This window comes from Filicampus tigris, chromosome 13, assembly GCF_054856515.1.
Source record: "Filicampus tigris isolate MCC_2025a chromosome 13, RoL_Ftig_1.0, whole genome shotgun sequence".
Taxonomy (NCBI): Eukaryota; Metazoa; Chordata; class Actinopteri; order Syngnathiformes; family Syngnathidae; genus Filicampus; species Filicampus tigris.
In genome coordinates, this window is record NC_141229.1 from 19,954,138 (window position 1) to 20,169,767 (window position 215,630).

Below are 215,630 nucleotides of genomic sequence, written 5' to 3' on the forward strand. Positions count from 1 at the left end.
TGTCTATTTTAATAGGGTTTTGTGTTAATTTATTGATTTCACTTGTTGTGTTGTGACTATTTTGTTGTTGTATGGAAAGTGCTTTGTTACTAGCTGTTGTGAAATGCCCTATAGAAATAAAATTGCATTGTATTGTATTGTAAGTAGCTGCTTTATCAGTTACTAAACTCATCCCAAACTAGACTTTGCCAAAAGGCACCTGAAGGACTCTCAGACGATCAGAAGAATTCTCTGGTCTGATGAGACAAAGATGGAACTCTTTGGCATGGATGCCAAATGTCATTGTTGGAGGAAAGCAGGCACCGCTCATCACCCGACAATACCATCCCTACAGTGAAGCATGGTGGTGGCAGCATCATGGTGTGGGGATGATTTTCATCTGTAGTGTCGGATTTCTGGTCGGAAACGGAAAGAGTTGGCTCCCACAAGCGTAGACAGGGATCAATTTAAACAACATTTATTTACAGAAAAAATTAAATACTGTCAAAGTACAGCAAACGCCGCTGGCACAATAAGCCAGGATAAAACGAAATAACACAAAATGCTTGCAACTGGCAAGGAGAACAAACAACACAAAATCACTTGTCAAAAAAGAGATAAGGAAACTCCAATTACAATAAACCAAATGCGTACGAGTAACCAAACCAAAATTCTATCGTCCTACGCCATAGGAAGAACTATAAAAAATGAACTGAAAAATGAAAATCAAACACTTGGTGCAGTAGGAGCGAGCAAGGTTCAATAATCCGACAGAGAGCTGTTGACGCCGCAGTCCTTTTAAAGTTCATGATTGCGAATACGAAACAGGTGCGGCACCAGAGGAGACACCCTCTAGTCCGGCTGATGACTGAAACACAGAACAGAACATGACAAATGAGAACTTTGAGTCTAGTCAGGATTGAGGGAAAGATGAATGCAGCAATGTACATAAACCTCCTGGATGAAAACCTGCTCCAGAGTCCACAGGACCTCAATCTGGGGTGAATGTTTACCTTCCAAAAAGCCAACAACTCCAAGCACACAGCCAAGACAATGAAGGAATGGTTCAGGAAAAATGTCCTTGGGTGGCCCAGCCAGAGCCCAGACTTGAATCCGATCGAACTTCTCTGGAGGGATCTGAAAATGGCTCTGCACTGACGCTCAACCTGATGAATCTTGAGAGTTGCTGAAAAGAGAAATGAGCGAAACTGGTGTGCCAATTTTGTGGCATCATCTCCAAAAAGACGAGACTGTCATTACTGCCAAAGGTGCATCAAAATGATTCCATTTTGGGATGAGGCTCTAGCTAACGATGTGGAAAAAGTGAAACACTGTGAGTACTGTCTTGATGCACAGTTGCTTCTACTTACAACATGGAAATGTAGTTGCAATGATTTCACAGCTAAGGCTACTGAAGGCGCTTTCTTTGCTGACGCCACAAGGAACCCACAGGCTGGAATAGCGGCATTATAGAAACAGATAAACCAACCTGTCCAACCTGCCGGGAATTTTCCCGGTGCTCTAGATTGGCCACTGTGGGCCTGATTTAAGATATTCTACATTTATCAATGGAGTTTCATTTGAATTCAGGCTTTTACTCTGAAGGTACAAACACATAAGTCTTCCTGCTGCTCTCTCTCTCTCTCTCTCTTTCTCTTTCTCTCACTCTCTTTCTGCCCAGTGTCATCCAGTACTGTGCGGATGCCTTGCAAAATGTGGAGCAGCCTCCATGAGGGATGAGCTGCCGGGCAACTGAAGAGAAGACCACATAAGAGAAAATAATTTTGTGAGCATAGTTTTTCCACGGATGTGCAAGGAGACCAACTCAGACAGAGGATTGCATTCTCAGACTGAGCAAGTGTTCCAGGGTGTATGTGCATGTGCCTCGGACTCCCAATCTGCGATGTAAAGGTGGATTTTGCCATGCGGAGGAGCAGGTAACAAGGTAAGACTCGTGACACTCTTTGGACTGTTTTTAATTCTATAATGCCCTGTCAGGATATCTTTTAATATTCAAGTCAGGATAAATGACAGCATGTCCAGTATTACTCACTATCAAGTGTTGACTCAAAGGAAAAAGGTATTGACATTTGGTTTCATCAGCAATGCTAGATGTAGTCTGGCCAAAGGGTGTCGGAAGTAACACCATTTACAAGATAATAAATGAATTAATATTTCAAAATAGCCCTCATGAGGTCCTCGCGGGTTTTGTGCTGATGAAAGAAAATTTGCTCTACCTCAGTTTGCAAGGTGTTGTGGGAGGGGAATGCGGTGCATTCAACTGTGCGATTTTTAGTGTGTGATGCCACTTCTTTTTCAGGCATCTGTGGGATGAAAAGCAATCAATCGAGTGGTGTGAAATGGGGAGAAGAAGGTGTAAATGTGGGTGAATGGATGAAGTGAGATGGATGCGAGGGGAGTTTCCAGTGATTGTTGAAGCTAACGACATGACGACAGCGAGGATGCTCCATAAGGTGGTCCCGAAGGTGCATGGCCAGGATGACACGTATGAAGTTGCTACTGTGGTGTGAGTCAAAGTGGCCCTGCAGCAGAGTAGCACTGTGCTTTTATTGTCGCCCCCCCTGAGTGAACCAGAATCTAAAAGCCTTGCTTTTTTTTTTTAACATACCTCAATGCTGACTTTAAGTAGGAGAAATAGGAATGAATTATACATGAGTTATGTCCCAGCTGAGGGACTGAGCTACTGTCTCCTGTCTCATGTCCAGAGTGTCAATTGGAAGCTGCGTGGTGAGGTAATTGTGTACAAATTAAGTCTGATTGTTCTCTACTTCAGAAGGCAGAGTAAAGCTTAGGGGACAAACAAAAATGGACGTTCAAAACCAGAATTTGAAATGATGGAATTACCTGTCATAACTGTGTGCATACATTTTTTTTTTCCCGGGGATTTAAATGTAGCTTGTATCTACTTTCTTTTTGGACAAATATATGCAGGTGCATGGACTTTGTGGTACATCAGGGCTTTGACAACACGGCTGTATCTAAACGAGAGGGATGCTAATGGAGGAGAGTGAGGATGCAGGCATTACCGCTGCAAGATAGAGCGAGGGAGTGCATCCGTGAGAGCTTGTGTGAGGCGTTTCCATGGCAACCTGACAGGGGTGTGTTTGGTCCCCGGAGATGGTGCGAAACCAGAGGGGAGAGATGGAAGGAGAAGAGAAAACTCTCCCTTGTTAAGGGGGATGGGAATGAGATGATGGAGGGAAGAAGGGCAGGTAGGAGCGTTTCCCTCATCCTATTGTTTGTTTTCTCCTCTCCCCGCTGTGCTTGCCTAGCTGGTTTCCTCAATCTTCACACGCAACCTTTTTTTTTTCCATTCCCAGCAACTTGTAGGGCTCGCCATGGTTATATTTCTGTCACGGGAAACTGTTCTCACTTTCATCAGACGTGCATTAGAATTCATTGCATGACATCAAGCGCCTATCACCCGTCAGTTGTTCTTAAATAGATTATTTGCGTCATTTGCATATATTCGATGCAACCTGTATCCCCCCCCGAAAAACACTATGACTGAACTAATGAGCTAACATCCCTGCCAAAAAGCTGCACTCAAAGCTGATGATGTTGTCTTGGTACTTTTTCTCTTCTCGGATGGTGGAAATGTTCCAAAAATATAAAGAAAAGGAAATCACTGCCACTGTTTACTACATGGGGTTTCTCCTACTATTCATTATTTATTAATTTTCCCCGAATTATACCAGAAATTCAATGGACTTCCAAGGCTTGCAGTAATTCAGCAATGCACCATAAACTGTTCCTACGAACATGCACTAAGTACAGTACATATGATTGTAAATGCTTACTAACAATCAAAAATAGTCCTCACCCCACACACACACAAAATAAAACATTAAAAAAAAAAATCACCATTTACTTTTTCAAAATTGTCAGAAGCCACCACGCAGCAACAAGTGTGATTACATAATATTTAGTGTGATCACATTTCTCCGTCTTACTGTTTTTTTTGAATTTACAAATTTATTTTTTGGTAGGAGAACATTTTCTACCTTTGCTTGGATATCACACAAACAGAGGTTAGAAAATGCAACTTGATTCTGTTTAGGGAGGGTAAACTAATATATTTTGTTACTGTTTGTTCTGAATTATTCTGTATGTTATTGTTGATGACAGTAGTATTGAGTTGGTATTTAAAAATACTTGAATGCTATGACAGTAATTGCAATTGTAACTGTAGTTTCATGATTTTTCCTTGAACCACACCCAGCCTTACAAAACAATAGCTGAATGCTCTCAAAGTACTTGTTAAATGCATGTCAACAACAATTCATCACATAATAAATCCACAAATTCCATCCATCCATATTTTTCTGTACAGCTGATCCTGTTCATGGTCACAGGGAAGGCAGACCCCAGCGGAATGCACAGTGGAATGATTAGCTGTCAATCACAGGGTTTATAGGGAACCGATCCAACGTCTGCTACATCATTGTCAGCTATTTGACCTACTAAACTATTAATGGCCCCACAATTAATATTGAGAAAATAGTTGTATTTGTAGTGCGAGGACGTACTGTAAGTGCCAAAATGTCCACTGTTGGGCGTATGGGCTCTGCAAATAGTGTGATATCTGAACAGCAGTATGCTGTGCAACTCACCAATGGCTTGAGCAAAGAATAATTCAACAACATGAACAAAAGACAATACCATTCCACTGTGTTTTGGAAGGATGAGGCAAGTCAACAATAACAATAGAGTGTGAACATACACGTGGGCTGCCAGTAATTGTCTGGACACGTTAGGGCCTGACTGACGAGACTATCTGAAATCAATGCACACCAGTCAACATGGAGCACAATGCAAAGGCAGGAAGTGATTGATCGAACCAAAATGAAACTCTGCTAAACAAAACAGAAACAGACAATCAAAAGTCCAGACAGGTGTGCTTTAGTAGCATTTCTTTTGTTTGTATTTGGAGTTTGAGAACAACTTTGCAAGTCTGTGAGAAAGGACAATGCAAACTCTCACTTTAATCCATCATACTATTTTGTTGGAAAAAAAAAAAAGGGCTTCCACTCTGAGGTACTGTCTACACATAGCCGGGTTTTTGAAAACTCCGGATATAAGCCTGCGGTTAGCTCTATCATCCACACGTCCCCGGAATTTTTTCAGTGAAAACGCAAAACTCCGGCCGCAGTGGAGATTTGCGGATATCTTCGTATATATCCGGATAAGCGTTTTGCTGTGGATGGTTACACCCGGAGATTTACGTCGTCACTGTGCGACAACAATGCTTTGACGTCATTGCGCGATTTGTGTTTTCATGTTGAGACAACATGGATTCTCGCGGCGCTGCGTTGGTTATGGCCATTCTTGATGCGCTTTTTGCTTACTTATTTGTCCGCAACCAACCACTGCTTCTCGGTGAAAGGTTTAAAAGCAATTCTGACCTTTTGTCGGTTCTCCCGAACGAGTTTGGTGCCGTGTTTTTGGTTTCGCAGAAGTGACGTCAAAGCACGGAAGTTTCTTCTGAATGGACAGTATTTGGCTAACTACTGCCACCCAGAGGCTTGGCATGCGTTTGAAAACGCACTTCCGCGGTTTCGAGTGGATGCGTTTTTTTATGTGTATTCAAACGCAGGGGAAGGGGGATATGCGGTTGTTAAAAAAACCCGGCTACGTGTAGACAAGGCCATATTGACAATTCTGTTAAGAACTATGGTTAAAGAAGAGAAAAAATGTTAGAATATCGACATATTCACTGAAAAGATGAAATCCCATCAAAATATGCCTACAGACCATCATTAGGACAGCTTACGTGGAGCCAAGAGAGCTGGCTCTGTTAGAAAGATGTAATAAAGTGGAGGGGAAAAAAGCTTTCTGAATTGGGATGGCTTATTGGGAGATTTTAAAAGCTTTCTGGGAGTATTCTCAAAATAGAACCCAAAACAGGGTTGGCCTGAATGGTTGTAATATTTAGCCCAGAAACATTAGGCTACAGTAGAAGCTCTTCTCTCAAAAATCCCTGGTTTCACAAATGACTAAAATACAATGGAACTCCACAATTTGAAAAGGATAGGGAAACAAATTGCACAAAAGGTGATTTCAATTACCAATACTAATAGTTTAAAGCAGTGTTTCTCAACCTTTCTTGAGCGAAGGCACATTTTGGACCTTGGAAAAAAATTCACGGCACACTACTTCACAAACCCATTCACAAAAAGAGGATATACAGGTTAATTATGCACCTTTACCTCTAGTGGAAGAGCATTTAATTGTTTTGCATGTTGCTATATGTGCTTGCCATACATTAATTAACAAATCAACAACAACAACAACAAAAAATAATAATAATAATATATTTTTGGCTTAATAAATGACATTGGATAATTTTCCGCGGCACACCTGGTGATCTCTCACAGAACACTAATGTGCCACGGCACACTGGTTGAGAATCACTGGTTTAAACCATTAAAATTCCACAAAGTATGATCCCAAAACTGCGATTGGCTGGCAACCAATTCAGGGTGTACCCGGCTACCTGCCCAAAGACCGCTGGGACCGCGACCCTCGTGAGGATAAGCAGTTTGCATTAATGGATGGATGGATATCGAATGCTTACAAACACCTTCAAACATCATTGTATCCTTACAAATACCATAAACAGCTCACATTTTTCACACCAATTATTATGATTGATTGTGATGATGATGATGAAGGATTACTGTAACGCACTGTAAAACAATAAACATTTGACTGTACAGCAAAACACAGGAGTTACATGGATGATGCCAACGCTCCTGGGCCAGAAATTTTGCTACTTTTTAGCCCGCTGGGCTGAAGCTAGGTTTTCAGTGCTTACATCCATTCTGTATCCATGAAGTGCCAACACAAACTGGCGGTCCTTTATAGATTTTGTGATGTTCCACTGAGGTACTATTATGGATTCCATGAGTTTTGATGTTGTGTTTAGTTGTAGTTTTGCTTCAGCAGAATGTCAAAGACTGCTGTTAGTTTTGTTACCGGATGAGCCAATGTGTGTAGGAAGTTCCGCTTACACACAACAGCCTTCTACCTTTTGCAGGACAAGTTTAGTTGAGCGGAAGTTTGGTTGGGCAACAACCAAGTTGATGTTTTTTTTTGGGGGGGGCGTATTGTCTTGATTAAAGATATGCTACAGTAAAATAAATATTAGGGCTGTCAATTTAGCGCGTTATTTTAAGTTAATCCAACCGCCTTTTGACGCCGTCAATTTTTTTGATCGCGTGATTAAGGTTTCCATAGCAACCAGCGGCTGCATTGATAAAGGCTGCTGGTCAACATGATCTATACATGTAACTTGAAAAAAAGCTTTAGAGTAGAGGAGGCGTTACATCTGCATCAAAATATTGACGATGAGGATGAATTGCTCGGCAGACACATGCACGGCTGTTGTCCCCCTTAGGTTTGGGCACCGAAACCCCGGATTCGAGTGTAATCAATACGATCATTCCGTTCAGATTTTAGAATGTCGGTGCTAAGTTTCTATTCCTAGTTAGCCGCGCGGAGGAGTTACGAACAAAGTACGACCGATTTAAAAAAAATAATGTGTGCGCGCCTGGCACGCAGCCTCGGGCTCCTGCACCGAAGATGCGTAGCAATAGCACGTTAGCTCGCCCCCACTCGCGCTCAACTCCTCGGCTCGCTTCGTCCCGGCCATCAAGCGTGGGCAGCGGCGGGGGCGGCGACTCTGGGCGGGCCAATTCCCACAAATCTTCACAGCTGCGTGGCCGCTGGGACACCGCGGTGGCAGCAGTCGCCCTTCACAAGGTTGGTCATCACGCCCGGGCCGGCCCGGCGGGCTCATTCGGCCGACGCCTAGCCATATAATGACACGATGCGGCTCATGATCGCCCAATGTCCGAATCGGCTAAGTACGTCTAATTGCAACATTGAACCAACAAGTTGAATACACAAATGCACATATCCATCTAATATTTAGCTTAGATCATACGTAGCTGCAGCATATACATAAATACTGTACATACAGATACAACCTACGGTTACATAGATTGCTAGATTAGATTGACTTTCCTTGCTTGTCCTTAAAATGCAGCGTTGTGTTTGTCATATATATTTTCTCTCTAAAGCAAGACAAGGTTAGACAATTAATTGGTGTTCAGTAGCATGCTTTTAGTAACAGCTGAAAGACGCACGCGTGCGTGTGTGTTGGTGTATGTGTGTGTGTTTGAAAAGGGCCGAGGGGCTGTTCGCGTGAGTTGAATTCATCCATCCATCCATTATCGATACCACTTATCCTCACAAGGGTCGCGGGGCGTGCTGGAGCCTATCCCAGCTGTCTTCGGGCAGTAGGCGGGGGACACCCTGAATTGGTTGCCAGCCAATCGCAGGGCTCACAGAGACAAACAAACTACCGCACACACAATCACACCTTGGGGCAATTTAAGTGTCCAATTAACCCTACCATGCATGTTTTTGGAATGTGGGAGGAAACCAAAGAACCCGGAGGAAACCCACGCAGGCACGGGGAGAACATGCAAACTCCACACAGGGAGGCCGCAGCCTCGATCGAACCCACCACCTCTGAACTGTGAGGTGGACGTGCTAACCAGTCGACCACCGTGCCGCCCTGAGTTGAATCCAATGCTTGTTTTTTCAATTGAAGGGAAAGTCAACCCAAACGTTTTTTTTCAAGAATATGTTCTATGCAGGCCCCCTAGTTCAAACAAGGCATTCTGATTAATATTGTGTTTGTGGAATATGACTATCCATCCATCCATACATTATCTATACTGCTTATCCTCACAAGGGTCGCGGGCGTGCTGGAGCCTATCCCAGCTGTCTTCGGGCAGTAGGCGGGGGACACCCTGAACTGGTTGCCAGCTAATAGCAGGACACACACAGACAAACACACATACTCACAATCACACTTAGGGGCAATTTAGAGTGTCCAATTAACCTACCATGCATGTTTTTGGAATGTGGGAGGAAACCAAAGAACCCGGAGAAAACCCACGCAGGCACGGGGAGAACATGCAAACTCCACACAGGGAGGCTGCAGCCGGGATCGAACCCACCACCTCTGAACTGTGAGGCGGACGTGCTAACCAGTCGACCACCGTGCCGCCCTGGAATATGAGTAATGTAAATGAAATATGAGTTGTAAAATCCATCCATTTTTTACCATCTCAGGGGTCGGCCATTTTATTACTTCTGTCAACTGAAAATGACATCACAGATGCGCTGAGTTAGGGCTGCTCGATTAAGCGATTTTGAACTGAAACCGAATTTTCTGGATAAAACGATGTTAAAAACGTTCAAATCGAAACGTTCGATTTTTTTTTATTTTTGGTGTATCTAAGACACCGTAGTTTCCTCTGCATTTCCGCTTCCACCCATGGCTAGCTGTGATTCTGCTATTTGCTCAGGCAAGTGAGCGTTTGGTTAATAAATCGGGCAAATATAGATCTGTAGTGTAGTGTGTGCCCCGCATGTACAATACAACCCACGAGCAAGTAACTCAACGTCTGAAAGGCGTCCCTTTTTTTCTCCTCTACCACGGACCTCTGGTCCAGCCGCACTATGCATCCGTACTTAAGCTTGACAGTGCATTGTATTTTTGAGTAACAGTTTTGCACTAATCATTGATTTATGTTTAATTAAGACGGGGGAGAAAGGTGAAAGGCTAGTCACTAGCTGGTTGTCAAAATGACTTGCTGACAGACTGTTTGGTTTACAGACTTGACTGCCTACCTTCTCTCATGTTGATGATTTCGTTTCAGATTTTATATGCACTTTCTTCTTTCATTATTGGTTTGATTAAGAACAGATCTGAAATCTATTGTGTAAGTAAAATGCTGTTAATCCCAATGGATTGTTCTGGGTGTATTAAGTTAAATTGACTGGCATTTTGAGTTAAGTTTAAATAAAAGACATTCAAAATACTTCATTTTTTTTTACAAAGGAATCATAATCGTAAAATCGGGTTTGAGAGAAAATAATCGGGGTTTTCTTGTTAGGCCAAATCGAACAGCCCTAAGCTGAGGGCTCAAATAACGACCAATCATGGCTCAGTTTCAGAAAACAGGTGAGCTGTGATTGGTCGTTATGTGCATTTTCAGTTGAAAGACGTGACAAAATGGCCGCCCCCGGTGATGACTAAAAACAGGTGGATTAACTCTTATTCTTCAAACGCAATATTTATCAGAAAGCCTTGTTTCAACTAGTGGGCTTGCATGGAGCATATTCTTCAAAAATAATGTTTGGGTTGACTTCGCTTGAATAAAGTATTTGCATAAGAAAATCAATCCTCTTATTCATGTTAAGGGTATTAAAATTCAAGAAAATAATGGGACAGAAAAATCAAGGAATTTTTTTTTTACAACCAATAAAATATGTGATTAACTACAAGTTAACTATGAAAAAATTCGATTAAGTAAGATTAAAAATTTTCATCGCTTGACAGCACTAATAATAACATTTAATTATTATTAGTTAATAATTGAAGCAACATTGTGTCATATGTCAGTTTTTGTTGATTATGGCGGCGCCATGTGGACAAAAGCGGTAGTGTTTTGACAAAAGTCAACCACATTTCCCATGCGTGCCAGCGCGTAGTGTCGTGAAATCCTGAACTCTCGCTGGCCTGCAAGTTGGACTGAACGACATTTCTATTTCCAGTGGCTGTGTGTAAGATGAATAGCGATGAGGTAATGAATCAAAATTTGTTCAAACAATACTTTTGGTTTTTTCATTTGTTTTGGGACTTCTGCCATGACACCAGTAATAGCGGGTAGACGTTCGACCCGATTTACGTCCTTATAGCGAAAGGAGGAAGTGACGTATGCCGTAAAGCAATTCAGAACATTTGTATTGTTTTGTGTGAAAAACTGGAACACTTGTGGAGGGCCACACCAACATGCTAACCTCAACTGCGTTCCATATTAATGTATAGATTTAAAGCACTAAATTGTCTTTTTTTTTTTTTAAATAAGCTGTTACTTGTAGATATGGTATACCTTGTTAGAATTGGAAATACAAATTATAAGTAGTCATTAAAATTGCATGTACACTATACACATTCACATGTCACTACTTAATCACCACAGGTTGAAATAGAATAGAATAGAACTTATCTCTCACTGTCAGAGGAACAATGAAAATCTGTTAGGCATCTCACAATTTGTAGTATTGTATTTAAAAAAAAAAAGAAAAGAAAAAGCACACAAATACCAAAAATGCACTTATTTACAGAACATGCAGTTATTCACATTTGGAAGAATGTCTATTTTATGATATGGTAATAAAGCGATCACAGTGGAGTGGAGGAATTGGTCGTTACCTGAGCCCTGGGTAGTTGTGAAGTCATTTTCAGTCGACAGAATCGACAAAATGGCCGCCCCCTGGGATTACTAAAACCTGGTAGATTTTGCTGCGTAACTCATATTCCACAAACGCAATATTAATTAGAATGCCGTGTTTCAACTCGTGGGCCACCTGGTCAGCAAACAGAGTAAAACAAAGCAGAATAAAAGCAAATACAAATCATGGAATTGCAGGATGTGACTGTGTCATCTCATAGTGTAATGATTATGTTCATACTGTGACATCATTGTGTGATTTGATTGTGTGCTATATTGAGATGTTCTAAGCATCCTTGGTGTGACTCCTCAGCTGCTCCTTGTCCTTGACTTCCCGATCCAGCAGGGCCATTCACGTCTGCAGCTGGTTGTCCAGCCTGACCTTTGTCATACATACTGTCTGCACATATTTCACATGTTTGTAATGTACTTGTCATACGTACGTGCCCTTTAATGCTATCTGAGCTAGTGCTGCCTGATTTATCGATTAACTTGACATTTTTTCTGAGTTGCCAATGTTGTTCTTTATACAGATTTTGTGAGTAAGATGTTTTTGTGTGTTCAGCTGTCGCCCCACGGAGCACATTGTGGATGGAGCTAGCAACGCAATGTTTTGTTGTTATTGCAGATGAATTTTTAGTTTGACAGAGAAGACGTGGCTAGTCTGTGGGGCCCTATTGCTGGAGTGTGATTAGCATTGCAGATGTAGGTTTCTGTAGGCGTCAGTTACAACAAACTCAAGGTTCCCCCTCTCCAGTGCTTGATTAAAATTCATCAGTGTTGCGTGGGAATTTCACAGCTCAATAATGCGCCTACGTTTGAAGTAGGGCTGAACGATAATTGAAAAATACCTAATTGCGATTCCCCCCGCTCAAAATTCTGATTGCGATTCAATTTGTGTTTTTTTTCTTCAAGGTCCTTTTCTAATGTATTTTTCAACAATTAACCTTTATTGCAACAAACAATATAATATCTATGATGTATTATAGGATACTAACGTAAAGGCAAATGAAGCGTTAATATGAAAGATTGTTCCTCTTCTACAATTACAGTACAAGCATAAACTTACTAAATACTTGGGCTTGGAGTTTGGTAATCGATCGCCATGAAAACATAATTGCTAAATATGTTGGGCATTTTACAAAGGTTTGCCAGTACGTCATTTGAAATTCAGTCGGACTCGCAGACCGACGGACATTTAAAATTAGACTCGGACCAGCCTATAGACAGGTAGCTACTATTTTCTTACCCCCGGAAAAAAATGCCGAAAAGGGTACCCACGCTGCAGGCGGATGACTCAAGGGAGAACCACTCCTCCTTAAAGGGGCAGCCCTAGCTACGACAAGTAGGAAACTCATACAATGGACACGGACACCTGGTATGAGATACTGGCCAGGAGAGATGAGACCACCAGTGAATTGGTTCAGAGCTCATCATACATCGTACAATATGACAACATCAAAATCATCCCAGAGGCCAGACTGGAGGCGCAGGCGGCCGGAGCGCTCGCGCCGCCGGAGCGGGACCGCTGGACGGCCACTGCGCTGGCGCCACGAGACAGGAATGGGGGACGGCCGTTGCGCTGGCACCCCCGAGACAGGAACAGAGGGCAGCTGCTGAGAAGTAGTCTGAGGGCGGCTGCAGCTGCGGAGAAGCCGCCAGAAAGTGGCTTCAGCGGCCAAGGAGCTGCCGTAGGGCGGCTTCAGCGGCCCATGATTCGCCGGAAGGCGGCTGCAGCAACCGAGCAGTCTTTGGAAGTTGGAGGAGGAGTTGAGGAATGAGGAGTTGTCCGGAGACTGCAGCCAACGAGACTCCAGCTCCGAAGGGGACTGCAGCCGGCGACACTCTGGCTCGGACGGGGACTGCAGCCGACGAGGATCCTGCGTGAAAGGCTGCAGCGGTCACTGTGCCAGCAAGGGCATGCGCCTGATGGGTCCCTCGGGGGTCGGGTCATTCTGTTACGCTCGGGTGACAAGAAGTGGCGTGGAGGACCAAAAATCTGAAGTGTCAGATGGTAGGAGGATTCAGGTAATTTTAATGGGCTGTGACAGAAAATGCTATTTGGCTCAACGTGACTCGAGTAGCAATGACTTGACTGGACTTGACATGAGTAGCAGGATTGGACTTAATCGGAGTAGCGTGGCTGGAGGTGATCGGACTAGCAGGGCTGAACGTGATCGTTGAAGCAGGGCTGGACGTGACCAGAGAAGCAGGGCTGGACCAGACCCAGGAAGCTGGACACAACGTGACCGGGGAAGCAAAGCATGACGTGTCCAGGGAAGCAAAATTTGACGTGATCGGGGAAGCAGGCCTTGGCGTGACTGGGGAAGCATGGATTGACGTGGTCGAGACAAAACATAATTATACCGTGCTGGAGCCTATCCCAGCTGTCTTCAGGCAGTGGGCGGGGGACACCCTGAATTGGTTGCCAGCCAATCACAGGGCACATACAGACAAACATCCGCACTCACAATCACACCTAGGGGCAAAATAGAGAGTCCAATCAACTTACCATGCATGTTTTTGGAATGTGCATGCAATGAAACATAATAGTATTGCATTATAATGCAATCTTAAATCTTCTCGTGATTTCTCCCGGCCAAATGCTATCTTGGGTGACACTTAAACAATTGTAAACAATTCAATCCACTCTCGATACTCCCAAGTGTGCTAAGTGGATGTGAATAGGAAATTAGCCAACTAATGACCTTTAAATAATGTTTATGAATTATGAAACATCTGCCTTTAGCATCTCTCCCATGTCGTGATGCACGGATGGAAGGGTGCGCAAGTCAATGACGGAGGACGGACCGGCAAAATAGGGTAAAGTGTCCATCCCTGTTATTTATCCTGCTCACCTAAAAACTGATATACTTTTAGTATATCATTTTAGTATGTCATTTTATTTTAATGACAGTATCTTTTATTTTAATTTTTTAATTTCTGTCCCTTACAATGTGACTAAGCTGGGTGGGAGGGCATCGCCCAAGTACCCTCTACTGACGAGAATGTTGCTCATGATGTGATGATTTCAATTTATATTTCTTGTTCATACATCTAAATTTTGAGGAAATGTCTCTTCAAAATTGCGATGCTTCATCTCAATATCGTTTCAAATTGGAAATGATCACAACTGTTGTCTCCTGGCATACAGAGCACATGGGTCTTGTGCTGCCTGGTGTGAGAATTCATTCAAAATTTTCAGTCCATTCTTCTTTGAATTGTCCATTTTGACCTCCACCTTTCTTTTAGCAGCAAATTTGGAACACTCACTTTTTGTGAAATCCAGGCTCCTACACTTGGAAAAGTGTTACCAAAAACTCCTCAAACCAAAGATAAAATTGCACTTTTAGCAGTGAACTTTGAGTGACCCAGAAACAGGCAGTCTTTGTATCGTTGGCATGGTGACAAGTCCCATTATACATATATTTACATGCAGTGTTGGGCAAGTTACTTCCAAAATGTAATATATTACATATTACTAGTTACTTGCATGTGAAAGTTTCTTTAAAATATTACTCTATTTGTAGAGTAATGAGTTACGCAAGTTTAAGTTACTTTTAAGCTACTTTTTCAAAAATCGGGGATTCATTTATTTAAGAATGATTTCAAGACCTTAAAAGGAAAATGCAAAATTTGCTGCCATACTCTAGCTGGTAAAGTTAACTTATGAGCATATTTAACTATATAGTGTGGTATATAATATTAAATAATAATATTAAAGTTTCGACTATGGTGTGGTGGGACATCACTACCTTTGATCATTATTTGCATCAATAAGATTTATTTTTTTAAATATAAATATTGGAACTGATATTTTGCCCAGTCATCACTGTAAACCACAAATGAAATGATCACTATTCTCAAATGAATTTACACACTGGGGGCGGCATGGCTCAGTGGTACAGTGGTCCTTTCCCAACCGGCAGGTTGTGGGTTCAATCCCCGGATAGATAGATAGATAGATATCTAGATAGATAGATAGAAACACACAGACAGGGCATGTGTAATAAAAGCAAAAATATGTATTGATCAAGTCAAAACTGACTTGACTAAAAGTTTTTTCCTTTTTCATTATTCTTTTTTCTATTTATGATAATTGAATGTTCAGTTAGTTCTAATATTCTTTTACTAGATGGAGACAAAGTTTCGAGGTGATTTGAAAAAACAGGTGAATAATAAATAAATAATAATAATAATGGCGTCTATTGTAGTTTGTCCGATTGATGGTGCCGTAGCGTGACGTCATTTGTCACCGGCAGATGATTTGCATTTTGATTGCGAACAGCCAATCAGAATCACTACGTTTTACATATGGCAATTGATGGCACTAAGTTCTATAAATCATATCTAAAAAGCACAGTGACTTATTTTTTGCAGTTTATTCGCTTCGTTTTACTTAGGTTTGTTCCTGCTTGTATTTTGTGTCTATGATTTGCATTTTATTTTATAAAACCGTGACAGTGAGTATTGTCACAAACAATAACTTCTCAGCCCTTTTAATTGTTGTCAATGGTATAAAGTCAATCGAGATGCATGGTAGAGTTGACTTGTGTATTAACATTGCTTGGTGAAGCTCCAAGTGTGACTAGAACATATTATTTGAGTACTGCTGGAAGTAACAGCTATCAATCAAGTGATGATATGAACTGCCCTGCTTGCCAAATGATGTCAACATATGTGTTAAAGTCTTGATATTTGTAACGCGTTACCAGTCTCAGTAACTGTAACAATATTACAAAAAAATTTGGAGTAGCAAGTTACATTACATCAGTACTGCCAAAATGTGATATGTTACTGTACTGCGTTACAAGTAACGCGTTACCCCCAACACTGTTTACATGTCATATAATCAAAGAACATACAACACATGGCTTTTCCCTTGTTTGCCACGATCATCTGCAGCACAGCCTTGCATAGTTGCGCTGCAGCAGCACATCCACACTAAATGGGTTGGTTGACTAAGCGCAGTGTGAAAAGGCCGCAAATAGCCAAATCCGGCATGAAGAAAAGGATGGAAACAAACCAGGGGTCTCACTTATCAAAGAGTGTGTAGAATTCAAACTAAAAGTGTACGTACGCACAAAATCCGACCGTGCGTACGTACATGTACCTGTAGGACATTTTCCCTTGATAAGTCACTGAATGTGGGAGCCCGAATGTACCGCCCTCTATATGGCCAAATCTATCCATATATGGTCAGTGCAAAAGCAGTTCATGAAAACGAATTAACCATGCTGGCCAATGCCTTGTGAAAGATGAATTATGACGACAATGCTTTTCAGTGGGGTGGAAACAAGGAAGGGAATCTTGTTTGGTGGCCTAAGTTGGCATCGTACAAAACTATCAACAAACACGACCGGCAGGACAGAAGGAAATACAAAGTGCTCTGACTTAAATGGAGACTTAAATGATTATACAATTGGGATGGTGCGACCCATCGAGACTTAATTTATGCTCCATCGTTATGGATGGCAGGCGCAGGTGTGCGCTCAGACAGAGGGACACAACTATCTCCCTTTTTATTATTCCAACACGGCTACTGTGGTAACTGTGGGTCGTAGCCGACTCCAACTACGGTGCAAAAACAGAACGCCGTCACAAGAACACACGGATCTCTCTTCCTTCTCGCCTTCCGCTAACTCCTCCCTCACTCGCGCACATTTCCCATCCAGCGAGTCACGCAATGCATTCAGGAACCTCGGGAACAACACAACTCGATCAGCAAAACACAAATCACAACACAGATAACTCAATTCGTTACACCATATTTAAATATTTTAAGAGTAGACAATTACGTCCGTTATCCGTCAGTTATTTTTATTCATGTGCAACCGTCCGAATTAAGTAAATACAAAGCCCCCCCGAGTTGGTTTGCTTTTTTGTGTGACATATTGTTGCAACTTTAGTCATTGATGCACGATCAAGAAATTGAAGCACTGTTCAGTCTGTCATTGACAGTATACAATAAATGCAAAAATGATGATAAAAGAATAGACTGGTTTTGTGTCCGTTGTTTATTCCTCAAGAGTTACGAGATAGGAGAGTTGCTGAAGGAAGCTTCTCAGACCCCCATCATCATTAACTGTTTACTATTCATCCTTGTCATTTAAAAATAAATGTACATACATTTCAATTATATTTTATTATAAAATTGAGTGTAATACTTTCGTTTTCAACGTTTTTGTCTTGTGACTCAGATGATCGGTTGGGGGGGGGGGCACCCTAGTGCCGCATGTTGACCAAACCTCGTCAAAAGAAACAACTTCTTTTAAAAAAGGTAGATTACCTATTGCTTTATTGGTTTATGACTACATTTTTCCTAATGTGGATGCATTTCCTCATCATTTCTGATCCAACTTGACGGTTACACTTGCTGTTACGCCAGCTAAATTACAAGGTGGCACATTACTTCAACGTAATCTCAGAGATCTCAGATCTCAGAGAATGCTGACTCAGCAGGGGCAATTAAAGGATTAGTCAGGGTCACACCAATTTCCTTTCTTCTCACCCTAATTAAACAAGCCTAGGCCGCAATAATACTCTCGAGAATAATGTGCAAATCTGCAACAGGCCAGTAAGTGTTAGTTTCACTCTGAGAAAACAAAAAAGCACAATCCAAGTCGCTTATCCTCATAATGTTTAGCCTGGGTGAAAAATCGACCAAGATTAGAAAAGAACTATGTTCACAAAAGACATTAAAAAAAAAGACAAAAACAAAAAAAAGAAAAGAAAAGGGACAAATAACTGGTTTACTTACTACCCTGAAACCAAAAAATGAGGCAAATGTGTAAATCCATTCACTTTTTTTCTTGGTTCATTCCTTGTGACTTGATTGAACAATCGTAACGCTAATGTGGTATTGCCAAACATGACTAAATGGTCAAAAAGAGAAAACTGCAGATCTGTGTGTTATGAATGAAAATATGACTCACCTGTGTGCTGGCAACTTTGGGCTCCAAATTGCACCTCTTGCCCAAGATGGGCTAAATAGGTCCCTTCAGGCACTTCCACCTGGAAATCCCAAAAATATGCAGGAAATGGATTTCTTTGATGAAGCTCACTAACCTATAATGATGCCTAAATGTATCGCAACGCTGCCGGAGGGGTTGGATTCTCTTGTGCATAAAATATTCAAATGTAATCACAATCATGTGTTAGGGATATTCCCTTTACTGGCTGCACGGTGATATGGAGGTTAGAACGTCTTGCTCAAGTTCTCGAGCCCGAGGTCTGAATATCGGCATCTGCTTCTCTTGCTGCCTCCGTCATCTTCTCCTCCTAAAAACGCCAAACGTGTCAAGACAATGCAGAGGAAGAAGTACATGAACATGAATAAAATGGAATGATAGGCACATTTTATGTTGCTATGTGAAAGTTCAGATTTGAAAAAAACATTTGTAAAAAGTCACGAGAGTGGATTACTAGTAGGGCTGTCACTATCAAATATTTTTAAATCGATTATTCTGTCGATTATACCACTGATTAGTCAAATAATCCAATGTTTTATTTTACATTAAAGTGCATTACAAAACCATTTTCCCCAGTTACTGTTTATTAATGGATATTGTTGTTCATTTGATATTATTTAGTGATTAAAAAAAAAAAACCAAAAAACCGAAACAACAATCAAGCAATGCCACACGATGGAAATGCACGCACCAAACTTTTTGAAACGGATTCAGTTGCAGGTTTGGTCATTGTTTCCCAAACTAAAACCAGATGTTTGCAAATGCCAATTATTAATGTCAATTAATTTTGACACCTCAAAATATTGAATTGAAAGTCATGAACGGCATTGAAGTTAAATTGTGCAGTTATATGTTCATTAATGAGATTCATAAGGCCCCGACTATCTTTAACACCAAAATATATTGCGATGTAATGATCTCTGCCTGTATGTGCAGCATGCTTATTTATTATGCTGTTATTTACCATCACGTAGTCATTTACTAAATTTAAGATGTATTCTGCCATGTTTTGGATCAATCACCTTTGGAGACCAGTAAGACATCACATCAACCAGTGTTTTTAATCATGCTGCGTGAATGTGTTTTTGCCAGCAAGACACAAGTGTCTGTAACAATAGGTGTTGTGCATATTAGACTTCCCGAGCCAGCTCCAGAATAAAAAATTGCAGGAACAGATTGAGAATCACAAATCATCCTGATTTGTTGCATGGTAATAAAACCAGCTCCCGATTGCTTGTTACGTTTGTGTTTGGAACAAGGGAAGTGCTGATTGTCACACATTTGAACATTCAGGAGGGCAGGAGTGTTGAACACAAATTAGGTCATAGTTAGCGCACATAAAAAACAAGTCATTTGTTCTAGTAGGGAGGGAACGGAGAAGCCCCCCAGAAACACCTGCTACATGAAAGTCACCACCGTGTTGATTCCATCGGTTTCTGAGCTGCATTCTTAATGCCTTTGCCCCGTCTATATTCTAAAGCACTTGAAAGAACATGAATCCCATTAAAAGCAGCAGTCTGATCTTTGTGTTTCCTGTTGTGGCGCCAGCGGCCTCTCAGCTGTCCTATTGTGCGGACACGCACTCCCTGTGTGAGAGCACACTTCTTGCCGAGAGGCAACACATCTGCTTGATGGCCTTGCTGCTTGTTAAGGATGAACGGGTTAGTTTGTCGTTGGACAGGGTCGGGGAGTTGGCGGGCGGTGGCTACTGATTCGTCAATATTAATGTGTGCCTTCATTGTGGGATTTGCTGCCTAACAGCTGATGTTGGACACCCACATTCATACCTTTTGTATCAGCAATTTTGAATTTTGACCGATGTTGGAAAATTTCAGCAGGTCACTCACTCGGAATGTAAGCTCAATTGTTAGTTCACAAACAACAACCGTTTTCCAATGCGTGTTCGTGTAATCTTTCAAGAAAGCATCCAATGTAAATCAAGACTCACACAAGTTGATTGAATTTGCTCGTCCATTTCTTTCAATCTCTGAAATACAGAAATCAGACAAGGTCAGATCTGGGCTTCTTTTCTTACCTCGCGAACACTCACACCCATGAGGGCAAAGTGAGAAAAGGGCGCTGTCTAAGATGCAACCCCCACACATATATTATTGTGCTGTGAGATAAGTCTAAGCAAAAACGTTGGTTCTGATCTTCTCCATCTATGGTTAATCACTTCAAGTACCAGGTTGTCTGGCCTGGAGACATCCTTGGTCATAAGGACTTGTAGCTCTGTCAGATATCCTTCAAAGCCACATTCCATTACATTAGACAAAGCTGTATGCGTGCAGTTATGTGAAGGCCTGTTGGTGTGTGTGCTATACAAGACACAAATTGTTTTATTTCTTCCCTTTCCATTGATTGTTATGACTGCTTATGTGTAAGGACATTTAGAGGTTTGTGTGTGATGACCAAAAATGTGTAATGCAATTACCATCTGATCAACATATATATTGGCTAATATTCAGCCATCCATCAAGAGTCAGTAATTACCAGCCTGATGCTAATATTGGACAAATCCTTCACCTAACATGCATTTTTGGAACGTGGGAGTAAAATAATAATAAAATAAGGATGTGTTCACATTTCTTAGTTTTGACTTGGTTAAAATCATGAATCACTTGGTGGTTCTTGCTGAGTACATTTTTTTGCAGTTGATATATCCATGCCTTGATGCCATGATCATGTACTCTGTTATGCCTGGATTAGGGGTGGGGGGTGCTGGTGGGATGGGGGGCTGTCACACACAGATGCACGATAGTGGTTGAAGGCTGCGAACTTAACATCCTTCACAAGTGGAGATCTTCTTGCTGTTAAAGGTATTTTGCGCACGCCGATCTCCTGCACGGACCCCAGTGAGTCTGTTATGCTTCCGCCATGTAGACGGCGTGCCTCTCCTGCGCTGAATTTAAAAGGAATGAGGGGATCGATTGCATTGGCTGGGAATCAAGTATGCTGTGTTCACTCCCACAAAGCGCAAATGCCCATTTCCATATAAAAAGTATTGAATGATTTTGTTTGCCTACGATGAAAGCAAACAAATGATTGTGGTGTCTTCACCAAAAGAAGACATTCATTGACATCTATCCATTATCTATACCGCTTGTCCTCACAAGGGTCGCGGGGCGTGCTGGAGCCCAACCCAGCTGTCTTCGGGCAGTAGGCGGGGGACACCCAGAATTGGTTGCCAGCCAATCGCAGGGCACACAAAGACAAACATCCGCACTCACAATCACACCTAGGGGCAACTTAGTGTGTCCAATCAACTTACCATGCATGTTTTTGGAATGTGGGAGGAAACCGGAGTACCCGGAGAAAACCCATGCAGGCACGGGGATAACATGCAAACTTCACACAGGGAGGCCGGGGCCGGGATCGAACCCACGACCTCTGAACTGTGAGGCGGACGTGCTAACCCGTCGACTACCGCGCCGCCCTCATTGACATCATAAGACTCTTTTTTCTTTAAATGATGAACATGATTTTTAGACATGTTTGGCATCAAAAAAATAACCCAGTCATTTCCAAACATGAATGAATGCCACACTTCTATTTGAAATCTGAAAATCTCCTGAGGCTGTGGCTCAGAGCTAGAGTAAGTCATCCAGCAACCGGAGGGTCCACTGTTCGATGTCCGCTCTGTCCGAGTCATGTGTCGTTGTGTTCTTGCGCAAGACTCTTCACCCATCTTGCCTCCAGTGTGGGTGCCGTGGCTGGGTGTGAAGGTTTGCTGGTGCATGAATAATGTATCTGCTGGGAAGCATCTTTGAGTGTCCAGAAAAGCGCTACATCAATTTGATGTATTATTATTATTATTATTATTATTATTATTATTATTATTAGGCCCACCAGACACTTTAAATCACAGTTCTGATCAAAGCAGGAGACTGAGATTGATTAATAATTGAGCAAAAACAAATCAGCAAGCACACATTGTGAGCAGTAACTAATAAGCGGCTTTGTCAATCTGATTCACTCAATTGTTTTCCCATGAGAGAAAAAAGTAAGAGATAGCAGCTTTAATTTCTTCTACATACCATATCAAAGTGCTCATCACTTTTGATCTGCAGGGCTCTTGGCGGTGCTGGACTTCAGAGTCCGACAGCTCCCTGAAGGTGGTCTTTACACAATACAGGTTGACATAATCCACATTGTTCCTTAGCGTTCTCGTTTCTGAATCCCTTGTACGTTCGTTACATTATCGCGTAACAGTTTTATTGAACTTGTTTGGAAAATGTGTGCAAGTGTTTTTTTTTTGCCTCTTGAGGCTGATTTGCTGAATGTTTGATCTACTCTGTACTGTTGTGTATGTGCGTCGATTGTTTATGGTGAATTCAAAAGCAGCTCGGAAAAGCATCATGCTAAAAAGTGATTTTAATTGTTTTAATTGCTCTAAAACTGTGTGGGTTGGGGGTTGCAGGAGGACACTTAGGTTGGGCCTGTATTTCCATTTTGAGATGTCATCAGCAAATTTGAAAGCATCTCATTTTCCTTATATGCAGATAACCCCATGATTTATTTTTCTTTTAACCCTGATAGCCAGAGGTGGGTGCGTCAGTAAATTTAGCTGGTCCGTCATATCTCAGCGGCCAGGCCACCCGTCCGTCATCGTCAGTCCGTCAATATTTCAAGATGAACCAAAACTGTAATCATCACTCCGTCAACGTTATTTTAACCGCGCTTCCATCATCACTAAATTACAGTTCGTCATCGCTATTTTAGGCTACCAAAAGAAGAACCAAGGCAGAGCGCCGGTGTTACGGTTCAACTAGTTTCCAGATCAACCTCCTCCAGATTGCAGATGTGGCCATTAGGGCAGTCCAGTAATTTTGTATATCCTGTCTGCAGATTCATCACAAGCTACTGTACATCGAAATTGTTCAATTGCATAACTGTTCAATTCTTCATTAAACACGTGAAACAAAACACACAATTAGTGGATTGACATTACCCACCGGCTGGAATCGGGAGCTATATACTATGCTGTATCTGGAAAACAGTTGAATTATCATCAGTGACTCGGATTAAAAACATTTTTGTTTTCGATTCCTTTATTCAAAAACATGACATTATTTCGAATTTACTGGGCCGAAAATCCACAAACTAAATTAATTATCGCTCTGCAGCACTAGCGAGGCCGTGAGGGAGCACGTCAGCATCCGGTGGGCCTGCTCGCCCAGACGCTCCACCTCATCAGTAATATATGCATGTCTGAAAGATTAAGTCATGTAAGTCTGTGTACACACTCCCTGTAATCTAAACTTGTAACCTTCCAAGCCTTTGTATGATCGCTTGGACTGTTCTCACCATTCGTCACAATAGTTCTAAAATGCACTCATTTCGCTTGATAGCCAACCTATTCATCTTGCATAATGTCGCTGTCCTGTGAAAAACACTTATCTCCAAAATTGGATTTTTTTTTTTTTTTCACGTGAATGCGATGTCTGTAATTCGGAAACACCATTCAAAAATAAAAAAAAATAACAAAATGGACATAAGTGTTTTTCACAGGACAGTGATGATATTTATCTCATGATGTCCTTTTTAGCAAAGTGAGATGTGAATTCACTTGGACGAAATATTGACTGATAAACGCTAACTTTGTCACTGCTCTCCATTGTAAATCTTTTGGTTGCTGCTGCTACTATCCCGCCATCTTAAACGAATGCACGCATGGATCAGTCATGTGACGTCAGGAGCTCTGTAGGTCAAAGCTGAGCGTTTCTGGCAATGCGTTTCCATATGTAGACAATGCAGTCCACTCGGAGCAACCACGGTGGACATTCACCCACGCAAACAAACATACGTGAGTAAGTTTCCGTCAGTCGTCAGCGAAATGGGAAATCTGTCAGTGATAAACTGACAAGGTCCGTTAGTACTGACCCGGTTAGTGATGATACCAGTGACGGACGAAAATCCCAATTCCCTCAGTGGCCAGTCTGGCAGTTTTTCGACGTTTCCCATCATTTTTCAGCAAAATGTGCGTCCGTCAGTGACGGATTGACGTACCTAAGGTCAGTATTGACTTAATGCCCAGCTCTGATGATAGTGCGGATGAGATCCGTAAACCCGGTGAGGCTGCTTGACTGAAATTAATATCTTGATGATATTCATTTCACAACTTGTTTCAGTTGAAAAGCTAAGCTATTAATTGTTGCCACAGAAAACCTGGCTGCTGACGTAGCCACCTGTTTAGAATTTCTTTCTAAAAACGTGCGCCCCAGCTTGTGATACCATGGGGTCATATTCGATCGGGCCATGCTTTCTGATGAACTTTTGATGAACTTTTTCCACTTCCATAATATTTCTATGTCCATGTGTATATGTCCATGTTATGTCATTCATTATTAAATGCTTCATAATTCATGCCTTTTTTGCCACACATTTTGACTATTGTAATTCCCTTTTGGATGTATCAAACAAAACTTATAATAAACAGTAGATCACCTTTATTTACTGTATGTCAAAATGCTGCCGTAGGCGTTTCTATACCATTGGTTCAGCAACATTTCTGTCTTCTGTAATCCTTGCACTAGCCCCCTATTCATTTTAGGATTCAGTACAACATTTTAACAAGTCTTTCACAGAACTCCCCCATACTTGGTGGAGTTGGCATAATTTTAGTCCTGTTAGGTCGCTGTGGTCTGTTGACTGACTTTAATTTAATGTCCTTTGCACAAGATTAAAAAATAAATGTGATGAAGCCTTTTTTTGTCCCATCACTGGCACTGTCTGAATGAGAGTGAACCAATACACTGTGAGTGACTCAAAAAATGTAGAACTATTTAGATTGAATTTGAATCACTACTCTGCAATCCAAAAGTAAGAAGTTTTGTCTTATTTTTAATACCCAAGAGCCATCAACTAGAGCTATGCTGACCCACTTGTGCCTTTTGCTAAATCATTGTTGCTATGTTTATATTGGTGTTGCGGTCACTAGCCGTAGCTGTTGCTCTGGGACAGCACATGATAGCCTTCAAAGGTAACATGGACGGATAGGTTTTCTTTTAAATGCCACTGTAGCGAACAAAGAAGTTTTAGAACCTTGAATAGAGAAACAAATGTGTTTTTATGTAAAATACCATTGTTTGTGTGCGTGTGCACACACAAAGCCTAAATGCCCCATTGTGTGTAACTGATTCAATGCTCACTGCTGCATATATCAGGACTCCAGGCAAGAATCAACAACACTGTCCAAGACATCTGGCCTTCAGTTAAGTGACCAAAGGTTCAAAAAGTGGAGCTTTTTAAGGTTACATAAGAAGTGACCCAGTCCATTGAAACTCAGTTGTCCGAGAGTGTTGTTATTTTCTAGCTTGCCTCTCCATGAAAACTGTGACTTGTAAAGTTTTCTAATCTGAAATGTTCCGTGCAGAAACATCTCAACAGGAAACTCAACCAAAATGTCTTTTCATTTCTAATTTCCACTCATTATCTGAGTGCGCAGACTGGAGAACGAATTCACTTTGTAAGACAATCAGATGGTAGGACAACAAAGGAGACATGTGCAATTCATGTTGCAGTATTGCAAGTAATGTGAAACATTTCTGCTGTGAGATATTTCTGGACTTTCTACATTGAGATGAATGATGATGAGTTACAATCGATATAAAATTATACAACCATCAACCGGTGTTAAAAACATGTCAAATAAATGAGTTATCATAATTAATAATGCATTCCCTCCATCTCAAAAAAAGACAACAGTAACTCTGTAAGAACTGTTTCCTCCATCATCCAGAGACTATTTCTGTTTGTGCCTGTGGCTTTGGTTACTATGGCAACTGTTCACAAGTCGTCTTTTCCTCAAGCAACAACAAAGAGAAATTGTAAATTATTGTCAAAACGTCATTCCTTATTGTAGAAGCAATTATATGAGGTTTTTGAGCTTGATGGCTTACAACCACTTTAGCCATAAAGATTGTTAGGGTAACCATAAGAACAAAGTATGCGTGCTGAAATTAGCCCATTTTAGAGGCACGTCCTGTCTCATGCAGCTCTCACCCCACCCTACATACTGCTTGGCCAATGGCAAGTATGGATTTTGTTACCATGGCGACTAGGAGTAGGGCCAGGGGTGGTTGCTCTTACAGCCCCGAATTGAAAAAAGCGATTGCGAACTGCAAATCACACACGAGCCCTCACAAAGACAGCTTGGATTCCATTTTCCCACATGGAAGCAGCACCAAGCCACAGAATTGCACTTTGTATGTATGGAGCCGCGCATACATCGCCGAACACAAATACCTGTATGCCCCCAGCACCAAGCCACAGAATTGCACTTTGTATGTACGGAGCCGCGCATACGTCGCCGAACACAAATACCTGCATGCCCCCAGCCCATCGTGTCAACGAGTTCACTGAGCAACTCCAGGCTATATCAATGGCCTGCGCAGTTGCTCTCAAGTGTAAAAACGTTCTTATCCTGATTTTTGTACTAGTGCAAGCCTCATTTAGCATGTTTGGGGATTTGGAAGACTAGGCGTTCCAGCGTACCGGGGGTGTTTCCTCTGACAATTTGGTGGATGAAAGTGGACTAAACTTTAAGCCTACTGGAACCACATCAATGGATTGGCGCAGGTAGTGTAACGTGAATTTCATTGACAAATTAGGCGCTCCACGATAAGTGTGGTGGATGTCTCGTATTTCATTAATAAATATGACAACGGTGGGCATTGAGCCCTCTGAATCATTGTGGAAATAAGTTAATTGTATACATTATTATTATTATCATCATTATTATCCCCTGGCCGTAGAACAGCTATTGGAGGGCTCGGGTAGCTCACACCCGGGCACGTACTATTGGGATGGAAGACGGTCTGCCTGACCAAATTCGCATCATCCGCCCTTGGAGGTCTGCTTGCAGTTTCTTCTATATTTTGCGTGTGTCAATCTCCTGCATGGACTCCAGCAGATTCTCCATCCACCATGTCAAGGACTGCACTTCTCGCACACCAGTTTTAAAGGGACTGACAGGAGACGCTTCTATAGTCTGTGAATCCAGCCGGCTGTATTCCCGCCCACAACAGCGCAAACGGCCCGTTTCTACCTGCGGTGAGCTGCATGGGGACGAATGGGGAAGAACGGGGAATCTGAAACTGATCTGCTGGAGTCCATGAAAGAGGTTGAAGAGCGCAAAGTACGCTTATGAGGTAGTGCAAGGAGACCTCCACGGGCGGACGATGTACAGTTGGCCAGGGTGATCACAGATCACTGCTGTGAAGTGGGCGCTTGGAGATCATCTGGGCCCTATTTTCGTAGACAGGCACTTGTGGGTGCAAGGCAGTCTCCAATTGCCCACGTCACATGCGACTTCATCCGCAAGGGGAGATCTGACAGTTGATCTGTTTCAGCGCACTGCGCATGGCAATGTCATAAACGGATACCAGTGGGTCAATTTCTGCTTCTGCAATGTGAAGCACTGCCTGCGTTCAACCATTCTGATTTTAATGTAAATGAGGGGAGCCATTTCGATTGGCCAGGAGTCAGCTACGTTCCATCCCACAATGGCGCACAATGCCGCAAACGCCCCCTCACCTCAATTCTACCTGTGTAAAATCTAGAAAAATACCAAAAGAAAGAAAATTCCACCGATGCGCACAGTTAATCAAGTCAAGTCAAATTTATTTCTATAGCCCTTAATCACAAGAAAGTCTCAAAGGGCTTCACATACCCACAGTTGACAAATATTAATGACATCTTAACCCCCAGGAGGGCTTGGAAAAACTCAAAAACCTCATCTAGGTGAAAAATGAGAAACTTTGAGTAGAGACCACAGATGGGGGAATCCCCCTTCCAGGATGATCAGGCTGCAATGGATGCTGAGTGGGCAACATTTAATTCATAGTATGATGCTATACAATGTTAGTTAGACTGCGCTTTACTCTAGACTTGCGCTGGACCAGGGGCGGAGCCATGGGTGGGCCTGCGTGTGCCCACCCAGATTGGCAGACTGCCCACCCATTGAAATACATGAAAGAATATATACTTTTAAATTTTTAGTAAATTATTATTAAATGATTTTTGAATTTGCGTTTTGTTGTGTTTTTTTTGCATGATGGATTACTTTTGCAGATTATTGACAATAATCATAGCCCTAATTATTATTAAAGGGTCACGATCAGGCGATTTAAGAAATATTTGTCAACTGTGGGGCCTAAAGAAAGGCATGTGAAGCCCTTTGAGACTTTCTGTAAGAAAGGGCTCTAATAAATTTGTCCTGTTGATTGCCAGCTGTTACTTTTTAATAGTGAATAATTGGTCCTAAAACTAAACATAAAAGTCATCAATGTTTAGAATCAACTTTACAGCTTCTAATGGGGAGAATAAAACATTCACTTGCCATCTAGTGAAAACACATTCCAAATAAGATGTCCCTTCTTACTTTCTGGTGCTGGAAGGAACATAATTTGATATCTTCCTGCTGATCATGCAGTGAAAAATAATTTTAACACTAGCAAAAGTAACCATAAGTGGTTGCAAAGTTTCCTGCCATTTATCTGTTGTAATGGATCCTTACAGGAGAGGAAACTGGCATGGTTCTCTTGAGTTGCCAAGATGTGCTCAAGTACTCTCATCATCCCCACATGCTTAAGGAAGAGCTTTGTCATATTTGGAGTATAATTTGCGGAGCCCCTTATTACTCATAAATCATAATCACGACATGTAAACTCCTATTACATTTTCAACATGGTGCTTTGATTCATGGGTTCCCAAATATTTTGTATGCACACTTGCACACAAATCAGGGGGTGATTTAAACAAAAAAAATCGTAGTTTCTATGCTTTATTTGCTCACGGTCGTGATGCAACAACAGCAAACATGCAGGTGGGCAGGAAATAGTGTTGGTTGTTTTTAACAAGATGAGATATGTCAGAGACGTTCCAGGACTGGTGTCACAAAAGTCCAAACTTCAAACTACCACTTTTCCCCGTTGACATAATCCATCTAACACACTTTGCCAGCCTTCTCTGCCACACCTTCATAAAAAAAGAGAATTATAACACCCCCAAATTGTGTTTATATCTTTCAATTTTTTTTTTTGTGCTGTTTTTAACAAGCCAGAAAATTTGAAGTTGAAACGTAATATTTTAACAACAAAAATACAGTACACACCCTTTGCTTCACAAATGGTTTGAATCAGCTCACCGCTCCCAGCTCTGCTTTGGAGCGCTGAACCCTAGCGGTAGTGATGAGCATGGCAGTTCTGAACTGTCTGAAAGTGAACTGAATCATGAGAATCATCCATCCATCCATTATCGGTACCGCTTCTCCTCACAAGGGTCGCGGGGCGTGCTGGAGCCTATCCCAGCTGTCTTCGGGCAGTAGGCGGGGGACACCCTGAACTGGTTGCCAGCCAATCGCAGGGCACACAGAGACAAACATCCGCACTCACAATCACACCTAGGGGCAATTTAGAGTATCCAATCAACTTACCATGCATGTTTTTGGAATGTGGGAGGAAACCGGAGTGCCCGGAGAAAACCCACGCAGGCACGGGGAGAACATGCAAACTCCACACAGGGAGGCCGGAGCCGGGATCGAACCCGCGACCCCTGAACTGTGAGGCGGACGTGCTAACCAGTCGACCACCGTGCCGCCGTCATGAGAATCAGTTCATTAAAAATAATTGTTTAAACGATTTGCTCACTGAATTGTTCCAGCCCCTCCCAAGACCACCTCTATTGTTAATTCGTAATCAAGCTGCGTGTCACTTGGTTGAGTAAAAACCTTAGTCAAAGTTGAACCGAAAACTGTGAAAAACTATGTTGCTACCAGACAATTTCCTCGTTCCTTCCTCAAAGTACTCGGAGTTTGACAGCGGAGTTCAAGGAAAATAGCTTTCTCTCTTTCATACCAATGTCACCTTGACTCACACACTGACATGAATTTGTTTGGAACAGGAGTAAATTCTCCAGTTAAAGTGGAGATTGCTAATCCGTACAAATGATTTGGTGGCGGGTGAAAAGTGCTAATCCCTCCTGTGTTATTCAGTGCCAGGGAGGACTGCCTAATCCCTTGCTGAGGGTCTGCTGTTGAAGAGAACTCAAAGTAAAAGTCTATCTTGAAATATGATGTCAAGCAACGGGAGGCTTATTAACATATCTGAAATTCCTATTTTTTTTGTCATTTGCGTTGACTCTATTTCTTTAAATATGTATTTTATATGTGAAACACAAAGTCACTGGTAGTGTAGTGGTTCACTTGTCTAACTTCCATGCAGGCAGTGTGGGTTCCGTTCCTACTCATAGATTGTGTGAATTCAAGTCTAAAGATACCTTTACAACGGATGCGTATTTAGCTCTTTGCGCGATGTAGTGGTGGTGTGAAGCAGCAGCACGCGACAGAATGACACGTATGACGGGTCATGAAGAACAAGTGAAACACACGACATTGTATTATTTGCACAACATGGTTACCAGAGCTGGGCATTCAACCGATGTGATGCAATGGTCCATCTAACCCATACATGGGCAAACTATGGCCCACGGGCCATATACGGCTTCTTAATCTGGCCCGTCGAACTTGTCCAACTATAAAAAAAAGAAATCAAAATCATTCAATCATTTCATCTTGTCCCTGCAATGCCTACGTTTCCCCAGTAGATGGCGCACTGACCATTGATGGATCTTTTATGGGAGTCAAGTCACGCCCACTGTCTTTCTGCACAAAAGAAATGGGTCTTGTGTAGCCGTCACGCCATTCAGTCACGCAGAGCGCAGGCCATCACCAGAGCCGCATTTAACAACGGACTTACCTGGGTTTAAACCCAGGGGCCTACAGAAGTCGGAGGCCCAGAGCCGGGCACCTGACCCTTTTTTGTCGGTCCGACCGCGGCCCTCCACCCTTGACCTGGGTACCCTTCCGGCCGCGACCCCCCGGCCATATTCGTAAACATTGTCGGCCCCTGCCCCGTTCCGCCCCCGAAAAAAACCCGTCTGTGATTGACGTCGCTGCAGGAGAGATGCTAAGAGAGAGGCTTTTTAAAGATCATTAGCTGGCTAATTTACAATTCTAACCCACTGTGGACATGTTTCAAATGCTCCAGTAGTACTTTACTACTTACCCAACTGTGTTTGCTTACTTGCATTGCGAACCCAAGGGGTTGGTTTTGTCGTATTGTATAATTATTTGGGTCCAACAGACGGCCAGAAGTCGCAGTCAACAAGTTACTTATTTTCCACACCTCCCCTCCTTCACACTTCCCGGCCTTCAAAATAAAAGCATACCAGCAAACCACTATATACAGCAGGTTTGCTACGGCGTTTTCCCAGAAGTAGGGAAGACGAGACAGAAGAAGTCCATGAACTCCACCTTGATCTACCGGCGTCATCCTTGAGTGCTGCACGCAGCTAGACTATACTCGTGGACAGAAGTTGTTTTGAAACAGTTGTGTTCCAAGTCGGGGGGTGTCGCTTCAAAAAGACAACGACAACAATGGATATCGTGCCTGCTACAACCATAAAGGGACCGAGATGACTAGACTATGCATTTAATTTTATTGCGAAAACGATCTAGAAGATGGCGGCTAAGGGGGAACGTAGGTGAGTAGCTTCTTTTTACACATACGCCGCTGCCAAACTAGTTTTCTAGTTTGCAGCAACGAGCTGCGTGGTGCATTCTCTCCTCCGTGTGGGGAAACTGTATGTCATCACAACATGTGACATAATGGACCGATCAACAATTCCTGATGTGTGCGTGGCATGTGTCGCAGACCTGTCGCCAACAGCACAATGCGTCAGTCACGTGAATCAATGTTGTCGCTCGCGCCGACGTGGGAGTAGAAAGAAGCCTAAAAAGAAGCCTTTCACTGAGTAGGCTGAGATTAAATTTGGTGAGCACGTTACATGCATGACGGCCGATTAGTGGGCCGGACTAAAATCCACTTCCGGCCATGCTTAGTCCAGCCCTTTTTTAAAATTTGTCAGCCCCCACCACCCGCCCCAAAAATGGGCATCTGGCCGGTCTGGCCCAGGGACAGACTGCCCAGCTCTGCGGGGGCCTATCACAAAAAAAAAAAAAGTTGACCAAGCCGCAGGCGATTCTGTGCAACAGCGTGGCCGTAGAGAGGGTCACTTGCTGCTGCAGTACATGAAGACCACTCTAGGCGGCCTATTGGAAGGCATTCAATTTCATATTATTCTGTCATTTGTTTATTTGTCAATCAGTCATGTCATGATGGCATCCTCAGACCAATCACACACCCGTACCATATCACCCCCATGGTCACGGTGGCTGTGGGGATGAGCGGGTGCCGGCTGGGGCTGTCCAGCCTCGCTCGGAGGGCGTAAGAAATGCGGCGCTTGCCGTAATGCCCATGGATGGATGGGGGCTCGCCTGCGCAACCCCGGCACTGAAGAGCGAGAGGAGACGCCTCTCTTCTTTTGCTATCCTGTCGAATGCTCGCCCCTTCTCTTGCTCCCTGTCTACCGTTGTCAAAGTGTGGCGTTACCGTTACGATAGTGGTTTTCTACCCTGTAAAAATGGCCTTGTTTGTATTCGGCGCAGGGCATTGTGTTGTTTGTGTCTGCAGTTGTTTGTTATATCAGTGCAATACTATTAAAACATACATTTTTTAAGTCATAGAAGTGATTGGGAAATGCACTATTACTTTATAAAAACTATAGTGTGTGAACCTTTTGATTTGTTGGTTATTCTATTTGTGAAAATGTATAAAATGCATGCTGATCTGTTTATCGATGTTAAAAAATGAGTTGAATATTTCAGAAAAGTCCATTATGCCCGCACTGAGCTGCGAACAATTGCAGTGAAGGCACTAAATATTGCAGTCATGTCAGAGTTTTCGCCAGGGTTTGTTCAATGTTACAGATGTTCTCAAAACGTTTTTAAAAAATTTGGAACATGTTCAAACAGACATTGAACATGTTCAAATAAAATTCCCTTGCAACAAGAAAAGTATAGAACAAACTCTGACGTGATTTTCTACCTTCGCCAACAGTTGTAAATGTTTGGGTTAGGGGCTTTCGCACCGGGGAGGTGCTCCTATATTTGATGATGAGTAGGTAAAGGCGGCCCTGGTAATATGTTATAGCTTTATTTTCACTCCATCCTCTGGCTGATTTGGTTTAAATTATTTATGTTATTTTGTTATTAGTCAAATTTTATATTGTGAAAAATAATAGTTGAATTGAATTTTTTTTAATTGTTAAATCAATTAACATTTATTAACAGAAAAAAGTACCAAAAGTTTTGAGATAACTGAAGAGCTTTGAGCCTGGAGTCACTGAAGGGGAAAACGCAAGGAAAGGACTATGAACAGGTGTGTAAACGCCGCATCTTGAATATTCATTGACACAAACAGCCTACCTGGATGAGAGGTATTTTGCACATTTGAAAGGCGCAGCCCTCAGCGCACACTGTTAGCAATCTGCTTGTTTATTTATTTGCATGTGACTGTGCTATGAGTTTTGCACACGACACACAACGCTTTAGTATATCCGGCCCAAACACTCTGTGCAAATGTTTCTGGCCTGGCCCCTCTGTCAAATTTTAGATCCCAATGTGGCCCGCAAATCAAAACGTTTGCCCACCCGGGTTTAACCACCTATTGCTGACCCCCATTTTGTAGGCGATAAACGACAGACGGGAACCTTAAAAAAATAAACATTAAGCATAAGCATAGTCGGAAGCCCATTTTTTCCATCAATGTCATCGTCTGTCGTCTATTTTTGTGGTGAGGCTGCAATGGCCACAGTGTGGTTTCCATTTCCTGTTGGCTGCGGCCGAGGCTTCAGGGTCCTAAAAGGAGAGGCATTTAGTCCGGCCACGTTGAGGCTTCCATCCCACGGTGAGTCTTTCGTTACAAATATCGCTCAGCGGGGGCAGGCTAGGGGTGCGAGTGGAAATTTTGGTCGAAGTTTGTAGAAGGAAACGCAAACAGAAGCCCGTTTAAAATGATAGGGGGACCGGCCTATAGGCGATTATTATTTGTTCCGGACGGACAAGAAGGCGGATAGACAGACGGCGGAAGGGGACCCCGGCTGTAGACGGAAGGCGGTAAATGGACCGGGAAATTTTAGTGAAATGCCCAGCTCTGATGGTTACATATAAGGTCATACTAAAAATGCAATGCATATGTCAGTTTCATGGCATTGCGTTTTCGTATAATTGTGTACAATTTAGTATGATTGTGTACAATCATACTAAAGGTAATATTGAATATAAGTGCAAAATAATTGCAAGCATGGGACTTGGAAAGACTGTGCCAAACCTTTATTAAATCATCATGATTTCAATTTCAGTCAATATAATCCATCCATCCATTATCTATACCGCTTATCCTCATGATTATTAATTCTTTGTCATGGTCTGGCAGCCCTACCTTGAGCTAATCAGAGTCAGAAGTCAGACTAGTCATACCAAGCATAACCTATATATATATATATATATATATATATATATATATATATATATATATATATATATATATATATATATATATATATATTTGTTGTAAAAACAGTATAATTTCCAATGTTCTCTCATTTCCACTCAAGGAGTGCCTGTTGAATGTTAAAATCAAAGACGGACTTCAGTCAATAATCTTGATCAATATGAGCCCCACATAATGACAACGTGGACCTGACTTGGTCAGTACAAATGATTCCCTTGAGTTTTGTGCCAAACACAAAAACATACACTCCTCTTCTCTTTTGACTTTAATAGTAAATTGGCAGTTGTGATTTCCCATTTGGCACTGTGGCTTCGCTTTATGTTGACATTTTCAAAGCAGTTGAATGGAATCTAATCACATAAATTATATTGAGAGTAAAAAGTGATGTAAAATGGTGTATGCTGGCTCCTTTAGACTTTTAATATGGTTGTTAGAATTTCACACAAGCTTTGTTGCTAATCCCCTCGCTCGGCTAAGGGTGCAATAAACCACGAAGACTTGGAACTAAACTAAACATTCACGTCTGAAACAGACTTTAAGTGCATGAAATACAAATGTAATCAAATGTTGCTTCTAGAATAAGTCTGCGAATGGGTGCTTGCGGTGAACATGTGCCATGAAAAATGGATGAGATGTAGCTTCTGAGAGTAAAACTAGACAGGAACCTGATATGGCGAGTGTCCTTCAAGTTACACTCTACTTTAGAAGTATCAAGGAGAGAAACAATAGAAACGATTGGCCTCTGCAGCCCTTTTCTCAAGTTGGCCAGAGAAAGATGACGCCATTTAACACTGTGCAAAATCCTTTTTTTTTTCATTTGCAGGAAATAGAAAAGGCCATTGAAATAAAGGTATGACATCTTTTCAAGCAATCATTTCACACAATACGTAGTCAATGCCCTTGGACGAATCTGCTGCTGAGATGAGAGATGAAGCGGCACAAAGGATCATGCACAGAAGAGTGGAGTGTACTGATTGCCATTAACTACTCATTTGGCATCATTTCTTGGTGAAAGCTAGAAAAATGGCCAACGAGTGGGCTCATTTGGCAAGTTAAAAATAATTATTTTTAGATGATTGTTTAATTCATTTTACACAACTTACAAATGAACTTTGTTGAACAGCCTAGTCGTTCAGTTTTAAAGCATACATATTTTTTTCAAGAATATGTTCCCAGCAGTCCCACTGGTTGAAACATGGCATTCTGATTAATTTTGCGTTGGTGGAATATATGTTAAGCAGCAAAATGCACTAGTTTTAGCCATCTCCGGGGGCGGCCATTTTGTCTTCTGTCGACTGAAAATGACATCACAACTGCTCGCAACGACCAATCACGGCTGACCTGTTTTCTGAATCTGAGCCGTGATTGGTCATTGTGAGCAGTTGTGATGTCATTTTCAGGCGACAGAAGACAAAATGTCCGCCCCCGCGAGTGGATTAACACTTATTCTACAAATGCAATATTTATCAGAATGCTCTGTTTCAACTAGTGGGCTTGCATAGAACATATTCTTAAAAAGAATATGTTTGCGTTGACTTCCGCTTTAAACAGCACATGACCACTAGAGTGTTGCATAACACTTTGGTGACACAGATGAGTAGCCCTTTTATTTTCTGGAGAAGCCATGGCAAACTTCATTTTATTACTTCTCAGATGCGGAATGTGTCTTGTTTGAACATGACATGGCCATTAAGGAGTGAGTGTAGGATGGCTCGAAAAGAATTCTTTTGATAAGCTGTTTTGTTTTTTTGGTTTTTTTTAACACCCTGTACTATTTTTTTTTCAAAGACTGTAAAACTACATTCCAGGAGCAGGTTATAGGTTTGCCTTTAATTGTGATTTGTTCACTATTGTTTTGAAGAACTCGGCTGTGTATTTATAACTTCCATATAACCTATTGCTAATTTTCAGGTCAGAATGGACTTGTTGTGAATTATGTCATTTGTTGTCATGGCATTATCCTAAACATAATGCTCATAATAACCGTGCTCACAGCATGGATACTGTTAGCGAATGCAATCGTATCGGTGGACCGTTTTTCTGTGCAAGCAATGATGAAGTATTTCTGACTAAATTTAGAGACTGCGGGATAATGTCCCATTCCGTGCGAGCCTGAGGCACATTAGCCATACAACAAGCCACATGGCGGAAGGATCCGCTCGCTGTTGATGGCTCAGCAAGGCACCCTTCCGAGGAGGCAAGGCCAGTGGTGCAGAAAGGAGATGTTTAATTGGTACACTTTGAATGCACATCCCCTAATTAATCTCAATAGCATCCTGAAAACTCCACTGACATTTTGCACTCTGCACGGTGGTCATTTGGTGTGTCACAAAGCCCACAATTTAATTTTGATTGGTAGAACGTGTGGTTGATATGCACTCAGTTAAGAATTAAACTGAGACTGGAGTTGACAACGCGTGCAAAGTATTAGAGACTTTTAAATGTCATGGACAGAAAAGGGAATTCAATATAAAATCACCATTTGTTAATTCTGCATATCAAACCAAAACATTCAATTTGAATTGCCATCGAGTTCAAGTTCTTCGAGCGTAAAGGTAACTTGCACTGTGCATCAGTACGGGTAATTGCATCACAATAAATGAATGTTTTAACAACATATCATCTCAGGTCAATTATCATACACACTTTGTTTTTGCATCGCTCACACTTCAGTTATAATCGACTGCATGTGAACTCGCTCATGTGCAATAATTATATTATTCATGCTGCTATAATACGGTATATGGAAATGAGAAAAGCACCAAAGTCAAACATAAGTTTAACATTTGGAGGGGAAACAATAGGCGTGTGTCATGTTTATGATTCCTGTGACACTGTTTGTAGTGACAAAACGGAAAGAAAAACATGTTTTTTTGCGCAATCAAGCAACTGGAACAAGCAATTTCAACATCTTTGAGCTGATGGTCAGAGTCAGTCAACTTCGATCTATGCTACAGTAAGCCAAATAATAATGGCGTCTTTCCAAGGAGCTTAGGTGAAAAATAATTGCAGGCATGCAAATGAATTGAAAGCCTCGTGTTAGCAGGGCTGTGGGAAGAGGAGAGAGGATTTATAGCTGAGATTATTATGCACAGTTACCACAATAAAGGGCCACGCTTGTAAAGCTCTGTACAGTTTCAGGAGTGAGCCTAAGATGGAAATTCTAGGGGTGGTCAGCATTCACAATTAACCATACAGTAACTTGGAATTAGTATATTCATGAAATAAGAATGAAAATTAAACACTTGACTATTGGGGGAAAAAAAATTGAACCCAGAAATTGCTCATGTACCAAAGATAACTTGTGTAATATGATGCTTTAAGATTTTCAGTCATGCTGCACAAAACTTAGTTCCACTTGCCACGTATAACAAATTAACCTTATTAGTAAGATGACTAACACAAAACAAAAATCTAAATAAAGACTTAGTCATGCACCTGTTTTAGCATCAGCCCAATGAATCATGGGACGGACAATACTCAAAAGGTCGACCTTGTTACTCACTACCGTCACTGTAGATAATGTTACTTTTGAAACAGACTTCCTGTTACGGAGCTCTATCAACATTTTGAATTGAGTGCTTTGCTAGACATTTCTTGACCTTCAGGGCCATGAGCTCTCTTTTCGTGCCCAGCACAGGTCTAACGCAAAATACAGTCTAACTGTGTGCATGGGTGGGGTTTCTTTTGGTATTTTCCTAAACTGACACAGGTAGAAGAGGGTGTTTGCGCCGTTGTGGGAGGGAACCCAGCCAGCTTGTTTGACATTCAATGGAAGTGGTTACTCTTATTTTGTTGAAATTCAGCGCAGAAAGAGGCACGCGGTGTACAGTACATGTCATGTCGATGCAGGAGATCCGCGTGCACAAAATTTAAAAAGAACTGCAAGAAGATCCTCACTTGCGGATGATATAAAGTTGGCCGGAGATGAGTGGCCACTTGGAAACCAACTTCTACCCGTGATCGTGCGGCCTTGTCTGACAATTGTAACACATAATGGGAAATGCCATAGATGGGCAAACAAATAAAATCTATGTGGTAGTGGTGGTATAAAGCTTTAAACAATGATTTTTTTTTTTTTTTTTTTACAAAAAACAAACAGTGCAGCAAAACAGGTAGACAGTAGGTACAATGTCAAAATCATACAGTACGATATCTTCATGGTATTATAGCGATACAGTATTTACAATAGCATTGCATCCCTAGTAGACAGACAATACAGCAATAGTTTAGCAATAGCAATATTGTCTTTGTGGTGGCCAAGGTGCGCACACCAGAAGCAGCAGCACAACTTCTATTAAATAGAAAAAATAGAAAGAAAATGATCAAGAGTGGGAGCAATCTCTAAGTGCCCACCACAGACGTGCTTCAGATAGTCTAGTGTGCAACTAGCGCATGGCATTTAAAGGGAATCAAAGGTTTGATTGGTCATGATTGAGGTCAGCTGTGACCACTCCCACAGTGATGCAGTCCTCCTACTTGCAAATCCGCCATCCTGCATTCGTCTACGAAACTACCAACATCAGGAGACATGCCACACACTGGTGAAAAGAGCCAAATTATAGACTTATTATTGACGTGATTTATAGAATTCTGAGGTCGCTGTAAATCATGGCACGTGGAGATTTCCTGAGATTGTGAAGGTCATTGAAATCCATGAGAAAAAATGTGCACTTTAAATATGAAAATACCTGAACTCACACTTTGAAGGAGAGGACGTTTTTTGGGGGTTGTTTTTTGGCTTTGGGAACATCGCTCATTCTATACCAAATCAAACCAAAGAGACCTGTTAAAAAAAAAAAAAAAAAACAGGGCAGCACGGTGAGAGCGTGGTTACGATGCCTGCTTTAAAGCGGATATTGTTCTGGGTTCGAATGTTGGCCCAGGTCCTGTGTGGATAATAACACTTGCAGATAGGGTTGCCAACCATATTAGCCGGGACGTCCCGTATTTTGGGCTAATTTGGTTTGTCCCATACGGGACCTTAAATGTCCCGTATGTTGACTATCAATTCTTGCAAATACAGAAAACTGCAATCTACCGATCCTGTAATATAACATGCTTTTAGTAAAGCTTTGGATGGCAATCAATTATCAATAACGAAGGAGATTGTGAAGGTCAATGGAAGAGCGTGGTTACGCAGCTCGATGTCTTTTACGCAGCTCGATGTCTTTTACTTGTATACTTGCTCGGACATACATTGCTGGTTCTTAAACAGTGATAGCACATTACAGCGCTCCTAATGGAGACTCTCGGTACTACACATGATGACAGATCCTAGATCAGATAAAGCGTCAATCTCAGAACAAGCGGCAATCACTCCACCTGTCATGTAAGGACTTCTCTCTGGCTGCGCAAAAAGACACAAGACTGCTTGAGTCAGTCAAAAGCAGCCAGAAATATCCATGGAAAAAATAAATTTGGTGAGTCACACTCCTCTTTTACATTTCAGATTTCTTACACCCGTTTTTAGATGAAAAGAGCCAAATTGTGGTTTCATATAAGGTGACACATCGTTGCTGTCCTGTGAAAAACACTGCCCATTTTTTTCTTTTTTTCATATTTTTACGTGAATGTGGTTTCAGCATTAACGTGAAATTTAGAAAAAAAATCCAAAATGCATACATCATGCTCACACCACCTGGCACCGTGCACCTGTCGCTTATTTAGGAGTGACAAAGATGGCAACCCTACTTGCAGATCACACGCTAAAAGTCAGTAAAATCATCATTATTAATTCATAGACACGTTGGTGTCTTGTCAGATCAATATTGTATCTGAGAGTAGTAATTAAATATGAATTGGCTTTGTCCAGTAACGCTCTCCTTGGTCAAGACAAATTCACGCTGCTAATGTCAAAAGCCATACAAGAGATTTTGAAGCGTTGATAATGAACAGGGCGCAATGCGCTTTTATGGTGCTCATCATGACACATCAGCCCAGAGATTACAATCAACACGCTCACGGAGCTTTTTCTCCAGTTTCTGAGGGATCTTATCGTTTTTTTCCACGTATCCTTGGTGTTAGAGGCATTAGTCATCACTCCGAGTCAAGCAATCCAAGGTCTAATCTACTTGTTGATATAATGAGATAGTATACTGATATAAATGAGTTTATTCCTCTTGCTACTCCTTTTCACACCTACAAATGTTTAGGTATGTGTTAGTGGGTATGTCACTTACCATGTTTATGGCTTCATTCTTGTTTTCAACGCACACTTTCCTAAGAATGGCAACTATCTATTGAATTACGTTTGAAATCAAATATTCAAATAGAAATAATAATCTTGTAGGCTTGTCTCTCCCCATGGTTTCATGTATTTCAGCTTTATTCTGCACTTGTCTCTTATTTTTCTCCTTCATCACGCTTTTCCGCTCACAGTGACTCATGCATCACCCTACAGCTCCTTTTCGACTGTCACATTCTAAGCAGTTTCACTGTGACTCTAATCCAATTCAGAACCAAATCCCGCCCAAATACTGAACCCTTAGGCTGCCCTTCTCAGTGACCATAGTCCCCCCCCCAACCATTACCATTTACCCAGAAATCTAAGGGATCGAGTTTGATTTCCATTTCGCCAATGCCACGCTTGGCTCAGAGTGTTTCTAAAAATACGTTCTGAGCCTGAGTGAAGCTATATGGTCCGGTTCTCTACACATGTCATTTAGGTCAGCCTGGGCACCGAAAAATGAAAGATACTCAGTAGATAAATTAACAGACCTATGGTCAACTCAAATACATTTGGATACATTTAATAGTTTAATCAAAAACGAATGCAAGCTGATAATACAAGCTACAGTATACAGCATTTGATTATCTTTAAAACCCTCAATGAGGAGAAGAGAAAACATTTTTTTTAGTTGAAGAAGCTCTGTCACTCAACAACTAAACTCACTTGACTGAGGCTGAAATTACACTGTATGGTTGAACCATGCAACCATGCAAGAAAAAAATCTAATTGTGTCACTTGAACCAGGCAGAAAACTGTTTTCAATTCAGTACTATAGAGTTCCCGGTCTTTGCGCATATTTTCACCAGTTATTTTCATCCATCCATCCATTATCTGTACCGCTTCTCCTCACAAGGGTCGCGGGGCGTGCTGGAGCCTATCCCAGCTGTCTTTGGGCAGTAGGCGGGGGACACCCTGAACTGGTTGCCAGCCAATCGCAGGGCACACAGAGACAAACATCCGCACTCACAATCACACCTAGGGGCAATTTAGAGTATCCAATCAATGATGTGGGAGGAAACCGGAGTGCCCGGAGAAAACCCACGCAGGCACGGGGAGAACATGCAAACTCCACACAGGGAGGCCGGAGCCGGGATCGAACCCACGACCTCTGAACTGTGAGGCGGACGTGTTAACCAGTCGACCACCGTGCCGCCCAGTTATTTTCATGTGTAATCTATTTAGAACTAAATCACTGAATTCACTTTACAAGGTCATTTATGTCGTGCAGAATTTGTTAAAGAAAAAATCAAGACCAGAGTCAAACATGCTAGTGGTAGTGTGATGGTTTTTCACATAGGGACAAATAGGCAGAGCTGGGCATTCCGCCTAGCCACGGACAGACCAGTCCATCTATCCGCCTATGACGGACACCCATTTTGTAGGCGATAAACGATTGAGAGGAAATTAAAAAAAATAGTCGGACTAAGCATACTGTAGTTGGAAGCTATTTTTTTCCATCATCTATTTTCGTGGTGAATTCAATGGCTGTGGCGAGGCTTCCGTTTCCCGTTGGCCGCAGCCGAGGTCCTCAAAGGTCCCTAAATGTCCAAAAAGGACCTAAAAGAAGACGCATTTGACGGATGGCGATAAACGGACCGGCAAATTTGAATAAAATGCCCACCTCTGCAAATAGGTATCATTTTTTTCCCCTCTACATAAGTAAAATCATTTGAAAATTGCATTTTAGCACTTTTAAAGATATTACATTGGTTTTATGATCCGAAACACATAAGTGTGAGAAATATACAAAACATAATCACAGATAAGGAAGGGGGCAAATTTCTACTTTTTCGCATCATTGTATCTTGTTTGGGAAGTCATCTTTGAGATTGAGTAGAGTTGAGTGATTTTTCATTATCTTTTACAGACATGTTGTATTTGTGGTTTTGTTACTTTTTTTTTCTTTCATCTTATTTTTTTTTGGTCTCACACCATTTGACCTAGCAGAGGTGTTGCTGATGCCCAGCTCTCAGACAAATCACCTGACCAGTTGCTCACTGCAGCACCGGACAACTAGCCTGTAATTATTAAACAGAAAGCCTGGGAGGAACACTCGCTGACGGCTAAAGGCAGACTGATAAATACACAGAGACAGCAACAGGCTTGTGGATGGATAATGAGGTAGACTGACAGAGATAGTTACTGGAACACAAAATGGATGGGCAAAAAGACAGGTGGACAAATAGCAAGGCAGTCAGAATGACAGCTTGGAAACACCTTCAACTAGGCTCGGCTAAAACCAGGGAACATGAATGAATGAGATTTTGTTCAATTTGTATGTTCTGTCAATTCCCGGACTAAAAAAATATGAATAAAACAACACTTCTCTTATTCTATTTGTCCTGGGTTTCATTAATTTGATTGGCAGGACTACATCGGGCAGATGAGAGTAATGGCTTGTGGTTGCTGTGGCAACAGCCCGCTCTTTGTTACATGCTGCACTCCTGGCATCTGATGTGTCTTATGCTGCGATCGATAAATACCCCACCCTGCTGAGACTGTTGAGTGAACTGATGGTTTTGCCATGCTAGGGGTGTGAAAAGCAAGGGGCTAAGTTTAGGGGGGGTAAATGGGCACACAAAAGAATTGGAAAAGACGGCGTCACAAAAAGCTGCATAACTGCTGAGCTGGTGAAGTGGTGTGGTATTGATGGCTTCTGTCTCATCAAAACTTTATTTTCAATGTCACTCACATCGCTATCAAAGTATGGTTTGTGTCTGTCTGGGTGATCTTCATCTGCTTACCTTGCCAGGATTCCATGTTGCAGTGATTGACACGGCTCTTTGAAGGCATCTCGCATCTCTGTGATTTAATCCGCCTGTGAGCATTAAAATTTCCAGCACTCATAGACGAAGATTACATTTTACACACCTAATTGGCAAATATAGCCATGAGCAGAAATGCAGATACTTCTGGTAATGAGGCAATTATTGTCAGGTTCTCTGTCCTCATAGGCATCTGTCAATTCAACAACCTGTGGCTGCTGGGAGATATTTTTCTGTCAAGGTCGATGTCCTTGCAAGTTGTTAAGAGAAATGTCTCCCATGTTTTTTGTTGAAGTAGGTATCCTTGCCCTTATTACCCTGTTATGATGTCCTAGCACCGCGCTGTAAATTGACAGTGAATTCCCAGACATTTTCAACTTCTAATAACAAAAATCCAGCCATCCATTATCCAAGCCACTTATCCTCACGAGGGTCGCGGGCGTGCTGGAGCCTATCCCAGCTGTCTACGAGCAGTACACCCTGAGCTGGTTGCCAGCCAATCACAGGGCACACAAAGTCAAACAACCAGAGCTGGGCATTCCGCCTATGTTACTGATGTCCATTTTGTAGGTGATAAACGATAAACGTGAAACTTTTAAAAAATTGTCGGACTAAACATAGTCAGAAGCCCATTTTTTTCTCATGTAATTGTAATGTAATTGTCTATCTATGTCCTTACGCGAAAACGGTCCGTGGTGCAAAAAAAAAAAAAATCATAAATCATGGACTGCGGACGCCTACCGTAGAGAATTGCACTAAGTAAGCTAGGTGACTGCATGTCTGAGGTGGGCCATTAATTTTTCGAAAGCGCCATACAACTCAATTGTGTTAAATATTAATTTAATGTGTTTTTGTAAAACAGTAAATTGCATTGTTTTGATAAACAGCCAGTGTGTAGCTCTGGTATAATTATGTTGTTGAAATTAGCAAATTAAAATTTTAAACTATATCTACACATGTTAAAGAAAAAAAACTTGCACAGATGTTGCCATAAGTCTTTAAGTTCATCCAAGAGGTCGGTGGGTCCAGAAAAAACTGAGCACCAAACAACATCTGGTGCTCATTTGACAAATATCCCTAAATGATTATGTGCAGCCCTGTTTATACATTCCAAAATGTAAATTTTCAAAAACTTCTCTCTTGCTGCTGAAAAGGCCATAATGTCTCTTTTCTGCTGGGACTTTGCATAATTAAACAGTAAACATCAAAAACATATTTACATTTTTGAAAAAGATGGGTCAATGTTGGAATCAGTAGAGCACAATAAGGCACCGAAAATAACACACGGAAACACAAATGGTAAAATAATGTTTTAAAATAAATACAGATATGTGAGTAAATATGCAAATATTTGCATCTATGTTTACCTATAAATGAGATATTTTCAGTTGCGTATCAAGAAAATCACATTTGAATTTTCAACAGGGCATGGGAGAACACTTCAACAAAGGATAGACGAATATGTGCCATGTAGTGTCCCCTGCAATGCGTCCACGTGCGCTTGAAGATTAGCATAATAAAGCAAAGTGTTATGGAAGCAAACATTTGCTGCCACTTCATTGTTGATTATCTGAGCCCTGATCAAATAGTCCATTTGAATGACCATGAACCTGCAAAAGCAAGATGTACGTGCACAAGCCGGCACCAACTACAGTATTACCACCCAGGCTTTTAGCTTCATCTCGCAGTAATGAGGGTCATTTCTTGCCACTGGGCTGAAATATCCTCCATCCTCCAAAGGCATCTCCAGTTAGCCTACAACCTTTTGTGCTACCTTGTGATGAACGTTCACATTTTTCTGCAGATGATATTTCGCTTGTTGTGCCTTGCGCTGCTTTAACTTTAATTCCATTCTTTCGGGCGAGTCAAGAAAAGTGACAGTTCATTAAAGAGATGGAGGACTTAAATGTTTTTTAAGGTGTAAAAAGACAGAGGGCAAACCAATGAAGAGTCTGAATAGAGAATGGAGTATTCTGACCTGTTTCTTTTTCATGTCTTACAGGGCCCGATCGTGATGGTGTTCTGGACGTATAAAGAGCTGCGCGAAGACAGTGGGCAACGTGGGTAAAAGAGTCATGCAACGCCCAGCACTGCACTACCACATCCTCCTGGGTGGGGCCGTGCTGCTTCTCCTGGCCCGATTGGCCCTGAGTTGCCCTGCCCGATGTGAGTGCTCTGCCCAGAGCAAGTCAGTGAGCTGCCACCGCAAGCGTCTGAGCACCATCCCCGAAGGCATCCCCATCGAAACTCGAGTCCTGGATCTCAGCAAAAACAAGTTACGCATAATCACGCCGGACAACTTCTCTTCGTTCCATCTTCTGGAAGACTTGGATCTCAGTGACAACCTCATCAGTGTGGTGGAAACCGGATCATTTCGTTTTCAGATCGCTCTCCGCTCGCTGAACTTCCGCAGTAACGTGATTCAGCTGGTTCCTGCAGGAGTGCTGTCTGGCCTGAGCAACCTCACTCGGCTTGACCTCAACCACAACAGACTTGTGGTTCTACTGGACCATGCCTTCCAAGATCTGCGCAAGTTAGCATCCCTCAAGGTGGGTGACAACGAACTTGTTTTCATCTCTCAGAGAGCCTTCGTGGGATTAACTGGACTCCGAAGTCTGACCCTGGAACGTTCCAATCTCACTGCGGTCCCGACTGATGCTTTGGCACATCTACACAACCTGGTCGAACTACGTATGCGGCATTTGAGCGTTAGTTTTCTTAAGCCTTTCTCTTTTAAGAGGCTATTCTTTCTCCGCCAACTAGAGTTTGATTATTGGCCCTGGTTGGACACACTACCCCCTCTGTCTCTGCATGGCCTCAACCTCACAACATTGTTCATAACCAACACTAACCTATCTGCCTTCCCTGGTGCAGCATTGCGCCACCTGCACTACCTCACTCACCTCAACTTGTCTTTCTCTCGAATTCAGCATATCCATCAAGGAGAGCTTGGGCACTTCCCGCATCTGATGGAGCTCCGTCTCCAAGGGGCTCAGCTTGTTTCGATTGAACTCTATGCATTTATTGGCCTCATATCTTTGCAACTACTGGATGTGTCACAAAATCGCCTAGACTCTCTGGAGAGGGGAGTTTTTGCATCACCAGACAGCCTCCAGAGGCTTTGTCTGGGTGGAAACCCATTGGTGTGTGACTGCAGATTGCTCTGGTTGCTGAATAGCTACAAGCCCCCCGCCCTTCATATTCTTGATATCCAGCCCGAGTGCAGCGCCCCTGAGTATCTACTGGGAAAAACTCTGCGTGAGCTCAAGGAACCACTGGTCTCTCGGCACATGACCTGCACCAAGCCTCGAATTGGACCCAACATAACGCAGCTGCTGATGGCTGACGAGGGTCAGCCCGCCCGTTTGAGCTGCATGGCGGAGGGGGCACCGAGGCCTTCAGTGGTCTGGATTACACCTCATAGACGCTACATCACAGCCAAGAGCAGTGGCAGGGTGGAAGTCCAACCAGATGGCACCCTGGAGATCAAGACTGCGGAGCTGCATGACAGCGGGGTGTACTTGTGTATTGCAAGTAACCCTGCTGGCAATGCTAGCTTGTCGGCCTCTTTAGCTGTGAAGAGTCTGGGCATTAGGGACAGCTTTCAATACAATAGCAACAGGAGCTCAAATTATTTGACAAACTCGAACAGCACTTGGGGGAATGGGACTGTGCTGTACAACATGACGGTCCCCATCGACATTAAGACTATCATTATATCCACAGCCATGGGCTGCCTGTCCTTTCTAGGTGTGGTCGTTTTCTGCTTCCTGCTTCTGTTTGCCTGGAGCCGGGGGAAAGGACGTCATAAGAGCAACTTTGATATTGAATATGTCCCCCGCAAAAGCAATGGGGCCTCCGCTGAAGCGACAGAAACAAGTGGCCCTCGACGAGTCAATATGAAAATGATTTGAACATGAAGCGGACAGATGCACACAAAACCGACAATAACAACAACAGTGCAAACACATCGGCTTAAAAAAGTAGAGTTTTCAATGACAGAGTGGAATTGTGACAAATGATGTACTAATATAGTGGCTGTCGATGAAGGTGATCTTGTGATCATGTGAATATCAAAGTGAAACCGTGAACGTGTTTGTATGAAATAATGTCCTTACATTACATCCAATATAATACTATAACCAACATATCAATATGGGAGTGATCTAGTGTTGCACTCGGCATGTGTATCAGTGGTGATGTGATGAGTAATGATGTTGTCGACTATCCGTGACATCAAAGTGAAGGACGGAGCTACTGGGGGTTTTGGGGGACACTCTGAGCGCAATGATAGCGATCATTGCTGCAATAGGACTAAATCGTCTAATACCCATCTTTGCTGCAGTGTGAAAGGTGTGTGTTGTAATCATGTGTGCTGTGCGTGCATCGGTGTACGCATGTTGCATTAGTGTCTTTCTTTGTGCATGTGCACGCATTGCCTTTCTTATCTAACAGAAATATTAAAAAGATGGGGCCCAGGCCTTTGTTCTTGTTGGGTCATTTTCACCGCTGGGTAAAACAGGATCACACTGTACATGTTTTGTATGGAAAAATCCCACTTATTCTTAAAAAGAAATGCTGCGTCCATTTAGAAATAGTTGCCCTCATGCAATGAGTCGAACATATGGGGAATTAAATGAACTCAGGGGAACGCTGTGTTGTAATTTAATGTGAGGTGAGAGCTTTGTCTTGTCCATAGAATTCACTTTCCGGCAAGACAGGACATTTCTCCTTAGAAATAACACTGGTCAAAGGCGTTATCACAAGAGAAAAGCTCCCAGCAATAGAAATGGAACGTTAGAGCTGTTTCATAATATAATAAATCAAAGGCAGTTTTTGCTGCCAGAAAAAAAAATCCCTTGATATGATATAAAAGACTCTGTGGCCGGACACAATGACAAAGATTTACTGGCTTGTGTCCTCTTTTGGACAAGACAAAGTTAAGCCTCACAGAGTTATGGCTTAAATTTCCCCTCATATTTATTTGATCGCACCTCTTCACTTCCTTACTGGGGCTCTGGTTATTTCATAGGTGTCAATTTCAAACTTGTAGTGGAATCTTGTAATGTTATGTTTCTTTGTTAGGAAATATTTTCAATGTTTGGTGTGGGCAATATTGGCAAAACAATTAAGGGCAAGTCTTTGTATTACAGGGATGTGGGTGTTTATTTGTGTAATTCTGTTGTGATAAAACATTCAAAAGTTGTATAATTGTTTTCACATGATAAATTTATGGTTATATTTTCAAAACAAAATAAATATCAGACATATCCCCAATTGGAATTGCTTTTGAAATTCAGCTAAAGATGCTCTAACTCAGGAGAGCCACTCTCCAGCCTGTTTTACGTGTTTCCATCCTCCATTGCATTTGAAATTCAGCTAAAGATGCTCTAACTCAGGAGAGCCCCTCTCCAGCCTGTTTTACGTGTTTCCATCCTCCAACACACCTGATTCAAATGATCAGGATCATTATCAGGCTTCTGCAAAGCTTGCTGATGAGCTGTACGTCTGGTATTTAATGCTTACTATTAGCTTGAACTGCTTTCTGCACTTCCCACAGATCACCTTTGTGGTGTTTGTGGCCACTGCTTGAAGTCCATGACACCCTTCTCTGAAAGCATATTTTCCATACAGCACTTAATGTTACTGGCAGAGGGAAATTGTTTGTGTTTGAGTTTGAAAGCCTGCAGAGAAAACAAAGGCTGCTGTGACACATAAGGACATTCGAAATCCCTCAAATCGGCTTTATTCATATTTTCATCACAGGTTTCATTTTATTCACTGCAATTTTCCTCTTCTCACTCTGATACCACATCTTATTTTTATTCTTGTTCGACGGATTCTATTCTCGTGAGCAGCAAAGAAATGCAATACTGCAACTTAAAAACAAAAGAATATTGATGCATTTTTAAGGATTACGGTGCAGTACTCCAAAGTCAAATGTAACGAGCGAATGAATGCAGCATGGTTGTTGAGAGGAGTGGGTGTGTCAGGTGTGTGCGTGTGGGAGAGAGAGAGCGCAACCTTTCTCCCCAGGTGTCCCTCATCACGACCCGGCCAGCCTGATTGGCCGACGGAAGGTGAGCGGGGGTCATAAAGACGTCTCGATCGGCGCCACGCACGCCGATCGAGACCCCACAACCGACGTTTGTGGACGACCCGCCTACAACGCTCGTCAAACGCCAGTTCCCCCCCTCACGCACTGGCGCTACTGCAGCATAGTTTTATCATTGTTTTAAGGAGTTAATAATTTTTGAGATTTTAGCAACAGTGTTTCCTTTTAAGCGGGACCGTGGGAGTGAGCCTACAGCCAATGGGGGGTGGAGTATTGTACTACGCTACAAACTACACTTTAGTAGTAGTGGGGCCAACCCAAGGGTGCGCATACTTTTATTTGCCTGTCGACATTGTATGTCCCCGCATGCCTGAATGCCGTTTTTCAGTGTGCCGTGACTGTAGCCTGACTCAATAGTAGCATGTAAATTTTACCGTGCCCGAACCCCATGTGACCGTTGGGCCCGGCCAGCCACGGCCCTACTGACTTCCTCCCGACCTGTTCGTACTTAGTTTTATTCAATTATTGTATTGCCATTTCTTTTGTATTTTATTATGCAGGCCTAGGTCCCCTTGTTTTAGTTTCTTTTACAAATCCCCCTTCCGGTTCAATAACACATTGTTAACCAAACCACCATCCCGTGTCCATCGTGCTGTGTCTCAAGGGTGCAAAGTGGCCATATCCCGGCCCGCTACAAGTGGCGTTGTCGGCAGGATCCCTTGAGTATACAGTAGGATGGATGAGAGTGTAGTCAGGCAGCCACAAGTAGTGCCAGCCATGCTGCCATTGTTCATAGGACACCCTGGTTGCCCAGGTTTAGCGGTGAGTCAGCCAAATTTGGAGAATGGAGGACATGCCTAGAGGCATGTATTCGAGCGCAGGGACTAAACATGCAACAAAAAGTAGACTTTGTGATGGGTGCGATAGAGGGTGAGGCTAAGCGAGAGATAGTGTTGTTGGCTGCGGGTGACCGTGATACATGGGCTAAAATCCTAGCAGAGCTAGGGAGATTATTTGGGGGATCACAGCCGGTAGCCCAGCTCCTAGTACGATTCTTCAACTGCAAACAAGAACCGGGAGAAGAACTGAAGGCATTCATATTGCGGCTGCGCAAACTGAACCATCAGTGGAGAGCCAGGGAACCACTGGGAGCTGGAGATGACACTGAGCTGTTACGGACCCAATTCGTCATGGGCCTGAGACCAAGGCCAGTGAAGCAGGAGCTACAGAGGCAGCTCAGGTGGAACCCTGCAACCACATTCACGGAGGCTTGTCAGGAGGCAAGGGCTCTGGAGCAAGAGCTGGGTGGGGCTGACGAGGCCCTAGCCTGCCCAGTCTTCACTCCTCCCCCTAAGGGGCTCCACCACCAACCCCAGATTGGCAGCTAATGAAGGAGGAATTGTGCAATGAGTTACGACAGGAACTCAAAGAGCAGGTGACCCTCCTGAGTAAATCGGTGATAGAGGAACTGCGGGAACAGTTTGAGGACGGCCCAAATTGCTACAACCCTGGCAGCCGCCGCAGCTCCCCAAGCACCCTGGCGCCCGCAACCAGGCCACCCCCAACGTCAGCGCTCAGGATCAGACCCCCACGGACAATCGCACTACTAATGGGATGACCAGGGCCGAGCAATCTGCCAAGACTGTGGGGAAGCGGGGCACATCCAACGCTTTTGTCCCCGTTGTCGCCCACAGCAGAGTTTTGGAAAGGTCCACCGTGTTAGGAAGACCCCCTGAGATTGCGGCGATTATACAGGGCAAGACTATCCCATGTGTTCTGGACACTGGCTCACAAGCTACATTAATGAGCCAAACACTCTTCCAGTGTCACTTTGGAAACAAACTCAGGGAAAACCCCGATCGCATGGGCTACGCAGAACTTGATTTCATGATTGGGGGAATTGAAATAAGGAAGAAGGGGGTCATCATTGTGACTGACAATTGTATTAACACACAGTTCGAACTCTTGGGGATGAATGTGATTGGCAAGTGCTGGACGGAGATCAGCCAGGACGGCCACTTGGGGGCTACCGCTTTTAAATCTCTTTTCTCCCCCTCTGCAGAAAAGTCATGGGATGCAGCCTTCACAGCCTGTCAGAGGGTGGGGGCCTCTGCTACGGCGGTGGAAGTGCAGGGAGTGGCCAGACTGCGGCGACACCCCCCGGTGGTGCTACCTCCCTCCACAGAGACTATCGTCGGGGCCAAAGTACTACAAGCCGTGGGCCTGGCGGACCGCCTTGTCCTAGTGGAGGACCGTGGCTGACTATGGCCGGCAGTGGCGAGTGGCTCGAGTGTTGGCCTGGACACGAAAGGGGAGAGTCCCCTTGCGCATCTGCAACCCAAACCCCTTCCACCTCGAACTGCCACAACGGTGCTCCCTGGCCACCATAACCCAAATCGACCAACAGGAGATTAGAGGGAGGACTACCCTCGGACTGTACAACACGTGTAATGGAGGTGAATGTTCGCCACACCGAGCAGAACCCCGAGGGACATCCAGCCCTGGATCTACACGGAGGTGGCCTGGACAAGAACCAGCAAGCCCAGCTGGACGTGCTGCTGCGCAAATGGTCCCATGTGTTCGCCGCTCATGACAAAGATTTTGGGAGGACATCCATCGTCACCCATCAGATCCCAACCGGCACGGCCCAACCGAGAGCGGTATCAACCATTACCCCTAACCTCTATCCGGAGCTTCGGGCGCTGCTGCAAGGCATGTTGGACGGTAGGGTGGTCAGAGAAAGCGCGAGTCTGTGGGCTGCCCCGGTGGTCCTCGTCAGGAAGAAGGACGGATCATGGAAGTTTTCCTTGGACTACAGCAAACTCAACGCCATTACCCACAAAGACTCCTTCCCCCTGCCCCTCATCGAAGAGTCACTCACCAGCCTCTCGAAGGCCGAATGGTACTCCACGCTTGACCTGGCTAGTGGCTATTGGCAGGTGGAGGTGGCGCCAGAGGACCAAGAGAAGACTGCCTTCACCACACCATTCGGCCTCTATCAGTTCGATAGGATGCCAACAGGTTAACCAAAAACCAAATTGGGAATTACACATCGCATAATCAGTTCAAAGTCAGCGTGCCCTGATCTGAGCACGGGACCAGCTGCTGAAGATCAGCCCCATAAGCAGGGCCAGCCAGGGAGGAGACCAACCCACATTATGTTTAGATTTTGAAGACAGTATAAATGTGAGTAAATGTGACAGTATAATTGGCTGCATGTTAGACCGCGCCCCTTTTCTGCCATTTCCCATCTCGGGTGAGAGCATTTGCTCTAAAAACATGCATTTTGCTGCTTAATTTATATTCCACAAATGCAAAATTAATCAGAATGCCGTGTTTCAACTAGTGGGCGTGCTGGGAACATATTCTTGACAAAAAAATGTTTGGGTCGACTTCCGCTTTAAGTAAATGTATAAATGATGCCCTTGGTAAAATCATTGAAGGAAAAAATATATATATACAGTGTACATATACTGTATCTTTTAACCCCCCCAAATTCTTGAAAAAAAAATAGGATAACTCCCCGAAAAAAGGTTACCACCTCCTAAAAAACAAATGATTTAAATGTTTAAAAATATTAAAGAAATACTGAAAATACTGATATCATGTGAACATCACATGACCAAAGCCAGATGACAGGTTAGCCGTGATTGGTTGTTACCTTAGCCTTTAGGCAATGTGATGGGCAGCCCCTGACATGAATAACAACGGGTGGATTTTGCTGCTTAATTCATATTCCAAAAACACAATATTAATCAGAATGCTCTGTTCAGACTAATGGGGGTGCACAGAACATATTGTAATGAACATTTTTGACTTGATTTCTCCAATGCAAAAATTTATTTTGTGCGTGATTTTTTCACAAACATTTAAAAAGGTAATATTATTAAGGTACTATGTCTGACCTGCATGTTGTTCCACATCCCCAAAATATTAGGCCTACTCATATTATAGTATAGGGCATTATAAGATCCAGTGCAAGTGCAATTAAACATCTGACATCTAGTGCTGAATGGTGATATTACAACAATAAAACTATAGAGTGGCCCCCTGCTATTCGCGGGGGATAGGGACCAGGCTGGCCCGCGAATAGCGATAATCCATGTATAATTGATGCCCATTCGAATATTCTTCCAAAAAAAGTCACTTATGCACAAAAAAATGTAAAACTAAGAAATACGATGATAGGCAACTGGGAGACGAGTATGAGTACACGGGGGCCCACTGTAGTAAAAGAAGCATGCTTATAGTCCAAAACCCCTTAGGACATTTGTCAAGGTGCCCTAAAAACACATGATACAGTCTAAGACCTAAGATGAAGATCAGCACGCCTGCATCATCTTTCACTTCTGGACCGACTGCTCCAGTTGGGAAAAAAGGGCTCAACAGCTGCATCCTTCATCACCTGACAAGTCAGATGAAAGGAAATGCAGATTTGGCATCCGGCTCTAACAGATTGTTTCATTTTTAGACAGCGCTTGATGTTATCATCCTGATGGCAAAGGGAATGCAGGTTTTCTGTGTCCCAAAGCTCGCAGGGAATATTAAGGCCGTTGTCGTGGCATGATGAAGGCAAGATCAAAGTGTCTGAAATGCTCTTTTATTATTTTCATTGTAGGGTGCATTTTACTGAGACGGTGCTGTAAACAGGCATTGAGATGCAATGAATATATTAAATTGTTTGTAGAGTTTCTGGACCAGCTCTTAATGATACAAGCTCTTGCAGAAAAATAGTGTGCATTTATTATTACACTACAGAAAGGGTTTTCTGCTGTTATCCGTAGTGAAATCCTTTTATTTCTCATTAATGTACACTCAGCACCCCATTTAGACAAATTTTGCAAATTTATTAAAAAAGAAAAACTGAAATATCATATTGTCATAAGTATTCACACCATTTGCAAAAAAACCTTCATATTTCATTGACATACCGTCCATTTCTTCTGATCTTCCTTGAGATGGTTCTGCTCCTTTATTGGAGTCCAGCTGTGTTTAATTAAACTGACTGGACTTGATTAGGTAAGGCACACACCTGTCTTTATAAGTTCTTACAAGTCACAGTGCATGTCAGAGAAAATGAGAATCACGAGGTTGAGGGAACTGTCCAAGGAGATCAGAGACTGAATTATGGCAAGGCACAGATCTGGCCAAGGTTACAAAATAATTTCTGCAGCACTCAAGGTTCCTGAGAGCACAGTGGCCTCCATAATCGTCAAATAGAAGAAGGTTGGAACAACCACAACTGCTCCTCGACCTGGCCATCCAGCCAAACTGAGCAATCGTGGAAGAAGAGCCTTGATGAGAGAGGTAAAGAAGGACCCAAAGATCACTGTGGCTTAAGTCATCTCATATTCATTTTTTTGTCACTCATCACTTTTGACACTTTCTCTTTTGTGTCGACAGTCCTTTGCCCAGTGAAATGTACTCTGACAAACTGCACATCTTGTTCTCTTGCCATGTTTATCAATGGGATTAGTGCCTTGCGTTGCTGTTTGGGATGGTGGGCTGTTGGATTTGCTTTAATTTCTAAATGGGTATCTTGTGTAACTGGCTCACTCACTGTCTGTAGTACTCGCTGTCTGCAGTCATCTGCTGCGCGCTGGTGCCCCCTAGTGTCGAAGTGACGTCTCCAAAAATTATTTTCAAAGCTGATGTCATATAGGCGAAGGAAACACTTGAGAAAGCTGTCAGCGCAAGCTGTCAACAACTGTTTGTCTTTTATGTTGAGACCAGCAGAATCCAGAAGTCATAAAGCCTAGTACAGCATCTGGGATGTCTATTTCAAATGAATGTATCTTTGTTCAAACTCGACAATGTACTCCACCATAGACACACCGCTCTCTCTTTTGAAACGATTGAATTCCATCTATGCTTCGTACTACCGATTCTTCTCTTTTTAAAAGACACAAGTCCAATTTTGTCCAGAGTTTAGCCAGACCAGTGTCAGAATTCATACCATCAGCGACAATTTCCAGCCCACTTTCCCTCGTGCTGCCGGTGAGCAACAAGGTGACCGCTAGCACCTGTTTTTTTTCCTCAAGATCGGTGACTCTTCTCCATATTTCAATCTCTTTTTTCCAAGTTTTGTAGGACGTCTTCTCGCCAAATGTTGGTGGAATGTTGTAGATACCAGCACATCCATCCTCTGCTACCAGCGTTAATTCAGTAACCAGTGGGGGTACACAGAAAACTTAACGTCCTTTCACTTTCACTCACACATTCACACAATTCCTTTAAACCATCCAATCAGCAGCATAATCTCACGGTACCTCCAAAACCTTGCACTCATGCGCTGTAACAGAAGCTTAACTTAAAAATTGTCTTGGTACTCTAACATGCTGGTTGCTAAGGACAAGTGAAGGGTTGAAGTAAAAATTTTAGGGTAATTTTTTGAGACCATTTTCTCCGAATTCTGAAAATCCAAGATGCCCGAACCACCCATCTTGAAATTACAATATTTCTGAGATGAAACATCGTAGCACAATGGCTGATGTATGTATCATTGGAAAGCTGAGATCATTCTCTTTCTGATTATACCAAAACTGAAATTAAATTTGGGTACGGCTATGGCAGGTCACATACCGACAACTGCTCACACTCACACATACTGGCATTATAGAGTCTTCAGTTAACCAAACCTGCATGTTTTTGAAATGTGGGAGAAAGCCAGAGACGACGCAATCGAACAGTGGAAGAATTTCACACAGGAGGGCCTGATCCAGGGTTCCAACCCAGCACTTTTCAACTGAGGCAGATGTGCCTACCACTACGTCATACTGCTGCTGTAAGGCACCCAAACGCTTTATTTGTACTGCATCAACCAGTCTATGTGATTTGATTTTTACCATATGTATTAAGTAATAGAATGAATAATATTCTGTTATTAAATGCACCATGAACAGTGGATAACCATTGTGGAAGTCCCCGTGCGGTCAGTGTGACCAAAGTACACTTTGTGTGGACAATTACAGAGCACGTTTGTGATGTTAGACCCGTTGCCTCCTTTCAAATGGAAATGTAATGATGCAACACATTTTATTATGACTTCCATGCGGGTAAACCCATCCCTTGCATTATCTCAGCACTTAGCCGTGCCCTGGTCAAAGCCAAGCAGCACTCAGCTCGTCCCATGGGAGCTGCCCCATTAAAACACGGCTTGTCGCAAGTGTCAGCGTACACTGCCGTGTGAAAGATGAGAGCAATAACAGAAAAAGGAGCAGATCACACAGAATCACAAGTGGGCCTCCGGGGTGAGAAGTGAGTTGATACTGTACGTCACGTGAGCTTGTCGGGGTAAAAAAAGGTTCAGTGTGACGTCATTTTACGCACTTCCCCCTTATGTGATCAGCCTCAACTAGGAACTAATAAACCTGTACCCTTGACACTTGGGTGTGACATGTACTGTATGAAAAAATAATGAGTGAGGCCTGCAGGCATGTAATGTGAAGTTTACTGAGGCACTTTGGATCTCTCAGTGGACAACGAATTAATTAATTTAAAATTAATGCAGTATTCAATGTAAAATAATGTAACCAAACATCTACGGAAGATATGAAGGCGAGAATCCTGTCATTAACATAAGACCGATTCATATCATATCATGTTAATTGATCATTTTACTGTTGCTGCTGTAAGATGGCAAGTTAGATGAACGATTATTCATTATTAATTTATGACTTACGGCGTTAGTCTCCCACAGACTTGAACTCACATGGGCAGAAAAGTAAAGAAAGATGCAGATTAATTCATACATTAATTCTCCTTCCAAAATGCCTCCTAGCTAGCTTTAAACGGGCCCATTATTCATCTCAAACGTGTCTTTTGACATTTGAACACGTTTTGTGCAATGTTCAAATGGGGGCTTCTGAGTACATTTTTTTGGTGTTGAGTAAGGCTAGCCCCTGGGAGTGGCAGTTATGTTTAAAACTATATGCATTATCTGTCTGTTTAAACAGCAATGTGACCCACATGCAGCATACTTGGACATTATGGAGAAATGTGATCCTAGATTTTTACACTAATTAAAATTCCATGGAAGATACACAAATTAAAAAAAAATAAAAAATCTGGTTTGACTAGCATCTACTGGACCAATAATATTCTATCCTTTATTTTGGTGGTTGCTTCAAGTCTTCTGACACTAAGTGAGAAGCAGAAGCCGCAGGTTTTGCCACATGACAGGGCTAATATATTTCACAGAAAGACAATACAATTACCAACGAAATAAAAGGTATAAGAGGAGATAACCCTAAGTGTATAATTCCAATTTGCCTCACGGTATTACTTAAAGGGATCATGATGCTGGCATGGCCTGTTTTTTTTAAATCAAAAACTCTCTCTGATTAAATTTTTGGTCCGGAAAATGGTACTAGCTTGCAGTTTCAATGTTATCACTTTGTTTTGTTAAAATCAGTAAATAACTAACTACTCTCAAAACGCCCCTTTCTTGTCAGGAATATAGTCAGTGGAGGAACCGGTGTTGTGCCGAAGTACTTACCCCTGACAAAATCTGTATCCCCTGGCCACAGGAGCGCCTGCCAGAATCTGTATCCCCCCTCAAATCAAAAAGGTGAACCCCAACCATCAAGTGACTTACTCTGTGTATTCCTGGGATAATTTTAACAGCCTGCTCGCATGTTGCCCTGCTAGCATGTTGGTCTGCCAGAATCTGTATCCCATTGTAACTTTGCCTAGGAAAAAGGGACCCTGCTCATATTTGCTACAGTTACCCAAAATGATCCCATGGACAAATCAGGGACTCCTGAGGAAACTCGGGCCTATGTTTACTGGAGATCGACCAACGGGGTCTGTTTAGGGGGTGAAGAAATTCTTGTAAACACACATGGGAGTTGAGTATTGTCTTAGCCTTTTGTTAGCCATTATGTATATAGATACTTTATGCATTCTTTTCAAGAAATTAGGCTGTTACAGCAGCTCACACAGACAGCAACATTCATGCATTCATTCACATATTTAAGTACAAAGAAAAACAAAAACAAGAGACATCATTAACCCTGTACATTAAACAGCCTAAAAGTTGTCCATAATTATTATTTGATAGTGGCAGCAAATTCCTAGGGTTCCCATGCATCCTGCAAAACCTGGAACATAACTGACCAAATTTCCAGTCATAGGAAATAAATGGAAATGAGAAAAAATGTACATGTCCTGGAAATGCTTGAGTTGTCCTGGAAAATTATTTTTCCTCAGAAAATGGGGGGGATTGGGGAAAAAATCCCGGAAAAAATGGGGAAAATATCCAAAATGTAAAAAAATGAAAATATTGCTGTCTTTTTTGAACTGCGAAAATGTGAATCCGTGGGTACAGTATGTGGTTATTTTGTTTGCTTCAACCCCCTTTGTTGTCAGGTTAGGATAGTGATTCATCTAAACATGCATTGAAAAATGTCATGTCATGTCATCTTCCAAACCGCTTATCCTATATAGGGTCGCGGGGAGTTGCTGGAGCCTATCCCAGCCGTCAATGGGCGAAGGCAGACTACACCCTGAACTGGTCGCCAGCCAGTCGCAGGGCACACATAGACACTGTTACTGAGCGGGAATCGATCCCACGCTGCCCGCACACAACTCAGGCGTGTGTACCACTACACTATCAGCAGACCATTGAAAAATGTATTATCAAAAAATGAAATATACTAGGGGAGCACGTGTTTTGCATGTATGGTCAATACAGTATTTCATCTTTTTAACAGCATTTTGTCATCCATCTAGTTAGGAAGTGTCTGCTCAGTTGCAATGATGAAACATTTTGGCCCCCCTCCAAAATTGAAGTTGCCCATCCCTGGTCCACGGTATGCCCCACCTCTCGCCCAAAGTCAGCTTGGATGGGCTGAAGTCCAACAATGGATTGATGGATAGCGGGGAAAAAATAATTTTATTGATTAGATTCACAGTTTTGAAAGATTTAAAAAAAAACAACAACAAAAAACGGTGGTCCTATTTCCCTGACAGTGTGGCTTGTTTAACCTGCTTGCTGACTTCAGTTCTCACTTGCTGCACACCAAACAGGAACCTTAAATAGGTGAGTCTTGGTCTGTCTGCAAATTAACTAGTATTGGGCCAGCTGAAACATGCATAACGAGAAGCATCAAAACACCAAAAATATGATTCAACTGCCTTCTCCGAACTTGTGGGACTAGTTAAACATCTGTCAAGCACTTCATGACACCCAGGTGCAAAAAAAGTAGCACCATATGGACACAAATCCAACAGGTGTATCAAACCCAGAGGACAGCATTATTGTTTTGGAGATCTGAGCGTCATCACATATCAAATACTCAGTCTATTCATGTTTTGAAAAAGCAACAATATGAACATCTATATATAACATTAACATATATCACAATATTGTGTGAATGTTGAGGGAACCAGAACAAAACGTTAGTATTTTTCGTGATCCAACATTGGTCCTGCTAGTGTCCAGAGGAATTATTACTACATTTTCCACTGTGGTCAACTCCGTATTGAGCTGATTTGCTGATTTGATGTTTGTAACATGAAACCGCTAGTGTATGGCCTCTTTTAATTCATTATTGCACCCTGTCAGATTAGTAAATAAAGAGTCGCCTTTACATGCGAGTGCACATTTTATGAGGGTGTTGAGAAAATCCCAATACAAACACAGGAGAAAATGATGATGGCAAAGCAAAGGCAAATGTTTTAAGGACTCATTACATGATAATTAAAGACTTGAAATCCCCACTCACCTGATGGATTGGTAAGTGACAACTGTGAGCCAGATACTGTGTGCCCATTCATTTCACAGTCATCCCTTTTCATGTTTATGTTAAGGAACACGTCATTTGTAGACATGAGAAGGTTTTTGTTGTCTGCATGTTTATGTCAAGACTTGTAGGAAAAAAATCAGTAGAAAGCAGACAGGTTTTTTTTCCTGTGTGAGCATGATTATTTACACCTGCAGTCTCTGCACCTGAAAAACCTACCAATCAAAAAGGGGCATGACACACCATATTTGCAGTAAGATGAGACAAACACAGGCAGAAACAGAAAGACAAGCACTTTGAGCTTGACCGTGATTTACACTCCCCTCCAAAAGTGGGGCCAATTCTTATAATTTTGTAGTGAATTGAAAGCATTTGGGTTTGACATCAAAAGACAAATAAGGCAGCACAAGAATTTGGCGATAGTGTGAGGAGGTGTCTGTGAGATATTGGAACCTCAGGTCAGTTTTTCAGGTTTTCATCCTGGCCAATGAACACAGGACCCTCTGAACCTTAAATTGAAACCAAGAATTTGCTAATGAGTAGACAAAATGTCCCAAATAACCATGAAATGGACACCTGTCTGCTGTTCATATACATTATGTATCATCTTGCTTATCCCGTACAGCAGGGGTGTCAAACTCATTTTTCGTCGGGGGCCACATTGTAGTTATGGTGCCCCTCGGAGGGCCGTTATTACTGTGACTGTGATCGCCTTATATCACATATACACAACAAAGTGATGGCGAGCTAGTTTTGGAATTAGAAGCCGGTAAGTCATTAATTGTTCAATTAGACCAATCAGACCGACAGAATGTAAGGACGGAAGCGCTTTAAAAGGACGAGGATGAACGGGGTCAGAGGACAATCATTTTTATGAATAAGGTCGGAAGGACAAGGGCGGAAGGGTACCCAGGTCGCGGACGGAGCGGCAAAAAAGGGTCAAGTGCTCAGCTCTGGTAATTGGAATAAACTTCTGCAACAATCCAGTCATTACCATTACAGAATCTGGATCTTTATGATAAGATATGATTCATTATTATTTATCTGGTCTGACTTAGTTTTTGGGCATCACGGTGACCAACTGGTTAGCATGTCCACCTCACAGGGCAGAGGTCCAGGGTTCGATCCTGGTAAAGTTTGCATGTTATCCCAGTGCCTGCGTGGGTTTTCTCCGGGTACTCCAGTTTCCTCCCACATTTCAAAAACATGCCTGATTAATTGAACACTCTAAATTGTCCCTAAGTGAAACTCTGAGAGTGAATGGTTGTTCGTCTTTGTGTGCCTTGTGATTGGCCGGCAACCAGGTCAGGGTGTACCCCGCCTATACTACCAGAAGAGAGTTGGGAGAGACTCCAACACGCCCACGACCCTTGTGAGGATAAGCGGTTCAAATAATGGATGGATGGATGTTTTTGTTGGATTGAAACGCCAATGCTGCATATTGGATAGAAAATGTACTTATAAGAAGGACATTTGAAGAGATTGGTCTTGGACGATGAACTGGAGGAAAGTGCGGAGGCCCTGGAGGCTACTGAAAACATCTTGCCCCAATTGTCATGGCCTTGTAGGCGAGTGGAGAATGAAACCATGTTAAAACAAGTGTAATGGATGATGCCTGCATGCATCAAGCTGCTGAGCAGAAAGAGATGCCTGTCTGTCTCATATCAGGCGAAAAGAAATGCTATGCCGTCGCTTGACTCAGTCACACTCCCCCCGAGCAAAAACACTCCAACAATTAAGTGGATCCAAGACAGTAAGCTCAGTCTTGAAAACACAACATTGCTCCCTCAACCACTTCAGAATTTTGTATTTATCCATTCATCCATTTTCTACACTGCTTGTCTTCAGTAGAGATGGGTAACTTACTTACTTAGGGGTACATCTAAACTGGTTGCCAGTCAATCCCACACAAATGTGGGGAGAACATACTGTATGCCCCGATGGAGATTCTACTTTTTGCACTATGCTGCCATTTATGTATTTAAAATGAGCAATGTCAAACTTTGACCAAGCACAAATCACAGGTTCACTTTTCACTTGTGATGCATAAATGGAAAGTTCCACACCTGAAAACGATCTATTGTTTTGGATTTACCTTTGATTTCCTCTGTTGTTACCATTTTCAAATAGTCCAAATATAACATCTGCCTGCCTGAAGGTGGTTTCCAAATGAATTGGTGTTTGAAACTGGCAATATGACTGCACATTTAGAGGAGAAAATTTGTCGCCAATCGTTAAAACTGTGCGTGTCGGCTATTGTTATGAAACTTTATTCTAACCATTAGCCATGAACTAGCTAGACTAGGATAACGTGGGGAACCCGTGTAATTGTTAGTTTTCTGTAAGTGTATAATTAACCCAGTTTGCAAAGAATTTCATGTCAGACTGTAATGTTAGATGAAACTGTAAATGCCCACAGATGATCTCAGTGTCTATGAAGCTTGTTTGTTATTCTAAGGTCTAAATTATAAGATAAATTATGTTAGGCAAGTTACTTAGCCCTAACTAACCTACATGAGCTACTTTATTTTATACTAGTTGATTTTGAATTAAGTTCAAACACAAGAATGGGAACAAATAGTTTTAGATCCGGCCTAAAACAATATTTAGGTCTAACCAGACAGTTTCTTTTGGATTGGGCCGATAACAATGAAAAGGAAGGTAGATATTGCTGACATTCTTGTAGAGAGGCACAACTCGGTCCCACATGACAGAGCCCAGTAACCTAAACAGCAGCCCTGACAGCTCCCAACCTGGAGCGAGCCAGACGAGTCAGTGTAAACAGAGACAAGCACACAGTCTACCACCACCAGCTCTGAGCATACACAGGCAGTAGGCCTAAATTGCATCCCCAGGTTATTGAAAAGTGACACCAAACACTGTAACAAAAGGTGATTTTGACAGATTATGCCTATTTTTTAATGTTTATTTATCTTGCAACAATCGATGAGTTTGTCTGTGATGTCATTTTATTGCCGTTCTCTTGCTGCTCAAAATCAAGTTATGATAATTATATTATTGTGAGCATTAGAAATGGCAGATTTTTTTTTACATGTCACCGTTTCTAAAACGTGGGCGTTTTTACAGACTACTTAAAGAATTGAAATTGAAAATTGAGAGTATACCCACTTCTCCAGGGACCACTACAACACTGGTTACAAGTAGTAACTGGTGCAACTCCATGTTGCTCATAGTAACATATTTCATAACTTACCACTAGACTCAGTATCTTTTTTTTTTAATTCCAGTTTTTGCTGTTCTCCAATCGTTTTTGGAATTATATTACCTGATTTTTTATAAGTTTTATAAATTCTTCTCAGATGACAAACAGACTTCATTTAAAAGTGCATTGACACCTCACAGAACCCAACACCGGCACAATTGTTAATTGTTATTATTATGAGTGTAATCCAACCATCCATTATCTGAACCGCTTTATCCTCACAAGGGTCGCAGGCGTGCTGGAGCCTATCCCAGCCTTCTTCGGGGAGTAGGCGGGGTAGACCCCGAGCTGGTTGCCAGTCAATTTCAGGGCACACATAAACAAACAACCACACTCACAATCACATCGAGGGACAATTTAGAGTGTTCAATTAACCTATCATCATGTTTTTGGAAGGTGGGAGAGAACCGGAGTACACGGAGAAGACACACGCAGGGAGGGGGAGAAGATGCAAACTCCACACAAGAAGGCTGGGTTTCGAACCGATAATCTCTGAACTGTGAGGCGGACGTGCGAACCATGCAGCCCCCCCACCGTGCCGCCCTGAGTGTAATGTCAAAATTAAATTGAACAAATAATTGGCAATCCCCTTTCAGTAAGACCAAGGTGCATATATCCAAGCCAATACAGGAAGAAAAATGTTTTTTTTTTCAATTAACAGCATTCTTAAAAACAGCCCTCTGTTCAACACCAATTTGAACATAAATATAACATGTCATTTGTTAATTTCATACCATAGCATTAACCACAAATAAATCATGAACAGATTATGTAAATGAATTCCAGAAGACCAATTTGGTGTTTTGATTCCAAGCTATTTTTTTTCATGAAGAAAGACTGCGAAAAAAGGAATCAAACAGTTCAAATGACAATCCAGGCTTTGGCCAGAAATGATCTTGTGTGCATATGAAGCACCAAATACTGAACCTTTTCGTGAGAACCAGTTAGATGGAAATCGTCAAGAGTTCAGAAGGTTTATCACTATACTGTACGCTTTCTGTATACAGTACTCGACTATACACTTTCAACGTCCCACGTTCCTTCACTAGGGGGCGCCTGGCACTGCTCTCAAATGACATCATACGTACGTAGCAGGAAGTCTCTTGACAACAAAATTGCAGCTGGTTTCAGTACATCAGCACTGGCAACAGACTTCCATTCGACTGAAACAGATAAACACACAAGGAAGGAATGTAGTGAAATATTAAGCTTGCATTACTACACTACAACTGCAGGGTCGTGATCAAAACGACGAAAGGGGTAAGTTACGAGTGGTTCGGTTGTTTTTATTTTGTAGACCCAAGTTACGCAAGCACGGCTAAATTAGTTGCTACTGTAACAATAAACAATATGTATATATTTTTGGTTTTGCGTTTATATTATTGACATAACATTCGGCACATAATCTAGGACGGTAGGCAATTCTCTGTATTACTGCTACGTCACAATATGCAGGAAATTCTGAAGCCTATTCTAGTGTGATGTAATAGCTGGTCTGCAGATGTACGGTAGTTGGAAGTTGAGATTTCGACGAACCTGATATGCAGTCATACAAATCGTTGCTGGTAAATTCGGCATGCATTTAATCTCTACAATAAAAGCTGTAAATGATCTAGAAATATTGTTCTCTTTCCATTATTAAGTGTTAAGTGGAAACGAACCATTGGAACAGTGAACATATTGTCCATCAAATTATAGTGGTCACTAAAACACACGCACCATCACCATCAACTGTATGTTATTGATTGAACTATTTTAATATTTGTGTAAATTCACAGACAGTAATGAGCTCATAGAAGACGTGACTTCCTTAAAGCGGAAGTCAACCCAAACATATGTTCTATGCAGGCCCACTAGTGTAAACACGGCATTCTGATTAATATTGCGTTTGTGGAATATGGGAAATCCACCCTTTTTTAGATAGCTCAGGAGGTGGCTGAGATGGCTCAAAGTGGGTGCATTTTACTGCTTAATTTATATTCCACAAACGCAATATTAATCAGAATGCCATATTTCAACTAGTGGGCCTGCATAGAACATATAATGGAAAAAAAATGTTTGGGTTGACTTCCCCTTTAAACCGAGTCTGAACGTGCATACATCATTGACTCAACTTTAAAAACAAACATCACTGCATGCAAAGTGCTGTCCATGGAGTAAAAATTAAGCATGCAAAAACTGTCACGACTTTGGTTGTGATACTTAACTAGTTTGACATTTACAGTGAATTATATGGTTTATTTTGTTGTTTTCTACATTTCAGACTGACCGTCTTATCTGGCCTTTCAGAAGTCTAACTTAGATGTCTTCTGGGTGTCCACCGCAGTCACCTGCTGTGGCAAAGTCTGAAGTAGCAATAGAGGGAGAATGCCCACTGTTGGCTGCCACCTTTGCTTATTGGGACAATATCCTAGGTCCTCGTGTCCATCACATCTGGGCACCAAAGGGTGATCATGTGATGTTCCTCAGCGATGGAGACGTGACCTTCTTGGCCAATCACACATTAAATGGAGAGATTCTGCGCAGTGCAGAGTGTGGCGCTGTGGACGTAAAATTTTTTGTCCTGGCAGAGAAGGGTGTCATCATCGTGTCACTCATCTTCGATGGTGAGCTCAAGGGGGACAAGAACACCTGTGCCCTGTCCATTATTCTGCCGCAGACGGAGCTAGCCTTCTACCTGCCTTTGCACACCATCTGCGTGGAGAGGCTAAAGCATGCTATTCGCAAAGGACGTATTTGGATGCAAAAGGTATACCTTTGACACTTCAAATGGTCACTTGGTTGTTCACCACTAGAGACACTTTTTGTCATTTAACATTGCTGTGTTTGATAATGTGTCTTAAACGTCTTGAAAGTATCTGCACAACTGCTCAGATTATTCTCGCCATGGGCCACTTACCGGTTTGAGAGTATACAGTGGTTTTAAAGGGAAGTCAACGCAAACATATTTTTTTCAAGAATATGTTCTATGCAAGCCCACTAGTTGAAACAGGGCATTCTGATAAATATTGCGTATGTGGAATAAGTGTTAATCCACTCATTTTAGCCATCTCTGGGGGCGGCCATTTTGTCTTCTGTCGACTGAAAATGACATCACAACTGCTCACAACAACCAATCTCGGCTCAGATTCAGAAAACAGATTAGCCGTGATTGGTCGTTGTGAGCAGTTGTGATGTCATTTTCAGTCAACAGAAGACAAAACAGCCGCCCCCAGAGATGGCTAAAAACGAGTGCATTTTGCTGCTTAATTTATATTCCACAAACGCAAAATTAATCGGAATGCCGTGTTTCAACTAGTGGGCCTGCTGGGACCGTTTTCTTGAAAAAAATATGTTTGGGTTGACTTCCGCTTTAAAAAGTCACGGTTTCAAAACCGCTAAACCTTTCCATCATACTGTCTCAGCAGTTTAAGCATTTTTGAGAATGCTGTCTTGAAATTATCTTTTGCAACCAGTTACGAGTTTGAGCGTGTTTAGGTTGTAAAATAAATTGAAATAAATTCTGTAGACTTGCTTCCAAGGCGAAAAAAAAGGCAAACTATCAAGGCTAACATCAGCCAAGGAACAGATTCATAGTGGCAACGACCCCCACCCTGATAAACATCTCTGGTAAAGCAGTATAGTAAAGTTGCGCTACTTTACAGTGGAGCGTGCATGGAGGTCCAAAATACCAGCTATATCAGTCACCTTGTGCAATTTTCTGTATTTTGTCATAAAGGCACACATTTACACTTACAAAGTAGGAAAAGCATCTTCCAAAAATCTTTCAATTAAAAATACCTTACCAGCAACTTAGTTGCATCTTGACTGAAAAACTATTTTGTTGGCCCTGTAAAGGATGAGTGTGGTTGAGGTCCCAAGTGCAGCACAGGTGGGAAAAAAAGACCTAATGAGCAGGACAAGATATGAAGCACAAGAAAACAAGACACAGCATGAAACCAAATGAAAATCTAAACAAAAACACAAATCGTGACAAGTCAATTCAACCCCCCTCCTCAAAAGTATCAGTTTGAATTACCAGCAGAAATAGAAACATTATATGTTATATTTGTCAGAGACTGATTTAAAATGCAAGTTTGCAATTTTTATAGGATGTTTTTCACATTGATGTATTTATTTTTTTTCACATTGATTTATTTATTTTTTTTATAGTAGGATGAATACTCATCAATCGAGGTTAATCTGTCTGAGTAAACATGGAACTAGACCAGTGGTCACCAACACCGGTCCTCGAGGGCACCTGTCCTGCAGGTTTTCAATCCCTCCCTGCTGTAACACAACTGTTAAAATGGTCAGGATCATTATCAGGCTTCTCAAGAGCTTGCTAATGAGCTGATAACATGTGTGTTACAGCAGGGAGAGATTGAAAACCTGCCGGACAGGTGCCCTCGAGGACCGGAGTTGGTGACCCCTGAACTAGACTATCAAATATATTGCGAAAAACGGACAGTTTGCTTTGTATCTATGCATTTATTTACCGGTATTTATTTATTTATTTATCCTTTGCTTTATTTTAGGGCTACAACATCATCGCAGTGCTGAGCTTGGAGATTGTTCCTGTCATGGAGCTGCTTGCTTCCATGAAAACACACAGTGTGCCTGAAGACATCGATGTGAGTAACCGTGGCAATCTCGTGGAGGGGAAAAAAACCTGCAAACAAACAATCAGTAAAATTAACTTTACAGGGGAATTAAACCCCAAAATGTTCTTTACCATATTCTGTTCTATGTAGCCCCACTAGTCCAAACCCAGCATTCAGAGTGATATTAAGTTTGTGGGATATGAGTTAAGCAGTAAAATCCACCCGTTTTTGTCCATCTCAGGGGGCAGTCATTTTGCCGCTTTGTGTCGACTGAAAATTCATTCACTGTGAGCAACAGTGAATGAATTGGTAACAACCAACCCTGGCTCAGCTTCAGAAAACAAGTGAGCCGTGGTTGGTCTTTACCTGAGCCCTGAGCAACTGTGATGTTATTTTCAGTTGACAGCAAGTCACAAAATGGCCGCCCCCTGAGATGGATAAAAAACTGTTGATTTTGATGCTTAACTCATATTCCACAAACACAATATTAATCAGAATACCATGTTTAGACTAGTTGAGGCGCATGAACATATTAATGTCAAGAAATTTTTTGAGTTGACTTAGCTTTAACGCAATGTGCAACATTTTTATCGATGTGACTTTTGGGCCTGTCCTGTCAAAGGTTGCCACCACGAGTCACCCGTATAATTTGTTTGGCACCATTTTTATGCCCCTACCTACTCCCACATTCTAAAAACATGCTAACAGGTTAATTGAAGACTACATTTTTCGTAGGTATGAATGGGAATGGGAATGGTTGTTTGTTTATATGTTCCCTGCGACTGTGAGTAGCCCAGGGTGTACCCCCGCCTCTTGCTCAAAAGCAGTTGGGATAGGCTCCAGCTCATCCGCAACCCTTGTGAGAATAAACCTTTGAAAAAATGGATGGACTATTGTAAATACATTGTGATAGCAGAGAAATGCTATGTATGTACAGTGGTGTGAAGAAGTTTGTGCCCGTCCCGATTTCTTTCAGATTTTTTTTTTTGCATATTCTTAATTGTTTCCCACCATCAATATTCAATATTTGTACATGTGCTCCCCGTGCCTGCGTGGGTTTTCTCCGGGTACTCCGGTTTCCTCCTACATTTCAAAACCATGCATGGTAGGTTGATTGGACACTCTAAATTGCCCCTAGTTGTGATTGTGAGTGCGGATGTTTGTTTGTCTCTGTGTGCCCTGTGATTGGCTGGCAACCAATTCGGGGTGTCCCCCGCCTACTGCCCGGACACAGCTGGGATAGACTCCAGCTCGCACGACCCTTGTGAGAATAAGCAGATTAGATAATGGATGGAAGTAGCCCCAACAGGGCATTCTGATTAATATCGTGTTTGTGGATTATCACACATCACATCACATCTTTGAGTTAAGCAGTAAAATCCACCTGTTTTTGTCCATCCAAAACAACACCTTTGAGGTGGACAAAAACGGGTGGATTTTACTGCTCAACTCATTTTACACAAATGCAATATTGATCAGAATGCCGTCTTTAGACTAGTGGGGCTGCATTGAACATATTATTGAAAATAATTTTTGGGGGTCTGTTGACTTCCTGTAAGAATAATAATGCATTTTATTATTCAGGTGTTTGATTTTTATTCAAAGAACAAGAACTTTGAATAAACGGCTCGAAGGACCAATTTAATGTCAGGTTCACACCAAGTGAGACATTCATAAACAATGCACACAATGAGGAGAGAAGACACTCAACAACAATATTGTCTTTTTACTTGCAAGGAGAGCGCAGGGAAGTGTACGATTACGGTTCCTAAAATCCTCTGCCCGGCTCCTGCGAACCCTCTCTTTTTATTTTTCTTTGGTGTCCCTGATAACAAAGGTGTTCCAGCTCTAAGGGAAAGGGGAGCGAAAGCAGCTGGAACACTATGAACTTGTTTTGTCTATGTGTTTGTGTGTGTGTGTGAGCAATTAACATACATATGTGAAAGCAAAGCACACCAAGCAAGTTGGCCTAATGATAAAAATCAAACACCTGAATAATAAAATGCATTATTATTCTTACATTTCCCAATAAGGAATACAATTATTGTTGTTCTTTTAAAAATATTGTATATTTAAGGTGAGGTGAGAATCTCTGAATTTTGAAAATCCTTCTGAAATCCTGTTCATTGGTTGCATTGTGTTCAGCTGACAACTGCTGCCCCAGAAGTTGTACCATAGCAGAGGTCCTCAAATATGTTTTGGTTTACTTCCCATAACTGTCATGTTGTTGTTCTTTATTCCTCCTACTCGTGCAGACTGATAACAGCCCCTCTTCTGATTGCTGGTCAACTCATTAACAATCAATTGCACACAATTTTTAAAGATCAACTGAGATAAGGGCCTAGCATTATAAAGACGTCAAGCCAATACAGCTATGTGATAACAATAACAAACCTCATCTGTGACATTTCTGATGATTTATCATTTGTTTCAAAATGTCTGCCCACAAGTTCACATTGGAGTTTCCGGGCTCCTGATAGTGTACATTGTTTTCACTAATATGCACGTTTTACCGCTTAAACCTCTTTGATGACATTTTTACTTGTTTTCCTACATCTGACTAGATAAAAGACACCATGCTAAATGATGATGACATTGGAGACAGCTGCCACGAGGATTTCCTCCACAAGTAAGCGCTCCAGTCCCGGCAAAAGGTGACAGATGATGAGCAGTGGCAGATTAACACCCATCAGTCCTCCAAGGAATAGAGCGGCTGGATGTAGCTAACAGAAGTTTCTTCCAGCCAAAGACCAAGGCGAAAATTGCTGTTGCTCAGCCTTTTCAGATGTTTATTGCGGCATCTTGCTGAAATGCAAAATGGTCTGTAATCTAAACAAATTTATTTGCAGGTGAAAGGACATTTATAGCTACCAGGCTATACAAGCAGTCGAGGTGATTTAATGTTTAGCCAGTGTAGATGGATCATTTTTGGCCAGTCAGACCATGTTAAAGGCCATAAACTACAAAGAGGAGGATGCATTGCATTTCTTGGCTCACTAGGATGTTGGCATGAACTCTTAGGGCCAGATTTACTGAGATCCCATATAGCAAGAGATAAATTGTGTGTCCACTCTCTGCTGCTGGTGGGCGTGTTGCGTGTGATTTACTAAGATTGCAATTTTTTAATAAAATTTCACATACTGGGTGTGTGCTAAATTGCATGTTCACCCTCACTAACAGATTGCGCAAGCTGTTAGCAACAGCTGTAAAAGTGGTGGAGGCTGCCGACTGTTTTGTGCTTTAAGTCGTATTGATGTTTTCTTACCATGAAACATTTGGGAGGGCAAAATGAAAATTGAAGTATTGGGATTGGAAGTGTTAGTGGAGGATAACCAACTACATTAACGCGAAAAGAAATGTATCCCTTTCGCAATTTTGGTAAAACCAGCAACCCATAAAAGCCTGTTTCCAGCTCATTTGCCTTCTTTATGAAGGTTTTCAGGACACAATGTTAATTACCGGTACAAATTTGAAAAGATAACCTCGAGTAAATTGATTGTCATGCCGCTGATTGTTTGCAATTTGCACATCTTGTTTCTGTGATTCAGGGCCATTAGCTCTCATCTCCAGACGTGTGGTTGTTCAATAGTGGTTGGAAGCAACCCAGAGAAAGTAAACAAGGTAAATTCACCAGAAGAGTGAATAGACACAGAGACTCATGCATGTTTTGCTTTGGACATTTGATTGAAAAAGTCTCCACACCCCTGTTCAAATGCCAGGTTTTTGTGATGTTAAACAAATAAGACCAAGATAATTAGTTTCAATACTTTTTCCACCTTTATTGTGAGCTGTAACCTGTACATCTCAAGAAACACTGAAATGTTTTGAGGGGGACAAAAAAAAGTACAATAACCTGGTTGCATAAATATGCACACCCTCAAACGAACACTTTGTTCCAACATCTTTGCTTTCATTGCAGCACTTTCAGTCTTTTTGGGTAAGCGTCTGATAGTGTGGCACACCTTGATCTTGAAATGCTCCAAATCTGTCAGATTGTGAGGGCATCTCCTATGCACAGCCCTCTTCAGATCACCCCATGATGTTTGATTCGATTCCGGTCTGGACTCTGTCTGGGCCATTCCAAAACCTTAATCTTATCCTGCTGAAACTATTCTTTGTTGATTTGGAATGTGTGCTTCTGGTCAGCGGCATCAGCACACTGAAAAGATCACAAATTTAATGTACCAGTTGTCGTTACGGCTACGTTCAGACTGAAGGCCGTGATGCCCAATTTGGATTTTTTGGTTAAATCTGATCGCTTTATGTACTTGTTCACAAACACCCCTACAGAAGGCTCCTGAAGTGCCCCCCCCCCGCGCCCACCCCCACCCTAAACCAACAGCTGTTATGGTAAATGGGCTGTCACTTGTATAGCGCTTTTCTACCTTGGGTACTCAAAGCGCTTTACACTGTACCTCATCAACCTACTGACGACGCAGCATCAGGAGCATCTGGGGGTTCAGTATCTTGCTCAAGGATACTTCGACATGGTCACAATGGTCGGGGATTGATCCCACAACCTCCGGGTTTGGGAAACGACCACTGATCCATGCCGCCCCTGTTGCAGACTCATACAGTACACTCACACTGTAGTCTATCCTTATATTGTTGTACTTTATCAGTGTCATCAATAACCAATGAGCATGTTTCAAAACGAATTAGTTCATAGTTGCAAATAGCACTTGTTTTTGTGCTATTTATTTTTGTTTAGCACTTGCTTAACAAAAAACAGTTTGTTGAGCCTTCACCAAAGAAGGCAATTGATTGTAGGGAGCTTGGATATGTTAACAGACTCTTTCTGCCTTTTCTAACAGCAAATATTTATTTTTGACATTTAAATAACTTGGTACTTCCACTATAATGTTTACACTTAAGTTTGTATCATGATAGATTCATTTTATACCGTTATATGAACTTTAGGCCACATCGCTCAGTCCTCAATCTCCATTTGTAGCAAGTTAGTCTATGACAAAATATGAAAAACATTTTACATATAATATCACCTTTATGTGCACTGAACATGTAAATTAGGATAAAAGTTAAAACATATATTACACATATTTACATATGTATGACAGCAAGCAGTAGTTTTGGCCTTAATGAACCACTTTAAAAAACGGCCTCACTTTCACAGCCCTTTAGTGTCCTTACATTATGAGAGCAATCACTTTTAATATTTTAATGGTATGATGTCGGTTTCTGTCATATTTGTAAATGTTTACTGTACATAGTGAACATTTCACTGAAGATTGATTTAGAATAAAATTCAGAATCAAATCACAGTAAAATTGTAATTCAATCTTTTCTTGAAATTGTTCAGCCCTAGTTACCTAAATACTCCGGTATCTATGCAAATACCCCCAAGAGGTTTCCTGAATCTATTCAAATTCTTCCTAAACGTTGCCATAATGCCATACATTGTTTTCCCTAGCCAGAATAAGTGTATGTTAGCCATGAACATGCAGTGTAATGGCAGAAATTCAGTTTTACCATCAGCGTTTGTTCATCAATGTGTTTAGTCGAAGGGAGTTCTGACTCGTCCTTAGCAGCACATCTTTTTATCCACGGCTTTGAATTTCATTCAAGTACTCATACGGACTCAAAGGACCTTTTTATCTTGTATTGAAGGTTTTGTAATCCAACAAATTGAGCAATGTCCTTCAGTACAACGGGTGGATAACAGGTACTTAAACTAAGAGCACGGTCAAAAGCTGTTTTGCTTCCGTGACTACCAGCACACACTTTATACTCTGACAGACTGCGCAACGTCGGTTCAGTTGTGCATGCGCAGTAAATCTTTAATCAGAATTGTGATACTACTTCAAAGCATTGGCGCTCACATTTCCGGCCCCTAATTGGAGGACAAGCAGCCTTACAATTACTTGATAAAATCTCAATCTCAAATAGGGCTTGGCTGATAATTCGATATCGATATGTATTGCGATTGACACGTGATCGATACCAATGGAAATGCCTTCAATAAAACGTTCGATAGAAAAAACAAAACAAAAAAAAACAGATCGCAGCGATGTGCGTGATGAAGAAGCAGCGTTTAAACCAAAGAAGAAGCAGCTTTTAAACCAATGAGGAAGAAGCATTTAAACCAACAAGAAGAAGCTGTTAACTCAACGGAGCATGCTCGTGGGCCCGGCGGCCGTGCGCTATGCTCGCAGACCCGGCGGCCGTGCGTGCAAGAGAGTATTCTTTCACTTACTTTGGATGAACATTGAATGAAGGCTAATATATGTGTCAACAACTGCTTTGGGGTAGACCTAATGCGAATAAGTATTTACAATGCACTGATGGAGGACAAACTGCACATTACACTACATAACGATGTACAAAAAACAGTTAACTGTTATTTAAAGAAAAGGTTTACAACAAAATCAATATTGACTGATATGAAATACTTAGATTGTGACAGTTTTTCAAACATTTATCGGCCCTTCTAAGCACATTATCTTTAAAATGGAGTTTATTTCATCTTTATATCGACCAGTTTATTTCACTCTTTCATAGTTACATTGACCTCTTATTAAAGGTTAAGTATTGTGTTAAAATAAAATAACCTAATTGTATTTTTCTTTGGGTCATTATTTTCAGTAGTTTTAAAAAAGACAAAAAAAAAATCAATATATATTGATATCGACCAATATGAAAAACTTTTCAGTCATATCGCCCAGCCCTAATCTCAAATCAACTCAGAGTCAATCACTATCACTACCGAAACACTAAATAACATTACGGTTAACGTTACAGTAATGTAAGTAAAAACTTAATTATTACACTATCAATAAGCAAATGTTATACAGTGATGTACAATCTGATACAACAAATCAATATGATGTTAACTGTCCACCTCACAGATAAGACATAACTTCAACAGGTCTTTCCAGGGTGTTTGTCTTTGTCTTGACCATGACGCACCCCAGGTGCCCTTGTGCATCAGGAATAACATGAGCGACTGACTCTTCACATCAACCTTGAGCCACGGGGCGCTAATTCGTCCATCATTATGACAATGTCTTCTTCGTCTTGAGTTGCGTCCACTTTTGACGTTGTTGTAAAAGCGGGAGGTACTCCGCTTCCAGAATAAATCTGACAGATATTGTATTTGCTTACATCTTCTGCGTGTAAATGAGTCCTCTTTATTGAACAATCCAGGCGGCATCACAGGCTGTCTCTTCATCAGTAATAAGTGATTTGGAGTTAACGTTTCGAGGTCTGCGGGATCGTTAGTTGTTGTGAGCGGCCTGTCATTCCGTATGTATTCCACTTCACACAGCAATGTCTGCAGACACTCATTGATGATGGTTTGTTCCGTGAGCACAGACCTCATCACCTTTCCTATGGAATGTATCTGTCTTTCCCAAACTCCCCCGAAATGGGAGGCGGCAGGTGGGTTAAAAAACCATTGAATTCCTCTTTGCATTATAGCGTCTTGGATCGTTGATTGAGTCCATTGCTGAATATAATCTCTTCGCTCACGCTCGGCGGCTTCAAAGTTAGTCCCATTGTCTGAGGGCATAACTTCCACTTGTCCTCTTCTGCACAGGAAACGATGGATTGCATTCACACATGAGTCAGTGTCCAACGAGTGAGCAACTTCAATATGCACCGCTCGTGTAGTGAACTAGTCCACCCCTACGTTTGAGAAAGGGGGTTTGTCAGGAACTATTCTGTCAGGAGGAAGATTTGCCATCTTTTGTTGAAGGGTCTTGCCTTTTACTTTTCTGCAGACCACACACTTTAATAAGAACCTCATCATCACTGAATTTGATGAAGGTATCCAAAACCTTTGACGCAATTTTGAAAGCATGTAGTTTCGAGAATATAGCTCTCCACTCGCTTCTTTGCATTAATGGTACTTAAAAGTAGATCCGTCCTTCTCCCCTGGATATTCAGCTGCTCTGCCAGTGTCTCTGTACAAAACATTACACTGCTACCTGGGTCCATGAATGCATACACCTCCACAACTTTGCACTTTTTATTCTTCACTTTGACGGCCACAATAGCGAGCATGCAATCGTTTCCGGCCCCAGTGCAGGCGCTTGTCTCTTCGTGTTGGGGAGGGTCTGCACTGGCTCCATTATCTTGGTAGTTGGGTACATCATCTGAAGCAACTTCACCTGTAATCTCCTTTCCTTTGTCTTGCTTTCCAAGATGTAGCATACTAGGATGCTTCAGAGAACAGTGTTCACACGTCATTTTCTTCTTACACTCCTTAGAAAGGTGACCTTTCACCAAGCAGCTGAAACAGAAGCCGTTTTTCTTCCAGAAATTGCACTCTTTGTGTGGTTTTTCTCTCAGTTTATGGCACTCTTCCATGGTGTGGCCCTTCTCACATGAAACACATGGCTTGGTGAAGGCCCGGTTGAAAGATGACGCATCATTCTTTGACCTTGATGACTGAATCATCAACTTGTTTGGCAGACTTGGTATTAGCGAGGCGCTCGATGAAGTTTACTAAATCTGTAAACTTGGCTCGTGTACTACGCCATTCTTTTAGATCATATGCGTGGAAACTCCATTTTGAATGGCAGTTTGGTGAGGACTGGCCTCATCGTTGTTGGACTGTCCATTTCTTCCATATAATACACATCTTCCATAACGTGAAACTCACCAGAAACACTGAGAACGTGGTCAAAGCATTCACATCTTCTGTTTTTATCACTGGCCACTTGCAAGCCCCCTTTATTAAGGCTATGGCTGTTTTCAACGGGTCTCCATAATTGTCATGAAGCAGCCTCACTGCCTTTTCATAACCGCACGCAGCAGTCATATATTGGCAGCTCCTCACAAGGTCCCGAGGCGCACCTCTGGTATACTGCTCGAAGAAATACAGTTTAGCTGTGTAGTTGTCGATTCAAGCATCAACAGCATGATTAAAGGCTCTCATAAACGATCTGAACTCTAGCGGTTCTCCACTGAACACTGGCACTTCTCTTTGTGGCAAGCGGAACAGTTTCTGGTTCTTAGCGAGCATTTCAGTAATATCTGTCTGTTGTTGCATGAGCTGATGCATAGCTGCTGCACTGTCCTTACGTCGTGGACTATCATGTTGTAGTCGTTGTTCATTACTTGGTTCCATTTTGGGTCGCAGCAGCTGGGTAGGGCTGCCACAAACGATTATTTTGCAAGTCGACTAAGCACTAACAGTAGTCGCGATTAGTCGACTAATCGATTATTTTGCAAGTCGACTAAGCACTAACAGTAGTCGCGATTAGTCGACTAATCGGATAATGTATAAATCACAGCAAATCGCAGCAGCAAGCTGCTGCTCTTATAATAAGCATCATTCGCTTACAGCTTTATGTACAAACTAATCACGAAGACAAGATGTTAGTACATTCAACTTGTATTAAACTTTGCAACTTAAGCCATCTTTCAACAGCCAACTTGACATGTTTATAAATAAAGGAGCGACTTAAATTGATGGCGATACACTGGCCTTAAAATTTTTTAGCTGTAATTTGTTAGTGCGTTTTCAAATTGAACCAAAACTAGACACTATGCAGGGTTGCACTAACACAGTGAAATTATTTATTAATACAAAAAGAAGTACTTGTATACATATTTCACTCTTCTTGGGCACCAAGACTTTTTTTTTTTTAACGGAAAGTAGTGAAATCATAGGAGTAAATTGGGCAAATGCTCTGTGCTAAAGAAAACTAAAATAAACACATGTATTGGTTTTTAATTTTGTGTTAATTTAAACTTTATCAAAAAGGTTTTTAGCATGCATAATTTAAAAGTAGTAAATTGATCTACACAATCAAAATGTGGTATGCACCTGTAACAAAAAAAGGAAGACCTTTTTTTGCACTACAACATAGTATATTACAACAAACTTAATTATGGATTTTATTGTTATGTGATGCCGATGAGTGGCACATGTCGTTTTTTGTGTTGAGTGCTGATTTCCCGGTTCATGAACGCATCACTCCGTTCGCGAGTGAGAGCAAGCGTGCGCTTCCTGCTTCGATGTCCACATGAATCCACGATAAACACAGAGTTTTAGTTGTTAAGTGAGTTTACTGAATAATGGCTGCTTAATCAATAAAAGATGCTACGATGTGTTAGCGTACCAAATAGGAGCGTTACATCAAACACACCGTAACGTGTGTATGCTAACTGCAGCTAGCTTCTAGACACAACTGTGCTTATGTCAGATATGAAATCAGGCATAAGCCATAACTTGCTTCCTTTTTTTTAATGATTGGGCATGCCCATCGTGCTGCCATGAAAGGCAGGTTTGCATTCTATTGAGTATATTTGGTGAAATGCGCCGTAACTTTCAGACTCTGTTGCCAACATGAATTAGCCCTTACAGTGTAAGGCTTACACTACTTTACCCACAATTTTTCTGTTTACGTCACCCGGATTACCACCACTGCGCATGTGCGTTGCAGATAGGAAAACAGCCAGCGGGAGAAGAGCGAGACGCGGCAGTCTCGAAAGAAAATAACGTGCCAAATAAATAAATATATAAATAAACGACGCATCGACGATTAAAATTGTCGGCGATTTTGATCGCCGTCGTGATTAGTCGACTAATCATGGCAGCCCTACAGCTGGGTTGTATCTCTTTGCTTGGGGCCAAGCTACTTTTACCGCGAAACATGGACGTCTTTCTTTGTGGCTTGGTATGTGGGTTATATGCAAGCCCATGTCCACCTAATGGTTCATCTTTTGTGTGGCGAGTCATGCTTACGACAGACTTTCTATTTTGCTTTTCAAGCTCCTCATACACCTTGAGTTTAGCATTGGTAGCAGCTAAAGCTGTTTCCAACTGTTCCCGTTCAGCCTTAAGTTTGGCATCCAACTGTTCCCGTTCAGCTTTCAGATGTACCATTACCTGTTCCCGTTCGGCTTTAAGCTGTGCCTCTTTTCTTTCTAATGCTTGTCTTTCTTTGAGGGCTGCTACTTGTGCCATCAATGCAGCTTGTTTGTGCTGAGGATGTAGTAGAAGACATCTTTGATGTTCTAGATGTCGCCCTTGATAGGCCAGTGTTTGACACACTATCTTCAGCAGTCACTTCATCATTGATTTTTGCAGTCTGAATCCATGCTTCCAGGTTACTTATAAATTGTTGGCATGCCTCAGCCTTAGGCAGAAACCAGAACTCTTGATCTGCATCCCTTTCATCAGGTTTGAGATATGACTGCACTTCATCATTAATTCGATTGAATTCCAAAAACATTGTTTTATATTCTCTTAATATCTTTTGCACAACATTTATATCAGGCACATTTTCCTCTTCATTTTCGATAGCAGGTTTTATTTCAGTGGATTTCTTTGTTAACTGTCTTAGGGGTGAGCTCCCTCCTGCGGCCTGAATGGGTTATTGCACTCTGAGCTGCTCCTCCTGGCTCAGTCTCATTTACGAGCATGTTGCCACTGGTTTCCATTGTTTATTAACATATGTTTGTGACGTGGCAGTTGGCAAGCACAGCACGTTCTTGAATTAACTTGTGACGCAGCAGTTGGCGAGCAGTTCGTTCTTGAGTTTTTGGTGACGATTGGTCCGCTTTAGATTCACGTTAGACTGAACGCGTGACGTATTGCGGTCATCGATATCGCATGCTAATTGCTGCTCGCTCCATGCTCTTCTGTATCGGTCCTGTATCGGGATTCGTTGTTTAGCTTTTCCAATAACAATTTTCTTCACAGTTTGCAGCGTTTCTTCTTCTAAACAGCTTTTGACGATTGTAATGGCAGAAATTCTGTTTTACCATCAGCGTTTGTTCATCAGTGTGGGTAGTCGAAGGTAGTTCTGACTCGTCCGTAGCAGCACATCTTTTTATCCATGGTTTTGAATTTCATTCGATTACTCACACGGACTCAAAGTACCTTTTTATCTTCTTGTATTGAAGGTTTTGTAATCCAACAAAGTGAGTAATGTCATTTAGTACAACGGGTACTTAAACTACGAGCACGGTCAAAAGCTGTTTTGCTTCCGTGACTACCAGCAGCCAGTGATGGGACGAAATGGGCGGAGGCTCTGAAAGCTTGTGTCGAGTAATGGGAGGGGCGTTTTTCCACGAAGCTTGTATCGAGGCGCGCGTCATTTCGGCAAAACCCGGAAATGATGACGTGGGAAGCCTCGCCGGTGGGCAGAATCGCATGGACGCTTCGGGAGTGGTCCGACGTTTGGCGCGCATTGCAAACACAGTACAGAGTACTACGGTATAAATTGGTTGATATATAAATTAAGGATGGGAATTTCGACTAATTTGCCCGCCGACTAGTCTAAAATTTTATTTGCGACTAGTCTATAAGCAAGAAAACTTGAAATTTAATACATATTGAATTCAAAGTTTAAAATGCAAATGTTTTGTGTATTTACCCTAAGGGCTATTTTAGCCCAAACATTAAGGACAGTTTGTTCATTTAAATTCTATTTATGTAACAACAACTGACTGAATAAAAGTGAACAATTGAAAGAGAAATACATTTCTGATACATTTGCCAATGCAATGCATGGCATTTATTATGAATAATGTAATGAGTAATGGTACCGACTCCCAGTCCAGCAGGGTCTCCTTCGCCATATGTTAGGTGCATTATCATGCACACAGGCGACGGCTTTATTTTCTGGTGCCCACGTACCCATCACACTCCGCAGGAGAGCAGCCAGGTTTTCAGCTGTGTGTCTTTCCTCCAAGGCACATGACGCACACAGCTGCGGAGATGTCCTTGGTCCACATGCGTTATAAACGTCATAGCAATTCTCTCTCTTGGTGCTCAGCTTGTTGACAGAGGCAGAGGTGTGAGGAACAAGATGTGTGATTCTTAATGCAGCGTTTAACCGACTAGTAAAATACTAAACGTTTAATAAATCGTAGACGGTTAAACGAGTAGTCGCGCACATCCCTAATATAAATATTCTGCAAAGAGGTACCGGCTCACTAAAGTGGAGGTCCATGGGGATAACTGTTTGAATATTTGGAGTTTATAAGAGGAATTGTCCCTCCTTACTATGGTTTCATTATTTTTTATGTAACTCGGGTCGCTCAGTATTAGTTGTTGTCTATTTAGTTTTTTTTTTTTTTTTAAATACATGAAGTGAAATTTCAATAAAGGAAAAAAAAAAAATGATGTGCACCCCTGAGTATATATATTACACTGGATATTAATCAGTCAATTTCTCTCATTCTGAACTTTAATGTAAACACTTTTTATCCATCAGCATTACCTTTACATAACATATTAATTTGTCAGAAATTGTCTATATTACATGTTATCGACATTTAGCAGCTTTACTTAACATAAATTGCTTGTTTGCAGGTTGGTATGCTCAGACATGCATCTGCATTGTGTTCTGTGTGTCATTTATCTTCCGTCCGGTGACTGTAAAATCTAACGACATGTTATAAAGGAAGTTGGAGTTAGAGGTACGGGTTATAGGTCATAATAAACATCTTGGTCTTATTTTTTTTAATATCCCAAAAATGTGGCATTTGTGTCGACTTTTTCATCTCCGCTTTACATGTTTCGAAGCATGTTGTGCCTCGCATGCAGTTCCATGTATTTTAGTCATTTATTGATTAGAGAGAAAACAACTAAAACATCTACCTACTGTATTTGAATGTGATTTTATTTAAGGCTGACTTGAACCATTTCGTGCTATATTTACTGTATGTGTTTCTGGCGCACAAGAATTGATAACCTTTAATTCAAGTCAAAGCAGTTCTGATTTATTTCTACTCATGGTGGAAATAAGCAATATTATTTAATGGTTTCAAGTCTTAGCGTTTTGATGTATTACTAATGAAACCATTTTTTGACAGATTGTGCGAACACTTTGCCTCTTTCTTACTGCTGCTGAGAAGAAATGTTCTCGCCTTTGCAAGGCAGACTCATCCTTCAAGTACGATACAGGCCTCTTTGTTCAGGGTCTGCTAAAAGTAAGCAACTTCTGAAATGTCGACCTGATTAGATGCAACCCATTCATGGTCTTTTTTGGAACACAAGAGAATTGTTAAACAAAACAGACAAGCTTTGCAGGCATTTTGTCATTGTGTTACAAACTGTCTGTTTTGCAGTTTCTTGTTTTGACTGAACTTTTTATGGAAACGGGAACAACCAAAAAGAGACTAACCACAAGGGGAAAATGACAACCTGCTTGCCAGAAGATAAACTATTCTTGAGAGCTTATTTTGTACCCACCGATTGAAGTCATTTTGTGTATTATGGTTTTGTTTTTGTGAGACTCCATTAATTCTTCTGTTGGTATTTTTCTTATTCAGCTGTAAAGTGTGCATATATCTTTTTTGCTTTGACATGGGAGTTAAAGTAAAATGCGTTTGGCAAATCAGTGTGTGTATTGCCATTCAGTCCTTTCCTTTTCCTGATTCCCAGGACTCCACTGGTAGCTTTGTACTGCCCTTCCGCCAGGTTCTCTACTCACCTTACCCGACCACACACATCGACGTGGACATCAACACTGTCAAGCAGATGCCGCCGTGTCATGAGCATACCTACAACCAACGTGGTTATATGCGGTCTGAGTTGAATACACTTTGGAAGACTGACAGCGAAGAGGACATACCTCCTGACACTGTCATCCCCACCGATGACACGTTTACACCTGACTTGTAAGACGGCCATTTATCTGCGTTTTTAATCTGACTTTTAATTGGGGTGTTTCCCAAACATTTGTTTGTAAACAGTATACAACAATACAGTATGCTTCTTTGTTCGTAGGAATATATTTCAAGATGTAATGCATAAAGATACTTTGGTGAAGTCATTCATAGATGAGGTAAGTGTTTTTTTAAGACTTTAATATTAATATTAGCTTCACTCTTCCATTTTCTGCACTGCATATTCCGCTTAGGGTCATCTGGGTACAGTGATTGCGCATACATTGGACTGACACACTCAAATCAGAGCACTTTAACCCATTAAGGACAGGAGCGCATAACCGCATTTCTACCACTAGAGCCGGGAGCGCTGTTGCGTCTTTCTACCCTTAAAGCCGGGACAGCGGATACGTCATTTTCTATTCATTATTTAATTCTTGGTCTCTTAACCAATGAAATGCATCAGAATAGACATGTGATGGTGTCGTGAGTCGTCGGAGAATATCTGGAATTTTTTTGAGCAGTAATGGCGGACACCGTTGATCGCGGGAGATCTAAAATGAATAACAGCAATGATATAGACAACACGATTGTGGACTTTAAACCAGTCGAACGTGATATATGGCTAAGATATATGTTTGTAGATAATGACAATATCAACGTCTTTGTAACAGAAAAGAGGATGGTAATTACCACTCTATTTTTTTTAATTAAACATAGTGCTTCTCTTGCACTGACACTTTATTTTTAACTCTTCATTTGAAACATTAAAGATGAATAAACTCGAGTCTGTGTGAAAGCCACACGTTTGGAATTATGTTTCTGTCTGCTACAGGGGTTGAGATATTAATTATTTTGTAGGTGTTGAATTCCTGGGAAAACTTCAGGCTCTCAAGGGTAATTCCAAAGACGACCTTAGGTTTTGGGGAGCTGTTGAGCCAGGTGCTTTAGGCCTTATGGGTTAACAGCATCAACTACAGTTATAACAATGCTGTACATAAGATGGTACATAAAACGCAAAATACAATAAATGAAATAATAAAAATAATGTATCAGTAAAGTAAAATAATAAATAAATAGATCAATGACTGTTCAATCAATGTTTGAATCAATGTTTTCTAATGAACATATGTAAGAAGAGCACCCTTAACATTTGGCATTTGACAAACACTGTAAATAGTTCAAAATGGGTTAGCGCGGCGTAAAATGAACACCAAATGATTTTTTTTTTCAAAGTGGAAAATTACAAATAAAAGGAGAAAGTTAACTGAGCTCCTGAAAAGTTAACTCCTGCCAACACTACAGGATGCCGCCATGCTCAACATCAACTTGGTTTGGAGTTCAAACACATTTCCCATGCTGAACAGAAGGTAGCATAAAAGCTTACACAGAACGCGGAAGTGCTGCATGCATAGAGTCCACTCTACCTTTACACAGTGGGGCTTGAGACTGTAAACCCTGTTTTTCTTTTAAACAGGCCAATAGATGCGTTGACTGTGTTAATAGTGTGATACATTACTGTAGGCGTTATTCCACAAAACAAAACACCTTTGAGGTCAGAGTAACGATGAGTCTTGAACGCCAACGATAGGACAACGACTTGGTCTTTACTTTTTAATAAACAAAAGGTTGTACAAAAAAAAAAGTCTTCTCTTTGCCTGTTTCTTTGTTTGTTTGGTCAAAAAACTGTCGCTTCTATCATGAGCTGACCTCATCTGTCTAGCGTCCAGCTCACTCGCACTTAACTGTACCCTTTCGCCAGTCACGTGACACTCTAGCAAATAGGTACAATAATAAAGTATTTTAACATATTGTATATCTGTATATTATAAACAAATGAAGTCTAATATATGCATGAAATAATAAAACAATCATTTTTAACTAAATTACCAAATATGCAAGTAATATATGAATATGTCAACATTGCATAATTTATGTCACGTTCTACAAAAATTGACCAATATTAAATTGGCACCTACACTTACCTGTGTGATACAGTAACCCGCATCTCTTTCCTCATCCAATCAGTTATGATTTTCATTTGAAAACCAGTTACCTCCATAGCCATTAAATGAGAGGGCCCACATACGGTAATTCGAAGCCATTCAACACATAGCAAAAACTATTTTGCGATCAGATTTTACAACACTTGCAGTAATGTTGAAATGAATACATTTGTTGACATATTTGAGAGGGTATTATGTGCACTCTGCACAATATTTGCAATAATAACACCCACCTGCGTGGATTGACCATTAGGCATGGATTTGTGAAAATCTATCAAATTTTGACATGGGGGTTTTTGGCCCGACGTCAGCGATGTATAGGAGAGACTCTTCCATTTTCCCTACTAAAGCCCTACTAAATTTGATATTGTCTGTCACACCTAGGTGTTCATGCTGAAGCCTGGCCTTTCCCTGCGGAGTGCCTACTTGGCTCAGTTCCTGTTGCTGCTCCACAGAAAAGCCCTCACACTGCTTAAGTACATTGAGGATGAGACGTAAGAGTGTTGTTCACCAGTTTCCACAATTATTGGTCAGAGTCCGAAGGATACCCCTCTAGGGGCATTCGAATTTAACTTTTCACGGAGATTACTTTCAAAGTACAATACGCAATCCAGTTCCCCATAATTCATAACATAGCTTGTCTTCATTTCAAGTTCAAATTCTCGTATTTGTTATTCTGATAGATTTTTTTCTGATGAGTTTTTGTGACAGAACTAACCACCAAAACTATGGCAAAACTTTCACAATTCAAGAAAGAAAACTATTGACATCATAACCAGGAATTGTTGAGATTGGCTGGCGACTACTTTTGGGTGTACCTCCACCTCCCGCCCAAAGCCATGCGGGGTTGGCGTCAGCTCTCCTGCAACCTTAGAGAGGACAAATGGTACAGAAAATGAATGGATGGATTATAATACAACAGTCCAAACCTTTTCCTCCGATGGCCTCATATAGAATAATAATTAAAAAAAAAAAGTTTATTATTATTATTTTTTTTTAACTTAAACTAAACAAAACCTATCAATCAGTCAAGCAATTACACAATGTTGATATGATGTTATTTTGAAAAACTGCTTCGTCAAGGCTTTCTGTTAAAGGTTTAAGGCAAATAGAGTAGGATTTATTTATTTTTCAACTTTGGGGGGCCCGCGATCTTGCACCCCACTAGAATGGATCCGTAACTCCACTGACCAGCAGCTGAATCCCATCTCCACATTCAGTAACAAACCAAGGGCAATCTGTAGTAAACTGACCACACTTGAAGATCATTGTGATATGTTCACAAATTGGACCTTCACTCTCAGTAGAAAGTGGAGGAAAACATTTTTGTTTCTAAAACTGTCTTATCCTTATACTCCACAGATATTCTAAAACTGTTTTAGCTGTAAATTTGTGCCCCATAATATGTGGTCAATATGTCATCTAAGATAGCAGCTTCATGGAGGTCTTGTACTGTTATTAGATATGTTAGCATCTGCTGATTCGGCCGCTGCCGCCATCGTTTGTGCTGCTACTGTTGGTCAACTATATAATACATAACTATAAGAAGTTAAACTGACTATTTCCCCCCAAATTTGTATGCGGTGGGCGGCTATCTTAATGCACTATTGTTGTTTGGTATCTTAGCATCCGTTGTTTCAGCCGCCGTGTGATGGATCACATCTTTCACCATCATTTAATAAGAACTATTCAATTTATACATAAACTATACATCTACACGACTAACTGATTCAGTTATTGTCTCTGATATGAAGTGATCGCTACATAGGCAATAACCACCACTACGCTACACAAACAATAACCACCACTATGAGATGGATCCCACTTCTCCGTCTTGTTCTTAGCCCTTTTATGACTACACCATGGTTCCTCTTTTGGTGGCCTGTAGAATGCTGGCCCCTTATTTTGCTTCCTCTTGTTGTGGCCCCCTAGTGCACAACAGCTGTCTACCATTGTAAAAGTATGGCGCCTTTTACTCAAAGTAGCGAGACGCTTTCTATACTGCCAAAGTGGTGTTGTTTACATTTGGCACAGTGCATTATGGGATGCATGACATCAACATCCGGAGCTCTAGAAGCTATTTCAGCTGTTTCCTCTTGAGGTGTCTTAATTTTAAGGCTTTTCACACTTCCAAAACTTATACTACCGAATATTTATCTTATTCCTATTTAGCCGGTCTAAGATCACAAATGCACAGCCATGAAGCTACTGGATTATTATGTTGCATGCTAAAATGCTAGCTGCTCAAGTGAAGTTGCATTATGTTTTTAATACAAGAAATGATAAATGATGATGTTTAAATTTATATTTCTTTGAAATTGCCCCACTGAAAATGTTCCAAGACAATAAAATACAGTTTCCTGCTATGCACATAAGCGAATTTAAGAAATATAAACAGTTGATTATATAAAAAAGCAAACCAATTGTTTGCTCATTGTAAAGTGAAAAGTAGTACTGGTAAGTAGGAATATAATATTTCTCAATACATGATTACTCAAGAGAATTTTGGGTAGGAAACTCGAATGCTGAACATTCAGCTGCAGCCCTACATTGAACCTCCTTGTTATATTGTTGTATTTTATTGTTAATGAAAACCCTTGTCCCTGGGATTAACCCGCAAAAAATTGCTCCTCAGAATTACTAAATTGAAGTCACTTATAAACAAAATTGCTCCTCAAAGAATGTGGTTTCAAGCCTTGTAGTATTATTTGAACTCTTACTGATTTTAAGTTGAAATGTATTTATTTTGGAATAATATTGTATCCTTTTACTATCTATTGTATATACAGTATTATGTATTTTGTTTGTTATGTAATTTAACACCCTGAGCTATAAGGACATTTTACAAGTGACAAGATGGTTTATGTTGACTGTCCTGTAAGGAGCATGCAATTAAATTAATTGCTTTGTTGGACAAGTTGCTAACCATTGTCTCTCCTTCCTTTCCAGTCAAAAGGGGAAAAAGCCTTTCCGCTCCTTGCGCAACTTAAAGACCGACCTAGATCTGACCGTTGAAGGAGACCTGAACATTGTCATGGCCTTAGCTGAGAAGTTGAGAGCAGGACTACACTCATTTGTGTTTGGAAAGCCATTCTACACCAGCATGCAGGAAAGAGATGTTCTTATGAACTTTTGATTATGTTCTTCACCTGCACTTCATGTCTTGAAAATGGTTTTGTTTTTTGTTTTAGGAATACACACTGTTTTCTTACGATTGTAAGAATTCACACAATTCAATTCATCTTTCATATGTAACCTTTTAGTCCGAAGTATCATTTCAACTAAGTACTGTTACTGTGATATTTTATTTTATTTCCCTAATCTGCTTTTATAATGTGTTTTGAGAATATGAAGGTTGTTCTATATGCTATGAATAATATGCATGCTATATGCTAGGAATAATAGGCATGCATGCATATTAGATGATGATGTTGAAATAGTCTGTTGCCTACTAGTATTTTTTATGTGGCTTCAAAATGCTATATATTATCTGCTATTTTATTTGGCTGTGTGAAGGAAGTGACTCAGTTGGCCTTTCGAAACTAAATTCATTTTTTTGTCATTGAAAGTGATAAATGAATGTGAAACGTTTCAAATCCATTGACATGATTAAAATATTTAATGTAATCCAAAAGCCTAGAGATTTAATCAAAGATCAAGACAAAAGCCCTCAAAATGGAACTGGTCACAATCCCTCTTGACAAAGCAGACTGCTGTGCACGCATTTGCTCAACTGTGCATGACACGGATTTGCTTTGATTATTTTTCTCAGCAATAGTTCAAATATTTGTTGTTAGGATCAACGGCCCAATCATACTTAACTAATTTACTTTGTGCTTTGAATTACCCTCGCAAATGTTAGTTTAGAAATGTGTTGTTAAAGTGTATTTTCACAGTTTACAGCAGGGGCGGAGCCAGAATGTGGCTAATGGGTGGGCCTAGAAAAATCAGGGTGTGCCTGGATATTTCTCTCACTCAGCACAATCCTCCTGTCTCGACACATCGCACATTCAAATAAAACGACAAACTGAATAATATGAAGTTCAGATATTCCTTAGACAACCACAATTATGCCATTTTTAATATTAAATAAAAAACACAAGGAAACAGTAATTCAAAAATAATTATAATTTATTAACAATTTAAAAGTATATATTTTTTTCATGAATACCACTGGGTTGGCAGTCTGCATGGGGAGAAGCTCAGACAATCAGTCACTTAAGATTTACCACAATTTCCAGAGTATAAGACTCCCCCTCTAAAATCACCTTTAACACTAGAACGCCCAGGGGTTTTTGCAACAACTATTGAACGACAAATCTGGGTGATATTTGACAAACAACTCTGCTGGCTACAAGTAGATGACTTTAATTTGTAAATTGGCCATTCCCTGCCAAAATAGCAGGTGGTATGGCGGGGTGACATCTTCAAATGTAAAGCATAAGTAGTCAAATGACCGCCTTCTGGGTGTTCTAGTGTTAAAGCTTTTTTTTCCCCCACTGTGCATAGTATGGTCCCTTAATTTGCTGGTATCCTTAATTATCAGAGCGAATAATACTAATGACTAACAATTCGAAACATACCAATGAAGTGTAAATAATTTTAAATCCGGGTTAAAAACTACAGTATGCTCTTTTCCCGTACTGTACCTCTGATTAGGTAGCCTGGCAAGCCGGACCGCAAATTTTTAGTAAAATGCCCAGCTCTGGTTAAACCTATAAACAAATATTTAGTGTAAAAGAAAACTTGTGTTGAGAAACAACTAGGCTGGAACATGCAGTTAGGCTGCAAAAAGACCTTCTGTGATGTGAGGTGAGATGGACATTTTCAAAAATTTTGTTAAGCTTGCTTGTGTTTCCCTCTGACATTTTAATATTTGACTGCACTTTTGACAACATGCATTGACGTCTCCAGGCATGACCACTCAAACCAAGAACCAAACTTGTATGTTCGGGTAATGATTGCATTGAGTTTAAATCGACTAGTCATGCCTAGAGTGATCACTCCAATGTAAATGACGCCATCTTGTGCTGTGTGTGAGTTATTAAAATCTCACTCCTTGGTAGAGGGTGAAATGGGAGTGGATTTTCACTCCCACAGGAAAATAAAAATCCCATCCATTGTACCATAGTAAAAAAAATAATCCTGTCCCGTCCTGGTGAAAACGATCCCATCCTGCTGCATTGAGAATGACTCCCACTCCCGTATTGTATGGAGTAAGATAGCTGTCAAAAAGGCATATGCGTGATTAACGATTCGTATCCGTAATAGTAATGATTTGTGAATTATGAGTACAAATTAAAATTGTGAGGGTTTGACTTCTTTTCTTGTGAGTACAAATAAAAATTGTGAGTGCCATTGTTTTGTGAATTCAACTCTCGGTTCTATGACTACAAATCTTCACTACGCACGAATTGCCAGCTGAGGATATGAATCACTTTGTGAGAGGATGAATCTGCACAGCATGCAAATTAGGATGACGTCACGTAGAACACAGGCAGGTCCCTAGGGGAACTAATCGATTTGCGATTCCTCTACTTGCGCATGCGGAGATAAGAAAACAAAGATGGCGAACGCGAGCGGATCGGACGGCGCTTCCAGGAAACGCATCTTCACAGCAGGTAAAGTCAGCAACGTGTATATCCAATTTATTATAATGTATTTCATAAAGTAATTCTGTCTCAAATAATAGCATTGGACTCAGGCTTACGGTGATAGATTGCAATCTAATGATGCGTTTCACTGTAAGCATTAGTACTTGGCTAATGTAGCTCTGTTTTCAACGTATCTGTCACCACACTGTAGTTCAGTCACTTGTACCCACAATTCAGCACGTTAACAAAAATGTATGTACTGTATGGATGCTGTTAATAGCTCTTGCTAAATTGGTTGCTCCATTTTATTAAAATAAGTAGCCTCACAGAACTCCAAAAAACAAGGACATTGTAGTGTGTTAATGTAAAAGAAAAAAACTTAGGCAAAATGTCCCATAATTTGTTTCTAGTTTGTAGACATGTCACTGGCTCCGATTGTCTTTGAGCAACTTTAATAGAAATGAAGTGACACGAAAGAGCGGTGAGGTTTTATAAATATTTTATAAAATTGTATTGTATTGTATATTCTAACAAATTATTGAGTGTATATGAACAAGAAGAGCAAATCATTATATATCAGTACACATTAACCAAGTATTTAATGGTTTTTGAGTTACACTCCCCAAAAATCCCAGTTTATACAATGCTGTAGTGCTAAAATATTATTGACTGTCAGGATATCTATTTTGAAGGTTTCATGCCCAAGCCAACAAAGTTGTGCACATTTTAATTGAAAATCTTAGTTTCAATGTAATTTGTTTTTTCTTTTATAGTATAAAAATGCAACAAAATGGCTCATGTCATGCCTGAAGAACAGTCGCAGTATTGATTCAATCAAAAAGACGAGGGTAACACTAATTCATTTTCTTTTCAACAAACAGCATTATGCAGTTAACAATATACATTTTTAATTCAGAGCCACATTTATCGATGTTATCATTTAGTTGAATAATTTATTTTGATTACATATTATCAAAGTTACCATCATCTCAAACAGTATACTTTGCCTGATAAATATTTCTATGTAATTATGTTTTCAGAAATGTAGAGTCATGTCATGGATGAGCTCTTTGGTGACGGTCGCAACGCTGACCCTGCATGCTGACTTGAAGTGTAACTGCAAGTCACTGGTGACGGCTGAGATCCAGACGGAGTGGGCTGAAAAACAGCAGAGTTGGAGATGGAGGCAAACACTGATGACAATCTAGATCAACGATGAACACATGCCCTCAGATGGAGCGCGTGACTTGGGGGACGATGTCAATAACGACGTGGAGATTGAAACAGAGCCACGAGAAAATGACAACATAGAAATTTAAATACTTGACAAAATCATGAGTACTAAATTGCATAAATATACAACACATCAGAGTATAATAGACATCAATTATTTCACAGAGTGTATTATTTGTAGGCATAACATTTATTATTCAATATCATTGGACGCTATGAACAGGCAATACCTTTTATGTGTGAAATTGTATTTATGTACATCAGTTTTAATCAGTTGAAATCAGATTTCTGACACCACACATGAAGAATTTCCATTATACATTTTGTACGGATGTAACGATTCATCTAAAATCAATTTAAACTGCATAAAATATGCATCAATGTAAAAATAAATAAATAAATAAAAGAAATTAGAATCGATTCGCAACACCATGTTAATAATAGCCGCTTTTAAATTATTTGGCGCACATTTTTCCCTCAAAAATGCCTCATCTCCCGCTGGAGAAAAAATGATTGGTGCCAAGGAAGGGTGAAATGTGTTTACAAATCCGTTATTTCCTTTAGTATTTAAGGTAGTTTCATAGTATTAGTGCAACTCAGCATAGTGTATTGTTTTTTGGTTCCATTTTAAAATGCACTAAACATTCAGCAATAAAATATTTATAATATCCAGATTGGATCAGGTCCTTCGCACCTGCTAATGATGTCACGCTTTATATTTCTGTAATATATTTCTTTGCCTCCATGTTTGTCACCTCCCTGGCTGTTGTGTTTTTATGTTCGGAGTTACTAAATAAAAAATAAAATAAAGTACATTACTGCTACTTTTGCGAGGCAGCTCGTACGTCACTTCTGCTTATGACCCGAGAAGACGCCACTGCCCGTCTTGTGAAACAATATCAGTGGAACGTTTGCGTTTCTTCTGCCAAACTGGAAACAATTTTCTGGTTGACTCTGGCTGCAAGATTGTATGAACTGTTCATAATGTGAAGTAAAATGGAGAGGATCATATGATTGGTATGATGTCTCCAGCTGACTCTATTTTAGAGTGGCAAGGTATGGATGTGAGTGCTCCTGACAGAGAACACAGGCCCGTATTCCACTTGGTACGTCTATTTACTGTGGTCTGCAACAACACAGACAAAGAATAACCTAGCAACATCATCCAATGCATATCAATTAGTTAACAATATTCCTAAACATTACAATTCACTGTATTAAGAAATTAAACAGCCAAACAATACTGTACATCTAATACACATTCACACTTTTCATCACTAGAATAGTAAGCATACTAACCAAAATAACTAACTAGTTTTCATCAACGTGACATCACTCACGAGAACATATCCAGGCTATTATATACCTGACACGAACCTAAATGACAAACTATAATTTGATGCATATAAAACACACAGTGACATTTCATATATATTTCTAGGAATACACGATCACAAGTTTGCTCCATGGGGCGGATTCATAATTTGCTCTTATTATGCATAATAGATGTTATATTGAGACTATATTGTTGTGCAGATTCGTGCTCTCACAAAAGTGATTAGTATCCACAGCTGGCAATTCGTGCGTAGTGAAGATTCGTAGTCGTAGAAGCGAGAGTCGTATTCACAAAACAATGCACTCAATTGTTTTCGCACACAAGAAAAGAAGTCAAACCCTCACAATTTTGATTCGTACTCACAAGAGAAAAATTCAAACCCTCACAATTTTGATTCCTACTCTCAAGAAAAGAAGTCAAAGAATCACAATTTTTTTTCACAATTGTACTCACAAATTATTACTATTACGGATGCGAATCGTTAATCACGCATATGCCTTTTTGACAGCTATCATACTCAATCCACTAAGTGTCATACATTTTAAACATCTTCCAAACCGCTTATCCTATATAGGGTCACGGGAAGTTGCTGGAGCCTATCCCAGCCGTCAATGGGCGAAGGCAGACTACACCCCGAACTGGTCGCCAGCCAGTCGCAGGGCACACATAGACACTGTCACTGAGCGGGAATTGATCCCACGCTGCCCGCACACAACTCAGGCGTGTGTACCACTACACTATCAGCGGACATACATTTTAAACAGTTTTATTTAATTTTTGGTTAAACATTAAAATCTTTAGCTTAGTTTTATAGTGTAAATATGTGCCGATGTATTCTTACACCCCTACACAAACTACGATACAGCGCATTGTGTAACTTACAACTGATGTAAACAAGGGAACCCCTGTATTATAAAAGATACTGAATTATTTTAACATTTGTGAAACATAGTAATTTTCATTATTGGACTTGGATCTACGTTTACAGAATGTTTTAAATGTGTTAATTTAAAATCACTTTAATAATTATCTACTTTTATTAATTCTCACATTTTTTTTACACTAGGAGGCGTCTTTAAAAAAGCTTTATTTTTCTGCGATTGTAACAAAACTCTCGCCCCTATTAAGACGACTTTGGTTTTGATTGGTACACCAAGCCCTACGTCAACAATTTAGCGAACACTGTTCTTTCATTGGTCAAACACAGACGTGTCGCCTTTTCTATTGGTCGTTTTCTTGGCTGTTGTGGTCAGAACCGGAAGAGATGTTGACTGGCCGTAAGCCAGGTAAATATTCAAAAGAGGATGGATTCTCTCCATGCCTGACACAATAAAATACAACAACCGTTGGATAACCGGCGCAAAAATGAAACGACAGCCTTTACCGAGGGCATCGAGGTACTGTAATGTCGTTAAATTACTTCATTTCATTTCTTATTAAAGGTGAAGTTACAGGGTGCGGCCCGCTGTCATTAGCTTGCTAGCTACCACAGTGCTAACTTTATGGCATTCTGCTTTTGGCTTTATTATTGGTATAATTCTTAAATTGCAATTGCATTTGTGGAGTGGCCGGAATCGCTACTCTGAACAGCATCCTCGAAGAACGTTCGATTTCAAATGGGGACATCATTACATGCTAGTTCCTTCCCGCACTGAGAGTAATATACTGTATTGTGGAAATTATTTAAGATTGAGGATTAGCTAGGCTGGTTCCAGGCATGCCTCCGATTTGAAGTCTCAGTGCCTTCGTACAGTCCACCAGATGTTAACGCGTAATAAATAACCTTTGCAAATGCTGGTCCTTTCTGAACAGAACATCGCTTTGTGTTTTGGCTCGCTTAAGTTCACAATGTAAACAAAGCAAGTAGAAGTTGCTGTTCATCACCTTGCTCGGACGAATGGCAATGATTTGATAATGATTTGTTTGGTATAAAATGACATCTTTCTCTGATCACCTCAGTGCTCACAGTTTGAATTTTACCCGGAAGTAAGGCGAGAGTTAATTAAGTGATGGGCATTGCAGATATTGACATGCCAATGCTATTTAAACGCAAAAGATTGCTTTTGTCCACTAGGTGTTGGTAACTTTTAAAAAAAAAAAAAAAATTATTTTGATAGTGATTTGTCCTACCTGATGTATTCAAGTACAATTGCAGCAAAGAGTAGTCGAGTGAATCTCAACTGTCACTGCCAACACTCAACTTTTTACAACTGAATATTATATTTGTTGCGTCACTCGAAATCTGAATTTCATTGGCTTTAACGGTTGCACAGTACACAATATGTGGATACCAGCAACACATACAGTACTCCTCAGAAAATAGCGAGTTGTGATGGTAGTTTTTTTTTTCAAACAATTTTTGCTGGATTAGTAGGGATTTGTGTTGGTGTGCAACAGTTCACAAGCCTTTGAGAGCTAAGCATGGCTGAATGAACTCACTGCAAAGACCCCTTTGCTGCACGCACATGTATAAACTCTCTCTCTCCAGCAATACCTTGTCACAAACATTCATTCCTCCAGCAAGAACAAAAATAACCATTAACACACGACATAAAACAACCTGTTTGGTCACATTACAAGTGATCCACAAACTACATTTACCTTCCGTTACTACGATGGCAATATGCCCTGAATTCTGTCACTGTTCTATCACTATAGCCTAAACACATTTTTTGGCCACAGATATATATCGGAAACAGTCAAAGAAAAAAAAACAATAATTACGATGGTAACTGAGCAACTTTTCACTTGCTCTGTGCCGATGTATTCTTTCACCGCTACACAAACTACGATACAGCGCATTGTGTAACTTACAACTGATGTGAACAAGAAAACTATTAGAAAATCTACTGAACTATATTTCTAAACTATGTTTATCAATATGCTTTAAAATTATGAGTGCTAGAGGATCAGGGTTTTATGCTGCCGATTCCGATGCTGATCATCCATGAGTGAGATTTGACAATCACTGCAAATTCCTATCACATGTATTAGCTTTAAAATTTTAAAATTTATTTTATAGCCACACCTTACAATTATTTGAACATTTGAATAATCTGTCAATTATTGATTGGTTAATAAATGAATGAGATTAAAATATCGTTTATTTCCATGCCTTTTTTAAAAAACAGGACTTTATTTCCAATTGACAGCACAGGAATTGCACAAAAATAAATTATAATTCAGTTAATAATTTGCTCTGTAACATGTCAGAAAATAGATTAAAATGTTTTCCTAAAGCCTGGTTCACACGGGAAGATTTAGAAATAAAAAGCTGAAGGACCCGGCACATGACTATAAAAAAATTACGGGCATAACAGTTCTGAACGTACCGTGTGCAGTGGTGTGCAGCCAACGTCAACACATCCCCCACGAAACTATTTCACTCATGAATAGTCCCAGGTCAGAAATCTTGCAAAAACCTCTTGCGATTCAATGTGACTTCAGTGCAAACAAACATGGCGGACGAAGAGGAGGCTGTGGTGATAGTTTGTGGTTTGTTGTCAGCAGAAAAAAAAAGACCTCTAGATTCCCCACTGTGCTTCCACGCCAATTCATCACCTCGCTTTCTGATTGGCTGCACGTCACTGTCAAGGACACATGCTCGTTTGTCATTGGAGCACACCACACACTGAGAAGTTGGACAAAACAATCCAACATGTTGAATAGGGCTGCCAAGATTAGTCGACTAATTACGACAACGTCAACGATCAAAACCATTAACAATTAATTTTAATTGTCGATGTGTCGTTTATTTATATATTTATTTATTTGCCGCATTATTTTTCTCTCAAAACTACCGTGTCTCGCTCTTCTCCCGCTGGCTATTTTCCCGTCTTCAACGCACATGCGCAGTAGTGGTAAAGTACTGTAAGGGCTAATTAGTGTTGGCAACAGAGTCCGAAAGTTAGACCACATTTCACCAAATATACTCAATACAATGCAAACCTGCCTTTCATGGCAGCACGATGGGGATCATTTAGAAAAGGAAGCAAGTTGTGGCGTGTGCCTGATTTCATATCTGACAAAGGCACAGTCGTGTTTAGAAGCTAGGTGCAGTTAGCATACACATGTTACGGTGTGTGTTTGATGTAACTTTGTCACACACAGAGCTGGGCAATTTACCCTTTTTTGACAGTCCGTCCTCCGACCGCGACCGGGGTACCCTTTGTCCTGGTACCTCCGTCCTTATTCATAAAAGATATCGTCCTCCGACCCCGTCCGTCCTCGTCCTTTTAAAGCGCTTCTGTCCTTACATTCCGTCGATCCGCCCCCCGCCCGCCCGCCCGCAAAAAACCCAAAACAAAACAAACAAAAAAACCTCCGTGTAGGCGTGCATTCATAAACATTATTTGAAGATCATTAGCTGGATAATTTCCGGTGCACATCCACTTACCTATTGATAGTATTGTGAGTGGATTGATTTGTTTACGACTGTTTAACCAAGATAACATTTAGCTGCAACACTAGACCGTCGTGTTGTGATGAAGATGAGGATGATGATGCCGACTGGAACCATCCAGGGGACATCAGGAGAATATTTAAGATTGAGTAATAAAGCAATACTATTGCAAAACTTTTGCGTTTTAATACAAGATGTTTTCAGTTTTTATTAAATAATTATTGCAAAATAACACAAGGTTATTTTAATTAAGAGGAAACAAAGATTTCCACTTCCGGGTTGTTTGAATGTATACGCTGGTAGAAATTTTTAAGGCCTAAAGATGTCCCACACAAGGATATACAACGGGATAATGTACTAAATGTTAACAATTGGTTAACAAAACAAAATTGCTATGCCGGATTACACACCCAAGACAGGATGGGCGTGTTTCTGTCAGTTAGTGTTATGGCATCTTTTGACTCCTGTGGCATTATCCATTGTATTACATGTGTTGAACCACTAGAGGGCAGAATATGCATGTGCAATGTGACTACTGGTACGCACATGAAAAGCGTTGTGCAGGCAATTAAAGTAGGCGACTCCGTCGAAGAGATCATGCAGTGGTCTTGCTTTTACAAAGAACCCAACACAACACGTTCAGTCGATACTTGACCCGGTTAGGGACTAATAGAGGGACGGACGAAAACCCACTTCTGTCCATGCTTAGTCCGTCCTTTTTAAAAAAACTTCTCGTCCTCCATCCGTCCGTCCACAAAATGGGCGGTGAGCGAATAGAGAAAGAGGGGTCTTGGGGGGACCATTCCTCTTTGCACAATCTCTTGACATCATCCAGCGACTTGGGTCCTCTCCTCTGCACTCGCTAACCCTAACCCTCTTCAGCTCACTCCACAATGGGATTGAGGTGTGGGGAATCGGGACTGAGATGGCCATGAGAGGAGCTTGATTGTGTGTCTGCTGAAGCATTTCCACAGTTTTCATCATGAGAGTATGCTTCTGCAGTAAACATTGATTTCATTTTAAAGCCTTTAAGCCCCTGTTGGGCGTGGCTTATGTGATGTTTTCGGTCTCAGCGGTCTACGTCACGGGTGGGTGGCAAGCTCGCTTTGTCAGTTCTGTTGTCTAAAAAAGCGAACGATCGCCACCAAAATGCAAATGCACATTACTACTCTTGTCCACTTCAACCTGTGAAAGTATAAAAGTGTTCTGCTCAATAGTTTGGATTTATTGACATAAAACATTATGTCATCATGATCACCTCCACAAAATCAAAAATACCGTGGCAATTCTCCTCCACTTTCACAAGCTGAAGCAGACAAGAGCATGAATGCGCACACGAACCTCGTCTGGTTATATTTTAGACATTTAGCGACGCTAAACTCGTGTCAACTCTCGGGAGGCAGACGGCGACTGGCAGTGGGCAAGCAATCAGGCAAGCATGGATCTTTATTGCCCCGCCCCCCTTTCCCTCCCTGGCTAAAAGTAGAATAACAGTACAGCTAATAGCAACAACTAGCTTCAGGCCATTAAAACAAAATGTGTCAGCACAACAACATTAGCTCCTTACTATCCGTGCAGCGAGTGGAGGTGATCATGAGCCAGCGTCTTCATGTCGCGGGGTTGCCTCCCAAGCAGTCGCGCGCGTTGTCCGACACCGCTTGCAGCCGCGAGAGTGAAGCGGCGTCAGAGTGAGGTAAGACCTCATCGAACACCAGGCGTGTCCACAACCGAGTGTGGCCGCATTGGAACGCACCATTTCGGCTGTTACGTTCCATTGGACGGCGTGTTGTCGGTCGAAAAACTGGGGGCATTCCTCATCCAAATAAATGTGCACGCCCACTCATTCCCACTTCAGTCTCTGTAAATATCCTGACTGGTGTTAAATACCTCGCCCGTCCTAACTGTGATGAGCAAAGAAGCAGTGTTTTTTTTTTTTTTAGCAAAGAAGCAGTGTGCGCTCGACCCAGCATAAATCTATGCATCTCTGCTCACTTCCACATTTCCTCATCTTCATATAAATTGGCCACAAAGTGGTTAATCCTTTTGATATGTTGAAGTGGTCATTACTAAGGATGTCCACATAAATTTTGGTGCCAAATGATCACCGTTTTTGGACGTTATTAGCAATGAAAGTATAATGATTTCAATGTACAATGATGACGAATGGAGAGTTTGTAATCTGTTCCTCCAGTGACTCAGACCGAACAGGGATAGAACGCTAGCGGGGCGGCCATTCTCCTCATTAACAAGAGGCGTTATTCATGGAGTCACTTATTTCCTAATCTCTCCCAAATTTATTGATAAAATAGAAAATGACAACTGTTTTAATTTTCCTGATCAAAAAATATATAAAATGAACTTGTTAGTGAAAACATGGCCATCCCCACCATCCCTTTAACCAGTGGTGCCAATAATTATTGTCAGGGACTGTATAATATATATTTGAGTCCCAATTTCGATTACTTAATGAATATTTGTTTTCTTTTCTCTTTTAGTTGTCAACATCAAAGAGAGAGCCAGTAGCCATGGATGTGCCCGCTTCCAAAAACAACGAAAGTACCTTCCCGAGCTTAGGGGATTTGGATGACTTTCTCACCAAGCACAACTCGAACTTCATATGGCTGCTCGTGGGTAAGTGCTTTGCATCTGTTCTGTAAATATCAGCTGATTAAAAAAAATGGATGATTAATTTCATGCATAAGTAGTCTTTAACCATTAAGCGGAAGGCAAATTTTGAGTAGCAAAATATTTATAACATTAAAAACAATCAACACATTACATGTGCCTGTTCCTTAGTATGATACAAAAAAAGAAGTATTCATTGGAGCCAGGCACTGAGCCCTGTCGCAATAACTGATAAACTGTGAGGGCGAAACACCTCAAGAAATTCCTTTAAACCGCTTGCAATATTTTCTCATGTGTGATCCTTGGGAAAGTCGATTGTTTCACTGCAGGAGTTTTGTAGCATCCAGTCACCTGTGTAATGAGCTGTCAGGTTGATATAAGGGTCACATGTCGGTCGTGGAGGCAAAAAATCTCCACCAATGATAATAAAGTAGCAGCCAATATGTTGTGGTATGCTTTGTAAGTCACAGGTAAATATGTTTGTGGAACATTCCTGTATGCTCTCTCTGGGATTGTGTACCTTGTGAATTTTTGGAAGTGTTTAGAGCCCGCCCACCTTTTCTGCCATGTGAATTGGCATCATGTCTTTGGCCAAACAATACACGAGTGCGTCAGTAATATCCGGCCACTTTTTGCCATAAGGAGTGCAGCTCGTGATTGCTCCAGCAATATTTGGTCGAAACATTTATTCACTTGTACTTCGAACAACACAAGCTGTTTTCATGTCCTTTTCACGTAAACTCATAGTCTGCTCGTATTCGGCCCTATGTTTAAGCTTTAAGTGATGAAACAGCCGTTGTGTTTCCATCTGTAGCAGCAACAGTTTTACTGTGTAATTTGCAAATGATTATAGTTTGCTGCATATCTGACCACTTGTAGCCAAACCACCTCCGCACGACAGAGGTAGCTCTCCTTTTAGGCATTAAATCCTCATTTGAGGACGGAGTCGAAGCTCCAGTGCTGCTCTTTGATCTCCTACGTTGTTGTCATGCACTAGAGAACAAGGGACGCGATGACAAATATGGAATGGAATGATAATACATCATCATGTCCTTATAGTGTTGTTGTTGTTTTTTGCCTAATTAATGATATTTTTGAAGCTAACCTGTTTCCTGTGTTTTACCATGAAGCCACCATTCTGTCCTGTGGATGGATCATCTATTTAACTTATTACAACTCCCGAAACATTGGCCTGATCCTCACCCACATCATCAACAGACTCTACAAGGATGGCTACATTCATATCGGTGAGTTTATCAGCAGCTGTGTTAGTTTACATAGCGATAAATACAGCGGCGACTCGCTGCCAAACACTGAGTTAAGGCCTAGGTAGACCAATGGGACGTTGGCCAACAGTGACAGACGCTTACCCCTTGTAGCGTCCGGCCGGCCGTCGGCACGTCACGCTGGAAAAATACACCGCAACGACGGACAGCGATGCTGACCCTGAACAGTACCTTATGCGCATGCGTGAGATGTAATAGCCTTCCATAACATCGCCGGCGGTAGTCACCATTCCTCATGGTTAGAAAAATCCAACCTGAAAGCTGTTGGCCGGGGACGGATTATAAAAATGTAAACAATGCATTCAGCTATATTCTTCACTCACGAATTCCCACGCGAAGTAAATCCTCACGTTCTTGACACGGTATTGTGAAATACTTTAACTGTCAACCCTCGCTCTTGTGCTTGTAAGAAGAATAAGGTGCCGAAGGCGTACTCACCGTTTATACGCAATTGTCACTTCCCGTTCATGCTCCATGCGCTGATTTGCTAGCTAACAGCCAATCAGAGTGACCAAATGTCACGACTCGCGATGCCGATTCAACATGCGTAAACACCCACCAGACGCTCCAGGACCTCCGACGTCGGTTTGGTCCATCTAGGCCTTTAAAGGTATTTACTTGGTCTGCTGAATAATTCATGACATGCCAGGTTCTCTCAGTGACATTAGCAAACTACAATCTGCATGAGTGTCTTTACATCACATAGATATGTTTTGTGTGTTTTTCTTAACCTTTACTTTTTCACTCCACTATTTAAAGCAGCACTATGTAGGAAATCGACCTTCATAAAAAATTTTCACAACTCATTGACTTACAAGTAATTGAATGGGACTTTTGTCATGCCCGGGGGGGGGGGTCGGTATCGTTTTTACTCGCAATAAGCAACTTTGAGGAGGATGGAAGCAACCCTGGCACACAAAAAAATACAAATGTCCTGAATTGCTTTACGGCATACTCACTTCCTCCTTTCGCTATAAGGACGGCTCAGGATTTCACGACACTACGCACTGGCGTGCATGGGAAATGCAGTTGACTTTTGTCAAAACACTAACGCTTTTGTCCACATGGCGCTGCCATAATCAACAAAAACTGACATGACACAGTGTTGCTTTAAAACCAAACAAGTAAACAGTCTTGAGTAAGTACGGACATAAATTAATGAAAAAATGTTTTACATACAAATGCAGCTATTTCACACTCCAACAGATGTAAACCAGTTCTAGTCTATTGCTCCCCCCACCCCCGCAAAGGCCTGTTTAATTAATTAAGCAGCTTGTTGCACTAGAATCACTTTTGCAGAACAGTGGATGCGTCATTAACTAATGTTAACTAAGTCAAATTCTAAATTACCAACATAGATCTTAGATTTGATGTGTATTCAATTGCTTATCATGACCATTACTAGTTTTGAAGCTTTGCCATTAAAACATGTTTGTTTGACTAGTTTGTATTTGTGTATGATCAGGATGTAAATTCCAAAGGGGCTTTGCTCCACTGTATGGAGGCTGTGCTGCAAAACATAAACCTGCTTTATACTCTTATGTATTTCCTTAGTTAAGCCTACAAAAACATTTTTAAATCCCAAAATAATTTCTAACCTAAACAAGTGTCCTAATGAGATAATCATACAAGAGTTGAGCATATTTTGTTCACTCTGTGAGTTTGACTGTTTGAAGCTACTTCTCGTGTCACTTTCGCACACTCTTGTTTTTTAGGATAAATTCATTTAAATAAAGACGTTATATACACTCGAGCCCTGCTATTAGTTGGGGATAGGGCCCGGGCTGTCCCGTGAAAAGTGAAAATCTGCATAAAATTGACACCCACTGAAATGGCATTGAGGGTAAAACAATAAATAAAAAATATTTCTTTTAAATCCCCCAAATCCTTCAAAAACTTCTGATAAACATTCAATGTATTGTATGTTTCCCATGAAAAACGTATGGTATATGGTGGAGAACCAACCTGGGCTCATTTGCCACCATCGGGGTGAGATGATGGAGGCACTGATTACTGAATTAGGAGTGAAACCGCAATGTGTTTAACAGGCAGTAGTAGTCATCTGAAAAGCTTGTTGCTAAAGTCTCGCCTCGATCCTGCCGACTACAGAGCTGCAGGTGTCATAAGCAGCCCAGCGAAGCTTTTTGGGACGGCCGTTGCCGTTCAATTTTCTGAAAAACTTTTAAAAAAAAAATCAGTTTTGCTATTGATGTATGTGATGTAATGATGCTCAAAACAAAAGCTGCTATGCTTTTATATTTCAAGGTGTAACCAGCATGCCTTGAGGACATTTTAAAAATTTTTTGTAAATAGTTATTGATAATTATGGGCTTGTTGTTGTTGTTGTTTATTCTTTCTCAAAACAGTAGTATTTGTTATTTGCATGCCACCAAATCATTATTATTCATTTTCATTGACTCTCTGATTTAATTTTGCACCTCAGGTTTGTTATGTACGGCGACGATGTATTATGATTCACTTTCCTGTGTTGTTGTTGAGTCTGCCGCCTGGTTGCAGCAGTTTGGCATAAGATTGATAAGTGAAAGTTTTTGGCCATCAATTCAAGCTGCATTTGATGTATTAATTACATGCAGTTTGCTGCAGATGACCAGTGGCGTTAGGCAAGATAGTAGAAAACTGACACGATAAAATCTTTTCTATTGTCTTCGCGATATATCGTCCTATCACCCCAGTTCTAACACAGAGTGCTGTGTCATCAGTTGTTGTAGTGTGTCTTGACCGCTCCGCCGAATTTGAGAGCAAGTGCAAGCAAGTAAACCCCTAGCCTTAGAAACAAATGTGAGCTCCTGGGTAGCTCAGCACATCACAACTCTATGTGCAATGAGAAAAGCATTTATAGATTCTGAATGCTCAGAGAGAATCAAAGAGGCCTGCTCAAACAACTACAGCCAGTTTGAAGACAGGTATGACACAGGAGACAAAGTCTACTATAAGAGGGTGGACTGTAATGAGTGGAAAGGACCAGGGGTTGTGATAGGCCAATATGGTGCTGTTGTATTTGTGAGACACGGTGGAGCATATGTGCGGGTGCATCACATCAGACTGAGAAAAGTGGATGATCCATCAACCAAAGAAGTGGTGGAAACAAAAAATGGACACTGTTGAAAATTCACCAGCTATAACAGCAGCAGCAGCAGATCTCAGCGTATTTGGAAGTGACACAAATTAACAATGGACCTCAAATTGCTGATGATAATGAAGAACTCCCACAATAATCAGAGTCGAATGCAGGAGGCAGTATCAATCAGTCTCAGATGCCGCAACAGACTAGTTATGAAGGGCTTCAGCTGAAAACTGGCCAAGTGGTTACATATAAGACAAACAAAGTGGTCAAAGTTATACTGGAATTGTCCTGAGCAGAGCAGGAAAGGGTTTTGGAAAACACAAAGACTGGTACAACTTGCAGTTCAGCCAGCCTGAAGAGGTTGCTGGCACAACAGAATCAGTCGATCTTGGAACAATGGGCAGTGTACAAGTATTTCCGTCAGAGCAGGTGGAAGCATGTGCTAACAAGTTTAAGATCCCTTGTTAGTAGTGCATGAAGACATTTTTCTTCCAGCTAAACATGAGGAAATCTTAAACTGGAAGAAAAACAATGTATTTGATGAAGTCATTGATAGGTCAGAAATGCATCTCAACAAGGTGGGTGTGCACACTGAAGGAAACTTCTGCTGCCACAACTAGTAGCAAGAGGTTTTGAGGAGATGAATATCAAGGACCTTCCCAAAGACTCACCGACATATGCTACCGAGAGTCTTTGAAGATGATCGTGGCTAGGGGTGGGAATCTATGGGTACCTCAAGATTCGATCCGATTCCGATTTAGAGGCCCACAATTCGATTTAATTCCGATTCAGAGGCCTATGATTCGATTCGCTTGCGATTCCGGTGCATCACTACATTGGCTTACATTTTATAGTCCATGTCAAATACTGGTACCTTTTTTAAAACAAAAAACTCAAGAGCAAAGATTTATATTTCACACTTTGACTTCGCTCCGCTTGTATGAGGTTTTGCATGTTCCGCCATCTTGTCACGCATTAGCTTAGCCTAGCACAGACGTCTGACGTACAAATGCACGTAATCGCTTGCGCATGCTTTGTTTTTTTAGTTAAACATTAAATATCCATAATTAATACCTATGAATTGATTCAGAATCTTTTTAATACGCCGAACGATGCATCGAAAAAACTATTATCGTTCCTACTCCTAATCATGGCTGTCATATGTCAAAACAAATGGCAGCTGAATTCCATGGACATTAAAGCCGCCTTTTTACAAGGCAAGACACTAACAAGGGAGATTTACATCTGTCCTCCTCAAGAGGCACAAAACAAAGGAACTGTGTGGAAGTTAAATAAGTATATCTATGGTCTGACAGATGCGTCCTTCTACTGGTACAATAGAGTCAGAGACACCATGCAACAGTTGGGAGCCACTGTATCAAAAGTAGATCCAGCTGTGTTCATTAGATCAGTATGGTCAGATGTTAGCAATCCTTGCATCCCATGTAGATGACTTTATTTGGAGGGGGCACAGATACATTTACCACAAAAGTCATCCATCAGTTACAGGTTGGTAGGGAAGAGAACAGCAACTTCACTTGCATAGGAATGAAAGTACATTATGTGCAGGATGAGATACAGGTATAACAAAAGACATGCATTAAACATCTGCAAAGTATCCCCATAGATCCCACCAGAGCGACACAACGTGAAGCACCACTTACTGACAATGAAGTGGACATACTCAAATCAAAGATGGGACAAATTCTGTGGGTAGTAACAAGGCAGAGCAGACCAGATATGTTGTGTGAACTGTTCAAACTCTACATTGTGCAAACAAGCTCATTAGGAAACTTAAATCACAGTGTCAAGTTGAGATTTTAGTCCTGGGAGAAAACAGTTCCCCAAAATTTGTACTGTTCAGTGATTCCTCCATGGAAAACCTCTCTGATGGTGGCACGCTGGGTGGACATTTCATCATGCTCATGGGTGAAAATGGAAAATTCTCACCTATATCGTGGCAGTCGAAGCGTATCAGGACAGTTGTGTACTTTAGCAGGGGAGACGTTAGCTCTTGCAGATGGGATTGACAGTGCAGTTTTTCTTGCAACACTGTACTCAGAAATCACAACTGGTGACTGTTCATGCAGAAGTACAGTATACCCATTGTGTGTGTAACAGGCAATCATTATTCTGGATGCAGTCAAATCCACTCTGTCTTTTACAGGGAAAAGACTGCATCTTCACATAAGCAATATGAAAGAGCTGATGCTTTCTGGGACTATTTAGCAAATTGTCTGGTCGGCTACCAAAGAATAACTTTTCCAGTATTTATATGGCAAGTTATACTTAACCAAAACGGGGCCATCAGCACTTGGCCTTTTGAGAACCCTCAGCGATGTTGTGGTGTTTGCAAACTTAAACTTTAAATGTTACTCTAATACTGAATTTAAACTGTACTGTATTTTTGTTTCGTTGTATGTTCTGTAAGACGCCATAGTTATGTTAATGCAACACTAAATAAGAACAAATGGGAGATTGTTAAGTTATGTTTTTCTTACAGCGCATGTGGGTGAAGTTTCGGGGTACCGCGAGATTATGTTTTGAGCGGATTCTTGTTGGACATTATGCTCATAAATGTTGGATGGTGGAAGTAAAATCTGTTTTTGTCTAAATCTTCTTTTGTTACTGAGTCAATACTTGACTACCTGACTAAGGTCCTTCTCCTTTAATTGCTCAGTTTAGTCAAGTGGCCAGCTCTCGGGAGAATCCTGCTGGTTCGGAACATCTTCAGTTTGTGGTGATGGAGGCCACTGTGCTCATTGGAAGCTTCAAAGCAGCAGTTTTGTTTTTTTTGTTTCTGTACCCTTCCCCAGATTTGTGCCTTGGGACAATCCTGATCCCTCCAGTGGACACATTTTGAACTATAGATCAGATTTTGACCTCTGTGGCAAAGGCTGTGAATACTTACATACATGTTATTTCTTCTTAGTTTTTTTTTTTAATACATTTGCACAAAAAAAAAAGGTTATCATTAAAGGGTTTTGTGTGCAGAATTTGTAGGATTTTTTTTTTTTTATGTAGAAAATGTGGAAAAAGTGAAGCCGTTGAATACTTTCCGGATGCACTTAATGTTGTTTATGAAAATGTATTTGGAATTAAAATAAACTTTTTTAAAAAACAAGTTAATAAAATTGTATTACTACACATTTTGTCTAACACCAGATTGGTCTCATCTTTCTCCATAGGCTCGTTCTCTTTCTCTGTGCTGTCAGGAAAGGTCATGTTCAGAGATGTTTACTATATCAACCAAGACATGTCTATCAGGTAATCTGGCCTTCTGATGCCATGCTCTCTTCTCTGTAATCTGTGAAGAAAATCTTCTGTAAAATATATTTTTATGTCTACTTTTTTTTCTTGGATAGGATACAGGATGGCTTTCTCATCTTCCGCTGGTGGAAAATGTATAACCCCAAACAGAAACAGCATGGTGAGCAAAGGATCCTCTTGCAATGCACACACATTTGGTTGGGATTCTGCCCTTGAAATAATTTGACACATTGCTCATCACTTTCATTTCTGTCTTTCCTTATTTATTCTCTTCACTCATAAGTGAAGAAAAGGCTTCCTCGGTTGACTCCATTCGTGGATTGCTAATTCTGTTGGGGGTCACAGGGAAAATGGGGTTGATTCCAGATTACTTAATAAGAGAGGTTGGGTACACCATGAACAGATCACCAGTCAATCAAAGGGCTTACACATTGAGACAGACAACCATCAACGCTACAATAATTATTCAGCGACACAAAGTTATCAAAATCAAGGCACGGGGGCCAGATCCGGCCCGCAACCTCATTTTATGTGACCCGCAAAGGCAAATCTTGTGTGTCAACTTCACATTTCTTGCAAATTGTTTTCCACTTTTAACAACATTGAGATATGAGATACTGCAGTGTGTTATTTGTTAGCAATCCCCCCTTAAAATACATAGAAAAAAACTGAACTAAATAATTGTTTACTTACCGGCTTCTAATCTCAGAACTAGCTAGCCATCAATTTGTTGTATATATGTGATCATATAAGGCAATCATACATTTATATGACGGCCCTCCGAGGGACACCATAACTACGATGTGGCCCCAGACAAAAAATGATTTTGCTCTAGCACATCTTTTTGGGCTGTGGAAGGAAGCTGGAGTACCTAGAAAACCGTATGCATCCACAAGGAGAACATGCAAACTCAACAAGGAATGATTTAGGCCCAAACTAAGTTTCAAATCCATTTCTGATTGAATGTATTGACGTGTGGCTCTCTTGTGTCATCAGACCCCAAGGCGGAGACCAGGCTTTATGTGACAGTCAACGGTTTTGAGTTTCATGTATACAATCGGACTGACCTGTATGCCCACCTACAAGAGACTTTCGGCCTGGAGCCGACACTTAGCAGACTCAACAAAGATGACGACCATGAAGGGGAGGGAAAAAACAAGACGCTGGAACGGTAAGACCAGCTGTCATAGCCTTACATGTATTATTTGGTACATTTTAATTTTAAAGTTTGTGTTGAATTCTTTGTTGTCTTGCGCTGCCTTCGATTATGCGATTTTTTTTTTGTGTAGTCACCAGTTTATTTAGTATCTCTACATCTTGATGAAGTTATCTTTTTTCCACCCTTCTTTGTTTTCAGTAAAAATTATAATCTATCATGTAGGGCTGAACAGTTTATCGTTTTATGATCAAAATCACCATTCCAGACAACACAATCACAATTGCCACAGCTTCGTTTTTTTTTTTCAGCATTCCTGACCGACCAAGAATCTGTTGTATCAACTATTTCTCACATAAAAGCCTCCGCTTCCGCAAAACCAATCAGAAGCGCCATGCTACTCGTGACAGGTTATGCAAACCAATCAGCTCCGAGCTGCTGCTTCTGAACATGGCACTAACACACGCCGCACAGAGGTACAAGCTATGAGCTGTGCTTGTTAGCTGACGCGGCTAAACGGTGACCACCTGTAATGCAGATGCTGTCCTCTAAATCCTTTTTTACACTACAAGTTCCAAAATGGCCCGGCACCACACTGCACTATCCACGCTTGGCCTGAGCTGGCATCGGTTGCTTTTCCATTACAACAGGCGTGGGGCGGGATCAACGGAACTATGCAAGCCTCCATTGCACAGCGCATACTCGCATCTTGGGGGGTTCAATCGTAACATTTCATGAGGGGCGAGTCCCAGCCACTGGTTTTGCAGCTATTCGAAATATGAATTGCGGTTGCATGATATGGCGACAAAGCAAATTACAGCCCTTCAAATGCACAGAAACTGTCACATATAGATGAAAAATGAATTTTTGGTTTTAAGTGAGAAGCAAATTTTTCGCTTCAAACACTTCATCTGCACAGCCCAGTACGCATTTGCGCCTAACCGTGCCAACTGTACTGACTATACATGGAAATGCACCTCCAGAAATGCTCAACTGGCGTTCGGTTTGACCTCAGCGTAATGGTTATCGAATAAAGCTCAGTGATATAGCCACTGGCAAGACTGGCAGGACTAAATGTCCTTTTTTTTTTGGCAGTGTGAACATTCAAACCGAGAATACGGACCCCTCGTCGTCTTGGCGCTCCCTCATTCCTGTTATCAAAGTTAACATCAGTACGGTGAGTTTTTTTCTTTTTCTTTTACAAATTAGCATCCCTTGAAAGCTTTGATTCAGTAATAGACATTAGAAAGTCAGTTTTGTGTGTGTACAACGTGGTTTGCAAGTCCCATGTGTATTTGGTGTATTTTCTGTTTGCTTCCTCCTTTTAAAGGGTCGGCTGGCATTTGGGAACCACCACCTTCCACAGACTCTGTGCTTGAACTTTGAGGATGCCTTCCTGACCTATGCCACCAAGCCTCCATCCAGCCACCTGGACCAGTACATGCACATTGTAAAGGGCTCATTGGAGAACGTGCGAGTCATGCTGGTTCCTAGCCCACGCTATGTTGGCATGCAGACTGATGAGTAAGTTTGTTATTATGAAACTTTGTATTTGCTGATTTTTTTTTTTTTTTTTTTAAGATCAAGGCATCCAAAAAGATGGGATGATATTATTTGATTAACCTACTCAAACTATTGTGGAAATGGAAGCATCAATGTCAGAAAATCCGTCAGCTTACGAAGTCATCACAAACATTTAAGAATGTCTTTCCGTTTTCATTGTAGACCTCCCAGGCTGATGGGCGAAGGCTTTGTGGTCATGCAGTCCAATGATGTAGACATCTACTACTACCAAGATGAGCCTGGTATGAAATGCACATCCACACACAAAACGTAATATTTACAACATCGACGAGAGAGACTGATGATGACTAGCAGCCAAGCAGGAAGGACATGCCCAGAGTATAAGCAACCAACGGGAAAGCTTCTTGCCATTTTTAACATTGTTTGTTATGTTGTTCTCAATGTTAATTGAATAATATAGCGTAGTTGATTGTTTGTTAAAATACATTCTGTCAGAGTGCTGATAAACCCCATTTTTATGTGCGTACCTGCAGGTGTGGTACCAATGGAGCAAGAGATAGGGGAGGAAGCTGAGACACCCAGCGAGGATGACAAGCTTCAGGACCTTCCTCCATGCTGGGGTCTTGACATCGTCTGTGGAAAAGGAACTGACTTCAACTACGGCCCCTGGGCAGATCGCCAAAGGTGCACAAACAAGAGCATGCATGGAAACACTGACACAGAATTTTGAAAAACATCAAATCATCTTGTGAAGTCATACTTATTAGCATGTAGGTTTCTGGGAAGCTTGACATCTTTAGGTTTGTATTAAAACACATTCCAACTTATTTTTATAGGGATTGTCTATGGAAGTTCTTCTTGCCGGCGGACTATCAGGACATGAAGGTGACTGAAATGGCCCAGCCAGGACAACCCAGGCAGATCCAGGCCTTCGAGCTCCGTATGAACATCATTGCTGATGCCACCATTGACCTGCTTTTTACCAAAAACAGGGTATATTTTACAATATTTTGTTCTTTCTTTGTACTTGCCTTTTTTTTCTCGCTGATCTTACTCCATCATTCTAAGCCTTTTTTGTGGTTTATGAACAATATTAGCATGACGTACCAGCGTGTTGTGTTCCTTGTGCAGGTTGTGAGTTTTGATTATATTGTGAACGATGTAGCAATTTACATGCTGTCTTATTGTTATGGTGACATAGTATTTCTGGAGCTGTCAGGTTTCTCCATTAACCAAACAGCCAATGTGGGAATACTCAAGTGTAGAGTTCACTGTTTTGAACATAGCTGGCAACCTCAAGTGTAAATCTTGGTGGGAACTTGGCTTGAAACTTGTCTTCATTCTTGTTACTAGGAAACCAATGCCATCCATGTGAATGTAGGTGCAGGTTCTTACCTGGAAGTCAACATCCCCATGACCGTTGGAGAGACTGGTACGACTTTTATGCTAACTTGATGCTCATATCGTCAGACAAAAAGTATCATTTGAACTTCTTAAACAGTCCGTCTAGTATAAAATGATGCTCTTTGTTGTTTAACAAGTCTACCTTTAACCAAACTAAAATAAAACTATTACAATTTGGTGATGTTTATGAGGAATTTGTATTGTGGAAGTGTAAAGAGAAGTGAAGGTTGCTGAAGGAGAGTCATTTTAATGGCAAGGCAGATGTATTTGTTTGTCACAATTCAGAGAAAGGGAAATTAATTCACAATGCTTTTACAAAAAAAAGACAAGTTAGAACACACAATTACAATTAAAACAATTCATAAAACATAATAAATTGTAGGGATAGAGGAATGTCTGATTTAAACAGCTCAACTCAATCATACTTGAGGGTAGCTAAGTCACAGAAAATCAGATGCTGAAAACAGCCCAAAATTGCATTTCCGATTTTGGACCAAAATACTTTAATCTCCGAAACAACCTGGCTGAAACGGGATGTTGTGATGATGCAAGACAAAAAAATGTGGCCGGCAATAATGAATCAGGGTTAGCCTCACGTCACTAGCATTAGCATCTTAAACCGATCGCCGCTAGCTTTAAAACATTCAAATGATCAACTCATCAGCAAGCTTCGCACAAGCCTGATAACAATCCTGATCATTTGAATCATGTGTGTGTTGGAACAGTGTTGCATACAAAACAGGCTGGATAGAGGCTCACGAGGATCGGACTTGAGCACTTCTGCCTTAAGAGACTCATACTGGCGGCAGGGGAGCAAATTGATGCTTCACCACCAGATAATCTGTCCAATAATGCCCAGACAATATCTCTATGCTAACAAGAACTTTATTCGTCATCAAAATGGCAGGACAGCGAACCAACACAATGACACTGGAACGTTACTGTCGTATAACCTTTCGGAATACGGCATACAAGTGGTGTCGCTGAAGCATAGCCAATTCTGAGCGATATTTCTAATAATTTTCCATACTGCTCTTTTCAAATCTGTTTTAACATGAAAACAGGTCACTAAACAGTTTGGGGACAGTTGCTGTTATTACAACAACAGCAACAAAGTTTTATAAGTGCGAAAAGGCTTAATGTCGTACCTTGCACTTAAGGCCCTGATACACCAGAAAGACGCTGGCCGACAGTGACAAACGCTTACCCCCTGTGGTGTCCCGCCAGCTGTCGGCATGTCACGCTGGAGGAACACACCGCAACGACAGACAGCGCTGTTCATTAAAGTACCTTCTGCGCATGCATAAGATGTAATACCCTTCCATACCATCGGCGGCGGCAGTCACCATTTCTCATGGTTAGAAAACTCCAGCCGGAAAGATGTTGGCCGGGGGCTGATTATAACTACGTAAACAATGCATTCGGCTCTATTCTTCGCTCACGATGAACTCCCACGCGAAGTAAACCATCACGTTCTTGACACGGTATTGTGAAATACTTACATTGTCAATCCTCGCTCTTGTACTTGTAAGAAGATTAAGGCAGCGGAGGCGTACTCACTGTTTTTCCGCATTCGTCACTTCCTGTTGGTGCTCCGCGCGCTGATTTGCTAGCTAACAGCCAATCAGAGTGACCAAATGTCACGACTGGCGACGCCGATTCAACATACGTAATCGCCCCCAAGACGCTTACAGACGGTTACGACACTAGGACGGTGGCCACTACACCAATCAGACGGCCCTAAAAGACGCCACGACGCTTAACGACCTCCGACGTCGTTTTAGTGTATCACGGCCTTTAAAATAAACAACACTGCTGTAATGAAGTGTTGCTTATAATAAATTGAACAAAAGCACTGTATAATTCAACAAAAATTGCCAAATCTACAGAGCTAGTCCGTATGAGGCGAATGTTTTCACATTAACACGAAGCACAACAGTTTGATCCAGCATAAATCGACTAGTCATGCCCGGAAAGTAAGGCACAAGAATGACACAATAGAAAGGCGTTAACATCTTGGACGCTACAGTAGAAACAGAGCTAACCCAATACTGCACACATCAAACTAACGATAAAAACAATACAGGATGTTATCATACGATTCATATTTTTGGATTGCACAGCTCTACTTCAGGTGCATTCAACTTTAGCAGTTCCGGTATATAAGTAAATAAATCAATTTAGATGATAAGTTTCATTAGACCAGGGGTCACCAAGTCCGGTCCTCAAGGGCACCTATCCTGCATGTTTTCCATCCCTCCCAGCTGCAACACAACTGATTGAAATGATCAGCTCATCAGCAAGCTTTTCAGAAGCCTGAGAACGATACAGATCATTTGGAACAGGTGTGTTGCAGCAGGGAGGGATGGAAAACATGCAAAATAGGTGCCCTTGAGGACCGGACTTGGCGACCCCATGCAAAAATGTAGTAAACACATCTATAATTTTAAAGAACTGATGGTGCTGCTTTTTGCTTCTTCCTTCAGGCTATTTGCCCACCATCAAAGGGCAGCTGCTTCATGTTGACACCACCAGCAGCATGCAGTACAGGACTCTCCTTGAGGCTGAGATGTTAGCTGTAAGTAGCAGCTAACTAAACCGTGCCTCTGCAGCGGGAGGTTCAGAGATGTTTTTGAAGTAGTCTCTTTCAAGATGTTAATATGCAGTTTGATGTTAAGCACATGCAATTTCAACATAGAGGAAAACCCCAATGTGTTTTGCGTCCGAAATTTCAGTTCCATGTGATTGCCAGCTACCCTCGGGTATGGAACATGCCGCAGTCTTGGCAGTGTGAGATTGAGGTGTACAAGGCCACCTACCACTTCATCTATGCGCAGAAAAACTTTTTCACTGGTGAGTTAGTAGAACTTGTTTGGAAGATCAGAGGAGGATACTTAAAATTGTGAAAAATAGTGGAAGCATTTATGTAACCTTTTTTGTTGATTTAACAGATTTGATTCAGGACTGGGCGAGTGACAACGCTCCAGACATTTACTCGTTTGTTCCCTATTCCTGGACATTCAAAATGCTTTTTCACCAGTTTGAGATGATATGGGCGGCAAACCAGCACAACTGGATTGACTGTTCTACCAAGCAACAGGAGAATGGTGAGGAAGATTTTTGTTTGTCATACTTCATGCATGAGCCCCCCCCCCCCCCCCCCCCCCAAAAAAAAAATACTAAATAGAGAGCGAATGGTTTACAAAAAGTGCAGTGTAGTGGAAAACCAAACTAACACGTTCAAAGCCAAACAAAGCACAACATTTTTAACCTGGTGGGAAGAAAAAAGAGGGAAATGATTTGGAGGGCTGATTCTTTAAGTGCACTCTTGAATGCACTAATGATCTCCAGTTAGCAAAGAAGGCTGGGAGGAAAACCAACAGGAAGGGAATAGCATTCCAAAGACAATAGTCCCAAGTAAAGCGCTGAAGTTATGTCACAATTCCACTAGCGATTTTCCCGGCTAAAACAACACATTTGATTAAGCCTGGCTTGTTAAAAAGTGATCAGCAGGGACTGTGACTGTGTCAGGCTGTCATCATCAACGTGTGAGGAGTCATTTACGTGAGCCCATTGAAATTGAGTTTTTAACTCGTACTAACTGAGGATAGGTTCCAAAAAAACAAAATACAGGTAGATGAATTTGTGATAACCAAACAGTGAATAGCTGGTGATCACTGGATTGAACTTTACAGCCTCATAGTTACCTTACTCCATTGTGCAAGTGTCTCAAAATTTTCTGTGGTGTTTTGCATTGTAGTATCTTGCTGTATCTTTTCGTTCATTTTTGCTCCACCACCATCTCTTCTGTACTGGAACCAAGGACCGCATGGCACTGCTTTGGACGCTTGTCTGTATTACTGCTATAATGCCTACAATATCATTTTTTTCTGCAGTGTACCTGGCAGCATGTGGTGAGACGCTCAATATAGACTTCGTTTTGCCTTTCAATGAGTTTGTTCCAACTATCTGCCATACCCGCTTCAGCTTGAAGGTTAGTCTTTTTTTTAAAAGTATGATTTGCTTTGAATGTACAGTATGTCTGCCAAAATATTGTTTCCATTGTTTGTGAGCAAGAGCAATGACGTTTCCCCTTTGCTGGATGTAAAAATGCATCTCGTAAATTGCTCATAAGGTATTTTTAGATTTGGATGCATTTTATGTCCTAGAAATAGGCTTTAACTCAATGCATCTAAGGACATATACTTCTTGATGTTTTTAGGCAGAGGATACAGACATGCGACTGTCTCTGCCTGAGTGCCACCCCAGCCGCTACCCCCTCCTCACCCTTGCCAAAGATTACCAGAATGTCAAGTTGCCCCCAGACATGTTCATGCCAGGGGAAAATCAAAGTGCCCCACTACCTAAATCCAACAAGTCCCGGTGGAGGAATATCACCCACGCAGAGTGAGTTGTGGGGAAAAAAAGTATTTATAGTTACAAAGAAACAGGCTTCATAACCATCACAACCAATGTTCCTATTAAGCTGCACATGTGAACAATTGTGCACTGTTCTGCACAGCAAATGTGAGCAGTGCTGGGGAAAAAAAATCGAACCTGAGCTGTATTTGCATTTTGTATTTTCATATTCTCGTATAAAGATTTTTATATGGCACATGTAGTTGACGAAGCGGGAAAGATGTGACCAAAAAAAGACTGAAATGCAAGGCGAGCACACATCGTGTAATCATTGTCACACATGAAGCTTGTTACCTCGACACAAGTATGAACTGTCGATGGTCATGTGTGTTGCAATTCACATGAGTTCCGGCTACCCGAGCTGCCAATGATTGCACTTCGGCTGGCTCAGTCAAACATAGTCAGAGTCACATTTTTGCACAACTTCGAATAGATGCTCAGACTTTTCCTGAAGTCATAATCTCGGAGACCGTCTTCACACCTACTATTGTGCTATATCGAAACTGGTCTGGTTCATCAATTATGTCATTTGACAAACTGACCTTCAAATCTGTTTTGAATTTTCAACTCAGCATTGCGATGTCTTCTGAATATCTGAATATTTCCTCCAAATCAGGGCTGGCTGGATTGACTGCTGGAGTGTACCAAACTTCATGCTCATCATTGATTACACATGGCATCCCATTTATCCTCAAAAAGCTGATGAGCAACTCAAACAGTCATGTATGTGTTCTGCCATGGTCCCACACATTTCTTATTCTTTTGAAAGCGCATGTGTCTTACTAATTGTATCTTTCCCAACTGCAGTTTCTGAAATGGAGGAATCAATGCTGTCAGCTTTACGGCCCCCGGAACACACTTCCGGACACCACGCACACCCATACTACACCTCTGCCTCAGCCGGCCACAGCCGGATACCAACCGACCCCTCAGAGCTCCCCCCTGACAGACTTCATGTGGAGATGGAAATGTCTCCTGATTCTCAAATTATCCTTTATGGGCCTTTACTAAGGGCTTTGATATCCATCAAGGTATAAATACCTTGATATTGTCTGGCATTTTGTCTTTGTTAAAAATGTTTTCTTGTTGAGCTTTATAAAGAGTCTGTCTGAAAAACAGTGTTATAGAATTACACAGCACAACCCATAGTCAAACAAGTAACCTTGTAAGGTCCACTCTTCTACTGTTTTCTCAGGAGAATTATTTTGGTGAAGATGACATGTACACTGACTTTGAAGAGATGTTATCCAGTCCGGTTTTGTCCACTTCCTCATCTGGCCTCGGTTGGTCCCCTCTTGGAATGGAGGACAGTGGACTTAAGGAAACTTCAGATATACATCCCTTGGACCTGCGACCTTGGGACATAACTGTGCTCATTAATCTCTACAAAGTCCATGGTCGACTACCAATGGTAAGGCTGATTGTAATTATACATTTTATGGCTTAGAAAAGAATCGTGGGTAGAGCTACATTTTGTAAAACATTGCACTGGGGTGCAATTTTTGGGGAAATTTAATTTTATTTTGCACATCATATTATCGAGCATTCTAGTGAATTTTCAGAGTAAAAAATGTTACCACATGACTCAGTAACATTACTCAATTGTGTGTATAAAAATCTTTTTTTAATTTAAAAAATAGTTTTATTAAATTCTCTAGAAAATTTGCGCCCAAGTATTAACATGGCGTGGGAAACACTGAAGACACTGTCCAGTACACATTCCCTAAATTAATGCGAAGGAATTAACACTACATTGTTATTATTGTTAAAAAAAAAACACAAAAAAAAAAACTGTGCATCCACATCACATACCTCCGTGCTTTCCGCTTCTTCGGGAATACTTGGTGCAAGCTATTTTGCGCTGCTCCAGCTTCCTGCAAGCTCCAGCTGGGTCTCATGTGACTAAACTCAATGCAGAGCCGCAAGATCACTTCGTGTCTGGTGTCAACACAACACAAGTCACTAAACATCGCCTCCATGGCAGCGAATAAGCTTTGTTCTGAATTGTGTCATCATCAAGAAAGGAGGACTGGGAGAAATACGGAGAAGCCATGCTAATTGCTAAGGTATCATGAAGGACATGTAGACGTGAAACACCAAAATAAGCGGTTGGATGAGACAGGACACTTGTCACACAGGGCTTGCTGGAACCGCGTGATAGCGGAGAGTAAACATCTTTGCACAGTAAAATATCAGGCAAATTAATAAGTGTCTGGAGAGAAAATTGTACAAAATAATGCTCCACAGCTACTTAGGACAGTGACTGAAAACAAATTTGTACCTTGCTCTAAACCAATCAGCAGCTCCTGCTTGAACATTATGCATCCTTAGTTTTATTTTTATAGATTATTTATTTTATTATACTATTACATAATACCCTGCAATAATCGTCGTGCGGTACTGTTCTTGACAAAATGTAAAAAAATATGGAAATTCGGACAAATCACGATGGAAGTAAAGTTCTATAGTTCGACAGCCCTCCATTTCTTTTTTATTCAAATATGTGTTTTTTTTTATTTTAGCTTGATACACAGCAGGGGTCACTCACTCTGGTCCTCAAGGGACTCTATCCTACGACTTTTTTTTTAGATGTTTGCCTCCGCCAACACACCTGATTCAAATGAGCAGCTTATCAGCAAGCTCTGTAAAAGCATGATAACAGTCCTGATTGTTTGAATCAGGTGTGTTGGAGGAGGGAAACATCTAAAACATGCAGGGTAGGGGCCCTTAAGTATTGGAGATGGAGACTTCTGTACATTATAGTAGAAATCCCTAGATCTCTGTCTGATGTTTGTCTTCCTCTGTTTTGCCAGCACTGTAGCAGCGAGGGGCCAGAAGGTCCATCTGGCTTCTTGGAGCGGTTATGTTTTGAAATGAAAAAAGGTTACAAGGAGACTATGCTTCAGTTACTGCTGTCACCTATTCACATCTTCATCAGTGACAACTACCAGGTAAGAAATCATCCACCCACTCATTATCTAAACCCTTTATGCTCAGTTTTTTTTGTTTTATTTACCGTAAGTGCTTTACCACACCACTTCAATCTTGAATCTGTCTTGGAAAGGTAGTTTCCAATTAAACCTGTAACCAATCTCTATAACGCTGGCATCAGGCCAAAACTGCATTAGTCACATTTTGGTGAATTTCTAATTTGTCAAAAATCTATAATATTGGTCAGTCCACACGCATGTGTGTTATTTTTACACATTATTGATGGCTTGCTGTTTTGGCCCGACGCCAGGGATATGTCGATTTTTTTAATTTTTTATTTATTTATTTATTTTTCCCCTTGGTGTTGATTTTTGTCATGGGCTTTGGACTTCAGTGCATTTGTTCCTGAAAAGATGACTGTAATGCGTTTCTGTTTCAAAATGTGTCAAAATCTAAATTTCCACCAAACAATTTTCCCTCATATTGTTTGGAACACCGGTGTCAACAATGGCATTACCTGTAAAGGAAATGTAACAAGAACATCTAAGAAGTAAAGCATTACAGTCATTGTTTTCAATTTTATTCACAGTGGGCAAATATGCTTAGCTTATTCAAATATTGTTATATTTTTTTAGTTTATTGGTATGGTAATTTGTCGTAATTCATACAATTACTAGAAGTTCAAAAGATACAGTATATTACTATAAAGTTAAAAGAAGTGTGAAACATTGAGTCATTGATTTGTATTGGGCTAAATATGCATACATTATTCTGCCGAAAGGCGGCATTCCGTTTTTATGTTGGACGTTGTTACCGTACATTTTACTTTTCAAGTTATCAGTAAAACAAAAGAAGATTAATATCTTGATTATTGCAACATTGTGTTATAGTGACGCCTTTGCATAGTGTCACATGCCTTTATTTTGTTGAGAACAATACTGATGCCCTTTCCCTTTAGTAACCAACACTGCGGTGTTTGATACAGTAGATCAGGCTTTTGTACAAAACCACCCAAAAAATTGGGCTGTTTTGTACAAAGCAACGCAAGAAGGTGGGTCAAATTGATCTAATTAGTGGATCGGTCCATTTTTCACCCAAAATTGTGTTATTTGAACCCAACTGTTTTTTGGGTGTGTGAGCTTTCACACAATATTGCAATAAATATCAAACTGTGACATAAATACCATGAGCTCTTGATATTGTTACAGCGGGTTTGTCTGATGAAAATGTAATTTCAGCCAGCGATAGGATTGTGAGGAAAAATTTCTGTTTTACACAAAGTGAGCAATATGGTGTGTGTGGAGCGTTTGAACGTGGTGATGGAACAGATTACATTCGACAATCAAGGTACCAAGTGTATGCACTGTATATGCTGTGGCTCTTATTGGTAACAGCCAAAATTGTGTCTCTTTGCCTTTGAGTGGTTGGCCACACCTGCTGGAGACTGCTACTTCTCTATAAAGCACTGAATGGTTTCGGGCCTGAATGCATTAAAGCAGCGGTGCCCACACTTTTTCAGCCTGAGAGCTACTTATGACATGACCGAGTCAAAATGATATATCACCTACTACAAATGCAAAACACATTATTTAAAAATATATTGAGAATTATTTTTATATGTACCGTATATGCTGGTGTACCTTGCGTGACTGCATCAACCTATGTAGCACAATACAACAACAAAAAATGTTTTGTAATTACCTTACTCTGATGACTTGCACTGAATGGACTCAGCCAGGGACGCAAAGTCCGGACAGTAGCTGCTGATAGCCAGCCTCAAGCAAATTTGCAGCAACAACAATCCGCTCATTCGCTCCATTCGGCGCGTATAAAACAAGTCAACTTTTTTTTTGCACACTATGCTAGTGCTATCAATATAGCTGTCTTGGTAAAGTTCAAGAACTGTTAAAAAAAGAAAAAGCAGCTGAGTGAGCAGGCCGCCGTGTGGCTGTGTGTGACGTAGTATGCTCCCAACGCAGTTGGTGTGAACGTAGCAATATAGTAGTGAGTACGGATGATAGGGTGGTGGCAATGTTAAAATATATAAACCCAGTAGGGCTCTGAGGTCTGCAGACTTGGGTGAATTAGACTTCAGACTTCAAAGCACACCTGGTGAATCAGCATTCCGCTGTTATGCTGCACGCAAATGGAATAAATTGCCAACAGAAGCGAAGTCAGAAATTCAGATTAAAAACTCCCGGTATGCTTTTTCTAATGGATATGATTGAGATCTTTCCAAGCATTTTTAAAATCAATTTTTAAACATCTTTTTCTTGTGCTGTACATTATTTTAGAAATTTTAGTAAGCTTTTATTTCTGTACTTTGTTTTAAAATGTCTTTATTCCTTTTGTTTTTAAAACTCATTCAATGCCAGCTATTCAGAGCATTTTGACATATTCAAGCCACATAGGATATCGTGGCCAATGATTATACTATTTATTCACCAAACTACCAAATGAAAGAATAGGCTCTTCAACCAGGGAAAAAAAGGGATTCTCCCTTTTCCAATCTTTTATAATCTATGGTAGAAAAAAGATAGGTTGCACAAAATGGAGCAGTGGACTCACAAAATGTGCTGATCTTACATCTAAATTGGGGCATACATGCGGTGGTTGTGCATAAGTCAAGTTGTTTCCCAGTTTGAAATGTACAGTGGAGTTGCATCAGATGCTCCCCCACTCACCCCATTGAAAAAATGTACCGGTAATTGACAATTATACTTGTCAATGCCAGTGAATGAGTTCACCTTCCAATGATGAAAACTGCAATGTCATTTTTTTTCTTCCTTGCCTCACAGCGTCCTTCGGTGGACGGAGTGTTGAGAGATGGCCACCTAAGCCTGTCGGGCCTGCAGATGAGGGCGCATGCCATGTTCTCTGCACAGGGGCTGCCACTAGGAAGTGACACCCTAGAATATGCCTGGCTCATCGATATGCAGGCAGGGTCTCTCACTGGGAGGGTGACTGTGCCACAGGTGTGTATGTGTTCTTAGCTGATGTTATAGACAACAAACAGGAATATTATAAGGTCAGTGATACCAGTGTTGTTTAAATTAGATTTAGCCTTAGTCTTTTGGGGAAAAAATGCTTATTAGTCTTAGTCACATTTTAGTCATTCCTATCCATGATAGTTTTGGTCTAGTTTTAGTTGATGAAAACTTAAATAAGAGTTTTAGTCTCGTTTTAGTCGACAAATACTCAAAAATGTTTTTTGTAAATTTTAGTTAAAATTAGACATACAGGGTTTCCACCCAATATCAAAGACTTTCTCATATACTGAGGATTATGCATTACACACAGATAAAGTGGTAACAATGGAATCAATGCTCATTATTCCAAAAGAAGCCGAGAAGCAAAACATTTTCTTTGGCAATTGATGTGGCTTTATTTCCACCTAGTTTGTGGCCACATTTACCGTTACCGCTGTCTACAATGCATGTGTTGTTCTTTTGGCTTGAGCATTATTCAAATTTGGACGATTCCGGTTCCGATTCTGGTTCCTAACGATTTTCGATTCCGATTCTTAACCCCCCTCCCAAAAAAGGAATTATTTTTGGTCAAATCGCATGAACTTTTTACTGTTTGTGAACTTTACTATGAATTACTCAAAGGGTTGTTTTTAGCTAGTATATTTATTTTTATATTTTATGTATTATTTTTCACAAGAACATAATTTTTGAGAAGCTCGGGACAATACAATAATGCCGCTGTTACTGAAAGAATGCTACTTAACACCAATTAATGGGCTAACCTAATGTCTTTCTTTAGAAAGAAAAATATATATACAGCATTTTTAAGAGCAAGCAAGAAAAATGTATCTAAACTAAGCAGTCTATGGAACCATATGCTGTATGTGTATATGTACAGTATATATGTATAAGCTGCAGCTGTGTATGCTATAAGCTAAATATTAGCTGTATGTATGTGCATTTGTATGTTCAACCTGTTAACTTAATGTTGGCATTAGATGTAATTTCCGGCTTGTGGTCCGGAGCCGCATCAGTTCTCTGGTTAGGCGTCGCCCGAATGAGCTCGCCGGGCCGGCCCGGGAAGGATCACTGACCACGCGAAAGGCGACTACCGTTGCAGCTATGGAGATCTGTGGGAAGGGCCCGGCGAACATCTTGAATCGCCGCCACAGCCGGCTCGAGCGAGCGGAGGGGCTGACTGAGAGGAACAGCCAGTGGGGTGGGGGCCGTGCACTTGCAACGCAGCTTCGGTTGCCGGCGGCAGGATGGGGGTTGTTACACGCCGTGCGCAAACATTTTTTTTTTTTTATCCATCTTACTTCGTTCGTGCTTCTTCCCCTGCGGCTCATGCGGAATCACAACTTAGCACCCGCCATTCTAAAATCGGAACGATTCCGGTCATGCATTTTGAACGTCGGACAGACCACACAGTCACAATTTCCTCCAGTCTTGTCTCGTCTCGTCAATGAAAACTCTATACGTCACGTCATAGTTTAGTCATTAAAGAGCCACGTTTAGCTCGTCATTATCGTCATGAAAAAAAGGGGCGCTAACGAAATCTCTTTTTTTTGTAATTTCTTTTTAACAATGGTGTCCTCCTTGGTTGCCTCCCATGCAGTCCACTTTCACTCAAACAATGACGGATGGTGCAATCTGACACTGATGTACCTTGACCTCGGAGTTCAAAAATTTCTGTGGAGGTTGTTCTGGGCTCTTTTGCTTCCATTCGTGTTATCCGTCTCTTCCATTTGTCATCAATTTTCCTCTTGTGTCCACATCCAAGGAGGTTGACTAAATTACGGTGGATCGTACATTTTTGAATAATATGTGCACTGTCGTCACAGGAACAATAAGCCGTGGTCGTGGAGATGGTCTTATAGCTTTTACATTTAACAATCTTGCTAATTTTCTTTCTAATCTCCTCAGACAACTCTCTCCTTGCCCTCATCTGATCCATTTACTGTGATACAGACCATGTCACCGAACAGCATAGTGACTACTTGTCACCTTTTAATATAGGCCGACTGACTGTTTACAAATTTGAAGACACCTGTGATGCTAATTAGAGGACACACCTTGGTTGAACATTATTAACCAATTATCAATCCTTTCTTGGGGTAACATCATTTTTGTCCAAGACTGTTTGAATTATGATTACTTTTGTTTTTTTCTTCATGTCTTTCATGCTGTGTTTATATGTTCAATAATCAATCAATCAAATGAATGAATCAATCAATCACTGAATTGTGGTTCAACAAAATTATTATATTTTTAATTAATTATTACTTCAGTCAGACTAAAATTATTTCTGTGACCACTGTGGGTTTTTAATTTATTAACAGTGGGTGGGGGCAACAATATTGTCCTTGTGTGTATGATGATAATTCCAGCTCTTAAAAAAATGAATAAATAAATAAATAAAAAAAAATTGTTCTTGCAGTTAATATTTTCTGTAATTTCACTTTTTTTTTTTTTTAGGTGGCCAGTATGATTGAGTGGGGGGAGTATTTCGTTTTCCATGTGATGTCCCGCGAGTTCCAGCTTGAACAACCCAAGCCCTCCGTTATCTGCCAGCACGGCGTTGACCGTCGCATCTGTGATGCTAAGGTACTTTGCTTGCCATAACATTTGTGGCCTGTTTAGAGTGATTTTTTTTGTCTTGATTGCTTCTCCTCCAGCTGTCCATCTTTACTCTAAACAGTAGGTAGTTGTCACATATGGATGATAGTTTTTTTCGTGTGTGTGTGAGTATAATATTGGTTAAAAAATGTGTCAAAATAAGCAGAAAATGCAGATTGTGATTCATTTAATTTGCAAAATCTAATGAATTAAATTTCTTCCCAGGGCATACTCACACCTGGAAATTTCAACAGTAGTTTAATTCCCCCACTTGACTTTCATGTCCTGTGCTCACGGTGTTAGAGGCCTGTTTTGGTGGGCCATCACTTGATTATACAACTCTGTTGTGCAACTTTTGTGGCTTCCTGGGTTGTTTTTAGTCGCTGAGTTGATTTATACTGTGCTAGATGGCATTATCGTGAACTAATCTGAGGAACGATTACACATGAGCTCATTCACTGCCAGACATTTCCACACCCTAACGTTTGAAAAGAAATTGAAAAAAATATAAATAAGTTCCTGTGATTGAATGGCTGGACTGTGAAAAGACAAGTAAATTTGCCAATGGCAGTGAATGAGTTAATCGTGACACCTACATTTTGCATTTGAGGCCATGGACTTTTTCAACATGGACTATTTACAGTCGTTCCAGTGGAAGTTATCATCAATAACCAGTGAGAGGAGTAATTACTTAATTATGTGACAAATGTGCTCGTGTGAGCAGCGTGACAAACCGTGCTGTGAAAATGTTCCTCTTCTGAGTTCATGTATTTGATATTTTTTATACATTCATCCATTATCCAAATCGCTTATCCTTATATTTGCAAAATGGCTGTTACAATAGATGATTGCATGGCATAATTGCATTAGAGTAATTAACACATCACACTTACCACAACACGAAAATAACGCACGTCACCAACCGTGCTCGCCCGCTTTTTACAAGCTGAGGAGCAGGGATGAAGTGTACCAAATTTGAGCCCTTCAAAGACCTTGCACTAATCAAATATACCGGACGTTTAAGTGTCAGCTGGGCATGGTGTGTGTTCACCCTCCAAGTCAGTATGCCTTTGCCACTACCACTGTAAACTATCAAATATGTTGTTGTGTTCTAGTTAACCTGCTTGCCGGGTCACTGTCGGACTTCAGAGGAGCTCAAGTACACCATGACACGATTGGCCCTGGATGGAGTGGACCTTTTCATTGTTGAACATGGCTGTGCTGCTAATATCAAAGTAATTTGCCCTTCACGTATTTTATTAAATTTGAACTACATACCGCAAAGCACTCCCCAATGTCAAGCATGTTTTTTTTTTTTTAAATTAACTTATTGTTACTCAATTATTTTTGTATAGAAAGAAAAACATTTTTAAGAATAAACAACTTTTGGTATTGTAGTAGTATTATTATTTTTTTATCTATAAGGCCATCCACAACAAGCATCTGTCAGTGTAACAAATGCCACTTCTTCCCAGACGGGTATTTTACGTGTGGCCAACTGCAACCTGCATAACCAGGCAGTGGGAGAGGGCATCAGTGCTGTGGTGCAGGACCTAAACATCCAACAGTACATCGAGCAACAGCAGCACAGTGACGCGAGCAGGCTGCTGCCGGTTGGCCAGGGGCAAGCTCCAGGTCAGCCACTAAGTCTCTGCCAGCCAGCAGTGATGCGACGCTCTGTCTGGCTGGAGGCGGGTTCAGTCAACCTGAACCTCATCACCGCAGACATCGCCCTGGCCGCTGACCACTCGGCCAAATGTGAAGTCCAGAGACAATTTCTAGAACTCCATGACACGCAGACCAAAAGGTGCATAAACACAATCTGTCATTTGCCGTTTGCCTGCCAAGTGCAGCCTTTCAACATTTCAGTATTGCTTTTGTTACTTTATAGTGAATTAGCAGTTGACCTGTTTACCTCATCCTTCTTCCAAGACTCTGGTTCCTGTGGCCCGAAGAAGCCGGCATTCGAAATAAGCGCAGCAGGAATCGCTGTGGCTGCCTTGGAGGCTGCAGGTTCTTTGGAGGAACTAACATGGGCTTGGACTTCTTCAAATTGGAAGAGATGACACCTTCCTCCTCATCTGCATTCTCTTCCTCTAGCACTGAATCAGATATGTGTTATGGTCAGTCTTTGCTTCAGCCTGGGGTGTGGATTATGACCAAGGAAACACCCAAAGTGGACGGTATGAATTGATTAAATGAAATGTCATATTTTAAGTACAAAGAAGAATGGTGTTTTTGACAACACGCATAGATAAGGATATAAAGAATGTATTAATAGTAAAAGCACAAATCAGAGGCAGTATGGCAGCGAGTCGTGGTAGGTCAGGCGCTTTTTACTCAAGCAATGTCGATGGCAGCGCCAGCTGCTCTTCAAGACAAACCATTTCTGGAAATGATTTGTTTTGACTGTCGCTGCAACATGATTTTTTTTTCAGTTCTTTACAACCTATGTCTTGAAACCTTGTTGTGCGTAATGATTTGGAACAATGCATTTGAAGTTTTGATTTTTTTATAAAAAATACTGTTGTCATTCGGAGGTTTGTTAAAAAACATTTGAATAATATCCCGACGATTGATGGCTTGAAAATTATAATGAGCGTCATTTGCAACTATGCGACAACGACTATTTTATGAAGATCAGAAAGCTATCAGTTGCATAATAATTTCCAAGGATGTGTATATGCAATGCCCATTGTTTTCCAGTTGGTATGTGCTTTGCGTCTAATCAAGTTGCTGTTTGGTTTTTTTTTTCCAGGAAGGGTTGTTGGGCTGAAAACAGATACACACTCACCCTGCCTGCCTCCTGAGGTGCCTGAGAGGCGAGGTCAGCAGCACCTCAGTCTTCAGGTACCCCAACGCTCTCACAGCTCTGCCTCCTCCTCTGAGGAGAATAGTTCCTCCAGTGCGGCGTTGCCCCTGCTGGCTGGAGAAAGGGACACTCCCTCGCCAAACGTCGAACAACGCCCGTTTCCTGTGAATGGCAAAAGTCCTGTTGAGTGAGTAGCATTGACAATGCTTTTGATTGTAATACGCATTTAAAAATGTAGAATATTTGATAGAATATTGATTTGATTTGATTTTAGGTCTGAAGTGGGATTTCGGCTTTGCGCGCTTATCTTTTTTCTTTCTTTCTTTAAATGTGTCATTTGTGCCTGTGACTCTTACAGCACTTTCCAGGATATTCCGGAGGGCTCGCCCATTTCACCCAACAACTCTCAGGAACGCACCTCTGTGCGCTCACCTCTTTGCTCTCCCCTCAAGCGCCAGTCCTCAGTGCACTCAAGTCGATTAGGCAGCACCAAGAGCTTGTCGGCTGCTGTTTTCAATGACAGGCCTCCCCCAGTGCTGTCCGGAGGCGTCCAGTTCAGCAGTGATGTTTCTCGCAGTGATGAGAACGTCTTGGATTCACCACGTCAACGCCGAAGCTATGGCTCTTTCCCCTTCACACCCTCGGCAGATTCCAACACCTTCCATCAGTACCGATCGGCCGACTCCAGCATGTCGGTGGCTGACAGCGAAGCCTACTTTTCAGCCGCTGAAGACTTTGAGCCGATTAGTAGTGCTGATGAGGGTCCAGGGACGTACCCGGGACGCAAAAAGAGGAGAAGGCAGCAGATGCAGCAACCACCGCAACCGCCTTATTACATGGAGAACTACAGGTTAGCGCCATCCTGTAATTAAATGTAATGTTGTCCATTCATGTGCCTTTGTTTCAGTGTGGCTTTTCAGGAAGCTTAGACAAATACGGAATTAGAACAGAGGGAACGACTTGAAATGAGGTTACGTATTTATTGAGTCAGGATGTGGATTGTGTCCAAACAGCTGTTTGTAACATGAAAGATTTACATCTGTCAGAGCAGTTGAGTTGATCTAAAATGTGCTTTGACGTTTAAAGAGGAAGTCAACGCAAACATTTTTTATCAAGAATATGTTCTATGCAAGCCCACTAGTTGAAACAGGCATTCTGATAAATATTGTGTTTGTGGAATAAGTGTTAATCCACTCGTTTTTAGCCATCTCTGGGGGCGGCCATTGTGTCTTCTGTCGACTGAAAATGACATCACAACTGCTCACAATGACCGATCATGGCTCAGATTCAGAAAACAGGTCAGCCGTGATTGGTCCTTGTGAGCAGTTGTGATGTAATTTCAGTCGACAGAAGACAAAATGGCCGCCCCTAGAGATGGCTAAAAACGAGTGCATTTTGCTGCTTAATTTATATTCCACAAACGCAAAATTAATCACAATGCCGTGTTTCAACTAGTGGGCCTGCTGGGAACATATTCTTGAAAAAAAATATCTTTGGGTTGACTTCCGCTTAAGGAAAACATAACCAGATTATACGGTTAATTAATACACGGTTTGAGCACGGTTTGGAAAATATTGCATAATATTGCATAAAAGCTAGCAATCCTTACTTTACCGGAAACTTCTCATGGGAAGTTAAACTGGGTAATTTTGGAAATATTCCAAACTGGAAACTTTCTATCAGAATTCTGGGAATTTATGGGAATTATTGGGAATCAACTGGAAATTGGGGTAATTTAAACAAACATAGTCTACTTGTAAATATTTTTGTTTTGTTATAAGCAAACACCCTTGTAAAACAGTACAATTGAAAAACATATTTCAACAAGTTTTAATTCTTGAGCAATGAACAATCAATTATTTTAATGACCAATAAAAACATGAACATGAACCCCCCCACCCAATGAAAAAGTAAAATGCTCCCCACACCTTAAAAAAAGTCACATTCAAAAATGTAAATGTCTCTCGTTAATTCCCATGACAACGTTACAATTTTGAAAATTCACAGAATTTTGCAACCCTACTTGTTTTACAATAATAATACAGGAATTGTTAAATATGTTGAATGGATAATACACCAGTATAAATTCATTTTAGTTGCTGTATTGTGCATTCATGTTAATGAAAATTTGATGTTAGAGCTTACTTTGAAGCCACGCTGTGCTTAGTCGATTAAACTAAAAAAAAAAAGGAATGTCGGCACACTGTAGCGAATACGCTGTTATGATCCATTAGCTGCCACAACATTAGTTGCAGGTAGGCCGTGAATATTGGATATCAACTTTTATTTCCTAGCAAGCTATCATTTTCTGTTACCTCAGGTGTAAGGTGCACTTTATTTATTTTTTTTAATCAACTTAAGTATAACCAACACAGTACAGTTTCTGCTGTCGCACAATCGGTAAAAACATAATATTATAAAATAAGGCTTCAAATTGGTAGTTTGATCATTACTGCTGTATTGATGTTGAATGCTAATTGTACAGAGCAAATCGATGTGTCAGGCAACAATGAAATTCATGTGAATCAATGATACTTAAGATGAAGCCTTCAAAGTGATTTGGAGTACATGACAAATTAGATGAATCGGTTGGTCTTGTGGCTGATGACAAAGCATTGGCTTCAAAACCGTTGGAACGACCTACATTAATGAGTTGATTAAGTTGGTTAAACTCTTGATAACAACTGGGCAGCAATTCATTTGAACAAATTGCGTAAACATATTTTACCGTAATAACTTAGTAGTAATGATGCTTAACTATTTTTCATCTTGCTTAGCCGGAGCTCCATCTACCACAGTGTTGAAGGTCCTCTCACTTATGTCCTCAACGGGGAGCTGATCACTGAGCCTCGTCCTCTGCCTCTGCCACCAACGCTGCCCCCATTGCCTTCCCAGCCTCTGCCAAGCCACATATCCCAGGCCTCCTTTGTATCTGCTCTAGCCATGGAGGAAGAGAGCTCAGTGGAGGCCGAAAAGATGTCAGAGCCTGGCCCAGTCACCAGACAGCCCCATGTGATGGCGTGCTACCAGAACTATCTGGCCCACTATCAGGTGACATGTTAATCGACCACAATTGTCATGTCTACTGCACTGCTCATTCAGATTCCCATCTAGACAACTTTTTCGTACCCAGTGCATTTGGTTGATCCAATTATGACCTGTCTGTTTTGTTTTTGACTTTTTATAAGGTGTCCAATTGGTCTGTCAAGCAGCCCACCAATAAGCGGACCTCCAAGTCCTCTCTCCACCGTCCCTTAGATCTTGACACGCCGACAAGTGAAGAAAGCTCAGCCTCCTTTGACCAGCTCTCTGTTCCAAGCTTTAAGGTTTTCCTATATTATCGTAGCAGCAAAATGTAAAATGTACATCTGCAACCACTATACACCAGTATATTAATACTGACTCAACTATTTCAGGTGATAAAACATGGACTCTCAGCCAGTTCTCTGTTAGATAGAGGACTTCATCTGATGGGAGATAACTGCAGGTATGTAAGGCACTGTACAGAGCTGCCAAATGTTACGGATATTTTGTTACGGAACTCACTGAACACTAACTCGTAATGGCCGTGACACTGATTGTTGTGGATATTTGTAAAAATCCAGCGTTTGAAATTAACGTTGGCCCGAGCCCTGTACGTTGCTGTGTTGGGTACTTTGAAAGTAGTGCTGCGTGCTATTGGAAAAACAACATGATATGCAATATGGCTGACCATTGCGATATAGATATTATTGCGACATTCAACATGTACCGCAAGAAATTAGATTTTTCTTATCTAATGAAAGAAGTACATATTTTTCCATGTAACAAAATAAGCAAGCTCAGTGTGTTCTTAGTTCTTAATTAATGGTAATTCCCTTAGGTCATCTCCAACAATTGGGTGGTGATGCGCATATAAGCTTCTACGTTTACATCCGACTGGTGTGTGTGTGTGTGGGTGTGTGTGTGTGTGTGTGTGTGTGTGGGTGTGTGTGCGCGCGTGCGCGTGTGGGTGTGTGCGTGCGTGTATTTGTTTATTTGTATATTTGTGAAATAGTGTATTGCTTATGAAATCCATGCAGTCCATCCATATTTCAGAAAATGTAATTTTATTTATTAAATGAACATATTTTGAAAAAAATCACAGAGTTGAAGGTCTCTTTCAAATTAATTATAAAGCTGAACTTAAATGATCCATATAGCAAACAAAAATGCATGATTTTCAAAATACAATAGAACAATGAGCACTATTTCAGTGAGCAATCAAAATAAATATTTGCAAAATATATTTATTTGACCTGGTTAATGGGACTTCTGCTCCTAAACCTCTGCGCACAGCATCTGCAAATCAGGGCTGTAGGAAGACACTTTCGTCTTTATGCAGGATGTAAGATGCCATGTTTTTGGAAAAAATCAGATTTTTTTTTGTGTATAAGCGTTCATATTGCATTATAAATGCGAACTCGGTCTCTTTCGTGTGTGAACATAATCCCTAAAGTGACCCACATGCGCATAAGAAGGGAGGATGTCACTCACGACGTAGTGTTTACGAAAGTAAATGTGGTCCAGTGTGTAGGTGCATTTCGACAGTGGAGTGATTCGGTCGGAGGTAGAAATACAGTATTCGGGGGAAATGATGAGGCGAGGCCTTTTGATCTCATTTCATGGAGACATCACTAAAGAAGACGTCATGTCATAACCGCATGTAAAAAATGAGCCAATCTGGTGCTTGAATTACTGCTATCCCCATAAATGTCCACTTTATGCTTCATGATTCAAATGGGATTAAAGTCAAATATAAAGTCAATACTGCTACTCAAAACAACTTTGCAGATTTTAATCTCCCGACTACCAGCATTAATTCTCCCTCCGCATTTTGGGCTCCGGATGACATCATGTTGGATATATGCGACCTGTCAGTTCAGACTGAGGACTCCCATTGCAAAAAATCCGATATGTATCCGATCTAGGACCACATATGAAAGTGGCCAAAAACTTGATATTACATGATACATGTTATTGAAACAAATAACATACACTTCAATCAGACACTTACAATTTATTTTTCCAAACCACGAGAGCCGCTACATAAGGATGAAAGTGTGGCCGTCCCCTGGTGTAGACCATTGTCACAATATAGATATTTTTTCTATATATTGTACAGCCCTACTCAAGAGTACTGCTCCCGTTTCTTTCTGCCTGTCCCATTAGGGGTCAACACAGCGTATTGTCCTTTTCCATCGAAGTCTATCTTCTATCTAAAAAAAATTAAATTAAATTAAACCCAAAAAGATCTTCATGGAACACTGATGAACATTCAGGGTTAGATAACCATGAAAAACGAAGTGAAGGGGGGTTGGGAAGAAATCCTGAAAATCCCAAAAACATTGAGGGGAAAAAAAAAAAACAAATCCGCAAATATGCAAATCCCTGGGTGCCTAACTGTGAATATACAGGGGTCAACTGTAGTTTTAATACCACCAATCACCGTTAGATGGCAGACATCTCTTGTTTTTACATTGTAGGCCGTATTTTATTGTGGATTTGGAATGATATGTAGGTCAAGCATAGTACCTCAATTATATTAACATTTTTGAGTTTGTTGATTTTTGTGAAAAAATTTACAAAATTAGTTCTTGCACTGAATGTTGGTTTCTTGTTCCGCAGGTGCGTGGCATCCATGAACAGTATTTTTTATGCTAGAGAGCCCTTTGCAATGGACAAAAAATACTGTGGCCGGTTATTTTGTTGTTTGCTTCAAACCCTTTGTTGTTGGGTTAGGATGGTGGATTCTTTATAGGTTGCCGCTGTGTTCGCTATTACAAGTTTGATGCAAAAAATATGTTAACATGACATTGAAGCCATAACTTATTATTGATTACAGTTTTAGAGTAAGGATTATGTTGCGCAACTGAACAGTACGCAGAATTCCTTATATCATATTACCTAATTGCAACTGTTCTACGGTAATGTTCATGCCAAAATTAAAAAAATACAGGAATTCAGACAAGTTGTTCTGGAAGTGAATTTCTATAGGTCGGCAGTTCTGTTCTACTGCCGTGTCTCAGATATTTTTGTACGAAATTCAATGTATATCTTCATTTTCTCCAGTACGCCATATACTCCCCTGGATAAGAGGGCGATGGAGAATACTGATGAGGATACGACGACGGACGACTGGTCTCTGGAGCAGCCTTTAGCTCAGACCAGGACCACAGCCATAGTGGAGGTCAAGGGGGCCATCGATGTGGTGCTTACACCCCTCGTGGCTGAATCCCTGGACAGGTAGCAAACAGTCATTTGTGGTGTTGTTAAAAATCCTATAAATACAAACGTAACCTATCAAAAACACATCAGTGAATGCCAGTGGGAATATTTTATTGCTCATTAGTTCTGAAAACCACTTAACTATTTGTTCATAGGATAAAAGATGTCTTTGGCTTGAGTGTTACCACTATCTCTACTGACTGTGTTTCAATTTGGACATAAGATTTGGAGCAGTTAAAACTTTGCAAAGACTGCTTTACAAGTGTTGCTATTGCTCGTGTTATTATCTGCTGTTGTAAAAGGAAATGCTTTGAAATGTCTGCACATGTTTGTATTTTGTTGGTTTCAGGTACATCGAGTCTATGGTCCACTTTGCCAGTATTCGTCATCCTGCAGCCATTCTCGATGACCTGCATGGGAAAGTTCTCAATGAGGCTTATCAGATCAGCAAATCTACAGTTACTGAATCTGTAAGTAAAAATGATTCTAATTCCTGCGCTTTGAATATGGCATCCACCATGAAGGTAGTTTTCGGTCCATTGGCTGCAGTCTCATTGTTGTGGTCTACACAGAGCCAACCATTCAAACAGGAGCAGAAGCTTTCCAAGAATGAGGCCACGACCCATGGCTCCCTCAATATCTCCCATGGCCAGACAGATCTGTCTGTCAAACCAGATAATGTGAAAATCAAGGGCCTCCAAGCCAATGTCTCAATCCCGAAGGTAAACTTCATGACCCCAAATTTTTGTTTTGTAAAATATCATCTGGTCAGCAGCAACCACAGAGTCATCAGCAGAGTAAATAATATTTGCATGTAAGGACTGGAAAAAAACTATACACTACAGTATATATATATATGTATATATATATATATATATATGTATATGTGTATGTATATATGTATATGTATATGTGTATGTATATATGTATATGTATATGTATGTATGTATATATGTATATGTATATGTATATATGTGCATATGTATATGTATATATATGTATATATGTGCATATGTATATGTATATATATGTATATATATGTATATGTATATATATGTATGTATATGTATATATATATATATATATATATATATATATATGTGTGTATATATATGTATATGTGTATGTATATATGTATATGTGTATATATATATGTATATGTGTATATATATATGTATATGTGTATATGTATGTATGTATATATTTGTATATGTATATATATGTATATGTATATGTATATATATGTATATATATACAATATATATATATACATATATATATATATTTATATATATATATTATATGTATGTACATGTATGTATATATGTATATATATATGTATATATATATGTATGTATATATATATATATATATATATATATATATATATGTATGTATATATATGTATGTATATGTAGGACCATGTTCACTGTCACGTTTCTTGTTATGTATTAACATCTGTTGTTTTATTATTATTCATTTTTCCTTTTAGGTGAACCTTTGTCTACTACAGGCTTCTGTAGAGGAGGGTTTTCCATCCTGCTCCAGTAAGAGCGTCACACATGTGTCTCTTGTGGCACTGTGCTTTGACAGGATTGCCACCCAGTTCAGGATGAATAGGTGAGGTCGTAACTATTTACTTCTGGGGACTGAAGATTAGGGTCAAGAACAGATTGTGATCATACAAATGATTTTAGGTGAAATACTTTTTTAGTTAAGGTTAAATATCAGCGATTATTCAACGCTTGATGGTTATGGGATCTTGTAATCTCAAACTAATACCGTTGATAAAAGCTCTGAATGGTGAATACATGACATGCATTATAATGAGACCTGTTATATTTTCTCAATTGCTCACTATGATGCAATACAGTGCTACACAATACCACTGCCACATTCGTGAAAAACATGAATAACTGTAGACTGAATACCTCTCTGACAGTGTCAGAAGATGGCTGAACATTATGGGCTTTGTAAAGGTAGAAGTTAATTTTTTTTTCTTCCAGGGGAATTGTCGAAGAAACCCCCAACACCACAGAACATGGGCGACCCTCTGTTATGTTAGAGAAGTACGCCTCTGCCACTAAGATGCAGCCTCAGTCATCTGGCTCATTACGCTCTAATGCTGGCATTGAGAAAGGCAAAGAAATAGCCGCAAGGCTTAACATCCACCGTATCCACAGCCAGCTCAGAGGGCTTGACTCCACAGGTTGGTTATTTTGTTTTAAATGCATTGAGTGGTTTCTTGCTCTGCTGTGGATTGTTGTTTTCTTTTCATTTTTCTATATCCGTAGACATTGGCACTTGTGCCATCACAGCCATCCCTATTGAGAAGTCCAAAGTACTGTTTGGCCTGGAGGAAACTGAGGAATTTTCTCTAGTAGATGAGACAGACATCAATGGCAGCTCCGGTGACCTCAGCCGTTCTGCCACTTCTCTTGAGAAATGGGGCTGGATCATGTTTGAATGTGGAATTGAGAACCTTACAGTCAAAGGTAAGGTCAACTCTTGCAACGGAACTCTCCAAATATATCTATTTATCGCCTCTGGAACGTGTGAAATGTGTGTTACGCTGTAGGTGGTCGACAATCAGGAGCCATTCTTTACAATGCATTTGGCGTGATGGGCCGCTCAGACACTGGAGGAAAAGCAGGAATCTCCAAGTCCAATGGATCAACCGGCTCTCAGACTGGGAGTGGTTACAGCACTGATGTATCCGATGACAACTTGCCACGTGATACTGTTAGCCCCCCCTCTGATGTCAATGGACACTCTGACTCGGATGATCAGGTAAGCCAGCAGGATGGGATTTTCACTATACTTTTTTGGTGGGGTCACAGCATAATTGTCTAGGGAGATGAGTGAGCCCTGTCATTTATGCAGTGACGCTTAGGCAATTCAACTGCAACTGCCAGTTGTCCATCTAGCGGCATAAATATGTTGGGCAGTTGCTTAACGTCCAACCATAAGCTCCTGGCTATCAAAACAACTTTGTATACCTCCACCTGACCAACAAAGATTTTATTAGACCTTTTCTTTTAAAGGTTAACTTGACCAGTTTGATCCTTTTTTTCGTAGGCCTCGTGGAAACCTTTCAAGTTTAGCTCAGAATTGACCAATACAACAGAACTATTTAAAATGGTGACCAAGCTCAGACATGCTCTCAGCAATGGAATACTTTCCCCCCTTCATAATTGAAACTATCTTTTTTTTTTTTTTTTCAAAAAGTCTCCTTTTTTTTTTAGATTACTTCAGGTATATTTGTCTGATATTTACATTAGTTTGAACTTAAAAGTAGGTGAAATATGGGGGTGAATTGAAAAATTATAGAATGAGACTAATACTTATTCATAGCATGGTTCCAGTCTCTTCAATTTGTCATCTATTTTCCTCTTCCGACCACTTCCAGAGAGGTTGGCTCCAGTCCTGTGGCTATTAAATCTGGGAATAATATGTGCAACTTTAGTCACAGTATGATCAAGATGATGGTAGATGGTCTTATAGCCTTTACCTTTAACGTGCTTGTCTAATCTGAGACAACTCCTTCGCTTCCTCTGGCCCATATTAAGTGTGGTAGACTGATGCTAATTAGAAAACACATTTCGGTTGAACATAACCCTATGGTCAAATTACTTTTTAATCTTTTGTAAGGGTACCATCATGTTTGTCCAGGCCTGTTTCATGAAGTCTTTTTTTATCATTCTGTGTCATTACACTGTTATTTATTATGGTCTTTGTGAGATTCAAGGTATTTCTGTGACCACTGTGTGTTTTTCTTTCATTACCAGGGAGGCACCAACAATTTTGTCCATGTGTGTATAGCATTATCAGAAGTGTTTAAAATTGTTAAATGTTTTTTGTTCAAGTTTTCCTTAAGTGTGTAAAATGTTCAAAATGTATTCATTTTATCAAAAGTATTGCGAAAGGTATCCTTATAATTTCTGACTTAATACCGTAGCTGGGCATTCCACCTATGTGACGGACCGATCTCCCTATCCGCCTATGACGGACACCTATTTTGCATTTTATTTCAACTAGTGGGCCTTTATAGAATACATATTCTCAAAAAATTATGTTTGGGTTGACTTCCACTTTAAATGGTGATTTGCAGTTCCGCAGCCTTTACGAATTGTGATTTCTTTGCTGGCTGATTGTGTCAAAATGCCTTTCATTTGAGTCTGAAATGCATACTAATTCCACACAAATGAGTAACATGAGATTTACTTGATGATGTGCCATAACTTAATGTGCAGGATGAAGGGGTTGAGTCAGACGACCTAAAGAAAGACCTTCCTCTAATGCCTCCACCACCTGACTCCAGCAGCATGAAATTGACCATCCGTGAGATTTGGTTCAGTTTTGCTGCTCCCACCAATGTGCGATCACCTTCACAGGCCATCTCTAGGTAATAATGTCACAAATAGCCGTGTGTAGACTGAATGCTTTCACACTGTTTGGGAAGTTCACTAGCATGCTAAAGCACATGTTTGTTTCTAATGGGTAAGCATGCGGCACAAATTTGAACTTAGAGTCCGCCGTTTGAATCCAGCTTGCAATCTTTTTTTAATGCTTGTTTTAATCATGATCGCATTGCTTTTTTGACACACCCCACACTAGCAATAATGCCGATGTTGAATTTTAATATTATTCAAGGCACAAAGTAGGGCTGTTCGATTTTGCCTAATAAGAAAATCCCGATTATTTTCTCTCAAACCCGATTTTACGATTACGATTTCTTTGTAAAATAAAAAAATAATAAAGAATGAAGTATTTTCAATGTATTTTATTTAAACTTATTTTTTCTTTCTTTGAACTCAAAATGCCAATTGTCAATTCAAGTTCAATGAAGGGGATCGGCTGGCTAAAATGCAGCCTCCTACCAGCCCGACCAGAGCAGGGATGATTCAGAATGGTTCAGTTCTATTCCAGGCAATTTCCAAGTTTCAATCCTGGGCTCCTAGCTCACCATGCCTGGCCAATTCCGTCAGTTGAGCATACGCTCCACTTCACTTCCTCACTCACTCGTTAGTCGGCTCAGATAGTCGGCTCCTACAGCAAACAATCCCCCACATGTGCCACTTTCTCCGCGGCCAGCGGACAATCGCTTCCGCATATCAGCAATTGGATTGAACGCGCTACTCACGTGACCGCATGACAAACACGGAAGTAACCACCGGAAAACAGAGATCATAATACGAAGAGAAGAGTAACAGAAAGTACAAATACGAAGAGAATGTACAAACAGAACACAATACAGAAAGTACAACTGGGCTACACTTAGATACACCAAAAATAACGTTTTTAACATCATTTTATCCAGAAAATTCTGTTACGGTTCAAAATCGCTTAATCGAACAGCCCTAGCTCAAAGAAATAGCTTACCGGTCCAGCCACACACAAAAAAAACAGATACAGTATCAACAAACATGATTTGCGCCTTAAGCCCTGTGTCAACATAGTATTTTTAATGGAGGCGATTAGACAGCTCTTTTGTATTGGAACGGTGTTATGATTACAGTTTTATCCGCTGCAGGTTTGGTGCCAATCTTAGTGTTATTATTTAGTTATTAAGTTGGCTGGCACAGTCTGGAACATAATTTGATTTTTAAACAACTGTGAGAGGAAACTTGTAAATGTTGAGCATGATACTTTTGCAATTTTTCAAGAATACTGATGAGCAAAAACATGGTGTTCTCACCTGGTCAGTCTTTTTTTTTTTAAAGGCAAATTTCCAATATCGAGGGTATAATGTCTTCTGAATTGTCATCACACAAATTTGATACATACCAAATGAATCCCCCAAATTCCTTTTTCTAGGCAGTTGAATCTGCTAAGCACTGCCACTCCAGCCATCGGAGCCTGGTTGGTGCCCATCGACCAGCTGAAATCTTCTCTTCGCAAACTGGAAATGGAGGGCACCCTCCGTGTTTGTGCAGTCATGGGCTGCATTATGACAGAGGCTCTTGAGGTCAGTAATTCACTCATTCACACAAAGCCAATCAGTCCACAGCCATTTCGTTGAACCACTAAGTTCTGCCGTATTTCAGAAAAAGAGCATCCACATCCCAATCCGAAGCAAGTACAATCGCGTGACCAAGCGAGCGCACTACTTGCACGAGAACCCCTCATGTATGCTTTGTAACATCCTTCACCGCTATCTGCAACAGGCAGACTATTCTGTCATAGAGGAGGCTACCATGGTTAGTACAAGTTCTACGTGTTTCTTTCCCGGTGCAACGCCATAAGAAATGTTACAGTTGTTATTGAAATGTTAGGTAACCGCAATGACTTCTCAATTCTCATGGGTGCGCTTTATTACTAACATACATATGATGTATTTCTTGTGTCAGTATTTTTCCTTTTCATTTTTATTGCAGAATGATGGAGTCCCAGCCTTAGTGACTCTTAAAAAGGGTCTTGTGGCATTGGCTCGGCAGTGGATGAAATTCATTGTGGTTACTCAGGGCTTCAAAGCGATTGGTCTGATGAGACCCAATCAGCTTACTAAACCGAAGGAACCTCAGCAAAACCTGGTTGAGACAATCCTGGGCTTGGACAATGGTGCAGCACTGCAAAGTGACACAAGTGGAGATGGAGCTGAATTTGAATATGATGCAGGTGAGAGGGGAAGCTTTTTAATTCAGTTACAATAAACATTTTATTACGCTCATCAGAAAAATCAGCTGAAACTCTAAGTGCTCAGTTATTGCTAGAATCTGGATGGCCCTTAAGAACTTCTGACCTCATGTAAGGTTGAGGGATAACTCAGGTTTTAACTACTGTCAGTCATTTGGAGTTTTGATATCTTTCTTGCGAAGCCACGGTGAGTGAACACACCATGCTACTGGAGGGAGCGTGCAGTCGTCCACCACCAAAAGAGGGAAACAATGGTCCTGTCAGTGGAGTGGAGATCATGAGGAAACTCTCCAAGTCTCATACACACAACGAGTCTGCATTGCGAATAAAGGTAAAAAAAAATAAAATAAACATTTGATGTCTAGCTGTTGTTTGTTTATATCCTGTTCTGCATGTCTGGTGTGATGGAATGTTGATCAATCATAACCATGCCATGTCATTGTATTATGTACACATTTTATTATATTTTTTTTCCATGTTCACACTGAGCCAGTGGATTTTTTAAAGGGTAAATTGAATGGTACTAAAAAATGTCAGATAAAGGTAAATATCATTTTTCCCCAGATAATCGACATTTATTATTTATAGATTTATAATGTTTTGGAAACCAGCTCTTGATTTGTTGTTACTTATCAAAACACATTTTTAAATCCCTTCAGAAATGAACATATTTGGTCTGTACTGCTAGTACACTATGAGCACAAATATTAAGAGAAATCATAAAAGCAGACGATTTTTGAGAAATCTCCAATGACTCCCCCTAAATCATAATTCTACCTTTTACTAAGATGTTTTTGGACCATTCTATCTCAATTTTATGGGAACAGTGAGGGACTGAGCCTTTCAAAGCAAGGTCCCTCCTGATCCATCTGGCCCATGATGGAAATCAAATGCAACTAACATATGGGCTGGCTGATTATGTACCTGACATTTGTCTCGCCCAGGGCTCCCATCCGTATCAGTCTCTGAGTTACACCAGCGGCGACACAGCCGCTGACTCACCAGCCCATGTGAGCCGTGCAGGCCTGCCAGTCAAGGACAGCCCCAGGAAAGAGAGTCTCCTGAGCAATTTAACAGGAAGCTTTCGTAGTCTGCACAATCTGCTGGAGGGGACGCCCCAGAGGAATGAGCCATCGTTTGCCACAGCAGCCAAGAGCGGTTCCCTTACTCGTACAGGTGCCTGATTGCAAGTTGTAATATTCATCCTTTTGCATAAGTTAAAACAAGAGGTGGGCATTTTACAAAATTTTGCTGATCTGTCATTGTCAACCGTCAGTGGCTAGGGTACCCGTCGGTCATTCGTCAGTTTTCGTGATGAACTGAATTGTAATCGTCAGTTAGTCAGACGGTTAGTCAATCCGTCTGATACGTCTGTCAGTTAGTCTTCTTTGGTCCATCAGTCGGTTACCCAAAAAAACGTCAGCAAAATGGGAATCTGCCAGCTACGGCAGAACGTCACTGACGGAAGCGGGTAGTGACGATTACACTGCCGGATGAAAGCCCACTTCCGTCATTAGTCAGTCCATCATTTTTAAAAGGTGTCCTGTCAATCGTCAGCAAAACGGGCACTCACGATCCGGTCCGTAAGTCTGGAGGAATGCCCACGTGTGCTTAAAACCATAATTACCTTATTTTCTGGACTATACGGACATACTACGAGTTTAATCATTTAAATTTGTGTCAGGTAACTGCTGTACATAATAGCCTAGATATGTTCTCGTGAGTGATGTCACGTTGATGAACACTAGTTCATTATTTCGGCTAGTATGCTAACTATTCCAGTGATGAAACGTGTGAATGTGTATTGTATGTATTGTTTGGCTTTTTAGTTTATCAATACAGTGAATTGTAATGTTTAGGCATATTGTTAACTAATGGATATGCATTGGATGATGTTGCTAGGTTATTCTTTGTCCGTGTTGTTGCAGACCACACTAAATAGACGTGTCAAGTGGATTACGGGCCTGTGTTTTCTGACAGGATCACCCACATTCATACCTTGCCACTCTAAAATAGAGTCAGCTGGAGACATCATACCAATCATATGATCCTCTTCACATTATGTACAGTACAAACAATCTTGCAGCCCGAGTCAACCAGAAAATTGTTTCCAGTTTGGCAGGAGAAACGCAAACGGAAGTGACGTACGAGCTGCCTCGCAAAAGTAGCAGAAATGTACTTTATCTTATTTTTTATTTAGTAACTCCGAAGATAAAAACACAATAGCCAGGGGGTGACAAGCATAGACGCAAAGAAATATATTACAGATATATAAAGCGTGGCATCATCATCAGGCGCTATGCTTTTAACTGAATTTGAGCAGTCAGATGCAAATTTAAATGTGCATATCCACCCAATAGTTCAACATAGTCTTTGGGAATTACAATTAACCCTTTCATGCATGAATTATGGTGTGATGATACGACTTAGAATGTAAAGATTTTTTTTAGATTAATTAATATAGGCGAAAGCAACTTTTAAATAGCTGTCCACTGTAGTGTCCACTGTGCTTGGAAGGGTTAATTTGCTAAGAACACATTACGCTTGCTTATTTTGCCGCATAAAAAATTTAACTTCTTTCATTAAAAGATAAAAATGTCATTTTTTAGGTATATGTTAAATATCGCAATAATATCGATATCGCTATCGTCAACATCCCTATCGCACATCGCATGTTTTCCCAATACTGTGCAGCCCTACATACTATCCTTTTTGTGCGCTTCAGGGACAGACGTGCTGACAGAGCACCCACTGCTATCTGAGCCATCTCCCGTTAGCTTTTACAACTGGATGTCCAATGCTGTGGGTAACAGGAGTGGGGCTGTCGTCCAGGACTCCCCAGTTAACCGCTCGCAGCACAATAGCCTCCAGACGGGTAAGATGCCATGCACACAACACAAATCTGGCCTCATTGTCAATGTGAACTAGTATGTTTCTGTCTCTGAATTGGACAGAGAATGGAATGCTAACAAATTATGCCTGAACATCTCAAGAAATTATTCAGTTGAAACTTTCTGTAAACGTTTCAGTTTTTCTAGACCCATTGGATTCTCCAGCCATTCACTACCAATACCAGCCACTACAAAGAGAGAACAGTCCTGAAGGAGGTTAGGGTTGTCCCTCAGTGTTGTGCTGAAATTAGTGACCGTGTTGTGTTTTTGAGACCTGGGTACAATAGTTAAATCCCTGTACAAGTCATCTAGAAGTTGATATTAGTATCCCTGTGTGACAGCTTTTAAACAGGAGTTATTGTTGAGTTTATTGATGATGGAGAAGACTTGATTATCTCAAAGTACAGTACCATCAATGAAAATGGACTTAACAAATGCTTAGTCATAGTTTTAATTCACATGCAGCTCAGATCTGCTTTTCCAAGTCAGTTCGGCTCACACAAAAGTCCATTTTTATTTAAATTCTCATGATTTGTATGTAAAACAAGCTGTTGCTGTTGTTCATAATGCATCAGTTTGCTATTCGTATTTGTAGTACTAGTGATCTTTAATGTAGAACAGAGGTGTCCAAACTTTTTGCAAAGAGGGCCAGATTTGGTGAGGTGAAAGTGTGTGGGGGGCAATCATTCGTCTTCAAGTTGCTTAAAATGTTCACAGCATTTGTTACCAGTCGCCTTGTCGTAGTTTTCATATTTCATCTGGTAGGGACAATTGATTTCTTGATTTAATTTCTTGAAAAAGCCTTAGTCTCTTAGCGAACTCGGCAGACACAGTTGTTTTGTATTTCAGTGAAAAAACTGACAATTTCCACTTGTTCTGGAAGCAACAGCCCTCTCTGTCAACTTTCTTTTTCTTCGCTAGTCTCTATTTTAGAAATGGGCTACAAAGGACCACATAGAGGTCATGCAGCGATGACTTCACACTGACGGCTAACACGACTTTGAGAGTGGTGTTTTCGGAGAGGCAGAATGTGTTCGGCGTATTTCCAAAAGCACCAGAGAGTGCAGCCACAGGTCTGATGCCATCTGGTGGTTAAATATAAAACAACTTTTTATTTTAATTTTTTCAAATGTGCATTTTGTACTGTGGTCAACACTACTGCCGGGCCACTCATTATTAATTTTATGCCAGAGTCTGCGGGCTGGTGGAAATTTGAACACGGGCCGCGTTTGGCCCATGGGCCAGACTTTGGACATAGCTGAAGAAGTAGTTTTGATTTCCATTTGGAGTGCAAGGAAGATAGTCTGCTATGCCATAACTTCACCCTGCCCAAGCCCACCAGTCAATCACGAGTTATCATATTGAGACCACATGGAAGACGAGCAATAATTAGAAATTTCCGCTCTAAAATGAGACAGTCTGTGTCTAGTGGTCAGACCTTGGACAGAAAGTTGTCAGGGAAAAAAAAGAAAAAAACTAAAATTCTAAGGAAGGAAGTCACTCCTTTTTCGTTCAGGAAGGCAAAGCAATACCTGTTTTGATGAAGATAAGCCACAATACTGTGCTATGTCCTGTGCACAATTTGCCTCTCCAGGTTTATGTTGTCACCATTTTATGAGTCTGCATTTGGCTTACAGGACTGACGTAAACATTCTTTTGCTTAGTTAATTTGATGAAGAGTGTCTGCAGTTAGCAAGTTTCCCTCACAGTCGAGAGATTTTATGTTGGAAACTTCACTCAGGCTCTCTGTGTTGAGTTTGCTGTTTTCCCCTTGCTTGCGTGGGGTTTCTTTGGGTACTCCCGACTTCCTCCCACATGCCAAAATCTTACTTCTAAGGATTATCTATATGTGTCCTGCCATTGGTTGGCAACCAGCCAAGGGTGTACCCTGTTCCTTGCTCATAGTCAGTTGGTACAGGCTCCACTCACCTGTGATGCTAAGGACAAGTGGTATGATGGATGGATTGATAATTTTGGTGAATTTATATATATGCAACAGGTGGACTTTCTGCTTAACCAGATCCCAGTCAGCAAAGCAATTTACATGACTTCATCAAAAATAATTTTCATGAACTTGGTTGCCAGATTTTCTTAAAATACACATGGAATGACTATCATTTTTTTTTTTTTAGTCTAATGCTGATTCTGACATTTGGCGGTTTAAAACTCCATTAACTGATTAATGCTCCGATTAATTTTAAAAAATATATAATGAGTAAAATAAGTTCTGTTTTGGTCCCTTAACACGTACAACAATAAAGATATGAATTACAGGCAAAACATACTACTGCTTGACATTACTTTGACCTTTAGTATTTGATTAACCTTTCAACAGAGAGAAAAATAAGCAAAATCGTCCGATTTCTTTTTTTTGGGGGGGGGTTGGGGTGTTGAAAGTCATTGCCCTTGTCTTATATTGTAATGTGTTAATACGTAAGCCTATCATATAATCTCATTATTTTTGCTGATTGTAAAATAGCTAATATTGGCCGATTGAATCGGCTGGCTGATTTAATCGGTCAGGCCCCACCCATTAGGTTTAAGGAGGGTATATTATCGCTTCAATGATTATGAGTAATACATTTGCAAAAAACATTATTTACAATGCTTTTCATCCAAGTCATTGATAGTGTAGTGGTACACGCGCCTGAGTTGTGTGCGGGCAGCGTGGGATCGATTCCCGCTCAGGGACGGTGTCTGTGTGTGCCCTGCGACTGGCTGGCGACCAGTTCGGGGTGTGGTCTGCCTTCGCCCGTTGACGGCTGGGATAGGCTCCAGCACCTCCCTGCGACCCTGTATAGGATAAGCGGTTTGGAAGATGACACATGCTATTCATCCACGTGCTTATACAGTACAATGTAAACCACTTATCACTGATCTTCAACTCTATTTCTATTGTATACAATGGTGAGACTAAATCTTACCCAAGTCTAGGTCTATTCCATAAATGTCTTCAACACTTTTAGGTGGGACATGTAACCTACCGACTATCCCCTCTGCATCGGACTTCAACACAGTGATGTCCAGTGACCAGAACACCTTGGACGGGACCCACTCACAGCATTCCCAGCATAGCACAAGCCAGGATGACATTGCTGATATTGAAGAGGGGAACCTATGTCCTGCTGCTGTTCAACTGGCTGATGCTCAGGTGATTTATCATGTCTGTTTTATACCTTTGTTCAGTCAGAAAAAGTTCAGAAAAAACATTCAAAATTAACCAATGAAAATTAGACATTGATTTTGAATTATGGATTAACAGAATCATTTGTACCCCACCTCTCGTCCAAAGTCAGCTGGGATCAAAATTAAATTTTATTGTCATTGCTCATGTCGCAAGTTCAGAGCAATGATATTAATTTTACAATTTCAACCCACCCAACAAACCTCAAAATACATTGACACAGAACGGGAAGCCACACTGAACGGGTTGCCACACTGCGCCCTGATTTCTAGGGAATGAAATAAAAATAACACTAGGTTATGGGGGGGGGCGACTCAAATTTATGTGTGGTGTGTGTGGAGTTGGAGGAGGGGAGGGTGGGTGGTATCTGTAAAAACACCCTCTGCACATAGCGACAAAAAACTGTATGTGGGAGTCCACTGTATTCAGAAGCGGCCTTCATGATCCCTGATCCTAGTCTAGTTGAACATCTGTTGAAGGAACATGACATATGGAAAAAGCACTCTCACACCTAAGACAGTCAAAATATTAAATTCAGGGTAGCTTTATCTTCGTCTTGCCCTGGTTCATCTGTTTATTTTTTATTTATTTTGTAAATTATTCTTTGTAAAGTACAATTCGAAAGCAATACCTTATTTTCATTGGTTAATGTTCAATATGTTTTATTTATGACTTATTCTTTCTTTTTTCGGTTATTTGTGGGCTTTGTTTTATTAACAGAGTGTAAATATTTATTACATGCATAGATGAAATGTTTAGAATTTGATTAGAATTTTAACATCATTTCATAGAATAAATGTGTCGTATTTGCAATGATAATAGCCTTCAATTTAATTTTTTTGGCATCACTTTTATGTTTTAGGTTGTTTTCAAGCCATTACTGAACTATACTGGCATCCAAGCCCAAGACACCACTCCTCTGAGCTACAAAATGTATTTTGGAGAACATTTGTCTTTTTCTGGCAACCTGGAGTGTCTAAGAGCAGACATTGTTGACTCTGACACGTCCAAAGAGCGCAAAAACAAAAGATCTAGGAGGTAAAGTACATCTTATTTACTTTTGGGTATGAAAATCTCAATAATAAAGTAGTACAATGGAATCTCTGTTCATTCGCGTTCCTGTTTGTGAATAAATCGCTTAATGAACAATTTCAGATAAATATTGCTTTGATTCAATAACTGTGCTTCAGTTGGTAAACAATCACAGAATACACACACAGCACTCAATTGTGCTTTTGCTCACATAGCATGAATGTTCGCTCCATGCATGCAGTACAAATTTCAGATACACACACACCCACACAAACATGTATATTGTTTTGTTAGTTTTTTCGTTTTTTGTTTTACCCCTAATTCACCCTCTGAATGGCGACCAAGAACGCTGAAAAGTTATTGTGGTATTAGGAAGCACTATAAAGTGTTACGGTTCTGGCGGCTTGCGCTGACGTCTTACTGCTGGGGTTGAGTGCCCGTCATCTGCGCCAGCCACGCACAAAAGCATTCCATTTTTTTTTATATTGCTTCAGTTCGCGAACAGACAGAATAAATCAAATTTACGGAACCGAGGTTCCACTGTGTCTGTCTTTATAACCACAGCAACATCCGGTCCAGACGTGTGCAACATCTGACATGAAAACAAAACCTTTGTCAATTCTTCTTACCTCTAGGCAAGGCATGGTGAACCTGCCACCACTTGATTTCAAGCCAGCTCTTCTTATTGAGACTTTCAGCTTGAATGCAGTCGTGATGGAGAAGTCAACCAGTGCGCCACAAGGCTCCACTGCAGTCCCACTGTCCTTCCACGACCTCAACCGCCGCCACTACAACACATTCCACTGTGACTTCACAACAGCCTGCCAGGCCATTAGCCAACGTGTCGACATGGCTCTAGTGCGCCTTATTCATCAGTTCAGCACCATGATCGATGACATTAAAGCCACTCAAACAGACATCAAGCTAAACCGTTACACTGCAGGCTCTGCTTCACCAACACCAACTTTCAAGGCCCGACCATACCGCCACTTCAGGTCATCTGACTTTAGCCGAAGCTCACGGGGCAGCATCAATGGAACGGCACGAAGTGCCACACAAACCCTGAAGAGCAAGAGAGGTTTGGGTGGAGGGTTAGGTGGTGGAGGGGTAGGGATTGCTGGGGGGTTGCCACTCAATGGACCACCCTCAGCCATGGACACGCTAGGAAGAAGGGAGCACAGAGGACGTGGTTCGCTTGGGCGTTCAGAGCGTCGTACCTCCAAGGTAACAATTTGTTAAAACTTGAAGAAAAAACTGAATAATCCGTATGAAGCAGCTCATCATCATTCTGAAAGCGGAGTTTATTCGTATTTTGTTATGTGCAGTTGCCATATGTTCCACTTTTACCAATAAGTCGAAGCGAGTAGGTGTCACACTCTTAACATGTAGCCTGAATACCATGGCTTGTTGATTGGATGACAAGATTTGGACTCGACTGACCTATTGCGTTTGCTGATGATGTGATTAGTGATTATTTAATATTTGCAAATTTTGTATTGTTTTGGAAATGTTAAACAAACATGTAAATCATTAGGTCTTCTTCATTCAATACCAGTATAAATGTCTGAAATTGTGTGAAACTAGTTATTTATTTGTTACATTTCCATGAGAGCATACCATTTTGTGAAATTGAGTCTACACTTACAAACACAAGGGGGAGCTCATAGATCAGAAAAGCATTAAAGTCTATGTGCACATCATTTCCCAATATCCTACCTTCTCCAATGTCATCAGAGGACCTTGCACTTTTTTTAAGGTTTAGGAAAAAAATAGAAATAACATTTCCTGTATAGAAATGCATTCTGTGACAATTTACAGGCTTTAAAACTAATGAATAAAACAAGACCAGCCAATGTTTTTTTTTTTGCAGCTGCAAATTGTGAAATCACTTTACCTTTACATTTCTTGAATCTTTTTGGAACTATTTAGGTGTCAAGAAAAGGCTCCCGTGATGTGGCGGACCACACGGCAATTCAGATGGATGACTCTGACTCTATCACAGTGTCTGAGCAGAGCGAGCCGTCAGCAGAATGTTGGCAGAACATGTACAAGCTGCTCAATTTCTACTCGCTCATCTCAGATCCCACAGGCATCTTGGAGAAAGGTTCTGCTGAGAACAACTGCTTGGCAGGTGGGAATCGGCCATCATCATTTTCTCTCTTTTGCTTGACCAAACCAATTATTCACCTAGTCAGATTCATCCATCCATCTATTATCTACACCACCACTTATCCTCACAGTTTTCAGTATATCTTCGTTATTATACAAGATAAATAACTGCTTATTGAATATCTCCTATACCGCTCTGTAATAATTAGTCACTGTCGTGCTACTTTTTTTTTTTTACTAAATATTGTTAATTGTTGAATTTAATTGTTAAATTAATGCATCTTAATGAGCGAAAGAAATAAAAAAAATACTGAAACATGACATACAGTATTCATGACATTACATGTAGATGAGATCATATGTCGTCACATATGTGTATGTTAGTCAGTGCTTTACTCTATTCAATCAGTCTTAAACTCCATCAGTTCTGTAGTCCTCGAGGTGTCACAGGTGACAAACTCAACTGTGTGTGTGTGTGTGTGTATGGTTTCTGTAAAACACAAAAATGCTACACAATGCTTATTAGCTATGGTCCTGATTATACATCTAGTTCAAATAGTACAGTTAACATTAACCTCAATGTACAAATGACCTACAATGACCTAACACCTAATATTGAGGCATGCAACACAAATCAAACTGCTCTAATTAACTACCCACCAGAGGGTGCTGGAACTGCAAAAGTGGAAAACATATTGGGCTTTTAAACAGATTTTCTGCTATTAATATCATGACATGACGATGACGATATCATGGCAATTTTAATATCGCAATATTGCTGATATTGTGAAAGCCCTAGTATCAACTTCATGTTTATTGTTCTAATATCATTGCAAATTGTCTTCACTTTTACAAAATTTAGACAACTCAAAAATAAATTAAAATATGTCTAAAATATTTGAACAAATAGTTTTTACTGTTCTCAGATTACAAAACTAGTTATTCATTAATTGGTTGTGTACTGTATATCTTTGTATATCACAATTTGTTACATTAATATCTGTTCACAAATCTATACTATTGGTCAGTGTACATGTACGTGTTTTATTTTTACATTTTTCTTGACTAATCTCAGGTTGCTTGCGCTCTTTCCCGATGCAATGTTAATCGTTGAACAAACATTTCTTGGGTTCATAACTGCTATGTGGCCTGCGACAAAAAAAAACAAAAAGAGTTTGACACCCATGTTCTAGGTTAAGACATGATAATGGCATTTTAGTTCACTGGAGTTTATTGGACACTATTTTCAGGTCACCTTGCTTACAATTGCATTTAACAGTTAATAGTTGTTTACAGAGCTGGGCAGTCCGTCCCTGGGCCGGACCGGTCGGACCCTGCGGCCCGGCCGGATGCCCATTTTAGGACGGGGGGTGACAAATTTAAAAAAATGGCTGGACTAAGCATGGCCAGAAGTGGATTTTAGTCCGGCCCACTAATCGGCCCTCAGGCGGCCAAATTTCATCTCAGCCTACTCAGTGAAAGGCTTCTTTTTAGGCTTCTTTCTACTCCCGCATCGGCGCGAGCGACAACTGCCGCATTGATTCACGTGACCGACGCATTGTGCAGTTGGCGACAGGTCTGCGACACATGCCACGCACCCATCAGGAATTGTTGCTGCTCTGATCGGTCCATTATGTCACATGTTGCGATGACATACAGTTTCCCACACGGAGAAACGCAATAAAATTAAATGCATAGTCTAGCCATCTCGGTCCCTTTATGGTTGTAGGAGGTACGATATCCATTGTTATCGCTGTCTTTTTGAAGCGACACCCCCCGACTTGGAACTTAACTGTTTCAAAACAACTTGTGTCCGGGAGTATATTACGCTGCGCTGCGCGCAGCACTCAAATAGGACGCTGCCACATCAAGGTGGAGTTCATGCACTTCATCTTGGCGTCTTCTACTTCCGGAAATACGCCGTAGCAAAACTGCTGTGTGTAGTGGTTTGCTGGTATGCTTTTATTTTGAAGCCCGTGAACGAAGGGAAGTGTGGAAAATAAATAACTTGTTGAATGCGACTTCTGGCCGTCTGTTGGACACAAATAATTATACAATACGACAAAACCAACCCCGGGGCTTGCAATGTAAGTAAGCACATGCAGTTGGGAAAGGAGTTAAGTACTAGTGACGCATTTTGAAGCGTGTCCACAGCGGGTTCAAATAGTAAATTAGCCAGCTAATGATCCTTAAAAAGCTTCTGCCGTTGGCATCGCCCCCGCGGCAGCGTCAATCACGGACACTTTTTTTTTCTGGGGGGTGGAACAAGGCGGGGGGTGATATTTTTTATGAATAAGGGCGGGGGGTCGCGGCCGGAAGGGTACCTGGCTGCTTTGTCAAACAACTTTTTCAAACAACTGAAGGATGCCCGGTGTGCTACAATGTGATTGTGGATAGATTACTAGTTTTCTTCCCCTCATCTATTCCACAGAGGGTGGGCGTCGGCCGTCAGAGCCGCTCTGTAACGTGATCTTTGAGAACGAACAGCAGGAACCCACACCCACGAGGCCCCCTCCTGCAGGCTGCAGGCGGCGTAGCCTGGTGAGCTCTGAGCCCCAGCACGTCACCCTCATCGTGTTTGGCATCGGCATGGTGAACCGCACTCACCTGGAGGCTGACATTGGTGGACTCACCATGGAGGCAGAACTGAAGAAAATACATGGAAGTTTTACCCTCAAGGAAAAGATGAAAGGTGAGTTTGTAGATTAAAAAAAAAGTTTTTAGTTGTATGCAGGGTTTTTATTTTTGAGATCTCTGGCAGTCATTTTCACTTTAGATTATATTGTTTTGAAAGAAACAAGCTGACATTAATTGCACTTCAAAGACAATAGTGAATCTCACAATTAAGGCTCAAAATGAAGATAGTCTCATGCAATAGCCAATAGGAACACAACATTCTGAAGAAATGCACGCACATCAGCATAATATAAATGATCATATTTATTCAGAATATCAATGTTGACATTTAACCATTCTTAAAAGTTTCAACATGCACATTCAGTGCAGAAAGATTGGTATGTATTGCATGTATGTACTGTAAATGTATAGATGCAAAAACAATGAAAATCAACACTCAACTTTTTGCTGGTGGCATCCAGTTTATGTTCTTTTTCCTTACCTGTTTGATTACTTTGAACCTTTTTGGTCTTTCAGATATCCTACATCAGAAAATGACTGAGACCTGTGCATCAGCTCATATAGGAGGAGTCAACATTGTACTGCTGGAAGGCATAACACCAGACATTCAGTACGTATAATGTTTCCTCATTTACATTGTCACACAAAAAATGTCTTTGATTCGAATTTTAAAATTGGAGAATTGTGGACAGTACTTTTTTTTGTATTTTTGTAGTCTTGATTATTCACTGAAATAATCAAGCCAGCATATTCTGTCTTTCCCGATTAACTTTTTTCTTGTTTTAATTTAGTGCTATGTAACATAAAATAGGTTAGAATTTCATCTGTGATAATTAGGGTTGGGCATCGTTTGAATTTGGACGATTCCGGTTCTTTGATTCGATTCTGGTGCCTAACAATTCTTGATTCTGATTCTTTAAGAAAAAAAAAAAAAAAAGTTATTTTGGGACAAATCACATGAACTTCTCTGTTCTTTAATTTCATGAACTTTTTACTCTTTGTGAACTTTACCACAAATTACTCAAAGGGCTGGTTTTAACCAGTATATTTATTTTTAATAAATGTTTTTGTATTATTATTTAGTATTATTTTTCACGCGAGCTTTATTTTTTTTTAGAAGTTCAAGACAATACAATAATGCAGCTGTTACTGAAAGCATGCTACTGAACACCAATTAATTGGCTAACCTTGTCTTTCTTTAGAAAGATAATATATATGACAAACACAACGCTGCATTTTAAGGGCAAGCAAGGAAAGTCTATCTAATCCAAGCAGTCTATGTAACCATATGCTGTATGTGTATATGTACAGTATTATATTTGCTGCAGCTGCGTATGCTATAAGTTATATATTAGCTGGATATTTGCATTTGTGTGTTGAACTTGTTGGCTCAATGTTGCCATTAGACGTACTTAGCCGATTTTGACTTTGGGTCATGAGCCGCATCGCGTCAGTTCTCTGGCTAGGCGTCGGCCGAATGAGCCAGCCGGGTCGGCCCAGACAGGATCAACGATCCCGCGAAGGGCGACTGCTGCCACCGCGGTGTCCCAGCGGCTGCCGCAGCTGTGGAAATCAGTAGGAAGGGCCGGGCACACGGCCAGAGTCGCCGCCGCCGCGGCCCGCGCTTGCCGGCTGGCACGAAGCGAGCGGAGAGGCTGACCATGGCAGCTCGAGTGGGGGCGAGCTACCGTGCTATTGCGACGCAGCTTCGGCGGGAGGAGTGGCTGTGCGCCGTGCCGTGCGCACACTTTTGCCGTGCGCACACTGTTTTCCTTTAACAGTCTTACTTCATCTTCCGCACGGCTAGCTCGGAATCAAAACTTCTTAGAACCAACGTTCTAAAATCTGAACGGTTCCGGGAGAACGATGGTCCCTGTTCCACTCAGTTCTCGGTGCCCAACCCTAGTGATAATTAATTATGAGGGGCTTGAACATGCTCTTATAGGAATAACTTTCAGTAAAGATAATGTCAGAAAGATGCAATGTTTTCCCCAAATCCCTTGTTTATTGTTATGCCTTTTAATTAAAATATACCATGTAGGAAACTCTTCAAGATTTAGGTGAGTTCTTGATATCACAACTTCATCACGTACAGTATGTGATGATGCAGTTGCCATAAACATTTTATTATACAACTGTACTATCGTGTAGGCCACACACGCTTGCGTGTAAAAGAACAAAACAAAACCAAAACATTTGAAGCATAGGCTAATGCTGTCGAATTACTTGACATTTTCCTCTGCTCTCCCTTTTCTTGTTTTTGTTCTGTCGCTTTGTCCTTCAACTACATGCATAGACTGGAGGATTTCCCAACATCTCCCACCAGCACAGCAAAACAAGAGTTTCTGTATGTTGTTGCTGCTTTTTAGGGCTCACCTGCATTAATGTTTTAATCAAAATCTAAAAGCATTTCCATCATTTGTTTGCCGTGTCTATTCCAAATGTATGTGTGCATGAAGCCATTTCAGTGGTTTTAGACATCGACGATTGTTGGACTGTTGCCAACCATCCTGTTCCTTTCCCATTGTCTGACCATATGCCGGTCCACATGCATTTCATTTGAAGACATCGAAGAAGAATAAAATGGTGCAACGCGGTATTGAGTCAGAAGCAGAAACTGATTATATCTTCATCAATAACCAAATATTTTGTGTGGGGAGGAATCATTACCTTTTTCATTCATTTTTTTAACATGGCGGTCGATCAGGGTGTATTCACACTAGCCTTGTGCAGGCTGGCCATTTCCTAGGTTAGAGTGTTTATCCTATTTGTGTTTTTACATTGTGGTTGATGTGAACGTTGTCATTCACTCTTACTCTTGGCCTCGAGTGGTAGCACTCATGTGAACTAGTCAGGTAATTATTTTTTTTGACCAAGTGAAAAGGACTTAAAAGTACAGTTTAACTTCTTGTATAAAAAAAAGTATAAAAATATAAAATCTTGATTCATATCTCAAAATGAAAACCAGTTGGCCGTTTATTATTAAGTTGAAAATTTGTTTTCTGTCTTCTGTATCTTTAACCAAGCAAAAAAAACAAGTTTTATTTTTAACCTGATTATACCTGATTATTCTTTTCGAATTTTCAGTCGGCTATCCGAATACCAAAATATTCTATAGCTGCAGCCCGAGTCATAATTGATCAAAACTTTGAATGTCCGTAATCTGCATGATCTTTGTAGTTGCTCATACATTCATATCTTCATGTCACCTGCAGAAAGTCACTTTTCCACCTTGTTAATCATCAGGGTTCTTTCTCTGCATTGCAGAACTGTGGTTAAATGCAACATCGCCAAGTCTCAGGCCTTGTACAGCGCCCAGCGTGGACTGAAAACGAATAATGCTGCTGTCTTCAAAGTCGGAGCCATCATGATCAACATCCCCCAGCACCCAGCCACTTTACACAGCATGATGGTCCGCAGTTCCCATCAGCTGTCCAAACAGATCTCTGACCTCATCCGACAGCCATCTAATGTGTATGTCTGCTGTCAGGCCTTGCTCCACTAAAAAATATGTTCACTGAGATCCATATAGAATATCCTACTGATATCCTAATGTATGTTCATGTTAATTGGTCTGAAGTGCTCACTATTGTGTGAACTCTGTTGCCTCTTCTCCCACTGCCAGTGTATGGTCTGTTTTCATAGTACAACGAGATCTACATATGAGGTTATCAGATAATTAAACAACCTGCAAACATAATCCAGAAATACAATCGTGCTCAGAGAATTACATGGCTGTGTTTTCATGGAGCAATTTCATTGAAATTGTTGGGGTTTAGCTCCTTGTCCAAGGGCGCTTTGGTACTGCTCAGATAGGAACTGGCAAACAGCTCTCTCACATGATTTGAGTTTTTTTGGTATATGGAATTGATTTATTCTGAGAATTGGGAGTTGGATGCTTTCCATCGGAATAACAGCAATGAACTGCAAATGTTGTCACGCAGCGCTTACCTGCACTAAATCCTTGATGCATAGGAAATCCTGTTTTTCAGCATGTTTTCAGTGCAATACATTGATTCATCAATTATATGAATTACTTCATTCAAAGACCTACTTTTGACGGATTGAGTGAAAGTTGCTTCTCTCTCTACAGTCAACCTCCCAATCGGGAGGATACGCCCACCCCGCAACCTTCTGATAAAGGTTCCAGCATCAATCAGACACCCGTCGAGGCCAATGAGTTCCCCCAGCTTCCAGAAGGCCTCGAAAAGAAGCCCATCGTCCTCAAGTTCAGCGCCATGATGGATGGCATCACCATCGGTGCTGCCCTGCTGCCCTCGCTGAAAGCTGAATACAAAATGGGCCGCATGAAAAGCCATGGCATGACAGGTGTGTGGAATACATCACATAGTGCCTTTTGGACCAAGTATATTAAAGAGAGCTACTTCGCATATGTGCGCCATTTGCAGCAGTGAAAAGTTAATATTTTGTCTAGAATTAATTGATAATGTATTTTTCTTGCGCATTTAATAATTTTAAAAACAATTTAAAACATAATAAAGCTGGCTGCCATGTTCATTGAACACTTCACGTGTTAACTTCGGACTAGGTTCAGGAAGTGCAGCAGGCAGCACCATGTCTGCCATGCCGTTCGCTCGCTACACAAGCATGGACAGTGCTGTAATTATTATGTCTTCCTACCTTACGTGCATGAAGGTCAGCGTGCTGTTTTGGTCCTTTGTCTCAGCGTCTTAATTTACGGGCATGGGCTCCGCTCTCATTATACACAAGGTTTGAGAGAAAGCAAATTCTCCCTGCCGCAGTTAAGGTCACCTCCCACTTCTTGCTTGTTAAAAATACTCGGCGCGGCGTTTGTTTTTAATGTTACTTGCATGGCGTTTCTCCTCTCCAACTATAAATCGCTCCTTGTCCCGGAAATGTTCACTGCACATGCACACTTTCCAGCCTGCATCACACACAGCGCCTCGACAAAACTTAAGTAGACGTTTTGTATAAAATGTAGACCAACATGCCAGTGTTCACCTTGTTTGTCGTTTCTGGTCGACCCCCTGGGCATACCAGTGTGTTGAAAATCTTGCCATAAAAGGTGAAATATATAACTCTAAAAACAGTTAAAACAATGTTGGGTTAAAAATGGACCGATACACACATTGGGTCAATTTGACCCACTTTCTTTCATTGGTTTGTACAAAACAGCCCATTTTTTAGGTTGTTTTCTGCAAAAACAACCAAGAAAGTTGGGTCAAATTGACCCAATTTGTGGATCGGTCAATTTTTGACCCAAAATTGTTATTTTTAACCCAACTGTTTTTCGAGTGATCAATAAAGAGCAGAGGTGTCAAAACCGGCAGGTAAACAAGCGGTTGAGTAGAAGCACCTGTGGCTAAAGCCAAACTGTGGCAGGGTTTTTACTTTCTGGGCATGCATTTGACACTTCTGATATACAAGTGTATTTCTTAACTCTCGTGTTTTTACAAGCCACACATGTAAAATGAATGAAGCCTTCCTTTAAATAGCTTTTAACTAGAAACAGAGAGTAATATGTACTTTCCTTGTGCGTACTTTAGGAGCTCAAACCAGCTTCACCTTTGAATTGCCAAACCACAAGCTATGCTTTCAATCAAAAGTGTCTCCTGTGGACATGTCCACCATGCCGCCATCAGCGAGCCTCACCCTGCCACCCGTCACTATGTCTGGAGAGTACATCATGGAAGAACATGAGAGTCACTCCGACCAAGGTTGGGGTGCTGATGACTTCCCTGCAAAGCAAGGGAACTATCTCCAAGGCAACTACCTGCGTTGTGTGGCTGAGGTGGGAAATGAGTTCTCATGCAGTTGTTATCATTATGTGCCAGCACAGGGATTAAGGAATGAATATTAAGGAATAATAGGTGACCTTGCCAGTTGCCACAGCAGAAACTTTACCCGACACGCACTTTTCTCCTCTCGTGTGTAGATTGGCTCTTTTGAACATAACCTGACCACTGATCTGCTAAACCACCTGGTTTTCCTGCAGAAAGTTTTTATGAAAGAGGTCAATGAGGTCATCCAGAAGGTGTCAGGTGATATGAAACTGAAAACACTCATACACTACTCGAATTTGTTCCACTGATTTCAATCTGGTTCGTTTGTAATCATTGCTGTAAAGGCTCAGCTTCCTCTAGTAGCAATTGTGTCAGTCTGTTTTATATTGTTAAACTTTTACCAGTAGTGGCCCACAGCCAAAACCTTGGGTTTTTCTCCACAACCTTGGATTTGCAAAATTTAAGAAGTAGGATTTATTGTGATCTTATCATTTAGAATCATATCGTAACCCGTTTTTTTTTCCGGTGGTCATTCAAGTCTTGTGACGCTGACTTTATGCATGTGTTGATTGCGGCAGGGGTCGAACAACCCATCCCACTGTGGAATGAGCATGACAACTCAACAGATGCAGACAAGCCCAAAATCCTGCTGTACTCACTAAGCCTCATGTTCAAGGTTCACTGCACTCAATGTCTGTCTATATGATGACAGACGCACACAGTATTAGACAAAATACTAAAATCTTACAAAATAATTTGAACCAGAGCATTTCTTCTCGCAGGGAATCCAGATGACTGCCACCACCCCGTCAATGAGAGCTGTCCGCTTTGAGACCGGCTTGATTGAGCTCGAGTTATCCAACAGGATCCAGTGCAAGGCACAGCCTGGTGGCAGCAGCAGTTACCTGAAACTTTTTGGCAAATGTCAAGTTGACCTCCACCTGGCCCTTGGACAAATAGTCAAGCACCAGGTACAAATACGCCCATCGATAGCCTAATTCGCTCAAGTTAGTTTTTTGAAGCACTGGTTAACCCACTTTTTCAATAACAGGTGTATGAAGAGGCTGGCTCAGACTTCCACCAGGTAGCATACTTTCGGACCCGAATTGGTCTGCGAAATGCTCTCCAGGAGGAGATCAGTGGTTCGTCTGACAAGGAGGCTGTTCTCATAACACTCAACAGGCCTATTGTTTTCGCCCAGCCAGTGGCATTTGACAGAGGTCAGCTTGCTTGTTTTTTTATTCGTCACATCAAATACTAAAGTCCACCAGATGTTTATGTGTCTCAATAGATTGGGTAAGATGTTTTGCATGTTTGCTCTTCTGAACCTCTAGTTATCGTTAGGCATTTTATAGTGCTCAATATTAACTTGCCATTTGAGCTCTTTGCTTTTGTTTTTACCATCAATGAAGAGTGCCTAAAAGTTCTATGTATCAATTTGGGTGTCCACCGGCAGCTGTGCTATTCTGGCTGAATTACAAGGCAGCGTATGACAATTGGAATGAACAGCGTTTGGCACTCAACAAGGACATTCATGTGGCTACAAAAGAGGTGGTGGACAAGCTGCCAGGTATCCAACAGACATCAGCCCAGGCTTTCAGCACCCTCTTCCTTCAACTGACCGTCAATGACCTGGGCATCTGCCTGCCCATCACCAGTGCCTCCCAGGTAATCAGTTGTACAGTATATTGGAGTAAGTTTAATTTACCTTTATTATATAAAGACCCCAATTCCAATGAAGTTGGGATGTAAAACAAACAAAACTAGAATACAACGATTTGCGAATGCTTTTCAACCTATATTCAATGGCATACGCTACAAAGACAAGATTTTTCATATTCAAAGTGATTTACTTTATTGGGCTTTTTGTTGCAAATATTCGCTCAATTTTAGTTTGATATCTGCAGCACATTCCAAAAAGCTGGGCTAGGACAGGGGCATGTTTATTATTATGTTACATCAACTTTAGTTTTAATTTTTAACAACTATCAATAAGTGTTTGGGAACTGAGGACACTAATTGTTGAAGCTTTGTCGGTGGAATTCTTTCGCATTCTTGCCTGGTGTACATTTGCTCAACGGTATGGGGTCTCTGTTGTTATATTTTGCACTTCACAATGGACAACACATTGTCAATGAAACACAGGTCTGGACTGCTGGCAGGTCAGTCTAACACTCTTACTACAAAGCCACACTGTTGTGACATGTGCAGGATGTGACTTGGCATTGCCTTTGTGAAATAAGCAAGGACGTCAATGAAAAACAAGTTTCTTTTTCACTTTGTGTTAGTCCTTCTCAGATGAGCCCATGTGTTTCTGGGTGTTGTTGATTAGGGCTGCCAAGATTAGTGGACTAATCATGACAAAACAATGACGTCTATCAGTTTGAACATTAAATATCTTGTCCATCTTTGTAGTATATTCAATAGAATATAGTTTGAAAAGGATTTGCAAAATCATTTTTATTCAGTTGTATTTAAGGTTTACATTGTATCTCACCTTCATTGGAATTGGGGCTTGTTTGCGTGTTTATATACAGTATGTGTGTGTATACATGTGTATATCTGTATATGTCATTACTGGTAATTATTTCCATAGAAAGGACAAGCAACCACTGCGGAAGGCACCAACTCTGAATCTGGGCCCTGCACATCAAAAGCCCAGCATAAAAATGCACGAAAAGTAACCAGCGTTGTGTATATTGCTTCTTATGGGTTGTTGAGCGAGAGCAGCTAACTGATCAACAAACCTTGTTGAAATCTGTTTCACTTGCAGTTCTTTGCAGTGCTATTCTCTGGTTAAAATTAATCAAATTAAAGTGTTGATGACTCCAAATGAGTAAAATACAGAAAGTTGTCATTATTAGGCTATGTTCACAATGCATGGCATGATGCCCAATTTGGATTTTTTGCAAAATATATTTATGTAGTCGTTCACATTACAAAAACAGATGTGACTTCTAGAATGCACGCACCACGTCTGTGATCTCACACACATGCGCACAACGATGTCGAATGACGTGCACGAAAGGGAAAAAAAAAAAGACGTCATGTGGCGCAGTGTTTACAGAAGTAAATATGGTCCCACGTGTCGCGGTTCATTTTATCATCTCATATCGAAAGGGTAGCGAGGCGGGAGGGAGTATGTATAAGTCAAGTCATTGCCACGTGTAATAAATGGCTGAATTACTACTATCACCACACACGTCCACTTTATGCTTCATATTTCAGGTGGTGTTAAATTAAAGTATAAAAGTAACATTGTTACTTTGCAGATTCACAACGATTGTCAGTAGTCTTTCGAGCACTCTCCACCATGTGCGTCATAATATGCAGAATGCAAATTTGGCTTTTGTTGACATAAAGGTCGAATGTGTACGAATGAGCGTTCATACCGAAAACGCATCGCATACACATTAGATTTATACCCACATAAGGAAGAGCCCAGGTCAAATTTGAAAAATATAATCGGAATTCAGCTGTTTACATTGCATGAAAAAAATCAGATACGTGTCGCATATGGGAAAAAAAATTGCAGTGTGAACATAGCCTAATAGCGGTGGTGGTGTCTGAATGGTTCTCAGGGTGGTTCTTAAATTGCTATTTCAGTTATAAAGATGGTATTCAAATTAAGAATACATTTTTATGATTAGATTATTTTCAAGTCCAATCATTTTGAATTGAAAATTGTATCTGAATTCCTGCTATTAATTCAACACATTTGTCTCATGATATTCATTTATTGCCTATAATGAACAAAAGGAAGAGGCAGTCATTAACATCATGATCCGTACGTTTTTATATGTATATATATATTATAATATATTCAGGAATTCAGGTAATGTGGGCATACGTTTTTCCATCCAATAAAACCAAAATGTAATCCCCCCCCAAAAAACAAAACTCTTGGTAACATTCCACTATAGCTTTGGAGATAATTAAGTCAAAGGTACTGATGCAAAGCTGAGTGAAGTGTCACCTGCCAGTCTTCAATCTGTTGCACTGTTCTACTCTTTCACCTAACGTATGGATGTCTGTCAAATATATACATGCATTATTTTTGCTGGCAATTAAAAGGCCCATGTAAAACATTCCCCTCTCTTTGGTACACTGCCAGGCAAACCACAGCATCGATTTTGACACCAGCTCTGCCCTGGTCTTGACTATCGAGAGTACACTGATCACCGCCTGCTCCTCCGAGTCCTTGGTTAGCAAAGGCCACTTCAAGAATTTCTGCATTCGCTTCGCAGAGGGCTTTGAAACCTCTTGGGATGACTGGAAGCCTGAGATCCGAGGCGATTTGGTCATGAATGCTTGTAAGTGATAACAGTCTTTTTCTATGGCTGAAAAGTCGAGAAATTCATCCTATTCTTCTCTGAAATAATCACCTTGATATACGTTTGCTTGTGATGTGTGTAATACGCAGGTATTGTCCCAGATGGCACATATGAAGTGTGTTCTAGGACCACGGGGCAACCATCTGCTGGCAAGTTGTACTCAATAAAATATGGATTACGCACCAGAATTCTTCAATAAGAGTTAAGACTGAACAGAACTTTCTGAGTTTCTGATTAATGTCATGCTTGCCTTTGGCTTTTCTTTCCTTTTCAACAAATCAGAGAGTAGTAGTGCTGGTACCTGGACCCTGAATGTGCTTTGGAAAATGTGTGGCATTGACGTTCACATGGACCCTAACATTGGCAAGCGCCTCAACGCCCTGGGCAATACGCTGACATCAATGACGGGAGAGGAAGACGTGGATGACATCACCGACCTCAACTCTGTCAACATGGTGGACCTATCAGATGAAGATGAAGGTGACACCATGTCACCCACCATCCACATGGTTAGTTATTATATGTCTTGTGTTAGTCCATGCAAAGGTTGCGCATCATTCCTAACGCTACTTCTAGTAAATCTTTTACCTCAGCAGAGGATATTATATGAGTACTTTGACATTCAGAACATCTTGCTTGATTTGGCAAGAGTAGCGCTGGGCGCTAGCTGGTCCCACAAAGTCATGTGATTGATTCCTGCCCACTGATTCGCAGAATGAAAGTTTATCACTTCGTCCTCCTTTGCCGTATGTGTACGCTGATTCACCGAATGAGGATTTCATCACTTCCTCCTTCTTTGCAGCCAATCAATGGACTCGTTCGTCTTTTCTTTTCAAGAAAGTATTAATACTCGATAATGTAAATTTGCACATTGTGAAAGCAACATTGACGATAATATCGATGATCGTATATATTGCCCACCCCGAGGCGAGAGATAAACATCTACTCCAAGTGAAGAAAGGAATAATCTGTTGTCTTACTGTACCTATAAGGCATACACAAACAGAAAGAAATTCTTTTCATACAAAAGCACACTCTACTTTCATAAGATTTAAATAGAATCACTGACTGGTTCACAAATTTTTCTCATGTATTTTTACACAAATTAAAGTGCGTCATTCACCAGGTATTCTGTAGGAGCACAAATTATATTTATTTGAGACATTACAGAAAAGTAAATAAACGCTTTCGCAGTCATCACTAGCTGGGTTTTTCCATGAAATTTTTTTGCATAAATAAAAGCAATATTTCTACAATTTCGATTAAGTACAATTGTGACTTGTGATTCTGTTGAGTGTTTTGTTTCTGAGGCGTAATTGTCATAACATCCCGTATAGCGAGAGCTTGCAATTCTCGTAAAATCGAATGAAATGTTCCCGCGAGACTCCCGACAGGGCATGAAAACGTTGAGATGTAAACCCATGGGGCCTGCGCACTTGCGCTGTCCTCACGGGGGATTCAACCCAGCGGTTGCGCAGGGTTGCACAGGGTCATCCTCCGTGGTCACCCCCACCCCGGGTGGGGCACAGCAGCCCCGGACGGGCACACTTGCCATGCCATGGTGCACCGCGACCGGGACGACGGTGGTGCAGGGAGGCCCGGGGGGTTCAGTCTCTGCCGCACCCCCATGATCTACAGCGCCCCCCTGCCCGGACCTCACTGCATCCCCTGGGGCCGTGGGACAGCTCTGTCCTCAGCCGCGCAAATAATGTGTTTCCATTACACTTTTGCAATATACTTCTATAACGACACGTCTCAAAAACCACCTCATGAAAACGTAAAAACTTTTTTGGGGTGATTTTTTTTTTTTTTTTTTTAATTTCTGTTTCCATTACCAGTTTGCTATTGCGCGATATAGATTTTTGGGCATTTCTGAGGGTCATGGAAATCCAGCTATTGTAAGTTTGCAAGTGTATTTATGACGCAGAATGCGCTCATAGTGAAAGGCTACGTTCAGACTGCATGCAATATCAGTTTTTTTATGACTAAATAGCTCAATTCCGATTTTTAAAATTTTTTTTTTTTTTTCAAATCAGACCTGGATCACTTTCATATTTGGTCCTAAATCAGCTACGTATCTGAGTTTTTGCAATGCGACTTAAGTCTGAACAGACAGTCTCATTTACGTATCTGACCTATACGTCAACAAAAGCCCAATATGCGCTGCGGGCGGAGGATAGTGCTCGGGAGGGAGATTGGCAATTGTCCGTGAATCTTCAAAGTTGTTTTGAGTAACAGTATTAACTTTATATTTGACTTTAATTCAATCACACATGAAACATAAAGCATAAAGTGGACATTTGCAGTGATAGTAGTAATTTAGCCACACAGACAGTTCATTTATTATGCACGGCAATGATGTGACGTCACCTTTAGTAGACGTCTCCGTGAAATCAGGTGATCAAAAAACACGCTTCATCTCCCCCAAATATTTCAACTCCTCCTGTATCGCTCCTCTGTAGGTATGAGATGTTAAAAAAGATGAGCTCATACACACAGGACCATATTTACTTCCGCAAACACTACATTGTGAGTGACGTCCCTTTTTCTTCTGCACCCGCGCATCACTTTGGGGACGATTTGTTCACACACCAGACAGACTGAGGTTGCAATTCATAATGTAATGTGTACGAATACACAAAAAAAATCTGATTTTACCCAAAAATTACAATTTACGTAGTGCTGTCTGAACGGAGCCTTAGACACTGTTCTCCTAGTGAGTAAAACTACAGTACTTTTTTTTTTTTTATATAGAAAGCTCATGGTGACAATGCTTTCTCATAGTTTAGTGGCAAGTTGAGCCACTTAATTTTGACCTTGGTTTATCAGTCAGATTTCGTCAAGCAAAAATTTGTCTTAGCTCAAAACTGCACTCATTGTCCAACGATGTCATTCTTATTATTGATCTTACGGTTTGAACATCAAAAAGAATATGGAATAGGTTAATGGATTTCGACATTTGTGCTTTCCCATGGCAAGAAACGGAATTGTGATGACCGTATTGGCCATACTCACCTCCTAGAAATAATTTACACTAGATATGTGGTGCTGCCATAATTGGCATGCGAAAAATATCAAAATACTGTTTAACAGTTGCCAAATGTCGTTCTTTCACTAGACCAACAAATACATTTGTAGAAAACTAACCACGCTTAACTCAAACAGAGCTTCTTTGGCAAACCTTCTTTCTGTCCATCCATTTGTCCCTGCCGTGTCCCTGCAGAGTCCAGAGAGCCAGTTCAGCCCTCGGCTGACTTTAAGGAAACGTCTGGTAAACCACATCCTGGGCCTCAGTCCCAGACCCCAGAGTGTATCTATCACAGCGGACTACTTAAACTGTCCCTCTCCCCACATTCAAGCGGACAGTGCCCGGGCCCAAAGACCTCTCTCCTGGGCCTGTGTATGTAACTAGCCGTAATGTTAACCTCTTCTTTGGGCTGACAAAAGTGCTTCCAAGATGACCAACCTTTCTGCCACCTACTGCTGACCAATGAGGGTTCTGGATTCCAAAAATGCTGAGCAATGGAGGATATAACGTGCTTCAAAGAAACATTGCTTAGCATTTGCACATTCTGATAATCCACTACAAAGATTTAATTCTGGGTGAAATTAGGTAATTCTATGTGCCAATCATGGGAAAGGGAATTTTTTCACTTTTTCCCTCTTTCACTTTGAGTGGAGTGGTGATGGTGACGGTATCTTAATTGTATAAAAAAATATATATGCAGTACATCTCAACCTTGTTTGAATTGTAACAAGACTAATAACACACCTCAATCACACATTTAAATCACCTCCTGGGCACGAACTGGACTTGTGCTCAAAAGTGTTTTGCGGTTTGAATTGCTACCATTATCAATCTGAGCATTCCATTCTCCCACCAGGAGGCAGTTGATCCCAGAAGGCAGATGGTCATGGGAAACCAGGTGATGGACGCACGTGTCCGAAAGTTCACCAAGAGGGTGGTGGACATCAGAGAGCTGAACGAACAGGCCAAAGTCATTGATGACCTCAAGTAGGCACCCTGCTTCAACACTTTATCAATTTCAGACCCTAGATACATCCAAGCCTCACATAGAATGCTAATGAGCTTCTGTAACGTAAACTTAACGTTTGCAATCCGACCAGAACAAACTATAGATGCTCCTTTAAAAGTTTGAACTCAGTGAAATTTCTGCATCCTTAGGAAATTGGGAGCAAGCGAGGGCACTATCAACCAGGAGATTCAGCGTTATCAACAGCTAGAGTCTGTGGCTGTCAATGACATCAGGAGAGATGTCAGAAAGAAGCTGCGTCGCTCCAGCATGAGGGTGAGCTCTCAGCTATCCTACTCTTCGCATTTACAGCAACTCTCACAAAAAAAAAAAAAAAAAAATCACTTTCTCAAGAATTGTGCATGTCTCATTTCTACGTTGACAGAACAATTTCTGACTTTATTTTTGCTCCCTCAAGGCGGCCTCTCTAAAGGATAAGTGGGGTCTTGGCTACAAACCAAGCTACAACCGTTCCAAAAGCATCTCGGCGGCAGCAGGTCGACCACCTCTCAAAAGGATGGACAGACAGAGGTAATGAAGAGCAAGAGATGTCTTCAATCATATTATGGAAATGACGGGATCGGCATACTAACTCATGTATACTTCTTTAACTTACAAAAAGAAAAACATGTAGATGAATGCATTTATATGCAGTTAATTAAAACAAATAATTATTGTAAATATTACAATATCGTATATGCAACTTGTAGAAAGTTAATGTATTGAGGATCCCCAGTGCATAGAAGTTAAAGTTTCTGTATAAAAGGCCACGATTTAGAAAGTGCGTACATAGAGAAGTGCCAACTGCTGGACTGAAATGCTCAAATTTCTCCAAATAAATCGGTCGAGTGGAAACGTATGTATGTATAAATGTGTATATGAACGCAAGCTGCTCTTTTTATTTATTGTCAAGGTAGTAAGGTACTTTTGCCTCGTACTTACTGTATGTTCTTTGGAACTCATAATAAATTATCCTATATCTACTGTTTTAATTACCAAACAAAAGGGCTACATCCTGGCATGAACAATAGGAAATGCAAATCTTTTGGGAGAAATAGTTCATCTTTTTCTGACTGCACTGCACTACATCATTGAGTATCATTAAGTAAGTGTTCAAAATGACAAGGGCTATAACTGTTTTCAAAGATCATATTTAAACTTGTCAAATCAGCTCTTTAAAGATTGGAGTAAAATTGAAAAAAAAAATGTGTTTCTTTATCTAGAACCTTGCATCCTTTTTTGTTTTTAAAACCTAATATGACCATTTAAATTGCACAAAATGTGTCAGTGTCAGTGATAAAGGGTTTTTATACTATAATTGCATGGCCTGTCACTTATTTAACTGTTTATGCGTATTAGAACAGTTGATGCATATTAATAAACCCCACTGGCCCGCTTACAAATATGAATGTTGCTATATGGACCACAATTGGCATTTTCGCTGGTCTCTAGAGAGGTCGCAAAAGTCACTAAGTATTGTGAGAGTGTCGCTAAGTTGGCAAAACTGCAGACACTTGTACCATCAACACATGTGGACATCAAAAGTAAAAACACTGCATGTTTTATTTTATTTGAATTAAAGTGGAAGTCAACCCAAACATATTTTTGTAAACCCCCTAGTTGAAGCAAGGCATTCTCATAAATATTGCGTTTGTGGAATAAGAGTTAATCCACCCCGCTCTTAGCCATTGCTGAGGGACGGCCATTTTGTCACTTGCCGTCAACTGAAAATGACATAACAGTTGCTCAGGGCACGAGTCACGACCAATCACGGCTCACCTGTTTTCTGAGGTGAGCTGTGATTGGTCGTTTCCTGAGCCCTGTGTAGTTGTGATGTCATTTTCAGTTGACACAAGTGACAAAATGGCCGTCCCTGAAATGGCTAAAAAGGAGTGGATTTTGCTGTTTAACTCATATTCCACAAGCGCAATATTAATCAGAATGCTGTTTCAACTCGAAGGCCTGCTGGGAACATGTTATGGAAAAAACTGTGTTTGGGTTAATTTCTACTTTAATGAACACTGCGAGGGCTGGTCAGAGGCTGTGGTTGGGCCGGATGTCGCCTGCAGAGATCATTCAGAAGCTTCAGGATTACATTGCTCAGTAGAGGTATCTTACGCTATTTTTTTGTTCCTGGCATTTAAAAAATGTTGACACAAGCAAAAAAGTCTCCCCCTCACACTCCCACCGCCTCTCCACGCTTTGCGTGTCATGTGCGCCTATGTCTTAGTGATATTGAAAGACGCAAAGCCATGGCAATCTGTCTTATGTTTGATAAATTACATTGTGCGTGCTAAAATAATCTATTTGTATATACTGTACTTCTCCCACAACACACAAAATGAATTGCATGGCAATATTGCCTGTTCGTCTCAACCTTCGGTGTGTATGTTTAGTTGATCAGCGTTTTTGTGCGAGCAGTCAAGGTTGTGCCTGTTCTTGTATGCGCATACGTTTAGTAAATCAGTGTATTGTGAATTTGCATACTGTATATGCACGGTACTTTCTAATTGTCTTTTTATGCTGCTTTGCTGTTTTCAGTTCTAGAATAGGAGATGTGGATGACTTCCCTGACGTGCGTGTGGATGCGTCCTCTCCTGGACCGCGGGTCACTTTCAACATCCAGGACACGGTAATGTCATGTTATGTCCATTGTACACACCCTTGATATTCTGTAGGTTTGTCAGATATCTTTTGATTTTAAAGTTATAGAGGAATTTAAAATGTGGACGCAAAGTGTTGTTGTTTCTAAGGATATCTATTAGGCTGTTTATAACAGAGATGGGAAGTAATGAAGTACAAATACTTTGTTACTGTACTTGAGTAGTTTTCCAGTACTTTGTAATTCAGTGTTTTTAGAATGCTTTTTACTTTTATCCGTTGCATTTTTATCACTGGTATCTGTACTGTACTTTTTATTTGATACATTTTCAAATCAGGATCGTTACTTTTGTTTTACAAGATGCATGACGATTAAAAAATAAATTAGTCAATGTTCGTAGCTCCGCCAACGATATGAAGGGGTACACTCGGTCCCGGGCTTCCCAGCTCCTATCTCTATCTCAAGTTATGACATCACGCAAGAAGACGCGATGCTACCCGCCACAGAAGATAATTGAATTGGACGGTGAGAAGAAGTAAAATGATCGACAACGTGGAATGTGTCGACGTTGAAACTGTCGACAATACAGGCTCGACTCAGCGCTTTATCTGGTAAAGCTAAATTATTACCCTTTCGTTAGCTTGGCCCTGGTTAATGACGTTAGTTTTATACTGTTTGAATGAAACAGCAGTTCATTAATAAAAGCGGGATTTCAAGAGGTGGGTCTACCTGCATGATGTGTTCAGTGACGACCTTTCAAATTTAGTAGCCTTCAAATTATGACATGAGGAGGAAAAATCCAGTAAAAATACTTTTTACTTGTACTCACGAAGTACATTTCAGAGCCTGTACATTTTTACGTTCACTTGAGTATTTGAATGAGTACTTTTACCAAAGTCATTTTTCTATACAAGTAATTGTACTTTTACTCAAGTACCGAATGTCAGTACTTTTCCCATCTCTGGTTTATAAATTAAATTCTTTAATATGTAATGGCCAAACAGAAAAGCCCAACATTGTACAGAGTTGGTTCACCGCAGAATTGTTGTATGGGCTTTTTTTTTTTTTTTTTTTTTTTTTGCGTAATCTGCACAAAAATGCTATGGTATCATTCAGCCGTCTGTAGGCGGTATTCACGTAAAAGATGAAATTACATTGGGGCATGTCCATGACCCATGTCATCCTTCATTTCAATGTTTATGTGAGTACAACATGAAATTTACATAATGTAATTACTACTGGCCGTATATGATCACAGGATATACATTCACCTTTAAATCTTTGCGCTCACACAAGAAAACATGTTTCTTCTCAATTTCGGATGAGCTGTTTGTTTTTCTTTATTTGTTTTTCCTTAACGTTTTTGTTCAATTTAATATAAATAATCAGGCTTTGGAGTCTGCAATTGCGCCTGTCAGTCCAGGAGATGTATTCAAGGTATACTTTTAAAAATTACTTTTTTTAAACAAATAATAACAAAGCCTCGCTGAATAATAAAATCCTTTGGTTTCCTCTTTTGCTCTGTGACTACTTTATTGATGCTGTTAGGATTTTTAAAATCCAAACAGGATGATGGAATACTGGCTTCAGCAATCAGCATGGACTTAAGAAACATTGTTTTGTTTGAACAACAGTGTCAGTGGATATGCATAACTTACTATCATGCTAGTTTTGATTTATTCATGCAGCATACAAAGATCAGTTTATTTATTTTCATTTATTCATGAATCAAATTATAGCCCCAGTTCTGCAGTCATTGTGCAGGATAGCAATTTGCCCATAGTGTTACGTGGATAAACTCTTAAAAAGGCAGTTAAAGTACAAAGTATGTTGTATGAAGTCAACATACAGTATATTCATCCTGTTTTGAAACTCTTTAAAGATCCTAACTAGTGTTGCTACAAACTAATACATGCCTGATTTCTGACAATAATTCTGCATGGTCAGCACAGCTACTACTCCTTTCTCACAGCCAACATTATTAATGTAGAGACAGACAGCGTAGCAAAAAATATAGATGCCGCCAGAATCACAGTAAAAGTGCTATGGTGTTTCGCTGACATTCTTCCTTCAAGGTATTGAGGTATTAACTGTGATCTTTTGTGTGGTGCCGTGAAGCTGTATATTTTCTTGTTCTTCAAAACAATTTACAATGAAAAGTTGAGGCAGTTTTAGCATCTGCATCTAGCATGTTCTGACATTGACAGATCAGTAATTTGGTAAGAACATCGCTAGGGCAGTTCCTTGTGGTATTTTCGCACTACATGATGCATTCATTGAAATCACGTTTGCCATAGTTACTTTAGTTTCCATTGTTTCACCTCTTTTACAGTTGGGATGTCATGTCTGCTTCGGCTTCTTTCTCATACTGTCTCTGCAATTGCATTCTACAGAAAGCCCATGCAGGATGGTAGTGTTCTGTCATTGGATGTCATTTTTGACCCACTCTGGCTAAAGAGTTCATATGTCGCCTAAAATTTTAAATTGTAGTCGAAGTGGATGAAAATAAGTGATTGGAAGACAATGTGAATCATTAGCTAAAGTGTTTTTAGCCAACGCATAGGGAACGCGTCTTAGGGAACCTGAAAACTTAGTCAAAATTAGCCGGAATTCCTCGCCTCTTATGTCATTTCACAAATTAGTTATGTAAATGCACATAGCAACCACTCAAAAAAATACACTAGAATGTTTTCCTACAGCATGAAATCGAGCAGATGTCGCATGGCTATGGTTTTTAGATTGAGCACATAATTGACTACATCTAAAAAAAAAAAAAAATCAATGTTCAGATTCTGTTCAATATTGAAATTAAAGTACAAGAGAAATAAGTAAAGATGTGAATATAGGGCTGCCTTACAATGATGGTAGGTGCACCCACCTCACCTGAAACAGAAGCGAATGTCGTCATTGGGTTCGGACAGCGGCGAATAATTGTAATCCAAATATGGAGTTAATTTCTGGATCTCTTTCTGTAACGAATCTATTTCTACTTTTAATTTAATGTTGATTGCTCCTTGATCTTGTCATTTCATGTGACATTAGCTACATGCCATGTCATTGACACGTGCTACAAATTACCTGTCTGCGTATGTGTCAGAGTTATAAATAGGACCCCCAATTTCCACTTTATGTTGGTTTAGGTGGGAAGAAATTAAAATCAAATTAAAATTAAAATGTGGCGGCACAAAAGAGAGAGCCAGAAAAGAGCCAGAGCTCGAAGGTCCCCGCGTACACTGCGGTCTCCTGTTTGGGAACATTCTGGCTTTCCTGTTCCCCATCGCCGATGGGGAAAGGTGCGTGGATAAGTCCGAAAGTTGTGTGCCGACATTGCTACATGAAATCGGTCTCTATGTTGAGGCTAGCACGTCTAACATGCACGGCATCATCTGACTGTGAATGTTTCTTAGACGAGGAAGCAAGCAGTCTTTTAGCCCATGTGTATATGTATGTATATATGTATATATATATCTATATATATATGTATGTGTATATGTATGTATATATGTATGTATATATGTGTGTGTATATATATATATGTATATACATACGTATATATATATATATATACATATATACACACGTATATATACATATATATATATATACATTTTTTTTTTTTACCTATTAGGATCGTTTAGCCAGAGCCAATCACATATGTAAAGTACATAATGTTGCGTATGTTATGTAAAATGAAAAAAAAAATGTAGCCTCCCGTGTATAGAGGGGTTGTTCGTCTAATTAACAGAACACTACCTCCTTGGTGGTATGGCTTTCCTGTAGGGTTGGGTATCAATTATCAATTTCAACTCTGATTGTTCTCATTGTTTCCTGATGTTTCTTGAGTGACTATGAGTCCATTTTGAGGGGACGGAAAGACCAAAAATGAGAAGTCAAGTCGTGTCATACTCTTTCTTGACATTGTTCACTGATAATAATGTATTGCACAAAGTCCTAATGTTTGGTGCTCCCCTTGATAAAATATTTGGTCATTATTCAAGATTTGTAAAGGAGCAAACAGCAGTTCTGTTGTCACGTGTTTCTGTGCTGCTCAAAACATAACAAAATAAATAAAGGATAACAATGACATTATATCCAAGCAAGTAAGTCCAGCAACTCGTGGTGTAACAAGTTCCCTTCAGATGGGTGGAGCCAAACATGTTGCTCTTTGTTAATTGGTCAGTTACAATTCTGAATTAATGAGTACAATCTTAATGAGCAAAACAGTGGATACCTAACCCTACATCACTTCCTGGTGGTGGCATCAACTACATCATCGCAGCAGTTAAGCTGATGCGTCCAAGTAGGAAGTGCTTTGTGGCAACAGAAACCGTCCAACTGAGTCTTTGACTTTCTGATCTACTGTGAAGTTTCCTGAGGAGTCAGAGATGGACCTGTTGTCAGTCACCATTGATGAGCCATCCCATCCTCATGATCAGCACCATCTTCATTCTTCATCCACAATTGGAGACCAGAGCTCTGTTTTCAGTGCTCCTTGCATCCCTGCTGTTCTCTCACCCACAATTCCCTTCCAGCATGATGACATGCAGCGAGATGACCTCTCCTCGTCTTCTTCTGAAGATTCAGAAAAGGAGGATGAGTTTGAACGCGAGAGACCCCTGAACTATCGGAGGCCAATGTACGTTGTTTTCCCTCTTAAAGTAAAATAAAGTTTACGAATAATGATTATAATTTCTGCTTTGGTGTCAAGTCTTGACTGTCCTTGAACCACTTTTTTGCTTGTTCCCTTTAGCCAAGCTTCTCACAGGAAGTCATCAGGCTTTTCTGCCGTGAGTCAGTTGTTCAGCGAACGTTGGCCGAGCACACCTGCCAATCGGAGCTTCGGTGGCGCAACAACAGAAAGAAACATTGACTTTGAACTGGATGTTCGTGTGGAAATAGACAGCGGGAAGTGTGTTCTTCACCAGAGTACTCAGCAAGCTGAGCATGAAGAAATTTCTTTCAGGAGGTGCAGTGAAAGTCATCTTGCCTGATTTTGGTTTCTGTTGGTCTTCTTTGATGCAAAAAACTTTTCCTATATCATTCAAATTTAAAAATTAAACAAAAAAAAAGACTATAGTGCAGTAGTAGAAGTTTCGCATGACCGCCTTCTTCTCTCTGTGGCTTTTGTAGGAGCTGTGATCGCAGCCTCAGGAGTCTAGACCAGGAGTCGCCTCCAAAGAAGAAAAAATTGCAGCCCACATACACATCCACTACCCATCTTCTCGCTGGAAAGAAATGTCCCTCTTCCCTGCAGACCAAATCGAATGACCTTGAGACCACAGTTTTCTACATTCCAGGAGTGGACGTAAAGGTCAGCTTCTCCCTCAGCTATTCAAAATGTGTTCTGTTTGTGTTCGATTTTACATCATGAATTATTAATTCTCCCTTTTCCCCCATTCCAGTTGCACTATAACTCCAAGACCCTGAAGACCGAATCCCCTAACGCCTCGCGGGGATCCTCGCTTCCGCGCACACTCTCCAAAGAGTCCAAGCTGTATGGTATGAAAGATAATGGTCCTCCCAATGCTGTCCAAAGCCAGACTAACTCGCTCCTACCTCCCCCGCTCCCACCTATCCCATCAGGTACTGAAAGTTGCCTCATTCTTAGTTGCATGCCCTCCCGCCATCCCGCACCTCTGACACTCAAGTGCCATGCCGTTCTGTGCTACATCGAGCTGCATGCAATGATTGAATTCCAGGCGTTAATCCATCACACTCATTTGATCAAATGGGCACATGCATATAAGAAAGATGCTCCTTCTCTTAGAGTTGACCTCTCTTCTTTAAATGCATGTCACTGATGTATATATCTGACGTTTCATTTATTTAACTACAGTGTCTGTCTGTAGCCAAAGGTAAAAGCAGCGGAGGAGTGAAAACGGCCAAGCTGTATGCCTGGGTGGCCCTCCAGACTCTGCCGGAGGAAATGGTCATCAGCCCTTGTCTTCTTGATTTCTTGGAGAAAGCACTGGAAACCATTCCTATCACTCCAGTGGAACGAAGCTATGCAGGTTGCTTTCCCTGAGTGTGATATCGTACACAATCGATTGCCGATCTTATTGGACGGATTAGGTTCTTTATCTTTGCTCTTGTCTTTGTGCTGACGCTTCAGCTGTGGCTGCCCAGGAAGAGGACATGGGTCCGTTTGAGAGCGTGGAACCGCTCGAGGAATCGGCCACTTCCCTGGTTTCTTCTTCGACGTCGGCATATTCTTCTTTTCCTGTGGATGTGGTTGTCTATGTCAGGGTTCAGGTACAAGCCAACTCACAGAAATTATTTCAAATAAAAAACTGATATGCAAGTTAGTCTCTTATTTCACATTCAGTGTTTGTGTTTTTAAGCCTTCTCAGATCCGCTTCAGCTGCTTGCCCATGTCCAGAGTTGAATGTATGCTCAAACTGCCGTCATTGGACCTGGTCTTCTCATCTAACCGCGGTGAATTAGAGACCCCAACTGGGGCACACCCCAATGAAGGGTCACACCCACCCTCCTCCACTCCACCTGGGCAGCACATTCCCAAACTACCTCCCAGCAAAGGTCTGCGATTCTAATCGTATTCCATTTTGAGTACAGTGGTGCCTTTACTTACGAGTGCTGCTCTCTTCCTATCTCTAGCCTCTCCATTACTGGGCAGCCCTCTGGGCAGAAGCCGCCACAGCAGTAGCCAGTCAGACCTCACTGGGGGCCCAACTAACTCCTCGGGTCTCAGCTTCACTGCCTGCATGTCTGACTTCTCGCTCTATGTATTCCACCCCTACGGCGCCGGAAAACAGAAATCTGCTGTCACAGGCCTGCCCCCGGGCCCAAGCCCATTAGGTAATGATTATGATCACAATGATATTAATGGTAATCATAACTATTATTATAATGGTAATAATGATGATACATTTTTCTCTTTGGTCACCTTAGAGCAGGGGTGTCAGACTCATTTTTGTCACGGCCCACATCGCACTTATGGTCTCCCTCGGCGGGCCGTTATGATTGTGTACCAATATAAATGTACGATCGCCTAATATCATCACATATACACAACAAATTGATGGATAACTACTTTTTGAAATCAATGATCAGTTAAAAAAAAAAAAAAAAAAAGGTGCGTTTTGAGTATTGCTTTATTTATGGCGAATGAATTCAAATTTCTAATGCGATGGAGAGTGTTCCAAAGGCGCAGGGGTGAACAGAAGAAGGTTTTCGACCTCATGATGATCAGACATGCACGGGGTGGGATAGATTAGACTGCTGAGAAAGGCCTGAGGAGTTGCCGTGTTAATACACAGGAGGTTGGTGAAATACTGAGAGGCAAGGTTATTGATGGTGTTGAATGTGAAGAGCAGGATCTTTACATGAGGGCAGGGGTGAGTTGATTTTGAGATTATGCACAGTATTGGACCAATTGCATTTTTCGGATTGATTTTTTTTTTTCCAAAAACGAGTGCGGCACAGCGTTGGACCAATTACAATTTTCGGATTGATTTTTTTCAGAAAACGAGTGAGTTACTTTAATGAAGACGGCATGTGATTATGAATCAGGGTGCCAGCATTGTTTAGTGAGAGAAATGGACAGGCGGTGGTGAAACTAGACATACTGAGAGCTTGAATTAATGTGTGCCTGAAGTGAAAGTGATATTGAGAATGGCACACTGACTATTGACATAAGGGTAAGGGAGGAAACCATTGATTTTAGAAAAGGTTGATTGGGTACTCACAAGAAGTTTGGTTTCATTTCCGTCAAGTTTGAGAAAGTTAATAAAATTCCATGAGCAAATTTTCTCTTCCTATAGGAGTGAGTGGTGGATAGGATGAGTTGTTGTGCGTGCGTGGTTACAGCCCGGTCCATGTAGCAGTTGATGTTGTTGTTTTTTTTTTTTTTTTTTAATAGATGGCCTAGGCGGGAGAGGATTTAGTTTATGAATAGAATACGACCAAGAACAGAGCCTTGGAGAAAACCAGAGAAAGGGGAAGAAGGATGTTAAATTATTTGGGCTAAATAAACAAATGGGTTCAGAGAGATATGAAGTGAACCAGATAAGTGTGTTAGTGTCAGTAAATCCTATCCTTTTAGTTTTCTCATGCATTTTATGAAATTACCTTGTGCCCTGATTTTGTTTGTAATAACTTCACTAATTTGTCATGAAGGTACAGTGGATGAAGAGCCAGCATCTGTGACAGGAAGAAAGGACTCTCTGAGCATAAACCTGGAGTTCGTTAAAGTCAGTTTATCAAGAATGAGGCGTACAGGAGGCCCGGCATTTATTGAAAGCTTCATTCCTGGTAAAGGTGGTAAAATGGACACCACTCTCATCAATATCTCAGGTACATTGTGGGCTCTCTTAGACTAGAGCTTATCAGAATCATATTAATTTGATTGTCACTGTGATCATACTAGTCAGTCGTTTGTTGTCTTGTGGGTTTGGTATGCTGTGTTAAAAAGCACCTACCAGAAGAAAGTATGTTTTTTTAATTAAACATTTTTAATAGTTATATTTTCTCTTTAGCTGTTTGTGATATTGGCTCAGCTTCCTTCAAGTATGACATGAGACGATTGAGTGAGATTCTGGCCTTCCCAAGAGCTTGGTACCGCCGAAGTATTGCCAGACGCCTCTTCCTTGGAGACCAGACCATCAACCTGCCAGGTAGGTACCTTGTCTGGTTTGTGTTGGTGACCATGTTTTGGGTGAGATTAATTTCAGATGAGTTTGAAGTAAACATTGCTTCTGATGGTTTGGTATTCTTTTAACCACCTTAAAATTGTTCAGTGTAATCATTCTAGAAGTTGAGAAATATAAAATAATACATCTGTGGAAGTTATTGTTATTATAGCTACGCACAATGAAATGCATTTTTGAGGGCATAAACATGTTAGAAACCTCACAAGACTTTGCATGCACATCGGGCCTGGTTCAAAAAAATGAATATTTTAAAGTTGTCATGCACAATTAAAAATAAAATAATGGCTCTGTTGCGCCGCCTACAAAGCCCTATCCCGGTACATTGGACCTAGGGTTGCAAAAAAAGAAAAAAAAGAGGCATGAGTCGCACCGCAAGATAAAAAAGTCAGCAGAAGCCACATCCAGAAATGAACAGGTAGTGAGCTATGATTTTTTGTTAATGTACAGTTTTGGGCTATTTTTGCATTCCATTGCATTTACAGGGGCCATACTTTTGCAACCTCGTCCTATAGATTTCATCCAATTGACTTCAAACTTGATCTGTATCATCTCATGGCCGGGGACATTAAAAGCCATAACATAAACATAGATAAAAACAGAATACAATGATTTTCAAATACAATACAATACAATATAATTGTATTTGTATAGCGCAATTCACCACAGCTAGAGCTGTAACAAAGCACTTTACATACAACAACAAAATAGCCATAATACAACAAGTGAATTCAATAAATTAACACAAAACACTATATACAATAAAAACTGGAAAACAGACGAATATTTTTCCAGTCTTATGATGAAACAAAAGCTAGAGAATGGAAATGTGTCTTCAAACGGGTCTTAAGAATGGACAGAGAGGGGGCTTGCCGAACATCCAATGAAAGGTCATTCCAAAGGGAAGGATTGGCAACAGAGAAGGCTTGATCCCCTCTGAGGCTCCGCTTAGTTCTCGGCACCTCGAGCAGCGCCTGGTCCGCAGACCTGAGGCTGCGGGAAGGTGCGCAGGGGTGGAGGAGCTCGGAGAGGTACGTCGGGGCGAGGACATTTAATGACTTTTAAAAAAATAGAATAATCTTATATTGAACCCTAAAATGCACTGGGAGCCAGTGAAGGGAGGCCAGAATTGGTATTATGTGCTCCATCTTCCGAGTTTCAGTTAGGAGGCGAGCAGCAGCATTTCGGACCAACTGGAGACGTTTGAGGGAGGACTGGCTGACTCCAAAATAAAGTGCATTGCAGTAATCAAGCCAAGATGTAACAAAGGAGTGGATGACTGTTTCTAAGTGCTGATGAGAAAGAAGGGGCTTTACCTTGCTAGACCTTACAACAGCGCTAATTTGCTGGTCCCATTTAAGATCACTGTCCATTTTAAAACCCAAGTTTGAGACTGTTGGCTATAGATATGAAGCCAGGTGGCCCAAGTCAACAGGGTGGGATGTGGAAGAGCCACTGGGACCCAACACCATATCTGTTTTCTTTTCGTTGAAATTTAAGTAATTTAGTGACATCCAGTCTTTGATGTCCTCTAGACAGTACAAAAGTGGTCTTAAGGAGTAAGCGTCTTTTTTGCTCAGCGGGACATAGATTTGACAGTCATCCGCATAGCAGTGGAAGGAAATACCGTGTTTTCAAAGCATGGAACCAAAGGGCAGCAAATATAAAGAGAACAGCGAAGGCCCCAAAATAGAACCCTGTGCAACACCATATGATAGAGGGACAGAGCGGGACTCGGAGGAAGCTAGGCTAACAGGAAAAGTCCTGCCAGCCAAATAGGAGCTGAACCACTCTAGAACACTTCCACTAATGCCCACTTGGTGTTGCAAACGAGTCAAAAGAATACTGTGGTCTACCGTATTGAATGCTCCAGTCAAATCCAACAAACAAGACATACATAGTCTCCAGTGTCATTTGCCAGGAGGATGCCATTAAAAACACATAACAGGGCAGACTCAGTGCAATGCATCTTCTTGAAGCCTGACTGGAAAACCTCCATGACATTTTGTTCATCCAAAAATATTTAATTTATTATATTTAATTGACTACAAATCCTTGTACCTCCACCCTGTACAAAATAAACAATGTTCAAGATAACACACACAAATGCAGAGCTGTACATTTTATCCGTTTGTCCGTTTTATCGCCTACTGCCAACAGCCGGGGTCCCTTCCGCCGTCCGTCTATCCAGCTTTTTGTCAGGCCGGAAAAATAGTAATCGCCTATAGGCCGGTCCGCACATGATTTTAAACAGGCTTCCGTTAGCGTTTCTAACTACCAACTTAAGCAAACGACCACTCGCCCCGCCCCTCCCGGGCGATGTTTGAAACAAAAGACTGATTCACTGCGGCATGGAAGTCTCATCAATGCGTCTCCTTTTAGCACCTTCCAGGACATTTTTGGAGCCGTATGTACCTATAAGGACCTCAGAATCCAGCATTTATTCCGGCTCTCGGTCTTGTAACAGGGAAAACGTCACTTGCTCTCGCCTGTTCACTCAATCAATTCTGTCCCCCAAACAACAACTCAATCTAACAATACTACTGTTACAACTACGCTTAGTCCGACTATTTTTTTAAGTTTCCCGTTTATCGCCTACAAAACTGGGCGTCCGTCATAGGCGGGTAGACGGACCGGTCCGTCACATAGGCGAAATGGTCAGCTCTGCGCAAATGCTTGCTTGTAAACGCTTGTAGGCATTGTGTGTCTGTGTGAAACACATTGCGTTGTCTTGTGTCTGAAATGTGCTATATAAATAAACCTGCCTTGCCTTGCCTAACCATGGGAATGTTATTGTTTTTAGTTAAAAATGGCTGACCTTAACTAGAATCCTGCATCATATTATGGCCAAAGGTAGAATCTTGGTCATTTATTGCACTTTTTGGTAAATACTAAGTCCTTGTTGTGGCGGATGTCGCATGCTAGACTAGCGAGCTATCTTGGGAGATGGTCCTTTTGTTTGTTGCCATGAGAGGCGGCAGCTAACTAACGACGTACATCACGCGTTAGTTGCGCTGACTACTACTACTTCTTCTTCATCTATTTTTTCAGAAGCATATATTTCTAATCCAGCCAGACTTTTGGCTGCCATCAACATGATTTGGGAAAGGGGATTTTGGGTGGGAGCCCAAGCTGTACTGTTCTTGGTCTCCGTTTTTGTAAAATTAGTTTCCCCAAAAATGATGAGTCCTTAGCAACTTTAAAACAGTTGAGTAGTGTTGGCCTACCAATTATGTGATGGTAAGCCATTCTGCCTGGGTATCATTACAGCCTTTCTAGGCTTCAAATCTTCAGTGGCACTTGAGTTCCCACCAGGAATTAACTTCTCAAACACAGGTTGTACACTTAAATATCAGGCAGAAAAGTAGACGTAGTTTTTCCCAAAATTTATGAAGGACACGTATGAACTTGTTTAGAACATTTCATGGGCTACAAAGGTATACAATGAATTAAAGTTTGTCAAAATATACAAAAGAGTTAGTGAGTGAGGAGACGCGACACAGCATTTTATATATGCTTAAGTGTATGCTCTGGCTCTTTGCAATAACACAGTCAAAATTGTGGCTCTTTGCCTTTGAGTGGTGGGCCAACCCTGGATTAAATAAAGGGTTTGTGTCTGTTACCAACCAACTACAGCAGTTGCAAGTGTAAAGTTAAGTCAAGTTTATTTGTCTTGCCCTTCACAAAAGTGTCTCAAAGGGCTTCACAGGCCCATAGTCGACAAAGATAGACGACATTGCATGGTCCAACGTAATAATAGCAGGATACTGCGGAGCAATGTTACACTTTTTGAGCATATGCAAGAGGTGGAACCTATCGTCATATCTTCCTTTTGGCGCTTTGGCTGTTTGCCGGTGGCTTCAAAAAGAGCAGAAAAATATGTGGAGGTATTGTACTGCACGCTGCGAAACTCTGTAAATTACATGCCACGTTTTAACCTTGAAAAGCATATACAATACGTCAGTTGTGCATTTTATAGTGATATTTTTCTGTATTTATATTGAACTTATAAGAATTAATAAAATAAAATGATAAAAAAATAATAATTTGGGGGCTTCTTTTGCAACGCTGCTAAAAACACAAATCAGTGCAAATAGGCAAGGCATTACTGTACATTCCATCCTGACTTACCTTCAGACAACATTATGTTCCACATTATCTTCCACATTTCTGAGGCTGTTCTTTACTTAACACATCTTGACCTTTACCTTGCTTCATTCAGCCTCTGGCCCTGCCACCCCTGACTCATCTGAAAACATGACTCAGCATCTGTCTCCCGAGTCCAGCCGCAAAGCCTACTGGAGGACCTGGGACGGCAGCACCGGGACTCACATGCCTCAGTCGCCCAACGTTTTCTCTGAGCACACCACAGGTAGCAACATGTCCCCAGGTGGTCTTGGCCACCTTAAGTCTCCTGCACCTGGACGAACGAGAAGTGTGTCAGATTCGTCTGCACCGAGAAGAGGTGAGGTCACACACTCGAGCTCAAATGGAATTTGAGCACATAAAACGTTCCATAAAGTAGTGCTGGGTGATATACTTTAAGTTATTCTATTGAAAAAAAAAATACTACGCTCTATGGCTGCTTATCTTTTCTCACTTTATTTTGAAGCGGCATTAAACAGACCTATATTAAATGAGAAAAGCATCGAGACCTCTGTGAAGTGTATTCCGTCACCCAAGCACTTTATTCCGGTCTCTCACGATGGATGACATTAGCTGGTTAACTGAGTAATTAGCATGGCTTCTCCAGCTTTCCCTCTGTTAATTGGCTGTTGATCGTGATCCCTGTGATACTTGTAAAAAGTGTCGCTTATTCGCCGCCATGGAAGCTGTGATTACTGAGTTAGGAGCGAAACCGCAACGTGTTAAGCAGGCAGTAGTAGCCAGCCTAAGTGAAATTAGACGATTACATAGATGGGCGAAAATCCACTTCCGCTTATGTTTAATCTGTCTTTTTTTAATTTCCCATTTATCGTTCATCACCTACAAAATGGGTGTCCATCGGCGGATAGGCGAACCGGTCCGTCACATAGGCGGTATATGCCCAGATCTGTACATAAGCATCCGAGAGAAGCTTTTTGGGACGATCTCTGCCGTTCAGTTATCAGAGAAACTAAAAAATCTGTGATTTTCAGTTTTGTTATTCTTTGTGTTTTCATGAGGTTAAAAATGCAAACTGTTATACTTGTGTAGCTTGCAGGAGCACCCACTACTCAGCATGCCTTGAGGAGCGTTTGTTGCTGTTAGTTTGTTCTTTCCCAAAGTAGTAGTTATTTGCATTCACCCACTTTATTTATTAATTTTCATTGACTGTTCATTTTGATTTCGCACTGTATGCATTGTATTGGAGGATGACTATGTACAGTGTATAATTGACTTCCCGGCGTTGTTATTCATTTTGCCACCTGGAGGCAGCTGTGTGTCATAAGATTGATAAGTGAAAGCTGTTTCCCAGGCACCCAAGCTTCCTTTGACATCTTCTTGCATGCAGTTTGCTGCAGATGACAAATGACGACATGATGGTAGAAAAATGACGACACAAGAGAATCTTTTCCATCGTCATCACGCGATATATAGTCATATCGCCCCGCTCTACCATAAAGCATGAACAGTCGAATCAGGTCCAACTTGGGGCACCCGCTTTTTCTCATGTAAACTCCCTAGCCAGCTACTTTACAGCCCTTGGATTGTCCTCGTGGCTGTATTTGGTGATGTGCAGTGTAGACTCTGCACAGCTGCCCATAGATGTCCCACCTTGCGCTCATCTTCATGTTCAGTGTCTTCTCCTGGTATTCGCCAATAGTGACCGAGCCTGCCGCAAGAAGCAAAAATACACTGACACCTCACTCCCCAAAAAAAGTTTATAATTCCCTCTGGGTACCACTAGATGGCACCAAAGCAATACTTTTATATTAGATATTCAATTTTTTTTTTCTGAGCACAAAAACAGCAAATAGATGACTTTTTCAATGAATAATGGAGCATAGGTTAACAAACCTGCAATTAATTGAATCCGCAAGTACCAAATCGTGAATATGCACTGGAACACTGTACAGCAAAGAGAAGAACGTTTGACCAAGTCACCACTACAATTTGAACATAATTCAATCCTCCACTTACCTTACTTTTACTCTTTTGACATTCTCACCCAGATTCAGTGACAAAAACATCAACCCCCTCATTTAGTAAAAATGGCAAAGCAGCAGGGCAACAGGGGGCGCCATGGGAGACACTGGTGGTGTTTGCCATCAACTTGAAACAGCTCACGGTCCAAATGAACATGAGCAACGTCATGGGAAATAACACGTAAGATGTCAATGTTTCTTTTCACTTCTTAAGGAAAAACATGACTAGTGCTCTGTCTGTCTACATGAGATAATGCCTGTCTTTTCCACTCCCGTCAACTTTCTATTCTTTATTCAGTCTAGTCTTGGAAGATTGTATGTCAGGGTAGTTTGTCAGTCATATAGGTCATAGTTATCCTCCAGGGTTGGAAGAGTTACTTAAAAATGTAATCCGATACAGTTACTAGTTATTTTGTCACTAATGCAATCCATGTACCATAATATTAAAAGTATTGTAACTTGATTACTTTCAGTTACTCTGGGATTACGGTACTCCTAGTACCAAACATGCTAATAAAGACAAAATAAACTGAACACAAATATATAATCTAAAGTAATTGTCAGGTCCTTTCTGTCTTGTAAATGTTTAATAAAACCATTTAGCCAAGAAGATGTGTTCACATATCTTGAATTTAGTCATGTGATGGATGTCCCGGAGGTACATTATTATTACTGCACTAATACCGACCACGGCAATAGGCTTTAATCTGGCAAACCATCAGCATCAGCACATAGTCCCAAAATGCAGTATTTTTCTGAGATACTGGTCCAGCAGCAGTATTCTCAGTGCTTGGATTTGATCCAAAGTTTCAAGTGTCTGCTCTTTCAGTCTCCACCTTTGTTCCAAAATGTTTCTGCTTGTGTAACAATGCAGTTAATGGAGAATATGACAGGACGCAAAGTTTAAAGTTAAGTCGGAATTTGCGCAAAACCTTCTCTTCTATCTGAGCTGAGGCAGCACCGATTAGCTCAGCAGTCATCATAAAGTTAAGAAACACACAGGTCTGCACGTTCTCCAGCTGGGAGGTCAGCAAAGTCTACGCTCCTGCTCCTGTGAATTATTTAGGTCCTCAGAATATTAACAGCAATAACCCACTGGATCAGCAGTTTTGTTGTGGTTTTATTTATTTTTTGACAGGGACCTATTTCAGCTTTCCTCAGGCAATGACCAGGAGATGCGTAAATGTATTACTTTCAAATGCTATCTGCACATACAACCACAAAAAAGAGCAACCACAAAGCTGTGCTGTGACAATCAACGAGACATGTTGAACTGTCAAGTTACTGTTACCGCTGACCTTTGTCTTTCCACTAACTTGTGCATTTCTCACCCTGAGAGTCATATATGTTTCATACAGAGCACTTGCGCATTATTCAGCAGCATTATTTCCCCTGCAGCTGGACAACCAGTGGCCTGAAGAGCCAAGGCCGGCTGTCTGTGGGTAGCAACCGCGACCGAGAGATTAGCATGTCTGTCGGCCTGGGACGCTCCAAGCTCGACTCCAAGGGTGGCGTAGTGGGTGGCAATATAGACGTGAACACCCTAGAGATGGTCTGTAAGTAAACAAAAACACACACCACTGATTTTTTTTTTACCCCACATCTTGTTAGGAAGGGCTTGTTCCATCGAAGCATAATCTGTGGCGGCGAAGCCAGAACAACTGACTTTGCAGTTGTACTGCAATTAGTTGTCGGCTACTTCATACTGTATGTATTTATTTATTTGTAAGATAATGAATGACACATTATAATTTAATTTGGGTATTTGACCACAGTATTATATTTGATTGCTATTGGGAAAATTGCTACATTAAACTCCCTTTTCCATCAGTTGCTTCAAGGCACGATTGATCTACAATCAATTACACACAATTGATAGAATTCCTAGAACTCAAGGAATCAAATTATTATCCCGGTCGCTAGTGTCTCTTTAATTCAGTATATCTTTCAATGATATAATGTAAAATATTTTACATCATACATGTGCCTTTGTTTATTACGATACATAGTTGAATATACATTTCGCAAGTGTCTGGTCAAAACCATCACCTTTCAGGAAAGCCAAAAAACAGCGTGTTTGTTAAGCTTTTAACATGGTATTGTCTTGCTCAAGGACTCATCAGCTGTGTGTCCAGAGGATGTTGAGGGTGGATAACCAGCCCCCCCCCCCCCCCCCCCCCCCGTTGGCAAGCAAAAAATAGTACATAGTATACAGTAGTGTGTGGGGAATAAAAAAAAAAAAAAAATCTGCAGTGTAATAGAGTGGACCGAGCTGGACCGCAAACAGCAAAATTATGCGTATAATTGAAGCCTTTTGAAAGGCTTTGGCATTTTTTTTTATCCCCCCAATTGCTTAAAAAAAACACTGATAAACATTCAATATGCGTTTTCCATGAAAAATGTGGTGATCCAACTCACCCCCATCCCACCCGCCAAAAAAACCCCAAACAAAATGTTTTGTTTTTTTTAAATGTAAAAATCCGAGAATCAGCCAAGTCGTGGGTGCCGAATCGCAACTATGCGGGGGTCCACTCTATTAAACCAAAGCCTTTGAATAAATGTCTAGTACACTCTGTAATGAGGTGTATAAAGACCATGGCCACTAATTACGCCAATTGATAATATAGTGCTTACATTTTTCTGCATCTCTCAGCACATTCTTAACTAAATCTGCCTTTTCCTTTACAGTTTTACTGGAAAATGAAATTGATTTCATATTGTGTGATTGTTTCCTAGCACACATCTCTGAGCACCCAAACCAGCAACCAAGCCATAAGATTCAGATCACGATGGGCTCCACCGAGGCGCGGGTGGATTACATGGGCTCCAGCATCCTGATGGGAGTTTTTAGTAATGCTGACCTGCAGCTCCAAGATGAGTGGAAAGTCAACCTGTGTACTGTTGATTCCAGCATATCTGAGAAAAGGTATGACATTTCAAAGAATAATAATAACCAGCAAGTGTGCTATGCACTTGATTAGATATAGCACGGCACACTAGTGACAAACCCTCCCTTCCATCCAGTGAGATCTTTGTCCATGGAGACTTGCAGTGGGACATTTTCCAGGTGATAATCTCTCGCTCCACCACACCGGACCTAATCAAGATTGGCATGAAGCTGCAGGAGTTTTTCACTCAGCAATTTGACACCAGCAAGCGGGCCCTCTCCACGTGGGGCCCTGGCCCCTACCTGCCTCCGAAAACCCCAGTCATCAACGCAGAGAAAGGAGCAGCAGAGCTGTGTAAGTATTCCCTTTTGCCTGTATTGCTGAATTAAGTTTCGAAAAGACATTGTGAGAAAAGGCTATCCGAAACACTCAGACACTCAAGTGTTGAGTTCTGTTCGGCAGCAGAAGGGTTTCGTAACTACATTTCACTTGTACACTATGACCCAATTTAGATCTGCCCCATTTTCACTGCACGGATTGTACTTGGCTCCACATAGCTCTACTCATATTTGCACAGGTAAAACCATGTACCACAAGGTACTATTTCTAATAACTGATAAGCCAGTGGTAGAAGCATGCCAAGCCAATACCATCACTTTGACATAAACCACTGCTTGTGGTTTAATGTTGAGGAGATTCTCAATCACCTTGTGTATTTGTCTGTGTCCGGAATTATTCACTCATTCCCAACTGCAGAATCACGAACGACATAGTGATGACTAAATAGTGGACTATATCAAATGAAAACAAATGTTTTTGAGCACTACTCTGGCATTACTTACATATTGTCGTTGAGTAATTACAACATGCCGGGGCAACATTAGCTCATTTAAATTCCGTAATACATATTGAATAAATCAATCATAATAACGTTACCTTAGCGCTTTATGTCCATCCGTGTTGTGATATGTTGCACTACTTATATTGCGCACTACTCATGAATCTGTCTCATGCCGAAAATCTAAAAACAGAGGTGAGAGTAAGTCACTCAAGTCGTAACCTTCAAGTCTCAAGTCACTGTGGAGAAAAAAAATCAAGCAAGGCAAGTTGAGTTGTCACCAAATTTCAAGCAAGTCAAGTCACTTGATTGATTGATTGGTGAAACTCAGATAAATACCAACGCGTGCCACAAAGCCTACAACACCCAGGGAAAGGTATTAGTTCATCACATGTTTTTGGGAGGAGCATTTGCGCATACCATTATTGCGATAATATTCTTTTAGTGTATCGTGCAGCCCTAATTGGGGGCACTTTCTAGTGGATAACCTACACTCATGCATTCAAACAGCACAACAAAATGGCGAACTCACTTTAGAGAGTGCTATTAATTGGATAGGGTATTATTCCGAGCTCAGCCATTGTGACGTTGAAGGATGCAAAGTTAGAAATTACAAAGAATAACACGCATGCTATTTACTGTGCATTGTTAGCTTGCTATGTTGCTGCAGCTATACACTGCAATACTTCACTTTGCTGTCAGCAGTTATTTTTCGAGCTGCCCTCAGTTCTTCCTGTCATAAAATGTACCTCCTGAACAGAACCAACAATCGAGCTTGGGGAGTAATGGAATACATGTACTGGCATTATTCAGAATACAAAAACAATCGAACTGTATTCAGAAAAAAAAGATGTAATCAAATTACAGATAAATTCATTAAAAATGGGGATTATTTCACAGGATTACAATTTCCACGCAGGCAGGAAGATGCCATCGGCCGGGTTGTTTATTTGAGCCCTGAAAACAACAATTGGATAAATTGTCACCGTTCGTCTGGCTTAGGGGTCGGCAACCTTTAACACTTAGAGAGACATTTCGACCCGGTTTCCACGGAAAAGAAAACCCTGGGAGCCGCAAACACTTTTTGACATCTGAAATGAAGATGTTAGCCTATATGAATATACATATGTTGCTTATGAAATACATGCAGTCCAACCCATGTTTCAGAAAATTTTATTTTATTAAATGAACACATTTTGAACTCTAACAAAAAAAAAATCACAGAGTTGAAGGTCTTTCAAAAAAATCAAAAAGATGAACTTAAATTATCCATCCAGCAAACAAAAATGCAGTGAGACGTCATCTTTTGGGATTTGGGAGCGTGCAGCCTTGACGTGAATTTCAAAATACAATGGAAAAAAGCACTATTTTCATTCAATAAAAATAAATAGTTGCAAAATAACTGCCTGAATTTTTAATTTACCTTTTTAACTCATTCACTGCCAGATATTTTCAGACCATCTTCTACTGTAATGTTTGAAAAAATGTGAAAAAAATCTAAATTAGTTCCTTGGATTGAATGGCTGGACTGTGAAAAGACAAGTAAATTCGTCAATGGCAGTGAATGAGCTAATGGGACTTCTGCTCCTGAACCTCTGGGCACAGCGTCTCCAAATCATGGCTGTTGGAAGACACTTTCATCTTTACGCAGGACTGTAAACTGCTGTCTTTTTCGCAAAAAAAGGCGTTGTGTTTACGGACGTAAATGTAGTGCAGCGTGTCGGGGCATTTCGACAGTGGAGCGATTCGGTCAGAGGTAGAAATACAGTATTTGTCGGAAATGATGAGGCAAGGTTTTTCGATCTCATTTCATGGAGACGTCACTAAAGATGACGTCACTTTATAACCACACGTAAAAAAGGAGACTATCTGAGCTGTGACTGAATTACTACTATCACTGTCAATGTCCACTCTATGCTTCATGTTTCAAGTGGGATTAAAGTCAAATATTAAGGCAATACTGTTACTCAAAACACAACTTTGCAGATTCAATCTCACGGCTGCCAGGATTTTGGGCTCGGATGACATCACTGTTGGATGTATGCAACCTGGAGGTTCAGACTGTGGTTGCATTGCAAAATAAAAAATCAGGAAGGTATCCAATCTGGGACCACATATGAAAGTGGCCAAAAACTTTGACTTACTAAGAAGACATGATGCACGTTTTTGGGACAAATAACATGCACTTCAATCGGACACTTATTACTGACTTTCCCAAGCCGCGCAGAGCCGCAACAGATAGATGAAAGAGCACTCGCACAGTCTTTGCGAGCAAATGGGAGGCGGGAGCACTGTCTGTGATGTATCTTCCAAACACAGACAGTTTGAAAGCAGGCAACATGGAAGAAAGCAGGAAGTGGTGACCGGTGTACACTGTTATATATAATATATTCACTGAAGGACCGATTTATCTTAAATAACATTGACAAAGAAAAGGTGAGCTGTCGCGAGGACTGCTTCGTATTGCGGAGCCATAGCTGGTAGCCGCTGCACAGCTAACGAAAGTCAAGTGTTACCCTCCTGTCATAAAACATCCACAGTTTTACTATTTAATCACCACCTTAGCAAAAAATGGCTAGACTTGTAAGTTGCCACTGGGATAAAACAGTTTTTTGCAGATGATGTCACGTATCATCATCATCAACGTATCATAATTACAGTGCGTGCATGCGAGCGTGTGGGTGAGATGGGGGGGGGGGGCGATGAGTGGGGACTACCGTTACCAGCAGCAAATGTTGCCTTCACATGCTTAATTTGTCCTCTTTTGTCTTTTTTCACCCCCATTTCACTCTTTATAACAACAACTTTATGGAGCAAGAAAATCTACTTTCCCTCATTGGATCAAGTCTATCTATCGATATTTATATTTTAAAATATATATTTCAATGGACCTCTAATATACACATATTTTTGCTATTTGTGGGTCATCCCTGTCCCTAGCCCCTGCAAATAATGGGGGTCCACTGTATCCAAATATATAACGTAGTGCTATTTTTCCTCATTAGCATATTTGGTATTGAGTAATCCAAAAGTAATTAAAAGTTGTAAAGTCACATTACTTTAATATTATGGTGTTTGTTTTAACAGGGATAACTGGAATACATTTTAAAAGTAACCGTCCCTACCAACAGTCACATGTTGTGATGCAAATACAGGCAGGTGTTCTCGTTTGTTAGTTTGATAGCGCTTTCCGTTTTCAGTTTCCCATGGTAACATTTTGAAATGTAAAAAAGACTAGGTCGAGTAGAGCTGAGCCAAGCCAAGGAAGTACTGTGCAGTGGAAAATACACAATAGTTCTTTATTGTTTGTTTATGGGCAAATAAAAGTAGCATACAGTTTATGAAATATGGATGGCTGCAAAAGAGTGCTAATCAACAGTGTTCCCTTCAAGATGATCTCACTTTGTTTCCCGTAACGATTTGCCATTCAGACATGGATGCAGCGCATCACCGTCACTGGCCCGGGGTGCTGAAGGTCATTGCAGGTTGCCACATATCCCTCTTCCAGATGCCTCTGCCTGAAGACGCTGTGCAGTTGGGTGGCTCAATGAGTCTCCATGGCAATCACATGACCTTGGCCTGCTTCCACGGGCCCAACTTCCGCTCTAAGTCGTGGGCTCTCTTCCACCTGGAAGAGCCCAATATCGCTTTCTGGACGGAAGCACAGAAAATACTGGAAGATGGTGAGAGAAAGCTTTCATTGCTCCGACCTCTTATTATTCCCAAGTTGCTGCCTGACACTACGATCGGTTTTCTAACACAGGTTCTAAGGATGATTCCACATACATTGTGCAAACACTGGACTTCCATCTCGGTCATAACACAATGGTGACCAAACCCTGTGGTGCCCTGGAAAGCCCGATGGCCACCATTACCAAGATAACGCGGCGGCGGCACGAAAACCCTCCACACGGAGTCGCCACGGTTAAAGAATGGTTTAATTATGTCACTGCCATGAGGAATGAAGGTGACTTTGCTTCTTCTTTTTCTAATGATCTATAATATAATCTCATTACAATAAAAAAAAAAAAAAAAAGTATATTCAGTAACTTTATCATTGACAGGTTTAATTCTTTGAAGAATTCATGGAACGCTAATTTTACTGACAGATTATCTAATGAAGCTTAGTGCTGTCATTTAGCTTTTTTAGAAATTTAGTACAGTACTGAGGGTAATGATGCCCCCTGAAAGAGCGACTTTCAGTCTTTCTTGAAGCAGACCATCTTTCATGAAAAATATCTGAGATAGAGTTAAGAAAAGAATCTTTTGACCTTCAGCTCAAACGAGTTCTTACTCTTTCTTTTTATCGCTCACTTCAGAGTTGAACTTGCTAAGGAATGTGGAAGCCAACAACCCAGAGAGTGGAGCCACTGCCAAGAGTTCCAGTCTGCTGAGCAGCTTCCGAAGCAATTCCAGCTACAACCACGAGACTGAGACCATCTTTGCCCTTCCCAGAATGCAACTGGACTTCAAGTCCATCCATGTACAAGATCCTGATGAGCCTTCTCTGTCAGGTGGCGTGCATTTTCCAAAAATACAACAAACACAAGTAGCCCGGAGTCAGCAATGTCTGCGAGTAATATGTGCTGCTTATCAAAAGCTAAACTAACACTAATCTGTAAATCCAACAAAACTCAATGCAGCTCTGCTGACCTTTTGATTTTGCATGCTAGTGTTTCAGACAATGTGTGAACATGGCTCTGGATTGTCATCATGTTATAGTCCTGTCTTTCTTTGGTGGAGAAACCCGGTGCTGCAGCTATTATGTAAATTAGCCCCACTGTTACGCTCTTAAAGTTATACAATACTGCCAAACAGCTCGCTCACATACACGTTTTTGGAATAATGAAAAGCGTTAGTTGGTTGTTTGATTTCACAGTTGATGGGAGGGCAGGCACTCTAGACAGCTGTACTGTATTTTTTTGGTAGACAGGCTATTAAAGATGGTCCCTTTAACATTAATAGTGATTGGTTTATGACACAAACCTGTGCTGTTGTGTTGCATGATTGTGGCAGATTTTTCTATTGCCGTTTTCATTTCTTTGAGAGAAAAATATTTTCCAAAATGTGAGCACCAGAATCCTGGAACAGAGTCTCCACAGTTTCAAGCCCTCAATCAGTTAATATGACCGCATGCGTCTGTGGTTTGTTACTACTTAATTTTAAGGTCATGTAGCAATAATAGGGGTCACTCGCAAGAGTGTAGGTACTGGTAATTAATACAGAGACGGGAGAAATGTCTTGATTACTCCCGCTTGCCTCTAGGGGCACCACGTCAAATTTTGGATTGTTTAATAGTTAGATGATGAAAAACCTCATTAAATCGGTCTTTAAATATGATAGAGGTGCTATAATAAAGAGCTTTTTTATATATATGTATAATATATATATATATATATATAATATATATATATATATATATAGTATATATATTATATATATATATATATATATATATATATATATATATATAGTATATATATTATATATATATATATATATATATATATATATATATATATATATATATATATAGTATATATATTATATATATATTGGCGGCACGGTGGTCGACTGGTTAGCACGTCCGCCTCACAGTTCAGAGGTCGTGGGTTCGATCCCGGCTCCGGCCTCCCTGTGTGGAGTTTGCATGTTCTCCCCGTGCCTGCGTGGGTTTTCTCCGGGCACTCCGGTTTCCTCCCACATTCCAAAAACATGCATGGTAAGTTGATTGGATACTCTAAATTGCCCCTAGGTGTGATTGTGAGTGCGGATGTTTGTCTCTGTGTGCCCTGCGATTGGCTGGCAACCAGTTCAGGGTGTCCCCCGCCTACTGCCCAAAGACAGCTGGGATAGGCTCCGGCACGCCCCGCGACCCTTGTGAGGAGAAGCGGTATAGATAATGGATGGATGGATTATATATATATATATATATATATATATATATATATATATATATATATATATATATATATATATATATATATATATATATATATATAGTATATATATATAATATATATATATATATATATAGTCATGCTGGACATATATATATATATATCCGACTGTTGGCCAAGGTAGAAAAATGTTCACGTCAGGATTGGTCAAGGTTTGTTCAAGCTCGCAAATGTTCGGCAAACGGTCGCCAGACGTTGGCCTCTATTTTTCTTGTCAAGAATAATCACAAAAACTGTTGGCAAACATCCGACAAACGTTTTTCGAACATTTACGACATTGAACGAACCCTGACGAACTCTGGCGTGAACGTAACATTCGCTGCCTTCGAAAACACTGTCAGAAGAGAAAAAAAAGATCAGAAATGAATGGAACGTAAGAGAAAAATGGGACGTCTAATAGATGAGCACGAGAAGGGGTAGTGATGACTATAGTGACGGTGGCTGTTGGCGTTCATTAAATGTATGTAGTAAGTTAAGTTGGCGCTTATGTTTGATCAGCGGATTCTCACGTGGTGAGCAGGTGGAAGGAACTTCGACTTGTTTGCAGTCAGAGAAAAGAAAAACAAAAATGGGACGAAAGGGGGCAGGAATCAGGGAAAACAAGCTTGGTAGGGTTCTCGTGGCTTGGAACCCGTGCGCTTTTAGAGCTTCGTCGGGACCACGCTGGATGGTTTTCCTGGCCTTCGGGTGAGGAGCAGGGCCGTCTTATGCTTCAGTTTATGCAGGTCATCACGCTTAACCTGCAGTTATGTCATAAACATGTCCAGGAAAATGATTATTATCCAGGCCTAGCTGATCCATCAAAGTAAAGTTAGCAGGATAAACACAATTTTGAATAATTCATTTTGATATATCCTCGCTGTCCTGTGAAAAACACTTATCTCCAATTTTGGAAACTTTTTTTATTTTTCACATTAATGCGATGTCTGTAACGCGGAAACACTATTCATGTCAAAATAAGAAAATGAAAAAAAATGGAGATAAGTGTTTTTCACATGACAGCGACGATATGCAAACTGTCTAAAAGGTTGTAACTGCAGTTCCCACGTCCATCCCTGGGGTCCAGTCTTGGTCCAGCAATTTGGTTTGACGTGCCCCCCTGCTGTGTGGATGCATTTCATTGAATGGAGTTTTCAAAGCAAGGATTGCCACAATGTCTGGTCGTGGGGTGTTGGAATACACAACAAATGGTCTGCAGAATCTCCTTAGGTGACAAAGCAAGTCTCTTTATCACGGATCGGTACTTTCCTGAGACTTAGCAAACCTCCGTCAAGCAACATGTTGAGATTCCCTCATGATTCGTTTGCTTTGAAGTTGGTCTGCAACAGACGTGGTGTGGAGGGGACATGTATCACTTGCGGGATATTTATTTCAGCCCCATTGCTGGGATTGTCAATGTTACTAAATGTAGCTTCTGTATGTTTTTTTTATTCCCAGATTCCAACAGCAAACCAAAGGTAGAGTGCAGCGTAGTGACGGAGTTCACGGACCATATCTGCGTTACTATGGATGCCGAGCTCATCATGTTTCTCCACGACATGGTGTCTGCCTACCTGAAAGAGAAAGAGAAAGGTTTTTCGCTCTTTTTGTTTTGTCAGTCAAATCCGCAGTATCCAGGAACCACGCAAAACATCTGTCTGCCGGCACGTGCGCATTCGCATGTGTGTGCGTGGCGAGCGAGTAAAGGGGGCAGCCAAGAGTTCTTTTCTCATGCAGCAGTACGGTTAGAAAGAGGAACAAAGACTACATTTTCATCAGTTTGTATTTGTCACCAAGAACCAAAATATCATCAGTTTTAAGCAGGGCCCGATATGGATTTTTTATTAACCCGATGCAGGTTTTTGGCAGAAAAAAAAATACCAATTACCAATTAATCAGTTGAATCATTTAAAAAATACACAATGCATATTTCCCTTCCCAAATGCATTTCAGTGGGTGTCAGTTATATGCAGATTTTTGCTATTGGCTGGCTGGCCTGGGGTCTCACTTACCAAAGAGTGCGTAGAATTCAAACTAAAAGTGTACGTACGCACAAAATCCGAAAGTGGCGTACGAAAAAAATCCGACCTATCAAACTGTGCGTACGTACACGTACCTATCGAATGTACTGCCCTCTATATGGCCAAATCTATCCATATATGGTCAGTGCAAAAGCAGTACATGAAAACGAATGAGCAATGCTGACCAATGCTTTGTGAAAGATGAATTATGACCACAATGCTTTTCAGTGCGGTGGAAACAAGGAAGGGAATCTTGTTTGGTGGCCTAAGTTGGCATCGTACAAAAAATATCAACAAACACGACCGGCAGGAGAGAAGGAAATACAAAGTGCTCGGACTTAAATGGAGATGATTATAAAATTGGGATGGTGCGACCCATTGAGACTTAATTGCTGCTCCATCGTTATGGATGGCAGGCACAGGTGTGCGCTCAGACAGAGGGACACAACTTGGAAATGCAAATGTTGCTGCAATGAAAAAAGTAGCCTATTCAATTTACGTAATTGGTGTACATTTGTTGCGCATATGGTTAAAATGTGATAAACTTGTGTATATTACAGTAAAATCTACAACAAAATAGAGAAAAAAGTGCTGGCTGCATCGTTGGTGGCCGGGATGTTCTAGCTCAGCAATCAGCGCAATTTGGTTCCCGGCCAGTGACTCACGCGTGAGTGCGGCTTCGAACCCCAAGTGCGACCCAGCAAGTGTAGCCGCGAAAAAAAAATATCAATTGGATTTATTTAATTCAGACATGTACATCGGTTGCACGTGACAAACTTGTGTAAAACGAACATATTATAACGTCTTCCAAAGACACGACATCAGAGGTATCTTAACCCATTAAGGCCTAAAGCGCCTTTCTCAACAGCTCCCCAAAACCTAAGGTCGCCTATGGAATAACCCTTGAAAACCTGAAGTTCTCCCAGAAATTCAACACTTGCAAAATGATTAATATCTCAGACCCTGTAGCAGACAGAAACATAATTCCAAAAGACTTAAAGATCTTAGACGTGGCTTTCACACAGGCAGAATTTATTACTATTTTTATTTTATTATATATTATTATTATTATTATCGAAGATGTAAAAATAACGTGTCAGTGCAAGAGAAGCACTATTTTAATTTTTTTTTAAATCGAGTGGTAATTACCGTCCTCTATTCTGTTACAAAGACGTCAATATCGTAATTGTCTACAAACCATATCATATCACTGGTTCCACTGGTCGTGCACGTCGTCCATATATCACAGCCGTTACTTACTTTAATCGGAGCTCCCGGCGATCGACGGCGTCCGCCTTTAGCCTACCTACAGCTCGAAAAAATTCCACGACATCCTCCGCGTCTCGCGACACGGTCACGTGTATATTCTGATGCATTAAATTGGCGCCGACAGAGAATTGGATTAAAAAAGGACAGTGACGTATCCGCTCTCCCGGTTTGAAAGGTAGAAAGACGCAACAGTGCTCCCGGCTCTAGTGGTAGAAACGCGGTTATGCGCTCCCGGGCTTAATGGGTTAATTATCTCCCTTTTTATTATTCCAACACGGCTACTGGGGTAACTGTGGGCCGTAGCCGACTCCAACTACAGTGCAAAAACAGAACACCGTCATAAGAACACACGGATCTCTCTTCTTTCTCGCCTTCCGCTAACTCCTCCCTCACTCGCACACATCTCCCATCCAGCGAGTCACGCAATGCATTCAGGAACCTCGGGAACAACACAACTCGATCAGCAAAACACAAATCACAACTCAGATAGCCCAATTTTTTACACTATATTTACATATTTTTAAGAGTAGACAATTACGTCCGTTATCCGTCAGTTATTTTTATTCATGTGCAACCGTCCGAATTAAGTAAATACAAAGCCCCCCGAGTTGGTTTGCTTTTTTGTGTGACATATTGTTGCAACTTCAGTCATCGATGCACGATCAAGAAATTGAAGCACTGTTTAGTCTTTCATTGACAATATACAATAAATGCAAAAATGATGATAAAAGAATAGACCGTTTTTTGTGTCCTTTGATTATTCCTCAATAGTTACGAGATAGGAGAGTTGCTGAAGGAAGCTTCTGAATTTTGGGGGGAGAGGGTCACGTACTTAACTCAGCACATTGCTGACGCATCTTTCACGGCTGTTTTGTGCGCACGCAGCTTTGATAAGTCCGACCGCTGTACACTTGCGCAATTTTTCCCGTCGAGTTTTTTATTGATAGGTCACATACTTTGCGCAGGGAGTTGCGTACGCATGTTTCAGGCCCCATTCTGTGCGTACGCATCGTTGATAAGTGAGACCCCTGGTCCTTATTCCCCACGAATAGCAGGAGTCAATTAAAAAAATAAAAATACTTTTCGGAATGCATTTCATTAATGAAGTTATAAGGACATTCATTCTTGTCACATGCGTATTTGTGTTACCAGTAGTTGAATTAGTGTCATATTTAACATTCATTCATTCATTCATTATCCATACCGCTTATCCTCACAAGGGTCGCGGGCGTGCTGGAGCCTATCCCAGCTGTCTTTGGGCAGTAGGCGGGGGACACCCTGAAATGGTTGCCAGCCAATCGCAGGGCACACAGAGACAAACATCCGCACTCACAATCACACCTAGGGGCAATTTAGACAGTCCAATCAACTTACCATGCATGTTTTTGGAATGTGGGAGGAAACCGGAGTACCCGGAGGAAACCCACGCAGGCACGGGGAGAACATGCAAACTCCACACAGGGTGGCCGGAGCCGGGATCGAACCCACGACCTCTGAACTGTGAGGCGGACGTGCTAACCAGTCGACCACCGTGCCGCCCTCATATTTAACACATTTTATTTATTTATGTTGCACTTTGTTTTTATTTGGTTTTATTTTAAACAAACCGTAACTTTGTGTTGTGTGTAAAATAGTGACAGGTCAATTCCTTACAAAAGTTGCATTGCTCGCCCAAGGATGGTTTGTAAAAATTAAGAATTGCTTTGTTTTGAGTGGCGGATCCATAAAATGACCTTATCAACAAATTTCGTTATATACTGTGCAATATATAATTAAGGATTCCAGGTTACGGTATAGATTTATATGCAATAAATAATGAGGCCAGTGTTATTGTGAACAACTGCTGTTAACGGTTAGAGTACAAACATCAGCCATTTGGCTGATCAATTTGGCCGATGTTTGAAGGGCCATAATTGGTCGGCCCTACTATTAATTAACTGCGGTGTGGACATTATTGTGACCATTGGAGTACACCTGCATTGTTCTGTTGATTAATTGCTGAAAAGAAAAAGGTGAGAGGTCCAGCTGTTTGTTCATAGGTGATGATAGATGGAGCTTTAGAGCATACATGTATATATTCACATGCAGAGAATAGAAAGAGAACATTTGTTAGAGGAGAGCATTCGGTTATGAGAGGGTGCTAGACAACAGTTGTACATGTCTTTGTGTTCACTGCGTCCTTAGCCCTTTTCGCCCCACGGATGTTTGCGGCTCGGCCAGGCCAGAAGAGCCCCACGGCCGTCCACGATGATGGCTCCGCAGACAAGGACAAAGACGACAGCATCAACTACACCACAGTGGATTGGAGGGAGTTCATGTGCAACACCTGGCACTTGGAGCCCACTCTCAGGTCGGTTGTCATTCATCTCCTTACAGATACAGTTATGTGTGTGTATATACTGTGTGTGTGTGTGCATATATTTAAGTTATATTTAAGTTTGACGAAAAAGACTGCTTGCTTCCTCGTCTAAGAAACATTCACAGTCGGATGATGCCGTGCATGTTCGACGTGCTAGCCGCAACATAGCCGCCGATTTCATGTAGCAATGTCGACACACAACTTTCGGACTTATCCACGCACCTTTCCCCATCGGCGATGGGGAACAGGAAAGCCCGAGTGTTCCCAAACAGGAGTATTGGGGCGACCTTCGTGTTCTGGCTTATTTACGTATGAAATAATAATGCCATTTATCATGCATAGTGGTGGGCGATATGGCAAAAATATATCAAAATGTTTTAAAAATAAAATCACGATCATGATTTTATCATGATCGTTTTCTAAGACTAATTTGCACTTTTTTGACCATTTCCCTCATGTTAAACATAAAACATATTTAAAATGTATATAAAACCCTAAATGAAAAAAAGACATTTTAAGACAGCTAAGCTTTCAGTACTTTGAAGAGCCTTTTAAAGCCCTCGTTTTCCACTGTTTTGATGTGGAAAGAACCGCAACTCTTGTTGTGCTCTATGGGGTCCTCGGTTTATGAGTTCCGCCGATGACACGATCGCAAAGTCATAGTTACAGTAAAGAGTAGTTTAAGATAAACATTTATAAATAAATATAAAAAGATAAATGGAAAGAGGTTCAGTTGAGCATGCCTTTTTTGTGGCGCGATGTCATTGTCTTGCTGTGCTGCGCGAGCAGAATCACAATGGTCCGTTGGTAATCTGGAACCCTCGTCTGTCGGTACCGTTGTAAACCGAGGACCTGCTGTATTTTGGCCCGAGACGATCACTAATCGAAACACGGCTTCCGCCTTCAGGCTCATCTCCTGGACAGGCCGCAAGATCGACCCAGTGGGAGTGGACTACATCTTACAAAAACTGGGCTTCCACCATGCCAGGACTACCATTCCCAAGTGGCTCCAGAGGGGCGTGATGGACCCTCTGGACAAGGTGCTGTCGGTGCTCATCAAGAAGCTGGGCACGGCCCTGCAAGACGAGAAGGACAAGAAAGGCCGAGAGAAGGAGGAGCACTAGCGCCACACTGAATGGCCGTTTTTCTGCTCTTTTCCAACCGTTCTTTGCTCGCCCCAAACTTGTTGAGTTCAGCATGGCTGTTGACTGCGACGTGCGTCACCACCCGCAGCTCTGACTGAGGCTTCTGCATCGATGTCATCAATGTCGATATGATTTTGGAAAACAGCAGTAATTAGTATAGTATATTTTTGGTTGCTTTAATGGTTACAACCCTGCCTCTGACATGTTGTAAATGACCTCACTTGAACCTTTTGGGAAGGTTTTCCAGTATTTAATGAGAAATGATTTCTTCAAACATTGCCTTTTCTTTGTTTCCCATGGAACACATGGTGAATGATGCTTTACTGTATGTATTTTATGTTGTATTTAATAGTTTGGATATTTGTTTTCCCCTGATGTGAACAAATGAGCACTGGGAAATTTGGGCATGATCTGTTTTAAGGACATCAGGAATTTGTTATTACTATTATTATGAGATTATTATTATTATTTATGTGTATGTGAAATGGAAATTTTGTAACATGAATGAGCTTCAGGGGTCAAGCTTTTTTTTTTTAGTTTTTAGTCGGTGTATATAATTGAATTTCTTAAATGTGATGATTTCCTAACTTAATAAAATAATGCCACTGGATTTTATATCAATGCTCTGAATTTTATCTTCGAAAGGTTCTGAATTCCTTAATTAACAAGTACGTTGAATTAATTTTAATTACGGTTGGTGATATACAGATTGCTATTTATTGTGAAAGCGTCACAGCCTGTTTAAATTTGATCGATAAAAAAGCTTGTGCAATACAAATTTTACCATGCGTTGTAATTCATAGCTATGAAAAATATTCCACCTGTTGCTGAACCTAACCCTTCATTCATAAATGACTAAATGTATTACTGTATTACATATTATATTATTGTTGTTATTATTATTTATGAAAACCTGATGTGCTAGAGAAAAAATTAGGGCAGATTTGGAATCGGCGGGGGGAAAAAAAATCATCTAGAATCATACTGAGACCTTTGTCCAATATTTTTAGACACTGATGGAGCCAGCGATGCCGGTAGCGCGTTACTAACGCATCACTCTGAAATATGTGCATTCTCGAGTAAAGACTAATCTAACACGTCGCTTTTGCATGCCAAGTATTCTGAATATAGTTACTCTGGCCGTGCAGTTCGATCCAAGTATCCATAGAATCGATACTAAAGTGAGGATCTGGTATTGTATCGATACCAAAGAGCAAGTATCAATCCTTTACATTTGTTTGGTTTCTCACGGGTTCCTCGCGCATTCCGTGCATTGAGCATACGCGCAAGTAAACGAGACAAACCTGTCGCCAGTGACAACGGTCATCTACATCTGAGAATAATCAGTTTGACCATAAAGAATTTAATCAAAAGACAGGAGAATGTGTCGATTTAGAGGAACTTCATTGGCTGACGTTTCTTTGAGTGTGGAAGAGAGACAGTGAGTCACTGTCTCTCTTCCACAATATGAGGATTACCACGACGTGCAAATTTAAACAACAATCCAGGTATGTTTTCATTGAGGATATTATATTATGCCATGGTTAAAACCCCCAAATGTATGTTTAATTTGCTTAAAAATGTCTTATTGAAAAATGATTTGAATTACATTTTATGAACCTAAAAGTACTTGGTATCGTGAATACTGGCTCCAGTACTTACTTGGTATCGATCAATACCGGAATTTCCATTTGCGCACAGCTCCAGTAGTTACTCTTCTAAAATCATTAGACATCACTTCACAGAATTTATCTTCTCCTTCTTGAATTTTAACATCACGATTTGAATGAGTGAGGGAGTGAGAGGTAGTAGCACATGTTGCTAGAGGCAACAGAGAGAAAGAATTGTCAAGACTTAAAAACAGTGAGTCAACCCAAAAATGTTCTTTATAAGAAAATGTTCGATGCGCCTAGAACTAGTCAAATGCAATTATTTTAGTGACCTGAAAGTGAGCCATCTCAGGGGGCACTTTGCCCCTTTCTGCCCTTTTTCTCTGCTAGGTTTACAGTCACAGCAGGCTGAATGTGAACTTTTTTTCTCAATAAAATAACTGCATTTAAAGATACACACCTCGTCCAGACAGTTCAGTGTGTAAGGGTCACTTTTGCCTGTCCCAAGCCCGCATAGAGGAGGAGGGTTGGAATTGTGACGAAGTAAGAAACAAGAATTGACAGAAAAAAGTTCATTTGCAATTATAATCATATTTGGGGTTTTTTCCACTCACCTTTTGTCTCTGCCACAACGTTATTCTTCTCCTACAGCACACATGTCAAACTCAAGGCCCGGCCCGCAACCTCATTTTATGTGGCCCGCGAAGGCAAGCCATGTGCGTCAATTTCACGTTTATTGTAAATTGTTTTCTTTTTTAACAACACATATATATATGAGATACTGCAATGTGTGTTATTTGTTACCAATCCTCCCCTATAAAATAAGTTGAAAAATAATTGAACAAATCCATATCCATCAATTTGTTCTGTATATGCGATCTTATAAAGCGATCATACATTCATATTCGTTCACAGTCATAACAGCCCTCCGAGGGACACCATAACTGCGATGTGGCCCCCGACAAAAAATGAGTTTGACACCCCTGTCCTACAGCGTCCATCACAGCATGCACATGATCAATGATGCAAATTGGGTGATGCCATCATTTCGCGACTGAACTATTCGACAGCTCACATATTGCCGCCATATGTACATCACTGCAATTTACCACCACACGTATACAAAATCAATTTCAAATAAATCGAAGTGAAAATGAAGTGGATCAAGAATCATACAATATCTTTTTTTACATTTTTTTTAATTAAAAAATGAAATGTGAGTTGTGCAATATGTTTGAGCCCTTTTACTGTCATTAACTTAATGGAAATTATGCAGTGGAATTGATGTCACAATTGGCTACAACTAGACTGGCTGAGGTGGTTGCACTTCAAAGGTCACAGAACATCGACATGTATTTGGATAAATATAAGATCTTTTTTTCTGGCACGAATGTGTCTTGCTGTATGTGGAAGTCTACAAAGCTCATCCACTCATTTATTCTGGACAACTCCTAATTTCATGTTTTTATGATAACACTCCCACTTCCTTGCTTTCTGCAGGGCTTTGTTAATACTTGAGTGCCACTTTGTGCCAGCTCCCTTCTTTTCCACTGTGGGATCCCCCCGCATGCCACCAGACATGTCCCACTTTTGGGTTTCGTTCTTTTTTTAAATGTTTTATTTTTTTTAATGTTTCACTTGATTTGCAGGAGAGTCAAAGCAGCACATTGTGAGGAGACGGAGCAGTTGAGGTTCTTTCTGCCACGTCTCAACCAGGCTATTTTAGTTAACGACCACTAACGATTCGCGTACACAGAAAGCCACGGCTGTAGATTAATTTCAGAATGTATGTCTTTGGGCATGATTATTGATGAATATTATTTCTACCTTCAGTACTCAAAGCGCTTCACACGGTACCTCATTTAACTACCTATGACGCTGCATCAGGAGCAACTGGGAGTCCGGTATCTTGCTCAAGGAAACTTCGACAGGGTCCCAACCTCTGGCTTTGGGAAACCTGGGAAACACTCTACCACTGAGCCATGCTGCCCATTTAACTCATTCTATCCCAATGATGTATTCATATGTCATTTGACAATGGGTCTGAAAACGTCGGGCACTGATTTAGAGGAAAGAGGCAGTGGGACAGTCATCTGCGTTCCACAGTGGATAAGCTATATTAACTTCTCAAGATTTTAATGTTTTTTGTGGTGGTGGAGTGTGGACTAGAGTGACCAGATCCAAACTCACCAGATGTGGGACAGGGAGTATGCTTGTGGGGGACAATGTGGGACGCAGCTGACGCTCGCGACGGACACCAAAAATGCGACACAGCTTGTCTACTGCTCAGTAACATATAATATAATAAACTGAAACAAAATAGCGGCACAGTGGTCGACTGGTTAGCACGTCTGCCTCACACTTCAGAGGTCATGGGTCCGATCCCGTCTCCGGCCTCCCTGTTTGATGAAACACTTTCGGTTAAGTCCATCACAATTCAAGTCTTTCAGTTTTCTCCATAACAGCAACAGCAGCCACAAAGTTCACAGAAAGCTTGATCTGACTCGTCTATCACTGGCTTCACCCACGGACAATGAGTTCCCAGACCTTGTTGCAACTGCATTTCATTATCTTTGCAGTCTTCTTACTTTCCTTAGCGTCCTCCATTTTCATTAATTCATCACAAATTACTGGAACGCGTCGCTAAAATGCTTGTTTTTGGTAGGCGTATCTTTAAAAACAACTACAGTATTGCCTGCATGTGCGCCCGGCTGTTTGATTGACAGCATACCCCTGCCTCTCACAGTCTAGCACGCAGACAGTCACACCCGCCCGAACACCGTAACCCCCCCCCCACACACACACACACACACAGCCCGAGACCCGCCCCCATAATAGCCTCCACTGCGTGTTGTTGTCTGCTCTCAGTACACAGCACAGGCGTTTAATAAAAAACAAGATTTTAGACGCACGTTTGAAAATTGGTGCCTGCCGATCAGACATGCGGTACAGCGAGTCAATTTGCGTGACGCATCAAAAATCATTCAAATGCGGGACAGTCCCGCGGAAATCGGAACATATGGTCACCCCAGGGGCGATTTTAGGTTCAGAGTTTTCGGGGTGCTGAGCACCCAGAGTGTCTCCCTGGTTCAATTTTTTTTCTCATTTCACTTAAAGTCATTTAGGATCGTTCAATACTGTTCAGAAGTGTCACTTCCCATTTGTGAACAGCACATTACACTTTGTGGTTAGCAGAAACACTATTACTACGCCATGCCCAGTTTTTACTCATTTATTTCTGATAGATTACACACACTCTTCCTGTTCTTGCTCAATCATCCCTCCCTTCTCTTTATCTCTCTCCCCTTCCACTAACAACCGCATACAAACATCTTTCAGTCGTTAAAAATATTCATTCAGTCATTTAAATAAGTAATAAATAATCTACCACTGTTTTATCAAACACAAGCTATTTTATTACCAAGAAGATACAAATCCAGTATCATAAAAATCAGTATCAATTCATATTTTTTTTTAATAGGAAATGATTTATAGATAATCCATCAAAATGTGATGATAATGTGGTCAACTGATGAGGAGAAAATACGTAATTATCAGCATACATCTTGAATTTTATTCTGGAAGGGATGTTTTTAACTTTAGCCACTGTTCATATTTCGCTTCTCCGTAGAGCGGTGCTAGGAATCAAATGGACTGAACCATTTCGAGGCAGGGGAGTATTTCCGATGCTGCGTTCTTCACATTTTTGTTTTGTTTTATTTTTTTATTCATGCTTTTTTCATCATATTTAAGCATATCCTGTCCTTTTTTAAGGAAAAGAGAGTTTTAAAAATGCTATAATTTTTGGGGGTGCTTGGGTTGAATTTCGGGGTGCTTGAGCAGCCCCAAAAACAGGCTTGTTACGCCTACAGGTCACCCTATGCCCAGTGTGGCATAAAGAGGTCTGCCAAATTCCCAAAGAGGCAAAAAAAAATAGGCTTGCACTGGCACACTAATCAAGAAGTGACAGTTTTTACGCTCGATTGCAGCTGATCCGTCTGCGAATATAGAGCGGTACGTTTTAAACCGTCACAGTCACTATTGCTAGTGTCCTTTTGTTATTTTTTTTGATAAATTCACCCAGACTTGTGCTTGAGCTAAATATATCTTGAGGCAAAAAATGAACTTTAGTATGTCTGCCATCTCGCTCCCTGTTCAGTGACCCACAATTATTCAGATTTATGTAAACAAGATGAGTACTTTTTCTTTGACAATTTGCACGAGATGCCTTTTGGCTTGACAGTCTTGTTTGGGATTCAGGGAAGGTACAAAGGAAACATTTTGTTTTTTGACAAGGGGGATTCTTCACCTTTAACTGATATTCTCCAGCAAAGGCAGAGACAGAAATTTTTCAGTGTGTGGCAAGGGTGACACAACACCTCAGTGAGGGGTGGCCGTACATGCTTTATCATAACATCCATCCACAGTCAGGGTTTCATGAAATAAAATTCACACAGAACAATGGCCATCAAGCAGGAAGAAATCTAAGTAAAAAGCAGCATTTTGCTGAACTTCATTTCCTAGATAATTCCCTTTTCTTTGCAGTGCCTTTGCTTTTGTGACCTCATCTCATGGTCTACTTAAATACAATGCACTGATTTGCTAGCTAACAGCCAATCAAATTGAACAATTGTCACAGCCGGCCGACGCCTTTTTGCATACTGCGATCAATGGCTCATTCATTGAAATCAATTGTAAAAAGCACAAAAGTCTCTTATATATATATATATATATATATATATATATATATATATATATATATATAAACTAAAAATATAGTTTATATATTTTTATATATATATATATATATATATATATATATATATATATATATATATATATATATATATATATATACATATATAGTTCCTGATATTGAATGTCTGGACTGTGAAAAGGAAAATTTGTCTTTGGCAGTGAAGTAACTTGTAATCTAACTTAGTTACTTTTAAAGTCAAGCAATCAGTAAAATAAGCAAGTTACTTTTTAAAGCAAGTAATCAAGAAAGTAACCGTTTTTAAGGTAATGTGGCAACACTGCAAATCACCAACTTCTGATTTTTGTCATATGTTGTCACATATCCTTGACTACCATTAGTACAACAAAAATTGTATTAATCTTGACATACGACCAAAAATAATGTACAACGAAAAAAAAAACTTTCTGGTAATTACTCACATCTATACATTTCCTTTATAGAAATACACAGGGACCAAGAAGTATTTAGTCAGCCACCAATTGTGCTTCCACTCAATATGAGAGAGGCCTGTCATATTCATCATAGGTATACCTCAACTCTAAGAGATAAAATAAGGCGGGGGAAAAAATCCAGAAAATCACATTGTCTAATTTTTAAAGAATTATTTGCAAATTATGGTGGAAAATAAGATTTCAGGCTCTCCCAGACCTGTCACTTCTTCTTTAAGAGGCTCCTCTGTCCCCCACTCATTACCTGTATTAATGACATCTGTTTGAATCCGTTATCAGTACAAAAGACACCTATCCACAATCTCAAACAGTCACATTCTAAACTCCACTACGGCCAAAACCAGAGAGCTGTCCAAGGACACCAGAAACAAAATTATAAACCCACGCCAGACTGGGAAGACTGAATCTGCAATAGGTAATCAGCTTGGTGTTAAGAAATCAACTGTGGAAGCAATTATTTGTAAATGTAAGACATTCTAGACCGCTGATAATCTCCCCCGATCAAAATGATCACAAACGATGAGTGAAAAATCCAGAACCACACGGGAGGACCGAGTGAATGACCTGCAGAGAGCTGGGACCAGAGTAACAGGCTACCATCAGTAACACACTACGCCGCCAAGTACTCAAATCCTGCAGTGCCAGACGTGTCCCCCTGCTGAAGCCGGTACATGTGTGAAGATTCCTAGAAACCATTTGGATGATCCAGAAGATGGAGGATTGGGAGAATGTCATATGGTCAGATGAAAACAAAATAGAATTAGTTGGTTACAGCTCTACTCCACGTGTTTGGAGGAGAAAAAAAAATACTGAGCACCATATCGACTGGGGCTATTTTTCTGCCAACTCATAGAAGACGAAACCTGGCTTGGTCTGTCAGCAGGAAAATGATCCCAAACACACCGCCCGGTTAACAAAGGAGTGGCTTTGTAATTATTGCTATTTTGTTGTTGTATGTAAAGTGCTTTGTTACAGCTGTAGCTGTTGTGAAATGCATCGTATAAATAAAATTGTATTGTATTGTTTAAAATACTGAATGTCAGAGCTTCCTGCAGGTCTGATGCCAATCAATACTGGCTTTGAAAAGTGCACCGTTTTTGTTTCTCCATTTCTCCATTCGTAACTTTAGCCATGCTTGGCATTGTAATTATTTATAATCAGATGACTTTGTGGTTGTGCTGTTTTATAATAATTGGGCTCAGGGTCTTAATTGGAAAATAGATTAGCTCTATCTTTAAGGTGATTTGTGATAGCAGCTAATAACGCAACAGAATTTCAATTTGGATACTTTAAACGTGAAACTCAGAAAGTTGATCAAATTAGTGATGCAAGTGCAGAAGGATTTTCTTTTTCTCTAAACAGCTACCTGCCGTTGTTCTCGTGTTCAATTTTCGAGCCGAAGTGAAGTGTCTGTCAGGAAGATTATTCCCTTGAAAGAATCTCTTTAAAAGCCACAAATCAAATTACGTAACATACCTGCATGAATAAACCTCCAAAACCTCTTGTGCGCCTCTTGTATCCAACTGTACAAATGTAACTTTCCAAATGATCTGTGACACCTTTTTAAAATGCAATCAGAATGTGATTGACCAGCATGGATTCTTTCTGCTATGAGCTGGTTAATGCTGGTTTGTGCTGGTCTGATGCTGGTGGATCAGCATGGCAGTGACGGTCAACCAACATGGGATGTTGGAAGACCAGCATGGGAATGCTGTTGGACCAGCATAGGATGTGGGACAGTATGCAATGGTGGTCAAAGTGACTCAACTGCACACTTGTTCCCTTGTTGCTGGATGGTCTGTGTGTTCGATTTTTGCTGTGTCTGGTTAGGGGCTATTAAATAATAAACGTGTTGGGCCCCTTAAAATAAAGTTGATGGCACAAGTACTCTAACAGCTTGGGCGCTTGAGCTCTTTTATGTTCATTCCAGTATTATTTTTTTATCAATAATAAATGATAGCTATGTTTCGAATTGAAAAGGTTAATCGCTACAAACAGCAAATAATAACGGTCTATTCAGTCTTCACCTAAGAGGACTCTTGATTGTGGAGGGTTTGGATGCATAGATGGGGTGTAGGAGGCAGTCTCAGAACATGGGAAATGAGCTTAGATATTTCTATTATTTCTATTTACTCTATTCTATTTATTTATATATTCTACATTTTGTTTCTATTCAACCTTTATTTAACCTGGTAAAGGCATTGAATGAGAACAAATTGACATTCATATTCTATATGGGGCGGCACGGTGGTCGACTGGTCAGCACTCTTTAAATTGCCCCTAGGTGTGATTGTGAGTGCGGATGTTTGTCTCTGTGTGCCCTGCGATTGGCTGGCAACCAATTCAGGTTGTCCCCTGCCTACTGCCCGGAGACAGCTGGGATAGGCTCCAGCACGCCCTGCGACCCTGCGACCCTTGTGAGCGGTATATATATATATATATATATATATATATATATATATATATATATTTTTTTTTTTTTCTTTAATTGTACTTTTTCACCTTTTAGATGTCTGATTCCTTTTTTTTTTATTTTTTTTTTTTTTATTTTGTATTTTTTTATTTTTATTTTGGATCTTATCTTACTGTCTGACTGCTATCAACATAGAAAGTTGTTCAACGCTGGTTGACAGAACTATAACAGTCAGGGAATCTGCTATCTGTTGACACCAGCAAGACCAGCATGCAATTCACCAATTACCATAAACCAGCACATGCTGGTCTTGCTGGTGTCAACAGCTACCAGCATGAAAACACAACATTTTACTGATTTTAGTTCTTCAATTATATTACTGTTGTCGTTAGCTTTTAGCTCCAGTGTTTCCTCATGGGGGGCCCTCCGCGTTGGGGGGGTGGCTGCCCTTCCCGCAGGGGCTCCTTGGGTCTGGGTGGCCGGGGGCCTCTACACTTTGTGTGGGGTCCACCCGGCTAATCCGGGCCGGGGGTCTCTGTGATGGCGGCACTCCGTGTGGCCCGTGGGCTGTCATTCCCCTCAGCGTGAACGAGCCCCCCTCGGGTACCCTTTCCTCATATGGTTCCTCTGTGCCTTGTCATGTCTTTTTTAACAAAGTTTATCCGGATGTGTGCTTTGTGTGTATACGTGGGGTGTGTGTGTGTGTGCGTGTAGGTGCGAGTGCTGATGTACTGGCGGATATATATCTTTGGGTTTGTTGGGAGGGAGGGCGTTAGCGGGTCTTCCTTTTTATGTTGTGTTTTGGACATTTTTACTGGACAGCACTTTGAGTTGCATTCTTTTTGTATGAAAAGTGCTATATAAATTAATTTGATTTGATTTGAACAAAAACAGCATATCGTCACTGTCCTGTCACGTTATTGGGATTTCAGTTACTTGGAATCACCATTAATGTAAAAAAATCTTTTCGAAAAAAAAAAAAAAAATGGACATACCAATCCTGTAAGTGTTTTTCACAGGACAGCGGCGGTAGGCTGGTTTATGCTGGTTTGCACCCATTCTGGTCTATGCTGTTTTTTTTTTCAACAAGGGATTGATTTATACCTATTGAAGTCTTTAATTCGTGGTGATGGTTTGACTCACTCGACCTACAACAATTGTTGGCCTTACAACAGCAAAGGGTCACGAGTTAATTTCTGTGTTTTTTTTTTTTGTGTGGTTTTTTTAGTGTGACCGGACATCCAAAGATTCCCACTACAATGGTCAGAGAGATGCTTGTCTGCTTATGGAGGACTGTCAAAGTGCTTGACAGCGGGCACGTTTATCCACAAGGTTATTGTACGATGTTGGTAGCTCACGTTGTTCGATATTTAACCACAGGTTTTAAGCTCTAATTGTGAAAGCTAGATACCCTCGTACATCATCTTAACAATACGGTGATGCTCTGTCTCGATCGTCAGCCAATGTGGTCGTTTTTGTCACAACCTGCAGCATTTATCGTTTTCATCTTTCTCGCCCATGTCTGCATTGCTGCATGTGGTTTTTCCTTCATTTTATTTCTTAAGTTTAATGTAATTAATTACAGTGCAGTGGTATTATAATGAGAATATACTGTACTTACTCAACTGGAAATTCCACTGAGACCGTCTTATATCTTGTGTTGGACACGACACCGAGAAACAGATCACGCACCAGTGTGAAGGAGCGACGTAAAGCTTTCGAGATAATGGAGATTGGATGCTCAAGGGCACCACGACAATAGTCAGAAAGCAGAGAAGTGTCTCTCCAACAACTTTTCTCAACAAAAATATAAAGGCACAGCTTTTTTTTTTTTTGCTTCCAATTTTCATGTGATGAACTCCAAAGACCCAAGACATTCTATTTACACAAAAGGACAATTTCTCTCAAAGCAGTCATTGTTCTCATCTGTTTGCCATTGGTTTGCATACACAAGCATGAAAACGAATTTGCTGACTGAAGGTAGTTATCATACGTACGTAAAGGCAGGCTATTTGAATTGTATCCACATTATTTGGATGTTATAAATTATGCTAAAAGACATATCGGAAAAGAAGAAGAGAGGTACATTCTTGATAAAGCAAATAAGAAAGAAACCCACATTTCAAAGTCATTTGGGCCAGATCTGGCATGAAGTTGGCACAGGTGATATTCAGTCGGCACTGGCATACGGCATGTGAATCGAAACGTTGCCCAGGACCGGCAAAGGAGACACTGTCTTGACTGTGGCAAAAAGGTTGTTGAGTGAAGTATCTGGCCCAAATGTGAACACTGGGCCATATATGTATAGCCAGTCTTCTCCCACCTTTAAATGCAGTTGCAATATTTTTTCTACACACAGTGTTATTTTACATCACAGACATAAGGATTGTATTACATCATCACACACACACGTACGTGCGTGCGTGCGCAATTACCATTACGATGTGCTACGTTTGTTATGTTAATGGTCGACTGACGTCCGGGGAAGAAGCCCAGATAGCAAAATAAATAGCAAAAGCCACGTGCACTTTTGGCCTACACAATTCAATGAATTACAGTCCTTTTGTGGTCCACATCTGGTTCCCACAATATCAGCCACACAAGGGCCATATCTCAGCCAAATCATACAACCATAACTGGCCCCACTATACAGGGGGGGACTAAGGACTAAGTATTTATTTTAAAAAAGGTATTTATTTATTTATTTAAAATGCTTTATTGAAGAACACAGTTCAACACATCAAAATAACAGCCAGGGATAGACAAACAAACAGGAAAAAAATATTACGACGCTCTCATAAATACAAAGTCTTGAGTGCTTTCCTATTTGTGATGTACAATCGTTTTAGTATATTGTGTGACTTCATTTTAAAACATGAAAAAAATGTGGTCTTCTCTGGCTCCGGTTGAGGTATTGGCGCAGTCGTCTGATTTCGGCGTGGGTTCACTTCCCACTCGATAGACCACACATGTGCGTGTGAATGATTGTGTTTGTGCGTAAGAAAACAACAACAACAAAAAACACGACAAGTAATGCAATGTAAACATTTTTTTTTTTCAAGAATGTGTAATATGCAAGCCCAGTGGTGTTAACAGGATGCCCGGTGTGGGTGGGCATTAGTCTTACCATGGGGAGCAAAAAGTGCTGAAGTAGGTCGAAATCCAGCGTAGGGCTACTGCACCTTAAAACGTGTTTTGTTTTCTCCTTAATTGAGATAACTGTTGTTGTGATTTGGGCTAAACAAATAAAAGTTGATTTGATTTTGATTTTTTATTTCCCATTCATCAGAACTACATCCAGTTTTCTTTGGCTGCCCCCCCTGCCTCCCTTCTGGTAACGCCCCTGTGCAAGCCCACTAGTTGAAACAGGGCATTCTGATAAATATTGCATTTATGGAATAAGTGTTAATGCACTCGTTTTTGTCCATCTCTCGGGGCAGCCATTTTGTCTTCTGTCGACTGAAAATGACATCACAACTGCTCACAACGACCAATCACGGCTCGGATTCAGAAAACAGGTCAGCCGTGTTTGGTCGTTGTGAGCAGTTGCGAGCATGTCGCAAATTCAGGAATGTAGAGAAATATTGTGGGTGGCGCGACATTAACAACTGAGAAGTATTTTTTTTTCATGGCTGAATTTCAGAAAACTGGCGAGCTGTGATTGATTGTTGTCTGAGCCCTGAGCAGCTGTGATGCCGTTTTCAGTCGACAGAAAACAAAATGGCCGCCCCCAGAGATGGCTAAAAACGAGTGCATTTTGCTGCTTAACTTATATTCTACAAACGCAAAATTAATCAGAATGCCGTGTTTCAGCTAGTGGGCCTGCTGGGAACATATTCTTGAAAAAAATATCTTCGGATTGACTTCCGCTTTAAGGGTGGATTAAGGCTGATATCAGGAACCAGTTCTGGTCCATAGTAGGGCCAGCTATGGTTATATGATTTAGCTGAGATATGGTCCTTGAGTGGCCCACATTATGGACACCAGATGTGGACCACTAAAGGACTCATTCATTGAGGTAGGTGGGCCAAGTGCAGGTGGGTTGTGTGGCCCATCACTGGGCTATACCAATTTTGCTATCCGGGCAATACTCTGGACTATGAGAATACAAACAAATTAAAGCCGTTTTGAACACGAGATTCTCGCTGAGTTAATGTCTGCGGGGGATTCTCAGTCTGACGAGTTTTCAAAGTGTTGCGAGCACATAGTTACACAAAACTGGGTAGATAGAGGCTGAACCACTTTTCAGCAACATTCTCAAAGCCCGAGCAATTTTTGCAGTTTGACAAAGATTTCCCTGGGGGTGTGGAGTTTTTCAAATAAGATCCCCTCTTGTCCAGCCTATTTCTCCAATGACTGAACTCACTTGAACAGCAATATACTGTAAGTTTGGAAAAAAAATGTCAATCCTCATAAGCTCCTGAGAAATTCTTTGCTTGTCTCAGCCCCATTTGAATTCAAGTGCTTAGAATGCTCTCTTTTCCCCGCACTGTTTACTTGTCTGAAGAAGATCGGGAGGGGTAAGAGCTCATTCCTAATTGTCTTAAGTCAATACACTTTGGGCGAAGGATTTGCTTGTTTTGTTATTCTAATTTGTTCAATGCAGTCATCTGAAAGTGAAAAGATTCAAGTGAGACAAATCTTGTAAATGACAAACGCAGCGACGTTTCCCTCTGGGAGGGCCACTGGAAGTTCGATCATTACTTTGACTGGAATGCTTGTGGACAGAACCCAACAGTCTGAATAATAGTGCTGAAACTGTCAACTGCAGCTTGTAGATGATGACAGAATTTCAGGAATAGTTTCAGTTTATCCCCAACATAGGCAAACTACAACACTCTTCAGAGTGACTCGCACAGCGTGACAAATCTGCCTACATTAAATATGTACAGTGCACCTTTGTTGTGAGAAGGCAGACAGTGCCAGTTTAATCTCACTTTGTCCGATGAACAGCTCATCTGATTTAAAGTGGAAGTCAACCCAAACATTTTTTTCAAGAATAAGTTCTATGTAGACCCACTAGTTGAAACATGGCATTTTGATTAACATTGCTTTTGTGGAATATGAGTTAATCAGCAAAATCCACCTGTTTTTGTCCATCTCAGGGGGCGGCCATTTTGTCACTTCTATCGACTGAAAATGACATCACAGTTGCTCAGGGCTCAGACAACAATCAATCACAGCTCGCCAGTTTTCTGAAGCTTAGCCATGGAAAAAAAAATACTGCTCAGTTGTTAATGTCGCACCACCCACAATGTTTCTCTACATTCATGAATTTGCAACATGCTCGCGCCAAACGCTCCCTTCCTCTGTCCTCCTCCCCAAATCCCTCCCTTTGCCTCCGCCGCTCGATGTGTGTCGAGCGACGCTGGCAGGTGGGTGGCAGGTGGGCCGCACCTCCGACAGACAGCTGACATTGGTCCGTATCAATGACACTACTCGAAAAAGTTATTGCAATGACACATGGGTTGTCATGGGACAGTAGCTATTCAAAAATAACGCGAACGATCGTGAGAAAGATTGTAGCAATGGCAGAACCAGCAATTCTATATGACATGTTTTTGTTTTTTTTTGTTTTTTGTTTAATCTTGCGCAAGCGCTACAAATACTGTGTAAGATTATATACAGATATAGTAGAGCTGGGTATTCCACCTTTGACGGATGCCCATTTTGCAGGCGATAAACAATAAACTGGAAATAAATAAAAAAAGGTGGATTAAGCATAGGCGGAAGTGAATTAGATGGATAGACGGATCAAAATTTAGCGGTAGTTGGTCGCAGTTTGTAGTCGGAAACGCTAACGGAAGCCCGTTTAAAATCATAAGCGGACCGGCCCATAGGCGGGTACTATTTTTTCCGGCCAGACAAAATGGCTGAGGTACGGACGGTGGAAGGGTACCCCAGCTGCAGGCGTAAGGCGATAAACGGACCGTACATTTTTTTATAAAATGCCCAGCTCTGCAGATATGTACGGGGAAATTACAATTTTTGTAAGATTCAGTATACCCCGGGGTGGACAGGTATGGAACCCTGACTGAAAATAATAAAAAAAGATACAACTGAACCGCCAAAAACATTGAAGAAAACAAAACACTGTTGGAAATTAAATTCA

At 40.9% G+C, this 215,630-nt stretch overlaps 3 protein-coding genes and 1 long non-coding RNA gene across 6 annotated transcripts; 3 read left to right on the forward strand and 1 right to left on the reverse strand.

Annotated features, from left to right (window-relative positions):
* Positions 1–504: 504 nt before the first annotated feature.
* Positions 505–5,466, reverse strand: LOC147137863 (uncharacterized). The gene is made up of 3 exons (XR_015089413.1): positions 5,406–5,466; positions 993–1,165; positions 505–847 (listed from the first exon to the last, which is right to left on the reverse strand). It is a non-coding gene; the product is annotated as an uncharacterized LOC147137863 (long non-coding RNA).
* lingo2b (leucine rich repeat and Ig domain containing 2b) lies at positions 1,652–48,959 on the forward strand. Of its 3 annotated transcripts, none has more exons than XM_086050384.1 (2): positions 1,652–1,924; positions 45,701–48,959. In XM_086050384.1, exon 2 carries the CDS (start codon positions 45,774–45,776, stop codon positions 47,610–47,612), a length of 1,839 nt encoding a protein of 612 aa, XP_085906510.1. In that variant the 5' UTR covers positions 1,652–1,924; positions 45,701–45,773; the 3' UTR covers positions 47,613–48,959. The 3 variants fall into 3 exon arrangements, with proteins under 3 accessions (XP_085906510.1, XP_085906512.1, XP_085906513.1); XM_086050386.1 differs by lacking the exon at positions 1,652–1,924 and adding an exon at positions 3,141–3,212; XM_086050387.1 differs by lacking the exon at positions 1,652–1,924 and adding an exon at positions 40,034–40,124.
* Positions 48,960–64,795: 15,836 nt separating this feature from the next.
* c9orf72 (C9orf72-SMCR8 complex subunit) lies at positions 64,796–88,526 on the forward strand. The gene is made up of 10 exons (XM_086049498.1): positions 64,796–64,981; positions 65,985–66,470; positions 68,239–68,334; positions 70,869–70,933; positions 71,853–71,925; positions 82,099–82,215; positions 82,670–82,905; positions 83,015–83,072; positions 85,284–85,393; positions 87,849–88,526. Exons 2-10 carry the CDS (start codon positions 66,024–66,026, stop codon positions 88,033–88,035), a joined length of 1,389 nt encoding a protein of 462 aa, XP_085905624.1. The 5' UTR covers positions 64,796–64,981; positions 65,985–66,023; the 3' UTR covers positions 88,036–88,526.
* Positions 88,527–94,319: 5,793 nt separating this feature from the next.
* bltp1 (bridge-like lipid transfer protein family member 1) lies at positions 94,320–200,902 on the forward strand. Its single transcript, XM_086050629.1, has 91 exons — positions 94,320–94,459; positions 99,960–100,095; positions 101,220–101,336; positions 107,649–107,727; positions 107,826–107,890; positions 108,727–108,901; positions 109,982–110,063; positions 110,217–110,410; positions 110,612–110,691; positions 110,944–111,094; positions 111,247–111,403; positions 111,764–111,842; positions 114,301–114,392; positions 114,550–114,667; positions 114,766–114,921; positions 115,711–115,808; positions 116,037–116,221; positions 116,850–116,956; positions 117,041–117,264; positions 117,429–117,644; positions 119,047–119,184; positions 121,963–122,139; positions 124,612–124,740; positions 125,868–125,987; positions 126,228–126,559; positions 126,685–126,935; positions 127,511–127,751; positions 127,923–128,414; positions 130,342–130,615; positions 130,753–130,890; positions 130,981–131,051; positions 133,655–133,828; positions 134,160–134,280; positions 134,383–134,532; positions 135,303–135,430; positions 135,817–136,019; positions 136,105–136,305; positions 136,389–136,600; positions 138,064–138,215; positions 139,628–139,778; positions 139,858–140,010; positions 140,188–140,428; positions 140,629–140,777; positions 141,391–141,622; positions 143,172–143,321; positions 146,304–146,488; positions 147,384–147,559; positions 148,189–148,777; positions 149,483–149,684; positions 152,094–152,354; positions 152,816–152,909; positions 154,596–154,646; positions 155,567–155,773; positions 156,393–156,628; positions 157,828–158,072; positions 158,217–158,322; positions 158,643–158,740; positions 158,847–159,035; positions 159,116–159,284; positions 159,521–159,732; positions 160,661–160,744; positions 162,179–162,377; positions 162,488–162,547; positions 162,681–162,907; positions 165,622–165,798; positions 166,283–166,413; positions 166,585–166,708; positions 166,851–166,963; positions 168,974–169,064; positions 170,424–170,471; positions 173,402–173,670; positions 173,785–174,000; positions 174,165–174,345; positions 174,437–174,617; positions 174,884–175,045; positions 175,147–175,286; positions 175,376–175,571; positions 175,650–175,850; positions 177,171–177,347; positions 177,530–177,667; positions 181,923–182,165; positions 183,856–184,009; positions 185,227–185,384; positions 186,565–186,754; positions 186,853–187,070; positions 190,986–191,237; positions 191,318–191,521; positions 191,874–192,068; positions 194,952–195,086; positions 198,968–199,133; positions 200,050–200,902. The coding sequence occupies exons 2-91, from the start codon at positions 99,990–99,992 to the stop codon at positions 200,264–200,266; spliced, it is 15,528 nt and encodes a 5,175-aa protein (XP_085906755.1). The 5' UTR covers positions 94,320–94,459; positions 99,960–99,989; the 3' UTR covers positions 200,267–200,902.
* Positions 200,903–215,630: the final 14,728 nt, after the last annotated feature.

Excerpts from the sequence above, each read along its gene's own strand:
- c9orf72 (XM_086049498.1), top strand. The coding sequence starts at position 66,024 with ATGTCTTCTGGGTGTCCACCGCAGTCACCTGCTGTGGCAAAGTCTGAA. Across the intron at positions 70,934-71,852 it reads CACGAGGATTTCCTCCACAA|GGCCATTAGCTCTCATCTCC; the intron begins GTAAGCGCTCCA and ends TCTGTGATTCAG. Across the intron at positions 83,073-85,283 it reads TGAAGTCATTCATAGATGAG|GTGTTCATGCTGAAGCCTGG; the intron begins GTAAGTGTTTTT and ends TGTCACACCTAG.
- lingo2b (XM_086050384.1), top strand. The coding sequence starts at position 45,774 with ATGCAACGCCCAGCACTGCACTACCACATCCTCCTGGGTGGGGCCGTG.
- bltp1 (XM_086050629.1), top strand. The coding sequence starts at position 99,990 with ATGGATGTGCCCGCTTCCAAAAACAACGAAAGTACCTTCCCGAGCTTA. Across the intron at positions 110,692-110,943 it reads CTACTACCAAGATGAGCCTG|GTGTGGTACCAATGGAGCAA; the intron begins GTATGAAATGCA and ends GCGTACCTGCAG. Across the intron at positions 143,322-146,303 it reads GCACAATAGCCTCCAGACGG|GTGGGACATGTAACCTACCG; the intron begins GTAAGATGCCAT and ends CAACACTTTTAG.